Raw genomic sequence first — 288,358 nt, 5'->3', positions numbered from 1 at the left:
GTCCACATTGTACTTAAAGGGGTTATCACCTCTTGCATGGGAACCGAAAACACTGAAACCCTGGTTAGGGATACATGTTCATCCATCCGGACCCCTGCTGATTCCATCTGTCCATTCCATTATGGCAGCCTGGATACTTGGAGAATTCTAAGGTCAATACTGTAGTTTCAGACGCCATCATCTATTCACTGGACACCTGGAAAAATCCCATGGTTACTACTGTAATGAGGACTCCGATATACTGTCAGGGTAACTGTAAGTATCTTTGTCACTACTAAGTTTTACGACGAATCATCTCTGAACTAAAAAAGAAAAACAAAAGCTGATGGTTCCTACTTTTGTTAGGGACATCGACTTCTTACCCGAACACCTGTAAAAACACATGGTTATGGTAAGAGTTTGGGACAGCACCATCACTTGTCTAGGTATCTGAAAATCACATGGTCTCTCACATGTTTAAGGCCCACATCGTCTCTTCCCTAGATATTAGCAAAGTCCCACATTTACTCCTATTATTAGGTTCCCTTATTTATTGATTGAGACCTGAAAAATCCCATGGTCTGTACTGTGGTGAGTGACACTATGATAGCTTATCTGAACAATTCCAAAATACCATGATGTCTACCTCGTTACAGCCCACGTTATTTCTTTCCTTATTATCTGGCAAATCTCACGGTTACCGCTGTGGTTAATTTTACCTTTATTTCTTTCCTGGATACTGCAAACAAAAAACAAAAACAAAAACAAAACAAAACCAAAAAAACCAAGAAAACCAGCCATGACGACAACTGTAATTAGAGACACATCATCTCTTACCAGGACACCTGAAAATCCCATGGTCATTCCCATGGTTTAAGTTAAGTCACCATCATTATGTAATGGATCCTGAAGAGTAGCAGAATATGCCTCATAGGCCTAAGAATTATTTTGAACCGATTATTTTGAGCAACTGCAGACACAGGAAAAGGGAAATTTCTATTCGAAAGGAGCCTATACCACGAAAAGCACTATTACCAGAGAAGTGTCTCAGGTGACAAAGTGATCGGCAGGGCACAGCAAACTGTTTACCGCACATTTCCTCTTCTCACCTTCCTGTGAATTGCCCTCCTCTCCTTGGAAGCCCCAGGCCCCTGCCCCTTTCCTTAGCTCAGGATGGAATATAAGCTTCAATTGCCCCGGCTGCCTTTTTGAGTCTCCAATCTTTGTGGGGTTCCCACCTGTGCATAGGTAACTAAGATTGTTTTTCTCTTGTTAATTGGTCTTTTATTACTGGGGGGGAAGGGGTCTCAACCAAGAACCTAGAAGAGTAAAGGGAAAATTATTTTTCCTCCCCTACAATACCTTCAAAGTCCCATATCTCCTGTAGGTCTACCATCATTTCTCGACCAAATACTTGTAAAATATCTTGGTCAGCACAGTGGTTTGGGACACATTATCTTTACTGGGTTATCTACAGAAGCCTATGGTCTCTACTGGGTTTAGAAAAACAGATCTTACGTGGAGATTTACAAATTATCCAGATAAACGTCACTGCCAGGGACACATCAACTCTAACCTGGGTAACAGTAAGATACCTTGGTACTAATTAGTTACACATCATTTCTTCCCTCGATACCTTCAAATATTATGATCATCACATTTTTAGGGACATCAACGTCTCTTACCTGGATACTTGGAAAATTGCTTGTTCGCTAATGTGGTTAGGAGTGCTGTCATCTCTTGACCACATACCTGCAAAATCCCAACATCTTTTTCATGGCTAAGGACGCCATCATCCTTCCTAGACTTCTGAAAAATCCCACGTTTGCTTCTGTGGTTGGGTTTTCCTTCATACCTGGAATACCACAAAATGTCACAATCACTAATGTAATAAGGGATACCATAAGCTTCTCCTTGCTTACTTGAGAAGCCCCAATTTCAGCACTGTAGTTAAGGCTGCCATCTTTAACTGGCTATCTACAAAATACCATGGTCATTCCCAGGGTGAAATTGATCATTTCTCGCCTGTAGAACTTCAATATTCTCGGTTTACCACCTCATTTCCTCATTTCCCGGGTATTTACAAACTCCCACAGACATTACCATGGTTACGTCTTGGTCGTCTTTTCATTCTCAATCTACAAAATCCCATGGGCACTATCATGGTTAGAGACAACATTATCTCTTCCCCAGATTCCTTCCCAAACTATGGCCAGTACAACGGTGAGAGCCATTATCATCTCTTACCTAAATATCTGTCAGATCTTACGGTCACTGAATCTCTTGAATAGACATTCAAGGCTCTTCCTGCTCTGACTTCTGCCTGTCTCATCAGCTTTGGCCCCTGCCGTCCCCGCATCCTTTATAATGTGAACATTCTAAGTAGTTGAACTTCCCCAAACATTCCTTTTTCTCCTGGTTACAGGCAGTAGAATGTTCAAGCCAGCCCTTGTCACCTATTGGGAGCTGATTATTGGCATATCTTTGCAACTCAGTGTTTAGTGGCCTCAAAATTGGCCATGGTGGAAGTATTAATGACACAGAAATCAGCAAATGCTACACATTAGGGCTTTGCTTTTAGGCATTTACCAGGATGTGCTGATGAATAAATACATGAACAGGAAGAAGCATTACAAATAGTGACAATTCAATCTTGCTTTCTCATGAATTTTTTATTATTATTTATTTTTATTTTTCTTAAAATTTTTTTTGAGAGAGAGAGCAAGCACAAGCAGGGGAGAGGCAGAGAGCGAGGGAGACAAAGAGAATCCCAAGTAGGCTCTGTACTCTCAGCACAGAGCCCGACGTGGGGCTGAGTTGGATTTGTGTGTGTGTGTGTGTGTGTGTGTGTGTGTGTGTGTGTGTTCGCGTGTGAATTAAGTAGAGGGATGGGCCTGGCGTTCTGTGTAGAAGTGAATGGAAGAAAGAAAGATGTAAATACAGAGAACAAACTGAGGGTGGATGGGGGGGCGACGGGGGAGAGGGAAAATGGGTGATGGGCATTGAGGAGGGCAGTTGTTGGGATGAGCACGGGGTGTTGTATGGAAACCAATTTGACAATCAAGTACATTAAAAAAAAAAGAAAGATGGAAGGATCAGACAGTTAAGAAGCAAAACTCATTCAGCTAAAACAGGAGCTCAGAGACAGGGGAAACTTAGAAAGTATGCTCGTAAGGAAGGACTCACAATCATGGGGCTAGCTAGCATTGCTTTGCCACGAAATGGAGGTTTACACCAAGCTTATGCAGATCTCAAAAGGAAGGGTCATCCCGGCTAATACTTGTAGTGTATGTAAACTGGGGATAAGAATACCTACTTGAACGGGCTTCAAGCGGTATTCCAAAGCTGTAATCATCAAGACAGTACGGTACTGGCACAAAAACAGACACTCAGATCAGTGGAACAGAATGGAGAACCCAGAAATGGACCCACTAACGTATGGCCAACTCATCTTTGACAAAGCAGGAAAGAATATCCAACGGAATAAAGACAGTCTCTTCAGCAGGTGGTGCTGGGAAAACTGGACAGCGACATGCAGAAGAATGAACCTGGACCACTTTCTTATACCAGACACAAAAATAAACTCAAATTGGATGAAAGACCTAAATGTAACACAGGAAGCCATCAAAATCCTCGAGAAGAAAGCAGGCAAAAACCTCTTTGACCTTGGCCGCAGCAACTTCTTACTCAATGTGTCTCCAGAGGCAAGGGAAACAAAAGCACAAATGAACTACTGGGACCTCATCAAAATAAAAAGCTTCTGCACAGAGAAGGAAACAACCGGCAAAACTAAAAGGCAACCGACAGAATGGGAAAAGATATTTGCAAACAACCTATCAGATAAAGGGTTAGTATCCAACATCTATAAAGAACTTATCAAACTCAACACCCAAAAAACAAATAATCCAGTCAAGAAATGGGCAAAAGATATGAATAGACACTTCTCCAAAGAAGACATCCAGATGGCCAACCGACACATGAAAAAAATGCTCCACATCACTCATCATCAGGGAAATACAAATCAAAACCACAATGAGATACCACCTCATACCTGTCAGAATGGCTAACATTCACAACTCAGGCAACAACAGATGGTGAGGATACGGAAAAAGAGGATCTCTTTTACACTGCTGGTGGGAATGCAAAGTGGTGCAGCCACTCTGGAAAACAGTGCGGACGTTCCTCAAAAAGTCAGAACTACCCTATGACCCAGCAATTGCACTACTAGGTATTTATCCAAGGGAGAGAGGTATGCTCTTTTGAAGGGGCACCTGCACCCCCATGTTTTGAGCAGCACTATCAACAATAGCCAAAGTATAGAAAGAGCCCAAATGTCCATCGATGGATGAATGGATAAAGATGTGGTATATACACACAAAGGACTACTACTCGGTGATCAAAAAGAATCAAATCTTGCCATTTGCAACTACGTGGATGGAACTAGACGGTATTAAGCTAAGCAAAATTAGACAGAGAAAGACAAATATCATATGACTTCACTCATATGAGGAATTTAAGAAACAAAACAGATGAACATAAGGGAAGGGAAGCAAAAATAATATAAAAACAGGGAGGGGGACAAAACCTAAGAGACTCTTAAATATGGAGAACAAACAGAGGGTTCCTGGAGGGGTTGTGGGAGGGGGGATGGGCTAAATGGGTCAATGGATAAGAGGCATTAAGGAATCTACTCCTGAAATCACTGTTGCACTATATGCTAACTAACTTGGATGTAAATTAAAAAAAAAAAAAAAGAAAAGAATCATCAAAAAAAAGAAAAATATTTTCCCAAAAAACAAAGTTTTAAACAATCTGTGAAAACATACTACCTTTAGCGGTAGTCCAAAAAAATAATCAAAGACACGTACAAAGGCTTATATTCAAAGACGTTTTTGCAGAATTATTAACAGTTAAAAATGTAAAACACCCTTAGTATCTAAAAAATAAAGCAATGATTAAATAAATTATGAATCATAAAAAAACAGTAGGAGATATAAAAGAAAGTTAAATGAAAAAACATTTTTCTTGAAGGTAAAAGAAAGTAATTCTGTCCTAAATGAGACAAATTTATTTGGAGAAAAATGGCTTGGGACAAAATCTAAATGCAAAGAAAAGTTGTAGAAGCTTCATGAAGAAAAATCTGTAAAAAGAAATTTTGTGTGTGGTCAGGATGGACTAAGTTTAAAATAAATACATTTTAAAACTACACAGGGTTAAGGTTAAAATTCCTCTCCTTTGGGGGCGCCTGGGTGGCTCAGTCGGTTGAGCATCCAACTTCGGCTCAGGTCATGATCTCACAGTTTGTGAGTTCGAGCCCCGAATTGGGCTCTGTGCTGACAGCTCAGGGCCTGGAGCCTGCTTCGGATTCTGTGTTTCCCTCTCCCTCTGCCCCTCCCTTGCTCATGCGCTCTGTCTCTCAGGAATAAATAAACGCTAAAAAAGAAAAAATAAAATGAAAAGAAAAAATGCCTCTTCCTTTGATCCAAAGGCTGGGAAAATGATGGCAATACCCTTGGTGCCAGCCTCCAAAACCTCCACCTTTGTGTTGTTCCTGTTTAACAGAGGACTGGATGCCTCCACCATATGAGGGACGGATAATATATAAAGGGCTCTAAGATACGTGGGAGCCATTTTACTAAACTTAGCCCATTGTATGCCCAAAATGGCTATCCACATGGCTGAAACATATTTAGGTGGGCGTTGTTGAAAAAGGCAGGGGTTTAGACAGACCTTGACTTTGGCTCTTCACTCCCCTCCCTCCATGGCCAATGATCAATATGTAAGTTACTGTTAGACCAAAATCAAAGTAATGCATCCTAGGACAACCAAGAGGACCTTGCTTGGTCACAGTCCACACCCCCCAAGGTCCTACAGATGGGAAACAGAAGGGTTAAAAAAAATAAAATCAAGATATAGGTAAGCAACGTGAGGTAGATCCTAATTTAATGACAACCCTTTCTCAAGTCCCGCAATCAGGAGGGGACACAGTTAAGGGCCCCATACCTGTATCCAAAACAGACCTAGAGAAGGAGGAAGGAAAGTCTTCTACATCAACCTTTTCCTCCTTGGGTCCTCAGTCTATTAAAAAAAATTTTTTTAAGGAAATCTACGATTTAGCCCTTAAATTATGCTAAATTAACCACTATTTTACAAACACTAAATGGGAGCCCAATGGCCTTCCTGGAGAGGTTGAGGAGGCTCTCGGTAAATATATGGCTATCCCCCTTGACATCCCTAAGGCTGAGAGGATTTGAAAGGACAAATTTGTCACTCAGTCAGCCCTAGGTATTCAGAGAAAATGCAAAAACTGGCTGTTGGCCTTGAAGGGGCCCTGGAGGAGCTCCTACGAGCTGCCAATTGGGTGTATTACAAACAAAACAGAAAAGAAAGCTTAAAAAAAAAGAAAAATCTGAGGCCTTAGTTGTGACCTTACATACCATGTCAGATGGGACTTCCCGAGGTCCTGGCACCAAGTGCCATTTATATGGCCGCCCAGAGCACTAAAATGAGAACTTCCTCAGAGGGGACAAGCAAAACGAAAACCCCGTAAGCCATGCCCCTTGTGTGGAGACAATCACTGGAGATGTGAACGTCCTCGGGGACCTCTATCTGTGAGGGCTCAGATAACCAGTGTCCCTGGAAGGGACTAACCGGGGCTGGGGCTCTTCATGGTGGCCCCCTAAGCCAACCATCTGAAACCCAGAACCTTGGGTAACTCTACATATAGATGGAAAACTGGTTGATTCCCCTCTTAACACCAGAGCTACCTTCTCTGTCCTCCTTTCCACTCCAGGCCAACTATCCAAACGCAACATGACAATGAGAGGCCTCTCCGGAAAACTTCTCACTAGATTTTTCTCTCAGCCCCTGGGATGTGTATGGGGAAACCCAATTTTTTCTCATTCTCTCCTGAGAACACCAGAGAGCCTTACCCCCCTTGCTAGAAAGGGACATTGTAACTAAATCAATGACTATGGGGCTATTAACTGTAGGACAGATAAACAATTATGTCTTTAAAGATTACTGGATATTGTACGCTGTGGATACCAGGGTTCAGGAAAATAGTTTGGGGCTCTATCAATTATTAAGGGAGACTCAATCCCACCGATTCTCCCCGCCAAAAATAAACTAGGGTCTAACTTCTAGACACGGTCCCCAGCCCTTGCAATAAGCTACAAACAGAGCAGGGCGATGACTATTACCAAGCTGACAGAGCTAAAAGATTATTAAAACACAGCAGCAGGCCTCTCGTTTAGGGAGGGACAAAACTTACCAAATGGCCCAAAGGATGTTGACTAGAAAAAAAAAAATCTGTCAAGGACAGTTCACCAAGTAGTATCAGCCTGTGAAGTAGGTCTTAGACACAATCCTTCCAACCACAAACTTGCTCTCCCAGACAACCAAGGAGCTGGAGACTATCCAGCAAGGACTAACAATTAGGTTTCACTCACACGCCAAGGTCAAAAAAAAAAAAAAAAAAAATCCAACATCTGTTGGTATGAGTCCATACTTGTACTAATTGGGGAAAGGCCTTCCCCTACAAGGCAGGAAAGGCACAAAAAGTAATAAAAATTCGGCTTTATAAAATAATACGCAGGTTTGGCTTCCCTAAAATTTTACAAATTCATAATGGTAAATGGCTGCCTTGACTCTTTCTCTAGTAAAACTCCTGGCTCTTAAAAAAAGTTTTACACCACAAAATAAAGCAGACCGTCTCCTTATACTCAGAAAAACTCTAACACCTCCCAAGCATTAGATGCTTTAAAAAATTTTTTTCTTTTGAATTAAGTTAGGGCCAAACTCTTGGAAATAGAGCCACCATCGATGACTTAAGGTTCCTGCTTCTCCATCACCTGGGTTATGAGAGATTCCCTGACATATACTGTTTACAAAGTCAAGCTCTCTCCTAGATTATTTGACGGGTTTGGGAAATGTAGACGTTATCTTAAGATGCCATCTTGTTGGTCAGTATCATCTTCATTTGGTGTTTTTCTTTTTATGTCTATTAATGTGTGTGCCAGCTTTCCTGTTGAACCAGACCGCGGGCCACGTGAGCGACCCCGGGGGGTACACTCTAACTGCTGTGCCCCCACACCGTCCCTTGTCAGCTTGAAGAAGCCAGAACGGTCATTGTCCCTGTTCCCTTACGACAGTTCGGGGCCCTATTCCAGGGGAGGAACGAAGGGAAAGGGTTAACATGGGGCAGGGAGAGCTCAGGGACCTTCAGGGAGGCCGACTGCAGCTGCACGTGGGAGGCTGAAGGAGCAGACGGGGTTCTCCCCTTAGGAAATCCTTTATGGGCACCCTCCCCCCACTATCAAGGGCCTAAGGGGGGGGGATCTAAACGACATCTAGACTTAGGCAATCTAACCCTAAGGCAACAGATGCGGGCCCTCGGCCCTACCCTAAGCACCTTTCGCCACTCACTGGGTCAGGGAGGGCTTACCTGTGAGGCCGACCACAGGCGCTCACCCCTTTAAACCAGGAGATGCCGTGTGGGTGAAGGAGTGGCGTCTCCAACCCCTCACCCCCCTCTGGAGGGACCCGCTCACTGTCGTTTCGTCCGCCCCTCCCACAGGAAAGGTAGCCAAAGCGGGTCCCTGGATTGACCACAGCAGAGTGCAGCCGGCATCTCGAAACTGGGAGTGCGTTCCTGATCCGTCCACGTCGTGCGAGCTGACCCCACGGAAGCAGCAGTCGGCCACTCCAGAGGCTCCGGGAGACTGCAGCCCTGCCCTGGTCACTCTGGAAGCCGGCTGATCCACGCACGGCAGAAGCTCGAGAAATCGGCGGTCCGGTAGAACGAGTCGACTGTCCTTATTTTCTGTATGTTTCCTTCCTGTGATGCACTATCACCCCTTGTTCCTCACTGGTATTGTGATTCTTGCTCTACTCTTTGCCATAGGACGGGCTGAGTACCCCCTGGCCGGCTGGAAATGTGGTGAGAAATTTCTGTGAACGCTCCCCTTCCTTTTGTGGACAGGATACTTCGTTGGTACCAACACGGGGAAACCACGGCTATAGAAGACTAGAAAATGCAATTCCCACAGCCCTTAGAGTAAAACAAAATGCCCCAAGTCCTACTATCAGGGCTTGGCTTCTCAGAAGTTCAATTCCTGGAAAAAAACCTGTCTTGCCTAATGGGGAAAAAGTTCATCGTGGTCTCTGTTAAAAATGTAACATGCCTTGGGGCGCCTGGGTGGCGCAGTCGGTTAAGCGTCCGACTTCAGCCAGGTCACGATCTCGCGGTCCGGGAGTTCGAGCCCCGCGTCAGGCTCTGGGCTGATGGCTCAGAGCCTGGAGCCTGTTTCCGATTCTGTGTCTCCCTCTCTCTCTGCCCCTCCCCCGTTCATGCTCTGTCTCTCTCTGTCCCAAAAATAAATAAACGTTGAAAAAAAAAATTAAAAAAAAAAGAAATGTAACATGCCTAGACCAAAGATTTTACAACTCAACTGCCCGGAAAACCCAATGGTGGGGGACCCCAGATCACCTTGAGCCACATCCCCGCCCCTTGTTTAGCTTCTCTCCTCTCCAAGAGGCCTAGACAATGTCAACGCAGCCGTCAGATGGCGGGTCGCAGGTGGACTGGATATGTGGAAGGACATGTAGTACTCCCCTCAGTCTGGTCAGGGTCATATGTGCTAGAAACTAATCGTCCACCTTTCCTCCTGCTCCTACTTGCCAGAGGGAAACATTTGGGAGCCCAAGTGTATGGGGACAGGGAGACTCAAATCAAGCAGCGTGCCTTACACATTGGCGATTAAAAAGATAATAAATGGCCTCCCGAGCGTATAATCCAATAGTATGGCCCTGCCGCCTGGACAGAGGACGGGGCCTGGGGCTGCCGCACCCCCATTTACATGCTAAACCGCAGAATCAGACTGCGAGCGGTTGTAGAAATTATCGTCAACGAAACTGCCAGGACTCTTAGCTTCCTAGCCAAGCAGCAAACCCAAATGTGCAATGCCATCTATCAGAATCGCGTGGCCTTAGATTGATTACCTGCTTGCTTCTGAGGGAGGAGTCTGTGGAACGTTTAACTGGAGCGACTGCTGCCTACAGATGGATGATGAGGGAAAAGTCCTAGAGGACATCACAGATCGAAGGAGAAAGGTTGTCGATGTCCCCGTCCAGACCTGGAACAGTTGAAACCCCGGGGAGTTATTTGGGGGATGGTTTTCAACTCTGGGGGGGGGGGGAGGAGGAGGAGGAGGAGGAGGAGGAGGAGGAGGAGGAGGAGGATTCAAAACCCTCATGGGAATTATCCTAATTTTGGGAGGGTGCTTAATCTTACCCTGCTTAGCTCCGCTGGTTGTACGGTCTGCCTCCAGTCTCATTGAGGCCATAATTTAAAAAATAAAATAAAATAAACAAAGGACGGCCACTCATATAATAAGGTTATAAAAATATAAACCTCTAAACCATGATGACGCTCTTTGACCCTAAATAAAGGGGTCTGAGCATCAAAGGGGGGAATGTGGTAGGGTCCCCTCCCTAAGAAAAAAAAAAAACCTCAAGGCAACCTGTCATGTGTACATGACAACATGCCTCACGACCTTGTAACAGGAGACCACTTACTCAGACTGCATGTTTGTGTGTTACCATATATGGGAGACAAAGAAGTAAAAAATGTATTAAAAACTATGTCGCGTGAAGTTCGGGGCTCAGTTCTTTGGGTACGGACCCAACTGAGCGGTGCCGGCAGGAATCAAGTTGCTTCCTGGAAAGAAAAGCCTCGGCGTCACGACTCTCTGTGGGAGAATCCTGCTACGATGCCTTCTAAAATTCATTCTGAAATGGTAGCTACACTTGGGGTGAGCACAGGGTAACGAAGAGAGATATTGAATCACCATGTCATACACCTGAAACTAACATAACACCACGTGTCAACTATACTCATTAAGGTTTTTTTATTCTTTAATTTACACATCTTAGGTCTTGACTATTATGTCTGAATACAATCATAATACTACACAGCTGTTACGTATATGGTATATAGGATACATAGATGTTAGTATAAATACTACTAATTTTTTTAAACAAAGTGAACGTCTTTTTTTTTTTAACATTTATTTATTTTTGAGAGAGAGAGAGAGCTCGCGAGCGAGTGGAGGAGGGGCAGACAGAGGGGGAGACACAGAATCCAAAGCAGGCTCGAGGCTCCAAGCTGTCAGCACAGAGCCCGACACCGGGCTCGAACCCAGGAACCGTGAGGTCATGACCTCAGCTGAAGTCGGACGCTTAACCGACTGAGCCACCCAGGTGCCCCTACTACTCATTTTATTTTATGTAAGAAGCCTTGGAAATCCTGGGATTGACACTAAAACTACCACTTTGGCACTTAAGGGTTCTAAGACCCATTTCAGGGTACCTGAGGGGCTCAGTCGGTTGAGTGCCTGACTCTTGATTTCAGCTCAGGTCATGGTCCCCGGGTTGTGGGATGAGCCCCGTGCTGGGCTCTGTGCTGAACGTGGAGCCCGCTTGAGATTCTCTCTCTCTCCCTCTCTCTCTTTCTCTGCCCCTTCCCACGGCTTGCACGCTTTCTCTGTGAAATAAAAACTAAAGAAAGAAATGTACGAGGTCCAAGACCCATTACAATGTGCGGAGGGGAGGTTTTCCCCACGCCAGCGATTCTCAGACACCAGCTGGGGGTGCCCCGAATTTAACTCCATTCTGACAAGGTCTTCCTCAAGATAGGCTCAGTCCCACAAGACTCCCCCCTTCCTTCAGATGTCAGTTGCAAGCCCAGGTTGTTACTTGTGCTTTGAGTGGCACACCCTGCTGGCATGTGGGGGTGGGAAGAGCGTGTGTGTGTGTGTGTGTGTGTGTGTGTGTGTGTGTGTGTGTGTGTGTGTGAAAGATTTCACCCAAGGCAGAACAAGAGGTAGAAGATTACCGAAAACACCCAGCAAGGGAAGCAGCGGGTAGGACGGCAGAGAACCCGCCAGGAGGTCGTGGCGGGGGGGGGGGGTGGGGGGTTGGGGGGCACAATTGCAGGGCAGAGTGAGGGAGCATGGGAACATATGGAACTTTCCCTTTCTTGGAAACTGTGCCTGGTTGGAGGTAACCCGTCGGTCTGTTAGGATCTATGGCTATCTCGTTCCTGGGGTTTGGCTCAGGTGCCAGAGAGGCTCACAGAACTGAGAAAGTTGTACTTACTAGATTCCTGGTTCATTATAAAAGGAGAGGACGCCGCAACAGCCAGATGTTAGAGACGCAGAGGGCCAGGTGGGGGGAGAGGAGCTGAGAAGCCCTCGCGGAGCAGGCCATTCTCCCCAAATCTCTGTGACTTCACCAACCCGAAATCTCCCCCCCAAAACCCTCCGTCGGGTCTTTATGGAGGCTTCCTCCTGCAGGCGGTGATTAATTAAATCACTGACCACCGGTGGTGGATTCAACCTCCCGCCCCTCTCCCCCTCTCCCCTCCCCAGAAATCAGGGCGTGGGGCTGAAAAGTTCAACCTTTCTCAGCAAGGTTGGTTTCCCTGGCAACCAGCTCCCACCCGCAGGCGCTTTGCAAAAGTCATCTCATTAACATAAACCCCATTGTGGAAAGGAGTTTGTTCTGAATAAAAATTTACACATTACACCTTTATGGCTCCGCGGGGATTTCAGCAACTGAGGATGAGAGACCAAATGTTCCAACAGAAGATGCTCCCCCAGTTGCTGGCTCTGTTCACTCAGGAAATGTCAAGGGTTTCAGGAGCCGTGAGCCACGAACCATGGATGAAGACAAAAATATATGAGAAATAAATTTTGGTCATCTGAATCACCAAATATATAATTCTTATAAATCACAATATCACAGTATTTTTAAATAAAGTCACGAAAAGACACACACACACACACACCAGGCTGCCAGTTCTAAGCATACTATTTATATTAAAAATGAAACCCTGCTTAGGAATTCTGATTATCTAACTTCATTATCTTCTCCCTTTTCTATAAGCAGGCACCAAGCAATCAGATTTTCAAACGAAAACACAACTTAGTAATGAGGTTGATATCCTTTATTCCAGGCAAAAGAATCCACGGATTGGGGAAGTACCGTGCCTCACTGATCATGGGGGATTAGGGGGAGGAGAGCGGTTTTGTGTGTGTGTTTTTTTAATGTTTATTTATTTTTGAGAGAGAAAAAGAACGCAAGCAGGGGAGGGGCAGAGAGAGAGGGAGACACAGGATCCGAAGCAGGCTCCAGGCTCGAGCTGTCCGCACAGAGCCTGACATGGGGCTCGAACCCATGAACTGTGAGATCATGACCTGAGCCCACGTCAGACCCTCAACTCACGGAGCCACCCAGGCGTCCCAAGAGAGTTTTATAAAGCGTTACAAGAGCCAACGCAGAAACGGGGCGCGACTGGCTAGGACCTCAAGGATTTTCTAGTAAGGCTAGCAGGTGCAATTTGCAGGGTGAGGGAAGCTAGCTAGTTAAAGTGAAGTCGGAGGATTGGGGCTGGTTTCCTGCACATGTTTCCGCAGGTGCAGGCTGACTTAGGTTTAGATTTGGAGCAGAGGCCGGGCCACTGGGGCAGCGTCCATTTTGCGGGCCCTGATTTACGGACTAACTTTATCATTAGACGTAATGGAAAGTCAAAGGTTGGTTTATCTTTTGTTTCAGAAGGCTTATGGCTTTTGCTGCTGAACTCTGGAGTTTGGTGCTATGCAGGCAGTTTTGTTCCTCTTTTCCGCTTTTGGTTTTTTTTATACAGAAAAATGTTGCTACACGTCCATGAGAAAGGTTAAATATATGAAGTGGTCATGCGGTGAAGTCTTCTACAACCATTAAGAACACACTTTATATGGGGAGTCCCGATCGGATGGGGGGCCGGCAGTGCGGGCGGTGAATTCGTGAAAGAATTCACACAAGGCAGAACACAGGAGTTACAAGTTTATAGAATACACCGCAAGGGAGTGGGGGGCAGGGTTGCAAAGGAGATACTATCTGCCCGGTGGCGGTGGTGGTAAGGGGCCACAAGTTATAGGGCAGAGTGGGGGAGAATGGGGGTGTATGGAGTTTCCCCTTTTTTGGTAACCTTAGGAACTGTGCCTGGTTGTAAGTAAGCCATTGGTCACTTACGGCCTGTGACTGTTTCAAGGTGGGTCACTTAATGACCCTGTTTGTATTCAGCTCTGTGGTGGGGGGGGGGGGGGTGGGCTCTCGCCTTGCTCCGTTTTCCAGCGTTGGAGCCTGGTGCCTAAAGGCGGCCTTCTACACTTCAGAAAGTATCAACTAACCTACAGAAATACCCATGAATAATATTGTAGGGAGAGGAAAAAATATGTGAACTACGTATATTATAAACTCAATTTTCTTTCAAATACATTATTCATGCAAAAAGAAAAATAAGTTACAAAGTCATGCACTGAACAGTTAGCACTGAGAATGGGATCATGGGTGAGTTTTATGTTTCCCCTGCAGACATGTGGTAGCTTGTAAATTTCTACAAGGCACGGATTTGAGTTACTAACAGGAAGGGGAAAACCATCGTCAAGGTATCATTCTGTTCTCTTCTTGACTGCTTTATTTGATGAGAGCAAGGTTGTCTGGATGGGACGTCTATGAGGATTAAGTAGAACATCTGTAAACCACAGCTGCAACTCGGCCGCTGGAAAGATGCTCCTTCTCGTGATTCCACCAAGGCTATTTCTGCAATCGTATCTGTACTTCTGAAACCGCTTAAAAGCTTAAAGTTGAACAAAAAACAAAATGGCTGCACTAATGCTTCAGTGAACCTCCATTTTGAGGAAACTTTTTTCTTCTCTTCCGCAAACCTCCCTCCTCCCTTTGTAGCCCTTCTGTTTAGGGAACGCGGTACCATCCTAAAGATGTGACCGATGAGGCTGGCAGCACAACTCCGGTCAAAACCGGCTTGATCTTGTATTTCCCTATAACTCCCCTGCCCCCAGCCCCTTCCTCCCCAGAGCTTACAGGTTTTGAAGGCCACAGTCTGCCACAGCCTCTTTTGCCCAGCAGAGCAACAAAGCTAGTGTTCCTATACATCCCAAACTCTGTCTTTGTGTTATATTTTGGCTCTGAAGCAGAGGTCGGTTTTCGACAACACGTCTGATCTGGAATTTCCTGGTGTTATTACAAATTTTTACTTGTATAATCTGCATACTAAATAAACTGTAATTTTTGCCGGAGTGTGTAACTCTTAGGACCCTGGTACTTAGTAGGCCTCCAGTAAGTAGATGAGACTGTAAATCATTGACCCGTAGGCTTCGTGGGGCAGGATTTCAAGACTAACTTCCTAGGCCTCATGGAAAAATAGTCCAAAGAGATGCAATATCTTTGTAATACAAAAATCAATAAAGAGGTAAGAATAATGAGATCATTAGGATTGTGGTATAGCTGCAGAGCTGGGCCACAGTGGCTTGTTTCTCAGATTATAGCAGGGTTTTTCTACCTCAGCACTATTCATACTTTGGACCAGATAATTTTTTGTGGACTATTCTTTGTTGTGGGAAAACTTCCTGTGTGTTGTAAACGTGTAGCAGAATCTTTGCCCTCTACTCCTAAGAGACCAGTAGCACAAACCCCCCACCCCCAACAATCCAGTTAAGTCAACTAGAAATGGATCCACACATTACCAAATGTCCCCTTGGGGATGAAATGGCCTCCAGTTGAGAACCACTGGATTAGAGGAAGAGGAAGAACAATCAAAAGCATATTTTTTTTGTTTGCTTTCTCTAAATCATTTGACCAGTAAGACTGTGAATGGAAATCTAGAGAGAGGTCCTAACAAAACAGACCTAATTTGGAAAGATATGATTATGGATTTAGCCACTTGAATAAAAGTTATAATTCTTGTCTTTAGTCCACCACCTAGTCATCCTCAGAAGAGTGTTTGTCAGGCAGGTCTCTTGGGCTGGAACCTATCAGTGTGTTTCAGGTATAAGGGGAAAGAGCTAGAAACTCCTATGGTGGAGTAGCGGTCTGCTTATAAGCCAGAAAAAGTATATTCTGCAGCAACTCAAGCACTATGCAATGCACAGAATTCGTAAGAAACCCGTTCTGTCCCCGTAAAGGCCACTGAGATTTCATACAGTGGGAATGAAGTCTCGTTCCAGCCATAAAACCAAACATCACTAAAATATCCCTCTTTGGAAAAGTACATTTAATTTTATTTTAACACTGTATGTGTAGAGGGCGCTTTTAGCTGAAAAGTTGGTTTCGTGAAAGGGTCGGTGACCGCTGGCGGTGATCAATATGCCTGATCCCCATGGGCCGTAGGCTAATTCCGCCTAGGTTTCAGCGGGCCTGCAATTCCGGTTGCATACTGCTCACGCCTCCCCACCAGGGGGGCACGTCACCACTCCCGTCATCACAACAAGAAAAAAGCTGAACAAAGTGAAAATCAGTGACTTGTCTCAGATCTAGCAGAGAACTGAGGTCACGGGGAAAACTACCATCCTGAAAACTAGAGAGGTATGTAAATACAGAAAATCACAGCTCACCAAGAGCAGAGACCTCTGGAGCCAGACTAGTTGGAACATTTATTTTCATTTATTTTTTTTAATATTTATTTATTTATTTTGAGAGAGAGAACCAGCAGGGGAGGGGCAGAGAGAGAGAGGGAGACAGAGAATCCCAAGCAGGCTCCACAGCTGTCAGTGCTGAGTCCGACAGGGAGGGGCGCAAACTCCCAAACCGTGAGATCACGACCTGAGCTGAAACCAAGAGTCGGTTGATTAACTGACTGAGCCACCCAGGCGCCCCAACTAGTTGGAACATTTTTTAATTTTTTTTTTTTTACATTTATTTATTTTTGAGAGAGAGAGAGAGAGAGAGAGAGAGAGAGAGAGAGCACAAGTGGGGGAGGGGCAGAGAGAGACTGAGACACAGAATCCCAAGCAGGCTCCAGGCTCCGAGCTGTCAGCACAGAGCCCGATGGGGGGCTCAAACCCACAAACCCTGATATCATGACCTGAGCTGAAGTTGGACACTTAACTGATTGAGCCACTCAGGCGCCCCTGGAACATTTAAATGGTAATTGGTGGGGCTCCTGAGTGGCTTAGCACGCTGAGCGTGTGACTCTTAATTTCAGCTCGGGTCATGATCTCATCGTGCATGGAATGGAGCCCTGAGTGGAGCCCAACCCCTGCCCGGACCCGGCACTGACAGCTGTGGAGCCTGCTTCTCAAAATGTGAGAATGTTTCTCAAGCTCACATGAAACATTCACCAGGTTAGATCACCGTATGGGCCATAGAACACACCTTAATTTAGAAGAAAAGAAACCATACAATGTGTGCTCTCAGATCACAGTGGAATTCAACTAGAAATCAATCACAGACAGACAGCTGGAAAATCCCCAAATATTTGGAGCTCAAACAAGCCGCTTCGAAATAATGCACGTGTCAAAGAAGTATCGGGAGAAATTTTAAAATTTTAGAACTAAATGCAAATAAAAATGCAACTTACCAAAATATGGAAGATGCGGCAAAAGCTGTGCTTAGAAATTTATAGCAATGAATGCAGATATTAGAAAAGAAAGACCTAATATATGTATTCTAAGTTCCTACTTTAGGGAACTCGAGAAAGAAGAACAATATAAACCTAAAGCAAGCACAAGAAAAGAAATAGTAAAAATTTCAGCAGAAATCAATAAACTTGAAGACAGGAAAACAATTTAAAAATACCCACGAACCCAGAAACTGTTCCTTGAAAAAAAATCAATAAAATTGACAACCCCCTCGCCAGACTAATGAAGACAAAAAGAGAAAAGAAGCAAATTAGTCATAAAAAAAAAAAAATGAAAGAGGGGCCATCACTGCTGATCCCACAGACACTAAAAAAAGATAATGAAGGAATATTATGAACGAGTCTATGCCCACAAATCTGATAACTCAGATGAAATTGACCAATTCCTCGAAAGACACAATCTACCAAAATTTACACAAGACGAAATAGATCATTGAATTGTCCCAAACTGGAAGCAACCAAGAGATCTTTCAGGAGGTGAATAAATCTATAAAAATTAGCACTTCCATACAATGGAATATTACTCACTGATTACAAAATGAACCATCAAGGGGCACCTGGGTGGTTCAGTCAGTTAAGCATCTGACTGTTGATTTCGGCTCAGGTCATGATCTCACAGTGTGTGAGTTCGAGCCCCACATCAGGCTCTGTACTGTCAGTGTGGAGCCTTCTTGGGATTCTCTCTCTCTCCCTCTCTCTCTGCCCCTCCCCCTGCTTGCTCTCTCTCCCTCTAAATAAATAAATAAATAAATAAATAAATAAACAAAACAAAATGAGCTATCAAGGCATGAAAAGACACAGAGCAGGGGTGCCTGGGTGCCTCACTTGGTTAAGCGTCCGACTTTGGCTCAGGTCACGATCTCGTGATTCATGAGTTCGAACCCCACACGGGCCTCACTACTGTCAGCACAGAGCCTGCCTTGGACCCTCTGTCTCCTTCTCTCTCTGTCCCTCCGCCATTCTCTCTCTCTTTCTCAAAAATAAAAAAACATTAAAAAAAAAAAAAAAGAAAAGATACGTAGGAACCTTAAATCCGCATAGCTAAGCGGAAAGATCCGGTCTGAAAACGCTGCATAGTGTATGATTCCAGCCGTGACATTCCAGAAGAGGCAACGCGAGAGTCCGTCAAAAACTGAGTGGTTGTCAGGGGATCCGGATGGGTGATGTGGGTGGAAGGGAAAGGGTAAGCAGGTGAAACCTGGAAATTGCAGGAAACTCCTTCACATGCCACGGTAATAGTGGCTACATGACATCATGCGTTTGTCAAAACGCATAGAATGTACAACACGGAGAGTGAATCCTAATATAAACTAGGGACCTTAGTTAATAATAACATGCCCACACTGGTTCATTAATTATTAATGAATGTACCACACCCACCCGAGATGTGAATAAGAGGGGAAACTGTGGGGGGAGGGGGGGATGTGTGGGAACTGCCTGGATCAGTGGCTCAGTTTTTCTGTGAACCTAAGATGAAATTCTAAAAAAGAAAGTCTATAGAATAAAAAAAAAAAAAAGAAAACACCTGCCAATGTCATGCCTCTTGTTCTTTTCTCCTCCTGCCCTCCACGACAGGCGGCTGTGCTTATTTTTGGCGTTCATGTTGGCCAGCACTATTGAGACATTGCTCAACGATCACGGCCCTCTTTCACTAAGCTTGAGCACGGGGTCGAATCATGATCAACACCACTTGTAATGAGTGGGGGTTTGGCACAATACGTGATTACACTTTTCTCTGTCTGGACTAGGTGTTTGCAACGTATTCCACAGCAGCGATGAAACTGCCCCAAGGTTCTCCTTGGATCTAGATATAATTTTTCGGGCAAATGACCAACATTTGCTCTTACGAAAAGAGCTTTAAAAACACTCTTTTGCTCCTAACGCACTTCATTAAAATGGGATTTTAATGAGTAATAATTAATATTTCCTTCTTACAAACTTGTTCATACCGGAAGCTCTCAAAACTCTTGAAAATATGAATTTTTCTCTCCTACTTTTACGGCCTCGAACAGGGGTTGGCGAACTTTTCTCGTAGAGAGCCAGATCCTAAATACGTTTGGCTTTGGAGACCTCTGTTGCAGCTGCTCGATTCTGCCATCGGAGCAGGAATGCTGCTTAGACAATGTGCAAACAAATGGGCGTGTTGGTGTTCTAATAAAACTTTATTGAAAAAACAGGTGACGGGAGGCCATAGTGTGCTAATAGCTGGTATAGGGAGACGCTAGCCACCTCAAAAGACACACTTTCAAGCCTCTGGCAAGTAAATTGATCCAGCTGAACTTTCTGATTACAAATCAGAATACGCCCTTCCTCGTAGGATTTGATGTGATATTGGCAAAAATGCCACGTAAGCCGTAATGTAAGACATCCAGGAAATCCAGGATACACCTGTAGAAAGGGGTTGTAGGAGATGTGTCGATGGCTCTGCCCATGTCCTCCCAGCACTCAAGAGTTCTAGAATGTGCCAACGGTATCCACTCACTGTCACCTGCGGGCTTCCACTCCAGCCCGGAGTGGGGCCGGTCAGAAGTGATGGAACGCTATCATCTCTGGGAGCAGCCCTCAGTCAATAACAGATGGGAACTGGAGGAAAAAGAACCCATCAACTTCGCTTCTCAGTAGGGAGTGCTCTGAGACATGTTCGACCGTGCGTCCCGAAGTTCCCCCCAGCAGATCTAGCCTCAGTTGTCCTGAATCGTACACCTGCTCTCTGGCGTACCATTTCTCAGCTTCCTTCCCAGCCCCACCTCACTTCCTCTGGGTGTGCTTCCGGTATGCTTCCGGGGAGGATCACTTCCCAGACCGGATCCTTCTCCCAGAGCTGGTTCTTCTGGGGTAACCCAAACAAAAGGAGTTGTGGAAGCGAAAGCTTTCATAGATGTCGTTTTTATATATGTCCGTGGTGAATGTAGTCAAGACTAAGATGGATGGTGACAGAAGTTGTGAATATAAAATGAGGAGATGGATGTAAGGGGGCTGGGAAAAGATAAAACACTCCAGAAATATCAGCTGAGAGCACTGTATTATGGTTGCTGTGAGCGTCTGAGTTGGGAAATTGCCCTCTAAATCCTGCCAGCTCACAGCTACCTGAAATGACGGAGGCAAGCAGCGGGATGAATAATATAGAACAGTAGACGATCAAAACACTAACTAACACATGGCTTCAAAGAACGTTCTGTAAAATTTAAACCGTATTTGTAAATATTTTATTATAAATAAAAATACGGTAGTTGGTAGAGTAACACAATATCTGTATAATGCGCTGGCTGGAATGAAAAAGCGGTAACATGTTACCGTTGTTGTTTTATTTATTTGTTTTATGTTTATTCATTTTTGAAAGACAGAGGGAGACAGAGCACAAGCAGGGGTGGGGCGGAGGGGGGTGCTACAGAATCTGAAGCAGGCTCCAGGCTCCGAGCCGTCAGCACAGAGCCCGACGCGGGGTTCAAACTCTCCAACCGTGAGATCATGACCTGAGCCGAAGTCGGATGCTCAACCGACTGAGCCACCCAGGCGCCCCACAGTTGTTTCTGATCTCTTTTTAAAAATAAGCAAAGCATTGCAGATGCAGTTGAATTTTCTTTTGTAGTCCCAGCCTGCCCCAATTCTCTCTCTCTTTTCCCGGTGGCAACCATACTCCTTAATCTCGGGTGTATTCTTCACATTCATGCTTTTATGCTTTCACTCCATACGCATGCTTCTATGAGCAGTACACATTATTGGGCTTTGTGATTTTAAGATTTACATAAATAAGGGCGCCTGGGTGGCTCAGTCGGCTAAGCATCCGACTCTTGGTTTCTGTTCAGGTCATGACCTCACGGTTCATGAGATCGAGCCCCGCATAGGCCTCCATGTTCACAGTGTGGAGCCTGCTTGGGATTCTCTCTCTCTCTCTCTCTCTCTCTCTCTCCCTCTCTCTGTACCTCCCCTGCTCACGTGCTCTGTCTCTCTCTCTCCAAATAAATAAATAAACTTAAAAAAAAGATTAAAGATTTACAGAAATAGTATCACGCATTCAACGCTATTACTGGGACCAGTCTATGTTGATACATATCAGTTGGGTGCACTCACTTATCTTTGGGGAGAGCCTCCTTTTACTCTGGAAGGAGCCATTTGAGAGACCTATTTTTTTTTCTCTTTCCAAGATTTTATTTAAATTCAAGTTAGATAACAAATAATGTAGTATTGGTTTCAGGAGGAGAACCCAGTGATTCATCACTTACATATAACCCCCAGGGCGCATCCCAACGCCCCTCCTTAACGCCCCTCACCCGTTTAGCCCATCCCTCACCCAGCACCTCACCAGCAACCCTCACTTTGTTCTCTATAGTTAAGAGTCTCTTACGGTTTGCCTCTCTTTCTTTTATTTTCATCTTATTTTCCCTTCCCTTCCTCAATGTTCATCTGTTTTGTTTCTTAAATTCCACATAAGGGCGCCTGGGTGGCTCAGTCGGTTGAGCGTCCGACTTCGGCTCAGGTCACGATCTCGCGGTCTGTGAGTTCGAGCCCCGCGTCGGGCTCTGTGCCGACAGCTCGGAGCCCGGAGCCTGCTTCGGATTCTGTGTCTCCCTCTCTCTCTGCCCCTCCCCCGTTCATGCTCTGCTCTCTTTCTCAAAAATAAATAAAACATTAAAAAAAATTAAAAAAAAAATTCCACATAAGGGTGAAATCACATGGTACTTGTCTTTGACTTATCTCACTTAGCATAATACATTCTAGTTCCATCCACATCGTTGCAAATGGCAAGATTTCATTCTTTTTGATGGCTGGGATATATATATATATATATATATATATATATATATATATATATACACACACATATATATATATATATATATATATATATATATATATATATCTCACAAACAAGCCAATGGTTCTCAGCTGGGGCTGATTGTGCCCCCCTCAAGTGAAATTTAGCCATGTCTGGAGATATTTGGGGCTGTCACGATTGGGGGTGGGGTGTTGTTGGCACTGGTGGGTAGAAGCCAGGGTCATTGCCAAACGTCCTTCAATACACAGGATGGCCCGACAACAAAGAATTATCCGGTGCAAAATGTCAACAGTGCTGTGTCCGACAAACCCGGATACGGATGAAAGCTGAGTACTCAACATTCTTGAAGAATTTCTAGATAGGGGGAGATAACCCAAAAGAAGGCCCCTTGGAGCTGAGACAGCTCATGCTCTGCCTGGCAGATGACATGAGAAAGTGTATTGCATTAGAAAGTATTTTCTTCTTGAATGTGGATTTTACGCTGTTGTATGGCTAAAAATTATTGCTTTTGGTGGGGGGGGGGGTTGTGTGTATACGCATGTGTATTACGTGTGTGTGACTATTATACCAGGAGTGGGGGAGGGGACCCACAGACTTGATCTCTATTCCTCATATTGATATAAAAATAGGAACTAAACTAGATTTGATTTAGCAAAAACTAACCGTGCTCTAAGGTCCCATACGTGAGATTAAAAGGTAACTCTTTTTACTGTTTGTATTCTTTTATTTATTTTTTAAAAGATAATACTTTTTAAATGGTAAAATCATGACTCTCGCACAGATCTAAAAATGAACATGTGTTAAAGATCTTATTCAACTCACTAATGAGGAAAATGCTAAGGTGTTACAGACAGTTCAGAGGAGAATCCAAAGGACACAGTCATTATGATACTGTGGTCTTCCTCTGTTTCTGGCACAGAGCTCCAAAAACCCTTGGAATGTCATATGTGGTAAGAGCTATAAAGGTGTGTGGATGTTCATTAACAACCCCTTTCGACTACACCTAAGTTTATGTTAATGAGATGCCTCTCGGCAGCACAGGGGACGGGAGTGGTTGCCAGGGGAACCAAGCAAGTGATTGGAGTGCTGGAATTTTCAGCCCCACCGGCCTAACCTCCCAGGCTGGCAGAAGGGCTAGAGGTTGAATCAATCACCAATGGTCAAGGATTTAATCAATCATGCCTATGTATGAAGCCTCCATAAAAAAACAAAAACAAACAAACAAACAAAAACCAAAAATGGCTGGGATCTGGAGAGCTTCTGAATTGATGAACACACGGAGGTTGGGGGCAGTGGCACCCTGGAGAGGGCACGGACCCTCTGGGCCCTTTCCCCATGCTTTGCCCTATGCGTCTCTTCCGTCTGGCTGTTCTTGAGTTACATCCTTTTACAATCAACCAGAGATCTAGTAAGTAAAATATTTCTGTAAGCTGCTCTAGCAAATTAACTGAAACCAAGGACAATCTGGAACCACCGATCTATAGCTGGTCCGTCAGAAGCATAGGTGATAACCTACACTTGCCATTGGTGTCCGAGGCTGGGGAGGGGCTACTCTTGTACGACCGAGCCCTTAACCTGTGGGATCTGATGCTATCTCTGGGTAGATAGGGTCAAAATTAGGGTCAGAGAATTGCTTAGGGGTGTGAAGAACTTACCCCCCCCCCACCTTACACCACATCAGAACTGGAATCGGAATCATTAGTTGGTGATCAGAAGTGGAGTCAGTGCAGAATATTAGTTGTAGATGAGGAATAGTGAAATGAATATGCAAATTGAGACAAAACTGGCTTTGTCCACAGCAGAAGAGAGAAGTCCAGCGACCTCTACCCCTCTACCAGACAGGACATAATTGGATGTCTATAAACACCAAATATTTCTGCATTCTGTCAGTTACCAACAACGTACAGAGTTATAAAATAGCTCCCATGAACTGGATAACCCAGAGAGATGCCCTATACTCTAGAAAATCTATTTTCCCACTAAAGGACGAATTCCGCGCCCCCCCCCCCCCCCGCCATGTCAAAATTTTAAGACTGTAAGCCAGACTTTGGAAAATATACTGCCTGTTACAATGATCTTACGATGATCCTACTTAATTTATGAAGCCCAGACCAAACCCTAGAAAGGGTGTAGGATTCCTACCACCTCCCTGCCCCCTCACCCCTGCCAAAGGGAATGGGAATTCTCCTTGCCAGTCATTCTGAGATGACAATTCCAGGGCAGGAAAATAAACCTCGGCTAGGGCTTGAGACAATCTGGAGGATTTCTTCTTTCTCTAAATTGGCTGGCAGTGGGACCTGACTTCCAAGCTAGGGCAACACATGGAGTCACCTGTGTCTTTCTGAGTCATCTCCCTGCCACGTGAGCGATTGCTGGGAATTCGGCAAGGCTTCAGGTTTTGAGTTTGGACTCGTCATCTCTAAAGATATCTACTTTTCCTGGGTGTTGTAAGTTACTTTCTGTTTTAAGTTTCCTTTTCCTGGAGAGTTCAAGACATGGAATTTTAAAAGTACAGTTTCATCGGGGCACCTGGGTGGCTCAGTTGGTCGAGTGTCTGACTTGATTTTGGCTCAAGTCATGATCCCAGGGTGGTGGGATCAAGCCCCACATTGGGCTCCATGCTGGGTGTGGAGCCTGCTTAAGATTCTTTCTCTCTCTCCCTCTGCCCCTCTCCCCAACTGTGTTCTCTCTCTAAAATAAAATAATATAAAAAGAGAGATAAAAAAAAAGTATGGTTTCATCACAGTTTCGATATGGGGAATTTGGAGAAGGACTAACCTTGCTTTGAGACCACAGAAGGGGTGAATTAATTGTGTCATCAAGGGAGGACAGAGGTGCCCAGCAGCATGACTGTCCAAAAGAAAGACAAAGAGGCAGGGATAAAAGATGGTGATCGGGGGTGCCTGGGTGGCTCAGTCAGTTAAGTGTCTGACTTTTGATTTTGGCTCAGGTCACGATCTCATGGTTTGTGGGATCAAGTCCCACACCAGTGGGGCTCCCCACTGATGGCACTGAGCCTGCTTGAAATTCTCTCTCCCTCTCTCTCTGGCCCTCTCCCACTTACACATGCACTGTCTCTCTCTCTCTCTCTCAAAATAAATAAACACTAAAAAAAAAAAAAAAAAAAAAGACGATGGCCAGTCCTGGGTATTTATGAAGCATTATACTGGGGATCTCAGAAATCTCAGAAACAATCTGAGGAGGGCCAGTTTCCAGCAGTTATGCTGACTTGAGCTCATGACATAGCTTGGGTGTGAGACAGAAGCGTGAGTTAATACCCTTGTCGCAGACAGATAAAGCCTGAGACTTGGGTTAACAATTGTTGGAACATTTTATAAAACCACGAGGGATCGAAAATAACAAGGATAAAGTTGATGGGATAAAAATAAGCCATTCTTTAGATGTAAAGTTTGAGCACTAACTTGGTTTGGAAAAGTAAGCACAGCATCAGTATTTAATAGCGACGAGAGTGAATTTACAGTGAGAAAAATTCAAGAACGTGGTGATGCAGTTCCCCATAGGGCTTAATGTGGATTACTGGACTTAAGCCTTCTAATTCAGAATTTATTACCTAAGCCAATTCCAGGCAGTGCCTGTCAGGTGCTTGGAGTTTTGTGCAACATACTCAGATAGAATCCATTTCTGTTCACGTTTGGTTCTATAATCTTAAATGTAAGATCACCCAGAGCTCCCTTTCTTGACTAACTTATTTAGTGAGAATTAGGAATATTTTCAGCCTAAGTTTGATAGTGCCCAGCCTAAATGTCAAGGACTGATAGTTGTGTCATTAGCATTCAAACAGAATTTGCACCAGAGAGGCAGAGCGCCTGGTGGAAAGGTCCAGAATTTTGGTCTCAAATGTTCGCCCTGCCACTTCCTAGTGGCCAAAGCTTGAGCAATTTGAACCTCACTGGGTTTTTATCTAATCATGTGTAAAATGAGGGGTCTGCCTAGATGATCCCTAAGGGCTCTAGCTTAAAAACTCTATAATGCTAGCATTTGGCCATTGGCTCGGAGGAGGCGAGAGGGCGACAGTCTTCAGTTCGGACGAATCCTGGTTCGTCCAACACCAACTGCCTCCACCACGCTGCCTTTCACCCCAACGAGATCAAAGTCGCATACCTGAGGTGCACCCTGGTGAAGTCACTGCCACATCTGCCCTGGCCCCGAAGATCAGCCTGCTGGGTCTGTCTCCAAGAAAGGTTGATGACATCGTCAAGGCAACCGGATATTGGAAGGGTCCGAGGATTACAGTGAAACTGACCCATGCAGAAGAGACAGGCCCAGAGTGACGTGGTACCGTCTGCCTCTGCCTGATTATCAAAGCCCTCAAGGAACCACCGAGAGACAAGAAGCAAGATGGTACCTCTTACTACTAGAATAGCTAAATATCTTAAAATTAGCATAATGAGGAAACAATTTACATCAATGTAGATGACAAAAAATCAATAGAAAAGTCCAACCTCACATGCTGGCAAAGCTGCAGGAAAATAGTAACACACATGTATTGCAAATGCTACGGATGAAATCTTTTCAGAGGACATTGTGACACCCATATCAAGTATCAGAAACTTATTTCGACTCAGTAAACCCTCTACTCTGATTTTCTAGTGCAGAATCCTTATGTTTCGCCAATTCTAAGACAGTGTCAATTTTTAAGAGGCAATATCAGTTTAATTGAGGAAATATGAAAATTCAAAAGGGGAAAAATCCATATGTATGAAGATATTTCCAGCAGAGTTATTCAGAATGTAAAAAAACCCAGCATTTGCAGCCAATAATAAGGAAACGGTTAAGTACACATATTAGGTATAAATAAAATGGGATGGTGTATGGTTACTAAAATTTTTGTGATAAAAATATAAAACCGGGGCACAGCGTTTCTAAAATAATGTTACATGACGTATAAAAATTTATGAATTTATAAAACATAGACCGTTTGATGGACATTAGAGACAATTTATCTGTATGGATATATTGAAAGACCTCCAAACAAACGAAAATCATTATGCTATTGGCATAGTGGAAACACGTATGTCTTTAGATGTCCCTCATCTATTTCAAAAGCACTTTAATCCCAACTAAAAGTTTCTACAAACACTGCTATCGTGATAGCCAGTCTCTGCCCTCTTTTACCTTAGGTCCGGTTTTCTACCTGCCTTGGCAGAGCGGGTAATTTAGATACTCGGTGGGGTGGCCAGGAAGGAGGCACATGGCGATTTTCAGGAATGACATGTCACGTGTTTACACAATCACTTCCTTCGTGAGGAAAGAGTATAATTATGTAGCCACTGAGGGGCAGAGCCAATAAAGCAATCACTCTCGTCTCTACCCAAGAACCCTGCCCGGGCTTGCAGGGACTAAATATTTTTGAGGGAGGGAACGGGGACTGGGGCGCATTCAGCTCCTGATCGTGGGGAACAAGCCGCAGCATCTCAGGGATGCTGGTTCTTTGCTTGCCTCACAGGGGCTACTGCTCTGCCAGAATTCCAATTTCAGTATAGTCCAGTTGGACTTTCCTGTTTAAACCAGTGACAGCCCCGGGGGCGTCTGGCTGGCTCAGACGGTAGAGTGTGCAACTCTGGAGCTTCGGGGTGTGAGTGCAAGCCCCAGGTTGGGTGCAGAGATTACTAAAAATAAAGTCGTAGAACGAAAATAAAACAGTAGCAGCCCTGCACCATTGACGTTCCATTACGTTACGGCATGGGATAAATGAGCGCGCATTAATCCCTGAATTTACATATGTGATTTGCCCACGAAAACCAAAACTATGAAAACCCAACACTCAAGCGGGTAAGATGTTTGTATTTCAGGACCAAAGGTTACCTATCATTTGCTCTCCTTTTTCATCTCTGGCTCCATAAACGCACTCCGACTGGATTCTGTCCCAACTATCACATCGAAACGGCTCTCGCAAGAATATTTGTGACATCCTGATCCTAGACTTTTAAAGCGATTTTTAAACGTCGTCTTTTGAAATGGTTTCAAATGTCCAGAAGGTGGGCAAGAATAGTACAAAACACTCCCGTGTGCCGTTTACCCGGCGTCACCACTGTTACACCCCATTTGCTGTCTCCCTCTCCCCCTCTCCCTCCTTCTCTGGCTCTCTTCCCCTCCCTCCTTCCTCACTTTCGTGGACCCCCTTACCCAGCGACACTTGACTATTTTCCAAGAACAATGCCGTTCTCTAATGTAACCCCAGTGCAATTCTCAAATTCAGAAAACGTAATAGGGAAACAGGGGACGCCTGAAGTGTCTGCCTCTGGATCTCCGCTCAGTTCATGACCTCAGGGTTCGCGAGTTCGAGCCCCCGCGTCGGGCTCTGCGCTGATGACACAGAGCCTCCTAGTTGAGATTCGGTCTCTCCTTCTCTCCGCCCCTCACCTGCTTGGGCTCTCTCTCTCTCTCTCTCAAAAGAAATAAATGAAGATACAATAACATAAAATAGTTTTACGGAAACCAAAACGGGTGAAGAGTTGAACCTTTAAGAACATTTTTGTGCTTCTAGACCGCACTTGCAATAATTATTCGGATTTCCTATTTTCCGTGTTTCTCACCCTCGCCATCGAAAGTCTTTCCCTTGATTAAACACTCAGTCCCTTACACAGTACATCTGTGGGTGAATTTGCTTAGGCTGGAGTCTTTAGAGCTCGCATATAAATGAGAATGACTTCTGCAGCTTTTGCACATGACTTGGCGCAGAATTATCGAGCCACACACAGCCTTCCTCTTCAAGATACTACATAGTCCGTCTTGTGTACCCCGTCGATGCAGGCTGGCTGGGTCCGAGGACCCAGAGGGGGTCCCACAGCACCAGCCAAGAGGGTCTTGGCTTCACAGAGAATGGAACTGAGAGCAGCGTTAACCGAAGACCTAGAGAGAGTGCAGGTACATACTGGGCAGCTGGAAGACCTGGAAAAGAAAGGAGAGAGTCTCGTCTTTGCTCGGGGTCTGGGGTTTTTATCGAAGACGGTGGTCTGGGGTACGTGTCCCGTCAGGAAAACCAATGGTTATATAAGGCTCAGGTGGCCTCCCTAAGTCACTTGTGCCCTGGAGTCAGGGGTCTTGGGAAACGTTCATGAGGAGCCCCCCGTCACTCCTTAGATATTATCTGTTGTGCGGGAAGACCCCAAAGAAATCGTTAACTCCTTGACCTTTACGAGGAGGACGTGCGTTAAGGCACGTGTAAGGCCGGGGTGGGGGGTGGGGCAAGTCCCAGCAAGAATAGAAGTGGGGAAAGGAGCAAAACATCACGTGCTTTTCATGGGGCCCCTTCAGTGTCCCTGTCTCACTGTTACTCTGCGACACCCCGGAGAAGCCCGATTTTGTACTTGGTGGGTACTCTTTTTTATTCTGAAAATCCATGGCATTCTTTACCTTTGAAATATATCTCGGATATGGGGCAATTTTAGGCAATTTTGCTTTGACCGTGACAGAGTCTTCCCGTTTGGAGACGAAACTTTTCTCTTCAGCCCGAGAAAATTGTATTCTCTTCTCCAAATATTGCCAATCTTCCATTTGTTCTGGAATTTTCTTTAAGACATGTCAACAATCCACGTGTTGGATCTCTAGTCTCTGTATCTCATATCTGATTTTCTTAGGCTGCTACCGCACAGGTCTTAGGATAAACCTGTTCTTAATTTTATTATTTTTTTTTTTATTAAATTTTTTTTAACGTTTTATTTATTTTTGAGACAGGGAGAGACAGAGCATGAACAGGGGAGGGTCAGAGAGAGGGAGACACAGAATCGGAAACAGGCTCCAGGCTCTGAGCTGTCAGCACAGAGCCCGACGCGGGGCTCGAACTCACGGATCGAGAGATCATGACCTGAGCCGAAGTCGGCCGCTTAACCGACTGAGCCACCCAGGCGCCCCTGTTCTTACTTTTAAGTTTCCATGTACAGTTCATCTCCTGGAAAATGCTGGACTGCCCCGTCAGCAGTTAAGATCAGCAGCTATCTTTCCCTCCCTTCGTGAAGGAGGAAAAAAATCATTTTCCCTCTACTCTACTGGGTTCTTGACTGAGGCACTCCTGTAATCAAAAGACAGACGCACAGGAGAAAAGCGAACAGAAGTTTAATAACGCGTGTACCGCCTGTACGCACACAAGAGAGAGACTCTCAGAAAGGGCCAAGGCCTCCACCTTAAATACCACCTTCAGCTGAAGACAAAAGAAAGATGTCGGGGGTAGGGAGTCAGTTATGGGAGGTTACCCCGCAAAGCCCAGTAAGCCAGCTAAGGTTACGGTGCAGATTTGTCCGCGCCTCGTTCATTGAGAAGGTTTCTAGAGATTTGGTCAATCTCACTCTTCCCGGTACAGTGAGGGAGACACCCTTACCAATGGAGATTTGCCCTTATAAATGTCAATGCCTCTTACAAAGGGCAACTTCTATTCTGTTTTCAGAACGTCGGTGTCTGCTGTCTCTTAAAAACAGCCAGGGCCAGAAGAGCCTGGGTGGGTCCGTCGGTTGAGCGTCTTGGTTTCGGCTCAGATCATGATCTCACACTTTCATGGGTTCGAGCCCTGAGTGGGGCTCTGCGCTGCCCTGACAGCGTGGAGCCTGCTTGGGATTCTCCCTCTCTGCCCCTGCCTCACTTTTCTCTCGGTCTCTCTCAAAATAAATCAACAACAACAACAACAACAAAAGAATACACCGCAAGGAGCTCAAGACAATTCTTACGCCAAAGCGGCATATTTTGGAGTGACAAATTCTACTCCCCTTCACCTGTTGATGCAGGATCTCAATAAAATATGCAAGGCTGACGGGGAGGCAAAGTTTTTGAGGTTCTATTTTATGCAGTTGGGTGGGGCCAGGGAGGCCCAACCAAATGTCTTTGGATTTGGAACGTTTGTTTGTCCAATCTCCGTCTGATGAGGGAGCATAAGGTGGGCTGAGGGCAGAGCACAAGCTAGCGCCCCCCGGCCCCCCGGTGGGATGTGTGGGACACTCCTCAGGCACTCCTGGCTGCCCAAGAACAGAGGAAAGGACGGAAAACCGATGGTTAACAGGCAGAGATCACAGTCATACAGGACATGAGTCTCCATCAGTTTACAAATGTCTTAGCAAATTACAAGAAAAAGACAATTTTACCGATAGCCTACGCTCTAGAAACTCATAGCCCCAACATCACCCTCCCCTCCATGGCGATGTGGGAACAAAGGCAAGAAGGGAATGGCAGGTACAATTACATTTCCATATCACCTACGGCCCATTGACAAATACTCAAGGCAAATAGAGAGTAGAACATCTCTCTGGAACCCCCTACTGGCTTAAGGTTAACGCCTTCCTCGAGGGAAACCAACCTTAGCTGGACAATAGCAAGTCCTCCTGTAATCTGTAAATCCTCTTTAGCGTACAAAAATCCCTTTGGAAACTTCCCCTTGACTTTACCTCCCCCACCTCCATAACCACTCACTCCTCACAACCCCAGCGCCTCTCTTTCTGTCCACGGGTCCCGTCCCCGGGCTTTAATAAAATCACCTTTTTGTACCGGAGACGTCTCAAGAATTTTTTTCTTGGCCGTGGGCTCCAGACCCCGAAACTGCATCACAACCACGTGTGGGCCGGCAGGTGGGTTCCTGGAGGTGCACAGTAAGAAGACGGTATCGGCCAGCAATGAGCCCCAAGGTCTAGTCGCGCGGTGCCCAGACGTTGTGCACGTAGTCAAGGTGCGTGCAGGCGCAGGAAGTGGCAAGAGGACCCAGCCCGGGCTTTTTTTGGTCTTGAATGGCGTCGACATTGTTGAAGAGTACAGGGCAGCACGCAGCGGGACAAGAGCTCCCGGCTCCAGGGGTCCCAGACAGGCCAGGCGCGGCCACTCACTGCTGACAAAATCCAAAGGCAGAGTATTGCCTTTGGTGGGTTCGAGCCCCGCGTCGGGCTCTGTGCTGACAGGTCGGAGCCTGGAGCCTGCTTCGGATTCCGGGTCTCCCCCTCTCTCTGCCCCTCCCCTGTTCACACTCTGTCTCTGTCTCTCAATAGTAAATAAACGTTAAAATTTAAAAAAAAAAAAAAAATAAAGGAAGCAATCTCTTTAGCTTCACCCTGTGCTTGGCTTTTCTTTCTAAGTTTCCTCTCTCAGCTAAGAGTGTCCCCATCCACCCAGAGTTCCCAGCTAGAAACCTCAGGCGGCTTGAACTTCTTCTCCGTTATACTCGCAGGGAAGGAAACATTCTTCTCTACTCTTCATAGGTCCTCTAATTGGACAGAATCAGACTGACACGAGATACAGTAACAGGAGGGGAAAAAAATCCATTTTCTTACATGCGCACAGAAGCCCGGTCGTGACACTGAGACCCAAAGGAATGACCAAGGCAGGCAGTTTTTATACGCTTTAGACAATGAGACAATTAATGTACGCAGAATCGACAGGGCAAAGAAAGCTGAATTTGGGGAGCTTCAATTAAAAGGCATTCTAAACAGAATTGGGACCGGGGTAGTAAATTAGTAAAAAGTAACAAGGGTTGCGTAGAGGCTGATTTTAGGCAACAGGCTTGAGCAACGGAATGTAAAGGAAGACGAAAGGGCCCACAGCGACCTCCAGCCGCCGACCACCCACCGCCGAGCTGATACAAACAGGCCCATTAGGGGACCCGCCTCAAAATATCCATAAGCCCTAGCTGAACGATGGGTTACTTACAGCCAGGCACAGGTACCAAAAAAGGGAAAGTTCCATACGTTTCCCATACCCCCTCACGATCCCCATCTAAATAAGGCCCCCAGCCACTGCAACGGGACGGTCTCTCCTCGGCTGTCCCCGCCCGCCGCTCCCTTGTGGGGTATTCAATAAACTTCTATCTCTGTTCTGCCTCAGGTGAATTCTTTCACCCTCTGTTCTGGTGGGCTTCCATCCGATCGGGTCGCCCCACATTTGGGGGACCCCACCCAATCGGGAGGAGACACCACAGGTTGTTTATATAGCCTCCTGGGCTCTAAATTTCCCATCTCCGGTGATAAGGATGTCTCTTTACTGCCTGCTATGGGAGGGGACCTCTCACACGGGAGACTTAGCTCCTGCTTTTGGGGGGGACAGAGAAGGGTCTGAGTGTCCTTTTTGCGCAGATTGTCCCTTAAGTAACTTCTGCTTAGAACAATCAGTATTCTTGTTATTATCAATGTGTTGATGCATCATGCATACAAAGTGGCACATTTGGGGTCAGCCTGCCCTTGGCCCCTACGCCCCCAAATGGCCAACAAGTCCTACTGATTCTGTCTCAGAAACTTCTCCTGAATCAAGCGCCTCATCCGCTCTAGTACTCCAACAGCCTCCTAGCCGGCCTCCGTGCTTCCAGAATGTCGTCTCTACTCTAGGCCATCCTCCATGCTGTGCCAGAAACTTTCCCTAAACCTCACATGATTAGGTCACCCACTGCTCTGCTGAACATCTGCCCTCTGCTATTATCTCTGCGTGTTGACCTCTCTTTGCACACAGAAAGTAAATGTTCCGGATGCATAGCCTGTCACCCAAGGTTCCCTAACTTGACCCCAGCCTACCTCCCCAAGCCCCCATTCTGTGCTCCCGACGTTTCCCCTGCACGCCAGCCAAAACGAACTCCTCGTTCCCCAAATGTTTCGCCTCATTCCGTATCTTCCGTCTTGGTCCCCGGTGTTCCCTCAACGTGGGATGCGTTCCCTTCATTTATCCTTATGCTCTCACTCATCCTTGCCAGACTTCTACCAGGTAGAACCTTGTCTTTGAAGATTTTCTCATCCCCTTCCTCACAGGAATTAGTTGCCCTCTGCCCAGACCTAAAAGCTCTTCCGCCATCAAGGCTCCTGCTCACTCAGCGTCGTGCCCCAAGCATCTAGACAGTTCCTGGTCAGTGCTTCCCGAATGTTTGCTGCCTCAGGGAAAGCACAGTACCGCTCGAGTTGTCCGACAAGAGCACGATCCCGAAAAGGTATAAAGCTCTTCATATAACGGCATGAACATTTCATACCCTTGTGTCCTACGAACCATGATTTAACCTATCTAGCCTCGACTGCATGATGGGTTCCACCTCCGCACGTACTGACACACGGTGGGAGAATTTGGGGCAGAGCCAAAGTTGTATCCTAGTTGTAAAGCAGAAATGTCACTGAAATAGTGCATCATGTCTTGGGGGCCTGAGAAAATTGTAATTCCCAAGGCTGCTTAAGTCCCTGTGAGTTAGTTTAGTCATTAGCATAACCTTTGTCATTGCTGAGACATTAATTAGAATAAAGCATCTTTAAAAAATTTTTTTCTATGTTTATGTTTGAGAGAGAGAGAGAGAGAGACAGAGCATGAGCAGGGGAGGGGCAGAGGGAGAGGGGGACACAGAATCCGAAGCAGGCTCCAGGCTCTGGGCTGTCAGCACAGAGCCCGACGCGGGGCTCGAACTCACGGACCGCGAGATCACGACCTGAGCCAAAGGCAGACGCTTAACCGACTGAGCCTCCCAGGGGCCCCTAGAATAACACATCTTAACTGAAGGAGTCTTTTTTTGCGTGTGTTTTGTTTTTTGTTTTTACTTTCCACGTTCAGGAAAAAGAAAGGATGTTATGACTGACTGACAAAGTTATCATCAGAGGTTTATTTCTAAAAGCATCTTTCAGGTGACATTAATGTGCCAATGTGGAGTATTTTCCAATAGTAAACGATGAAAATATATTACCGTTATTAGGGGGAATATAACACTATTTTTGAGTGTACTATTTTTGAATGTACTATTTTTGAGTGTATTTTTGAGTATAAATGTGTACTACCTAAGGTAAAACTACGCTGTAACACATGCATCCAAAATCTCAGTGGCCTAGAAAAATGAGAAATTTCTTTCTTTTTCATGGAAGGTCCAAAAGAGGGTATTCCCGACAGGTGGGTGACACTCTTCCCAGTGGTAATTCTGGCACCCAGCTTTCTTCTCTCTTGTGGTTCTGCTGTTTTCAACATATGGCCTCCAAGGTCATGGGTGATAGGAAAGAAGGACTGGAATGGGCTAGGCCTGAAATTCATCCACATTACCTCTGTTGGCATTTCATTGATTAGAATGTAGGCACATGGCCACACCCAAGTTCAAGGGCAGCTGGGAAATGTGGGCACTCAGTGAGGCAGAGGAGAGGGGTTTATTCAACATCTGGCCAGTCTATGCCAGGAAGGTCTGATTTTCGGTGTCTCCTTTAGCAACTCCCGGAGGCCTGGTCAATGAAAAGTTACGATCGTAATTATGAACCCGTACTACAAAACACTTAATTGTCAAAATGAACACATTACTGAATGAGCGTGTGGTGCTTACTAAAGCGTAAAACTAAGGACTGAAAACGGAATGCTTTTTTTAAGTTCATCCCGAGTTGGGTAAAAAGTAAATAACGGTATACTTGTGAAACCGCTTACAAGCATAAAGTTGAACAAAAATCAAAACGGCTGCACTAATGCTCCCGCGAGGCCCAGTTTTCAAGCAGCCTTTTCCTCTCTTCCGCACGCCTCCTCTCCTGCCTTCTTAGCCCTTCTGTTACCAGAACCCGGTGGCACCCTGAAAACAACTGAGGAGGTACAGACGCAATTCCTGTGGAAACCGGCTAGATGCTGTATTTCCCTGTAAACCACTCGGCCCCTTCCTCCGGGAAGCCTTGCAGGATTTGAAGGCCACAGCCTGCTTGCGCGGCAAAGCAATGAAGCCATCGTTCCTCTACATCCCAGACTCCGTTTTTGCGTTATCTTTCGGCTCTGAGGCGCAGAGGTCGGTGTTTGACAACAGTTATTTGGTGAGAGTCGCAGTTAATTCAGCTGGTACTGTCATCGTAACATGGAAAGCTCTCCGTTTAATTTATGCCTGAAACGTCACAAGAGGCGATTTGTACCGTGGATACTCAAATGCTATGGCATAACAACACGTTGCTTACTGCTTGACAAAGGCAGCCTGCCCCAAGGCAGTCATTCAGGTGGCGGCAATTAACGTGACCGTGTCGGAGTGACTCAGCCGGGGGTGGGGACGCACAGAACCCAGGAGAGAAGGGACCGCGTGGACGCCGAGCTGTGTGATTAACCCTGAGACGTAGCCGGCTAGTCCTGGAACAGCCAATTGGAAGGCTTTTTGGGTAGATGTCAAGCCAGCATTTTATGGGAAAAAAGAAGGGTAGAGAAGCAGGCGTTACATAGCGGTAGCCGAATGGAGGGAGAAAACGTGGGACGGAACTTTTTTTTTTTTTTTTTTTCTGTGTCATGGGTAGTGTAGGGGCCAGGGCCAGGCCACCCCAGGATGGGCTTTACCTTTGGCATAAAGATTATTTTGAGTTAAAAGCCATCAGAGCCCAGCAGACTCAGGAAAGGGTCTTTGCCTCTCTCTCTACTGCCTACAAAGAGTTTCGAAAGAGGACCTGTTCCAGGAAGGGACCTGTCCCCGTAGCTACGCTATGATGGGAACTAGGTACGATAGAGGGGATGAAGCTGGCAAGACGTATTTGATCGAAGTCCCCTCTGTCCCACTGCTTCTGAGCGGCCCCGCAAACATTTGCTTCCCAAACATTTACTCTTCGTCATCGTCCTGTGAAGCTCATTCCTCCCCTTTGAAGTCCTACACGCCTCCTTCCTTTCCTTAGCTTCGGATGACATACGTATTTCATTTTGCCTGTCTTGGGCATTTCGTGGCTGCGTGGGGTCCCCGTGAGTATGAAATTAAATGTGATTGTCTCCTGTTAATCTGTCTCATGTCAGTATGATTCTCGGTCTGGCTAGAAGGACCTGGAAGGGCACAGGAAGTTCTCCCTCCCTGGCAGTAGCATAGCCAATGACTTCGTAAAGCTGCGAACGCCTCTCTGTTTACGATGAACGCTCAGGAAATCTCATGGACTGTACTTAAGTGATAAGAAGCGTTTGGCAAGATATCTTGTTTCCTTTTGGAGTGTCATCGCCAGATGGCTTCGTGTGTGTGAGGTGGGTCATGAAGGCAACCTTTCCTGGGGTGCCGGGGTGGCTCAGTCAGTTAAGCGTCTGACTCTTGATTTCGGCTCGGGTCATGATCTCACACACAGTTCATGAGTTCGAGCCCTGCATCGGGCTGTGCTCTGACAGTGAGGAGCCTGCTTGGGATTCTCTCTCTCCCTCTCTTTCAAAATGAATAAATAAACTCAAAAATAATATAAGGTAGGGGCGCCTGGGTGGCTCAGTCGGTTAAGCGTCGGAGTTCGGCTGAGGTCATGATCTCGCAGTTGATGGGTTCGAGCCTCGCGTGGGGCTCTGTCCTGACAGCTCAGAGCCTGGATCCTGCTTCGGATTCTGTGTCTCCTCCTCTCTCTGCCCCTCCTCTGCTCATGCTCTGTCTCTCTCTGTCTCTCAGTAATAAATAAACGTTAATATATATATATTATATATATATATATATTATATATATATATATATATATATATATATATATATATATGAAAGGTAGCCTTTCCTCAAAGAGGAAGCACATAATGATATCAGCCACCATCGCTGAGCGTAAGTCAAGGACCAGGTACAATATTGGACACTTACGCACGGTGTCCCCACTGTAGATGGCGATTGTTTTTGAAAGGAACTAACTTGCTAATCTTCTTTTTCATTTTTTTCTGATTGTGCTAAATGAGTGAGATGTGTCAAACCACACTGTACAATAGCAGTTTTGGAATGACAGCCCCCTTCCTTCTCTAAAAGCGGGGGAATGTGTTCTGCAAAAGACAGATATATTCAGAAATACAACAATTAGACCTGTCGGTAAGAATACGAAAACAGTTCGATTTGGACACAGCACTTTTTGCTGCTTCCTAGGGTTATTGTGTAAAGAATTCATTCGTGACTGGAAAACATTTCGAGGAGAGTTACCGCGCAGGCTCTATGTATTTGTCTGGAGTCTTCTATTTGGGAAGAAAAAAACCCCAGTGGCCCTCAAACATTGGAATCGCTTGGAGAGGTTTAAAAAAAAATACTGACGTCTCAGCGCACCTGGGCGGCTCAGGAGGTTGGGTAGGTCGGCTCAGGTCATGACCTCATGGTTTTCAGGTTCGAGACCCGTGTTGGGCCCCATGCTGATGGTGCAGAGCCTGCTTGGGATTCTCTCTCCCTCTCTCTCTGCCCCTCTCCCTCTCTCTCTCTCTCTCTCAAATTTCAATAAGTAAACTTTAAAAAAAAATAAAAAAAATACTGATCTCTGGGTCTCACTTCCGGAGATTGTGATGTAATGAGCCCAGGGCGTGCAGCCAAGGTTGAGAACCTTTGCAGACAGACGTGGAAGAAGCATCTGGAGCACAGGGGAGAGGATTCGTTGGCCTGGGACGATAGGATGTGAAGGTTTGGAGCTTAAGATTTGAAGAATGAATGGGAGTTTCCCAGGCACACAAATCAGGGAAGTCATTGTGGGGAAATGGTATGTGTGAGGGTCCAAACAAAGGAGAGAATAGCATTCTGAGGGCATTACTCTCAATGAGTCCCGCTGGCATGTGCCATGTAATGGGACAGGGCGGGGGACATGACTCAGAAGCCAGAGCACAGAAGCTGTGAAGTCCAGGCTCAAAGGTTGGGGTTTCCCTCATAGGCAGCGGAGAGGTGTTGCATTTTGAGAGATTTTTCATTTCTGAAGAAATGGGGAGACCACTTGTCTAAATAATCCAACCCCCCCCCCCCGCCACCGCGCGCTTTTATACCAGGTTTCGCTCTCACAAGGAGGAAAGTCCTGTGAAAACGCTGTCTCGTACAGAAACAAAGGATAGTACGACGGGTTTGTGTCTATGTTGGTTAATCCTGCCGAGCTGAAAATGTGACAGCTGTACGGGCACAAATGTCACGGGAGCCCAGAGATCTGTGGGGTGCAGGGGGCACAGGAAGCTCCCGGTGTCTTCGTTGACGAAAGGGTTAAGATGTCGACCCTCAAGTCATGAGCTTCTCCAGGGAACTCTGAACAGCTTTCTTCATCCTTGGCCCCAAGGGAAGACCATTTTAAAGTCTGTGAAGGTCATCCCGCGCCCTTGCTGCCTGACCAGAGTGGACATGCGGATTTAAAAGTGTTTAGGCCCTGATGGTTACCCAAGAAGCCCATGTGGCATGACCCATCACTTAAGGACGGTCCTGCCTCTAGGGAGGAGTCATGTATTGTCGCTGTCCCTTTCATAGAGGCAGAGGAATGGGGAACATATTTAAGGATGGCCTTGCTTCCAAATTGGAGTCACTCTCAAGCTGAACAGGGAAGAAAATTACACCCAAGGCATTTGCTGAAGAAGGACGAAGAAAAGTATCGTGCCCTGCTTATCCTCTCCCTGGCTGTCGTGTGAGGCCCCTTTCCAACCCAGCCAGCAGATTTGTTATATATCACGCAGGCAGTACGTGGAACTTCGTACATCAGAACGATAAGACTTCTTCTGTCACTTTAACATTTTTAAAAATAATGAATATATCACTCTTCTAATTTTTCTCCCTAAGCCTCGAATTTTAAAATTGAAATCAATATAAGAAAAAAAAAAAAAAACCATCACGTTTAAACGGGGGTGGAAAGATTAGAACACGAAGACATCTCATGGCATCACCCGAGATGAACTCTGGACCCTCTGCCGGGTCCTCTGACGACAGGACACAGGCATGTGGGGCTCCAGCCTACCCAGCGCTATGCTGCATTGGAATATTTTTCCAAAGGCAATTCCTACGTCTGCTGGAAGCCACTCTCTCTCTCACATAACAACAAACCCATAGTCAACGACAGGGCGAATTAGTTCTAAACCTTATGGTTGTTATTTACCAGGGTTTGCAAATATTTGAAAACATGACATTGACAAAGAGCTTGCGCTGGCTTCCCCTCCCCTCCCCGCCCCCCCCCCCCCCGCCCCCAACCTCAAGGTAAACTCTTCTTCCTGATCATGAATTCGTCAAAGTGTTCAGATCCTGGAAGGATCCAATTTGTGGTACGTATGTGTACATTTGAAGGAAATAGAGTTGGTGGCAAACAACTAACTGGAACCGAGGGTAGAAGTATCCACATCAAATTAAAAAAAAAATTTTTTTTTAAATGACTTTGAGGGAGAGAGCGAGAGAGCATGAGCAGAGGAGGGGCAGACAGAGGGGGAGAGGGAGAATCCCAGGCAGGCTCCATGCTGTGAGTGTGGAGCCTGACCCGGGGCTCGATCCCAAGAATCCTGAGAGCGTGACCTGAGCCAAAATCACGAGTCAGATGCTTAACTGACTGAGCCACCCAGGTGCTCCCTATCCACATGAAATTTTAAATCTCCACAATGTTCCAGAGAGAAGAGAGAAACTCACTGGTGCTCCCTTGAGCAGGGGAGCTGGTCTTTTCCTAAACTACCCACGATTCTAATGCCTCAGAATTGTCACAAGGCACCTTCAAACCCTCATGTGATGGACAGATTGGATAAAAAGTCAAACTGCTGTACCTGAAGGCCATTTCAGCCTTTCTTTAGCAAGGAGAGCATAAACGAAATTTTCTTTCCACACCGGAGTGATGTGAGGTTTGATGCACGCATTATCCTTAGAAGATTCTATTCTTTCTGCCTGCCTGCTCACGTGTGCTTTCAGCTCCGAACCTCCTTCTGAAAAGATGTCATTTTCATCTGTCCCCAGAAATAAAACCTTTCACCCTTGTCTTTCCGGGCTTTCGTGTCTAATGCGTTGACTAGTTTTGTCAGCACACAATGAAGCAGTAAGCAGGTACTGGGGGGCTAGGAAAGATCACAGGGTCCGGAGATCAAGACCGAGATCCTCACGGTGGCTCGGCAGCCCCGGGGTGTGATGGAACAATGACTTGTATTTTTGTATTTATGCCACACCTCTCGAAATGCACGCGCGCGCACACCCTAACTTCCAATAAACACACACACGAGATTGGCTGTGTGTGATAGGAGCCGTAAACGAAAATTGTAAAGCAGCAGAGAAGTTGAATACGCACGCTACAAAGGTTAATACAGTTACTCTTCAGAAAAAGAAAATTTAACGTGGCCGAAAATGTAAGCAGGACAGTTACGCGTGAAGCTTCTTAGTTTGCAGAGGCGGTTTCTCTTAATGCTAAAATCTAAACCCTTTATTCGGGAGACCTTGCATGACACGTTATGCGATGATTTACATAGTTTTACAGAAAAATCAAGAATGTACGGTCAGTTGGCTACTTGGCGCGAATCTTGGCCAAGAACAGGTTCTAAAATGGAGATTGTTAAGCAATATCATGGATATTTTCTTTTCTTCTTTTTTAATGTTTATTTATTTATTTGGGGGGATGGGGGGAGGAGCGAAGAGAGAGAGAGAGAGAGAGAGAGAGAGAAAATACCAAGCAGGTTCTGTGCTGTCAGCACAGAGCCCGACGTGGCCCTTGGTCTCATGAACTATGAGACCATGACCTGAGCTGAAATCAAGAGTCAGATGTTCAACCAACTGAGCCACCCAGGTGCCTTTATAGATGTTTTCTTCTTCTTTTTTTTAATGTTTATTTATTTTTGAGAGAAAGACAGAGTCCGAGTGGGGGAGGGGCAGAGAGAGAGAGGGAGACACAGAGTCTGAAGCAGGCTCCAGGCTCCCAGCTGTCAGCACAGAGCCTGACTCGAGGCTCGAACTCATGGACTGTGAGATTGTGACCTGAGCCGAAGTCGGACGCTTAACCGACTGAGCCACCCAGGCGCCCCTCATTCTTACTTTGAAAGTACAATTGCTATTAGAACGCAGACAGCTCTTGTTTGTAATGCTTTAGTTAAGAAGCATACATGTTGCTATATTGAAATATCTCGATAACTGAATTTCAGAGTAAGTGGTTTCTTTGTAACACTCTATGTGTTTTGTTCATGCATTTAAATACTCACTCTGGGCAAGGTCCTATGGACTTCAGCAGACCACCGTCGGGCTCCATAGCACAGAAGAAAAAAAAAAAAATCAGACACCTGCTCCAGAGAGGTAAGAAACTAACCTGACATGGTACAGAACTTTCTGATGATCTAACTTGGTACAAGTAAAGGCTTAGCAAACCTAGAAGGGAGATGATGACATAGTATGTCTCTTAAATTATAAATCTCTTTCTGGTAAAAAAAAAAAAAAAAAAAAAAAAATCCCATGAGCTTGAGTATCCGCTCAGGTTAGGAAGAGGAGTCAGTGTGTGAAATGAAAGGGGCCCTCCACCCTGCTTTTTATTTTTTTTTAAATTTTTTTTTTTCAACGTTTATTTATTTTTGGGACAGAGAGAGACAGAGCATGAACGGGGGAGGGGCAGAGAGAGCGGGAGACACAGAATCGGAAACAGGCTCCAGGCTCTGAGCCATCAGCCCAGAGCCCGACGCGGGGCTCGAACTCACGGACCGCGAGATCGTGACCTGGCTGAAGTCGGACGCTTAACCGACTGCGCCACCCAGGCGCCCCAACCCACCCTGCTTTTTAAATCGTATCCTGTTCATTGAGGGACTAAAGCTTGAACATTTTACTTTGCCTGTAAGACAAGGGCCTTTGCTGTTTTTATCTGGGACCATTTCCTTCTGCATGAATACGTTAAGGGGCAACCAATCAGCTGAATAATGGGAAAATGGCCCCAGAGCGGGCCAGATCCTGATATTATCTGTTACAGTTTAATATCAGACATGATATGCCATCGCAGGCCCCCTACTGTGCCCGTAATCCTCTCGAGTATCCTTCCGCGACATTCTGGCGCCCGTGTGGAAGGCTGGGATGTACCATTGCTCCCGTGTGCATGGCTCTCTTCCCGCAGAACCTCCTTCAACTGCTTCCCCCCCTGCCTCCCGACATCTGCTGGGGCCAGAATTCCAGTACTCCGCTCTCTTATCGTTGAGCGTTTTCCTAGCATCAAACACTACTTGTTTCGTAAAGTACGGTAATCCTGGCTCTAGCCTATTTCATGTTCATTGCAGGAAATATTTAAGTACCTTGTTATTAAAGCATGCCACACATCAGGAAGAATGTGCCCGTGATAGGTGGAAGCTTGATGAATTTTTTTTACAAAGTGAACATACCCTGCGAAAACGGTACCCAGGTGGAGAAACTGTCACCTATACCCCAGAAGCTCTCTTGTGACCCCCTTCCTGGCCCTATACCCCCCAACCTACCGAGAGTGACCACAGGGCTGACTTCTAACAGCACAGGTCAGTTTTCCCTGCTTTTCATACTGTATGGAAATGCAATCGTCAAGTATTGCATTCACGCCCGGCTTCTTTCGCTCAACACTGTTTGTGGGATTCAGGTTAGTGGAAAGTTTTCAACTTGAAAGTTTAATTCTTGTTTATCCCTTTTGAGGGTTCGTGTCTGGTATGGGGAAGAGAACAAAAATATTTCTTTTAGAAATGTTGACTCTCAGAGGCCCTAAGACTCTAACCCTCGTGGTTTAGATAGCACTATTTTTTCCTTGTTCTGGGCGTTCTTTTTCTTAGAAACTGAGCTCTGATTATAATTCTGTTTCCTGTTTTAAGAGTCAGCACTGAGTACAATAAAGCTGTGGGCTTGGGTATGTTGGACGCCTTGCAGAGAGATTGTATCTGAACTCTTGAAAGCGATTCTACTTAGAAGTTAGACTTTACTGCCATTCAAGGCCACCCAGGACAGCACAGTTGCCCGTTTAAAGCCAGCTGGGGTGTACTACATTATGCCTTGTTTAAAATCCTTTTTCGTCCCTGCTTCTCTGTGTTACATGCCTTATAACGGAGACGAGTAGAATCAACATGGGACCGTGGGAAGAACGCTGGGCAAGCGATACAAGACTGGGTTTGGGTTCCAAACACGGGCTCATCCAGCTGTGTCGCCCTAGTTCTCGGAGCCTCACCTCTCGGGCTTGACGGAAAGAACGAGGCAACGTATATAAAGTCTTCGCAGACGGTCCTGGGCCGCGCAGTTGCAGGGCACCCTCCATCACCCCAGTCTCTCATTCCGCGGAAGCTGTTCTTATCCACAGATTTCCCTCTGTCTACTTACCGCTTCTTTTCCATGACCTTCACTCTGCTCGCCTGCTCGATCTCCTTTCCTCCCTGTACTTCGAGGCCTAGCTCCAAGTCCGACATATTCTTGAAGTTTCTGCCAGGAGTGCGATCACTCCTTTCTCTGTGTTGGCTGATTTCCATGGTGTACATGTCTTCACCATGGCTGATTTCAAGCTACCAACATGATTTCCGTCAACCCACAACATCCCTGAGTTTTGAACAGTTAGATCTTATGGGCCAGCGGGAGCTGGAAGAAACATTCTAACTTTCTTCCTGATGCCTAAGAACATCTGATATTTGATTTTGTAAAAGTCATCCTGTTACTTCCTAATCTCCCGGAAGAAAGTGGGATATGAATGTTTTGCAAGAATACAGGAACATGGACAGATGCTAGGAGCCAATGCCTACTTTTTCAGAAGGATCTTGCTCAGTCTGTCAAGTGCAGCCAACAGCAGAAATGATTTCATCTCTAGCGTGCGTGTGACCTGGTGTCACCTTAGTTAGAAATGCCACTCTTCTAACCGTAGGGCTGTGCTGCGATTTTAATTTGAAAAATGAAAATGTTCCCACAGTGGAAAATTTCTTCCCCACGTGTTGAAGCTTTGAGTAAAGGCTCTCAACTGGTGAGGTGAAGGACGATGGTCTGCAAGGTGTAGGACACTGGTCAGAGCTCCAGGACGGCATGAGAGGGAGGTCAGACCACCAGAGATATTTCCTGAAGACAAACGCACCACAAAGTGACGAGAGACCCTTTATATTTCTTGAGTGCTTTGGGAGATTTTATACCCTAGTCTCAACAATATGCCTAAAATCTCCCAGTAATCTCAGGCTGGCAGAAAAACACAGTCTCTTAAAAAACCATACGAAGTTCATTTTTAACAATACATGTCTCCGTAGAGAAAGCGGTCTGGTTTAGTGAGGTCAGAATATTCTCCAAAGTGTCAAATAAGATTCATCCTAAAAGGCAACTGACGGAATGGGAAAAGATATTTGCAAATGACACATCAGACAAAGGGCTAGTATCCAAAATCTATAAAGAACTCACCAAAGTCCACCCCCGAAAACCAAATAATCCAGTGAAGAAATGGGCAGAGGACATGAATAGACCCTTCTCTAAAGAAGACATCCGGATGGCCTGCAGGCACATGAAAAGATGCTCAACGTCACTCCTCATCAGGGAAATACAAATCAAAACCACACTCAGATATCACCTCATGCCGGTCACAGTGGCCAAAATGAACAAATCGGGAGACTATAGATGCTGGTGAGGATGTGGAGAAACGGGAACCCTCTTGCACTGTCGGTGGGAATGCAAACTGGTGCAGCCGCTCTGGAAAACAGTGTGGAGGTTCCTCAAAAAATTAAAGATAGAACTACACTACAACCCAGCAATAACATTGCTAGGAATTTACCCCAGGGATACAGGAGTGCTGAGGCATAGGGGCACTTGTACCCCAATGTTTCTAGCAGCACTCTCAACAATAGCCAAATTATGGAAAGAGCCTAAATGTCCATCAAGTGATGAATGGATAAAGAAATTGTTGTTTATATACACAATGGAATACTAGTTGGCAATGAGAAAGAATGAAATGTGGCCTTTTGTAGCAACGTGGATGGAACTGGAGAGTGTGATGCTAAGTGAAATAAGTCATACAGAGAAAGATACCGTATGTTTTCACTCTTATGTGGATCCTGAGCAACTTAACAGAAGACCATGGGGGAGGGGAAGGAAAAAAAAAAAAAAGTTAGAGAGGGAGGGAGCCAAATCATAAGAGACTTAAAACCTGAGAATAAACTGGGGGTTGATGGGGGGTGGGAGGGCGGGGAGGGTGGATGACGGGCATTGAGGAGGGCACCTGTTGGGATGAGCACTGGGTGTTGTATGGAAACCAATTTGACAATAAATTTCATATTAAATAAATAAATAAATAAAGTACCCAAAGTAAAAAAAAAAAGAATCATCCAAGACGTGAGAAATTTGGACTTTTTACTTAGCCTGAGTCAGACCTTGGGAAATTTATTATCGCTGGGTCACAAGGAAAGAGCCAGGTGAAATGCACATGAGCTGATGTATGAGGGCCATATTAAGGAAGAACCGAACTACGCTATGCTAGCTGGGCCCTGATCCTTTGTTTTCTAACTGAGACAGAACTAGGAAACTGACCTACATGCCAATCATTGATTTTCGTTTTTTCTTGAATTAAAAATGAGCTCACTGTACAAAAGTGGCTGGTTTCCACAGCAGGGGGTGGGGGTGGGAATCAAGGGAATGATACAAACGGTTTGTATTCAAAGGGCCTCTGTAAACAATGAAAAGCAATTCTCTGGAACCACAGAACTCAAAATAAATAAAGCGTGTGGGCACTTTGGGCAGAAATCATAAGGGTTTGAGATGTTGAAGTCACAGCTCGTGGTGGCTGAATGTGCCCTTCTTTAGAAATGGGATCATTGCAGATTAATTACTTAAGATGATATCATACTCAAAAATCTTCAACAAGATACCAGCAAACCCAGTTTAAGAGCATATCGAAAGGATTATATTCCACGACCAAGTGGGATTTGTTCCTGAAATATAAGAGTGGTTCAGCATATGAGAATTAATAGAATGTGGGACAAAAGCCACACGATCCTTTCAATCGATGCAGGAAAAGCATTTGGCAAGATCCAACACCCTTTCATGATAAAAAACAGTCAACATACCAAGAGTAGAAGGAAAGTACATCCACATAATAAAAACCACATATGAAAATCCCATAGCTGGGGTGCCTGGAGGGCTCAGTCAGTTAAGTGTCCGACTTCGGCTCAGGTCCTGATCTCACAGTGTGTGGGTTCGAGCCCCGTGTCAGGCTCTGTGCTGACAGTCAGAGCCTGGAGCCTGCTTTGGACTCTGTGTCTCCCTCTCTTTCTGCCCCTCCCCTATGCTCTCTCTCTCAAAAATGAATAAACATTAAAAAAAATTAAAAAAGAAAAGAAAATCCCATAGCTAACATCCTACTCGGTAGTAAAAGACAAAAAATTTCCCCTAAGATCATGAACAAGAGAAGAATGCCCGCTCTTGCCACTTCTATTCAACATAATATTGGAAGTCCCAACCAGAGAGATCAGGTAAGAGAAAGAAAGAAAAGGCATTCAACTTGGACAGGAAGGAGTAAAATTATCTTTGTTTGCCGAGGACATGAGCTTATACAGGAAAACTAAAAAGATCCCCATAAACAGTGTTAGAACTAATAAATGACTTAGCAAAGTTGCAGGATACAAAGTGAACGTGCTAAGATCAACTGTGTTTCTATGCACTGACAATGAGCAATCTGAAAAGAAAATTTTAAAATATTTACAATAGCATCACAAACAATACTTAGGAATAAACTTAACCAAGGAGGTGAAAGATTTATATGCTGAAAGCTACAAAACATTGCTGAAAGAAATTAAAGACGTAAATCAGGGCGCCTGGGTGGCGCAGTCGGTTAAGCGTCCGACTTCAGCCAGGTCACGATCTCGCAGTCTGTGAGTTCGAGCCCCGCGTCGGGCTCTGGGCTGATGGCTCAGAGCCTGGAGCCTGCTTCCCGTTCTGTGTCTCCCTCTCTCTCTGCCCCTGCCCCGTTCATGCTCTGTCTCTCTCTGTCCCAAAAATAAATAAACGTTGGAAAAAAAAAATTTATAAAAAAATAAAAATAAAATAAAAAATAAAAATAAAGACGTAAATCAATGGAAAGACATCTGTGCTCATGGATTGGAAAACTTAATATTATTAAGATATCAATACGATCAAAAGCGATCTACAAATTCAATACAAGCCCTATCAAAATCCCAGTTGTACTTTTTGCAGAAAAAAAAAAAATCCATCCTAAAATTCATGTGAAATCTCAAGGGACCCCACATAGTCAAAACAATCTTGAAAAAGCTGAATAAAGTTGGAGGTCCCACACTTGGTGATCTCAAAGCATATTTTAAAGCTATCGTAATCAAAACAGGGTGGTACTGGCATAAAGACAGACTTGTAGACCAATGGAAGAGGATGGAGAGCCCCCCAGATAAACCCTCATCTATATGGTCAAATGGTCTTCGACATAGGTCCAAGACCATTTGATGGGGAAAGGCTAGTCTTTTCGACTAATAACGTTGGCAAAACTGGATATCCACATGCAAAAGAGGGAAATTGAACCTTTCTCTTACACCATATACAAAAATTAACTGAAAGGGTACAGCATGAGATGCCCCAAAATGTGCCACTTTGGCCTAAAGATTATTTTGACTTAAAAGTAATCGAAACCCAGCAGACGCAGGAAAAGCTCTCTGCCTCCCCCATAACTGCCCACGCTGCCCTTGGAAAGGAGAGCCCATACCAGGAAGACAGCTATTAACAGACTCCCCTTTACCTAAGAGACTCATATGCACAATAGGGCAACCTTATTTTGCCAAACATCTTTCACCTTCTTGCTAATGAGCTTTCTTCCCTTCGTGTCCTCAGGCCCCCGTGTTTTTCCTTAGCTCATATGAGCTTCGTGTTGCCTCATTGTCTTCGGAATCTCCCGTCCCTGTGGACTCCCTGTACATATGCTATTAAATCTGAGCTTCTCCCGTTAATCTGTCTCATATCAATTTGATTCTAAGCCCAGCTAGAAGACCTGGGAGGGCAGAGGACCGTCTTCCTCCCCGACAAAAACATAAAGGAAGAGCTTCGTGACTTTGGATTTGACAATGATTGCTTGGAAATGACACCAAAAGTACAGAAAACAAAAGTCATAACAGACAAATGGGATTCTCTCAAACTCTGTGTGTTGCTCTTTCTCAAGGCGCCTTGGAGGCGGTAGGCAGCTTTAGGATGAAGCTGAACATCTCCTTCCCAGCTACCGGTTGCCAGAAACTCATTGGAGTGAATGATGAACGCAAACTTCGTACCTTTGATGAGAAGCATATGGCTACAGAAGTCGCTGTGGATGCTCTGAGTACAAAATGGAAGGGTTACGTGGTCCGAATCAGTGGTGACGATGACAAATAAGGCTTCCCCACGAAGCAGGGTGTCTTGACCCGTGGCCGTGTCTGCCTGCACCTGAGTCGGGGCATCCCCAGTCCAGACCAAGGAGGACTGGAGAAAGAAAGCACAAATCTGCCCAGGGATGCATTGGGGATGCCAATCTCAGTGTTCTCAACTTGGTCATTGTGAAAAAAAGAAAAAAAGCGGGGGAGAAGGATATTCTTGGACTCACTAGTACTACCGTGCCTCATTGCCTGGGGCCCCAAAGAGCTAGTGGAATCCGCAAACTTTTCAGTCTCTCTAAAGAAGATGGTGTCTGCTGATACGTTGTGAAAAAGCCCCTAAACAAAGAAGGGAAGAAACCTAGAACCAAAGCGCCCGAGATTCAGCATCTCTTTCCTCCACGTGTCTTCCAACAGACACATCGGTGTATCACTCTGAAGAAACAGCATACTAAGAAAAATAAGGAAGAGACTGCAGAGCATGCTAAACTTTTGGCCAAGAGAACGAAGGAGGCCAAAGAAAAACGCCAGGAACAGATTGCCAAGAGACGGAGACTGTCCTTTGTGTCTTGGGAACTTTTTTTTTTTTTTTAAATGTTTTTTAACATTCATTCATTTTTGAGAGACAGAGTGAGAGTCCGAAGCAGGCTCCAGGCTCTGAGCTGTCAGCACACAGGCCCAACACGGGGCTTGAACCCACGAACTGTGAGCCTGTGACCTGAGTCGACGTTGGATGCTCAACCGACCGAACCACCTAGGCGCCCCTCGTCTCTTGAGAACTACCTCCAGGTCTGAGTCCAGTCAAAAATGAGATTTTCTAAGAGCAACAAATAAACAAGACCAGACATCGACAAGCAAACAAAGTTTGTGTATCAAAGGACATCATCAACAAAAACTAACTCAAAAGTTAACAAAAAAACCTAAAAACGCAACCCATGGGATGGGAGAAAATCTTTGTAGATCATCTACCTGATAAAGGGTGAATAATTAGAGCACAGAACCCCTACAACTCAATAACAACTCACAAATAACATGATTTAAAAACGGCCAAAATTCTGGAACAGACATTTCTACAAATGGCCAACAAGCGTATGAAAAGATGCTCAACGTCACTCATCATTAGAGAAATGCACATCAACAACCCCAATGAGATACAACTGCTTCATACCCATTACGACGGCTGAAGGAAAGGAAAGAAAGGAAAGGAAAGGAAAGGAAAGGAAAGAATAGAATAGAAAAAAGAAAACAAGTATTGGTGAAAATGTGAGTGGTTGAGACCCTGGTGTACTGTTGACGAGATTGTAAGATGGTGGGACCCCCACGACAGAGTACGACGATTCCACTTCTGGGTATATATCCAAAAGAATGGCAAGAAGGGTCTCAAAGATGGCTTGTTCTAAAGGAAACAAACTGTTGTGTTTTGGTTAGTCCTGTGGAGGACCTGAAGCCATCAGCCCAATGGAACAGGGGCATGCCAATAACCCCGCGGGGGAGCCTGCAAGTTGGTTCTCCCAGCCCCGCTCACATGCTCAGGTGACTGCTGCTGGTCAACAGCTTGACCGCAAGCCCAAAAGAGCCCGAGAGCCATCACCCAGCTGAGATGCTGTTGAATTCCTGCTCCCCAGAAGTGGTGACATAATAAATGTTGGCTGGCTTCAATTACTATGGTTTGGGGTCGTTTGTCACGTAACAATACCAAACTAACGGATAACCGTAGCACTAACGCTGTGAATGGAACGAAGACATTCAAACATCACACAGAGACCCATCCCTGTTTTTCAGCTTGGGCTGTTGTCGTGCATTTATGGGGAAAAGAAAGAGTTCATTGTTAAGAGTGCTTTTTAAACGCACATAAGCATGACTGTTTCCATAGTGGTGGGAATGTCATAATCAAATATGCAAACTAGAACACGCAGAAGATTACATGGGATCCCATCAGAATGTGACCATTGGCGTTCAAAGGACCAAAATATTGTAAACTGTTTTTGAATAACTGAAGAATGTTGGCCTCATGTGCCCTAGCAATATTTTCATTTTATATTCAAGATATTCAGATTATATGCTGCATTTCTCGCTGGCATTGCATGCTCCAGATCACAGAACATTGCCTCCCCTCATCATGATTTGAGAACATTCTATTTCACTGCAATTACAATTTTCAGGAATGGCAGCTGATGAATAATCACAGGAAAATTGCTTTAGTGCTGTTCCATAAAATCTACATGTTCCCAAACCTGGCATCTGTGGAGATTGTAGCCTCATGCGTGGCTTGAAGATCCAAATGAAATCTGGGGCGCCTGGGTGGTTCAGTCTGTTAAACCTCTAACTTCAGCTCAGGTCATGATCTTGTGGTTCGTGGGTTCGAGCCCCATGCCATGCTCTGTGTGGATAGCTCAGAGCCCGGAGCCTGCTTCGGATTCTGTGTCTCCCTGTCTCTTTGCCCCCTCCCCGTTCATGCTCTGTTTCTCTCTCTCTCTTTCTCTCTCTCTCTCTCTCAAAAATAAACACCAAAATTTTTTTTTTAAAGATCAAAATGAAATCTAAATGTATTTTATAAGATTTCCTTTGAACACCTTGCCTGCCTTACCAACATCAGGCAAAGGAAGATTATTAGTATTCTTTGTATTATCTATTCAAACAATTTTTTTTTATTTCCCAAAATTGTCATTAAAAAATATAGACTGTATAGATCCTTCTTAAAATGAAAGGTTGGAATAGATTGCAGATAATTTTTAAGGCCCATTTTTTTTTAAATTTTTTTTTCAACGTTTATTTATTTTTGGGACAGAGAGAGACAGAGCATGAACGGGGGAGGGGCAGAGAGAGAGGGAGACACAGAATCGGAAGCAGGCTCCAGGCTCTGAGCCATCAGCCCAGAGCCCGACGCAGGGCTCGAACTCAATGAGAGCATGACCTGAGCCGAAGTCGGACGCTCAACCGACTGAGCCACCCAGGCGCCCCTTTAAGGCCCATTTTATAGACTTTAAGTGTATCTAGGAAGTGACTCATGGACCTAAAATGAGGCGTCTTAGGGCTTTTCCAGAAACCCTCTGATCACCTAGTACGTGGCCTTCTGGGGAGGGGCCAGCTCTCCCAAATAGTCAGAATGGAAAGCAGACTGACCCTGAATTAGATACAGGACATTCTGCTAAGGATGGAATCAATGATAAGAATGCCCTAGAATCCAGGCTGTTTGCTGTGGTTCCCTAGCAGGCAGGCTGATTTTTTTTCTGAGTAAAGATAGAACCATCCGTGTGTGGCCCATCCACACGGTGGGTACAAAGCTGCAATAAGGATGTGTATGTGGTGCAGGGGGTGGGGGTGGGGGGGTAAAACAGATCTGAAAAGGAGGAGCCCCCTTTGGGGACCACTTTATATAAGCCCAGAGACCCCAGTGAGGGGACAGTAAACCCCGGATAAGTTGGAAGGGATGTTTCCAGGCTCCCTTCTACTGACATGTGCCGTGTTTGAGGGCTCAGAACCTTAGAAGCCGACAGAGAAGAGTCTTTGCCAAGATGCAAGTAAAAGGGGAGCCTGGCCGGCTCGGTCTGAAGAACAAATGACTCTTGATCGCGGGATCGTGAGTTCAAGTCCCCCGTTGGGTGTAGAGATCACTGAAAAAATAAGTAAATAAAATAACTTAAAAAAAAAAAAAAAGAAGCCACTAAATAAGGACGAAATACACCAGTTATTTGAACAGAGAGAATTTAATATAGTCAGTTAGGTGGATACTGGCGGACTGGGAAGTCATGGAAGGAAGACTGCCGTGTCACAGAAGTCGTCACTGCTGCTCGAAGTAGAAGTTGGGGCGCTCAGAACCCCAAACCTGTGAGCAGAGGCCCGTCCTCCGTCCTTCGTGAGTCTCCCTTGAGCCGGCACCCCTCCCTGGATTGGCCAAACCATGAGACAGGTGGCAAAGGGGCAGTGGGGTTCGCAGGGTCCCAGCCCCAGCACCAGAGGGCAGAGTACAGAAAGCAGGGCTTGCGGGGCGCCTGGATGGCTCAGTCGGTTAAGTGGCCGACCTCTGATTTCGGGCTCAGGTCGTGATCTCACGGTTCGTGAGTTTAAGCCCCGTGTCGGCTCCGTGCTGTGACAGTGCCTAGCCTGGTTGGGATTCTCTCTCTTTCTCTCCCTCTCTCTCTGCCCCTCCCGTGCGCTCTCTCTCTCAAAGTAAATAAGTGAACGTATAAAAAGGAAAAAAAAAAGAAAGCAGGGCTCGCGCCGAGAGACTACGGCTTAATAACTAGTCTAAGGAGACCATACAAAAAAGAGGGCCTGTGGTCCCGCATGACCTGGGAGCCCAGCGCAGGGGGATGGACCCTGCTAACAGAGAGTAGCAGGGGGCCACGGAATGCACCCTCCTGTGAAAAATACTGAATCCAGGGATTGGACCCAGGGGGCAGCGGAAGGCACGGGGGTGGGGGTGGGGGCAGGGATAGTTGGGCCGTTGTACTCACGTCATGCTTTGTATTTGTGTGTGTGTGTGTGTGTGTGTTTTTATGTTTCTTTATTTTTGACATAGAGGCACAGCATGAGCGGGGGAGGGGCAGAGAGAAAGGAAGAGAGAATCCGAAGCAGGCTCCAGGCTCTGAGCTGTCAGCCCAGAGCCCGACGTGGGGCTTGAACTCCCGAACCGTGAGATCATGACCCGAGCCGAAGTTGGACGCTCAACCAACCGAGCCACCCAGGCGCCCGCCCCACGGATTTGTAGTCGAATGCACATTTATATACCTTGGGAGAGAGTTGGGGAAGCAATACTTTAACGCCGCCTTCAACTGCCACTGCTCAGACCTTCCATGGCCATCCTGAGTGCGCCCAAATGGACCCTGGTCATTGTTTCCTCACTTAGGATCCCCTGAACCATTCTGAACTCTCCCGGTTTGGGGCTCTAACGCCTCCCCCCCTCTCCTTACAACAAAGGAAAGTTTCCACTTAGGGAAAGACACTCATTGCCGGGTTTCTTGTAGAATCGAGATATCGAGCCACTACCGAAATGGGTCTTCCCTCTTTCCCCTTGACCTCATACCACGGAAGGGGTAGGTAGATCCACATAGAGAAAGGCGTGATTGTTCCCCAGCGGCCCTGATTCTGCCGAAGTAGATTCCAAAGAGAAGTGCCCATAGCCGTGGTTTCAAAAGACGCAAGAGCTGTTGACGCCCAGAAGAAAAGGTGCTTTTATGACCCGAGTAGGATGAGTCCTAAAGATACGAGCACAGCTCCAAACAGGATTAGAACTGGAACAAATCGGTAACAATGAAAAAAAAAAAATTGCGGAAGATTCCAGATTATCTCCTTGCTTTTGTTTTACTCAATGACGTCCTCTTTTAAGCTATCAGATCTGCTTTTTAATATTTATGTTTTAACAAGGGTTCCTGGTTTTATAAAGTACAAATGGAAAACCCTGGTGGTGGTGTACCTCCTCTCGAGGCCAGTTCCTAAGAGAAAATAGCCTTTTGAGTTTTGAGTTTGCAGTCCTATAAAGATTTAAATGAATGATAATGATGCACATAATGCAAGCGTGCTGACAATATTGTTCTCTCTTTTTATTCCTGGCTGTTTCCAGAGCAGTCCTGACTAGTAATTTTTTTTTTTTTTTTTTTTTTTTATAGGCTCACGGCTCGTTCCAAGTCACGTGGTCTCTTCACAGTGACCCAGGAAGTAATTATAAACTCTGTCACTTTTGAGTAATAAGGTTGGGCTGTGTTTCATCCTAACATCCGGCATTTATCATATCCAGAGGATGTATAAACTTGTACGAAAAACCACCTGCCACGCCTGTGAATAAGCCTTTTTCTCATCTGTTGGGTTGGGACTCTTAACCGGAAGGCAGATTTAGGCTCGCCTGAGCTTAATCCAAAAAAGGGCTATGAAATATTCTCTTGTAATTTTTCCCTTTAAAGTTTTCCAGCGGGGGTCTTTGCCTATTGTGTATGTGCGAAAGCTCCCGAAAGCATTTCCATTTCAAGCTTTTTGCCTTTCAACTGGATCCCGGATTTCCCATGAAAGAAATCTGTCTGAGAGTCTTACGTGAATGGTGACCAACCACCCTGGGCGCCAGGGTCTGAGAACCTCGGTGCTACAACTGGGCGAGTCCCAGGCAAACCAGGACAGGTTGGTCAGCCGTCAGATGGACGGTTGTCCCCCGCAGGCATCGGGTAACAACTTCAGCAGGCTTCTTTTTTGTCTAAATTCAATCTCCATGTAACAACATGCAACAATAGCGTCTAGTAGGTTTTGCTGTTGTTGTTGTTATAAAGCAAGCGACTTTGTTTTCGTGCAAATATAAATTTTATTGTTTAAAACAAGGATCAGCAAATCTTGCCCAACACCTGTTTTTGACGTGTTGAAATGACTACACAGAAAAGATGATGTAACAGAAACTTTCTGTAGCCTGCCCCTCAAAGCCTAAAATATTTACTATCTGTTCCTTTACAGGAAAATTTGCTGATCTCCAGTCTAAGATATATTTAGCTGTAGAAATATCATATAGCCAAAACACTAGGCCCATTTTTCTGATGAAATGTGTTTCTTATAAATTGCTCCAAATTCCTTTAAAAACTCTATATTATTTTGCCAGATAATGCTTTATAAATGTAAAAAACATATAAAATGTTAAATTGTTAATATTTTTTCTAAATTCATAATTATCACTCGTAGTAATGTTTCTTTCTCAATTAAATGAAACAGTAGAAATCACATAACCAGGCCCTCTCATTTTACAGGTGAGTAAACTGAGGCTGGGCAGCATGAGGGGACTTGACGGAGCTCACCCATTGCTAGTCAGAGAAAGAGCCAGAATTAAGAATAGTGCCTCGATTCTAGCATTTTTTTTTAATCTTATTTTTAAGTAAGCTCTCCACTCAACGTGGGGCTCAAACCCACAACCCCGAGGATCACACGCTCTCCCGACTGAGCCAGCCGGGCACCTGTAGCATTCTTCACATTCCACCAAGGGGCTGTTCTCATTCAGGCTGGCAATGTAAAAAATGAATCGTTGCTAAGTTGTTCACGTAGCAAATACATTCTCCGGAACGATTTCCGCTCCCTACTCTCACTAGACTAAGACGGAGAAACGTCCCTACCGTCTCTATGGGGCAAAACTTGCTCAGTTCACCTGCCGATGTGGTGATCTATGGTAGTTGGTGCTTTAGCCCTGGGTTTCTGGTCAGCCTCCCCACTATGGAGGCATGTTAGAATACCCTGACCCACATGCACGTGTGTGTGTGTGTGTGTGTGTGTGTGTGTGTGTGTGTGTATTTTGCTTTAACGTCATCCTCAGTTATTTTAATTCAATGGGTCTGAGTGGAGCCTAAGAAATGAATATGCTTTTAAGGCTCCGTTGACTCTAATATGAACCACTGTGTTTTACAGAAGGTAAAACTATTTTTACAAACGGTGACATAAGAAATATCTTCACCACAGAGCATGCTCTGATTCTGGAGGTGTCTCAGGCCTGACCGCTTTGTAAACCATAGCATAATTGTAATTGGGAAGTTTCAGGGGAACAAAGCTATCTGTTGTGCCAGACGATAGGATTAAGATAATTGGAAGTGGATTAAAGCGATTCCCTTTGGTCTCCATTTTATGTTCTTCTTTCTAAAGTGCATTATAATCATCTGTAATTTTTTTTTTTTTCTGGCATCTAAAATCTAGGAAGAAGGCAGTTAGCTAAATTGTATACCAATGTATACAATAATCAGTGATCAATAGTCCTTAGAGCTTTGGATCTGGAGTGGTTTGGTCAACAGGTAAGCTACTTGGATAGAAAAACCCGTATCTGGGGCGCCTGGGTGGCGCAGTCGGTTAAGCGTCCGACTTCAGCCAGGTCACGATCTCGCGGTCCGTGAGTTTGAGCCCCGCGTCGGGCTCTGGGCTGATGGCTCAGAGCCTGGAGCCTGTTTCCGATTCTGTGTCTCCCTCTCTCTCTGCCCCTCCCCCGTTCATGCTCTGTCTCTCTCTGTCCCAAAAATAAATAAACGTTGAAAAAAAAAATTTAAAAAAAAAAAAAAAAAAAGAAAAACCCGTATCTAAGGAAAACAACACAGTTGGCCCTTGAACAGCACAGGTTTGAACTGAGCCTACTTACACGTGGATTTTTTTTTTCAACAAAAACAGTATACTGCTCTAAATGTATTTTCTCTTCCTTATGATTTTCTGAATCACATCTTTTCTCCAGCTTGCTTTATTGCTGGAATACAGTATGCCACGCGTATACAACATACGTATTAATCAACTGTTTATGTTATCAGCAAGGCTTCTGGTCAACAGTAGGCTATTAGTAAAGTTTCGGGGGAGCCCAAAGTTATACGAGAGATTTTTGACTGTGTCGGGGTCAGCGCCCCAACAGCCACATTGTTCAAGGGTCGACTGTGTATGTTTTTCTACACATCCATATCTATTTATACGTGCGTATGTATATATGTATATATGAGATTACTGATATTCTGATTCGTAAATATGGAACTGAAAAAAATTTTGATCCGGGAAAACATGATATTAAATAACACAAACCTACTACAACGTGTGATTTTAAATAAAAATTTAATTTTATACATATATATATAATACGCATACACATTTGAACAATGTGTATTTTACCCCAATGTGTCATATTCTAAGAGGTTATAAATATTTCCAAGTGAGGAGGAAGGATTCTTTAATCAGATTTCATGCCATTTGGAGTATATTTAAGACTCAGCCGAGCATAAAGGAAAATTTTCACCCCTCTGTGCTCAATTTTCTAAAATTTTACACCCACTGCTTCGATGAAATCTTCCAATGATACAGCCAAAGATGAGAAATCATCACGTAGGTCCTGTTTCTTTGTCAAAAACGGTTCCATATTCTAAATTCATACAGCGAGCATGGGAACGCGAGTCCCTCAAGGTGCCCATTTGTCAGGAGCCATTAGTCCTGATAAGAATTTGTAAAGTGTATTCACAAAGAAGGCCACAGAGCAGAGCTTCTCAGCCTCAGCGCTACTGACATTTCGAACCAAAGAAGTCTTCATTTCAGCCAGAGAGAGGTTTGGATCGGGACGCGGCTCTTCCTTGTACAGGGTCTGGGAACCGCGCCTTCGGAGGGGGAAGGGCAATGTTGAGTACGGAGCAGGTGGAGGGGAGGGGGCCGCGGAGACATTGGTCACCCAAGAAAAGATGTCAGCATCTGTCCATCACTGCAGCCCCGGCCCGATGATCGTTTTTTCTGCTTCCGTAAGCACCAATGAGATAATGCCACCGAGCCCTGTCCTTTGTTGCCCCTGTCAGTTCCCACCACTGCGCCACCTCTGATATGTTAATGAAGAAACCCAGGGTTTTGTGTGGCTGAAAAGGCTTGCAACAATCCCAACTTCTGGACAGCATGGGCTCAGCAGAGGCTCTGCTCTCCAGGGCCCTTCCTCACACCTTTTCTGCGAATGTGCCTGCGCTTAAGGAAGGGCAATGAACCATCTGGCTGCCAGAAGAGTGGACAGAACGTTCAACAGAAAGAACGCGCACCTTGAGAGCTGCCCGGGGGGTGCCTGACTGCCCAGTCCACTCCCGGGGTGAAGCCATAAACCAGGGGCCTGAATCTGCAAATGACCCAGTGGCACCAGTTTGTAGCGCAACTTTGACGAGAAAAATCCACGCAAGCTCTGTAAATCTGTTCTTCCTGTAAATCTGCCCCACGTGACTGCCAAGGTTTAAAAATACCTCATGTAGGCGCTCGGAATCATAAGGTCATAGAATCAGGAAATGTTAAGCGGCAGGAGAATTTTCTTTTTTCTCTCTTGGCTCACCCTGCGTCTTCAATGTTTATTCATTGGATCGAAATCAACAGGTTTAAAGGGAACCTGGCAAGGATTCTTTTGCTAGAATTGTCTCGGCTTTCCAGAATTAGTTAATGATTATTGTGGCTTTATTCAGGCCAAGCAACACCAAAGAGTTTGTTTTTTGTTTTTTTTTTTAATCCAAAGAAATTCACACCCATAACTTTTTCCCCACTCCTCATTCCAAATTCTAAAAATTCCTAATACTGTTAACTTTTGCAAAGAAACAGTGCTGTTCTTTAAAGCCTGGATTGCCCACCGCCCAAGGTTTATTTATCTATCAAAGATTTATCGCGGTGCCACATACTCAAATAGGCCATGAAAACTCAAAGAACAGTAAGATATAGTTTCTGACCTCAGGAAAAGCATGGCGACGTTAAAGAGATAGTATGTAATACAGTGTGGCCCGTACGTGATGAAGCAGGTGTACCCGGTATTTCCAGATCACCTAAGAGGGGTAAAACCAGCTGGGAGAAGGCAAGGAAGGCTTCCTGGAGGAGGTGAGCGAACTGAGCACCAGCTGCGTGCTGGACGCCGTGTCAGGTGCCGAGGAAAAAGAAAGGAAGTGTAGGATACGACTGAGCGGATCCTTTGTTGTTGTTTTTGTTTTGTTTTACTATTTAAATGTTCCTCCTCTTGAGATAGTTCTGTTTACCTGATAGAAGAGATGAAATCCTCATAGGGGAAAACGAAATGTCCTCTTTCTTTTCTGTCTTCCTCTTTGTGACGACGGATGTCTCTTCTGGGCCAGCAAACAGCCCTGGCAGGCCACCAGATATGCTCATTCTGCTCAGAAAAGAAAAGGCAGATGTCCTTAGTCCAGAGACGTGCCGTCAGTTTCAGAGGTGTGGGTGGTGGACCTTCTGTGGTGTTAAATGTGTCTATCAAGCCGCCTTCATTCATTAGCTAGTTGATTAATTATTTCGCTCGCGATGTGGGCGCCTACATCGTGCCAGCCTTTGGTGATGCAAAGAGGACTGAAGCCTTGCTCCTTGACCTTCAGGAGCTCTGCGTTAGGCACAGGAAACACACTTACGGACGATGCCTTAAGATGAAAGGTGACAAGGGTGTGCTAGGTATTCAAGTTATGCAGGGCAACAGAGAACGCATCGGTTGTTTGTAGAGACGTGTCACAGAGACGTGTAAACATGAGAACTTCACCGTAAGCTCTATGGTCAAAGAGTGCCGTCCAATAGAACTTCCTGCGTTGATACATGAGAATGTTCTGTATCTGGATTAAGATCTTGTAGCCGCTAGCCATGCCTGACTATTGAGCAACCGAAATGTGGCTGGTATGACTGAGAAACTGAACTTTTATTTTTATTTCATTTCATTTATATGAATGTAAGCCTCAATCGAACAAGCCACATGTGACTACTGGCTAGTGACAACGATGTCGGAGTGCCTACAGCTGGACAGTTTTCCCAGCAGCAGCAGGGAATGGAGGGGAGGTGGCCTGCCTCTGGGAACAGAGAGTGCGATTAGAGAGAAAATGACTTGTCTTCTGTTTCTTTCAGAAACAGATCTTTAGCGTCAGATAAACAATTTTGACTCTGGGCTTATGCATTCAGTATATAGACCACAAATTATTACGGGGCCAATTTAGTCGGTACGTCTATAATCAAGAGGAAAGGCATTTCAGTGTAGAGTTATGGAGTCACCACTGGCCCCACCTCTAGGCCGAGGATGGGACATTGAGCAGGTCTTTCAATCCTTAGATTTTTATTTCAGAGAGCTGAACTTCCAACCCCACCCCCCAACCATACCCCCTGTGGAGTCCCCAGCGAACTGTGCCAAGACCGCGATTTTCGATGTGGGGCGGGGGCGGCGATTTGGTCCCTCGGGGGACATTTCACATTTGGTAATATCTGCCGACGTTTTTGGTGGTCTTGCTGGGAGGAGGGGATGTCACTGGCCTCTAGCGGGTAGAGCCCAGAGATGCTGCTAAACATTCTACAGCACACAGGACGATCTGGCCCCCAACTACCACCAGCACTGTGGCGGAGAAATCCTAGCCTAGGGCAGTAGTCCTCTTCTCAACCGTCAATGTCCCTTGGAATCACTTGGGAACCTTGAGAAGTATCCCAATGCCCTGGGCCTTCCCCAGACCAGCTGAACATGAAACTCAAAGAGTGGGGCCCGGCCCAGGCATCGGTGCTTTTACAAAGCTCTCTAGGTGATTCTCTGTCTCTGTCTCAAAATAGAGAAATAAAACTTAAAAAAAAAAAGGCGGGGGGCGGGGGTGGGCATGCCTGGGTGGCTCAGTCAGTTAAGCATCCAGCTCTTGATTTCGGCTCAGTCATGATCTCACAGTTCGTGTGTTCAAGCCCCGCATCAGGCTCTGAGCTGGCAGCACAGAACCTGCTTGGGATTCTCTCTGTCCCTCTCTCTTTACTCCTCCTCCCACCTCAAAATAAACAAATACACTTAAAAAAGCAAAACCAAAAAACCTGTAGCCAGAATTGAGAACTCCTTCGACATCCTAAACCCCTACATATCCGCGTCCTGTAAGCATCCGTTTTGTGTCTCTCCCAGAGTCCTCTGCGTCCCAACCTTCCCCCTGCACCGCCGCCACGTTGCTTCGTTTATCACCGTTGGGGCTCCTGAAACCCGTCGCACAAAGATAGGGTTGGGTTTTGCCTATCAAGTGAGAGGGGATTCGAGGGCTTCTCTGGTAAACCACCGCAGACTGCTTCCTACCCCATCAGGGAAACCCCGAGTTAAAAATGGTTACCAGGAAAGCCAGGGGGAGGGAGATAATTAGCAACTATTAGTTCTTTGGTGGCTGTATTCATAGTCCACGGGATTCCTCAGTAGCAGGAAGGGCCAGCCTTCTATCAGGTCTGTTTAGCTTAACGAACTGGAAAAGAACAACACTTGTTGTCGCGTTTTCTTTTTTTCCCCCGAGGTGGAAGAAGGCACACATTTTGAAGTTGCCCTTGTTAGCTTGTTGAGATGTCATTGGAAGAGATGTTTCAACAGAAGCAGAAAAATTCCGTAGTTTTCGTGAGAGATCAAAACACTTTGCCTACATCATCCTCGTTTCACTTGAAGCTAACAGCTTGGGGGCCAAAATCAGAGGCCTTTGTTGTCTCCAGCGACTCTGGGCAGCCACGAGCGAGCGAGCGGCCCAGCGGCCTAGGCCTTCAGCGGCTGCCCCCCTCCCGGGACCTTTGGAACCACAACCCTTCAGCGCACAGGGCTCTGGTGTTCAGCTGTTTGCTTCTTTACTCGGGGTCTCATCTGTTCGATGTTGTACAAACTCTGAGTGACCTAGTTATGCCTGCTTCTGTGGTGGGAGCACACAAGGCTCTCGGCACAGGGTCTTTGGGTACCACTTACCTCGGGCCAGGGTCTCCCGGCCTCTGCACGACTGACCTCTGGGACCGGACATCCTTTGGCGTCAGTGGGCTATCCGGGTGCCAGTAACCACCCCCCCCCACCAGTGATGACAACCAAAAATGTCTGCAAACATTGTCTCCAGGCGGGGTGTGGGTAGGTGTGCAAAATCGCCCCCAGTTCAGAATCTGTCACGAACTTACCAGCTTCTAATTCCAACCGGGAACTGTTGCACCGCTTTGAGGAAAAGAGACAAGAAGAGATTCTAGATTTTTTTTTTTTTTTTTTTAAATAGGCTTCAGGCCCAGCGCGGAGCCCAATGCGAAGCTTGAACTCGGAACCCTGAGGTCAGGAGTCCAACGCTTAACTGACTGAGCCACTCTGGTCCCCCAAGGAGAGATTGGAGACCAGATAAATCCTGCACTAGTCCAGGCAGGGGGAAGGGGTGATGGCCTAGACAGGGACTTCAGCAGTGGGAACGAGAGATGTTACAAGGGAGGCAACAGGTCCAAAATGGAGTCACTTGGGCTAAGCCCACATCACCAAACTGAGACTTAATACCGAGCTTACTTACAGTTTCAACCTGTCCCAGGAGTGGAATCTTAAGCCAGTCAGTCTGGAACAACCTGGTCCGTACTAGTAAGGGAACTGCCTGACGGACCCCTGCGGTTCCTCAAAGGAAGGCGATTTGCCCGATACGAGATACGATCCTCCCTTCCCTAGTGACTTCCTTGTCCCGCCCCTTCTACCTCGATGAGTCATCAATCAATATCACTGAACAAAGTATAAGGTCTTTAAAATTTACTCCGCTGAATTTCATTTTTTAACAGAGGGACGGGTAGATTGGAGAAATGTTCCGAGAGAGAGAGAGAGAGAGAGAGAGAGAGAGAGAGCCGGCAGGGCCAGCTGATGGACTGGAAAGGGAGGGGGGTGTGGAAAAGATCACCCAATATGGCTCTTAGGTGGCTGGCCCTTGGTGCCACACGTTGGCACGTAGGCTATCAGAGGACAGACTGGCGGAGCGCAAGGAGGGCCCGGAGGGGGTGGGTCAAGAGTCCTGCTTTGAGCGTGTTAAGTTTGAGATCCCGCTCAACAGCCTGGCAGCCGTGGTGAGGGGGCAACTGGGTGGCAGAGTCTTAGAACTCGGGAGTGAGGAGTTGGGAAACCAGATTTGATCTGAACAGGGATGGCGGGAGACGCTATGGGGAAGCAAGTGTAGGCGGAAGAAAAATCGAGGGCTTCTTAGTCTCAGCAGCTCTAATTTCAGACTCTGTTTTCAACCCCCAACGGATTAGAGGCGGCAGGTTGCAAATGGGAGGAGGCCAGTGGGGCTTAGCGTGGCCGGATTTCGATGCTTGGTGCTTTCGTTGTAGAAGAAGCTTCGGAATCAGCCGCGATGCTCAAAACACAGAAATGGAGAATCTCAGGCTGCATGCGGATCTACTGACTCGGGATCGACATTTTAATAGGGGCCCCGGGGGTGGGGTTGGCATGCACGTGATAGTTTGAGAACTGGCGCATGGCACCATACAGAAAATGGCCCCAGAAAATCCCAGCGTCGAGCAAGGTTCAAGATGTGCGGGACTGCGGTATGCACGAAAACATAGGAGACTCAGAGTCATTACATCTTCCTTTGTATAATTCTGTGACTGTTGAAGGGTTTGTGCATACACCAGCTCAAGGCCAGCCGGGAAAGCGTTCACTCTGTCATGTCACAATTCTACCGGAACCCTTCAGACACAGAGAGGTCCGGGCTTCCCCAACCCTCTCGCCTAGCCCAAGGTGTGGGTTCCTCTCCGGGGTCTGGCATGGCCAAGCCAGAATGTGACAAAACATCAATCCCCCCTGTGCATCAGAGGTCCCTGCAAAGGTCCTGCCAGCCCCCTAGATGAGTGATCCCCATCCTGGGCTGTCCATTGCAATCGTCGGGGGAGATGTGAATCTCGTTGCCAGGCCACACCGCAGATCGATTATCAAAATCTTTGGAAGGTGACTCTAGGGGTGAGAAGCATTTCTTTCCATTCTACCGTCAGTGGCGTCCTCCAGCCTGAGGCCAAATAGACAGCTTTCTTCTTCCAGTCTGTACTCAGCAGAAGTGAGGCAGCCAGGCTGGAGGAGGGCAATCTATGACTACTTTATTTTTAATGTTTATTTATTTTTGAGAGAGAGAGAGAGAGAGACAGAGCGTGAGCGGGGGAGGAGCAGAGAGAGAGGGAGACACATAATCCGAAGCAGGTTCCAGGCTCTGAGCCATCAGCACAGAGCCCGACGCGGGGCTGGAACTCACGAACCGCGAGATCGTGACCTGGGCCGAAGTCACTCAACCGACTGAGCCACCCAGGCGCCCCTGAATTTACACCATGATCTTGTGATTTTACATGAGACGAAGAGACCAGCTTTTTTTCCCTAAGCAGCCGAATCCCACCCCCACCGCTTTTCAAGAGGCAAGACAGTAGCCCGAGTTTCTCTTTCTAGAGGGACGTCAGACCGGAACTCACTGTCCCATTGCAGCTGTCAGAACCCCATGTGTGTGCTTCTATTTAAAAGTTGTCTGCCTACAAATGCTCGAGGGAGCAGACAATCTGGCTTCTCCTTCGCTCTTAGTCAGCTTGTGCTGGAAATAATTGTCCATGTTTTATGTGACAGGCGGAAACAGGACCTCGCAGGAAGGCGGCCTGGGACGAGACCGGGTGGGAACAACGTTGCTCTCGGCCCACATGCACCAGTACGTCTGATCCGACGCTTGAGGGCCCGAGGGCAGAACTGCAGGGCCGGGTAGTATACAAGCACAGAGTCAGTAAACAGGGCCCTGAGCAACTGTGGTGTTCCCCTCCCTCGGTCACTGTGCTAGCCTCTTGTGATACAGCCGGGTTCGCCCGGCAAGGGTCTGCAGGACGGCTCCGCTCAAGGGCCATCGCGTTCTGACTGCTCTTACCTTGTGCTGCTCCGTTGTTCCGTCTTCTGAATACATCCACGGGTAGAGGTTATGCTTAGGAATCGCATGGCCTGGGTTTCATCTGCCTCCACTGTCTACACACCTTGTCGTGAGGGCTCGGTCCCTTCCCCTGCGAAACAAGAAGTTTAAGGAAACCGTAAACTCTTTTGTGCCATGATAATACGTGGTACTATCGTTTTTGAGGGTTTTATTTATTTATGTTTCTGTCCAGTGACAAAGAATAGACTCTCACAGCCTTGACTCTCTCCTTCTTCCATCAGTGCTTTCTTGTCCTTGGGGCCTACGGAATGGTCCAGAAAATCCAGGCTGGGTTAGTCACCCAGAGGGCTGGGAGGCCGAGGCTTCTTCTTTCGTGGGGGTTGGGGTTGGGGCTGTGGTTGTTGTTAGGAATGTTTCACTCTTTATCACACATCACATTGTGGAAATATATTTTTAAACATGCTTCACAATTCCCCTGAGACCACAAACGCCATTTTATCCCATGGCTCCCTGGGGCTCGTCAAACCCTGGATCCAAGGGTGGGTTTGGGTTTTCTCCCGCCTACCCCGGTTGGGCGGACTGTATCCATTTGGGTCTTGTTTTGTGGCTAGAAATGGTGAACTTCCCGTCTCCATGTCACGGGTAGGTTCTCTTTCACTTCTCAGCAGCCTTCAATTCTGTGTGTCATGATCAGCTGCGGTCCTCCCACCTCAGGGCCCCCCTCTACCCGTTGGGAGCTGGAGTTCAAGTTGAATCGTTTTGTTTTGTCTCCATAGCTGTGCGTTGCCCACATCTGATCGTGTAATGTTATGCCACTGATCTCTGTGCCGAACGACCTTAGGAGGAGGTAAGGGTAAGGTCCGAACTCAGGTTAACTGGAGGTTGAATTAACATCCCTACCAAACAAAAGATGCTCATTTCTCCCTGAACAGGAAAATAAGTAATCATTAACCCTAACTCAGAGTTTCAACCTTGGCGCCGACGAGATTTGGGGCTGGATAGCTCTTTGCTGTGAGGGCTGTCCTGTGCATTGTAGGATATTTAACAGCATCTCTGTGTTCACCTTTCTACGTTGGTATGCCCGGTATCTTGCTCCTGGGTAGTCCCCGTATGCCCAAGTCCTGCTGCGATACAGCCGAGAACCTGACCTCTCAGATCTCGCACCAGGATCCTGCCTCTGATTCACAGGCAGTGGGAGCCCAGGCTGATGTCTTTCCTGCTCTTTCTGTCCAACCTCCTCCTCATCGCTGACTGGCTCCCGCACATCACCCAACCCTTGCCCCCACATTCCTGTTATTTGCTCCAATTTTTTTTTTTACTGTTTTTTTTTAAATTTTATTTTTGTGTGAGAGAGAGAGAGAGACAGAGCGCAAGCAGGGGAAGGGCAGAGAGAGAGGGAGACACAGAATCCGAAGCAGGCTCCAGGCTCTGAGCCATCAGCACAGAGCCCGACGCGGGGCTGGAACTCACGAACCGCAAGATCATGACCTGAGCCGAAGTCGGACGCTAAACCAACTGAGCCCCCCAGGGGCCCGTATTTGCTCTAATTTCTGATGCCATCTGTCTGAGGTCTCCCACATGTTCTATGGTCCAGCTTTCTGGACATAGTTGTCCAGCTCTCTGAACTTCCCCTCGTATAGTTAAGCGTGGTCTGGTCCAAACTTCTGCTCTTTCCCAGTCCAGAAGTCTAGTTTCTAATACCTTGCTTGTCCTAGTCTAGTCCTTCCTATTGCCTGATGACCTCTTGTTCCGACTCATGAGATAGATCCAGATAGGAGTTATGCCTGAATAACCAATCAAATCATAGAAAATAAATTTAACAAATGGAGGATGACTGATTTTATGTAGGTAAAATAGCAATGGCTAAGTTTTTTTAATTTTCCAAGGTTTTTTTGGATTGGGTTTTTAAAATTGTTGTTATTTGTTGTTTATTTGTTTTTTGAATTAGAGTATAGAGGATCAGAATATGCCTCCTCAAAATATACCACTTCAGCATAAGATTATTATTTTTTCTCTCTCTCTCTCTCATACCAGGAAGAGGAGGACAATTCTTAGACTCCTAATAACTGGGGACAACTCTACACTCCTTTCAGCCCAGAGATGAGAGGAATCTATATGTAACAAACTTCACTAAGTAACCATTTTCATCCATTAGTTCCCCCATATATTTGCTTTACCATGGCTTGACACCCTGAGAAGCCCAAGACCGTTTTATTTTTGTCTTGTCACTTTGCTACAAATCTATTGCTCTCGTTCAGGTGTTATACCAGCCCAAGTCCTAACCACCACTTTGAGTTCTCACTGAATTTCTTCCACGTATATTCACTCTGCTCACGTTAATAACCTCGGTGTTTCTCTTGTTAACCTGTCTTTTCTCGGTTTCATTTCCAGGGACCCAACTGCCGAACCTGGAGGGTAAAGGTGTTTTTGTTCTTCCTTACAATAGACACAATTGAAATGTTGGCCCTGGTATGTTTAGAAGGACTTCTTAAGAGCCCATTTTGCAACTTATGGTCTCATCAAAAGCCAAGAAGGAAGAGGAGAAGAACTAAAGGACTAAATGCAATTTAGTGTCCTGGATGGGATCCTGGAATAGAGAGAAGACGTTACAGAAAAAACGCAATTCAAATAAAGTCTGGGGTTTGATTAAATTATAATGTGCCAATTTTGGTTTCTGCATTTTGACAAGAAATGCCGCAGTCATGAAAGATACTAACCATGGGGAAACTGTGTAAGGAGTTAAAAAAATAAACACGCAGAGGATATTTGGGGAATTTTTATGCTATGAAGAAACGCTTTACAAAAGCATAGGGACACGGCTTTTGTTTTGTTTTGTTTTTAAAAGGATGCAATTCCAAGGCCACTTCTGTTTCCTCCTCTGTCCAGACACCATCTCTTAGGTCAAGATTGCGAGGTAAGCGTTTTCCATGAGAACCATATGGTTGGTCCCCACATTCTTCCTAGCTCAGAAACGTTTGGAGCAGATGTTTCCATGCTGAGAAGCTCACACCCACCCTTGTGTGTGTTTGTTAATTTCTTTCAAATACATCACTTCCTATTGTAGCAATCGTCTCCTAATCACAAACATATGAAGTCTTGGCCTCAGCGGCCTCATGGACGTGTGCACTGTTATCAGAAAGGGTTAGCCAGACCTGAAGATAAAGAAAAATGTGAATTTGACTTCATGCCATGTTCAGTATGAGTGAATTCGCATAAGCAAGCACCCGCTGTCCTCAAACGTGATTTTTCCATTTCTTCTGGATGGCCTCACACCACGGGGGCGGGCACAGATGCATTTGGCAAACTCATTATAGAGCAACTATATCATGAACCCCTCCCCTATGTGACCTCCAAATTGTCAAACGATGTGTTCAACATGATGTCTCCTAGTTGTGACATTTTTCTGCAGCTAGGGAGAGACCAAGCACAATTTTTCAGCGAGGAAACCTTCCAGCAAGTAAATAATTACTGAAGGTTTTCCCTAAGGTATTTTCTTTTTTCTTTCTTTTTTTTTTTTTTTTAATTTTTTTAACGTTTATTTATTTTTGAGACAGAGAGAGACAGAGCATGAATGGGGGAGGGTCAGAGAGAGGGAGACACAGAATACGAAACATAGGAAACAGGCTCCAGGCTCTGAGCTGTCAGCACAGAGCCCGACGCGGGGCTCGAACTCACGGACTGCGAGATTGTGACCTGAGCCGAAGTCGGCCGCTCAACCGACTGAGCCACCCAGGCGCCCCCCTAAGGTATTTTCTAAAGTAATGTAAGTACGGTTAAGGGTGTTTGGGAGCACGTCGTCTTTCCGCAGGATAATAAGGAGAATATTTAAGGATCCGTTGCTGTCTTACGCAAGCGTGTGTGTGTCCCCTTCAGGAAAGACAGTCACAAAGTTTTTTAGATGGAGGGTCTTATTTCCATTCGAGATCATGCCTGTTATAAAAGCATTTGTTTTTACCCATATTAGAATATTATTAAAGACACTGAAACGGATCCACAGAGCCAGTGTCTTCCTTGCAAGATGAAAGGACCAACCTTCTATGGGTTAATGTAAAACATCAAGAAATAAACCCGGGTTCAGAATGAAATCACTGATGATGCAATTATTAGTGAGAGTAAATGAAATGGTAAAGAAAAAGGAGACAAATGTGCTCGTCTCTTTCCTTTATAGATCGCGTTGTTCTTATGCTGTGAAAAACACAGGACAAGGGGTTCACTTCCATTTTATAGTTCCGTGACATGTACATGCCCGGGGACCTTATGGGATATAGCCTCTGTGGCGTAAGTTACAAGGCTAAGGTCTTTGATTTCCCTATAGAGTTCCAGAACCCTCTCCTTGGGGCTGGCTGTTTCAGCATTTGGCATCACAAGCCACGGAGACCAAGAGAATGGGAGCTGTCTGCATGAGTAGTTATTGGCGTTTTCAGTCCTATGGCATCAATGCTATAATCCTGAGCTTCTCGACCTCAGCAACTATGGACATTTGAGCTCAGATCACTCTTTGCCGTGAGGGCTGTCCTGTGCGTCGTAGGACATTTAACAGCATCCGTGGCCTCTGTCTACGGAGACTCAGCTGTCTCCAGACGTTGGTGAAGGCCCACCGGGAGGTCACAACAACCCACTCCCACCTCCCTGCCCCCACCTTTGAGAACCACTGCTGTCATCAACAAGGTAGAAATAACAGACCCAGAGCAGCTAAGGGAAGAGAACATTCAAAGAACGGTGTGTAGGATTTAAAGTCTTTAAAAAGCCCTCATATTACTGTCTACTTTTCAAGATTCATCCGTGTTGTAGCGCGCATCAGGACCTCATTCCCTTTTACTGCCAAACCCTTTCACCGTATGACTAGACTGCCATTTGTTTCTCCATTCATCCATCGACGGACATTTGGGTCATTTCCACCGTTTGGCTATCGTGACCAGCGCTGCTCCGAACACGCGTGGACAAGTTTTTGTTTCAATGCCTGTTTTCAATTCTTTTGGACACACACCTGGGGGGGGGGGCGGGGAACTGCTGGGTTACATGGTAATTCTATGAAGAGCAACCAATTTTTAGTCTGGAAATCTGCAGTGGTTAGTGATTTCGCTGATTATTAAAAAATCCACCAGTGACCAGACTTAACGCCGGTAAGAGCTTTGAAAGGCCTGAGGATAAGCCTAGTTAACCTTGGGTTTCAAATGATCTTGAGCAATCTCTGGGTGGGTTTCAAAAGACCTGAAAAGCCTCTAGAAATGGGGTCTCAATTCTGTGTGTGTACAAACTAGGGAGAAGGACAGGAGCTGTCGGCAGAATCCCAGAAGTGTCCATGACCCCGCCCCCCCAACCTCGGAAGCCTCTGTATCAGAAATATCATTCAGTTCTTGAAGAAAAAAATAGTGTGGCTCAATATATTGTCATTTTATTTGTCAGTCGTACCTCAATAAAGCTGGAAAAAAATAAAGGAAAAGACAGTGGGGAAATCCCAGTTTTGAGATCGGGAGTAGTGTGATTTTTGGCAAACGGCAATATTTCTGAGCTTCCTCATCTGAAAAATGGTTCCCTGCATTCATCGGCCTAACCCTCCAACATCATCTGTTGATTCTCAGCACCGCTTGCCCAGGTGATCTTTTTATACTGCTAAGTTGATTAAGCCACCCTTTCTAGAAACACATCCGTGGCACCTTTTTGTTCTCTGCACAAAAGCCACGATGTTCGTCGAGACTATGATATATTCTGGTCTATACTTTCCATGCTGGCATTATTTCCCATCATCCTCCTGTTCAGAGCTGTTTCCCGTTTCCGGAACATGTCAAGCTCCCTCCTGCCTCAGGACCTTTGCACATGCGGGTCCTTCTGCCAAAACACTCTCTATCACCCCCTCTCCCACCTGCTCACACCTATTGAGCCTTGACGTTTTAAGGCGAACATTATGTCCTCAGGAATACTGTGTCTTAACCTCCCACCCACAGATTAAGCCGACTGCCCCTCGTGTGGATCTCATGGCACTTATGACAATCACACATTTACAGTTAGTAGGTGTTGGATTAGTTTGTCTCACCCAGTAGAATAGAAATTCCCTAAGGACAAAGGCTTTGTGTTTGCTTACTATTGCATTGCATCTCAACCCTCGAGTACTGATCTTCTAAAATTCTGTGAGACAAAATGAGAAGCGTGTCTAAATCATCCATCGTCTCAAGGAAAAGCGCTCAGTGACTGTTTCAAGTGCCAAGTTGGAGTTGCAGGGTCAATAAGCTGCTGCTTTCGCGCAGTACCGTTGTAACTTGAAAGCCTAACTGAAAGCCAGTGACTTTTCACAGCTGAGGAGTAGTGTGATTTTATTTTACATTGCGTTAGGAAGACCTGCATAGCTCAGTGAGACAGCATTTCCCTAATGATCAACACACGATGCTACAAAACCATGCATGGGAAAAATATTCATTCAAAACGTAAGATAACCCAATGAACTTTAACGGAAGAGTACGAAAACTTCATTATTATGGTCTCAAATCTCATGATGCATATTTTCTTCAAGAAACTACCACTTTTCAAACTTTGGTAGAGTACCAAAAAGGAATATCTACAACTACCTGAAAAAGCTATTAATATACTCCTCCCGGGTGCCTGCGTGGCTCAGTCGGTTAAGCATCCAACTTTTGATTTTGGCTCAGGTCATAATCTCACCATTCGTGAGATCAAGCCCCACGTTGGGCTCTACGCTGACGCCTGGAGCCTGCTTGGGATTCTCTCCGTCTGCCCCTCCCTTGCTCTCTCTCTCAAAATAAATAAATAAACTTTATATATATATTCCTCCCATTTCCAGATACATATATGTGTGAGGCTGAGTTTTCTCCATATTTCCTAATCAAAACAATGTTTCAGAATATATTGAATACAGAAGTATGAGAATCCAGCTGCTTCTAATAAGGCAGACATTAAAGAGATTGCAAAAATGCATAACGGTGTCATTTTCACAAGAAATTTATTTTTTTATTTTAGAAAATGGTTACTTTCATTAAAATGTGTTATGTTAACATATACTGGGTTTGTTATTGTTATTTTAAATAAGCTCATAAATCAGTATTTAGAAATTTTTCTCTACTTTTGTTCCTACCATGATAATATCAGTTGAGAAAACCCACACAAACACCAGCTCTCTGGAGTCCCCAAGCATTCTTTTTTTTTTTTTTAATTAATTAATTTTATTTTTTTACATTTATTTATTTTTGAGAGACAGAGCATGAGCAGGGGAGGGGCAGAGAGAGAAGGAGACACAGAATCAGAAGCAGGCTCCAGGCTCCGAGCTGTCAGCCCAGAGCCCGATTGCGGGGCTCAAACCCACAAACCGTGAGATCATGACCTGAGCTGAAGTCGGATGCTCAACCAACTGATCCACCCTGGCGCCCCATGGAGTCCTCAAGCATTCTTAAGACTAAATGACCCCCAGGACCAAAATGTTTGCGAATCACTGACTTACACCACAAATAAAGATTTCCATTTTCAAATTTTGAAATTGCTGATAGTCTCATGAGGTTGATATCCAAAACTTATAAGGAACTCCTACAACTCAAGAGCAAAACACAAACAGTCCCATCAAAAAAACGAAGAGAGGACCTGAATAGTCATGTTTCCAAAGAACACATACAAACGGCCGACAGAGGCTCAACATCAGTAATCATTGGGAGAAATACAAATCAAAACCACACTGAGATATCACTTGACACGAGTTAGAAGGGCTACTATCAAAAAGACAAGAGATGGGGCGCCGGGGTGGCTCATTTGGTTAAGCATCCAGCTCTTGATTTTGGCCCAGGTCATGATCTCACAATCAGGAGATTGAGCCCCACACTGGGCTCAGCAGGGGGTGTGGAACCTGCTTGGGATTTACTCCCTCTCTCTGCCCCTTCCTGGCTCATGCTCTCTCTCTCTCTCTCTCTCAAATAAACTTAAAAAATAAATAAAGTGACAACGGATAACAAGTGTTGGGGAGGATGTGGAGGAAAGAGAACCCTCGTGGACTGTTGGTGGGCGTGTAAGTTGGGAGGTTCCTCAAAAAATGAAATATAGAACTACCATGTGACCCAACAATTCCGCTGCTGGGTGTATATCCAAAGGAAATGAAATCAGGGTTTCAAAGAGAGATCTGAGCTTCTATGGTCACCACAGCATCATTCACAATAGCCAAGGTACAGAAACAGCTTAAGTACTTAAGTTTCCCTGGATGGATGAACGGATAAACAAGATGTTTCTCTATGGACATATAATATAAAAAAAATAATAATAATATACACACACACACGTACCCATATATCCACATGGATATATGATATATATATATATACACGCACAATGGAATATTCGGCCATGAGAAAGAAGGAAATCCTGCCATTCGTGACCACATGGATGGACCTTGAGGTCATCATATTAAGGACAATATGTCAGATAGAGAAAAACAAATACTGTATGATCTCACGTGTGGAATCTAAAAACGTCAAACTAGAAACAGGAGAGTGGTGGTTCCCAGGGGTGAGGGGGTGCAGAAAATGGGGAGATGTTGGTCAAAGGGTACACACTTACAGTTAAAAGATGAAAAAGTTCTGGGGATCTAACGTACCGCATGGTGAGTGTAGTTAACACTGCATTACATATTTGAAAGATATAAGAGAGTCGATCTTGAGTGTTCTCATCACAAGAACAACAACAAAAAGTAATTATGTGAAGTGACTGAGGTGTTAACTACCATTACCGGGGTAATCACTTCACAATATTATGGGGTATTCACTTCACATAAGTGGGGTAATCACTTCACATAATATTACTTCACTTCACTCCTACAACGTTATATACATCAATTACATCTCCATAAAGCTGAAAAAAAAAAAATACACTATAAAGCAACCGGACTGTAGAGTCTATAGAGACAGAAAAGCAGATATATCTCCATTATTTTAATGACAACGCTCTTACATAAAAAATCGGTATAAATTATAAATCACAAAAGCTAAGAGCAGTCACTCATACAGATACGTGCACCTGTTTAGGAAGGTAAGAGTAGTATCTAATTACCATTTATCATGTCCAAATGCCTATTTCCAAGTACATACAGCGTAAAGGTGAGGAAAAACTCAGAGGGGCAAACGTTCATAGGAGGATTCATTGATTCATCAGTTATTGATAATCACTGATCACAAAGCAACACACATTTGCAATCTTGAGAAAGAAGTGATCTGGGGCACCGGGCTGAGTCCCAGTGGAGCCCGCGACTCTCGATGTTGAGACTGTAAGTTCGAGCTCCAGGTTGGGGGTAGAAATTAGTTTAAAAAAACAAAAGGAAGAAGAAGTCATCTGCCAAAGACTTGAAATATCGCATGATAATAAAAGAAGCAAACCACATTGGTAAACTGGGGAAGGAGAGGGATGGTCAAAGAGGGAACAGAAGGGTAACGACTCGCAAAGGAAACAATTTTAATAACGTTTATTCTTTTTTTTTTTTTAATTTTTTTTTTCAACGTTTATTTATTTTTGGGACAGAGAGAGACAGAGCATGAGCGGGGGAGGGGCAGAGAGAGAGGGAGACACAGAATCGGAAACAGGCTCCAGGCTCTGAGCCATCAGCCCAGAGCCCGACGCGGGGCTCGAACTCACGGACCGCGAGATCGTGACCTGGCTGAAGTCGGACGCTTAACTGACTGCGCCACCCAGGCGCCCCAATAACGTTTATTCTTTACCCACGTGCTTTTATAATTCTCTCCCAACCCATAACGTAATGGATTTTGTCTTGAAGCAGGCCCCCCCGCCCCCACCGCCAGGGTTTGACCCATTTCTACATTGACTTAGGGGAAGGCAGCAGAGACCGGGAGATGCGTGGGGTCTCCTCCAGGAGAGTCACGACCGAGTTCCTACAAGTCCTCCACATACAACCACAATCCTAGCGACTATTTTTCCACGAGGCTTGACTGCCGAAGGAAAGCTTCTCCATCCAGGGCAAAGATCTGGTTTCCCGGCAGTTCCAGCAGAAAGACAATTGCCCCAGAACATACATCCTCTACTTGAGATACATGTACGTTTTGGCTTCTAAGAACTTCCACCTGACCCCCTCTTGGTTGGTGAAGATAATGACGGAGCTGAAAACGGCAAAACTTAACAGCTTTTAGCTCTTAACCCTATCACTGTCCCAAATGTTTTCCCAGGGAGTCCGTTTCATGAGCCAAGGTTTTATTACAGGTAGAATGAACACATAAGGAAACACAAAAATCTTCAATGTACCATTCCACGAGCGTTGACAAATGCATACCAAACCTCCGTGAAAAGGGTGCTTACTTTCACTCCAGAAAATTCCGCCTGGCTCCTTCCTTCCCAGCCCCAAATCGCTACCCTCTCCTGCTTAGAGGTGGTCACCGTTTGATTGTCCCACTGCACTGAATTTTGACACGGATCTGGGGGTTGGAGCAGGAGGAGGCAAATTTCTGAGATCCGTCATTCGTTAAATGAGTTGTGGACTCGTCCGAAGGGGCTCTGCCCGGTCTTGAACTGGATGCCTAATTCTCACAAGGGGGGCTTTTGATTAAGGCCTGAGATCCACTTCCCCCAAAGTTGCTTCTGTTTTCATGGACATAACGCTGCTATATCCAGAGGTCAGTGCTTGGGGGCCAGGGAGGAGAAAATACAGCCAGGTAAAGGAATCAAGTCTCAAAGTGTAAAATCTAGCTCTTCCTTGGAACTCATCATTTTTATGTCTCTCTTTCCTATCAAGAGGCTTCAGACTGGGGATCGAAATTCTAAGCATATCCCCAACCCGGACAGGCTATGACTTTGGATAAATTACTCCCCATCTCTGAACTTCTTCCAGACATAAAGTGAGTATCGCCGTATTGATTGCCACGATAACGGGCAGTGTAAATCTTGCAGCCACAGTACTTGGGATGATGGCTTGTTTATGGGAGTCCAGCCTTCCTCAGCTTCAAGGAAAGAACAAGGTGACCAAGAGAAAGCTCAATGACAAAATTAGCCATCAACTGAAGGGGGAGGGATGGCGTTCAGGAGAATGTTCAGGAAGGATCCATTTGGTCCGTACAATAAAAGAACTACAAATGGGAAGGATTCCCAAACAGTACTCTGTTCGCAAAGAACCCGGCACCGGAACATCGAGGGGGCTGCCTTCTGCGGTGGGAGCTCGGCTGGGCCATGCGTTCTCACAGAACCCAGTTCTCCCTGTTGGACTCTCTATCCCCTGCGTGGCTTTTGCTTTCATCCCTTCTCTGCCGTAGTCCTCTCCTGCCCCCCACCCCCCCCTCGAGAATTCAAGCAGAACCTGGGCGTGAATATCCAAAACAATGACAAAGTCAGGTAAGCAAGCCCTCAGGTCTAGGAACCCTTTCTCTCCTCTCGGGCCATGTCTATTTCCCCGTGAACCCTGGGTCGGGAGGCAAGTTCACTGGTGAATGCACGTTCTGTGCACCTGGTGCCCCCCAGGACTCTGCAAACCCGTGGGCTCTCAGAGAGAAAGCCTCGTTCCCCGGTGAATGAGGAGACCGAGTTACAGCAGTGCTACTCAAGGGTGCGCCCCTCACAGCACCAGCCTCGCCTACGGACCTGCCTGAAACGCAAGCTCTCCGGGCCCCATCTCGGACCTCCTCGCTTCCAATAAGCCCTGGGCTGAGCCCTGCAGCCCGCAGCCTAACAGATCGCTTTTCTGATTCTGCTGAACGTCCAACTTTGAGAAGCACCGGATGAGAACACTGCTTCTCAGACTTTGGTGCGCCCACGAGTCTCCCGCGAATCCTGACCTGCGCCCCGAAGAACATGCCGTTTCCTCGAGTTCCAAGTTCAGGCTCGTTGCCCACGGAGGCACAGAGGAGGAGCCGCAGTCGAACTTGCAGCGGGATTCCCGGCTCTACGGACTAACACGCTCAGGCCGGTGTAACCTGACTTGACTTCTTGTCCTCACCGGCGCGCGAACCAACGGCGCCAGAATTGGCGTCCTGCTTTCCTTCGAGAAAGGCCTTTGTCCGTCACGGGGATAAGGGTGCCTTGTTCTAGCCATCTCAGCTGAGCCTCTAGCCTTTTTCTAGCCCACGTTGGATTTTCCTTGGCAACCCCAAGCCCCACGCTTCGCAAAGCAGATACATCAAATAAGAAAAACCTGTTACTGTGACCACTCCTCCCCCCGCCCCCCCTTGAAACATTAGTCACTGCTTCCCTTGAATGTTCTCTGTGCTCTTATGGCTGCCCGATGGCTTGTGTCTACTGAACATTCTGGGAGGCGACAGAGGAGAGAGATCCTTCATTTGGGGTAGATTTTCTAGGCGAAAACATCGCCAATCCAGTGGGCTAGCCTGCTGGGGAGGGCATCAGCTGAAAGCCATTAGGAGGCAACACTCCCAACAGCCGGGAGTGGGGGGGTGGGGTGGTCAACCTCCCATTCCTGAGAAGGGGTCCAGAGAACCTGTGGGTCTCCTGTGTGGTAGCGATCAATCATATTGCCCACCTGTATCTCTTCGTTTGACTTTGACCTTCTTTAGGTCTGTTTGACACCAGGAGGCTAGCGTGTCCGTCTCTTTGGTTGTGAATGCATACCTCGCACGGTATCGAGTATGGGGAAGAGCCAGGCATTTTTGTTGAGTACATTTTCAAACTTTGGAAAAATATCCTCTAAGTTCTATCATTAGATGCAGCCTTCACCTCCCAATTTGTTTTCTCTCAGCCGCCAGAACATTCTGTTTCGTTTCTAAGATGTCGTATAATTGAAAGCACTTAAAAGCTTGTCTGTTATTTCAAGCAATGTTTCCGAAACCATAGCATTAATCTTGATTAATTTTTCTCACTGGCTCTGCGCTTAGAACGGCCTCGTCCGACAGAACCCGTGGCTATGATGAAAATGTTCTAGAGTACACCGTCCAGTGTGTGCCTTGGTCTGGCGGGATCTGGCATCACGGTCGGGTGCCCCGGAACCAAGAGCACGGTCCTTGGTTTAATAGACCGAGTAGGAATGCAGGATCCGTTTAATCAGGAGCTTGACTGATGTGATTCCTCATGAGGAAAGTCAGACGCTCGTTGTCTATGCGTAGGGCAGTTTTCTCTGACTACACTGCCTATCCATTCTAGAAATTCACTAGGTCAGCAGTTTCCTCGACAGTGGACTGACTGGGGATTGCTGTGGCCTCGTTCAGTTCTCTATGGTCTCTAGGTTGGGATATTTCCCTAACGAGGCCTCCGAGTAGCCGGAGTTTGCTTCTGGTATCCGAATTGAAGCAAAATAAATCCAATGACATGCTCCCCTCCACCCTATCTGACTTTCTGGCTCAAGGACATTTTAATTCGTTTGACCTTTATTTTTATCTCCATTTCCAAAGTTAGAAGTTTGATCCTAGGACTGTTTGGTGATGAAGAGAAAAATCTTTCCTCCCTCTCAAGCTGTATTCGAACAAGATTGTCCAGTTGATTGGAATGGCCTTTCCATGAAAAGAATAATAAGGCAAAGACGTGGCAACCGGTGAATTATCTCCAATATTCAAAAAGCAGATTTCAAACTCCAAAGCCTTGAGTTGGTTATGAATTCTGAGCAATATAGTCTAGTCTTGGCAATGAGTGTATTTTAATAGCGTTAATATGGAAAAAAGCCGTTAGGTTTGCATCTAAGAAATGTTTGCAAAAATTCACATCAGGTCAGCAATTTGCTCGACTGGGTTTTGCTGTGTGCTACTTCCATTTGTTATGGTATTTTCGATTATACAATCTTTCCCCTACAGAAAGAGGAATAATGCCGTGAGTTGAATGTGTCAGATAAATGGATGGGGGTCTTTCTCTTGATATGAACGCTTAATGCAAAATTCTTTCCAGGAGGCATCCTTGGTAGTCCCTGAATTGGGTTATTGAAAGTTTTTTTTTTTTTTTTAAATCAGTTTTAGCGCTCTGTATTTAACTATGATCTAGAGCCTTCTCCCCATTATTTGAGGGCCAGCAATTCTGATAACAGCAGCGTGTTATTCCACTACCGGAGTAGCGATAAGTAGCTAGTCGCTGTTCTGAAAGGAGCAGCCAGTTTTCATTCAAGAAGCCTCTGACTTTTCCATATGAGTTAAACAGAACAGCATGTGAATTTCAACACTCTGTTCCCTGTGGAATGGATGCAAAAATGTCACTCCTCATTTGAAATCTCCCCACATTGTCTCTCGGCGGTTCGGAATCCGAAGGCAAGTTCTGCTCGTGATGTCTGTTCGCTTCATTTTTGAGAGAACTTCTAATTGTTGGAAATGTGTTCAATCCGTGTGATGGGGAATTGCTATTATGGTCACAGAAGCTAGTTCTGAACCCCAGAGTGGGAGAAATAGGTATTTATGATTTTGAAAGCTCAGGTCGATGTCTCATGTCGGCTTGCTACGTGAAACCGTGGGAAAAGAACTTGGGGAAAATGTGAAAAATGTATGCTTTTGTGCTTCTGGTGCATTTCAATACCAGATTTTGGTGTGATATACAGCGATGGTTGCCATAACAACAGAGCAATCCAGCGGCTGCGATTATGCATATATGGAGACAGCAGCCAGGGAGAGCTGCTCTCTGGTCAGAAGTGACTGGCTTGTTCACTGCCATCTAGCTCTTTCACCTTGTACATCGAATGTCTAGATGTGGGCTCTTAAAACTGCTGGTCATCTACCTAAACGTTAGGGTCTCTTTCTCTTGATCATTCCCAGGATATTAGAGCAGAAGAGGGTGATAAAGTGGGTGTCAGATCCCCTTGTCTCAATGGCTTAAGCAATCGATATCATTGGGGCGCCCGGGTGGCTCAGTCGGTTAAGTATCCCACTTGGGCTCAGGGCATGATGTCACGGTTCGTGAGCTCGAGTCCCGCGTCGGGCTCTGTGCTGCCAGCTCGGAGCCTGGAGCCTGCTTCCGATTCTGTGTCTCCCTCTCCCTCTCTGCTCCTCCCCTGCTCACACCTGGCTCTTTCTCAGAAACAAATAAGGATTAAAAAAAATTTTTTTTAATTAAAAAAAATCGATATCATTGATGAGATGGAGTGGAAGCTATAATATAATTAAGGAAAAGAGGAACCTATGTAATTTTGGAGTAAATAGTGTGCTGGTGGATACTCATCTAAATGATGACAGAATTGCTTTGGAATGAAATATCACACACATGGCCCGGCCAAAGAAATGTTACTCTACCTTTCCTCAAAATGGCTGATGGCATTTAGTGTGTCGGCCCATCAGAGTGAAAAGTCAGCTTATTTATTATTCTCAACGATTAGTAACAAAAAGATGTATTCACCACTAGCTTATGGTGGGCATGGAGTCAAACCTAAAAAATGGTGCCATCGTTTCCCTGAGAGCTGTTCAAACCAATGGTTTTGAGAAAGACAGTGGAGAGCTTTTCCTAGTGAAGTTACTAACTTTTCCAAACTAGTGGAGAAAACGCTGCCTTCCACACACAGGCAAATGGTTAGACATTTTTGGCACAACTCAGGGGCTCTCACTTGAAGGCTGGAAAGAAGAAAAGAAACGAGCTGGTGGTGAAAACCCACCTCTGTAATAAGAAAAGCAAGCACTCGTGAGTAACAACCCGTTGCAGGTACTTTCACGTTATTTCTCAACCTCGTAACAACGTGAAGTAAATGTGATTCTCGATTTCATAAATCAAGGGTGTGTGATATGAAGCAACGTCCTCAGGGTCACAAACGTTTGGCTCCTTTTCTTTCGTTCCATGTTTGTGGAATTCAATTATAAGCTGCCCGAAGGCAGATTCTGGGTGTGTTTTCCTCGCCACACGGGACCGACCATGCAGTTCAGACCCTACTTATGGGAGGCACGGCGTGGTCTGGATATAAAAGCTTTCAAGGCAGTTTTCCGGCAGTAAAGTCATGTGATAAGCTGTGTTATTCATCTGTTGCTGCTAACAAATTACTCCAAAACAGTGGCTCAAAGCAATCAGCATTTATCACCCTCACAGATCCTGTGGAATAGGAAGCCGAGAGCACCTTCCCCGGGGGAGTCAGACTCAGGGTGTCTTGAGGTTTTGTAGTTAGGACATCAGTGAGGCTGCAGTCACCTGAAGGCTCGACCGAGGCTGGTGGATGTGCTTCCAAGATGGCGTGTGCGTGCGTCTGTGGGCAGGAGGCCTCTGTGCCTTGCCACACGGGCCTCTCCACAGGGCTACTGGAGTGCTCCCACTGAACATGGCGGCTGGCTTCCCTGAGAATGAGCCATCAAAGAAAGCAAGCGAGGAGAGGCCACACTTTTATCTCCTAGTCTTGGAGGTCACCTCCCATTACTTTAGGGGAGAGGAATTTGACTCAACCTCTTAAGGAAGCAATCTCAGAGAATGTGCAGACATATCTTCGAGCCCCCACATAAGCAGACTTTGGGTTTCAGAAAACACTGGTCTGGAAGTCCAAGAACGTAAAAAACACAATCCAATTTATCTAATGGAGCTAAAAATATGCCCACAGTCAACCTGTCTACACTAAATGTGATGAAGGTCAGGAAAGTTTGCATTTGTCAAAGATCTGGAGTCCCGGACATAATACGGTATGTCTGAATAATATCAAGGTGACTTTTTAAATAATGTATCTCTAAAATATAATTACAGGAGTGTAGCATTTTTCTAAAAGGGTCAGGCTCACAGTCCGTACCATTATTCATGAGGACTCAAGAGAAAGCAAATAATTAAAACAGAAAAATAATGTAAAGATAACCTATTAATATTTATAGGTATCTCCCCTAGCATGTACCAGGAGCAATTTCGTTACGACCCGAAACATCATCTCCTTGCGTTCTTAAGCTTATAGCACCCCCAACCTCTGCTGTGTATTTTTCCAATCATGGAAAACATCTCACTTAACCTTTGAAAGGGTCCAAAGGCAGATGTGAAAGGGAAGGAACTGGATATTTGAAAAACTGAACAATGACACTGAAGGCGAAAGGCAGAGGTTACAAATTACCCCCAAACACAAAACAAAGAATTAATGGCTGGGATCAGATGCTCACATACTGGCTCAAACCCTAGATCTCTTTTTGTTTTTAACAACGTTTTTCAAACTGTTATTAGAGAAAAACACATTTTATTATAGAACACTGGGAAACAGGGAAAACTACAAAGAAGAAAACAATCGCCACCCAGAATCAATTTACTGATTGGTGTGTTTCCTTCACATCTTTGCCTCGTACTTTAGTACGTGTTTTTTTCTTAAATGTATTTGCCAGGCACTGTTCCAAGTGCTATAATCCTTACAATTCTAGGAGGTAGACGTTTTTGTTTTTTGTTACGTTTTAAAAATAGGAGAATCAAGTCACAGACATAAATGGTCACTGTCTTGAATGCTCCCCGCTCCCCTGTGCCACGTGACCTAGCACTGCAATAAAGTAGGCTGAGCCTGCGTCCCTGCCCCCTGAGTCTGGGCTTGGCCAGCGGAAAGCTTGCAATCTTGACTGGGGCTTTAAAGCTTTAAGGGCACGTGCGGGGCTGGGCTTGACCTCTTAGGCTCCTGTGATTCACCAGGAGAAAAATACGCCTCAAGTAGCTGCTGCTTCGGGGAAAATGGAAAAACAGGGAGATGTAAAATCGTCCTGCCGGCCGGAGCCAAGCCCTCCTAATCCCAGTTGAGGACAACCAAGCTGTGGCTGACCCAAAGACCAGTGCCTGAAAAAACAGACCTTTGTTGTTGTCAGCTCCTGAGAATCGGGGGGTTATTTGATGTGTAGCAATAACTAACGAACACTATCAGATACCACAAAGGTCTTTAACCTGCAGACCATGAATATAGTCAGCCATGGATTGTATTTTCCTTGGGCGATCTTCACGGATATTACACCAAGCTTTTTATAAGAACTGTACCATGACTAGTTACTAGTCTTCATTGTGGTATTTATAAGCAAAGTGAATCAAATCGAAAAACTCGATTTTGCATGGTTGAAGGCAATAACAAAACCAATCGCTTATGTCAAATCGCGAAATATGTACAGGCGAGAGGGGAAATGTTAATCCAGTTATATGCAAGTTTCAAGTCGACAGCAGGTGGCTTGGGAACAAGAATAACTCACCTTCAGGCGTACCTTTTGCCTACAGCCTGCCTAGCTTAGGATTTCGGATAAAAACCAGTAGAAAAACTGAAACCAGTTCTAGCTGATGTTAAAGTAGGACAGAAAAAAAAAAAAACAGTGAGAAAGGAAGCGAAAAGAGGATGAGGAAGAGAGAAAGGAAACAGGTTTTTTTTTTTTAATTGTTTAATGTTTATTTATTTTTGAGAGGGAGAGAGAGAGTGAGCGAGTGAGCGCTGGGGAGGGGCAGAGACAGAGGGAGACACAGAACCCGAAGCAGACTTCAGGCTCTGAGCTGTCGGCACGGAGCCTATTGTGGGGGCTCGAACCCACCAACCGTGAGATCATGACCTGGGCCAAAGCCAGACGCTTAACCAACTGAGCCACCCAGGTGCCCCAGGAAACAGGGTTTTATCAAGGCCTTGTTGTTGAACCGTTAACGCTAGGGTTTTATCCTTTGGCTAGGACGGAAGTTGACTTCAATCAGATTTAGTTATCCTCATTTCCAAAGCATTTTTCATGTTTTTAACATTTTCTGCATCTTTTATGGTATTTCAAAATGGATCTGATGTGAAACCCCACTGTTTTCTCAGCAGTAACTGAAAACATTCTGACTCCATAGCATTGAAATTATTTTTAGAGTGCTGGAAAGTCCCCCAGCACAACAGAGATAACGATAATCATAATATTTGCAAAAGGAAGTGTTTGGTTGGGATGTGTGTAAGAGAAAGACACACACACACACACACACACACACACACGGACCAGAAAGAATTCACTAAGAACCAGAAGGACACAGATTTATTTTTGTCCCAGTATGAATCTACACAAAGAGTCTTTATTCTTTCAGTGGATCTTCTAATGCCAGTAGAGTCTGTATTAAGATTTTTCGGGCCACTGATGAAAGATACAGGAATGATTAATAAATCCAGATTCCTCTCATAAAGCTTTGTAGATGAGATTTAAAAAGAAAACGTTAATCTTATTCAAAAGGGCGAGCATTGTTATTCAAAAGAATAAAGCCTCTTAAGCAACTTTCTGGTGACTTTTATCATTGTGGCAGGGCAGAAATAATTTTATTTCCTTTACAGTCTCCGATGTTTCTGGCAAAGTATTAGCGGTATTGAAATCATCGAATAAAAATTTCTTTGTCAACTTGAAAGTAAAATTCGTGCTTCTTTCGGGAAAAATAACTCCTGAAACTTGTTTCTGTTTATAATAGATTGCTTCAAACTATGGTTCTAACATAGCTGTTTCCACCAGAAATGTTGGAACAATGAGTGAAAGAGATATGGCGTGTATGAGTGCGTATGAAAATGTACGCATCTGCAAAAACACAGGTGGCTTCAACACTAGAGAAAAGAGAAGGTTCTAGTAGAACGCATCATCCAGTTACCTACTTTTACTCCCTGAAGTAGACGGACCAGGAAGCTAATTAAAGGCTCCACAGCAAACCTGGGTTCCTTCCAAGGCAATGTCTTCACACGGTCATGTTTTTGTAAAACTTGCAAAGGCAATACATTTCACCCACAGTTAAATCTCTTGTCTCTTTCCATCACAGCTCCCCTTCCTTACATGGGGCGGTGCTGGCGACAGCCATGACATTTTTGAAATCTAAGGTGAAATCGAACTAGGCTGCGTGGGTTTGGTGGGATATATTTGTATTTTAGTCTTAAGTTATTACCAGCCGTCCTGGTGTAGGGATGGCTTTCAGGAATACTTCTATCTTCTCCTGGGGTGACTCACCCAGAATCATGACATTTAGGGCCAGAGACAAAAAAAAAAAAAAAAAAAAAACAACAACTAAAAAAAAAAACATTAATGTGTGCTGTCATGCCTAGAAGCACCAGAAGTAGGGGGTAGTGGAGGAGACAGAAAGTTTGAAATACAGAAAGCCAGAAGCTGGGCTGTGGAAAATCTTCCCATCATGAAATTAGTAGAATTATAGGTAGAAAGATTTAGTTCTCGACAACCTCAAGTCAAAATGGAAGTTCTCTCCCATCAGGAAGAGACCATGATAGCTCAGCGTATGCAATTATAAACTTACTATATGGTGAAATTACATATGTGTGTATATGAAATACATTTCATATGATATTTATTTTCAAATACATGAGAACTATTTTCATATGATATGGATTTCACCACATAGGATATATATTTCATATATCATTTTACTATATGTAAAAGATACATATTACATCAATAGGAAGATGTATCATGTGTGTGATATATATTTGAAATCAACAGAAGTGATAGTGATACGGAGAAAGGAATTACCATTGAAGGATTCCTTTGGATCACAACAAAATCAATTTCCTTTGGATCACAATAAAATCCTTTCCTGAAAAGGAAGAAATAAATTTTGAATAGAAGTAATGAATAGGCACTTGGGTTGTTTGCTAATCCAGCTAATGAAAAGAAGTGAATCGTATAAGCACAGATGAAGAAAATGAAATTTCTTGCCAATCCGATACAAAATCCTAACACCGACCATGATTAACACAGAAGCGGTATACCGCTAAGCAAGGACATTAATGCCAAATCGTTCAACGAGGGTCATCAGTTCAAAGAATGTGTAAGATCAGTTTCTGTACAAGGAAACTTGAAATGCCCTGAAATCTGAGAGCTCGTACATGCAAGAAATTGGATAGGTTTTCCACGTTTGGGAACAGACTCTAAAAATGTATGCGACGTTTTTGGCAGTGAATGTCATGTCAACTTGAAAATGAATTGGGAAGCTGAAAATCAATTTCTCAACTATCAAGAGTTTTAAAAAATTAACCAAGCGTGCTAGACAGAGGAAAGACTTTCAATTTCTGTGACAGAAAACATGACAAAAGCATTGTCATTTGAACAACTGGTCACAGGAAATGCAGTTTAAAAATGCAGGAAAAAATGTTGTAGAGGTGCGCCAGGGAGTTAACCAACATATGCTATTTTTCCAGATTTTGTGATGCTTTTGGAATTTGCGAGCTTTTATTCTATTTGTAATTTGTTGCAATCTTTTTTTTTTTCTCATTCCAAATCTGTATTTGAATTTTTACAACTAATTTTGAACTCGGAATGTCATGTTCCTTTTTCTAACAAGGGGCCCTCAACGGGCGCCTGGGTGGCTCATTCGGTGAAGTGTCCGACTGCGGCTCAGGGCCGCGAGTTCGAGCCCCACGTCGGGCTCTGTGCTGACAGCTCGGAGCCCGGAGCCTGCTTCGGATTCTGTGTCTCCCTGTGTCTCTCTGCCCCTCCCCTGATTGCATTCTGTTTCTCTCTCTCTCAAAAACAAATACACATTAAAAAATTTTAAAAAGGGGGGGCCCTCAAAATCACATGTTAGGCCCACAAAATCTGGGTCCACTCCTACCTGCCCAACAGGCACGAGTGCATACATATGTGTGCTCGCACGCACACGCAGGCTCACGTCACCATTGCTCCTTCCCCAACAAGTTTTGGCAACAAGTTTTGCCACCCACTGCAGACACTAGACCCCTAGGATATCATCTGACCCTGAGGGAGCTCGGATTCATCGAGCCCGGAGAACACCACCTAAGAAGCTATTGCCACTCTGGACAGACCACTGTGAATGAAGTTGGCTCTGACCCCGAAGATCTCTGGGGAAGCCTCCTTGTTTTCGATCCCAGGCACCTCGGGAGTTCTGAACGGTTTCTGGAGCGTCTGGGGGAGTTACGCTTGTTCAGCTCTCCAGAGCACCCTGGGGGCTACGGAATCCTCGATGGGTTCTCTAACAAGCTCTCCTTCCCAGCATCTTCTGGGCTCGTGGGGACAGCCCGAGTGCCTCGACTCCTCTGAAGAGCTGCAGGTCCCCGGCTCAGAAACCACCTCACCCTGGGGAATGAATAGCCGCTGGGTGCCCGGGGAACGTCAGCGGCGAGGAGCTTTCCAGAGGCTCTCAGGGTTTAGCGGTTGCTTTGCAACAAGCTGCCCAAGCCCCAAGTAACCCAAGGGCGGGCTTCTAGGCCGGCTGTATACACGGAACGCAACTCGAGGTAGCGAAATGGCCCTGGGAACGTTTGCTATTTTGTAAGGCACCCTGCGGTACGTGGGAGCCAGGACTCACCCTGGGAAGGAGAGAGGGCCAGCAGGGCAGTGAACGTCCCCCTGAGTGGCTTTGGCGACAGAGCAAAGTTGAAGGGACGCGCGATTCAGATCTCGGCTCTCTTTCCCCATCTACACGGGCTACGCACCTCTCGTCCCGTTTCTCCGTGTGGCCCATGAAATCCACTCAAACGTGGATACGTTGCGGTTTTGCTGAAGATGTAGGGTAACAGGGACTCACCCGATCTGCAACGTGCCGAAGTCCTTTGAAAGCGTGACTTGGGTGTGTGCTTTCCTTCAAAAGTCTTCGTCCGACCCCCACCTCCTTCTGCCCCGGCCCCAGGCAGCCTCGGTCCCCCAGCTGCCTCTCCCGTACGCAATCCGAGCCTCTCCCCACAGATGTCGCGATTGCTGGTGTTCCGTCCAGGCACCACGTATCATTACGGTTCTCCGAATGGGATCTTTACCCTCGCCAAGTCAACCTAAAACTTAATTTTTATATTCACTCCATACAGGCCCATAAAGGAAGTTTGAAAGAATTTATAGAAGGCGAAAGAAAAAAACAAAGAACCCGCATCATCATATCACTCACACTCCCCGTGGTTCACCTTGTCGCGAATCTTCCCCCAGATTGGATATCCACCAAAGTTTTGGTCTCTTTGTTTTTCGCACGTGGTTTTAACCCCTCCGTGTATACGTGTCTATGTAGCGCTTTTTAAACGTGGATCCTAAAAGTTTTCCATGTTACCACATGGGCCTCATACACATTTAGTTATTTAATGTTTTTAAACGTTTATTTTTGAGAGAGACAGAGCGTGCGTAGGGGGGAGGGGCAGAGAGAGAGGGAGACACAGAATCCGAAGCTGGCTCCAGGCTCCGAGCTGGCAGCACGGAGCCCGATGCTGGGCTTGAACCCACGAACCGCGAGATCACGGCTTGGGCCGAAGTCGGACACTTAACCGACTGAGCCACCTGGGCGCCCCACGCCTCGTACACATTTAAAGGCCCGCATGGCACACCCTTAAGTACCCAGTCCATATTGATTTACCATATTAGTTTTCCACTGCTGCTATAACAAATCAGCACAGATTGAAGAGCTGAAAACAACACAGATTTATTATGTGACCATTCTGGAGGGCAGCCATCCGACGTGGGTCTCACTGGACCAAAGCCCAGGTGTCCGTAAGGCTGCATTCCTTCTGGAGGCTCCAGAAAGAATATTTCCTTGCCCTCTGCAGCTTCTGAAAGCCACCTGCGTTCCTCAGCTGGTGGCCCTTCCTCTACCTTCGAAGCCAAAAACATTGCTTCTCTCTGTGCCTTTCTTCGGCTTCTACTTTTAAGAACCCTTACGATTGCGGGAGCATCGGGGTGGGAGGGGGGCGCTCAGTAATCTCCCTGAGTAGCAATCTTAATTCCACCTACAACCTTCATCCCACGCAGCCCCACCTCCCCCACCCCCCGGTCAGGTCAGGTGACATATTCGCAGGCCCCAGGAATTAGGACACAGACCTCAGGGTGACCATTATCTTGCCTTCCATACATAACCACTTCTTATTATTGGACTTCGAGGTTGTTCCTCACTTTGCACGAGACCGTTGAAATAAATGTCATTGTTCAGTTTGCTTTTTCCCTATTTGGTAAACCAATCTTTTCAGAGGCGCCTGGGTGGCTCAGTCGGTTAAGCGTCCGACTCTTGATTTCGGCTCAGGTCACGATCTCACGGTGTGTGAGTTCGAGCCCGGTGTTGGGCTCTGCGCTGACAGTGCGGAGCCTGCTTGGGATTCTCCCCCACCCCCCTCTAGAGAAATGAATAAACTTCAGGGAAAAAACCCGCAACCTTTTCTAGCTACTAATCTTTCTTCTTAAAAGGAAACATGACGGGCGTGTGAGCATACAGCTGACACCTCAAATCGCGTATGTTGTCTGGATGGCGAAGTGGAGAAGGAAAAAATCAGAAAATTAATTTTGTTACGAATCACGTTGAGAAACAACACTTTTTTGAAAAATCTTTCAAGTGTCTTTGAGAGCGAAAGCACGACTGGGGAGGGGCAGAGAGAGAAAGAGAGACAGGGAGAGAGAGAGGGAGAGAGAGAGAGAGAGATATTCCAAGCAGGCTCTGCACGGTCAGTGCAGGGGCCAACGCGGGGCTCGAACTCACGAACCGTGAGATCGCGACCTGAGCCGAAATCAAGAGTCAGTCGCTTAACCGACTGAGCCCCCCAGGCGCCCTGTGAAATTTTAATTATGGTTTCAAACTGTAATTTGCCTCCTCCCTCACTCCTGCAGCCCCCTGGCCTCCATGCCCTCTGCCATCGCACAGGCAGGCTCTTACTGAGCGGCCTTTATACCGGCTACTTCATTCCCCAGGAGTATGCCGCCCCACACATCCACCGTTTTCCTTCTTCTCCTCCAGTTTTTTGCTCAAACACCTCTGCGAACATCACCCCCGTGGACCGACCTCTATAAAATTGCACGATCGCCGTGACCGCTGGTGTTCCCAACCCCCGTCCCATTTTCTCCCCTATCACCACTAGAATATAAACTTCAAGAGAAGGGATTTCTATTTTATTTGCTGCCTTGTGCCCGGCGATTAGGATGGGGTCTAGTATGTATTATGGACTCAATAATTTTATTAAATGATCGAACTGATTTTAATGCAGTCCAAGCATGTTATTCGTTGGGTGGTGAAAAAGACTTACCAAAAGACTCTTTTTTTAGTAGAATGTTCCCCATTAAGGCATACTCTTGACACATGATTTGGACAGCGACAGGCCCCGGGAGGAAAGCAAATCAACACAAAAGAGAAAGACGTCTGTATTCAAAGAGCAAATGTCTAAGGTGAGTGTGTCGCCTTTACTCTGATTCTTTTTTTGTACATTTATTCATTTTTGAGAGATAGAGACAGAGCATGAGCGGGGAAGGGGCAGACAGAGAAGGAGACACAGAATCCGAAGCAGGCTCCAGGCTCGGAGCTGTCAGCACAGAGCCCGACGTGGGGCTCAAACCCACGAACCACGAGATCGTGACCCGAGCCAGAGTCGGATGCTCAACCGACTGAGCCACCCAGGCGCCCCGCCTTTACTCTGATTCTTAACTTTTTTTTTTAATGTTTATTTTTGAGAGAGAGGGAGAGAATACGAACGGAGGAGGAACAGAGAGAGGGGGAGACAGAGGGCCCGAAGCCGGCTCCCTGCTTGTCCGCACAGAGCCCAACGCAGGGCTCGAACTCTCGAACCGTGAGATCGTGCCCTGATGGATTCGTCTTCGTGAAGTTTCCACGAACGACTTTTGATTGTCCTTCCCACACAAGCAGTGTGGACTCAGCACCGCCCCGCTCTGCTCGGACACGCTGTGATTTTACACTCGTGTGTTTGTAACTGTTGTCTAATTGTATTCCCCTGCTCGGCAGCTGCTAGCCCCCAGCTTCCTGGCTGTTCTCTCAGCTTCCTCTTCCTTCTGCTCCTTCCACTCTGGGCCCATGTTATTTCTCTTAAAGCAAGCTTTCAAAACATCGAGACAGATAAAGATCTGAGGACCATAACTCTTGTATACTCCTTAAGGACAATCGCTTTTTTGTCTTGGATCCTGTATCCCTAACAATGAAACTGCGCCAAGAATCTATTTCAAAAGCCAAGCCAGGATATATCCCTGTGCGACTCGCGGCAGATAAACAGCTTTCAGTTTAATCCCAACAAGAATAAGCAAATGGACACCGATACTCGGTTTAGCATTTCACTAACGTAATCCCTTTCCTGTGCAGTGATACCGTTCTGTGACTTGTGTGTGTGTGTGTGTGGACTGTGGTTGTGGGTAGATACATATTTATTCTCCTGGGACATGAGGCTTTTGGTTCTGGGGGCATTCAAGGGCTTTTAGAAAATGCATGTGAATGTTCTAGCAAAAGAAATCATAGGTCATGCTTATCTTTGGTGAAAGCCACATGTGCGCTGGATGATTTCTCACTCACAAAGATAAATCGTCTCCTTCAAGTCGAGCCCACTGCCAGGGAAGTGCGGGGGGAAGTTATTCCAGGTGGTTTCAGCCCAGGCCTATCTTGTTGCACGCCCAGCTTGCGTACCAGCTGGGGTTGAGATGAGAGGAGACACAAAGGGTCAGCTTGAGGTCAATGCCAGCCCAGGACATCCGATTTGGCCCCGGGTTAATTACTGGTGGGGAGAAGTTGGCCAGTTCCAAGAGAGTTCTCAGATTAAATGTGAATCTGTACGTTGGGCAGTTTGTGTGGAGACCAGAATATGGAACTGGGAATCAGGGTCACAATTGTCCAGTTAACGGTTCTAGATGTGAGATCCAAACCAAGGTTGGCAAGACCAAGGGCAATCTATGGGATTGATAGTATTTCAGTTTGAGGATAAATTTAGAAGACTCACAACCCCAGATGTTTGGAAAATGGGTTTGATTCCTCTCCAAATGATACAATTAGCTTGAAGGGAGGAGGAGTGACAGTGAATGATTCGAGAGAATACCAAGAATTCACCATAAATTACTGGTGAATTACTGGAAATTCTAGAAAGTTTATTTTAGGGTGACAACTAAGGAGGGAGCATTTCCTAATTCAGGGTCTACATCTCTCCCCGGGTTCCTGGTGTGCGGTAGGAAAAGGATGGTTTAGGCAGCAAAGGATTCATAGGAAGGAGAAATTGGCCGCACAGATTTTGAGGGGAAGAATGGAGTCGGGCATCTTTCCAGTCAGTACAGCCTACAGAGAGACGGACAAATCCTGAAAGCAAAGCTACAAGAATAAGGAACATAAAGTAGATGAAGAATTACCCTTCTCTCCTCCAGCTAGTCTGACTTCTATTGGCCTCTCATTAAGCACCAGCAAATCTTGGTTGTTGGCATTTTCGGGAAGATGAGCATTTTTTCCATTGAATTCTTTCGTGTTATCCCAAAGTCCCCAGGAAAGAAAACTAATATACTTTCATGAGCTTTATATGAAAGAATTCAGAAAGTCCAGTAAAAATATTTCCAGAATGCAGAGCTTTCCATGACATTCCAGATTTATCTCAGACCCGCCAGGGGAAAACTTGTACGTATAGAAAAAGTGATGGGCGTGGCCCAGCGATGGGCAATTTTTAAGAGACTGTATTTACTCGGCTTCTTTTTTTGTAAGGAAACAGGTTGAGTGGATGGTGAGGTCGTGCATGGGATGACCCTAGAGAGCAAACACTGTCAGGACAGAGAAACTCTAGGGATGTCCCCTGATCTGCAAAGTGTCAGGCCCGCCAGTGGTAGAAATTGCTAGCAAAAAGAATCCCCATTGATCCATCCTGGCTGGCCCCATCCTAGGGCTTCAGGTATCTTGCTGGCACGAATACCATTGGCAACAATTAGCGTGGGTGCCTGTTGACTGGGTTCCCTCCAGCTGGCCCTTTTGGGACCCCAAACTAGGGGTTACCTTCAGCTGTTCAAACTCATTCAGTTTCATTCCCGGCTTCAGGGACCCTGATACAATGGGAGGCCTGGGGGCTATTCATATTCCCCCCTCATTCCTACCCTATGGCCTGGCTGTCATTTGGGGAAACCGGAAGTGGCAGAACGGGGGTGGGGGGGGGAGGGGGGGAACTTGTCTCCAAATGAATTTCAAATTGTGGCCCCAAGCCCACGTAAGACCTCAATAAAAATAATTTTAAAAACAAACTTAAAAAAAATTCTAGCAAATTCGTAGAGCATCTGCCCTAAGTAAGGAAGGTCTGACGTCCCCGTCCCTTGCTGCAGATGTCTGTCCTTTCTTCCATTCTGGGGTAGTTGTTCACCCTGCAGCCTCAGACATTTGATAGATCCAAGGAAAGTTGAAACTTGTAGTTTCGCTGTGTTTTCGGTATCGCAAGGGTGTGAGCCATGCTTTTACTAGCCCCGTCCACCTCCGAGAAGAAACTGGAAGTTCCCTGCCTTCCGGGGACCAGCAGCATCAACATCACCTGGGATCTGGTTGGAAATGCAAATTTTCTGGCCTCACCAGCAATTCCGGGGGTGGGACCGAGCAATCAGCACTCGATCAAGCCCTTCCAAGGTGATCTCACTGGGAACAACCCGCGCTAGAGAAATTGATCAATTTCTTTGTGGCTGCAAATTGAAACCACCTGGGACTGCTCAAACCCCCCCCCCCCCCCCGCCCCCAAAGAGGCCAATTAAATCAGACTCTGCGGGGGGGGGGGGGGGTGCAGCTCTTTGCTGTGGGTGTTTTCTTTGTTTTTTGCAGCTCCCCATGTAATCTTGTGAGCTGAAAAATCTCTAAGTAATGCTCTGGCCTTGGCTCGGTGGGGAGAATCTGCCTTAATTTTTAAATATTTTTTATAAATTTTTTTTTTTTTTACATTTATGTATTTTTGAGAGACAGAGCACAAGTGGGGGAGGGGCAGAGAGAGGAGGAGACGAATCCTGAGCAGGCTCCAGGCTCCGAGCTGTCAGCGCAGAGCCCGACCCGGGGCTCGAACCCCCAAAAACCGCGAGATCCTGACCTGAGCCGAAGTCGGACGCTCAACCGACTGGGCCGCCCAGGCGCCCCTCTGCCTTAACTTTCTTTGTAAACTAAACTTCATCCCGGTGCTGATTTTTCTTTTTTGGAGTGAGGCATTTCTTCTCTCGGAGCGTCCCCTCCGCATGTGGCCGTGAAAGGCAACAGGGGTGGGTGTGCTAGTCCCGGGCACAGGGGCACGGAGCCGCCTGCCGTCTAAACGACAGGTCCCGGGTGCCCCCCAAAGGTCTGCAGCATCCCTGAGCTGAGAGGGTCCTCCCCCCATCTTGTCTTTGGGTTCCAGGAGCAAAGAAAATACACGGGCTCTGTAACTGCTCGTTACCCTGGATTTCTTGTCACCGAAAGGTGGAGAGAAGGTTCTGACAAGCAAGGCGTTTACTGGAAAGTGAGCTTTCCCTTTTAATAAACGTCCAGCGTTTTGCCCTGGCAAGCCAGCCGGTCTGGAGGCAGGTGACGTGGGTCATTGTTCCCGCTCAAGTTTTTCGGGCGAAAGCAGCTCACCCGTCAAGGAGCAGACGTGCAGACCTTTGCAGAAGCTGGGACGCATTAGCAAGTTCTCCGGCCCTGCGCCCCTGCCGGTGCCCAGGGGGTGCTCCTAGAGACGCGTGACCAGGGTCAGGACTGACCCAGCTTGGGGGCTGAGACCACTAAGCACCCCGCCCCCCTCCTGTCACAGCCCCGGTGCCCTATCTTCGCCCCCAAGATCGTACTCCTGCCTCTGAGGCTGGCAGGACTGCAGCCTTTTTATTTTTTTTAATGTAAAGTGGTTTTTTTTTAATGTTTATTTATTTATTTAGAGAGAGAGAGAGAGAAAGAGCGTGAGCAGAGGAGGGACAGCGAGAGGAGACAGATGATCCCAAGCCGACTCGGAGCTGTCGGCACAGAGCCCGATGCGGGGCTCGAACTCACGAACCGCGAGATCCTGACCTGAGCCGAAAACAAGAGTCGGAAGCTTAACCCACTGAGCCCCCCCAGGGACCCCGGGGGGCTGCAGCCTTATCTCCCAGGACCCCTGTAGCCGCATCATCGGCGCATCCTCGTTTCCCACCACGATCCGGTCCTCCGCAGCCTGCTCGCTCAGTGCCCATCACCCCTCCACAGCCTCGCCGCCCTGGCCTCCTGCAGCTCTGTCATCCGGTCCTAAAAGGCACCTTCCACCTCCACCTGCCCTGGACTGCTGCCCCCTGGCCTCCTCGCATTGCGCCCAAGGGTCTTGGCCGAGGGTTTGGAAAGGGATTGGAGAAGAGCGGTCCTCTCAGCCCAGAGGCCGACCGAGGAGTGTCCGGGAGCCGTTGTGGATGGAAAAAGGCCTCGCACCGAATGGCGCGACCTGCAAAGGCAGAGAAATGCCGAGTGAGGGGACCGTCGCTGCCCCACGGGAATAGAAAGGGGCCACAGACACAAGCCACGTATACAGGGTTACATTTCTAGGGGCCACGTTAAAAGAAAAAGTGCGAGGAAAACGGTGGTTAATTTTAATAATGCATTTTGTTTAAGCCAGTATGCACCCAATATTGTCATTTCAACATATCACCCGTAAACCGTATTGAGGTATTTGGCCACGTTTGGAGGGCTCAATAGTTACCGTGTGGTACGTGGCTGCCACGCTGGCGAGCGGTGTAGACGCTGACACGCAGTGCCCCGGAAGGAAGGAGGTCAACCTTTCCTCTAGGCCTCAGGGGAGAGGGAGAAAACCAGGTCGCCCCCGAAAGGCCCAGAGGCTTGTGAGAAGGGAGGGGGGGGGAGGGCGGGAGAGCGGGGGAGACTCCACTAAACCAGCAAGGAGATCGGGCCACGCCCACCCCGAACCCCGGGGAGCAAGCAGCTTGCTCTGAGGAAGGGGGAGGGGCCCCGGTGGGGGGGGGGCAGGGGAGGGGTGCCTCCAAACTGGAGGCAGCAGAGCCAAGATGCCAAGGGTTCAAGACAAACACAACAAAGCAAGCTATTCTAATGAACTTGACCCACCCGCTGCTGATTTATTTGCTACCACTCGCTTCCATCACCTGTGTTATGGGGTCAGAACTTCCAGACAGTGCAGATAAAGGAACAGAGCTGCAATTTACGTGGGGCCATTAATCTTAGCTTGGTGGCGGGGCAACTGGGAAAAACAGACGAGTCCCTCGTCTTTGGTGAATAACAGCCCTGACGAATCGAATCCAATTCGAAGCGGTAAGTGAAGGTCTTTGTGCAGCACAACAAGTAATTTGAGTATCAAAAGCAGCAGGAAACCCAGAGGGGACCCGGAACTTGATAGAGGGAGCCTGAGTGTTCAATTCTTTGAAGATGGAAGTTTCTGGAAAATGCAAGGGAAAAAAGCCTGGACTAATACATCCAGGAGGAAGCAGCAATTTTGGGGGGGAGATTTTCTCAACCTATTGCAAGATAACCAGCATTAAAGGCAGTTAAGGAAAACACTGCAAGTTTAAGGTCTTGACATTCTTCTGTTTCCTTCCTGACAAATAGCACTACCATGGGGGAAGAGGGGGAGCCAGAGAAAGCCAGGGGGAAAGAGACTAGCCTGTCACCATCTCAGAAGGCAGTGAGTGTCCAGTGAACACATCTCTGAGCGGGGGACTGCCCGCAGGGGTAAGAGACCTCTGATCAAAACGCCTCTTTCGGGGACAAGGTTGGAAGGAGGTACAGCTTGGTCCCACAGAACGGTCTCAGTAAAATCCTTGACCTCCATGCCTCAGCTCTGCTTTCTACATTTATTCTGGCATAGGCATTCTTAGACTAAGGCAAAATGAAGTATGTATCTATAAATGGGCCATTTCAGTTGCTTTTATTATTTAAGAAAATTCAACCAGCAACTACGACGGCACTGGTCTACGCCCTGGCTAATCCTTCCGCGTTTCTGCCAAGAACTGCAAAACAGCTTTGCTAAAGACTTCGCAAAGCACGGAACGACTCCGGGCGTTCTTAGCAAAGGAGACTGTTGTTTTCAACAAGCTTTTCATGTATGTTCTCACCCGGTCACTTTAATATTTCAAACCAAAACAAAACGGAAATGCCTTGAATTTCGAGATCGGAATGCCTGTGATCAACAGTCAATGCCTCCCCAGCGGCTGTTGCCTTGACGGCCAACCCTTCAGAGCCAGATGAAGGCAACATAGCCCTTCAAGCAGGGGACCACAGTGCAGACAGCAGCCTGACGACCAACGAAGAGACAAACGTGCCTTATGATATCTTCAGAAAGCGAAATGCCTCTTCTATCAGAAAAACCCACTTAAATGCACGCCAGGAGATTGCAAACACATAGTTAAGGACAAGGAACGGTGTTCAAGAAGCCAGAACGCAAGCAGCGTGGCTGACCTAGTGGGGCTAGTGATGACTTTTTCAATACAAACATGAAAAGACCTTTCCCTTTTCGGAGCGGGGAGAACCAAAAAAGGACTCCTTTGTATAAAATAGCCAATGTCAGAACTCCGCGCAGGGCCCCAGCTGTTCAAATATTTTATTGCAACAAATTTCATGGCGAAGCGTGCTCCCCTTCACGAGGCTCGGGTTTCTCCTGGGTTTGCTGTTAGAACTCCCCGGGGGGCTGGCCTTCTCCAGGTCGCTAGTTGCTAGTATAGGTGGAAAAAAGAACTCTGCGGGGGGGGGGGGCTCTATGAAAAGGTTAGAACAGCTGCACTGAAGGACCCCGATGCGCTTCATTCCCCACAGCTGGCTTTTCTGGCCTCTGTTCAAAGTAGGATTTCCAGAACGTTTCTGCAAGTCGTTAACGACGGGCTCAAGGAGACAGTAAAGGTATCGCAAGGAGCGTTGGAGGAACTGCATATTTATAGGCATTAAAAAAGAAGGCTGTTTGGGGCGCCTGGGTGGCTCAGTCGGTTAAGCGTCTGACTCTTGATCTCGTCTCAGGGCATGATCTCGTGGTTTGTGAATTCGAGCCCCGCGTCAGGCTCTGTGCTCACAGCGGAGCCCGCTTGGGATTCTCTCTCTCTGCCCCTCCCCACCAAAAATAAATAAATAACCTTAAAAAAAAAAAAAAAAAGAAGGATGTTTGAATGAGATGGCTAGATTGCACACGATACCGCCCCATCCCTACAGGGCAATAACACTATGACCCTTGGGGTGATCTTTTCCACCAGTCAGAAAGGATTTGCATTTCTTCTAGACAAAATATACATGTTAACACATAACTTCACATCATCTGGGTTCTTGTTTAATGAATAGTAAATAGCAAGTCAAACAAAGATACCTTCTATAGCCAGTTACGTAGTCCTGGGCTGGCCGTGGCAATGAAAGGACGTCCTGAACGCTCCTGGCCTTTATTCCGAGATTTAGGTCATTTTTCTTTCTTTTTTTTTTTTTTTTTTTTTTTTTTTATTTATTTTTTTTTTCAACGTTTATTTATTTTTGGGACAGAGAGAGACAGAGCATGAACGGGGGAGGGGCAGAGAGAGAGGGAGACACAGAATCGGAAACAGGCTCCAGGCTCTGAGCCATCAGCCCAGAGCCCGACGCGGGGCTCGAACTCACGGACCGCGAGATCGTGACCTGGCTGAAATCGGACACTTAACCGACTGCGCCACCCAGGCGCCCCTAGGTCATTTTTCTTAACGCCTGACATATTATTCCTCTCCTGATCTATTCTGATGCATAATCAAGATGATAGGGAGAATATACTGGCAAATTAGCCTTCACGATGTGGGAGTTTTCCCTACACCCCAGAAACCTGAACTTAGGTGCGTTTGGCAGGTGAGACTAAGGTGGCCTTGAGGAAGGAGAGTGAGGCAAAAGCGAACAAAGCAAAAGTGGCTTTAAAAACAAACAAAGCATAACTATAGGCCTAATGTGCCCTACCAGAAACCAGTAAACCGGTTTGGAAGCAGCTTCTGACCTGCATTTGTGACTTTAAATAACACACTTTGTTACTGAAGGATGCACATGCTTTTTTCACAGTTTATCTGGCGTTAATTATGCAACGCTGAAAATGTTCATTTCCCGGGGCCGGGGATCAGCTAGCAGGAAGTAGGACAAAAGAAACCAAAATGAAAAGCTGAGATTTGGAGGCAGGCCCTAGGCTGGAGTTGGGGAGGGTGGGGAGGCTGCCAGGAAGAAAGGCAAGAAAGGCGGGGAGAGGAGGGAGTCAGAGGTGGTGACCTGCTGGGGAAAAAAATGTGATGGAATGGTTACGGCTGCAGCTGAAGGAAGAGCTCAGAGGAGCGGCAGATATGCAGCAAATTCTGCAGGGCAGAGAGCTGTCTGCAGCTCGGGGCCAGCCTGGATGCCAAGCTGGGCTTTAAGAGCTCGTAGGAAAAGTGCCTAAAAAGCAATGACGTCACCAAGGGGCCAGGGTGATGGACGCGGGCCACCCTCACCTAGGAGGGGTATTATATCACTGGCATTATTGAGAATTGCTGGTGCATGGTGGTAATAAAAAGCAGACTCGTAGGTTCATTATTGTGTCAATGACGAAGACCAGCCCAAAGAGAACAAAGAGGCGGTTTCATCCGGAGCTGGGGACTCGGCCACCATCACTTTTCCCAGTAATTCCTAAACTCGTCTGCCCATTACTATCACAATTACAATCAATCAAATCACAATCTTTGAGCCCGGGGCCCCTCGAATTTCTGAAAACTCCCCAGGTGATTACAATGGGCTGGAAGTTTGAGAACGAGAGCTCTAACGCTTGCTACTTGAAGTGTGGTCGCCCAACTGCTAGCAACACCTGCTTTATCTGGGAGTTTATTCCAACTGCAGGTTCCTGGGCAAAACCCTCCCTCTATTGAATCAGAATCCGCATTTTACCTAAGCTCCAGGTCATTCGTATACACATGGAAGTTTAGGAGGCACTCCGCGTGGCCTCTCTGTGAGGACAAACCCTTAGGATTCGTTCCCGCCTCTTAGCCCAAAGAAGAGATACCTTCTCCCTTCCCTCACCTCTTCGTCTAACTGTAAATTGCTACAGTTGGAAGCCCAGGCGTTCTTTCGGAGAAAGCAGGCAATTTGTCACCGGAACTAGATTTTTTTTGTCACGCTGTGCTGAGGGACAGTGCACTTGCCTATCAAGATTCCCAGCAACGTCAGGAAAAGTTGATTAAGGCAGAAGCCTCCAAAAAACCAATTTTGTCTTTTCCCGGAAAAAGCTTTTAGGTTGAAGACTCAAAGAATGTTCTATCGGGTTACCTAAACCCTTGAAGTTTGTCTGAATAAAACAGTGCCCATAAAAAAGACCACTGATTTCTACATGTTTTAAACATGTTTTACAGGAGAAAGGATTTAGGGTGGGATTAAGTCATAATAAGAAATGTTTCTATTTGTCTTCCCACGTGTGGGTGTAAGGTCAAAATTTATTATTGACAAAGATCTTAAACTGAATCAACTACATGTTTATTTCTCTGGAACTACACACACACGCACAGAGGCTGAAACCATAAAGTCTATTTCTTAAAAGAAGTTTTTTTTTTAACTTTATTTTGAGAGAGAGCACAAGTGGGTAAGGGGCAGAGAGAGAGGAGAGAGAGAATCCCAAGCAGATTCTGTGCTGTCAGCACAGACCCCAACGCGGGGCTCGAACTCATGAGCCATGAGATCACGACCTGAGCCGAAATCAAGAAGCTTAACCTATTTCTTATAGGGTCGCCTGGATGGCTCAGTTGATTAAGCTTCTGACTCTTGATTTCGGCTCAGTGCATGATTGTGCAGTTCGTGGGTTCGAGCCCCACGTTGGGCTCTGTGCTGACAGCTCGGAGCCTGGAGCCTGACTCGGATTCTGTGTCTCCCTCTCTTTCTGTCCCTCCCCTGTTCATGCTCTGTCTCTCTCTCAAAAATAAATAAACATTGAAAAAAAGTTTTTAAAAAAGCCATTGAAGAAGCCCAATATATATATAAAGTCTATTTCTCATAAAGAAGTTACTTTGTGAGGATATGGAGTAAGGAAATGACACCAAGTGCTGACACAAATCCACAGGAAGAAATGAAGAGAACCAAAAATGGTAAATAAGAAGGTTAATGTAACAAATTCTATAAATATATACTTGTTCTCCTTTTCTTCTCTCAGCTTCTTTAAAAGACATGAGATTATACAAAGGAATAACTATAACAACATATTGTTTGGTTTCTAGCATATATACACATAATATGTCTAGCAGTAATGGCACAGAATAGGGGGAGGGGTGGAGCTATACAGGAATAAAGTTTTTATATCTTACTGGGATCAAATTAGTATACCTGAAGTGGATTTTAAGTTCAGATGTACTTTGCAAACCTTAGAGCATCCACTAAGAAAAAAGAGAGAGAGAGAAGAGAGAAACAGTAAAAATATGATTGAAAGAATTAAAATTACACACTAGAAAATATCCACTTACTACCACAGAATGTAGTAAAGGTGGAAGACAGGAACAAAAATATCTGAGACATTTGGAAAACAAAACAAAATGCCAGAGATAAATCCAACCGTATTGAGAATAACTATAAATGTAAATGGATTAGACAATGCAATCAAAAGGCAGTTACTGTCAGACATTTTGAATCTAAATGGGTCTCTTGTGGAAAGGATTTCTGAAACATATGTAAAATCTTTGCTCTCCCATGAGCTGAGTTCACAAATCAAGGGCTGACTGCAAGGCATACACATGGCGTAGGTAGGCAAACATCTGCATGTTTCCATTAGAAACGCCACATCTTGAGACTCTACACCTTATCAGCCTTATGGAAAAGTAACGTGTATGCCAAAATACAATGTCCAAGTTAGAGACAAAATGGTTAATATCTGAAGGAGTAATGAAACCGTTAAGACTTTTCTGTTACACAGAAATCATTTACATCTCTACCTGACAACAGTCTTTCTCAGTGTATCAATTGTCCACAAGTTATCATTTAATTTTGTAAAGACTTGGGTCGGAATCAAGTAAATAATAAGGCAAACAAAGTTGCTTACGTGAGCTGCCCCTGAGGTGGGCTTGTAGGTAATGTTCTTGAATGCCATTGAAAGGGCCCACTGTAATCTATTTGTGTTCTGTGTTTTGGAAATCTTTTCTTAATAAAAGTAGATTCAGTTGGGAAACGCTTTTTAACATTACAACAACCATTGCAAGGCTAATATTTACTGTTGATTTCTTCCCAGGCACTCTACTGAGTACTTTACATCCTGTATTTCATTTCCTTCTCACTCCAAAGCTAAGGGATGGGTGGATAATGGATGATTAGCTCCATTTTCTGGATGAGAAATTAAGGCTTAGATAAAATAAGTAGGTTCCCCAAGGTCATCTATCCAGTAAAAGGTGGAGACCGAATTTGAACTTGTGGTTTCTTACACTGAAAGCTTTTGTATCTCACAAAGAGGATTTCTAAAATCTCTCTGTATCCACAAAGACAGTGTCTGAAATATTATATATGTTCGGTATGTTTTTCTGGTTTATAATTTTTTTTTAAATCACCAGTTTTTAAAATAACTTTTTTTAAAATTTATTGTTTTTGAGAAACAAAGAGAGACAGAGAGAGTGCGAGTGGGGGATGGGCAGAAAGAGAGGGAGACACAGAATCCAAAGCAGGCTCCAGGCTCTGAGCTGTCAGCACAGAGCCCAGAGTGGGGCTCAAACCCATGTACCGTGAGATCATGACCTGAGCCGAAGTCAGACGCTTAACCCACTGAGCCACCCAGGCGCCCCATGTGTTTCTGGTTTAATTGAAAATTCAACCAATACAAGCAAAGCAAAGAAGCAATAAATAATTTTAGAAGGTCTTTCCCTTTGTGCTTCTGTACAATCTCTCCCTCGCGAAAGGAGCTTCTTCTCTTTGCCCAGAATCTTCTTCACCTCCCTTAGGTAACAGCAATTGCATCACTCGAAGACACTGTGCAAGTCACAACCAAGTATGGGCATAAATCTTTTTATGACAAAGTGCGGGCAGTGGAAATGTACTGGCCTTGTCACGGGTTGATTCCATCTCTGTTTCACCTAGACAGCTAAAAGAACATGAACAACTATCATTCCCTAGATCAGTTGAGGAAGTTGAGTGAGCATGAACTTTTCAAAAATTTACTTTTTACAGGTGAAAGACCAGATAGGCCAAGCAAACCCAAGGTCACAGAGCAAATCCTTAGAAGAATGCAGGAAACACGGCCAACTTTTTCAGTCCAAATTTCGAGTTTTAACCACTGGACAGCCTCTCTCTCCAAACTGTTTTCTTCCATTTCAACGTCTCCTTTCTTGAGAAAAAAATCATGCCCAAAAGATAGCTGCTTATAGATGGGGGAGAGAAAACACTTCAGAAAAAAAGAAGGTCTCTAATGTGTCTGGCAGGGGCAATTTTCTTGATTATAACAGTGAATGATTTTTGGATTTCCATGTAAGTGACCACATGCAGCAAGGTAAAACTGCCAAACACCTGGCATGTGTCATATACTCTTGGCTAAAGGAACCTAAGCCGTGGGAACCCAGAGCCCATCTCCGATCGTGTGCTACAGTAGGGTTGAAGTCCGCAGTCAAAATGATTGTGTTCAGATGCCCTCTTCTAAAAGCCAGGCACTTACAGGTCTCTGTCCACCTGGCGGCTCGAATGTGTGCAGGTGTCCTACATGCCCTGAATTGCCATTGTCATCAATTTCCCTCACCTCTTCAGAGGCACCTTAGTCATGAGCCAAATGAACAGTCTGATAGCGTGGCAATGACCAGCAAGTTCCTGGTCCTACCTGTCCTCTGTCCAGAAAATCACAGGGCTTGCCTGCATTGGGATAATAGGCATTTGATCCACAGGCTCAAGGGCAAGGGGAAGGCAGGATAAACGGTGAAGAGCCTAGAGAGGTGAGAGACGCAGCAGGTATCAGAAGCTTCTCAATCAATCAGACCTGTTGGCTTTGTGGGCCGTGTAATTGATTCCTGTCACAACGACTCAGCTCTGCGATGTCTGGTGACAGCGGCCCCAGATAACACATAGGTAAATGGATGTGTCCGTGCCCCAGTAAAGCTTTATTTGCAAAGAAAAAAGACGGCTGGCTGGATTTTGCCTGCGAGCCATAATTCGCCTACTGCCGAACCAGAGGAATAGGTATCCGAACGTGACTCCACCTCGAGCCTGGACTTCAGAACTACAGATGTCAGGATCTGAACTGGGAGCTTCTGGCCTTCTAATACATCGCAGAAAGTGGGTGCTTTCAAAATCTTTTTATTTATTTATTTACTTTGAAAAAGAGATAGAGGGCAAGCCGGGGAAGGGCAGAGATGGAGAATCCCAAGCGGGCTCCGCGCTGTCCGTACAGAGCCCGATGCGGGGCTCGAACTCACCACCCGTGAGATCGTGACTCGGAGCCGAAACCAAGAGTTGGACACTTAACGCATTCGCGTCATCAGTACTCGGGTTATGAAATTGAAAAACGCCACCACCCCCAGCCTCCCAGAGGTTCGACACTATCCAGTGAGCCAGGCCTGTCACTGTGTGTACCTGCCGTTCACTCAATTCTATTGCCACAGAGTGTTTCTGTGTATGGCCCCATCGCCCCCACCCCTCAGAGTGACGACCCACAGGGGTTCCAGGCCTGGGTCACCCCCGCAAGCTGTCCCGGGTTGGGGTCTGAAGCCTGAGGCTCTGCTGGTGTTAAGAAACAAAATTCAGGGGCGCCTGGGTGGCGCAGTCGGTTAAGCGTCCGACTTCAGCCAGGTCACGATCTCGCACTCCGTGAGTTCGAGCCCCGCGTCAGGCTCTGGGCTGATGGCTCAGAGCCTGGAGCCTGTTTCCGATTCTGTGTCTCCCTCTCTCTCTGCCCCTCCCCCGTTCATGCTCTGTCTCTCTCTGTCCCAAAAATAAATAAACGTGGAAAAAAAAAAATTTAAAGAAACAAAATTCAATGGAGTGCATTTGAAACATCTCATTGGCTTTATTCAACGATTCATGAATTGGACAGCATCCTACGTAGCAGATAGAAAGGAACTCCAAAAAGCTGTACAACATGGAAGGATTTATAGGCAGAAAGGGGCAGGAAAAGGAAGTTTCTAGCAAAAAGTAGATTGTTTCAGGCAAGGTCACCTTCCTACAGGGGACGGAAGGGGTCTGCTGGGCGGATTCCCCACTAGTGCTAACACGTAACTCTAGATCTTTAAGTTCTGCTTCCTTTTGGCTGAACACTTGGGTCTCAAAGTCCTTTCTCTCTTCGCGTATTTTATTACGAGCGGGGGGGGGGGGGGGGCGGGGGGGGTGCAAGCCCCGCCTTCAGCACTTGGCTCGCAGAGAGCCTCAGCTGTCTGTCCCGTCTCACCGCTCGCCAGTTTGACCTTGCACTAAACACTACCACACACAGTCAGCCGACTTCTTGGCCGCTTTAGGACGAGATGGCCTTTCCTCCGGTTTCCGATCACGCGGTCCTCATTTCCGCCCGAGACCCCATCAGCCTTTGCCATTCGTGTGCCTGCTGCCACTCTGTTCTGGATTCCTTAGGGATTCTCCGAGGCTGAAGCTTTCCGTACAGCGCTCCTCTTTTCCTTCCGAGTCGTCAGCATCACCACTACAGGCTTCTGGCCTCGACCTGTTAATCCGGTTCCAAAGCCACTTCTATATTTTCAAGTATTTATTACAGCAGCTCCCCCCATTTCTTGGTACCAATTTCTATCTTAGTTCAGGCTGCGATCACCGAATATCACAGACAGAGTGGCTGAGAAACAACAGGCATTTACTTCTCCTAGGTCTAGAGGCTCGACGTCTAAGATCAAGGCAGATTTGGTGTCCGGAGAAGAGGGCTGGCTTCCTGGTTCACGGACGGACAGCTGTCCTCTGGCTTTGTCCTCACAGGGCAGAAAGGATGAGGGAGCTCTCTGGGGGCCTCTATTACAAGGGCACTAATCCCAGTCATGGGGGCTCCACCCTTATGACCCAATCACTTCCCAAAGGCTTCGCCTCCAAATACCATCATGCTGGGGATTCGGTTTCAACATGTGAATTTTAGGGGGACACACACATTCAGTCCATAGCAGCATGGTTACGGGCCTCTCAGATATTCTTTTGTGTGTGAAGTGTCTCTTCCAGTCTCTTGCCCACTGTTCCATGGTCTTGTTTGTCCCTTTGGGACCGATCGAAGGAGGTTTTTCTTTTTTCTTTTGGCCTGAGTGCTACTCATGTTGCTATGGAACATGTTACCTAAAACTTCCTTCGTGCCTTTTCAGTTAAGATTTTAATCCTCTCTTGAAGCGAGCGTTTTGCGGAGGGTGTAACTTTACGATCTGCTATGACTCATTTATGAAAGGGTCAACCAAGAGATGGTTTTTTTAGGCACCGGAGCTGAAGAGACGAGGAATTTCTCAGCGAGATAAGGGGAGCCCTGCAGCACAGCTGGAAATACGGAGGGTCAAGAAAGTTGCCTCAGGAGGAAAACTTGAGAAACCACGTGCTCTCCGAGCCGTGGTAGGACAGGGTCTGCCCCCGAGCGTGAGGGCCGTTTCAATTTTGCACCCCGGGGGCCTTAACGTGCCTCACCCTCGTCCAGACCCTGCCTGGAAGCTCCAAGTGGCACACGGTGCTGTGTCCATTTGACCTAGGCGTCCGACCTTGGCTCAGGTCACGATCTCACAGTCCGCGGGTTCGAGCCCCGCGTCGGGCTCTGTGCTGTCAGCTCAGAGCCTGGAGCCTGCCTCGGATTCTGTGTCCCCCTCTCTCTCTGCCCCTCCCCTGCTCGCGCTCTGTGTCTCGAAAATCAATACAAACTTTTAAAAATTTATTTTAAAAAAAAGGACATGCTATTGCCATTTGTTTTTGGTTGCAATTTCATGCGGCTCGACTATTTGCTAATTGCCGGGCACTTTGCTCCCCTAATTATGCACCCTTCGGGGATCAGCCCCATTTTACAGTTCAGGCAAGTGAGGCTCATCAACGCTACAAAACGTGCCCCAGTTCATGCAACTGCTGAGACGTAGTGCCAGAATCCCAAAGGAAGTTGGCCTAAGTCCCACACCTCAGCTCGTTCCCTCTCACCAGGCTGGATCTTTCTGCGGGAAGATGGAAATTGACAGCTCTGGGTGTGGTGTAACCTGAGGCCCTCGGAGCAGAGGTTTATAGTCTGTTATGTTAGCGATGACCCACATTACGCAAACCTATTGAGTGCAATCTCGTACGTGAAATGTAGATATTGAGGAGTTGGCATAAAGTGGCGTGGGCAGAGGGAACTCAGAGTAAGTCCTCACGCATGACTAACTGAAGTTGAGAGAGATTTCATAGGTGGGGCTGGGGTGGATTTGTGTCTGAGGAGAGCTGCAAAACCTTTCACTAGAAAATTCGGTTTCAACACCGGTGAGGCAATCTAGTCTTTGTCCACTTTCTGGGAAAAGGAAGGATGGTTTTGATTTTATTTTCTGCTGTGGACGAGGGAGTGGTTTTATTGATAAACACGGCCGTTGTGAAATTCTGTTTTGAGCCCAGGGCGTCAGTACGAGTTACGGCCTGCAAGAAAAATGTGCCCCTTTCCAGTGGAATAATTACCCTCTGCTTTTGAGAGTGAACCCTATGCGAGTGTAGGTCAAAACTGCCAAACGTGGGCAATTTCGTACGGTATCACCTGCCACACCATCAAGAGCAGGGTTGGCCAACGTTTCCCGCAAAGAGCCCAGATAATAAATATTTTAGGCTTTGCCAGCCGGAAGGTCTCTGTTCCACTACTCAGCCCCGCCACTGTGAAATGGAAGCGACCATAGAAAATATGTAAATGAATGCATGCGGCTGTCTTCTAGTAAAACGTCATTTATAGAAACAGATGGGGGAGCTGGCTTTGACATGCAGGCCATAGGTGGCCGACCCCTTTTCTAGAAGCAGCCTTCGAGGGTAATTTAGCGTCTTTCTTTGCTCTTTAATATATTGAATTTTCTGTTCTGCGGTTTGTTGTTGCCCATGGCTTTGGTTTTTGTTTTTTTTTTTTTTGCTTTTTTTTTTTTTTTTTTTTTTACAATTCTTTTAAAGCTAGAATGTTAAAGATAAAAAAAAAAAAAAAAAAAAAATCCCAGACGGTGCCAAATTTCTTTGAACGGGGAGAAATGGTTTGGCCATAGCTCACGCGTTCTAAGAGGGCAGCTGTTTTCACTCTTGCATTGATAGATGGAAGAGACATCCGGTCTCATAATAAGTTCCAAGTTCCAATTTGGTATTTCAAAAATAGAACTTGTTGCTGGAACATCTCTATCTTCAAGCATTTGGAGGGGCTGTTAACGAAATATCATGGGCCCGATATGTCACGTGTTTAACGCTGTTATTAGGTAACGCGTGAGAACCTCTGCTTTGTGCAATTTACTTGTGTGCATTTACTTGTGTATGTGTGTGAGCACGAATAAGAACACTGTGCCCGGGGAATGTACGCTGAAAGAAAAAATAAATGAATGCATAACACGGCTTTACCTGAATGTACTAGAGAGTTCCAGTGGCTGTGTATGGATTCACGCCCACACTGTGATCATGGCCATGGGCTTGGATTTCCAGTCTGTCTTCCCTGTTGAGCCTTGGGCAGATTGTGGGGCCCACCTCCTCCCTCCTCCCTCCTGTATTAAGAGGTTGTTTTAGAACCGAGCATTGCAAACTCAGATGCCTCCAGGGGCCAGGCTGATAATACAAGGAGGTAAGCACAATACGAAACACCAGATGTTAAGTTGATGGTACTGTAATCTACGTTCTTTCGTGGCCTTTTGTCTTTTTCTTTTGATTAAGACTATTTAAAAAAAAAATTTTTTTTTAACGTTTATTTATTTCTGAGACACAGAGAGAGCATGAGCGGGGGAGGGGCAGAGAGAGAGGGAGACACAGAATCCAAAGCAGCTCCAGGCTCTGAGCTGTCAGCACAGAGCCCGACACGGGGCTCGAACTCACAAACCGTGAGATCATGACCTGAGCCGAAGTCGGTCGCTCAACCGACTGAGCCACCCAGGCGCCCCAATGATTAAGACTACTTTTCAGAGCAGTTTTAGGTTGACAGCAAAATGGAGGGGGAGGTGCAAAGACGCGCTACGTCCCCTGTCCCCACACATGCCCAGTCTCCTCCATGGGCAACGTCCCCGACAGAGGGGACATTTGTTACAAACGATGAATCTGCACTGACGCGGCGTCATCACCCGGGGTCCGTGGTTCACATCAAGGTTCGCTCTAGGGGTTTGGACAAACCGTGTAATGGCGTGCACCGACCATTACAGCATCGGGCCGAGTATTTTCCCTGCCTTAGAAATCCTGCACATCCCATTTATTCATCCTTTCCTCCCACGCAACCCCCGGGAACCACTGATCTTTTTCCTGCCTCCATAGTTTGGCCTTTTCCGGAATCTCACAGAGCATACCTAATATCGTGTATAATTCCGGAATGATATAGGGCACGGCCTTTTCAGACGGGCTTCTTTCGCGTAATAATTTTCAGTTAAGGTCCCTCCACGTTGTTGTTGTTGTTGTTGTTGTTGTTGTTGTTGTTTCGTGGCTGGAGAACTCATTTGTTTTTAAAGCTGAATGACAGTCCGTTGCGGGGACATACGCGGTTCGTTTCTCCATTCACCCACCGAAGGATACCGTTATGGATTCCAAGCTTTGACAGTTATAGCTGCAGCGGCTGTGCACCTCTGTGTGCGGGTCTTCGCGTGGACGTGAGTTTTCGACGCCTTTGGGTAAATGCCAAGGAGTGCAATTGCCGGCTCCCAGGGCGCGAGGGTGCTTACTTTGGCAAAACCGGCAGACCGTCTTCCCACGCGGCTGGGCCGTCTTGCGTTCCCACCGGCGACGGAGGAGGGTTTCCGTGGCCTCACGTCCCCGCCAGCACATGGGGTCGGCAGCGTTCGAGATTTGGGCCGTTCTGATAGGTGTGTGAAAACTATTGTTTTCGTTTGCAGGTCCCTGATGGCGTGCGATGCGGGTCATCTCACCTCTCAAGGGTGCCGCCCTGCAGAGAAAGGTGGACGCTCTACAAAACTACTTGCCAAGTTCACCTGTCGCCCACGACTGTCACCTCCTGGACCAAAGGAGGGTTTGGCTACCCCAGCGCCGTTGATAGGTTTGTGCCAGGGAGAGGAGGGCTAGCTTTTCCTGGCGTTGGATGAATGGCCTTTAAGGATTTCAATAACATGGATTCCCTGAGCTGAACTTTATTGGCCACCTCCAGGCTCGCTTAGTTCGCTTGGACCATCTGTCTATAATAAAGTAGCTGCCAGTCATGGTGGCCGCCTGCCCCAAAATAATCCCCCCAAGGGACTGTGGCTGGATCCTGGCTTCCTTTTCACTGCCCCCTCCTCCACTCTCTCCAGGAGTGTCTCTCACAGGGCCATAATGCGAAAAGAGAGACATTTGGAGATGATTGTTTTCACCGAAATATGATTTGATTATCAAAAAAAAGCTTTTAAGTCACATTGACTTAATCATTTCCATATTGTTTAGATCTTTTTTTTTGTCTAAAGAAGTAAACCCCATCCAATAACCTGGAGTGAGTGTGTGTGTGTGTGTGTGTGTGTGTGTGTGTGTGTGTGTTCGTTGTAGGGGCCCAGGGAAGGCTGCCCCAAAACGGGCCACTTTGGCATAAAGATAATTTTGAGTTAAAAGTAATCAAAACCCAGCAGATGCAGGAAAAGCTCTCAGCCTCCCCCTCAACTGCCTAAATTTACATTGGAAAAGAGAGCCTGTACCAAGAAGAGAGCTATTAACAGACTCTCTCCTTTACCTAAGAGACTTATCTGCATAATAGGGAAACCTTTGTTTCTCCAAACTCCTCCTTTCCCCTTCATGCTAATGAGCTTTCTCCCCTTGGCGTCCTCAGGCCCCTACCCCTCTGCTGAGCTCCGGATGTCGGCTATACCTCAGTTGCCTCATTGTCTTTGAAATTCCCAGGTCGGTGTGGATTCCCTATTAAAATTGATTTTCTCCTGTTATCCTGTCTCCCATCAACTTGATTCTAAGTCCGGCTAGAAAGACCATAGGGCACAGAAAGGACTTCCTCCCTGACCGTGTGTGCGTGTGTGTGTGTGTGTGTGTGTGTGTGTGTGTAATAAATACTCATGGAAGGAAATTTGGGGAGTCCAGAAAGGACAAGAAAGAAAATTAAACCGATCCATAATCTTACTCATCAAAGAGAAGCATGATTAACATTTTTTGTTTCTTTCATTTCTTCCCCCCTCCACATAGAAGTTCTAACGTCCTACGTACTCCAGCTCTGGAAGTCAACAAGCACACAAGGATGTATCTATTAGGCATGTGGAGTTGTGCCCAGCTCTTTACAAGCAACCTATCTATGCCTGTTCCATGACCTTGCGAGAAGTAAGGGAGATGATCCGTTGTCAGAAATGCCAACTAAAAGCTGGGCTGTCTCGTTAGCAGTAGGTTTACGACCTATGGGATATAGGTACGCACCTTCCCACGATGAGTCCCAAACCCTTCGACACTTCGCTTCCGGGTGCTTCTTCCCCTCTCCGTCTCGTGGGCTTATTTTCGCCGGTTTTGCAATGAGCATGCGCCAGAGAACAAAGGGAGGAGGGCCTGAAAGTCTCTGCGCCCCCCTCAGGGAATGTCCATCTGTTCCAATCCGACTTTCCCCTTTGACTCCGCTTTTGCTACCGTGGTGAGAAAGCGGCCGCAGACCATGCGTGGATAAGTGGGCATGGCCGTGTCCCAGGAGGACTTGATTTACAAAACGGCTATGCCCGTCGAGGTGGCAACCCCAGGTCTAAACAAACCCAGCAGGCCAGCATTTAAAATGCCCACCAGTTGAAGAGTTTCCCCCATTCCTCTCCCGCCATTTCACTTGGCAAAGACGGACAAGGACAATGGTGTGGTCCTCCGGAGACACCATGACAGGAAGAGAGGAACAGGTGTTCTTTGGAACAAAATCTGCATCTCCAGTGTTCTCACCTCCACGGGAACATATATATGTGCCAGGAAATGATGCCAGGACAAGGAGCCAAGTAGAGTTGTCTGAGCGCTCCGATTCATGGCTGGAACTAGAACTTGACGCACACATCTGCTCCCAAGGCCAGTGGAAGCTGGGCTGGTACTCATCCACGGTACTCGTTACTAACATATACTTCCTTCTGGGAAATCTATGAAAGTAGAGCGTTGCTGGGGCCCAAAGTGAACTTGCCCCCCACCCCCGAGCGGTCCCCTGGATGTTTGGATTTTCCTCTGAGATGATTCAGGAGAGCCACTTCTGGGCTCTTCGCTGGGGATCTGCTGGCTTCCCAGCAAGCCCCGAGGCAGGGTCGGGTTGTCAGCGCGCTTCTCTCACGGTGACGAGATGATTCCCACATGACCCGACTTGTGGGGGAGTCTTCCTTTCCCCCCGGAGAGCTGACTCATGGGATGTAGGGTAGCCAAGAGGGCCTCAGAGCTAGCTCAAGAAGAGAAGGTTGCGATAATTACTCCCCAGGGGCTGCAGAAACTTGCCTGAGAATTTAGTCTGGGGAGCCAGAGGGCACACTCTAGGAGTGGAAGCTGGAGGGAGGCTAAAAGCGGAGGCTTCTGGGAAGGACACCCAGGAGAAGCTCTAGAAAGAGAGCCAGATATGAAGAAACTAGAAGAGGGCCTGGAGCCTACTCACACATGGTGGGGCTGTGAGAAAGCAGGCCAGGACTGGAGCTCAGAGGGTCAGGATCTGAGTTTTGAGAATGAGCAGGAAACGTCCCAGTTGGCTATGAGCTTGCCCCAGGAAACCTAACCCAGCAGAGGCCAATCCAACACGGCCAAGGTGGAGGCAGCTGCCTGGTTCCCAACACGTCCGCGTGCCCAAGGGTCATTGGTGGAGATCCAACAACACACGATTCTACCTTTCCTTCGGGCAGTCAGATTCCGTTACAGCTAAAGTGAGGCGTTTTTAAAAACGTTCCAGGTGATTCTGGTGCCCTGGTCCTTGAATCCCACTCTTCAAAAGACGGGATGAGAAAAGAGAAAATGATGCCTTCACTGTTATCCCACCTATTAAGCTGCCACAGCAGCGCCTAGGCCACCAACCTGGACCTTTGCCTTTGTCTAGCATTTTTTATCTTAAAAACACTTCCGCGCTAGGACTTGCTAGAATTTTCCTCCCACGGCGTTCTAAGGTAGGAAGTTTATAATCACTTCACTGGCAAAGCAACAGGCTCACAGCACTTCCTGTGTAGTATTAAGTGGCCGAGCTCACTGTACTGAGATAATAGGCCCAGATCTCCTGAGCACACGTCTGTGCTTTGCCCCCTTATATCAGATGCTTGTGCAAAAAAAAAAAAAAAGAAAGAAAATGTACAGAATCTAGAAATCCTACCTTGGTTTCCTGGGGCTTCGAGAACAGATGAGACTTGTCTCTGTCTTACCCATAGAATGTGTGTCCTCTGAAGGGACCTGCAGCACAGCCCCAGGCAGAGATGAAACCGTTCAAGGTAGGGCCAGGGTAGTTGGAGGGGCGGGTAAAGGGACTAAGAGAGCATTACTGAAAAGACCCAGTTCGCACATCTGCCAATCCAGCTCAGAGTCTCCGGTCAAAAAAAAAAAAACCAGAGTTGGTGAGATTGACACCACCGGAGAAGATTCCAGAAGGACCCGTAGTCAGTCAAGGGGAGCTGGGAGCAACCTGGTGAGATGTGGTTTTCTGGCCACTTTCCATCACGTAGGCCCAGAGGCTCTGGGTCTGCAGAGGAAGTTGGACCGTCCTCTGGGTAGACTTAGGGAAGAATCAGCCATCTCCAGTGGGCCTCTGAATCGCCCTCAGTATTAAGGAAGGGATTGATCTCCATCTTCTAAATAGAATTTCCCTTGTGGTTAACATGCAGGGACAGGACAGAAGTCCTGGCAAATAGGAGTCCCATAGCCGCACATCTTAGAGAGACTTCAATCTAACGCCTTGACACTCAAGGTGTGGTCCGGGGATCCGCATCACCTGCGAGCCTGTGAGACCTACAGAACCTTCTCGGGGCCCCACTCCGGCCCTGCTGCATCCGAATGTGCATTTCACAAGACCCTCCCAACATCTGTAGGCACTTTAAGCCTGAGACTATAAAGCAGATACTCTGGCTCCTAATTTGTATTCAAAATAACACACTGGGTTGAACCTGCTGGGATTAGATCAGCCTCCAACATCAGGAGCAAGAAATTGATTTCCATAAATTTTAACTGTTTCCCTGGTCCTCTCAGGTTATTTACTTTACTAGAAAGCAAAGATGTACAACAGGCTTGGGGGCGGGGGGGGGGGGCAACTAAAAGCTATTGAATTCTAATAAATATTCTTTATTAATTTATTATTAATTTATATCCCCAGTCTCTTCCAAAACAATTTAAAAGAGCTTTAAAAATGAGTATTGTAGCAGATTTTATCTTCTTTTTTCTTTTTCTTTTTTTTTTTTAGGTTGAGAGTATGCCTTTATTTATTTATTTTTTATTTTGTATTTAATTTACCTCCAAGTTAGTGAGCGTATAGTGCAACAATGATTTCAGGAGTAGCTTCCTTAGTGCCCCATTTAGTTCCCCATTTAGCCCATCCCCCCTCCCACACCCCCTCCAGGAACCCTCTGTTTGTTCTCCATATTTAAGAGTCTCTTAGGTTTTGTCCCCCTCCCTGTTTTTAGATTATTCTTGCTTCCCTTCCCTTATGTTCATCTGTTTTGGATCTTAAAGTCCTCATATGAGTGAAGTCATACGATATTTGTCTTTCTCTGACTGACAAATTTCCCTCTAGTTCCATCCATGTAGTTGCAAATGGCAAGATTTCATTCTTCTTGATTGCCTAGTAATCCCCCATTGTGTGTGTGTGTGTGTGTGTGTGTGTGTGTGTGTGTGTGTGTGTGTATATATATATATATATATATATATATATATATATATCACATCTTCTTTATCCATTCATCCATCAATGGACATTTGGGCCCTTTCCATATGTTGGCTGTTGTTGATAGTGCTGCTAGAAACATGGGGGTGCCTGTGTCCCTTCGAAACAGCACACCCGAATCCCTTGGGTAAATACCTAGTAGTGCCATTGCTAGGTCGTAGGGTAGTTCTATTTTTAATTTTTTGAGGAACCTCCATCCTGTTTTCTTTTTTTTTTTTTATTTATTTATTTATTTATTTTTCAACGTTTATTTATTTTTGGGACAGAGAGAGACAGAGCATGAACGGGGGAGGGGCAGAGAGAGAGGGAGACACAGAATCGGAAACAGGCTCCAGGCTCTGAGCCATCAGCCCCAGAGCCCGATGCGGGGCTCGAACTCACGGACCGCGAGATCGTGACCTGGCTGAAGTCGGACGCTTAACCGACTGCGCCACCCAGGCGCCCCCCATCCTGTTTTCCAGAGTGGCTGCACCAGCTTGCATTCCCACCAGCAGCGCAAAAGAGATCCTCTTTCTCCGCATCCTCGCCAACATCGGTTGTTGCCAGAGTTATTAACGTTCGCCATTCTGACAGGGGTGAGGTGGTACCTCATTGTGGTTTTGATTTGTATTTCCCTGATGATGCGTGATGTGGAGCATTTTTTTTTTTTTTGATGTGTTGGTTGGCCAGCAGATTTTATTTTCTAAAACACAGCTGCTGCAGTATTTCTCATGCCTTCCAGAATCTTGCCATTCCCCCATTTAAAGATGGAATCTATTTCCTTTCTTTGGGAAGGACTTCGTGACGGCCCTTAGGAAAGAATTTAGCAGGGGTGATGCTGCCTGACTTCCATGGGTAGGTAGTAAAAGGCAACACAGCTTTGCCCAGCTCATCTTTATCTTGGGACCCTTGCCCTTGGCACTTGGCCTCCATGTTGGCCGTAGGTGTTCCGGCCCTAGTCCCAGCTAACAGCTGGGACTTCCCATCTAACAGCCAGCATTAACTCCCGCACATGTGAGTGAGCAAAGCTTCAGATGATTCCAGCCCCCAGCCTTTGAGCTGCCCGAGCTGATGAGCTGACACCGAGCGGAACAGAGACCGGCTGTCCGGTCAAGCCCCACCCAAAGTACATACCTGTGAGCAAACTAAGTGTGAATGTTGTTTTAAGCCACTAAGTCTGGGGATGAAACACGACTATAGACTCACATCACAGTGGTGAAAGGAAAATAAGATTAGAAGAGTAATAAGCCAAGGAATAAAAAGTTTGGAGGGAACCAAAGCTATATGAGCTTCTGAAATAGGGGCGTTTTGTTGTTTTGGCCAAAGCTTCCTGGCAAAAAGGAATATAGTTTAAAGCAGCGCTTCGCGCACTTGAACGTGCACGCAAATCACCCGGGGTCTTGTTAAAATGCGGATTCTGATTCAGTAGGTCTGGTGGAGCCCAGGATTCTCCATTTCTAACCAACTTCCAGGTGATGTCAAAACTTCTGGGACCACACTTTGAAGATTAAGTATTAAGGCACCTTTGACCACTTTTCTGCAACAGAGAAAAATGGGTTGCAAAAAGCTGTTTCCTAGAAGGGTTCTTTGTCGCGGAATGAAAACACACGGCAGAAGGAAATTCGCTAAGCGATCTGTGTAGGGTCTGAGCAATGAAGGTCAAGTACACAGCTTGCTAACAGATTGGACTGGTCCAAGGGTGAATTTGGTCCAGTCCTCCAATGTGGTAAATCCTCAGGACATCTAAGGCTAAGGATGGACTTCATTTCTTTTAAGCAACCCTCCGGCAACACTATTCCTTGCCAATGTGTTTCTGATAAGGTTTGCAGACGAGATTGTTCAAGGTTAATATCTCCGATGTGAACATTTCTCGCTGCCAGATACAGGATGATCCATGTGATTCTACCATCAAAAAGAGGGTGGAGTTGAGGTCGTTTGGGGGAAATTTATAAAATACCAACTCAAGACACGTGTTGGATGAATGTCCTCACAGCCATCACGTGGGAAAGATGAACCAAGAGTGTCTCTGTAGAAAGGATCAATATGTCCCTCAGCAAAGTGTTCTAGACTATTCTAACCTGTAGATAAACGGATGGCCCAAACCTCAACTATGGGCCACTTAGCTCCCAGAGGAACCCCACAAGATAAGTGTGATCTGCTCTGTCAGAGGACATTTGATACTGAGCTTGACCTTCAAGGTTATAAAAATACACGTTTTTGCGTGAGCAGATCAGTATAATCGAGCCCTTCACTTATCTCCATTCATGGAGGCAAAGGCTGAAAATGACCAAAAGAAGCTAGAAGCGAGTGAAAGCTTTTCGTCACACATTTCTCTAAAAGTGTTAGGGTTATAACAACTGGCAATGATAGACAGAAATTCCTAAAGCTTGCCTGCTCCTCATGGAGAATACTGAACTGAGAAACCCAGGCTTCTAATCCAAAGGAGAAAATAGGCATTGAGTGAAAATGGGTTTTCCAGTGAATGAGGTGGAATGCATAATTTGGGGCAGAAAAGAGAAAAAGGGAATTTCACTTTCTAAAAACAGGATAGACGAAGGTCTGGGCCCAACCAGATGGAATACACCCAGAACGTAGACTGGATACAGCGTTCCCTGATGGAATTCATGTCAGAGTAATCCAAAAGCCACACCGAGGTGACAAGCAATTCAAAAATTGACAAGGATAAGGGGAAACCAGTTGGTGGTGAAGGGGTCCAGGAGGAGATGCCCCCAAAGGGGCCACTTTGGCATGAAGATTATTTCGGATTAAAAGGAATCAAAACCCAGCAGATGCAGGAAAAGCTCTGCCTCCCCCACAACTGCCTACTTTGGAAAGGAGAGCCCGTGTACCAGGAAGACAGCAATTAACAGACCCTCCTTTACCGGAGAGACTCATCTGCATAATAGGGCAAACTTGTTTTGCCAAACATCTATCACCTTCTTGCTAATGAGCTTTCTCCCCATTGGGTCCTAAGCCCCTCCCCCTCTCCTCGGCTCATAAGCTGCTGTTGCCTCATTGTCTTTAGACTTTCCACGTCCCTGTGGATTCCCCCAGGTACATATAAAACTATTAGATTTGATTTTCTCCTCTTAATCTGTCACATGCCAATGAGATTTCAAGTCCAGCTAGAAGGACCATAGGGCAGAGGAAGGTCTTCCTCCCCAACGGTGGTAAAGAAAGTGCTGGAAGAGACAGGAAAGCATCAGAAGAGAGAACACTACCATCTTTTCTGTACAGATAGAATTAGTTCCTTAGCATTGCAAAGATTTTTCTCTGTCATTATTGAAAACTCAGCGCTTCCGAAGACCGTGAAAATTCTTTAGCATAATGAAATGATGGTGTTTATTATCCAAAATGAGGAAGTGCTCGTGTTTAGGCAATTAAAGAAAGATAATGTTTATTAGATTAAAAAAAAAAATGTTTGAGAGAGAGAGAGAGAGAGAGAGAGAGAGCGCAAGCAGGGGAGGGGCAGAGAGAGAGGGAGACACGGAATCCGAAGCAGGCTCCAGGCTCTGAGCTGTCAGCACAGAGCCCGAGGGGGGGGCTCGAACCCATGAACCGTGAGATCATGACCTGCGCCAAAGTCAGAGGCTCAACTCCGACTGAGCCACCCAGTTGCCCCAGGGGAGCAATGTTTTTAATGAACTATCCACGTGCTGCTTTGTGCACGTGTAACTTTGATAAAACCAAAAAAGAAAATATCCGTATCTGTCACTGATTGTCCCCTTAGACCTCTGCTAAAAGATGACACGTCTCTCAATAAATTCAAACACAAAAAACCAGCCATCAACGTGGGCTGGTGACACTGATCTTCGGCACATCCGCCATCCCAGAAGCTCGCCTCATCATCACCTCGGGGGCTGCCTCCGCACCCTCCTGGGCAGCGCCAGTAGTTTCTAAATCCCTAACTTCCTCTTTATTGGCTTATTACCTCATTTTGGTGCAACTTCTCCCCTAGAAGCTTCCAAAGAAAGAAAGAGGAGGTGAAATTTCAAACCCTTTCAGGTCTAAATATATTTTTCTCAGCCTCGCACTTGATTGCCTGACTGTAGGGTCCCGGGCCAGTGACTTCCACGCAGGATTTTGCAGCTACATCTGAGGCTTTGGGGTCCTTATGGAGAAGACCAGCGTCTTGTTTATTCCTCCTGTGATGTGATCTTTTGTATACCTTTGTGTGGAAATGTTTAGAATCTTCTCTTTAACCCTGGTGTTCTACAAGTTCATAGGGATATGGTATGGTTTGGGTGGGTTTTCTTTCCTTAGGCTGCTCACTTAAGGGAGCCTTTTCAATCTGGAGGCGTGTGTTCTTTAGTTCTGGGGGAAACTTCGTAACACTTTCTTGAAGATTTCTTCCCTTACATTTTCTGAGCCCCTTGTTTCTAGGTTGGCCGCTGTTTCACGCTGGATCTCCTAGATGGTGATCTAATTTTCTTATCTCTTCTCTGAGGCATCCCATCTCCTTATGATTTCATTCTATCTCCTCGAAGACCTCCTTGATTTTATTTGCCAGAACTTCTACTATTATTTGTAATTTGTTTTCATGCTTCTGATTTCTAAGCATTTGGTGAATGTTCCTTTTTCATAGTGTTTTGTTCCTGCTTCAGGAGTACAACACCTTCCCTTGTACCTTTGAGAATATTAGCTATAGATTTGCTATTATCAATTTTTTCTTCTCTCTGCACTCTGTTTCTTCCAAGTTCCTTTTTTGTTTTGGTCTCCATCTTTCATGCTACAGGCTTCCCTCAGATATCTGGTGACCTCTGACTGCCTGCTCATATTGAGGAGCGGGGCAGATTGGAACACCCACTTATGAGTAAAGTTTTTCTGTTCTTTGCAGACTTGAACAAAGAACGTTCTCTTTGACTCACTCGGAATGCCCAGCTGTCCGTTTCTTTAGGTATTGTCAGTGATTCCTGAGAATTCTTTCATTTCTTGCCTAGAGTATATGATATCCTTGCCGAGCTCTGGGTTCCAAGTAGGGGAGGCAGCTAGACGTGTCACCGTTAATGGCACAGATGTTTAGCCTCCTTTCTTGGGCACCTAGGTGGCCCAGTCAGTTAATAGCCAGCTTCAGCTCGGTCATGATCTCACGGTTTGTGGGTTCGAGCCCTACATCGGGCTCTCTGCTGACAGCTCAGAGCCTGGAGCCTGTTTTGGATTCAGTGTCTCCCTCTCTCTCTGCCCCTCCCCTGCTCACACTCTGTCTCTCTCTCTATCTGAAAAAAAAAAAAATTACAAAAAATTAATAATCCTTTTCTTAGCTCTACTTGAAATCTTAAGTTCAAAATCCCCCTAGTTAAAAATAAAAAATCCCCCTGTTCTTACCCACAGTCTTCTGCCAAGATGGGGAGGGGTTTGGGATTCTCACTTCTTCCTCACTTCAACCCCATTGTGTCTCCAGCTGTGGAGGTGACGGGTGGCTCGAACCCTGAGCCTGTGTGGGCTTGTACACCACAGGCATTTCTTTGGGGACTTCCAGCACTATTGGCTCAGGTTCTAGTTTTTGGGTGTCTTAGTTCAGTTTCCACTCATGTAACCATTGTTCACCTTTTAAAATGTCATTTTCTGTCATCTCCCATCCCATTCTGTCTTCTATGTTTTCACCTTTTTTTTTTAAGTTTATATATTTGAGACAGAGTGTGAGCAGGGAAGGGGCAGAGAGAGAGAGAGAGAGAGACAGACAGACAGAGGATCCAAGGAGGGCTCCCTGCTGACAGCAGAGAGCCCAATATGGGGCTTGAACTCACGAACCGTGAGATCATGACCTGAGCTGAAATCAAGAGTCAGACGTTCAACCCACTGAGACACCCAGGCGCCCCTGTGTTTTCACCTTTAAAAATAGTCTTCTCATTTCCATTTTAGGAGGATTTTGTGAGGAATAGAGGTAAACATGAGTGTTCAGTTCACTGCCAGAGAGCCAGTATATCTATTTTTTATTTTAACGGCTATATTTTTATTTCCTAATTTTCACTGTGTGTGTGTGTGCATGTGTGCATGTGCGCACGCTCATGTGTATCTGTTAATTACAGTTGTCTCCACATCTGTTAATAGCTGTTTACTTTTTGGTAGGATAATGACATAGTTTATTCACATTCAACTTCATGCACTTTCTACTGCTTTAGTATTTTGTTTTGTATTGTTCGATAAGCATGCATTATTTTTCTAATCAAGAAAAAGATGTTATTTTGAAACAAAAATAATGCATCGGTGACATTTATTCCCCGTGGTTATTCGGGAAAAACGAAAACAGCTAGAAAGAGGGGCGCTTGGCTGGCTCAGTCGGTTAGTGCGTGTGACTCTTTACCGGAGGCTCGTAAGTTCGAACCCCACCTTGGGTGCAGAGATTACCTAAAAATAAAATTTTAGTCGGGGGGGGGGGCACCTGGGTGGCCCAGTCAGTTAAGTATCTGACACTTGATTTCAGCTCAGGTCATGATCTCAGGGTTCCTGAGTTCAAGCCCCACATAGGGCTCTATGCTGACAGTGAAGAGCCTGCTTGAGATTCTCTCTCTCTTTCTCTTTCTGCCCCTCCCCTGCTTGTGCTCTCTCTCACTGTCTCTCAAAAAAATAAATAAATAAATGTTAAAAAAAAGAAAACAAAATCTTAAAAAAAAAACAGAAAAAAAAAAGAATGTAGGTAAGAGAAATGAAGTCTTTATAAAGGTCGGCATTGGGACTGAAAGCATCATGAAACAAAAAGACAGTGGTTTCTTTTGTTTGGACTGTATTCGTGTTACTACATGAGATTTTGAAAAGAATATAGTGTATATTAATTTATCAATGATTCACTGACATTTGATTAAGCTACGTCCTAGCATTACGCAGCCATGAGGACCCCACTCCAGTACAGGAGAGAGAAACACACATCAATGATTGCATTAGAGGTTTGTGCCACAGTGCAGACACGAAGCTTTGGCTGTCACAGAGACACAAAATATTAGTTCTCCGGGGGCAGGAGTGGGGAGAGGATAGGTTAACAAAGTCCTCAGAAAATGACACTGGAAGTGAATCTTTTTACCAAGTTCCCCCCACCTTCTGGTGCTCCCTAATGTACTGGAAACGACAAAACAGGTTTGTTTGGTTTGGGATTTTTTTTTTTTTTCTGGATTCTTCTCTTACCTTTTTTTCATTTAGAAGAATGGAAAGGTATGAATTTTTAAAGCACGCTTTCAAACAGAGTAATGAGAGTTCTCATTTAGGGAAAGATTGACTTCTCCGCTCTGACTTGAAAATCTGTTATCACCCGCAAGGAATTCAAATGATAACAATGTGAAAGAAGGCAAGAAGAGGGACAGCTGAGATTAAATAAAACCCTTCCATTTTGCAGATTGGGCAACCAGACTCGGGTAACAAACAGAAAGGTATTGCATCATTCATAGCTTTTGAGAAGAGACCCAATTTGATTTGCCAGTGTAGCCATAACAATATTAAAAATTCATGTTAATTCTTCTAAGGTTTAGCATTGCTGGAATTTACCGGTAAGTTTAAGTTTCTGAGGAGGGAGTGCATTTGCACGGGAGAAAAACAAGAATGTACAACAGTTATGTGGTGGAAAGGTGCCTGGCAGTCCTGTTTGCCAGACCCAGTTCCTACCGACCACTGCCGCCCCCCCAGGGAAATATTCATTTTTGTTTTTCTTCTATTAAAAAATTTTTTTTTACATTTATTTACTTTTGAGAGACAGAGAGAGACAGCGCATGAGCAGGGGAGGGGCAGAGAGAGAGGGAGACACAGCATCCGAAGCAGGCTCCAGGCTCTAAGCTGTCAGCACAGAGCCCGACACGGGGCTCGAACCCATGAACCGTGAGATCATGACCTGAGCCAAAGTTGGACGCTCCACCGACTGAGCCACCCAGGCGCCCCCTGGTTTTCGTTTTGTACGGATTCCCCCCCCCCCCCGAGAATTTCAACCAAACGAATATGAACGTTGATCCTTATTTCCCCCTTTTTATACAAGAGTTGTTTCTGACAAGCACTGAGTTTGGTCCAACAACGTTAACAGCACTGAGGATTTAACAGCAGATGTTTAGTTAGACATTAAAGATGAAACACCCACATTTATCTCTGCCTCTCCCACAAACCCATTAAAACGATAGTAAAAGATGGAAAGATTAAAACTTCCCAAAGATACAGAGAACAGGAAAAATGAGACGTGAGTCAACGTGAGATACCATGATAGATTTTATTATTGTTCCCGGCTCGTCCTTGCTCGGCTTTCCTGTGGGTGCAAATACTTTGCCCCACGTACTCTGGGAGCAGCCATCAGACTTGCTCTGGCCAATGCAATGGGCGCAAATAATACACAAGACGTGTCTGAACAAAAGCTTCAGCGCGCTTCCGTGGTTCGACTCGTTGCTTCTGTCCTTCACCAGAAGAACAAAATTCCCCAGACAGTGTCTGCTCTTGAGCCTGAGTCCCAGATTGCAAAACCGCATGAAGCCAAGCCCAGCAGAACCCTCCTGTAACAGCAACAGCCCTCATGTAACGTTGGGGGAAAAAGTGTTGATGTAAGCCATTGAGATCTGGGGGGTGTTTGTGGCTATAGCAATAGCTCCTTAATGCAGATCCCAGCATTGTGTTTTTTGGGGTTTTTTTTTTTGGTTTTTTTTGCAAATTGGTAGCAGTAACAGGAGAAAGCAACGTCTCCCAGGTCTCTGGATACAAATACCGATAGGTGGTCATTTATAAATCCTAAATCCTAAATCTCTAGATACTAATATCTGGAGATCTACCAACGTCAAATCTAACTCAGCAGAAAATCGCTGCATACCCCACGGGGCAAGTTAACTGGGATTGGGCCCCATCTCTGCTCGCTCACAAAGCTTCTAATTTTATTGTCCATACTTTAGCCTTAAATCTGAACACAGAACGAAGGAAAGCCTGCAATATGAAAGACAGAAACCAAAACACACACAAGTGAAGGAACTTGTAGAAGGCAAAGATAAATCGGGAAGAAGGAAAAGTTGAAGGAAATTAAAATTAATTTTCACAGAATCATAAGGGATTATAGTAAACATGAAATAAGATTATAGGCGAAACAAGATAAGGATGACTTATTGGAAGGAACCGAAAAATGTTCTCAGCAAAAGGCTTAGATGATAAAGGTTATCTCCCCACCATACCATTGAACAATCTCACAAAAAACCACTGACGTTATCTAGTGCCCCATGAATTGTGCAACTAAGTGGCCCAAAGGAGAATAAAACACAAATGGATCATGTGAGAGAAAGGTGAGGAAAAGTCCGTCTAGCACGTCCACTATCTAATACATAGAAGTTCCAGACACAGAGAGCAGGGAAAGCAGAGGAGGAAAATCATAAAATGACCTGCGAATATATTCTAAAACAGGAGCATCTCCAGATTAAAGCTGAGAGCAAAATAAATCAACAAATACAGCAAAAATAAATAAGAACCACGAGTGACATCCAGGCACTGTGAAATTCCCTCCACTGGAATTTCTTTTTGTTTTTAAGTATAAAAGATTCCTGGTGGCAGGAGTGGATGTGGGCTGATAACGCACAAAGGATTAAGCATTGGACTGACCTTGGGGCGCCCAGGTGGCTCAGCTGGTTACGCGTCCAACTCTTGATCTCAGCTCAAGTCATGATCTCTCAGTTCGTGGGTTCAAGCCCTGCATCGCGCTTTGTCGGCAATGATGGAGTGGAGCCTGCTTGGGATTCTGTCTCTCCCTCTCTCTGCCCCTTCCCTACTTGCTCTCTGTCTCTCTCTCAAAATAAATAAATAAACTTAAAAAAAAAAAAAGAATTACATTGACCCTATTCATTTTAAAACATTTTTTTTCAGTTTATTTATTTTGAGAGACAGACAGAGACAGCATGAGAGCAGGGAAGGGGCAAAGAGAGAGGGAGAGACAGAATCCCAAGCAGGCTCCGCGCTGTCAGTGCAGAGCCCGACTTGGGGCTCAAACCCATGAACCGTGAGATCATGACCTGAGCCAAAATCAAGAGTTGGACACTCAACCAACTGAGCCACCCAGGCACCTCTGACCTTATTCTTAATAGGGACACAGCATGTTGGAAGTCGAAGGAGCATCGTCTTAAAATGTTAAGCAGAAACTCTATATGCAGCCAAAGCATCAATCAAATGAGTAGTTAAAATAACATTTCAGACAGGAAAATACTCAAAAATTTACCTCCCATCTCTTTCTCAGGAAAACACTGGTGGATATATTCTACCCCAACAAGGGAATAAACAAGCAAACAAAAATGATAAAGGAAGAAAACCAGGAAGGAAGGAAGGAAGGAAGGAAGGAAGGAAGGAAGGAAAGAAGGAAGGAAGGAAGGAAAGAAAATATGGTATGCTGGTTATATTTTGCTGTACAATAAACTACCCAAATATGTAGTGGCATAAGAAATTTATTATGTGGTCAGAAATTCAAAAAGGACACAGCAAGGATGGCTTTTCTCTCCTCCATGATATCTGAGGTCTCAGTTGGCATGACTCGGACTAGTGAGTCAAATGGCTGGAGGCTTGAATGACAGGAGCCAGAGAATCGACTTCCAATCCAATCCTTCCATTCACACATCTAGCCGCAGGCTGAGGTGGCTAAAGGCCAGACTTAGGGGATACTGTCTGCTGGAGTATCCGTGGGTGTTCTTCCCGCAGTGGTCTCAGGGTGGTGGGCCATTTTACATGGCGGCTCAGGACTCTTACGGCAAGTGTTCCTAGTGAACAAGGGCGGAGCTTCAAGGTGTTTTATGATCTAGCCCCAGAAATCATATAACATTACTTTTACCACTCTCTATTGTTTGAAGCTGTCGCAAGCCCACCCAGATCCAAGGGGAGGGGCACACACACCACCATTGGTGGGAAAAGGGCCAAAGGGATTTGGAGCCATGTTTTAAAACCATATGCGGTCAGAGAGTCAGGGGATGCAACACAGAAGAGTAGGAAGAAACAATCCTGGGAGGATAGTCACCCACCAGGTCTAGAAAGCAACCAGTTCAGACTGAAGCAGGAAGACAAAAGATTCTAGGAAGGATGTCATGAGGCGGGGGGGGGGGGGGATGGGACAATAAATAATAAACAAATAAATAAATCAGCTCTATTGTATGTTTGACCATACACAGGTTGGAATGTATGAGAAGAATTAGCAATAGGTACATAAAGACTAAGCGAGTGAAAAATGATGTGATTTTGACTCTAGGGGAAAAATGTATAATTATTGTACACTACTTGAATAACACATATATATATATATATGTTATTCATATATATATGATGGAAATAATAGCATAAATACAGATTGATCCCCAAACTGTGATACCACTATTGGGAGAACTGGGATTAATATAATGAAGGAAGCTAATTTTTAGACATATTATTTGGACTTTCTATTATGATAGACGAGGATTAAGCATTTGGTAGAAGGTAGACACGAGAGAAGAAAGAGCCAGAAGAGTCGAATATGGGTGCTTATGGGCATAAGACTGAGGATGTGGAAGGGTTGGGCAACCCTTGTTTGTCTCATAAGTTTTATGAGGACTATTTGATTTTGATTTTCATTTATTTATTTTAAACTTTATTTACTTATTTTGAGAAAGAGAGAGAATGAACAGCGAGAGGGGCAGAGAGAGAGGGAGAGAGAGAATCCCGAGCAGGCTCTCTGCTGCCAGCGCAGAGCCCAATGCAGGGCTCAAACCCACGAACCATGAGATCATGACCCGAGCCAAAACCAAGAGTCATACCGAACCACCCAGGCCCCCCTACTATTTGATTTTTAAGTACGTCCCCATGACTTTTTACTCTGTTCATTCTCAGCTGTTTCACTGAAATAAAAATCCAAAGAAACATAGATATACCTGATTGACATATACATAAGAGAAAGAAAGAAAGAAAGAAAGAAAGAAAAGAAAGAAAGAAAGAAAGAAAGGAGGCCAACCATCTTTGGTTGATTAATGGATAAAATTCAACATGGCCCTTCACAGCCAACTTCCCATGTACCTTGTACTGAGGCCATTTGCAATTCTAGGCTTTCCATGAACGCGTCCTGTTTCTTCATAGTTTTGTGCCTTGGGGTATGTTCTTCTCCTATGCGGGGATTTCTCTCTCACTTATTCCCCTTCTGGCAAATCCTACTCACCCACTGTTTAGCCCAAATGCTTCCACTAGCTCCCCTGCCCAGAGCCATGGAAACAGTCATTTCTCTCTCTATCCTTGTGTAGCGTATAGTGATACTTTTATTACAGAACACTACACCTTATGTGTAAATATCTTCCTTTCTTAGAAGAGGCCTTCCATCAGAGGATTCTTAGAAGTTGTGTGTTGTAAAGAATCCCATGTGCTGGTCCCTTTGAACGCGGGTTTACCTGTTCTGCTCCCTTTTCCCTCACAGGGAATAATTCATAGCATCTTCAACCTTGTCACAGTCTGCATTCTTATCCGAGTAGTTGAGGCCCATGAAAAACTCCAACATGTCTATATTAGTTTGCAGCAAACACATAAAAACGGTCCATACTCTCCCCAGCCAGGCGGGAGAGTTACAAGGGTTACAAGGAAATCTAGTCCTTAAATTAATCCACTCTTGGGCCTGTCAACAGAAATTTCCTTAGTTACTCTCAATTTGTCACTCCCTATCTTGAGTCACTTACTCTTTGTTGGAAGAAAGCCTCATCACCTGATTCAGAGAAAGCCAAGTACAGCCAGATTTCCTGTGACCTCAGTAACTGATCATCCACAGAAGATTCTAGCAGGGAGATGCAATGAAGGCCGACATCGAGGGTAGCAAACCACAAGCTACCCAGTAAGGAATTTTTAGGGACAAAAGATTTCTTATAGCCACCCAAGACACAAAGGAACATATTTCAACCTTTTAATGGCCTTGCTATTGTATCACAGTGTGAACTATGCCAAAAATACTTGCGCCCAAACTGACATTCGCTCTCCCCTAAACCCTGGCGTCCTGTGGAAATTCAGCAGCTAATGGCTGGCCTGCTCTATCTTTACATGGATTGCAAAAATACCAGTGGGTTTTCTGCTCTCAGTCTCGGTTGCCGAGAGAGTGGGGTAGGTGCAGAACGACTGAGAAGTCTGGAAAGTCACCACTGTCAACAGAAAGGCTGGGTAAAGAGGAGAAACATCAGAGCATCTCAGAGGACAGACTTCCTCTCCCAACGGGAAGTCAAAGGGTTCACAAGTTCGCTGCAAGGGGACATGGGCACAGGCCTGGCTGGAAACATTATCACCTTCGGGGAAGTTTCTGCTCCCGGAGAAGCCAGAACGCGCCATGATGTACACAGAGGGTCAAAACCAGCTCTTGCGGCCTTAAAACTGGAGGAAGGAAAACTCCCTCCCCGACAGCCCTCACTCGCCTTAAGTAAAAGTGACGCTCTCTGTAATTAGAAAGACGATGATGTCACGGAGAAAAGGGCTGGAGTGCCAGGCTCTGCACAAAGCCCCAGGCTTCAAGTGCAAAGCCGCGCTGGAATTTGAAATTTAAGCCCAAATGACAGGATACCATAACACAGCCACAAAGGGGCTGGGGCCGGCAGGCAGACCTCGGGACATTAAAACTCTCCCCACCCTGGGGAGAGAAATTTTATTCAGATCGGGGAGACTGGATGTTTCTGAGAAGGAATTGCATAAACATGCCAGACAAAACCACCAGGAAAAGCCGTTGTGTGACTCTGGGAGTCAGTGGCAAAGCAACTCATCGTTTCTGAATAGAAGTGGGTAGAAATTCACCGAATTCTAGCATTTAGTTTGGTTTCCTACCGAGAGTCGTTGAAAGTTCAATTTTTTTTTTTGAAAACCCTACGATTTAATAGACATGCTCTCCCACTCTCGAACGGACGTGCAATTTAGGAGCAGAGAAGTCTCACTCTATAGGCAACGTGGCCCTTATCCCCCAGCCCTGTATTTCGACCGCCTTCCGTGCGTCCCACCTCTTCACTGGAGAATCACTCCCAAAGACGTACTTTCCAAACCAGGTTCCCGGCCACCCTGCACCCATCACCCATCATCCCCATACTCCCTCCTCCCACCCTATTTCCAGGTATTTGCCCTAAAATCCTTAAAATAAGGTTAGATGCTTTCCTCGCCTCCTTTCAATGGATTTACCAAGTTCTGTTGGAGTTATTGCTTGAATCGGCTCCATTTTCTCCAAGCTCTCTCTTCAGATTCTTATCCTCTGTCGCCTGCCCTACTGTCAGAGTCACCTGCTGCTCAGCTAGCCACCCCCCCCCCCCCCCAGGTTCCTCCTAGGACTCCAGTCCCTTTTCCACATGACCGACAGAGTTAGCTTTCTACAACATGTCAACTGTATGATCGATCACTTAAATTGATACTCAAAAAGTCCAAACCAAGGCTAACACGTTGCCTGGCAAATCAGATTTCCTAGCATTGTTACAACGTGTAGCACCGCAGAGGCACGTGTAAATCGTGGTTTTGATTCCTGCCCTTAACACTTTGCAGAGCTGGGTGCTGACAAATCACGTAACCCGTCTGCAGCTACGGTTTCCGCACGTGTAACAGCAGTTACAGCAAATATGTGGACTGGAAGGGTTAAATGAGATATAAAGGAAACCACCTAGCACTGTACTTTCCAAGAAGTAAGCGTTTGATAAATGCTGGATGATATTATTATCACTGTTATTACATTAAAACCTCTCATCACAGACGCTCACATTCACCACGCCAGAGGTGAACAGACTGCAGTGAGATGAGCCCTCTGCAAGACATGTTGTGGCTTGTGACACTTCCAGAAACCTGGTGGACGGACCCTAAAACCTCGCTCCTGACACGATGGGAGACACTTTCAATCTCACGTGAATAAGACCAGATTTTAGTTGCTCATTCACTGAGTGATGATTTATTGTCTCTCTATAATGTGTCAGACGCTGGGCCAGATCTCACCCAACTTTGACTCCTTTATTGTAATAGAAAACTTCCTAGCGCATATTAGAGACAAAAACACGCGTTTAGAAAGGAAAATACCTATTGTTTCAGTCTCTGAAACCAACCAAAATTAAACCCAAATGTCACAAATTCTACAGAAGTTAAAAATTATAGTTCCTGCTTCTTAGAGGTTCCTACGATCCCACCCAAGTGTTTCCAAAACCCTCGAATGAATTTTCCAAAACATGCCGGATAACATGTATTTTTCCCGGTTTAAGTAGCCTTCTTTGATCTGGGTTTAAAAATGGACTCCATCCAAATGTCATGAAAACCTTCATTCTCCTGTTTTCACATTCTTTGGAGTCAAAGCGTATTATTTCCTGACGTCTTTGGTAGCTGGGAGATATATCATGTCGTTTAGCCTTAAGAGTACTGTAGAGTTAAAAAAAATATGAAGAAAGCACCATAGAAGAATTTTGTCAAGCAATCGGTAGATAAAAGACACAACGGCAAAGGGAGAGATCTTAATAGCTAAATGATTAACATATCCAAACAACAGCTATTTTCTCAGGGCCAGGAGATAAGGTTTGGATTGGGCCAATAGCTCTCTGCGAATCAAATTGGGTTTGTCCAATGGTTTCAGATTCTTCCGGGGTGGGGGTGGGGGGGGGCGGCGAAATTAACCTGGAGGCACCGAGTGAAGGTCATAATTTCAAAGACATTTTCTCAGGGGCGAGTTGAGCCGGTATGGGTGAAAACCGAATGACAGCCCTGGGCGCTGGGTGGTGATGACTGTATCTAAAGGCAACTTTTTATCTCCAGCAAGCCCAAGTCGCCAAAAGGATCAGAGAAAAGTTTAAGTGTAGGGGGTTCTGTCTCAGATGTGGTCTGGACTTCATCTAGTGGGATTTCTTGAAGCCTCCACGTGGATGAGGAATGGGAAAGAGCCCAAGTGAAAGCAGAATTGCCTGGCGGGCAGGGCTGGGAACTTCAAGGGCTTTGTGTCTGTCACTGTCCATCAAGCCCCTTTGCAAATTGCACCTGTTTTAGAATTGCTGTTGTTGTCATTGACTGACTGTATGAAAATACCGGAATGTATAAAATACGGAGAAGCGGAGGTTGGAAAATTAAGAGCGCCACCCAGAGATGGATTATAATGGATGTTTTGGCCTATTCTCTTCCTTCTTCTATTCCTTTCCTTCCTTCTCACCTATCCGTCTATCCATCCATCCTTCCTCCCATTCACCTGTCACTCACACACACAGCTCTTTCTTTTTTTTTTCTTTTTTTTTTTTAATATTTATTTATTTTTGAGAGAGAGCGGGCGAGCAAAAGAGGGACAGAGAGAGAGGGAGACAGAGAATCCGAAGCAGGGTCCACACTGACAGCAGAGAGCCCAAGCCTGAAGTGGGGCTCGAACTCACGAACCGTGAGATCATGACCTGAGCCAAAGTCACACACTTAACAGAATGAGCAACCCAGGCGCCCCCACACAGCGCTCTCTATCCAGCTTTTTCTCTGACCTCGTGTAGTTACATGCCTCTGCGGTCCGTTATGCAAAGTTTGCGCTGTCACTGCTTTTCAGATGTTTTGACTCTTATTCTCTAATTTTGCAGCCTTTAATGCAGGGGGCCTTGTGGCTTGTCTAGTGTAGGAAGGAGGAAATTTTACCCTTCCCTCCAAGGTTCTTCCAGCTGGTTTAGGAATAATTTAACAAATTAACAGAAGAATAAACCCAAGTTTTATTATGTGCCTGCGGGGAGGCCTAATAACGAAATTGAAATCTAAAGCAGGCAGTTTTTAACTGACAGGATGAAAACAAAACAAAACAACAAACAAACAAACAAAAACCGCTTAACTTTGGGAGCTTCAGTTAGGAAGGAATTCTAAAGAGACTTTGGGCAGGGGTAGTAAATTAGTAAGCAGTAATACGCATTGTTTATATAGCCTGTCAGCTGTAAATTCCTTATCTCTAGTGATAAGGAAATCTCTTTCCCTCCTGGTACAGGAAGGCAAGTTTCACACGGGGAGACTTATTTCCTGCCTTTTGGTGGGGGGGGACAGAGAAGGGTCTCTGTGCCCTTTTTGGGCAAGCTGTCTCTTAAGTAACTTTTATTGAAAATAAGCAATCTACCAAGAAAAAAAAATAATCAATATACCAAAGTGGCACGTTTGGGGTGGTATGACCTTGGCCCCTACACTAGGCAGGGTGGTGCGTGGGAATGCGTGACCCTTTAGTCTCTGTAGAAAGTCCCTTGCAATCAAGAAGCTGGTGTTTCTCTTAGTTTAATTAAAGGAAAAACACAAAATCACACAGAACTAGAGGGGTTTGTACTAAGGAATTCTTTTCGATTTCTGCCTGCAAAATTATATTCCACAGCATCTCCTTGGCTCATTCCCTCACGTCTCTAGATGTGGGCCTCTGGTGGCTCCTTGTGTCTCAGAAAGCTTGTTACTTAGGGCAGGATTACAAGTGTGTCTGTCAAGATCCTCACTGAGGCATCTCAAAGGACAGGTAATTTGTGATTAGTAACTCTAAGTCACAGTGTTTCACATCTTCATGGGTGTTATCATTTTATTTACAAAGTTTTTTTTTACATTCATCAACTCAGCTGGGACTGGTAGAAAGCTGCTTTGGATTGTGAGTCAAGGTGCCTTGAATTCTGTTCCAAGTTTTGTCACAACTATTATCCTTTATAAGCACTCAAATTCTTGGGGCCTTGGTTTCCCAATATATGAAAGGGAGGGAGTCGGTGCTCAGTGGACCAGATCCTTGCTAAGATCATTCGCACCTCAGCAGTTACATTGTATTATGAAGGTTTTGATGGCCCCATATTGGATGGACAGTGAGACATTTTCATCAACTGCCAGTCAATAGTCAACTTGCCGTGGGCACACACTCAGAAGAAAACAGAGTCTATACTAATTTGGGTAGGTGGGGGTCGGAAGGAAAATCAGGGTCTGATTTCTCCAAACAAAGTTGTAAGTTCTGCTAATACAGTTCCTCCATAACTCTCCTAGTCCCTTGGGTGAGATAAGCGAAGTGAGTAGGGGTATGCGTGTATAGATGGAGGGTAATTTATTACATCCATACTTCATGGGGCGACGGACACCAGTTGGTACTTCCCGAATAGCCCCAGAAACAAATGGCAGATGGAGAACTGGTCAGAGAGAGCACATGCTCTATCGGGTCTGGGCCCACAAGGGCCTCCCCCAAGAGCTGCAGTGTTTGCTCCCAAAGATCAGAGTCCACGAACACAATGTGTTTCCTCCTTTCAAGGGCACAGGTTAGTTGCTCGTGGTTCTGGGCCTGGGCATTCAGCCACAACTATTGCCCTGCGGTGTACTCAGCGCTGGGAGGGAGGGCAACTCCTGGGAATGGCTTTCTGTTCCCCACTCCTTGTGCTAGGCCCAAGGAAAGGAAGAAACCATTTCACTTGCAACATTAATGGAAATGTTTTCCTCTAAACTTCATTGTTATTGACATAGCCAGTCTACAATGATGAATTAAGTAAATACTGGAGACTCTAATGCTTCTATGCCTCTCATTTAAAAGTGACTTGGGGGCCTCTGGGTGGCTCAGTCAGTTGAGTCTCCGACTTCAGCTCAGGGCATAGTCTCGCAGTTGGTGAGTTCAAGCCCCACACCGGGCTCACTGCTGTCAGGGCAGGCAGAGTCCACGTGAGTTACCAAAACAGAATATTGGAGTACATCCCCCAAGGCCACTTGGCAGGCTGGTGGGTGCAACCCCTACATGGCTGGCACTCACAATTAGCCTCGTTGGTGGGACAGTGCAAGGATCTACCCACCAACACCCTCCCCCACCGTATTCTTACACGATTCCCTGTTTACCTGAAATTCCCAGGGTTGAGAGTCCTTAGGGTGTGTTACATTTCCCCTATTAAGATCCAAGTCTTAGGGCAGGAATAGCACTCTGAGCTTTTATCAAACATTTGCCTTAGTGGAACATTCTTCCTCATACCCCCTTCGGAGAGAATTAGCTAGAAGCCAGGTCTTCCTGGAACAAGGCAGGAGTGAGACATCGCACCGTGTTGCGGGAGAAGGGAGGAAAGACTGGATGTGGGGATTTGCTCAGGACAAAGGTCTCCTTGTCACAGGCTCGTCCCAACCACCCCAGCTTGCGACTTCATTTCTGGATCTTCCTTTTGGGAGTGTGTTTAAACTACCAAGCAATCAAGTAGTCTGGGAGTTGACACGTTCAATTAAGTTGAGGTTTACTTAAAATTATTCACCCATTCTCTTCACTGATTCTCCTACCTCCCTCTGTTCCCTAAATAGAAGCTGCCCCAAGGACTGGTTCCAGCCCACTTTTTGCTATACAACTTCTCAATTCGTGTCACTCTCAGGCTTTCTCGGCCTTAAGTATCACAGTAAGGAGGCCACACCTCCCAAATTTCTCTTCAACCCAAGGGTCGGTAAACTTTCTCTGCCAAAGGCCAGATAATACATATTTTAGGCTTTGTAGGACATACAGTCCCTGTTGAAATGACTCAGCTCTGTCTTCACAGCATGGAGGCAGCCAGAAACAACATGCAAATGAATAGGCACGTCTGTGTTCCAATAAAACTGTATTTATGAACACTGAAATTGGAGTTGCACGTAATTTTCACTTATCACAAAATCTTGGAGTTTGTAGACCCCCCAGACGTGACATTTATAAAATGAAAACCACCCTGTCCCTTTCTCCAGCCCACAAAATAGCTGCTCTTTCTCACTTCTTTATTTCTCTTAGGACACCAGAATTTCCCCAGGGACCCAGGGTGGCCTTCTCAGAGTCACCTTGGCTCCCACTCGGGTGCACGCAACACCAGCATTCCAATCCGATGGCTGACCTCATGCAATGCTTCTAGCACCTGTCCCTCTCTCCCACACAAGATATTCTGTGTGTCCAAATTAATCCTCGTAGCGCAAGACTTTTGTCATCAAACCCCCTTCAACGTCTACCATTTCCTGCACACATTGACCCAGCCTACAGGACCCTCTGCCTGTTTAAGTGCAGTTTTCCCTTTGATGGAGTTTTCTAGCCTTATCCCTCTCTACTTCCCTACACAGATCCTCTGTGCAAATCCAAATGACTGGCTTTCAACAGATGAAATCAACACTCTGGGGGAGGGGGATTCCTACCTTTATGCCCTTGCCCCTGATCTCCCCTACCCATACCCTCCCCCCCCCCGACCCCCAAACTCCTTTCCCTAAACCCGTGGTCCTAGGAAAAGACTCACGGCCAACCGCGATAAGATATCACCTCACACGCACCCAGTGTGGCTATCATAGAAAGACTGACAGTAACTAGTGTTGGCGAGGATGTGGAGAAGTTGGAACCTTCACACAGTGCTGGTGGGAATGCAAAATGGTGCGGCCGCTTTGGAAACCAATCTGGTAGTTCTTCAAAAGATTAGACATAGAGTTACCATATGACCCAGAAATTCCAGAATTCCAGGTATATCCCCAAGCGAAATGAAAAAAAAAAAAAAATAAATAAATGTCCGCACAGTGACTTGTACACTTAGGTTCACAGCAGCATTATTCATGGAGCCAAAGAGTAGAAACAACCCAAATGGCCATCGACTCATAAGCGGACAAACACAAAAGGTCACATACTCTATGATTCCATTTGTACGAAATGTTCGCCATAGGCAAATCTACAGAGCTAGAAAGTAGATTCGCTATTGCCTAGGCCCGGGGTGGGATTGAAGGAATGGGGGTAGTCACTGGTAATGGGTACAGGGTTTCTTTTAGGACTCAAGAAAATGTTCCAAAAACGATTGTCAAGGTGACTGTGGCACAACCCTGTGAATACAGTAAACACCACTGAATTGTACACGTTTAAATGGGGGAATTGTATGGTATGTGAATTACATCTCAGTAAAGTTGTCTAAAAAAATACAACAACAACTTGTGGCCAAATCAGATCATTATAACTGGACTGTCAAGGAAAAGATGATCTTTATTTTGTAGCCACATTATTATGTGTTCTGCTCAGTTGATGGTATATACTACCTTAAGATTTCTCTTTCCTGCCTGTATTTTAATTTCCCAAGGACACTTTAAACTGTCATATTTTTGCATATGGACGCCTGTGTTGGTTGATTTAATTCAGAAGATGATTCTGAGTAATAGTAATTTAAATCAAACCAGAGCTGGAGATGATAGGTTGTAGAGTGTGAATGTGTCAAACACAACTCACAAACTACCATATTGATGTGAAATGATGAATTAGGGGAAAAATGTTTTGGTTTCATTTGTGAATTGATATGTCTGGCTTTTACCATTGTGCAGCCCTTGGACGCTGATAGACTGAGCCTGGGCTCTCTGTCTGATTTACTGGAAAGTGTCTGGAAAGCCAGGTAATTGGCTGCGCTTATGTGGGAGTTTCCACATTCATAAAGCCAGAGAATGGTGGAACCATATACATTTCTTATTTTAAAAAAACTCTTAACGTTTATTTTGGAGACGGAGAGAGAGCGAGCGAGCACGAGAGGGGGGAGGGGCAGAGAGAGAGGGAGACACAGCATCTGAAGCAGGTTCCAGGCACTGAGCTGTCAGCACAGAGCCCAGGGCTCGAACTCATGAACCGCGAGATCATGACCTGAGCTCATATACTTTAAAAAAAAATCTATCATTTATGACTGTTGTGAGCCTACCATGCACATGGCATTGGACCTAAAGACTAAGCAAATTCGATAAGTAATAAACGACCATGTTAGTGTGGCTAGCAGCTTTCTACATACTAAACACATGGTACTCTAAATTCCAATTGGTAGTAATTTTTTTTCCGAAAGGTTTATATTTGGCACATGGTTTCTTAAAAGGAATCAATTGATACCATATTAAAGCGTGTATCGTAGGTCTACGTTTAACATATATTGGCTAGGTCAGCCAGAAATTAAGTGTATGGAAATGAATAGAATCCTATTCATGTTTAGTGTTCTCTGGAGAGCAACCAGGATCCATTCCGTAAGTTGTATCCAAGTAAATGCTCCCAACACAAGAGTCAAGTTACCTGAATAATATTCTAGGGTCCCAAAGAATTTTCTACCCTCGAATACTATTCAAAGATGCGGTGGTGTCTTAAATTATTATTGATAAGTTTTGATATCAGAGAAGTATCATTTCAGAGAAGGTCAGAAATCACTTGCCTCTCAGATGTCTCAATTTGAATGACCTTAGCAACCCAATACCCAACAAGGACCTCCATGGGTAAGGGTGATACAACATTTAGCCCAGCCGTCTGCCTCATTAGCAAGTGAAGACGTAAAGTCAAAGCTGTAGGCAAAGCAGGGCCCATGAAAGGCCAACTTCGATTGCCTTACAGCCTCATTTCCAAGATTGCTCAACTCCTTGAGGGCCACCCAGGGCCTAGGCAAGCTGGCCAAAGTGAGATTTCCCACCTAGAGGTGTAGGGCCATGGCTGTAGCTAGTAAAAAAGCATTATCCACTTGTTTGGAATGTCCTCTCTGTGTACTCCCCAGGAACTTGAAATGGTCATGACCAAGTACTCGAGAATTAGAATCCTGGCCTCTCCCGTCACTACAACCATTTCCATCGGCGGTTGTGGAAACAGCTTGTCCTCATCTTTCCATCTTCTGTCTAACCTCATGGAGAAAGTTCTGGTGGAGGCTCCAGTCACGTTTGGAATCCTGGCTTTGCCTTAGAGACTGTATTAATTTCCTATGGCTGCCGTAACAAATTACCACAAATTTAGTGGCTCAGAACAGCACAGATTTGTTATCTTACAGTTCTATAGATTAGAAGTCTGGCATGGATCCCACTAGGCCAAGATCAAGGTGTCAGCAAGGCTGTTCCTTCTGGAGTCTCTAGGGGAGAATCCATTTCCTTGCCTTCTCTGGTTTCTAGAAGCCACTGGCATTCTTTCCTTTGTGGGCCCTTCTTCCTTCCTGAAAGCATCACATCTTCCAATCTCTCCCTATCTTCCTCGTTTAAGGACCCTTGTGATTACATTGGGCCCACCAGGTTTGTATAGAATAAGCTCCACAGCTCAAGATCTTAAACAATCTACAAAATCCCTTTTGTCGTGCAAGGCAATATATTCACAGGTTTCAGAGATTAAGACAGGGACATATTTGGGGGCCATTATTCTACTACAGAAACACAAAGAGGAGCCTTCTTGGAATATTAACACCGTTACCATCGCCACTGCCTTTAAATATGTACAATGGTCTGGGCATGGGCAGTGCACACTCTATGCCCATCACTTCATGTTGTCCTTAAACCACACTGGAGCGTGGCATTGGTACACCCATTCTACACATGGTAACACTGAAGCTCTGGGGGGCCTAATGACTTACTGGGTTCCACAACGTTGAGTATAGTCACCTCTTCCTGCAAAGACTATGGTTTTTAAACATGATCAGGGAGGGGGGTTCCTTGGTGGCTCAGTTGGTTAAGCTTCTTCTGACTTCAGCTCAGGTCATGGTCTCACAGCACGTGAGTTCCAGGACTTCAGCTCAGGTCATGATCTCATAGCACGTGTGTTCGAGCCCCATGGCGGGCTCTGTGCTGACATCTCGGAGCCTGAGCCTGCTTTGGGTTTTGTGTCTCCCTCTCTCTCTGCCCCTCCCCCACTGGCGCTCTCTCTCAAACATAAATAAACATTAAAAAAAAAAAAAAAACCACGATCAGGGAATTCTGTCTGGCTTCTTACGTCACTATAACCATTTCCATCTGGGGTTGTGGAAACGCCTCGTCCTCATCTTACCATCTTCTGTCGAGCCTCGTGGAGAAAGTTCTGGTGTAAGCTCCAGTCACAGTGCCAACCCAATACCCAACAAGGACCTCCATGGGTAAGGATGACCCAGCATCTAGCCCAGCCGTCTGCCTCATTAGGGGTGGGTTCAGTTACTTGACACTTTTTTTGTGACCACTATGCACGAGGCATGGTGTCAGACCCTGGCAGTTTGCCAATTTTATCTCAGACTATTCCCTCACTGATAACACCCATAGCACTTGCAATTTTAGTCGTTTAACTTATACAACTTGTTCTGTACTTTTCAAAAAAAATTTTTGAAGTTTACTTATTTATTTTAAGAGAGAGAGAGCACAAGCAGGGGAGGGGCGGACAGAAGGAGAGAGAGAATCCCAAGCAGGCTCCGCACCATCAGCCCACAGCCCGATGCTGGGCTTGAACTCACGAACAGTGAGATCATGACCGGAGCCGAGATCAAGAGTTGGACACTTAACTGACTGCGCCACTCAGATGCCCCTGACTTGTCCTATACTTTATGATTTAAAACAAATAGTTATCCTTGACCCCAACTTGACCCCAGTATTTACCCCCGTATTTACAATACTCAAGATGAGATATAAATCCTTACAATTTGGTCATGGTCTTTTCTCTACCCAGGCCAGGATTCTTTGACTTTTACTTGGTTCACTAATTTTAAATAATTATAAATAAAGGGTCTTCCTGGTTTCCAAAGGGGAAAGTGAGGCACAGAATGGTTGCTTGGTCCAGAAAAAGGAAGAAAAATAGTCCAGGGGTATCCCAGTCTAAAGCCACCACTTGTAGAGACTGTGAGCCAGCCCCGAGAAACATACAGATTAGATAAACTATGTCTGCAAAGGCTGGCTTGTGACATGACTGTGATAGGCCTCTTAGATTCACCTGCCTTATATGTTTGGATTATGCCTACAAAATCTCAGAATGTTCCAGAAAAGCCCAGTCCATCACTATTCCCAACTGGGCACATAAGTTTGCTGGGTCAAGAAAGTATTTTTCTAAAGATGGAAGAGATTGGGCATATTTCTATGTTAAGGGGGTAGAGGCAGGAGAGAAGACAAATTTTTATTTTTTTATGTTTGTTTATTTTTGAGAGAGAGCAAGAGAGACAGAGCGTGAGCCGGGGGATGGGGGTGGGGTGGGCGGAGAGAGAGGGAGACACAGAATCCGAAGCAGGCTCCAGGCTCCGAGCCGTCAGCACAGAGCCCGACGCGGGGCCCAAACTCATGAACCACTGAGATCATGACCTGAGCTGAAGTCGGCCGCGGAACCGACTGGGCCACCCAGGTGCCCCAGGAGAGAAGGACAATTGGAGATAGAGGAGAAACAATAGCCACAGACTAGGAACAACCCAACCACCAGGATGATGGATAAACAAGAAGAGGTGCATGATGGAACACGCTACAACTCAGTAACAAAAAGGCACGATGGACCGTCCTGCGCAATCATAGGGCTGAATCACAAAATCCCTACGCGGAGCGAAAGACGCCAGACAACACAGAGTATGTACTGTGCAAACTAACCTGGGGTGATGCAATGTAGATCACCTGGTGCCTAAGGTTAGAAGGAACAACAAAGAGGCACAAGGACACTTTTGAAGGAGAAATATTCCGTACGTTGATTGTGGCAGTGGTTTCAGGGTGTCAAACTGAGCAAATTGTGGACTTTAAACGTATGTCACTTATTGTATCTAAGTTCTACTTCAATAAAGCTGATTTACAAAGAGACAAGGGGGAGGCTTCTTGGGGTCCCGGGGACCGGAAGAGGCCTTCCTCTTACAGATCCATTCATAGAGGAGGAGGGAAGAGCAGAGAGACGAGGGTGGCTCGCCACCATTTGTCTGAATGCTTTCTCAAAACTCCTTGCATCACTGTCCCCAGCAAAGAGTCTCCAAATATCCACATTCACGTCAACCACCATGAGGTCGATTCATATCCGAAGACCGCAGACTCCCACTGTCGCATCTTAACCCCACAACGTGTGCCTTGTGGGGAACACACTGGCAAGGTCTACCCTTCTCCTTATCCCTCCAAATTCAGCCCACCTTCAGCTTGGTATTCCTGTCACACAGAGCCCCTAGGAGCCTCAGTGGCGAACCGGCTGCTGTGTTCTGAGTGGGGTTTTCTTTCATTTCTTCCTGCGTCGCCTTAATCACCGGCAGCTCCAGAAACCATAAGAAGGTGGGAGTAAAGTCTTAGTCAGAAGGCTTCAGGCTGGTAGGAGAGCCTGAAAGATAGGAATCTGTAAACGCCTCTGTGGGTATCAACTCCTTCGTTAACCACTTTCTGGAGTAGGCCTGCCAGTATTTTGCAGGAACCAAGAACCATGGCAACCAGACTACAAAGAGATATTAGCAGTTTTCAGCTTCCATTTTCTGTGTGTGTTTGTTTCCTTTCCGTAGCTCCCGGAGATACGCTGTGTTTTCTTCACATGGTGCGGAACTAGGGAGGTTGTGATTTACCACAGCTGGGTTTGGGACCTCAGGCCGGATTCTTCCGCCAATAGCCATGTTAGATCGAAATGGTTTCCCTCGGTCATTAAAAAGATCCTCCTCAGAACACGCTTTCTTAGCTGCTGTCTACTATCTGGGGCCTTTTTCTATTAACAACAATCTTTTCATCCTTCTGAAATAACAGGAAGTTGTGATTAAGTGAGGAAACCCAAAAGCCTTCCCCTCGACACGGTGCTAGTTGGAACCGAAGGTCCTTCGCCAGGGCTGAGTCTCTCATCCAAGGCGGAAGCTGGGCAGGGTCCCCACCCTTCGCATACAGAAGATGAGGTGGGTCACACAACTTCTCCGTTGTAGCCATTTGGGCCTTTACAAAAGAATAATCAGGTGAGGCCCCAAATGAGGACCAAAAAACGTGACTATGCCCGCTGCCCTCTATCACCCACCCCGATACACATCTGCTCCACATTTAAAGGTGAATGGGCTCCCTCAAGAATTGAAAATAGATAAACAAATACTTGGGCACGAAGGTTCATCCAGCACTGTTCGCAACAGCTAAAAGGTGGAAACAACGCAAACGTCCGTCAGTGGACGAACGAATAAGCAAAATGTGGTCTATCCACACAATGGAACGCTACTCAGCCCTGACAGGGAACGAACCACCGCCACGTGCTACGTGGATGGATCGCTAAACACTGGGTTAAATGAGAGAAGCCCGTCGCGACAGGTTACGTACCGGATGGTTCCACTTATATGAAATGTAGACAAATCCACAGAGACGGAAAGTAGATTGACGGTTGCCAGAGGCTGGAAGTAAAGGGAAACCTGCTTCATGGGTATGGGGTTTCCTTCTGGGGTGATGAAAAGGTTCTGGAACTAGATAGTGGTGATGTTTGCGCAATAGTGAGAGGCCCTCGTCTTACGGTCCATTCATAGAGGAGGAGGGAAGGGCAGAGAGAGGAGGGTGCCTCGCCAGCATTTGTCTGAATGCTTTCTCAAATCTCCCTGCATCACTGTCCCCAGCAAAGAGTCTCCTTTGAATATCCACAGTCACATCAACCTCCAAGAGGTCGATTCACATCCGAAGACCGCAGAGTCCCACTGTCGCATCTTAACCCACAACGTGTGCCATGTGGGGAACGTATCGGCAAGGTCTACCCTTCTCCTTTTTCCTCCAAATTCAGCCCACCTTCAGCTTGGTATTCCAGTCACACAGAGCCCCTGGGAGCCACTCAGTGCCACTAAATTGTATGCTTTAAAAAGGTTCATTTTACGTTCCGTGAATTTTACCTCAAAAAGTTGCCACGTCAGAACAGATTGCATCACGTTACATTCAACACCTTTTAAATACAAATAACGCGCTCAACGATAAAATATTAAAGGAAAAGATGCTATACGAAAGCCGACTGGCAGGCAAATATATTCCATTTATTCTATTAATATTAAGCGAGCTGTCTGCGTCTCATCTAGAAGAGGAAAGCCGTGTGATTACGCCACCCTATCCTGTGATGAGGACGGGACAAGGGCGGTGGAGGTAAGGATAGTGGGAGGAGCCGTTTTGACCAAGGGCCACCAACGTGGTAGGGGACAAATATTGCCAGCGTGCCTGACACCCGGAGGCCACAGCCTGCCTCGTGGAAAAGTTAATTAGCCGGGCAAGGCAGAATTCGGTGGGAGCTCAAAGGGGCAATAAAGAGTATGGTACATGTTTATAGAATGTAGAGATGGAAAAGCTCTCCTGGCCTGTACTCCTCAAAGGCTGAAAGAGGGCTCACAGTGAGCTCGAGTTCTGAGAATCAAGAGTCAGGGCTTTTGTCCCTGTTTGGGTCACTGCATGACCATGAACGTGGTCAAGCCGTGTAACTTTCTGGGTCTTGGTTTTCCTTGCCAAGTGCCTCCCAGACTAAGGTGACATCACAGATGTCTGTGGAACATTTAAAACATAAAGACTCGGAGGGCAAGAGCAAAGGCCCCTTAGAGATCAACCAGGGGTTCTCAGACTTGAACCTTCTGGGGCTTATTATTCAGATTGCCGATCCGCACACCCAGAGTTTCTGATCCAGTAGGTCTGGGGTGGAGACCTGAAAATTTGCATCTCTAACAAGTTCTTGGGGAGGCTGATGCCTTAGCACACTTTGAGAACCACTGACTTAAGCCAACAACCTTGGCCGCTCATCGGAATCACCTGGAAAATATTTTAATACAAAAAATACCATACATATTTCACACCATATGTAGTGAACCAGGAATCCTCTAGACTCTGGACCTTTTTGTCCAGCTCTAGGTCCCGTGATGCTTCTGAACAGTGGGCCTGGGCTCTTACGGTGAGTGGGATTTGGAATACGGGAGAGAAGGACATCGAGATTCGCTTGAGCCAGAATAAGCAGGAATCGGCAGCCTACCATGGGAACCACGACGCAGCTCGTCTTTGATAAAATGTATTGGCCACTCACTGCGCTGATTTGGCACCTAAGGAAGTGATGGGAAAAGATGCCATAGGAAAAGGAAAGTGGCTTTTGCACAGACACGCTTGGGAAAGAACTGAGGAAACTTCACAGAACGTTCCAGACGGTGCCAGCGCCGTTCTGCCAATATTTCATCCTGCCTTCTCTTTATTTTTCCCAGAACGAAGTCTAAAGAATAAAGGGGTTTTCAAATAAAAATACTGTAGCAGAAATTCCTAAGGAATGAAATCCAGTGTGCTGGGGTTTTAGCATAAAATGTTCCGAGATGCCACTTCATGGAGCGCCTGGTGGAATGATTTGCTCACTGAATATTTAGCTCGTGGAGTGGAGAGAAGGCGCCTTTCTGTTCTGCCCCGTTAGTATTTCCCAATCCAGACATCGTACAGCACAAATACAGACCCCATGGCTGGTCTTACTTAGAGCAACTCCGGCTAGTTATTCAGAGATGTGACCCTGAGTGGCCTATTCGACCTTAAATCGTCTGCTGGAATTAAAACGACAGGCGAGAAAGTCCTATTGCTTCAGAAAAAACCAGGATGCATTCCTTGGCAGGCACATATCACATGGGTGTCACGCGGTGAGCTTCTACGAGGTGCAATTAAAAATCCTCCCAAGGGGCGCCCGGGTGGCTCAGTCGGTTAAGCGTCTGCCTTCGGCTCAGGTCACGATCTCAAGGTTCGTGGGTTCGAGCCCTGCGTCGGGCTCTCTGCTCTCCGAGCAGAGCCCACTTGGGATCTTCTGTCCCCCTCTTTCTCTGTCCCTCCCCCGCTTGCTCTCTCTCTAAAAAAAAAAAAAAAAAAAAAAAAAAAATCCTCCCCCAATGGCAGCAAGTGGTCTGGCTATTTGGGGAATTCTCCCTGATAACTACCATTGTTTTGGAAAACTTCTTTTCAAGAAGAGTGTAAATTCTCTGATTCTCTCTCTCTTTTTTTTTTTTTTATAATTTTTTTTAAGGTTGATTTATTTTTGAGAGAGACAGAACACGAGCAGGGGAAGGGGCAGAGAGAGAGACACGCACACAGGATCTGAAGCCTGACGCAGGGCTCGAACCCACGTACCGCGAGATCATGGCCTGAGCCACGGTTGGACGCTTAGCTGACTGAGCCACCCAGGCGCCCCTGATTCTTTCTCTTCTCAATGTATATTATCCTATGGCCAGAGAACACAGCCATGCTATGCCTTACTCGTGAACAGACGTGATGGGGGCGGTGTGGAAGGAGGGCTGGCCAGGAGTCCGATTTGAGTCTCAGCCCAACATCGGGTCGCTGGGTGACCCCAGACGTATCACTTAGGCTCTACCAGCCTCCGTTTCTTTATCTGAGAAATGTACATAACGATACCAACTCAGCCACATCTTATCTCTCCAACTTGACTGTTAGCAACATAAAAGCAGAGGCTGGCTTTTCTTTCTCTTTGGTCTACTCCCTGTTACCTGCTGAGCACCCCCCATAAGCTCAGTAAATACTTGCATAACTGGAGTTTGGAGGAAGAAAGAGACAAAGGAAGAAAGGACTCTAGGGTTCAGGAGAGGTGCAAAACTCAGAACTATTTTTTTCCCCGGTTTTTTTTTTTTTTTTTTTTTTTTTTTCCTATTCTGTGTTTTCCTGGCGTAAGGACAGAGGATGACAGCAGTGTTTGTGAACGTCAGCAGAGAGGGTGATGTTTGCGCAGAAACTTGCAAGAAGCTGGGAGACTTGGGGAAATGATCTGCTTGACAGCCAGCGAGTGAGACGTCTAGTCCCATAGGCTAGAATGTTGCCCATCTCTGATGTTGCCCATCATAATGTTGCCCATCTCTGCAAGGTAATTATGGGAAATCGAGTAAATGCCACAGCATAGACCCTTTTCCTGCCTTCCCCTTCAATGGGCCCCATGTGAAGGTTACTATGGGAAGCACTCCCGCCTGAAATAGTAGTCATGTCTGTAGCCCGGGAGGTTCCAGTGGCAATGCTTTTATGCTCAGGGACATGGCCCTCGGAGATTCCATCCGATCTGTAGAAAGATCTCCTGGTAACGAGGGAAAAACACATTTTATAAACAGAACAAAAAACCCAGGATCGCCTGGTAGCGAGGGAAGAACACATTTTAGAAGCCAGACCAAAAAACCAGGATACGTTCATTTACACCGTTGGCAAAAGAATCATCAAGGCTCTGGCTTAGTTAGATCAGCAAACCTTACCAACTTGTAAGCTCTGAGTTGTTCGGGAAGAATTGTGTTTCATCCAGAGAGAGAGTTCACTTTCAAGTCATTTCTTGGGGCCACTTTGCAGGGAAAGTAGAACATCGTAGGACCCGGGTAACGCGAGAAGCACCAAGGTCATCGTAGAGAGCCACGTTTTGGGTAAAAATGAGTATTGAACCCGTCTCGGTACAGGAATCCCAGAGCACCCTGGTAACCAAAATTTCAACAGACTCTTCGGGCTGAGAAATAGCTCCGGAACAAAACCGCAGAGGGTCCCAGACTTAGGATTCAACTTAAGACTTTCGACTTTACGATAGCGCAAAAGTGACACGCATGCAGTGGACACAGTACTTGGAATTGTGAGTTTGGATCTTTTCCGGGGCCGGCGATATGCGGTCCGATCCTCTCTCGAGTCAGCCACACAATCGCGAGACTGATCAACTGCACTGACAGCCACCGTGTCCGCACACAACCAGGCTGTTTTTCAGCTGCAGACAGTCTAAGATGAACTACACGGGAGAGTCACCCCTTTGCTATCAAATACGCCTTGGGGCGAGATGATTTTGCCCAACTGTAAGCGAGGGCAAGTGTTCTGAGCACATTTAAGCAAGGCTGGGCCAAGCGGTGACGTTTCGTAGGTTAGGCGTAGTGAATGCATCTTTGACTTCCGACATTTTCAGCTAACGATCGGTTTATTGGGAGGTAACCCCACGGTCTTCAGTGGGTGCGTGAGAATTACTGAGGGAGGCGCTTTGAGGAGAAAAGGCGCATGGCAGACATGGTAGAGAAGGAAACGGAGGAAAATAAGGATTCAGTCTCAGCGTAGCTCCAGCCTGATCCCACGAAGGAGCACCGAGAGCACCACAGAGTTGCGCCCTGAAGCAAGAGAACCCACCTTTGGTAGGGGAAGAGCATGACCTCCCAGACAAGGTGACTCCCTTTGGCCAGGGGCAAACTTCCGAAGAGGGAAGAGCTGTGAACATCCTGCCTCTGGGGGTGGTGTATCGGCCCCAGAGAGGGGATCCAAGTGGGGCACCACCAGCATCTATCCTAGTTGCTACCCAAAGCCACCTACTGGCACTCAGTCAAGACAAAAACCCATCCATCTCTCAGCCTTGCCACTGGCTCGTCACGTCCGCTTTCTCTAATGGCAATACGTACCATATGCCATCCTTTAGGAAACATGTTCAGAACGCTTCCCTCATTTCACGCCCACTGTAACCCAGGGGGACAAACACGGGCAGATACCTGCATGCCCTTGGCGCGGAAGTTAAGAGAAGGGTCTGGCCACGGTCACGTATCTGGAAGTAACATAGTTGAGACTGGAGCCTTGTTCCCTTTATGTTTGATGCCTATTGAACACAGCTCTTTGTCACGGGTTTGGTGTTGTCCTCTGTCCCTTTTATGCTTGGCAGTGGTGAGCCTCAAACAGGGACCCCCGCTTGAGTGGGGACTCGCTCCAGGAATACTGAAGTTCCTTGTCATGTATCACCAGCCCCGGTGAAGGGTTTCTCGTTTCTATTTCTAACATTTCGTACCAACTCTTAGTAATAAGCGAAAAATAACCTATTTTTATAAGATGACTCAGATGTCTCTGGAAACATTTACAATGCTTGGAATGTTTTGTTTTAATAATGTCCTGATCTGTATGCAGTAAGGCATTTTAATGTAATAGCTAATGGGAGAGACTCTTTATCATGGCGACATTTAAATTTTGCTTTTATACTTTCCTTGCTTTTAAATTTAATCCTAGTCGATCCTCTCATGAGCTGAATTTGTGATAACTTCCCCCACTGTTGGCTTATTTCTGGGGAGCCCTCTTGGCTTTCCATCTGACCTTTCCCTCCACTTTCTGAAGCCTCAGATCCTTTCTCATGAACTAATGCTTTCCTGCACTGGCGTCTGGACATCCTGAGCCTACTCTAAACGCTCTCCTTGGAATGCTCATGTCATTGCGGGGGTCACCGGTACAAGGGCATTGTGGAGTTGTACAGACACAAGACATTGGCTCCAGACCGCAGTCCGACTTTGTGCTGACCCTGCGATCTTGTAGCAAAAAAAGAGTGTGGGTACTTAGAGTTGTGCACACCCTTTGACCCAGCAATGGTATTTCTTACTTCTAGAGAAATACTTGTAGATATGCCCAAAGGCTTGATTATAAGGATATCTACGCATGGCAATTTTTATAAGGAAAAAACAACAACTGTTCAGAGACTTCTTAAAAGAAGAATGGTAGCATAAAACATGCTGTATGCAGATGATAAAATAAGATGAATCTCAGGGCGTCTGGCTGGCTCAGTCGGTAGAGGAAGTGACTCTTGATCTCGGAGTTGTAAGTTCAAGCCCCATGCTGGGTGTAGCGATTACGTTAAAGAAAAAAGATGCATCTCAAATTTGAACATGCATCAGAATCCCCCCAGAGGACTTGTTAAATCAAACACAAGCTGCTGTGCATTATCCCCAAAGTTTCTGATTAAGTAGATCTCAGATGAGGTCTGGGAATATGCATTTCCATCCAGGTTCGAGGTGGGACCCATTGCTCCACGAGAATATGAAATGACATAGTCTCTATACATTAGTCTGAAAAGGCAATTTACAGACCAGAAAGTACTTCAACCCTAGCTTTGGAAATTAATACCAATATTAAAAAATTTTTTTTAATGTGTATTTATTTTGAGAGAGAGAGAGAGCAAGCAGGGGAGGGAGGAGCAGACAGAAGGAGAGAGAGAATCCCAAGCAGGCTCCGTGCCGTCAGCACAGAGCCGGAGGCGGGGCTTGAAGTCACAAACCATGAGATCATGACCTGAGCCGAAACCAAGAGTTGGACACTTAACCGACTGAGTCACCCAGGTGCCCCATTGAAGGTCCTCTAGAGGCTTCCAAGTTTGGGTCATTGTCTTCCAAAGTGGCTGTGGAATTTTACACTCCCGCGACCAAAATATGAGAGTTCCTGTTGCTTCGCGTCCTCTCCAGCATTTGGTGGTGTTGGTGTTTGAGATTTTGGCCATCCTAATAGGTGTTTGTAGCCGTATCTCATCGCTCTGGCAATGTGCATTTCCCTCGTGACCTGTGGTGCGGAACGACTTTTCATATGCCGATCAGTCTGTCTTCTTTGGTTCTGCCAGAATTTTTAACAATCCGTTCCCTGAATATCTAAACATCGCCACACATTTTGAGTGACATTTTGCCCTTGAAAATTGACTGTGTTTGCCCCACGGCTTATCAATTCGCCTAGTTTGAAAAAGGAGTTTCGTAGATATAGCGCATCACCCACTGTCCCGTCAGGGCAATTCTCCCAGCTCACATTGACTAAATGGGCACTCGTTAGGTGACCAGGTGGGTGTCTGGAGGTCCTGCCCAAAGCAGCCTTATGCTAAATAAACAAACAACAACAAAAAACTAGACCCAAAAGAAAATAGAGTATGATTCCACTTACATGAAATATCCAGAATAGGCAAGCACATGGAGACCGAACACAGAGTAGCCGCTGTTAGGGGCTGGGGAGAGGGGGAGAATGAGGAGTGACGGCTAATGAGCGTGGGGTTTCTTTTTGGGGTGATGAAAACGTTCTGGCATTAGAATGCAGTCATGGTTGTGCAACTTTCTGGTCATCCTAAAACCACTGAATTGTACGCTTTAGAGGAGTAACTTCGGGGCGCCTGGGTGGCTCAGTGGGTTGAGAGTCTGACTTCGGTCATGATCTCATGGTTTGTGAGTTCGAGCCTGGCCTCGGGCTGTCTGCTGTCAGCGCAGAGCCCGCTTTGGACCCTCTGCCTTCTCTCTCTCTGCCCCTCCCCTGCTCTCTCTGTCTCTCTCAAAAATAAATAAGCATTTGAAAAAAAGAAAAAAGAGTAACTTCTGTGGTATGCAAATTGTATCTTAATTTTATAAAAAGGATTCTTAGGTTAGCTGTCTTTTTTTTTTTTTTTTAACGTTTTATTTATTTTTGAAACAGGGAGAGACAGAGCATGAACAGGGGAGGGTCAGAGAGAGGGAGACACAGAATCTGAAACAGGCTCCAGGCTCTGAGCTATCAGCACAGAGCCCGACGCGGGGCTCGAACTCACAGACCATGAGATCATGACCTGAGCCAAAGTCGGCCGCTTAACCAACTGAGCCACCCAGGCGCCCCGGTTAGCTATCTTTTTAATGGCTTCCTAGAAGACCTACAGAGCGGACTCTATCTTTCATCAGATCACATGAGGTTGGCTCCTTTTCCACCATTTTTTCACTTCGATAATAACAGTCCCTTAAGTGGAAACACAGACTTTATATCTACCTTGGTTTTTATCCACCCCTCTCTCATGAGTGGTGTTTCCTTCCTTTTACAGGAAACATTTGGTGGGCATTTTTACAACTCTCTTCTGGAAGTTCAAGACATGCCAGGACACATAAAGCCTAACTACCTAGTAAAAAAAAATAATAATAATATAAGAATTATTATGATTAATTTTTTTCGCTCTCGGAGCTTTATGAGTTTTGTTTTTTGAAAGGTTTGATCCAGCTTCCTCCCCTTCCTCCCTCTTGGTTTCTTTTTACAGAGGCCCAGAGATTGGAAAAAGGGCCGTGAAGCACACCCACTTGCTTGCAGCACCTCCCAGGTACAAGGGCAGGTTGAGCAAACACCCTAAATTATCAAGAGATAAAGCCAGAGGTTTGGCCAAGAGGGGGTGCAGGAAGGCAGTGCCCAGGAAGGCCAGGCTCTGCCCAGATAAACCGTATCCTGGGGGCCCCTCCCACTGTGCACAAACACAGCTCTGGGGACTCTTTCTCCAGGAGCAGAATATCTCTGGGGTGAAAGCCAACACTGGCCCTTTGCTCCCCTGTGCTGTGTGGGTTTTAGATAACATGTCTTCAGGATCTCAAACACTCGTGTATGTTGGATCATAGCAAGAAGTTTGCCTCATACACCTTCATTGACGGAACAAGGAGTATTTAGTTCTGGGTTCGTGGGGTGAGGGAGGGCACTGTCCTTTCTCCTTGGGCCGTCCATGCACAGCCACTTTGGAAGACAGTCTAGCGGTTTCTCACAAAACCAAACACTCTTACCGTATGATCCGGCAATCACGCTCCGTGGTATTTACCCAAAAGAACTGGAAGCTTCTGTCCACGCAAAAACCAGCACATGGATGTTTAGAGAGGCTTCCTTCACGATGACCAAAACTTGGAAGCCTCTAGATGTCCTTCAGCAGGTGAATGGATAACTTATGATATATCCATCCAGACAATGGAATATTATTCAGCACTAAAAAGAAAGGAGTCATCAAGCCATGAAAAGCCATGGAGGGTACTTAAATGCCTGTTACTCAGTGAAAGAAGCCAGTGTGAAAAGTCTACAGAAAAGGCTACTTTAAGATTCCTAACCATATGGCATTCAGGACAGGCAAACATGCAGACGGTGGAAAGATCAGTGGGGGCGCCTGGGTGGCTCAGTCGGTGAAGCGTCCGACTTCAGCTCAGGTCACGATCTCGCGGTCCGTGAGTTCGAGCCCCGCGTCGGGCTCTGTGCTGACAGCATGGAACCTGGAGCCTGCTTCGGATTCTGTGTCTCCCTCTCCCTCTGCCCCTCCCCTGCTCATGCTCTGTCTCTCTCTGTCTCAAAAAATGAATTAAAAAAAAAAAAAAAAAACATTGAAAAAAAAGAAAGATCAGTGGTGGCCAGGGGTTGGGAGGAGGAAAGGATGAACAGGGGGAGCGCAGGTCATTTTACATTTTACATTTGTCCAAACCCGCAGAATGTTCCATACCCAGTGAATGGTAATGTCAACTATGGACTCTGGGTGATGATGTCAGTGTAGGCTCATCAGTTGTAACAAATGCCCCCTCTGGTGAGGGATGTTGACAATGGGGGAGGCTGGGCATGTGGTGGGGGAAGGGGGAAACTAGGATGTCTTTGTCCCTTCCCTCAATTTTGCTGTGAACCTAAAATTGCTCAAAAAATAAAGTCGATTTAAAAACATTCTAGAAGAACCCTTGGCACTAAGAATGGCTGGTAAATACTTGCTGCTAACCAGGCCATTCCCCCCCGTCTGGTCTTCTCCCAACAGGACTTTTAACCCTGAAATGCCACGTCCATGTGTGAGGAATCCACTTGAGAGTTTCACGAACACCGGTTTTAGTCCAGTGCCCTGGGATCCACTTATTGTCTGCCATCCACCTGTCTGGGACTCAGTTTCCTCATCTGCGAGTGGGGGAGTCAGCCTAGGTCATCTCCAAGGCCCCTTGCACTTTACCAGCTTAGGAGCTGGGCGGGGTCTGACAAAAGTCAATGTGTAAGGTTGGCTTAAAAAATGTGACCTATACCTGTCTATCTTTGCACCAAGGGACATGTCAGATCCAGTAACCACATTTTTTCAAAACAAAAAAATTCAGGGGTTATTATCCCAACGAAAGACTTTTTTTTTTTAATGTTTGAGTCTGGGCTGCCTACCACTATGTATGTTCAATATAGAAAACTGGAAATGTTTAGAAATACATAAAAAAGCAAAACACTCATGGATCCTTCTCATTCAGGATAAACACAGCGATATTTTGGTGGCTTTCCTTCCAGCCATTTTGAAATTAATTGTTTCCAAGTCTATCTTCTTCCCTAGACTTTATTTATCTTCCCAAAGCCTAGAACTTAGCCAGCATTCCTTCCTTTTTTGATTTAATGAATCAATGAAGTTTGCAAGGCAGAATATTTTCAATTCCAAGGTATTTCTGTAATTTATAGGAAAAGCAGGGCAAAGTGATTAAAAACAGCTGCTCCGTGTCAAGAACCAACCTTACTTTGGGGTAATAATCAAACACTTAATTTGGAAGAATTGGCCACTGAAGATAAGTTTTAAAGATTTGGGGGGGAGGGAGGGCAGAGAGGCTTAGGGAGGGAGGCCGATGCATTTCCATAAGAAAAGCCAGGCCCCAGAATTCAGAGCCTCTGGGCTCTCATAAAGGAGGTGACATTCCCTGAATAACCAAACTTCAAACTCCTGCAGACGCGCGGCTCTTTTTAGAGAGTTTACGTTTTTTAAACAATGGTTTAATGTATTTTAATAGCAAACTTACAGGAACAGCACAGAAGACAGGCAACATTAAAAACATGTGCTTGCTTGCCTGTAGGTCAAAGTATAGTGAATGGATGGAATCCGTGTGATAAAAATTCGACAAACACCACTTAGTTGAAGTCAATAAGAAATTTACTTGTTTGTTTAAGTTTTATTTATTTTAACAAATCTCTACACCCAACAGGGGGCTCGAACTCACCACCCCGAGATCAAGAGCTGCACACCCTTCCGACGGAGCCAGCCAGGTGCCCCAGAAATGTTCCTGTTGTTAAAAAGTCCAAATGCTGGGGCGCCTGGGTGGCGCAGTCGGTTAAGCGTCCGACTTCAGCCAGGTCACGATCTCGCGGTCCGTGAGTTCGAGCCCCGCGTCGGGCTCTGGGCTGATGGCTCAGAGCCTGGAGCCTGTTTCCGATTCTGTGTCTCCCTCTCTCTCTGCCCCTCCCCCGTTCATGCTCTGTCTCTCTCTGTCCCAAAAATAAATAAAACGTTGAAAAAAAAAATTAAAAAAAAAAATAAATAAAAAATAAAAAGTCCAAATGCTGGGGTGCCTGGGTGGTTCAGTCGGTTAGGCATCTGACTCTGGATTTTGGCTCAGGCCATGATCTCATGGTTCTTGAGTTCAACCCCTAGGAGGGCTCTGTGCGGACAGTACAGAGCCTGTTTGGGATTCTCTCTCCCTCTCTCTCTGGCCCTCCCCTGCTCGTGCTCTCTCTCTCTCTCTTTCAAAATAAACAAACATTAAAAAAAAAAACACCTCCAAATGCTGGCATTGTCTGGAAAATTTTAACAGGCCGATTTGTAATTGTTACAAAAGTTGAACTGCTGAAACACGTTCACCGAAGCATTTTGACTTGCATTAGTGCTTTAGGTCCCTGCATTTGTATTAAAAATTCACACGCACGGAACAAAACAAAACTTAAAATACACAAATAAATAAAGGGAAAAATTCACACACAAATGAAAACGGAAACACTGCCGATACCTGATTTCCATCCCCTGTTTTTCCACTTGGCAATCATAAACGTAGGTCCCTTTAGACCCCGTTGGCGGGGGTGGGGATCTAAAGTACAGAACTACCAATAACAAAAAGAAGGGAATTTTTGAAGCGTGAAATGTTTCCCATCAGAGTGGATTCTTAGGCACGTTCTCCGCGCATGCGGTGTGCTAGCTGGATGGCCTTTGGCACAACTGTTACACGTGAGGCGTGGACAGCACACAGGCTGGTGTCCTCGAAGAGGCCCCCCCAGGGGCCCCCCAGATAGTCCTCCCTTGCATCCTGTGCAGCACCCATGGCAATGTCTCCCACCAAACGCTGGAAAGGAAGTTTGCGAACCAGAAGTTCAGTGCGTTTCCGACGATGGCGTCTAACCTCGAGGCGCGCACAGTACCAGGCCTGTCACAGTGAGCTTTCTTTGCCCCTCCAGGAGAGGGCGCACTCTTGCGAGCGGCTTTTGTAGCTGGTGGCTTGGCCGGGGGGGGGGGGGGGGGGGCTTTACCCCCGGTCGGTTTGCGGGCTGTTGGCTTAGTAGGAGCCGCGGTACAGACACCTCCTTACCCCGCTTCTCCTTCAGCTGGAGCTCGGCGAGGTAGAGGCAGTGAAGCAGTGGGTGCTCACCCAGTTCGAGACTTTTAAACTTTTTAAACAAATTTTTATTTATTTTTGAGAGAGAGAGAGCAGCAGAGGAGGCACTGAGACAGACACACACACACACACACACACACACACACACACACACACACAGAATCCGAAGCAGGCTCCAGCAGGCTCCAGGCTCTGAGCCATCAGCACAGAGCCCGACGCGGGGCTCGAACCCACGAACTGTGAGATCGTGACCTGAGCCGAAGTCGGACGCTCAACCGACTGAGCCCCCCGGGCGCCCCGAGACTTTTAAACTTTTCAAAGCAGTTTTAGGTGCATATGATAACAAAAGTGAGAGGAAGGCACAGAGGTTTCCCATTTGCCCCCAACCCCCCCCCCCACAAGCACAGCCTCCCGTGGTGTCAACAGCTCCTCAGAGTGGCACTTTTGCTGCTGCGTGAACATCGCTTAGTGTCGTGTTCCGCTGCGAGTAGTGGAAAACCAGACTTGAGCGGCTCGAGGCTGGAGGCACGAATTTTTCACATAACAGGAAGTGTGGAGACGGACAGTGGCGCGTTCCGATGAAAGGGCTCCACCCTGTCACAGCGGGACCCACATGCCTCCAGCAGTCTGGGCCTCTCCCTCGTTTTCTAGGTTCCAAGCGTCACTTCTGCGTCCAAGGCAGAAGGCAAATGGGAAGAGAAGAGAGAAAGGCCACACCAGCCGGCCTGGTCTCCTTTGGTCATGGAATCAGAGGCTGTCCAGCGTTCGCCCCTGTCCCGAGAAGACTTCTGCTCAGGGCTCCCTGCCCGGAATCAGGTCACATGGCTCCCAGCTACAAGATGGCCCGTGGCACAGGGCTGGGCAACATCAGTGCCGCAGACAAATTGCGACTGTGTTAGCACAGAAGAAGGGGGTGAACGGGTACTGGCGTGCAACTAACAGGATTTGTCATACACGCCGCAGTGACCAACAGCTGTGTGGCTTGCTGCAGGATTGGAGTTAGGGGAGACAAAGCACCCATTTCAGTGGGCGTCCAGTGTAGGGTAGATTTTTGTTTTCAAGGAGTTTTATGTATTTGTCTATTTGAGAGAGAGAGAGAGAGAGAGAATGCAAGTGGGGGAGAGGGGCTGACGGAGAGAGGGAATCTTAAGCAGGCTCCGAATGCTGAGCGTGAAGCCCGACACGGGGCTCGATCCCACGACCCCGGGGTCGTGACCTGAGCCAAAACCAAGAGTCGGATGCTCAACCGACGGAGCCACCCGGGCCGCCCCGGGGTGGCTTTTAATAAGAGTGACAACTCCGTTCATTATCACAAACACTTCCTTGGAGTAGGCAGGTGAGGTGTCCCCAGCCCCGCCGTACAGACGAGAAAACGCAGACTCAGGCGGGCGCAGCTCCGGGAACACGGTCAACCCGGAATTCGAATCTGACCGTTGGCACCTCCCGGCCTGTGTCAAGAGCTGTGATTCTGTCCCTGTCCTGCTCAGTCAGCACTGCATGTTGAACCTCTGGCTAAGGTCAGAGGACTTAAAATAGTGAGAAACGAACAGGGTCGACCCGAGTTGGGGGCCAGTGGAGGATGGCGAGTCTGTCTGCGGTTTCCTCTGCCCCAGATGGCCTGTGGGCTTCTGGTTTTGTTCATTGCAACATTCGGAAGGACTTTCTGACTGCAAGTGAGGGCTGGCAAAGTGTAGACTGAGCAGCTGTGGCCGGCGGTGGGCAGTCACGCCCGCACCCCCCCCTCCCCTGCCCCCAACCTCAGATTACAGAAGGATATTGACAAACAGTTCACGGCCTCCGGTTCTTGGCAAAAGCTTGCTTTTCGAAAGACAAGTCCTTCAAGATCTCTTTTTTGAAATATCGGGGTTTTCCTTCGGTTGCTGAAGCTTCTCACGCCACAGAGAAGTTATGGGGGGGATTAGGAGGGAATTTCAGAGACCGAGACCCATAAAACCCCCTCCTCTGAAACGTCGACAGGGTACCGTATGTGTGGCCCCTGGGAGGAAAAGTCCTCCAGCGCTTGGAAATAAGCAAAAGAATGACTGCGTGCCCTTTCAAGGTCACACCGAAGCACTGTGTACCAGGCCAAGGGACTTGAACTCTCTACAGAAATGCATCTTTGCTTGAGGTACCTTTTATCATTGATTAGGACCGGGACCCTATGAAGTTAGATGTTAACCCATAGACTGATGACTTAGAAACGATTTTTTTGGTCAAAGGGATCATCTGTAAGGCTACGGTTTTATTGCCTCGTAGGACATTAAACAGTTTGGCATCGATCGTCACAATCATATCGTGACATTCCTTTTTCCGCTATTTACACAGCGGTGTCTCTTATATGCTGGTTTCCTCGTGAATGGATTCAATATGTCTTTGATACAGGCTCACCATATATTTGCATGAAGGTCACATCTCGAGCTCTTTGAAGTTTGCCTTGGCAATTCTGATAGGGAAGACAGAGTGTAGTTTAAGGCATTCGGCAACGTGAAGATTATGAAATGCAAAGAGGAAAGTCCCACTGGGAGTATATGTGCTATTTAACTTGATCCTTGCCTCTGGCTGTTCATAAACACCGTCTAGAAGCTATTCCTCACAGCGTGTTGGCGTCGGACTCCAGAACGGAAACCAAATAAAACAATGCAAAATGAGAAAGCCCTATGCAGACTAATGGATGAACATAGAAATTACAATTTTAGAAATGAAATGGGATCTGGTGGCGGTGGCCACCCAGAGAGCATCCTTCTAGCTTCTAAATCCTGTCTCTCTACAGGTACTTACGTTCTTTCCAACCCAGAGTCTATTTTCAAGGCCACGAGCATTGGATAGAATTTCTAGTACAGAGAAAAACAAGCTGCATCAAGCAGATTTTACCCTAATCTCCCCAGCAATCCTTTCGTCCTCCAGGGAGGAGGACACACACTGTAAAGATCCAGAGACCAGTGCCTTCTCGAATGGATACCGGTCTCAAACGACTTTTGCTGAGTTCCAGCTTCTAGAAATAATCGTTTGGGCTCTAGTGATAAAGGTTACTATTGTACTTGTTTGTTTGATTTATTTAAACCGTCTTGGTGGTAGAGCCGACAGAGTCTGGGGAAAGAGAAGAGTATTTGAGAAACAAACAAATTATGTCCTGTATTTATCGTGTGTGTGTGTGTGTGTGTGTGTGTGTGTGTGTGTGTGTAAAAGGGCTCTTGTTTGAGGCTACCCTTCAGTTTTGGCACTTCTGAGACTTAAGCAGAGGTCACTGATGATCCCATGGGCTTTGTTGGTGAATTTGTTATAAATATAGTAGACACCTAGCCAAGCCCACATCATCACATGAGTTCCTGCAGTCCCTGACCACACGTTTCCACCGCTAAGGCAGTTGCATGTGGGGAGGTTGGGAGTGTCAGAACAATTGGTTTAACTACATGGTGATACTCCTCCCAGAAAAAAAAAAAAAATAACTAACCACCGGGATTTCCAGGATGATTTCCACCCAGTGGCTCACAGGAAAGAGCTCTGGGATAATCCATGTCAGAGTTCTGGTATGTATACCGTGTGCAACTGACAAATGCCCATAAATAGAAAGTCCCCGTGACGATATTGTCATCTACATCTGCAATCCATTTACTGTCTCTGTCACAGTCTAGATCCTCAAACACCTCGCCTCTCAAAGAAAAACAGGGTGAACTATATACAGAATCACAGGACATATTTTTTTTTTATCGTTGGTGTTGCTTAATATAAAATAATATTTTATGTATTACGTTATATTCCTAGATGCGAACTGGTAGGAAGTCACATGTGGGTCAAAGAATCTTTGAATTGTGTTGGTTGTGAGGCAATGGGCTTAGTTGTCCTTTCCCTAATGTTCTCATACCACAAACTATCCTCATTTCATAAAATAGTAATTTTATTTTAAAACGATTTGAGATTGATCAGGCATTACTCTTTCCAGAGAGCTGTCACTCAATGCTGGTGATGACTGGTTTTCTATTAGGAGCTTGGCAATCAAACCTTTGATAATTATGTTAGACTCCTATCCATTGGCCAATGGTATTCAGAATCTAAATTCTGATCTTTAGTCTTTTGGTGCTCATTCCATTCTCTGAGTCCTCGGTGGAGGGTTAGAGGACTCAGGTTAAGTCTTCTCAGCTCCTTAAGATTGTCTTATGCCAATAAGGAGACTCGAAAATATTTACAAACACTATTATTCATACGTTTCGGAAATATTTGAAAAAGCAAACCACTTTCAAATATGACAAATGATTCTTTCCCAAACTTAAATTCTCTCATCTGCCTTTTAAGGTAATATTCTCATGTGCCTCTATTAAACCCGTCCTCCTCTTGTCTGGCGACACGAGACTTTCCTTGTTTCTTAAGGTTTTCAACTGAAATAACCATGTTAATTCTTTTGTTTGCCTTCCTGAGCCAGAATGTAATCATTGTGCATCCAATTTCCTTTTCTTTCTTTCGCCAGTTTTTTTTTTTTTTTTGAACAATACTCTCATCAACAAGTGATGGGTGGGATAAGACAGTATTGTCGCTTGTTATGAATCGCCCTAAGGCTTAGTATACTGGAAAACAAAAATCTAGTTTTGAAAATGGCTTTTGACCATATTTTTTTTTTAATGGGAGAATCAATTATATAATTAGCTCTGGCACAACCTCAGACTCCTTTTGCAATATCACTCTTCATATGACTCTATCAAGAAAAATAATGGACTGCGTCTTTTTTCCACAGCCACCTCCCTTGCAGAAGAAAATCACCAAGGGCTTTTGGACCAAAATGATCCAGCAACCAGCTTGTCTGGAGAACTCCCTACTGCCCCAAATCTCCTAGTGGCTTTTCTTTCCCTTTCCAGCACCGTGAGATGAAAGGGTCAAAACAAAACCCTTCATGTTACTTTGTTTTTTTAACCTTTCTTTTTTTTTTAAAGTTTATTTGTTTATTTTGAGAGCGAGAGAAAGAGAGCTCAAGCTTGGGAGGGGCGGAGAGAGAGAGAGGGAGAGAGGAATCCCAAGCAGGCTCTGTGCCATCAGCGTGGAGCCCGACGCGGGGCTCGAACTCACGAACCGTGAGATTCTGACCTGAGCCAAGATCAAGAGTCAGACGCTTAACTGACTGAGCCAGCCCGGTGCCCCAAAACACTTCGTGTTGTTATTGAAGGCTTCTATACTCTAATTGCATTTGTAATCCCATGAATTCTTCAAGTTTTCTTTGAATTTTCGAAAGGAGCCTTAGTTAGAACTTAACTCTTCTTTCAGAAATACGGAGCAAAATTCTCTTGTAAGTTTTCTTCCATACAAAAGGCTTCCGTGTCTTTCTATCCACTTGGTTTCCTAGACTCCATGACTCTTGTGATACTTGCTTTTCCCTAGCAATGCTACGGATCTATACAGGTCCATGGAAGGATTCTTTCACTGTGCACCTTTCACACAGCATATGTTTTGATTTTTCACTTTCTAAAACGATCAAAGACACGGGCTGCGTTCGGAATTGCGTGCCGACCCCTGTTCCCTTCTTGAGCTAGCCAGTCCTGCTATCGTAACCTTCGTGAAGGCAGGGGGATCTGGCTACTGCCATACCGCTAATACCTAGTGCAGGACCTAGTATAGCGTTTCATTATCTCAACAAATGCATAGGGAGCCCTATTGTATACTAGGGCTATACTGCATAGGGCTCCCTATGCATTTGTTGAGATAATGAAATGAATCCCTTCCCCTAAAGATGATGTATAGAGTATGAGCCACTCACCTGTTTAACGGATCTCAAAATGCAGTTACGCTTTGCTGGGCCAGGATCTAGAGACATGGTTCTGGAATTGCGTGTGTACCCTAAATCCTTCTGGATATGTGCTGAAGGCCGTGGACATTCTGCTCAGGGAGAGTTTGACAGCTCCAACGAAAAGGGTCATTGGGCAACTTAGATGCCGACCGTTTCCCAAACTCCCATCTGTGGGCCTCTACCTAAGGGCGTCCTCTCTCAGCTGCCCGTGAATGTTCATTTGTGAAGAGACATGCCCGGGACTGAGGGTCCCAAAGGGGGGTGCTTCCTGAGTGGTGGGAATGTGGGGGCCTGAAACAGAGACTTGGAGGTCACTGATGGCCAACCAGGGCCACAAGTGGACCGTGAAGGGCTCGGGTCAGGGAGAAGAAAGATAAAGAAGCAGTGGTGAGGAAGAACAAGTGGAGAGATGAGGGTTACCTGGCACGGGGACATTCCTTCAGCCTTCCAGGGTATACTGGAAGATTCTTGGGGGTGCCCTCGGGTTGAGATCTGGGGGGGTGAGGAAAAGGAGGTGGAGATCCGACACTGAGCCAGGACCGGAGGTCCGAAGCCAAAGTGTCCTTTTCTTCCCCTTGCCAAGAAGAGTGAGCCAACAGTCCCGGACTTTAAGCGCAGAGTGGAAGGGGCAGACGGTTAGCAGGAGAAAAGAAAATAGAATCTAACTCGTCACACGTTGATTGAGCACCTGCTTTGCTTTGACGGGCCCAGGAACTAGGCAGACAGCGGGCACCCTTTCGTCACGGAGCTTGAGCGACTGTCTGACCGGAAAATCTGGAAAAGGATGAACCCGGCCAAAAGGAATGATCTTAGCCCAGCCGTTGCGAGTCCGCCCACAGCTCCCTCACGCAACAGCGGTGGTGCTCAACGGGGAGCGATTTTGCACCCCCACCCTGGCCCCAGGGGACCGTGGGCAACATCTGAAGACAATCGAGGCTGTCGCATCTAAGGGGGAGGAGGTCCTGGCATCCAGCCGGCAGAGCCCGGGGGTTCCCGCTCATCCTCCGGGGCACAGGACAGCGCCTGTGAGCCTTGGCCTTGATCCAGCCAAGACAGCAGTAGTGCTGAGGGACGCGGCCGCACACGACCGGGTTCCGTGCCCTTGCATCAGCCGACCGGACCGGTCCACCGCTCCCTGTCTGGCTCGACACATTCTGGGAATGAGGGGCGCTAGCAGGAGAAAAGCGAGCGGGGAAAATGCGTGATGCCCTGGGCCTGGTCTCTAGACGCGAACCCCGTCCGGCTCCCCCGTGTCGTGGCTGCGCAAAGTTCCCCGGGCTGCCGCGCCACAGCCCTGGGAGCGTGGCGTTTGGGGTAAGTTTCGTCAGAAGGTGTGCTCAAGGGCATCCGGATGCGCTTGCAATTAGTCCAAGGCAGACACCCTCGGAAGGTTGCAAGGGCAAAGCCGGTGCAGCCGACGGCGCACGTGCAACTCAGCCTGACTTCACAGAAACGGGTGTCGCGTCGTGCTTGTCCCTGCCTCCCCTGCGGCCGGGCGGCCAAGGGGGAAATAACGGGGTACCCCTCCGTGTTACGTCCAGGGGGGGCGGGAGCGTGAAGGGCAAGGCCGAAGCACCTCAGGTTGTGAAGGGCGGTGGCCCGGAAGCCAGGCCGGCTTGTCTGTTTTGAGCGTGACTCTGCTTCTCCTTCCGGCGGCTTCCTGCGAAGCCGTAAGTCACCGGAGACAAGTGCGCGTGTGCCAGCTGCCTGCCTCCTTTCTGTTCCCTCCGATTTTACGAACTGGCAGTTAAGCACCCGTGGAATAGCCAGGTCCTGATAACACTGCAGATTGGCTCACTTGGAGTTCTTCTTGTCTTCTCCTTCTGTCCTCCCGGACACCGTGCTTTCCTCATGAGGCCACCCAGGGATCCACAGGGCGGGGAGTGCGCGGGAGCACTACCCCCTAGCCGGGGACTAGACGATGGATACAGGGCAGGGCCTCGGAAGCGCAGATGGCCGAGATCTGTGGCCCCATGTCCCACCAGAGGCGCCACAGAAGGCCAGCAGATCACCCGCAGAGGAGCTAAACCGTGCCCCTTCCCGCCACCGGGGGTACTGACGGGCCTGGCGGGCTTCGTCCAGGCCTGTGGGCGCTCTTGGTTGGCATCGGGCAGCCAGCGTCACTCCATTCCATCATCCCACGTCTGAAGGAGCACAGAGCACTCATTGGGGGTGGTCCCGAGCCCATGCTAATTTTACGGAGTACACGGGCTATTCCAAAAGTGATGATGATTCAGATGTTTCTCACTGACCCGTCCCCCCGGTAAACTCCTTTAGTAGAAACATATCCGTTGTACGGCTCACCAAGAGCTATTCTGGTTAATAAGCTTACTCCGTAGGTACGATCGGTCCGCTGAACAAGCCGGTGATGGTTTCCAGAAGCCATAAAAGAAGAACGCCGAACCAAAAGGCCCGTGTATCTTGTTTTAAGGTAGCGCTACCAAGGGGAGGAACAACCGAATGGGGTGTTTGGAGAAAATTCATTTCCAGACTTCCAAGGAATTCCTGCGGCGGAGGCTGTTGAGATTAATGGCCATGCGTGTGGTGATGGCGGAAGGGCGTCTGAGAGGTGATGGGGCCTGATGCAAAATGAAATACGCAAAAGAAAAGTAGGTTTAGAATATCTAAGAAAGGGGGCGCCTGGGTGGCTCGGTGGGTTGGGCGTAGCCTTCGGCTCAGGTCACCATCTCACGGTTCGTGAGTGTGAGCCCTGCGTCTGGCTCTGTGCGGACAGCTCGGAGCCTGGAGCCTGCTTCGGATTCTCTCTCTCTCTCTCTCTCTGCCCCTCCCCAGCTGTGCTCGGTATCTCTCCGTGTCTCCGTGTTAAAAAAAAAAAAAACAAAAAAGGTTAAAGAATATCTAACAAAAAAAGTAGATTTTTGGGTATGTACACAAAAAGCACTCTCCCACTGCTGAAGACGCGTATCACAGAGATCAACTTGACACTGAAACAGCTTCACAGAATTCCTCCATGAAAAAAATTCAGCCACATGGTCGTAGTTATAATATATGCAAGCCACAGGCCTAAAGAACCTGGCCACAAGCCTGTATCACTATCATTACTGCTTGAATAAAAGTACATAGTTTAGGAAGTTTCAGTAAAATGAATCGGTTAGAATATAGTCCTTTGCAGAAAATTACTACTTAACGTTTCCCAAGTCTTGCTATGAGTATGGTCAGCCTGTGGAACTCAAATAAATAAATACAAGGTGAGGGTCCCCTAAAGGAATTTAAACAAATAGGAAAACTTAGCTACTTAAAGTTGACACAGGAAGTTGATGGTTTCACATTCGCAAACTAAACAGCCCTAGGAAATGAGAAGGTATTAATTATATACCAAAAGCTAACATGAAAAAAACATGTGCAGAACACTTAGAACACTTCCCAGCACACAGCTTTGGTTTCCTTCAAAACTGCCATCAGAAACGCAGGAAATCTTGAAGCATATTCCTCATCTAATTTTTCACATCACAATATGCGAGAATGTTGCCTTTGGCTGCGTTCAAATGCCCAGCAAATCGTGATCCATGAGCCAAATCCTGCCTGCCGCCTGTTTTTGTACAGCCTGAGACCTGAGAATGGTTTTTACATTCTTAAATGGTAAAAAGAAACATCAAGAGGAAATTAATACTTCGTCGTACAGGAAAATTACTTGAAATTCTAATTACGGTGTCCATGAATACAGTCCGATGGAACGCAGCCCCACTCGATCGTTTACGTATCGTCTGTCGTTGCTTTTGAGCTATAGGGCAAAGTTGAGTCCTTTCAAAAGAGATCCAATGGCCTGTAAAGCCCAAAATATTTACTATCTGGCCCTATATAGAAAAAGTCTGCCGATCTCCCCTCAAATATGCAAAGACCAGTGTAATCTGAAATTACACACACACACACACACACACACACACACACACGAGAGAGAGAGAGAGAGAGAGAGAAATAACTTGATTTTCATAAGCTGCGCTTGACCCTCTTCTGTGCCTCTGTACCCACTTTAAAAATTTTTTTTTTCAACGTTTATTTATTTTTGGGACAGAGAGAGACAGAGCATGAACGGGGGAGGGGCAGAGAGAGAGGGAGACACAGAATCGGAAACAGGCTCCAGGCTCTGAGCCATCAGCCCAGAGCCCGACGCGGGGCTCGAACTCACGGACCGCGAGATCGTGACCTGGCTGAAGTCGGACGCTTAACCGACTGCGCCACCCAGGCGCCCCTGTACCCACTTTTTATGGCAGTCCGGCCATCTTAAAGAGGCCACCCTCCCTGCAAAACCATGCCATTCTTTCAGCTGTGTGATCTGTGCAAAGCTCAGGTATGGTTTGAAACTGGATTCACCAGTTGGAATTAGTTCTTATTTTAGCTGGCTTAGGCTACTTAGGTTAACAACAAAGCAAAAATAAGCTGAAATATGTATGTAAATGAAAAACATATGTATACGGAGAGGGAGCAATCAATTTTCAGGAGAAAGAAATGGTTTTTTTTAATGTTTATTTATTGAGAGAGAGAGAGAGAGAGAGAGAGTGCGCGAGCGTGCATGCGCATAAGCATGAGTTGAGTTGGGGAGGGGTAAACAGATTTGGAGAGAGAGAAATCCCAAGCAGGTTCCACACTGTCAGCGCAGAGCCTGATGTGGGGCTCGATCTTCTCAGCCATGAGATCATGACCTGAGCTGAAATCAAGAGTCAGATGCTAAATTGACTGAGCCACCCAGGTGCCCCAAGAAATGTTCTTTTCCATGGAGCCCTTTGTGAGTACGCTCCCTGGCTCCAAGGGAAATGGCAGGAGAGGAGGGACTGTCGTGGGTCCCAGGAGGACTACCAATCAGCCAACAGCATAGAAACCTTGGTTGATTGTGGGCCGTGGCAGAATTCAGTTTGTACTGATGCTGTGAAGGTCAACGAGTATGTTGGTAATAAACTCCTGTGTAACTTCACGGTGGCGAGAAAATGATCACTCGGGAGGTTATCCCATGATATGTTTTGTGAAACTTTTGCACACTTCTTTTTCCTTGACTTCTACTGAAAATACCCTCCAGACATCCGAAATGCCAGCGGTTGAAGCCATCGGTTATAGACCTTCCCTAGCCCAACTGCGGTCGGCAGGCCAGCAGCATCACGATCTTCCGGAAGTCTTCTGAAAGCGCAAATCGCAGCCTTCCCACTGCCAGATCTGCTGAATCAGAATCTGCATTTTCATGGAATTTTCAGATCATCTGAATGCACATTAATTTTCGAGAGGCAGTAATCAAAAAAAAAAAAAAAAATGCACAAGAGTCAGGGTGTTGGAGATCCGGTTCCAGATCCAACTGGTACTAATTCACTGGCGACCTTGGGCAAATTCCTCACCATGTTTTTGCCTCGGTCATCTTCTCTCCAAAGTGGGGCGAAATCACCTTCCCCCACTTTTTGAGCAATGCTCTTACTGTCATGTGACCTCGTGAACGCAAACTTGAAAGAGGATCAACTCCTCTGTGGTTATGAAACATTAAGAACGCTAACGGCTCGCATCTACAGAACCTTATCCGTGCGTGCTGCTCTAGACTGACATGTGAATGTGGAACTTTCATTTCAGTCTCCCCAAACCTGCCTGATGGGAGCAGTCATGTCGCTGTTACCTTATGCGTACAGAAACTGAGCCATAGAGAAATTATGTGCCTCACCCAAGGTCACCCACTTTTTTAGTCACAGAGGTGGAATTTGAGCCCCGAGGCTATGTTCTTACCCCTGAACTCTGCTGAGTCTAGAATACAATGTGGAATAGTGGAAACGGACGAAATTATTATCACGGTTGACTGTCTAAAAACCACATGTTTTTAACTTTTGGGGCTTTAATTTAAAAAAAAAAAAGGGAAGAAAATTTTAAAAGGACAAGTTCCCTGGAGATTAACGGCTCCGTGTCCCAGGGCACATGAAGCAACATGAATGTGTTAATCGAAAATGGTGGCCTACTGGTTTCCTCTATGATTGTGCTTCTAGCAGGTGTGAACCCAGTGACCACTACGCCTAAGACACAGTGAGACTTCCAGGTTCTTATCTATTAAGATTCATTGTGTCTCTTACTTTCCAAAAGAAGTACTTGGAATCACAGTGGAAGCAAGGTCAAGTCTTTTACTTTATATATATATACTTTTTTTAATGTTTATTTATTTTTGAGACAGAGAGAGACAGAGCACGAGTGGGGGAGGGGCAGAGAGAGCAGGAGACACAGAATGTGAGGCAGGCTCCGGGCTCTGAGCTGTCAGCACAGATCCTGACGCGGGGCTCGAACCCACGAGCCGTGAGATCATGACCCGAACCCAAGTCGGACACTTAACCGACTGAGCCACCCAGGTGCCCCACAAGGTCAAAGTCTTAAGAGTAGAAACCTAGAGGGCCGACTCGGTGGCTCAGTTGGTTAAGCGTCTGACTTCAGCTCAGGCGGTGATCTCGCCGTTCACGAGCTTGAGCCCTGCAATAACTCTGAGCCTGGAGCCTGCTTCGGATTCTGTGTCTCCCTCTCTCTCCTCCTCTCCCCTGCTCATGCTCTGTCTCTCTCTCAAAAATAAATGAACATTAAAAAAAAAATTTAAAGGGTAGAAACTTAGAGAGCTGACCCTAATTTCATAATTCAGTTCCAAAATTTTGGATGTATCAAGATGTTTGGTACATTTTGCATCATCTAGTCTGCCGATCCCTCAGGTAGCAGAAACTTCGTTCTAAAGAAAGGTGCTGTACTTTGGAGGCCTCTTGAAAATCCTGCTACATCTTGGCTTTGAGCTAATGTTTCTGTCTTGTTTACTTGGTGCAGGGTACTCCTCTAAGAGCTTTTCCAATCTTAAATATTAACCCTCTCCACACCCCTTTTTGGCAGGTGGTATGATTATTCTAGATTATGACTTAGATTGATCGGATTATTATTCAGCCGAGGAACCACAGTTAGGCTAAGGCACTCTCCTAAGGTCACACAGAGAGGTTCTGGTAGACCTGGATTTCAAACTGAAGGGGTGGGTTCAACACTCTTCTCTTAACCGCTACTCTAGAAAGCCTGCAGCTAAACCTACCTCTCAGAGATTTTTTTTTTTTAGTTTATTTATTTATTTTGAGAGAGAGTGTGTGTAGGCACAAGCGAGCATGAGCAGGGGAGGGGCAGAGAGGGAGGGAGGGAGAGAATCCCAAGCAGGCTCCATGCTGTCGGCACACGGAGCCCGACGTAAATCTCGATCTCTCGAACCACAGATCATGACCTGAGCCGAAATCAAGAGTCGGACGCTTAACCAACGAGCCACTCAGGTGCCCCCTGAGGGATCTTTTTTTTTTAAATCGGGTTTTAATATGATTTGAAAATACGTTATTAAAATAGAATCTGAAGTCTGCATTGGTAAAATATTGATGCGTTCTTCTCGAAAAAGAGGGGGGAGTGCTGTTTTCACAGCTTTGGCGGGGGGGGGGGTCTGATCACTGCACTGGTATCTGTAGTCTCATGCTCTAGCAGAAGGATGATTTTGCCCCACAGGGGATGCTTGGCAGACAAAATCTCTGGAGGCATTTTTTTAATGTTTATTTATTTTTGAGAGAAAGAGCACGAGCAGGGGAGGGGCAGAGAGAGAGGGGGACAGAGGGTCCAAAGCGGGCTCTGCTCTGACAGCACAGAGCCCGATACAGGGCTGGAACTCACGATCCGTGAGATCATGACCTGAGCCAAAGTCGGACACTCAAGCGACTGAGCCACCCAGGCATCCCTGGAGGCATTTTCGACTGCCACAACTTGGGGGGAGGTTGAGAGCAGGGAGGTGCATCTGGTGGGCAGAGGCCAGGGCTGCTGCTGATCATCCTACAGTGCACGGGACAGCCCCAGCAGAGAAGGATCTGGCCCCAGATGTCAACAGAGCTGAAGTTCAGAAACCTCGTCACGCAGGAATTAAGAGTAGATGGCATTTATTGGGCACGAGTTAAGAATACACACTGGATGTTCGATGTGACAGACAGGCGGACACGTAGTTACAAAACCATGAGGACCATGCCTCACCCTTAAGGAGACCAATGGAAACTTCAGGAACAGCCAATGGCAAGCTGAAGCGGAATCATGACCTTGTCTGTGCTGAAAAGCCCAGTGGAGGGTGGAGAGACTCAACAGAATGCGATCAAAAGTAAATGCACTATTAGGGGCTCCTGAGGGGCTCAGTCAGTTAAGCGTCCAACTCTTGGTTTTGGCTCAGGCCATGATCTTGCGGTTTGTGAGTTTGAGCCCCGCGTCGGGCTCTGCACTGAGAGCACAGAGCCCGCTTGGGATTCTCTCTCCTTCTCTTTCCCTCCCCCATTCATGCGGACTCTCTGTCTCAAAAATAAATTTAAAACACTTAAAGTAAACGCGCTATTAGACACGATCAATCTTAGATTAGGGCACGGGGTGTTCTGATTGCAGAAAGTGATGGGTAACGTAAAAGCTCGGATTTATCGGGGACCTGTTTTGGTCATTGCTCTAAATACTGCGTCCCCTTCAGCAGAAATTTACATTTGGAGGTGGATTTTAGTCCTGGAACCCCAGGACGTTTTGTCTGAATCCTCACTTTTTGCAGGAGAGGAGAGGCAATTTGCCACGTGGGTCTTTCTCAAACCGGGGTGGTCTTTGGAAACTTTCTTCCCCAAGTTTATACTCAAAGCTAGAACAGCGAAGGGGTGTTGATCTTTGGGGAAAGTGGGAGTTTGTTCTGAGCAAAGTGAATTTGTCATTTTAGTGAAACCATGGGTTCCCTGGGGTTAGTGGCTCTTTTGAGGGTTGGGTGAGGAGGCTGGGAGAGACAAAGCATCAGCACCCATTCTCACACTGCCCCCACAGCTGGGAGTTTTGGTCAATGTGGTTTGTTTTCAGTGTGCAAAGACCAAGTGGCTGATGCAAATACATGGCTGATGTATCAGCTCACGCTTAAGCAGCATTTCCGCGTGGAAAACAGCCACTCTGTGGGCAAGGAACGCGTCAAAACCGTGTGCTTGAAAACCTTCCTGCTTTTTCCTGGGATTCCTTCTGGATCTCTCAGAGAAATCTGGTGGGCCACTAGGACCCGTGGGGCCACTGCAAACAATGTGTCCTGTAAAAGGCTTCGTCAAACAACGGGGATTTGGTTCAGAACCTTACAGGGAGCCTCAGGTATATATCCTGTCTACTTTTAATTTGGGGAAAGCTTGTTTCCCAGTATGAGTGGAAGGCTTTTACATGAGATCTTTTCACTCTCAGAGATCTGTGAACGTTCCGGGGGTTTGCTGGAACTGAGGCAGGATGAAGACCAGCCAAATAAACACGTCCAGGATCCTACAAAGAGCTGTCAGCAAAGTGTTCTCGCAGGCTTGGGACGAAGGTCATGACTACAGAAGGGTCTGAAATCCGCGTGCACCCGAACCTTCAGGCCCAGGCCGTCCTTGAACATCTCAGTGAAACAGCCCAGGGCCCAGTCACACGTCCTGTAGAAATCTTGCACCCACGCTAATGTTCCTGAACATTCCCAATGGTTGGCTCCTTCCTCCTGGCGGTTGCCTCCTCTTTTTCCTCTCAACTCCAGCCCTAGGGGCTTCTTCATTGTAGGTCACTTTGAGACTTCTTGCCTCCTTGGACGTGGCCTGCCGCCATTCCCTTCACAGAAGAGACCTTCATCCTAGCTTGTTTTTTCAGAGTCACAGAGTTCCTGAATTCTTGACTTTGAAAGTGTGCGGGAAAGGAGGGGGCGATTTAAAGTTGTTCCTGTGCAGGCGGCCCTCTGCCTCAGTTTCCCCCTTCCCATGTCCTGCCCTTCCCCAACTGGAGGCAGGGCCATTGGACTACACCTTTAGCCACACAAAGTTCTGGGCCCAAATTTTGAAATCACGTTCTTTAGGGGTTTTATTTGCGTCCTGATCCCGTCACATCCCTTTTTTTTTTTTTTTAATGTTTATTTTTGAGAGAGACAGAGACAGAGACAGAATGTGAGTGGGTTAGGGGCAGAGAGAGAGGGAGGCACAGAATCTGAAGCAGGCTCCAGGCTCCGAGCTGTCAGCACAGAGCCTGACGCGGGGCTCGAACCCACAAACTGTGAGATCATGACCTGAGCTGAAGTCGGACGCTCAACCGACTGAGCCACCCAGGCGCCCCTATCCCATCACATCCTTAGAGAATGGAAAGGCTACACACACAAAAAATCCCCCCACCTTTCAGATGCACCCCCAGGGATCAGCAATCAGACACTTAAGGAAATTAAGAGTTTTTGCAGTAGGCAATCAAACCCAATAGAACGTAAATTTCCATAGGAGGGCGATTTCAGCCTGATCGGGTTAAATTGTGTCCCCAGCACGTTGAACGTGACTGGCATACAGTGATGCCCCCAAAATATGTTGAGTGACTGGCCGAGTGAAGGAATAGATGGCCCATGAATAGATTTAAACATCGTTTGTCTGGTGATAATTAAGTGGCAGCAACTGAGATAGGCAATGAGGACTTTTCCAGAATGAAATCAGCCCAACACTTGCCCCGGATGAGCTCTAGTTGAATAGGGAAGACACACACACACACACACACACACACACACAGACCTTGGAGGTTGCACAGTAGAAGACTAGCCGAGAAAAGAAGAAAAGAAATTGTTCTGGTTCACCAGGTGAGGCAATGGATAGACCCCAGTATTGAGTTACTGAGGTCACACGAACCAGCAAAACACCGTAATTCCCAACAGGGCGGTGCGGCCCTGCTTCTACCAGACAGCGCGGGTCAGCGTAACCGTCTGTGGCCGGTGGGCCTCTGGGAATAACTAGTCAGACGGTGGGCTTGAAGCACACACAGCTTCCTTCATGCTGCGGCTGTGGCCGCGCTGTAGTTGTGACCCAGCCTGCATCCCTTGAAGCAGCGGTCAGGAGAGGCTGGCGACACATTCGCAGGAAACTCCCAGCGAGCCAAGGGGCAGAGCCTTTAAGGGTGGAATTTGCTGGAAGGATTTCCGGCAAGTCCTTGTTGGTCGGTTTAAAAGAAATTTTTTTTTAATTTTTTTTTTTTTAAACGTTATTTATTTTTGAGACAGAGAGAGACAGAGCATGAACAGGGGAGGGTCAGAGAGAGAGAGAGGGAGACACAGAATCGGAAACAGGCTCCGGGCTCTGAGCTGTCAGCACAGAGCCCGACGCGGGGCTCGAACCCACGGACAGTGAGATCGTGACCTGAGCTGAAGTCGACGCTTAACCAACTGAGCCACCCAGGCGCCCCTTTAATGTTGATTTTTGAGAGAGAGAAACGGAGCATAAGCGGGGGAGGGCAGAGGGCGAGGGAGACGCAGAATCCAAAGCAGGTTCTAGGGTCTGAGCTGTCAGCACAGAGCCGATGTGGGGCTCAAACTCAAGAACCACAAGATCGTGACCTGAGCCAAAGTCAGATGCCCAACTGACTGAGCCACCCAGACCCCCATTCCAGCAAGTTCTTGTGAGCGGTCCTGGCCGAAAGGATGCCTGGCTGGTTTTCTCCCCATCAGATGTCTCCTCATACATGTGGCTGCAAACTGGGTCTCCCCACATCATATGGAGAGTCTTCTAAATATAACTTAATCGCTTTTTATATGATTATAGCTGGATAAGTTTTTATAGGCGCTTTAAGAAAATACGGACACGTGTAAAGGAGAAAATAAAAATCAGCTACAAATTAAAACCTCAGCGTAACCTCTGCTGACTTTCAGTGTCTTTACCTCCGATCTTATTCTTGAGTGTCATTTTTTGTTTGTTTGTTTTTACACAATCGGGCCATTTTGTATGTGCTGCCTCTTAGCCTTTTCTTTCCTCATTTAGTAATGCTATACCGCCGTTTGAAGACTGTTCCAGGAATCCGAGGACTCTGAAGAAAGGGGGCAGGCGATGGCCCCGGGAGACAAGCTGGTGTTGGTGGATGGACTTCAGGGGTGACCAGCGCCTGGCATCTCGGAGCCCCTCAAGAGCACACACATTCAGGGCACACAAACGAATGGGTTTGCATCCGAGAAGTTTTAGCTGCAAACACTCACCAGCCAGGCCTGAGGCTCTCCTCCACAGGCCTCCTGATCCGGGCTGCTTCTGTGGTAGAGGTCAACCCCCCGCCAGGTCCTTTCTCCCCTGAAGGTCAAGTATAATTCACAGTCAGACCTTCCCAGCAGCGTAAGAGGCGTGTGCAGAACAACAGATGGAGACGCACTTGGCGTATTTATAACTTTGCAAACTTTCCCCAAGGACAGGTGCAGACGTTTTCGGAAGTCGTGGAGATGGCAGAAAGTTTGTGTTTTCTATCTCGAACTCACTATTCTGACCTTGCTCTCATCTTCTAGTTTAGAATCAATGGAGAGTGTGGGGCATCACCCAAATCTACTCAAATACCACCAGGCGTAAGCAAATCCTTTTTATGTTTAGTAACTGAAATCGACTCATCAGGATTTATTAAATGTTATAAACGTTGGGTCATGAAGAGCTTCAAGTGGCTCCAAAATTCCATCCCCCCCTGGGCTGTACAAGATCTGGAAACGGGCTCTGCTTCATTCATCTAGCAAAAACTCAGGAAACATTTAGCAACATTTACCCTTACTGGGTGCCAAGCTTGTCCCCGGACCCTGGGAAAACATTGGTCAATATACTGAGGTATCTGTTCTCAAGGAGTGCTTTCCAGCGGGGGAGACATTGAAGTCAAAAAAAGCAACTATAATCTCATTTTGCCTTCCAACAGAATCAAGGTGAAGCAATGCCAGACAGATCAGAATCGCTAGGAGTTTTAAAACTTGAGGAGTAAATTACACATGCAAAGGTATAGGCGTCCGGTCCTCCGCAGGGTGCATCTGACTACCAGCCCAGGATGAATTAATGTGCCCAGAAGGCGAGCAGGTCAGTGGTCTGGAGGCCTGTCCCACTGCCGGAGGAAGTGTGTGAGAGCAGCCCGGGCTTCGCACATGGAGGGAAGACAGTCGAAGGCAAACGTACGACAGAATGTCTCTCCCACAAAACTCTACAAAATCAGGGTCCATGGGTGAGCCTGCCCATATTATCTCTACCTTAAGCCCTTTTGTTTGTTTTTAACTCCGACTGCGAACTGTTAAAGGGAATCAGGGTTGTGGACGGATGTTCTTAGAAACACATAAAAAATGGGGTGCTCGGATGGCTCGGTCGGTTAAGCGGCCATCTTCGGCTTGGGTCACGATCTCGCGGTTCGTGAGTTCGAGCCCAGCATTGGGCCTAGAGCCTGCTTCGGATTCGGTGTTTCCCTCTCTCTCTGCCTCTCCCTTACTCCCACTCTGTCCCTCTTTCTCTCAAAAATAAATAAACATGGAAAAAAAATTAAAAAACAGAAACTTATTAAAAAAAACTCCTTATAAGAAGCCGCAAATACGTCGTATTCCTCACCGCTGCCAAACACCTCTCTCTCTCTCTCCTTTCCCTACAAAAGTGAGTCCTTCTGCTTTTGGCATCCAACGTGGCTCCTCCAGCCAGAGGTTACACCCCAAATTACTGCCTGATGCCAACTTGTCAATTGCCTTTTACGATGCCCCCTTGGCATGCCGTATCAATTACGTGATCGCGTCATTGCTAACGTGCTTTACTGGAAGCCTCTGCACAGGACCGGTATGCTGATCATTCTCCTGGAGGATCGGTCTCCGAGGATACTTCTCGTATTCGCTTGTAATAAAGACCGAAGCGGCCTCCCCTCCCCCCATCAGTTTTTGGTGGACTGTTTTAACTCAAGAAAGTTTGGGGAGCAAGGGTGTGGTTGGCCAGATTTCTTTAAGGACATCACAACTGAGCAATTGCTAAAGTTTGCTGAGAGCCAGCAGATAGAGCAGATGACAAGTCCCCGTCAGCTTCTTGGCCACTTGTGATTCTACTCTGAACTAAAAACCTGTTTGCTCTTACGTTAGGAAAAATCTGGGCCCTCTGCTCCTTGCTGACACTGGAAAGGGCAGGGCAGGGTTTAGGCTTATCAGTAACACGTTTATTTTTCCTCGAGTCCATGAACCTGGATTTCTCCTGCAACTGAAAGGTGACAGACACGCTCAGCAGCCTAAGCAAAAGTGTCCTGTTTTCTCTAACATTCAACTCTTGAAACTGCATTCTGCTTCGGATTTACTGACACGTCTCCACTTTTCCTTGGAGGGCAGAAGGAATGTGTTTACTCTTTGTCCTTATTTGGGTTCAGTTTCCTCCGCTGGCTTTTTTGTGTTTGTTTCTCAGGCCAACGATAGTAGACACAGCAAATTCATTTGTGGAAACTGTCTGGCTTTGGTCTGTTGTCTGTATTTTTAAATATAATTGAGTTATTCTATTATCATTCTGTTTAGTAGCCACCCACATTTGGAATGCTTCCACCTTGAGTGACAGACGTATCTTTTTTTATTTCCGTTTTAGAGTTTATTTTAAAATTTAGAATTTGTTGTTCAGGCTACCGGATGGGTATAAGAGAGAAACTCTCACTTCTTGGTAGGGCCATCTACGAAATTTATGCAGCCCAGTGCAAAATGAACATGTGAGGCCATGTTCAAAATGATTAAGATTTTCAAGGCAGAGGCAGCAGAACATTAACTCAAGCATGGGGTCCTTCTAAGTGAGGGGCGCTGTGTGACCAAACAGGTCACACGCCCGTGAAGCCAGCCCCCATCCTGGATTATTTATAGGCAGTCTGAAGGTTATCGGGGCTCTGTGTTTTCTCTCATTCACTTTCCTGCTTGCTGCCTTGAGACAAATCTCTGGCCCTTCAGAAACTGCTATGTTAAGTTGTGGGCTGGGAGAATAAACAATATAAAATGAAATGTATTGATTTGGCTAAAGGCAGTGGGTGGAGGGGAGGTAAAGATACTAACTAGTGAGATATTTTCCCGTTGCCTGATTATTTCACTTGTCCTTATCGTGAAATAGTGTGATAGCATGGGAGAGTAGCAGAACACGCAAATGAAACTCAGACCTTCCAGAAGTTAAGCATAGAATCGCCATATGACCCAGCAATTCCGCACCCAGGTATCTATCCAGAAGAGTTGAAAACAGGGACTCGAGCAGGAACTTGTCCAGCAATCTTCATAGCAGCATTGTTCACAATAGCCAAGAGGTCAAAACAACTCCAATATCCATCAGTGGATGGAAAAATGGCGGTATACGCAGACAACGGAAGATTATCCAGCCATACCCAGGAAAGCAGCACTGATACGCACTACAGCATGGATGGACCTCGAAACCATTACGCCAAGTGAAAGACGGCAGTCATAAAAGGTCGCGTATTGCATGATTGACTTATATGAAATTTCTAGCATAGGCCAATCCATAGAGGCAGAAAGCAGATCGGTGGTTGCCAGGGGCTGGGTGAGGGGGAATGAGGAGTAACACCCATGTGTTTCCCTTTGGGTCGGTGAAATGTTTTGGAACTAGCTAGAGGTGATGGTTGCACAACCTTGTGAATGTACTAAATGCTTCTTAATTGCTCACTTTTTAATTTTATGTTACGTGAATTTTACCCCTATTTCTCTAACACAGGAAGCCAAGAGAAGAATCCCCTTTCAGGGGAAAGGCCCAGAGCTTTAGAGCTATTGTCCCCAGCTACCCCATCGTCGTATCTGGAACCATGGCCATTAGAGTCACTCCAGACAGATCCTGCTTCACTGCAGATACGTTACCAGAGACGTGTGACGCAGATGTACTCGGATGCCAACCAAACAATTTATTGTTGATGACATTTTAGGCCATCTAGGCTTGAGAGAGCAAAGTTCAAGGGCAGAAAGCTGGGGACCTTGGCTTCCTGGTCTCTGCTTGGTTACCTTGGGAGTGTCACCTCAATTCTCTAGGTTCCTGGGTGCTGGAGCAGATGTTCCCTAAGGTTAAGACTCCTGTGTTCGTTAGGTTGGTGTGCAGGGGGACTTCTGGAGGTCCAAGGGTGAGGAGAGGAATGAGAATGGGGATTGATCCCAAGAGTAAGACAAGAGTGGGAAGGCTTAGGAGGTTTACACCTCGGGCCCATAAGAAAAGAGGAGATAAGAAAAGGCAAGACAACCAGGGTCCTGAAGGCAAACTGAGCCCAGTGCATGATTTGGGCAATATAGGAGAGACTTCCCATCCAAGTTCTAGAAAACATAATCCACTTATAATAAGAGGTGTAAGTCATGAGGTAAGGAGATGGCTAATAAGATAGAATATATAGGGGCACCTAGGCAGCTCAGTTGGTTAAGCGTCTGACTTTGGCTCACGGTTCGTGAGTTTGAGCCCCGCATCGGGCTCTGTTCTGACAGCTCAGAGCCTGGAGCCTGCTTCAGATTCTGCGTCTCCCTCTCTCTGTCCCTCCCCCACTTGTGCGCGCTCTCTCTCTCTCTCTCTCTCAAAATAAACATTAAAAAATTAAAAAAAAAAAAAGAATATATAAGCCACCTATCACAATTTGGGAATCTTTTTTATTGGTATTACAGAAATTCAAAGATGAAAAGGCAACCAGCTCGGTTGAAGAAACAGACATCGGTCGCCTAGACCCTTGCCCCTCCCAGTGTGGTCTGTGGACCAAGAGCAGCAGCATCACCTGGGAGCTTGTGAGAAATGCAGAATCCCAGGCCCACCTCAGACCTGGTGAATCAGATTCTGCATTTTAACAAGAGCCCCAGGTGAGAGAAAGGCACGTTAAAGTTTGAGAAGAACTGTCTGGACCATATTTCCGGAGACATAACCTCCCTGCCACCTTATTTACTCTCACCTGCTTAGCCCACCGCACAGCCTACTACAGAATTTTTAGCAATTGGAAAGGACCTGATCCCTTAGTGGGCAGAGAGGAAGGAAAGGAAACATTCGCGTTGGAGGAGTCTATGAAGTGTGGAGCACCATAGTGGATCATTGTAAATGGGGATCAGTTTTGAGCCAATGGGACCTCCTGAGCCATGTTAGCTGCTCTCGGCAAGCCTTCAGAATCTGATGAATCTTCTGGAACGTAAGTCAGCCAACTTTTTCCGTAAAGGTCCAACGAGTAAATATTTTTGGCTTTGTGGGCACAGAATTTCTGTCTTTGTCACGACGATACAACTCTGCTAGTGTAGCTCGAAAGCAGCCATGGAGAATATGTAAATGATTGCGCCTGGCTGTGTTCCAATACAACTTTATTTGGGGACACCGAATTTTGAATTTCATAGAAGTTTCATGTCATGAAATGTTCATCTTCTCCTGATTTTTTTTTTTTCCAGCCATTTGAAAGCGTAAACACCATTCTCAGCTCCCAGGCTATAAAAACACAGACAGTGGGCTGGATTTGGGCCACGGGCCGGAGTTTGCTGACCCTGTCCTACATAGAATGTAGTCAGCCTGGGGAGAAATTATAGGCTGAAGATGTATAGCATGTTTCCTACTCAAAATTTGGAGCAGAAGATCAGGGACGAGAAGCACAGACATGTAGTATTTAACTCCTCTTTTGGGCTTTAGATCATGACGGGGGGGGGGGGGGGTTGCAAATTCCCCTTTTGCATGGGCTATGATTAGAGAGACAGCAAAGGGAACTTATCACCCGACATCACCCGCCATGGAATGCTTTGGAAAGTCCACCCAGAGACTCTAAAGAGTTTATGTCAACAAGCAAGAAGATTATAGAAGTGAGCAACCACATAAATACCCTGAATTCTTTTTCCTTTGAAGATGCCACATAACTTGAACTAATCTAAAGGAGACTTTCTTCTTTTCCATGATCTATTTAAATTATGTGCCTAAGGAGCTCAGCCACCAGTCACTCAATGATACTCTAGGGATCAACCCACTTGCTGCAATGACTTCTAAGCCCTGCTGATGTGAAATTGAAGCCAGAACTGCTGTGATGTGATTTTTTTTCCTCAATTAATTTCTTGATTTGTGTCTCATTACAAAACCTGGCGATAACATCATGAGCTTATACACGAGTTTCCATAAACTCTTTTTGTTTGTTGAAAAGATCTTTAGAACACTCTTCTTTTTCCACTGCGATGAAAAAAAAGGGTAACGTAGCCTGTTATTAGGGCTATTGGTGGTATAAAAAATCCACAGAAATATGGCAGATATCATCTCTGAAATCCTTCATCAAGAAAAGGAGTCCAAACATTTGACGGAAGTGAAGTTAATTGGCTATAGAACTCCCTCCCTTAATTGTTTCAGAATGCAAATCAGAGGGGATGCTTTTATCCCAAGGTGATATTGACCTTCAGGCTAAGATTTGGGCACATTTCTTATATTAAGTAAGACTTTTTTTCTTCCCAATTATGTGAATGTTTGGAGTATAAATTGTCACAGAATGTATGGAAAATAATCTTACAATAGAGACCAGATTTTGCAACATTAAAATTCTCTGATAACATTATTCTATCCTTTGAATTTATTCTCTGGAGAGAATCTGAAACATAGGAAGAGAAAAATGTAAGCCCAAGGATGTGTGTATAACATTACCCCATATTAGCAAAACACTGGAGGCAATCGAAATTTATAAAAAAAGGAAATGATAAGAGTAAATTAGAATTTTATCATATGATGGATTATTATACAGTCATTGAAGCGTTTCGGATTTCAATTTGTGAGGTGACCCCTCTGTGTCCCCAGATATGAATATAAATCTTCTAAATTATCAGATGAAAAACTCACATGTTTATATATTTTAAAAATCAGGAAAGAAAAAATAAGATTACAGAATTAAACCCAAACATATGTGTAAATGTATAACAATAGAAGTGAATGAAATAAATGTAATTTTATTTTTAAAAAAATCTCTCAGATTGAATTAAAAAAAACCTTCCTGGAGTGCCTGGGTGGTTCAGTCAGTTAAACGTCCGACTTCAGCTCAGGTCATGATCTCATGGTTCATGGGTTCGAGCCCCCCCACCCCGCCCCCCCATTGGGCTCTGTGCTGACAGCTCGGAGCCTGGAGCCTTCTTTGGATTCTGTGTCTCCCTCTCTCTCTGCCCCTTCCCTGCTCTCTCTCTCTCTTTCAAAAATAAATAAACACTAAAAAAAAAAAAAACCTTCCAACTCTCAGTGATATGTGGGAGAAGCATTTAAACCATGGTGACTCAAAGCAGAAGACAAGCAAATAAATTGAACAAAGACAGAAAGAAGGAAAGAAAGTACAGACTCATGTTCACAATGTTCCACAACCATCACCACTATCCATTTCCAGAACTTTCTCGTCATCCCAAATAGAAACTCTGTCTGCATTGGATAATAATTCCTCATTCCTCTCTTTCCTTAGCCCCTGGTAACCACAATTCTACTTTTATCTCGACAAATTTGCCTATTCCAGGTACCTTGTATGAGTGGAATCGGAGAATATTTGTCTTTTGCGACTGGCTTATTTCACTTGGCATAGTGTCATCAAGGTTCATCCATGTCGTAGCATGTATTAGAATTCCATCCATTTTTATGGTGGAATACTATTCCATCGGATGGATAGACCACACTGTGTTCATCTATTCATCTATTGATAGACACTTGACTTGTCTCTAGTTTGGACCATGGTGACTAATACCACTGTGAACACTGCCACACGAGTATCTGACTCCTCACTGTCTGTCCTCTGGGGTATATACCTAGGAGCGAAATTACTAGATCATACGATAATTCTATAAAGTGAATGTTTTTTTTAATCGTGGCGGCAAATAGGGCCTTCTAGGCAAGATGTCCAGTTCAGAAGCCATAAAGGAGATTATTTATACCGTTTAACTACATAAAAAGTATAAACTTCTTTATTTCAGAAATTGTTATTGCTAAAGCCAAAGACTGAGAAAAATACTGCAGCGTGAATGAAAGTGAGCTCATACAGATCAGCAAGAACAAGATGGATAAACCGGTAGAAATCAGGCAAGCAGGAAGTTTCTGGAAGCGAGCGGGGAGGGGGAACAAAATAAATAGCCGGTGGACTTTTGAAAAGATACTCTCACTTAGGGGTGCCTGGGTGGCTCAGGCGGTTAACATCTGACTCTTGATTTCGGCTCAGGTCATGATCTCACAGTTCGTGTGGTCGGGCCCTGCGTCAGGCTCTGCGCTGACACCGCGGAGCCTGCTTGGGATTCGCTCTCTCTGCCCCTCCCCCACTTGCACGCACGCGCGCTCTCCCTCAAAATAAATCAACATTTAAAAGAAGATACCCCCTAGGGGCGCCTGGGTGGCGCAGTCGGTTAAGCGTCGGACTTCAGCCAGGTCACGATCTCGCGGTCCAGGAGTTCGAGCCCCGCGTCAGGCTCTGGGCTGATGGCTCAGAGCCTGGAGCCTGTTTCTGATTCTGTGTCTCCCTCTCTCTCTGCCCCTCCCCCGTTCATGCTCTGTCTCTCTCTGTCCCAAAAATAAATAAAATAAACGTTGAAAAAAAAACAAAAAAATAAAAAAAATAAAAGAAGATACCCCCACTTCTAATCAAAGAATCGCAAATCAAAACAACGGCGAGGTACTGTTTTTAGACTAGGAGTGGTCCCAAAAGTTAGAATCTGTCAACGCCCAGTAGGGGCTAGAATGTCGGTACACGTTCGCGTACGCGTTTCGGGGGACATGTACATTTTCTCCGCATTTTGGGGGAACAATTTGGTGACAGCTGTTGCAGTGTACGTGGCATGTAATTTTTGTCCCAGCAGAGATGCAGGTATGTAGACACAGAAAATTTGTTGCAGCACTGTTCGTAATGCTAAAAGGGTGAAACAACCCCCAAAGTTGACCGCTACAAGACTAAATGAATAATGATACATCCATACAATGGAACGTACCCAGAGATAATGGTAATTAAGTTATGAAGAATCCATGCTTTCTGACCTTCTCTCTTCCCCCATGGATTCTCTTCACCAGGTTTCAACGTATTTGAAATTCCCTAGAATGGTGCTTGGGGTGTGTGCGCGCGCGCGTGTGTGTGTGTGTGTGTACCTGAACCTTCTATTACAAATTGTTTTCTAACTGTCGCTCCTCATTACTTTGTTGCTTGTCTTGCTAATGTCACTGCCAGGAGCTGTCAAAGGAAGCTTCATCCCAACCACGCTGCCATCTCCGGAAAAGAATCTGGCTCTTCCAGAAGATTTACAGGCCTTCCACTGTCGAGGAACTCAGAACAGGTGCACCCAAACCTGGGCTCCCCTGGCACCCTGGCAGGTGCCACACCGAAACTTGTCCTTTCGCCACCGCCTAGACCTGGGGTCCCGGGATGTGCACACATCCTTCGGCTGTCTCCCCACACAGCTGTGTTCTCCATTTGCCGGAGACGTTCTCTTGCCCACCCCGAGGCTGGGAAAGCCCGTCTCTCCTCATCTGGGAGTGTTAGTCTCAGAATCTCTGAACTGCAATTATTAGCCCCAATAACTCCTTCAGTTTCAACCAAGAGGCCAAAAGGATTCAGAGTAAACTGTACGATCTGCGGACGACCCCATGCTTGACGTGGGCTTTGGCCCACCCCATCTTCACCTTTGTTGAATATATTTCCACCCGCTCCTGCGATTACACTCAAGTCTGTGTGTGACACAAATATGCTATTGAACATTAAGAGTTTAAATTCTCCACTTGTGTCCTCCAGTTGTTGATTCCTAGAAGCAAGAGCATATAATTGGCTAAAAAGCCAGAAGCTCACATTATTACTTCCATGATAATGCGCTCCTTTTATTGGAGAGGTATTTTGAAGTCCTCATTTCCCTAGCATGCATAATAAATAAAAAAGAAATAACTGCGTGCTAATTTTAACTCCGAGTTTGTAAGTTCATGATTTCTCTCGGGCTTTATTAGCTCTGACAGCAACCTATTTCTGCCGGAACAATCCAAGAATTGGAATTGTATTTAAAATTCAAATTGAATTTAAAATTCAAAATTTAAAAAGAACTTGTATTTAAAAGACAAGCTGGGTTCTGTAACTGCTGAGTTTTGTAGCCACCGGGGATTTCCCATTGGCCTTTGAAAAGAATCCCAAAGCGCCTCTGATGACTGATTTTATCTGCTGGACCTCTCGCCTAAACTCTTGGAGATTCCCTCAGCCTCTGTAGCATGCTCAGTCACGTAGTCTTTTCTTTCTTGGGGCATCGGTGCCTTTCCATGCCTCAGGCTCTCATTCCTACTCTCTCAACTCTCTTCATCACTTTGTCTTCCCCCAGCTTTATGGAGCTATCGTTTACATATAACACTGTGTCCCTTTAAGGTATACGGCGGTCCCGGTATTTGAAAACACGTGTATATTGCAAAAGGATTACAACACGGTGAGCTAACCCTTCCTTCGGCTCATGTAATTTTTTGCCTTGGTTCTTTTTGGTGATGAGAGCACGGCAGTTCTACTCTGTTAGCAACTTTGAAGTATATAATATAGTATGATTAACTACAGCCACCATGCTGTGTGTTGGCCACAGGACGTCGTGTAACTGGAAGCTTGTACCCTCTGACCCCCATCTCCCCGTTTCTCCCAGGCTCGGGCCCTGGCAACCAGAACTCTACTCTCTGTGTCCAGGAGTTCAGCTGTTTTGCATTTCACGTATAAGTGAGATCATACAGTATTTCGGTTTCTCTGTCCGGCTCATTTCACTTAGCATAACGCCCTCAGTGAAGATGTAATTCACAAACCATACAATTCTTCTTTTTAAACTATACAATTCCGGGCCACCTGGGTCGCTCGGTGGGTTAAGCGTCCGACTCTTGATTTCAGTTCAGGTCACGATCTCACGGTTCGTGGGATCCAGCCCCACCTGGGGCCTCTGTACCGACAGAGCGGAGCCCGCTTGGGATTCTGTCTCTCCCCGTCTCTGCCCCTCCCCTGCTTGCACGCTCGCTCGCTCTCTCAAAAGACATAAACTTCGACAAAATCATAAAGGCTGCAATTCAGCGGTTGTTGGGTTCACAGAAACTCCGCACCAACTAGTAGCCCGTCCGCCTTCTTCCCAGCCCCCAGCCCCTGGCAACCACCCATCTACTCTCTGTCTCTGTGGCTTTGCCTCTGCTGGCAAATTCACATCAACGGAATCATACAACGCGTGGCCTTTTGCGGCTGGCTTCTTTCTTTCCGCGCCATGTTTTCAAGGTTCCTCCGTGCATCAATTCCTCACACCCCTTTGTGGCTGAATAGTCTTCCACTGTGTGGATGGGTTCCATTTTGTTTACCTACCTGTGGATGGACATCCGGGCTATTACCAAGACTGCCTGTATTGACATGTGTTTCTGTTTTTGTGTACACGTATATTTTCATGTCTCTTGGGCGTATACTAGAGGAGTTGTTGCTGGTCGTGTGTTGACTCTATATGGTCAAGGCACCTTCCACCGTGGCGGCACCATTTTCCATTCCTGCCAGCAGTGCCCGAAGGTTCTGTTTCTCCAATTCCTCTCAGCGTCCGTTATGGTCTTTTTGATTCCAGCCACCCTCCTGGGTATGAAGTCGTATCTTGGTGTGGTTTCCATTTGCATTTCCCTAATGCCTCATTAGGCTGGCCATCTTTTCAGATGGATATGAGCCATGGGGACAGCTTCTTTGAGGAAAGGTTTATCCAGATTCTCATCACTCTTGATGATGCATTTACCTACCTGCCCACCTGTTGACTAGCAACCACCCACCCCCACCTTCACCCCGCACGTCAGTTGTGTAAGTCAGCAAGAAGGAAACCCTGTGTCTGGGCTGAGCCAGCAGAGCCTCCAGCCCCCGCAGAGAAGAGCTGCCTCGCTCTCAGGACTCTGGTCTCCTCCTTCCTCCCCGCCCCTCTCCGCTGTGAGTAATTCTCTGCTCAGTTTCCCACCACACCCGGCCCCAGATGAATACTCACTTCCTGGTCTTAAAGCTGACACTCCAATTGCTAAGGACTTCTCTTTCTCTTTGCAGTGGGCCAGAGTTCAGCCTGCAGCATATCCCTTCTGCCCTTCTCTACTGCGGACTCGCCCTTATTCTGCAGCCCGGACCCAGGGAATTGCTGGGGCCACCTCTCCTGCACCATGGCAAATCTGGCCTGGGCGCAGGCCCCCGAGCCACCCTCCACTGGGGAACTGCGCCGATTTGATGGACTTGTCTGGTTGTTACCGTGAGAGCGAACGTGGTCTAATCTGAGCTCCCCCAAAAGCATGCCCCCCTTGTACCGTCTTGTTTCTGCCACCACGTTTCACCTCTAGTCTTGTGAGGCAGCATAGCTCTAAATTGCACTGCTTAAAAGGGTAAAATATAGGGGCCCCTGGGTGGCTCGGTCCATTGAGCATCCGACTCTTGATTTAGGCTCAGGTCATGATCTCACGGTCGTGGGATTGAGCCCCGCGTTGGGCTCTGTGCTGAGCGTGGAGCCTGCTTGGGATTCTCTCTCTCCCCCCTTCTCTCTCTGCCCCTCCCCAGCTCATGTGTGTGCACTCACTCTCTGTCTCAGAATAAATGAATAAACTGGGGCGCCTGGGTGGCTCAGCTGGTTAAACGTCCGACTTCGGCTCAGGTCACGATCTCACGGCTTGTGGGTTCGAGCCCCGCGTCACGCTCTGTGCTAACAGCTCAGAGCCTGGAGCCTGCTTCCAGTACCATGTCTCCCTCTCTCTCTCTCTCTCTCTCTCTCAAAAATAAAAATATTTAAAAAAACTTAAAAAATGAAAACAAATAAATAAGCGTTAGAAAAAAAGGGCAAAATATAAATAACTTACATAACCAAGGGGATGCAGTTAGAAGCGATATGGCCAGGTGTTAAGAACTTGGACCCTGGAACCAGAACATCTGTGTTGAATCTCAGGTAGCAAGTTAGTCAATCTTTCCTTAACTCCGTTTCCCTACCTGCAAAACAGGAGTCGTCACGCTACCTACATCACAGCGTCACAGCGACGGCATCAGAGGGCCTGGAACAGCACCGAGCACACAGGAAGCGCTGTGTATGTTCATCGCGGGCATTTACGAGCCCATCGTAGCGTACAATAGGGCCGTTTAAATGGATGATAAAGGCGCATATTTGTCGGCACGGAAGGAGCTTCACGATATAGAAACACGTCACGGAAGCAGACGTCAGAACAGTAGCCATTTGACATCTACGTATATCACAAACACGTACGGATCCACGGAAGCATAAACACTGATAGGCTGCCAGCTGTAGAATTTTAATTGGTTTTCTCGATTGATTGGTCTTTTCCTTATTTTCTAAGTTCTCAGTATTAATTATACATAACTCGAATCACATTCGAGAATAAAGAAAATAATTCTCTGCTTCCCTCGCCGAACCCCGCGACTTCCTGGTTTCGGGTCCCCTTTGTATGGGAGGTACGTGAACGCTCATATTGTTGGGACTGTTTTGTTTGCTTGCTTGCTTTGGGGGCATGGATTATATTTAGAGAGAGTGGTTAACCACCTTGGTTTTAGTCTTCCTACAAATTGACGATTCCTTAAGTATCTACTCTCAGGAAAGCGTAAGGGGGCATAGTTTGGCTCAAGCAAGCAATGGAACCCACGTTCCTTGCCTCCTTTTCCAGGTTTTGTCCTACTGCACCCCCTTTGAGTGACAATCACCAGTCACTCATGTTGGTTAGAGGCTGAGGCGCCCTAGTTCCCCTCGAAGATCTGTTAACTAGTTGTGACTTATATTTCTTTATTGTTTGTTTATTTACTTTGAGGGGGGGAGAGAGACAGAGAGTAGGGAAAGGGCAGACAGAGGGAGAGAGAGAAGCCCAAGCAGGCTCCACGCTGCCAGCGCGGAGCCCAACAGGGGGCTTGATCCCACCAACCGTGAGATCATCACCTGAGCCAAAATCAAGAGTCGAATGCTTAACCGGCTGAGCCACCCAGGCGCCCGTAACTAAGCTGTAATTTAAAGAAACTTTCCGGGGCGCCTGGGTGGCTCAGTCGGTTAAGCATCCAACTTCGGCTCAGGCCATGATCTCGCAGCTTGTGAGTTCATACGCCGCGTTGGGATCTGTGCTTACAGCTGGGAACCTGCAGCCTGCTTCGGATCCTGTGTCTCCCTCTCTCTGCCCCTTCTCCGCGTGCGCTCTGCCTCTGTCTCTCAAAAAGAAATAAATAAACATTAAAAAAATTTTTTTTTAAAAATAAAGAAACATTCCACCGCAGGATTAGAACAACAGGCCTTTTCAATTATTTTAACTGAGAGGTACCGACAAGTTTGAACAATAACATGTGATTAATGAACACAGAAAATCAGGTCAGTCCCAACTGGCTTCTGTCTGTAGAGAAAACTTAAATCATGCTGGTCATAATTATGCCACGTCAGAATAGTTTGTCCCATTCAGGACAAACCTCAGGCCTACCGATTGTTTGGTGTTCTACGGTCCAAACATCTGGATGCCTGGATTTTACGGAGTTGGGTGTTTTGTTGCTACTGTCTGTGTTTTCTTTTCTGTACAACATGGTAATGACTCAAACTCCAAACCCCTTCGTGGGTTTGTTTGGAGAGATGCAGAATAAGTTGTCCCTTTGCCCCCAGATTTTTATTGTAAGACAAAAGACGGGTGAGAAGTTCAGGATGACCTATCGTGGCACTGCACCTGCCTGTCTCGTACTTGACATCAGGAGAAAATGTTATTATTCACGATCAGGGGTAAGAATTCATTGACCTGTATTAACGTGCCACAATTTACTTATTAACCACCTTTCCCCTCCAGTACCTATCCAAATAAAGGATCATATGTGAAAGGCACTTTTAAAAGAGATGGGCCCAAGGGCACCTGGGTGGCTCAGTTGCTAAGCGTCCAGCTTCGGCTCAGGTCATGATGTTGCGATTCGTGAGTTCGAGCCCCACATCGGTCTGTCGGCGCGGAGGCTGCTTTGGATCCTCGGCCTTCCTCTCTCTCTGCCCCTCCCCCACTCATGTATGCTCGTGCTCTCTCTCTCTCTCTCTCTCTCAAAAATAAACATTTAAAAAAAATTTAAAAAAATAAAAGATATGTGCCCAAATTAAGACATGCCTATAATAGCAGAGACAGACAGAAGAAGGGATGAGCAAATGTTTGGTAAAAATGTGCTCAAGTTTCCGCAGCCTCGGCATGTCTTCTTTTTGGTGACATCTCCCTACTCTGACTCATGCCACACCATTTTGTCTAGGCCTGGACATAGACTTTGCATCCTGACTGTAGTGGACGTGACACATTGCCAGCGGCATTCGAGTTTCAGGGTTTCTCAAAGTATCATCCCCAAAGCCACCTATGTCTAGATAATCTGGGTGATTGCTGAGTATCGCGACAACCTGTACCTCACCACAGACCTACGGAAGAAACATATCAAGGAGTGGAACTTGGAAATCTAGACGCTAATCAAACTTCCCAAATTATTCTACGCACACACTACAGTTAGAGAGTGAAGTATCCGTTGTTCAGGTTAACATTCTTTTTTCAGGAGACTGACCTTAACCCACAGACAGAGTATTATGGATTGGGTCAAGGCCAATGGCACCTCGTAGCTCCTTACCCTGCTGTTCAAGATGATGGAGGGGTCAGGGGTGGGGCTAGGGACAATCCCAACACCGTGATGATGAGAGTGTATGACAAGACACCGATAAGAAAATGAAAAGGCGAGATGAGACAAGGAGAAAATATTTACCAATCACATATCTGATTAAGGACTCGTATCCAGAAACATCTAAAGAACTCTCGCATTGCAATCAGAAAAACGAAACAAACAGCTCCATTGAAAAATGGCCAAAAGATTAGGTCAAACTCTTCACTGAAGAGACAGAGTACGAGCAGGGAAAGGGCAGAGAGAGAGAGGGAGACACAGAATTCGAAGTAGGCTCTGGGCTCCAAGCCGGCAGCACAGAGCCTGACACGGGGCTGGAACTCACGAACTGCGCGATCGTGACCTGAGCCGAAGTCGGACGCTCAACCAACAGACTGAGCCCCCCCCAGGAGCCCCAACTTTTGTTTTTTTTAAACTGCTGCTGCTGCTCTCTCTCTCTCAAAATGAAAACTGAATAAAAGCTTTAAGAAAAACGTCAGGCGAGTTCCCACTGCATTGTTTACCAACCCCCCCTGAGAGAGCTGTGCTCTCTTCCGAAAACAGTTCCAGGACGAGGTCAATCAGCACTCTCTCTCAAAAATGGCAAAGAAGATCAAATAACAGGTGATTTGTTTTTTTGTCCAGAAAACAACTATCTACACAGCGGGAGAGCAGTGGAAAGATAAGCGTTTAATAACAATAACAACAAAGAAAAATAAGGAAAAAAAAAAAAAAGATATTGAATCACGCCTTTGTTTTAATTCCCTGGTGCCAGATAGCCGAGCTGGGTGACTGACGTTTCTTATTTGCTGACTCAATCTGTTTTGATGCCGCTCAGACACGGCTATTTTTTTTTCCCATGGAGGGGAAGAAAGGGACAAAGAACAGTATGAGGATTTTAGGGAGACCGAGTTTTAAATAGCAAAAAGGGTGGGATGGGGGTGCCTGGGTGGCTCAGTCAGCCATGATCTCACGGTTCGTGAGTTTGGGCCCCGCATCCTTTGGGCTCTGTACTGACAGCAAGTGGAACTTGCTTGAGATTCTCTCTCTCCCTCTCTCTGCCCCTCCCCTGCTGGCCGGAGCGCTCTCTCTCTCTCTCTCTCTCTCTCTCTCTCTAAATAAATTAATAAACATTTTTTAAAAAGGGTGGGATGTTTGTTAACCTGAAAACAAGCAGACGCCGTGCACCATTAGAAAAATGCTATGAAACACCCATTTCAGTGAAAGAAGTCTGCCTTGTAATGAGTAATGGCTGCTGGAAAACGCACCTTGTAGAAAGACAAGCTACAGTCTCATGGCAACACTACAGGGTCTGAAAACAGCTTCCCCTCCTCCAGTCCAGCCAGTCACGTTTGCAAAGCCCTTCAGGATCTGTAGGATTCAGGGGCACTCAAGTGGGGAGCAGGTGGCACTCAGGAGTTCCCTTCTGAAGGGAGCTGGCAGCCGGAAGCAGGACAGGTGTCCGTGCCCAGGCCCCAGGAGAGCTGCGGGTTTGGCGGGGGAAGACTCAGATACTCAGAACGGACACCACAGAATGATCCGATCGCCCTTGTCCTGCTCATTCCACATTCTTCTCGCTGCCTGCAGTTGGCGTTTCCATCAGGGCTTCACTACACAGCAAGCTGTCCTTTTAAAAGAGTTTCTTTCTTAGGGAACCTGTCTGTGCGGGCACCACGTTCAATGCCAACACCAGGCAAGAGCAGCTTTGAAGATTCGGGCTGGTGCGAATAGAAAACGATAGGAGAATGTGTGTATGTGCGTGTGTTCGTTCAATTCTCCATGCTTCATGACCCGCCGGCTCTCTCCACGGCTGATTCAATTAGGCAGGCATACGGCACTCTGTTTCTTTAAGAAATTTACTTTAACGGACAGAATCTGGAAAATGAGTACAGAAAGACTGTCGCTGCTTCATTTTTGTCCAAAAATCTGTTTCTTTGTATCCAAACCATGAATAGTGACGGTAGTTTTGATAAAGTTAAGCAGATACCTTCCCTACGGCCTGGCCATTTTATTCCTGGATATATAACCAAAGAAAATGAAAGCACAGGGCCGTAAAATACAACAATGCTCATCGCGGCTTTATTCACGAGAGGTCCAGCCTGGAAACGATCCAAACTCTCCTCAACGGAAGGATGGAGAAACACATTGCGGCATATCCTTACAGTGGAATAACACGCAACAATTTTTCTAAAAGAAGAAAAAGCTACCGCTACACACAACCACATGGATAAATCTTAAAAACGTCACGTGGAGAGAAAGAAGCCAGATGATTCTCGTTATATGAAATTTGCAAACAAGCAAACCTAGTTTATGGGGTGGAAGACAGAACAGTGGTTCACCGAGGTGTGACGAGCAAGGGGGTTAGTTAACCGGGAAAGGGAACAGGGGAATGTTCTGGGGTAATTGGGCAGATTCTGTACCTTGATCCGGGCAGTCGTTACAAGGAAGCACAGAGAGGTAAAAAGTCATCAGGCTGTACTGGTAAGATATGTGCTTTTTACCGCATGTAAATCACATGCCAATTTAAAAACAAAGAATACTAACGATGTCTGTTGCTGCAGATCTGACCGAATGGGCGAGGATGCCGGTTTATGAGCATCTCACTTGGTTTCGAGCTTCTTGACTGCCAGGGGATGAAGAGAGCAAAGCAACCTCTCTCATCGTAAGGACACGGGAAGCACACATTAATCACGGATTGAGCACCTACTGTGTGCTTGCTGAGGCGCTGGGGTCCTTGGGAGACGTAACGATAGATCGAACAGGGTTCCTGCTTCCCAGGAGCTCACGATCTAGTATAGGACATGCCACGCGTATGCAGACAAGAAACTGAGGGAGAAAGTGAGAGGCAGCCCCAGGCAGGTTGGAAACCGGCACCGGGATTGTCCGATCACTTGCCCGGCATTCACTGGAAACCGTTGGCTGAGAGAAGCAGAGGGACGGTAGGTGCCATATTTTCACAGGGGAGGGTGCTTCACAGGGAAGGTGTAACAGGTGAGCCTATGGAGGGAGGTGCAAAGGAAATTTCCATTTTCCCCTCAAACCCTGCCCCAGAAGGGCTTTGGCCTCGTCTGTACTGGAAGGGCCTGCCCTTCAGCTTCAACTGATCGCTTTGGGGGCTCAAGGAGTGTCGGGGGGTTTTAGTTTTCTAGGGCTGCTGTGACAAACTACCGCAAACTCAGTGGCTTAAAACAAGGAAGGCTTGTTCTCATGGTTCTGGAGGCCAGAAGTCTGAAACCAGTATCACCGGGCCAAAAGCAAGGTGTTGGTGGGGCCACGCTCCCTTCGGAAACTCTAGGGAAGCATCTGTGCCTTGCTTCACCCTGCTTCTGGTGACTGCCCACATTCCTGGGCTTCTGGTCCCGTCGCTCCCACTTCTGCCTCTCTTCTCACATCGCCCACTCCCCTGCGCATGGGTCACACCTCCCTCCGCCTCCTGCTCAGAGGGGTATTTGCCATTTGCAATCAGGGCCCACCGGGAAAATGCAGGATAACCTCCCCATCTCACAAAGCTTAACTTAATCGTGCCTGCAAAGACCATTCTCTTTTCCAGAGAAAGTAACATTCACCGGCTCTAGGGTTTAAGACTTGACATCTTTGGGGGCCATCATTCCGCCTACTGCCCGGGGCCAGTCCCTACCTTGGCCCCGATGCCTGTAAACGGAGGCAGACACTGACCTTTCTCTGTCGGGAAGGAAGATGCAGTAAATTTGAACCTGTACACAAGGTACCGCCCTCTCTCTGCCCGCCCTCGGCCTAGTGGTGCAGGCTGCCGGCTTCCTGGTTGCAGAATGACTCCTTGAAGGAGCCCCAGACAGAGCTTCCTCTGAGCTGTGGGTAGAATGCACTGAACCACGACTCTCAGGCAGGGCTTCTCACCGCAGCCCTGGTGGTATTTGGGGCCACATGGTTCTTTGTTAAGGGGAGTGGGGGTGCGTCCTGTGCACCGGAGGATGTTTAACCACATCCCCGACCTCTACCCACTGGATGCCAGTAGCACCCTCTCCCCCCGGGTTGTGGCAGCCCAAAATGACTCTAAACATCGCCAAATCGCCCCCGGCCCCGTGAGCACCGCTGTTCTGCAGGGAGGAGGTGGGGCCTCTCTGTAGTCCCAGAAGGAGGCTGGGCCGCCTTGCCCCCTCCTTCCCCTTTCTCTAGGTCTCCCCAGTTTTGAGAACACAGAGGACCATGTTGCTGGCTCTCTGCTCCAGCCCATGTGTCTTCGGCCCCACGGAGGAGGGCTTTCTACAGCTGGGGCTCCTGAGACTAAGAATAACGAGGCCCCGAGTGAGGGGCTCAGCTGGTGGACCGTGGGCTCCTCTCTGACCAGACGGTCCCAGACGTGATCTCTAGGGGATCACTGGGAACTTTCCCAACCTCAGGCCTCACACAAGCTGAGAAACCTCTCAACTTTCTCTAGGATCCTGAGAGCTGGAGGAGGTTGAGGTCTTAGAGACTGGGGGGTCCCCAGGGCCATTCCATATGACTCAAGGCCTCTGTTCTTTCCCATAAACCGAGAGAACATCTCAGTGGAGTGGAGTGATGTGTGGTTAAGCGTGAGGGCTTGGGCATCTGACCGCTGGGGTGGATTCCCAGCTCCAGCGTTCGTGAGCCCAGGCACCTTGGACAAGAATCGGGACTCCTTTGTGGGGCCGTGGTGAGAACGAAATGGACGGTGCATAAAAGTGGTCACTAAATAGTCACTTAAAAAAGGTAGGGTGAGGTTTGTCGTATGTGTGTTGGATCTTTCCACAAGGCTTGCTCGTCCTTCACAAAGAAGCCGTAAGAAGGTACTTTGAAGGGTGCATTTATCTCCTGGAATCCCTGGGAAACGGGCCTCCTACACCTCAATAATGCACACAGCATTCCTTCTGCAATCTCCCATAATCTCATAAGCCGCTTCTGGGTATTTGCGCACAAGACAAAACTAGTTTCTGTTTTCTAATGTATTTTCGTGTAAAGGGTATAAAGCCAGAGGCTGCACTTGAAGTTTCTGTGTTTGCCTTTTTTTTTTTTTTTTTTTTTTTTGGTTTTCATAAGAGTAAAAAATACGTTTCCTCCACCGGCTCCTTTCTTTAGCCTTGAAGCTATACCCGGGAAGTCCACAGGCAGGCCCAAGTGTGGGGAGTTAAGACGTGTTTTATAGCAGGGAGAGAGACACCCACTTCTCAAAGTCTTGCTTTTCAAGTGCATATATTATAAGTTTTAGGTGAATGAAGAAAGAGCACAGCCAAATGTGGGCAGAACACTCAGAGAAGCCTCAGCCGTGATTGGCTCTGGCCTCTGCCCCTAAAAGAGAACATTGCGGTTTCAACGTCGTCCCCAGGAAGTGTCGAAATCAACTGAATGGCTCTTCAACCTCCTTCTTCATCATTTAAACCAGGGCCCGGGCCCAGGCAATTGGCTGCTGGAGGAGCCCTTGTTTGACAGAACGCAATTAGCTGAGGGGCCGCACCCCGGTGTCGTTGACATTTGAGTCTCAGGAGCTTTCAGGCCCGACGTTGGGTCAAATTTCAGTTGGGTCTCTGGCCACGCTGCCGATGTGTACTGCTATCAACCCAGCAGCTTACGAACACTCTGAAAGGCAAGCCGTAGTTCAGCCGGTTTAAAAAGCCCCATTGGAAGTCCGGACACGGTCGGGGTGGCTTCAGCTGGTCCCTCTCCTTGATGGCCCGATAGACGTTTTAAAGCACCAGCGTCCGCGCCAGCCCAGTGTAATTCTTTGTTACCACCACACAGGCGTTCGTTTTGCTCTTGTGACCGGATCACGAGTCTCTTGCTCAATCACCCCAGAAACTGTGAGGATGGAGACTAGTGAGGCCAGCCTCATTTTGGGAGCAACCCAAGGAGTCTCTGGAGAGCCGTTCGGGAGCCCAGGCCAGGGCCGGCCTTCCCCGCCAATCTGCAAATGGCCGTCAGATCCTCCCCTCCAAAGCCTGATAACCAGCGAGTCAACCCCCCACACGCCTTGGGAAGCCCGTGGGGAGTATTATCCCCAGTAGAAAAACAATGACGCCGTCGGTTCTGGCCAGAAGCTGAAGTGGACGAGCCCTGGGTCACCTGGGGGTGCCCAGTGCACGGGGTGGGCGTGCACCGAATGACCTCAAAGGTCAGCTTATGCATTCACTTTCCTCTTCCTCAAGAGCTAATCACAGGCGCATTCACCCTCCCCTTGCTGAAGCCTCAAACCCTAGTTGGCCACCCTGTCACGAACCCTGACTTAAACAGAGAAGTGTGGGTGTGAGGGACATAAGGGACATTTTGGATGAAGTAGACGTCTTTCTCGCGTTCGGTTTTCTTCTTGGATCTTTAAATCCCAGATATGGGGCTGCGCTGGGCTTCTCGCTCTCCCTTAAGCCGCTGCACGATCACTATCAGTCCTCAGCACCACGGATCCTTCGATAATAGAGCAAAGCTACTGTGACTGTAAACCAGTAGAGACATTTGGAGGACAGGCTGATAGCGTCTAGCAACACCTTCTGATGACCGTTAATAACCACGTTGTAGGAAAATGGGGGTGATGTGGCTAAAATACCACAAAAATACAAATAAAGAAAAGAGGGAAGCAAACTGAAGACCCAGAATAACCGGGGTCTGTAAGAAAAGAGACGTGTTCAGGCAAGTATGTAGAGGTGGGGAAAAAAATGCCGGAAGGAAATACATCTAAATGTTAACAGCGACCTTGGCGCGTGGAGGGTGAAGTTCATAAGGGCTCCCCCACCCCCCTTCTTTGTGCTTTTCTGTATTGTTGACATTCTGTACGGTGATTAAGTATTGTTTCTTGTAATTAAAAACTCGTTTGGGAACTGAGTCAATTAACAACACGAAGTCGGGGGAAAGGCAACGTGCAAATAGTCCAGTCGACTCGACAGAGGCTAGGATGTCGGCTACGAGGACATCCTGTGTTCTCTCTACTTGCTGCTTATAGAAGGGCCGTTGTGATAACGTATAACACGTGCCGTGTCAACAGCCCCTGCTTTCATGCTCAGAAATGGTGACTAAAAGCTCGCCCAGTCGTGGGCGATGGTGCAGGGAAGAGAAAGCCTTCGTCGCCCATAGCCTTCAGAGCACATTGAAGCAATCCCTGGGCAGAGCTTGAGGACAGGCCTGGAGGCCCGAGGAGCCCCTATTTGGGGACCTGTGGCCATGGTCACAGTGTTCTCTTGTCTTCAGGAAACTGCCCACTTGCAGTCAGAACTGACCAGATGCTTGTCCTTAACGGCACTGAATAACGTGTCCATGGTTGCTTACAAGGAGAGAGGACTCGGCCATTCCTTGGGGGAACGTGTGGTGTGAGGTCTGATGTGAACCTTACATGAGACCACACTCCCCTCCACCGTCTCTCGTTGGTCTTCGCTGGGCACTGGACTCTGCGGGCGAGGCTGCAAGCCTTCTGGCCTCACACACCAACCTGCCCACGCCCATCCCATCTGTCGAACCTTCAAGAACCAGCTTACCATCTGTCAATCGTGTTTCCCTGTCTCAGCCCGATGCTTCCTTGGAAGTCCCTCTGCCAACCTACCCTGCTTTTAGCTCTGGAGACGTCCCAACTCCTCCCCAAGGCTAAAGTGGCTCCTCTGTCTCCTCTCTATTGCCTCGTAGTATCTGTATACTAATGGAGAGATTTCTAGATGTAAAGTATTCAGGAATAGCTTAAAATACAAAGTATACATCCTTCTTTCTCCCATCTTGGAAATAGCACAAAGCTGATGAAACCTGTACTCCACTGTGCGATCTTTCTCACGAGCCACATGAAACATGAAGCTTCTGGGGGGGTGGCCGAGCGGGGGGGGGGGGAGGTTCATGCAAGCGTGTGTTAGATAGAAGCGGTTTCGGCCCAACAGGTAGATTTTGCAGCCGGAAACATTCACACAAGACACCCTTTATGGCTTCTGGCCAAGTCAGGCATTGGTTAGACGCGGTCCCGTTCACACTTGGCAAAAGCCATTTGATTTCTCATGCTGTATTTATTTTTACTTATTGCAACATCTGAAGGCACGACGCACGGGACCACAGGCTGGATCCAGTTGAGGAGAGGCCTGGGTTCAGGGCCTTGGCTCACCTGCCCTTAGAGAATCCCTCAGATTGAGCCATTTTCCCTTGCGCAACAATCCCTCCGCCTTCTAGAGAGACCACTCGCAGGAGGAAGAGCCCGCTCTACTAACGCAGCTGAGTGAGCCCTTTTGGGAAACGAGGCTAGAAGAGAACGCTTGGAGCTGCCTTGTTAGGAATTTGGTCTCAGGGCCATTCGATGTCGTTTGTCACAAGCGAACAAGCATTCGTAGAGAGTCTGAGAGGGCCCTAAAACCACATCTAAGATGCTCAGACTGTTAGGACCACCCTTTCCGATCCCAGTAGCACCGGGCCGGGCATTTCCCTTCCAAGGGAGAGGAAGAAAGTCCACAAATTAGGATGCACGCTCGCGAGCTCCACGAGCAGGTTATGCTTCGTTACGAAGAAATAGAAAACATAATAAAATAAACAAAAACACCTCTTGTACCGTTTATTACAAATGCAACCTGACTGCAAGACTGCAAGATTAGATACGTCTTGCACAAGGGAGCTGCGCATAGAAGGGAAGCCTTTGTAAACATTTAAAGATTTCCTCATGGAGGTTTTGTGTGTGTGTGTGTGTGTGTGTGTGTGTTTCTTTTTAACGTTACACGGCATGAGCAGAGGAACACAGCTGGTTCACGAGATCTCAAACGGAGGGTGGCTTCCCTAAAGAGTTTGCAAACCCGCATGGCTGTCATCCGATTCACCTTCTTCCCTGCCCAGCTGTGCTGAGAGGGAGGTAAACAAACAAAAGAATGAGCAAATAAAACGGGTTTGGGATTCACGGCCCTTTGCTCTTCTGTCCCATCTCAATCCAAGCCCACGAAGGGAGGACGAGGGGGGACAAAAATCAGGATAAAGCAAAGACTGTAAAACCATTCCTGAAACCCTTGAAAGCGGCTGCAGACGGAAAGACCTAGTAGCTAAGCGAATGCTCTGGGTAGGAGGGTGTGGGCAAGGGAATAGAACTAGCTGAGAAGCGAGCAAAGCCTGCCTTCCCTAGGGTTCGCTCGGGCTCAGTGTGGGTCACCTCCTTGTCTGCAAGCTGCCTGTGTGCTCTGCCGCATGGCTTCCGGAGAGAGGCTTCCTGTAGAGGAAAAAACACTGATTCTGCTCTCCTGTTTTCAGCTTTCGAGAGTCTGTCTTGGAGAAGACAATAGACGCTGAAGCACCACGCTGCCCGGTCATCTATTGGGCATACAGATTTGCTCGGAAAATTCTAAATTAATTAGCATTAACATTCTGGCTAATGTGGAGATACAGGTACCGTTATGTGAGGGGGCTTGCGAGGCCAGATTGGACAGAGAAATAGCCTGCAATTATACAAATGCCCAACCCTGACCACTTCAGAATAACAAACAGATTTGAGTGCGGGAGAAGAATCAATTCTCCGTCAGAGATTTCCTGATTTCATTTCTCTGATGAAGGAAAGGGGGTCTTAATCACTTAAAATCCTTCTGTCGCAGATACTAAGTCTTTCCTCTACTGAATGAAGCAGCAAATCCACGGGCTTAGGAGCTATTGGTTACTTCTAAATTGGTAAAAAGGACCAGCGACATTTGGCGGGGTGGTGGAACTCTCCAGGTCGGCCTGTACTTAGCTATATTTGTGCGATTGTTTTTTAGTTGAAAATGACCTTGCGGGTCCTAACTCAGAGCCTTTGTTTTACAGATGAGAAAACCGAAGACCAAGGTCATTCAGTTAAGTGGTGGGACCAAGGGTCTTAAAAGCTGAGATCCCCCAAGTTGACGCCCAGTTGGCGCTCTTTGCACAAACCTCTCAAAGCCAAGTGCCGGACTTTCTGCGTTAGCATTTTCAACGTATCTTGGGCTTCATATTTCAATAACGATCATCAAGGTTCCTAACTAGGAAGAACAACGGAAGATCGGGTTCCTCTTCTGTCCAATAGATGAGAACGACAGGCTGAGGCCAACCAAAACAGGCCTTGCTTTATTGGGCTTGAATTTTGATATATGTCAGTTACTGCCATGCCTCTAAAGGCGGTTTTAGCATAAATTCCAGTCTTCCTTCTTACACTGTAGAGCGATAATCAAACAAGCGGATACATTAAAAAAAATTTTTTTTAATGTTTATTTTTGAGAGAGAGACAGAGAGACAGAGAGTGGGAGCGGGGGAGGGGCAGAGAGAGAGGGAGACACAGAATCCAAAGCAGGCTCCAGGCTCCGAGCTGGCAGCACAGAGCCCGACGCGGGGCTCAAACTCACGGACTGTGAGATCATGACCTGAGCTGAAGTCGGACGCTCAACCGACTGAGACACACAGGTGCCCAAACAAGCTTAGCCAAGACGATGCTAATGCAGTTATAAATTGTTATTACTATGTGGTTTCAATAATTTTATTGGGAACGTAAGAGTCTCCAGAGAACGGCAGATATTGTGGGGAAACGTTTCAGGAGACTGCTTACCGAGTCTTTTTTTTTTTTTTTTTAAGGTATTCTTAACATTTATTTAATGTTTTGTTTTTGTTTTTGTTTTTTTCTGTAGGAAAGAGGAAGAAGGAAATGTTACTAAGTTGCTTGGTTTATGTTTTATCAGACTGTTGTTCTGGTGAATTCCACCAATCGGGGGATGTTTCTAGTGGGTTCACGCGTAGAACGTGTGTTAAGACGAGGGTTTCTCAGTCTCAGCCTCAGTGACATTTTGGAACCTTCTTTGTTGTGAGGGGCCGTCCTGTGCATGGTGGGATGTTTAGCAGTATCTCTGCCCTCTACCCACTCGATGACAGTAGCAATGCCTACCCCGCTGAATCATGACAATGAAATATATTTCCGGATGCTGCTACGCGTGCCCCTGCCAATTTGCCCCTGGTTGACATCCACTGGGTTGGGCAGTCTCTGGAGTCTTCCAGACAGCTTTCACTGTACATCCAAGGACATACGAAAAACCCTAAATGATGACTCCTGCCTCACACCAGGACTGATCCGCCATCCGACTTCCCCCGTGAAAAACACAAATGCCTGCTATCGTTTGAGGAGGCTTAAGTCAACCAAGGGAAGCATTCGTATCCGCTTGCCTTACAGCAAGGGAAGAAAACTCATTGTTCTTTGGCCATCAGGCAAAACTCTGCTCCGTCCTCTGCGGCTAGGAACAGAGCAGCTCAGCAGCGTGAGGGTCGCCAATGTCGGGTCATGCTACTGGCAGATTCCCTAAGATGACAGCATTCACAAAAAGAAATCCCACCTGCCCTCTGCTTCTTGGGCTTTTCTTTCCTCCAATGGAATCCATATGACTGGTGTGTCCAAGTCAATGCCTGGACAATGGAATGCGGATCCATGAAGCGTGTCTTTAAGCCAAGTGGGAGAATGGTAACTGATATAGAGAAACCCTTCCTGTCCAAGGCTGCAACTTGGCGCCCAAGAGCTCTCCTATTAGAATTCCACGCTAAGGGGCGCCTGGGTGGCTCAGTCGGTTAAGCGTCCGACTTCAGCTCAGGTCACGATCTTGCGGTCCGCGAGTTCGAGCCCCGCGTCGGGCTCTGGGCTGATGGCTCAGAGCCTGGAGCCTGCTTCCGATTCTGTGTCTCCCTCTCTCTCTGTCCCTCCCCCGTTCATGCTGTGTCTCTCTCTCTGTCTCAAAAATAAATAAACGTTAAAAAAAAATTTTTTTTTTAAAAAAGAATTCCGCGCTAAATCTTAGATGCCTGGTGAATTCGGATGCCGTGATACTCCGCTTCCTTACGCTTGAGATAGACAGACACACATAAGTTTCAGCTCGAAGGCCAACACTGAGGAAGGGACGTAGCATTTCTTGTTTGCTTTTGTATCAGATTAGCAGGATCTCCAGCCACAGTAAAGATCCGATTAAGAGAGATGCCCCGTCTGCAAAATGTAAGAGCGTGAAGCACATGATATGAGTTTCTAATCATAGATTCCCTTTCGCAAGGTCTGTGTGCAAGAGTCTGCGGCCTGGCTTTCCGAGAGCAACTTCCTGCTCGTGTACGAAAATATTTCAGGCAGAGACCTATTTCTGAATCCTTGTCCCTTTTTTTTTTTCTCTCTGTTCCTTTTTCTTTCCTTCTCAGACTTTCACCCCCCTTGTGGTAAATCCAGTTGTCTTACTTTGAATACTAATATAGATGTCCTTTGGACCTCCCACAATCACCCTCGAGGCCCTGCACAAATTTAGTAAACAAATGCAACCTGCAGAAAGGGGCTTTTATATTCTGTCCTCCCTCCACCCCCGATAAAAGCTATCACAGCCCACATAGGCCTGGATGAAAGGAGATGGCGTTATTTGTTAAAAATAATAATAATAGGGGCGCCTGGGTGGCGCAGTCGGTTAAGCGTCCGACTTCAGCCAGGTCACGATCTCGCGGTCCGTGAGTTCGAGCCCCGCGTCGGGCTCTGGGTTGATGGCTCAGAGCCTGGAGCCTGTTTCTGATTCTGTGTCTCCCTCTCTCTCTGACCCTCCCCTGTTCATGCTCTGTCTCTCTCTGTCCCAAAAATAAATAAACATTAAAATAATAATAATAATAATAAGTTACTGTCTCCCGATAGGAAATGTCTTCCAGCTCCACCAGCTTCTCTAATAACTTTCAACCCAAAGGAACTCTTTCGGGTTCAAAACTCAAATGACTTGTAAGCAAGTTTTAACGTCAGCCCAAATGCTATTTTTTTTTTTTTTTTTTGAGAGAGAGAGAGCACGTGCACACATGCGCGTGGGGCAGAGGGTCAGAGGGAGAGAGAGAGAATCCCAAGCAGGCCCCACGCTCAGCGCGGAGCCTGACATGGGGCTCGATCCCACAACCCTGGGATCACGATCTGAGCCGAAATCAAGAGTTGGACGCTCAACCAACGGAGCCACCCAGGCGCCCCCAACCTAAATGCTTATATACCTCCGTGAAGTATACAGACTGGCAGAGAATAAAAAGCCATAATAGCACTTTACTATGAGATTCGATACTTCGTTTTCTACGGATATTTCCTCCAGAATCCACTTAATTGAATCTGCTTGAATTTGTGATTCCTTGTTATTTGATTCTGTGGACATTTTTAAAAACTCGACCCAAACTGAGCTCAGAATGTGGAAACATGCTAAAATCCTTTTCTTAATGGAGCTACATTCTAAGGACGGAGGAGGAAAGGGGGGGGGGAGGAGAGAACAAGCAACAAACAGAATAAATCAATAAAAGTACAACGTTTGTGTGGAGGTAATAAATAAGGTAGAGCGGAATAAAGGGAATGATGCTTGAGGCTGGGGTCATTGGAGATGGGGGGGTGAGGACAGGCCTCCTTGAGAGGTGACATCACCGCAAAGACATAAAGGAGGTGAGGATTGCCAGAAGGGTAAGGGCAGCAGGGAGGATCGGTCTTCCAGGCAGAGGGAACAGCCTGGGCAAAGGGGAGTGAAGGGCGGGAACACATCTGGTGCAGAGGAGAAACCACACTCGTGGAGGCCAGTGTGTCCAGGAAGGGGGGGAGGGGGCTGGGAGGGACAGGAGGTGACAGGGCCAGATCCCACAGGACTCGGCAAGCCACAGTAAGGATTCGGCTTCTACTCTCAAAGAAATGAGCCATTGCAGGTTTTAATTAAGTAATAAACATTTTTTTTTTTTTTTTTTACTGAGGTAAAATGCACGTAATATAGAATTAACCATCTGAAAGTGACCAATTCATAATGCTGTGCAACCCCACCTCTGTTGTGTTTTTTAAGTTTATTTAGTTTGAGAGAGAGAAAGAGAGTGAGCCTGTGTGCAGGAAAGGGGCAGAAGAGAGAGAGAGAGATTCTCAAGCAGCCTCCGTGCTGATAGCACGTGGGGCTCGAACTCCTGAACCGTGAGATCATGACCTAAGCCGAAACCAGGAGTCAGCTACTTAACCGACTGAGCCCCCCAGGCCCCCCAATCCCACCTCTTTTTGGTTCCAAAATGTTTTCCTCACCTCAAAGAGAAACCGCCAAACCCATAGAGCAGTCACCCCCATTCCACCCTCCCCTTCAGCCTCCGGCAAACTCCGGTCTGCATTATGTGTCTATGGATCTGCCCATTCTGGACGTTTCACGTAAAAGGAAATCAGACAGTACGTGGCCTTCTGTGACTGGCTTCTTTGACTTGGCATAATGTGTTGGAGGTTTATCCGTATTGTAGTATATATCAGGAGTTCATTCCTTTTTACGGCTGAGTAATATTCCATTGCATGGAGAGACGATTGGTTTACACACTCATCAGTCCATAGACAGTTGGGCCATTTCCACCTTTTAGCTATTGGGAACAGTGCTGCTAAACATTGCAGGTTTTTAAGTAACAAAGAGACATGATCTCCCTTCCATTGATACAATACCTACGACTACTGTAGGATTCATTTAGAGCCCAACTTAGTAAATCCATTTTGTTTTAAATGACAAAAGTTAAGAGGTGAGGGTTTCTCCTGCTGCATTCACTGGACCCCTCCTTCTGCCCCGTGTTACCACCTGCTTGGCTAATTAAAATAGCCACTTGGCGCCAGAACAATTATTTAAACTGTTATAAATTTCCTCTACCGTTGGCCGTGAAAGGCCAATCAGCTACTGAATATAAGAATGTCCTCATTATCTAAAAAATAAATGTTTCCAAAATTGACATTGGGATTTTAAGAAAGATGAGCAATAATGATTAAGAATGAAAATTCTCCAGGTGCCTGGGTGGCTCAGGTGGTTAAGCATCCGACTTCGGTTCAGGTCACCATCTCGCGGTTCGTGAGTTTGAGCCCCGCTTTGGGTTCTGTGCTGACAGCTCAGAGCCTGGAGCCTGCTTTGGATTCTGTGTCTCCCTCTCTCTCTCTGCCCTTCCTCGGCTCGTGTTCTGTCTCTCTTTCTGTCTCTGTCTCTCAAAAATAAAAATAAACATCAAAAAATACAAAAATAAATGCAATTCTCCAGGGCACCTGGGTGGCTCCGTTGGTTAAGCGTCCGACTTTGGTTCAGGTGATGATCTCGTGGTTCGTGAGTTCGGGCCCCGCGTCGGGCTCTGTGCTGACAGCTCGGGGCCTGGAGCCTGTTTCGGACCCTGTGTCTCCCTCTCTCTCTCTGCCCCACCCCTGCTCACGCTCTGTGTCTCTCTTAAAAATAAAAAAATATTAAAAAGAAATAAAACTTAAAAAGAAATTAAAAAAAAAAAAAAGAAAATTCTCCAGCCGAAAGGGGAAATGATCTTGCTTGAGAAAACAGATGACTTCATGGAGCGTGCTGTCCTGGGCTGGATCCTGAGACAGGAAAAGGCCAGCATCTGTGTCCCTGCGCTGACACTGCCTGGCGCAGAGAAAGCTTTCAGCACTCGGGCTCATTTTTCCCTCCTCCACCAAATAATTCAAGTGCCTGTGACCCGCCAGACCTTGCTGGGTGGCAGAGAACCAATAGCCATGACATGTTTTCCCTGCGTCACAAAAGCAGCCATGAAAACCAAATGGGGCCAAGAGGTATGCCCTCGGTGCTCAGGGAAGCCAATCCCCCACGCACCAGAAATCGAACTTGGGTTTGAAGTTGCTTCTGGCTCCTTGGCTCTCCCTCCGCCAAACTGTCGTGAGTCACAGGAGTCCTTCTGATAAGGGAAATGAGGAGTGTTCCCGGGACACCATCTCCCCCCAGCCCAGCCCATCCCCCCCCCCCCCCCCAGGTTACCCGCACGGACTGGTCTGGCTGGAAAGGCAACAAGACGGGAACCCTCCCCCACCCCCATCTCCCAAGCAAAAGCTAAAACCGGAAGCACTTCCCTTTTCCAGCAGAGAGCCTCCCTCAGATTTCCTCCCCAGGGAGTGCGGTCGAGAGGCCGAGGCCCCAGCAGAAAGCATCTGGGGGATTTACTGCACCAGCTGTGGTTCCTCCATTAGCTCCTGGCCATGTCTGTGATTCCTGGAACAGGTTGGGCCAGGCTGGAAGGATAGTGAGGGGCAGAGAGGGCCCCTCTGACATCTTTACCAGGCAGAGCCAGGATAAAGGGGCAAAATCAGCCAGCCTTGAAGACCAAAGTGCATCCCTAAACTCAGTTTCAGCCTCTGCAGCCTTCTTGGCAGGGTGGAGGAAGGAGGGGAGGAGGGGAGGGATGAGACCACAGGCTGATGTGGGATTTAGGGCACCCCCGGGCTTGCCATTCTGTCCATACAACCTCGGAAGAGAAAGCGGTTCTCAGAGGAACCCGAAATAAGCCATCGCTCCCTCCAGGAGTCCCCTCCCTAATGTCCCCAATTTGGAGGGGGAAGGGCTGGCTGCTCAAGAAAGAATTCTTTCCAAAGGACGGATTGAAAGTTTGCAAACTACAGCTGTCCGCGCCAGGCCATAATCATAGCCCCCCCCCCCCGCCCCTTCCCACCCCCCAGGCCACTTGTTGGAATTGTGGTTCCGAAAAGTCCAAGTGCATTGACCCCACTGGCGAAACCAGGTTTTGGCTTTCTCATGCCCCCAGCCTTGGCCCACTCGGCGTCCAGGCCTGGACCAGCTCCGGTCGGGCTTTCATCAGCCCGGCCAGCGTCGTCAGGCAAGTCTCAACTTTCACATCAACTCCTCTGGGGAGTCACCCCTGCTTCTTCCCCCGCCCACCCCCAAATCCCAGCCAGTTAGATTCGGGGCCATTCTTTATCACTCTGTATTCTGATGTTATACCTCCACCGACAAGGAGTGGGCAGGTATTCCAGAAATGTTTTTGGAACGGATGGATGGATGGACGGATGGATGGATGGATGGATGGATGGCTGAAATTATAAACAACAAATAACTCAGTGTGCCCAGTACATACCTCCTTACAAAACATGTTGATAGATAGAGGATACGTAGGTAGATAGATAGATAATCTGGTTGGAATTCATGAATCCCCGAAGAACAAATATTTTTTATTTTCATTACATCAGAGTGAAGAGAGCCTCACACCTATAAATGACTTGACCAAGTCACGAGTGATGTAGTCAAGTTCTAGTTCATGGAGATACTATTGCCTATAGTATGATGTGTTTATTTATAATTTTGAGGTTCATTTTACTTGAAAAAAAATATTATGGGAGCTCTTGGGTGGCTCAGTGGGTAGAGCACGTGGCTCTTAATCTCAATGTTATAAGTTGAGCCCCTATTAGGTGGAGAGATTACTTAGAAAAAAAAAATCTTAAAAAAAAAATATGGTACAGGGCGCCTGGGTGGCTCACTCAGTTGAGCACCTGACTTCGGCTCAGGTCATGATCTCGCGGTTCGTGGGTTCGAGCCCCGCATTGAACTCTGTGCTGACAGCTCAGAGCCTGGAGCCTGCTTCGGATTCTGTGTCTCCCTCTCTCTCTGCCTCTCCCCCGTCTCAAACACAAACAAACATTTAAAAAAATATGGTGCTAGCCTTGGAGTTAATGACATTGATTCTATGGAGAATATATACTGAGTATAAAAATACAGGATATTAAAGTTCAAAGAAACTTGCAGGCTCATCTGGGCCAAGTCTGTTATTTCGCTGATGAAGAAACTGAAGCCCAAAGAGGTTAAGTGACTTGTCCAAGGTCACACAGCCGCTAGGTAAGAGTCAGGAGTGGAATCTAGATTTTGTTTCTCAGATACTAAATTCAGTACCTTTTGTACCATACAACAAAGATAATTGGCTTCTAAACAAACTCTTGGAACACAGCGTATTTATATCTTGGGCCTGCTTGTGTTTATAAACTACACATGCCCAGAGTTCCCAGGATGCTTCCCGTTGCAGACATCCTATGCCAGGTGCAAAACACAGGGTCCCATGGGGTGACAGAGTCCAGAGTTAGCTTTGATGTCAACTTACCTACGTTCAAATTCTAGCTGTGTGACCTTTGGTAAATCACTTAGCTTCTCTGTGCTTATTTACCGCCTGTAAAATGAGGACAAGAGTCCCTACCTCAGAGGGTTGCGCCGAAGATTAAATTATTTACTAAATGTAGCGACTCATACTAAGTGCTAGCAAATGTCAGCTTGACTGATCTTGGTTCAGAAAACAGCTCCTGACCTCCTCTATGAGGTCACTGGTAGTCTACCTGAGTTGAGGAGAGTAGTGACCAGAAAGGGTCATGAGGAGGCCTTCCGGGTGCTGAGAATGTTATCTTTCCTGCTCTGGTAACTGGCTTTGTGGTCATGTGCGGCTTACAAAATCTATCAAATTGATCCATATAATTACCAAGAACTGTGAAGGGTCTCAGATTTGACCCTCCTTGCAAGCTGACCAGTTAGCCGGCCACAGTTCTGTGGATGCCACCAGAAGACATGCGACTCCTGGGTCAGAAACAAAGGATCTCATTGCTCATAGCACAGCAGGCAGCATGAGCCTCTTGTTTGCGTCAGTCACCCTGGGCCCCCTAGTCCCTGGGGACCCCTGGGCAACACGGAGGGGCCCATGGGATGCCGAGCACGAGGTAGGTTTGTGTCCTGATTGAAGAACCCAGACTTTAGGGAAACCCGAAGCTTCTAAAATAGTAAGTCTGCCTGACCTTTGCCCTGGAGAGAAACACCGTCTTTATTACATTGGACTGGCTTTATTATGCTGGACCTTTGCTCGGGAGGGAGACCCTAGCTTTGTCTTCCAAGGGTGTTTGCTCTATAAACATCCTGGAGAAGAGAATTCAGAATGAGGGAAGTCAGTGCTGCCAGCTAGACTTGCAGAAAGGCGAGGGACCTATGAACAATGGTCATCCGACAACATTACGTACACTATTCTGATGTATGTCCTCCTTCAACAAAAAGTTTCCAGAAAGTGCTACCTGAGGGGCGCCTGGGTAGCTCAGCCGGTTAAGCGTCCAACTCTTGATTGCGGCTCAGGTTGTGATCTCATGGTTCCTGGGATCGAGCCCTGCAATGAGCTCTGTGCTGTCCTGCTTGGGATTCTCTCTCTCCCACTCTCTCTCTGCACCGCCACCCGTACCCCCCGCCCGCCCTGGGCGTGTGCTCTCTCTTAAAAGTAAGTAAATAAACATTTACCCCAAAAGGACTAGCAGCGCTATCAATAGCCAAATCGTGGAAAGAGCCCAAACGCCCATCAACTGACAAATGGAGAGAGAAGATGTGGTATATATATATATACACACACACACACACACACACACACACACACACACACATAATGGAATATTACTCGGCGACCAAAAAGAATAAAATCTTGCCATTTGCAAAAACGTGGATGGAACTAGAAAGCATTATGCCAAGTGAAATAAGTCAGTCAGGGAAAGGTAAATATCCTATGATTTCACTCATATGTGGAATTTAAGAAACACAACAGATGAACATAGGGGAAGGCAAGGAAAAATAAGATAAAAACAGAGAGGGAGGCAAACCATCAGAGACTCTTAAATACAGAGAACCGACTGAGGGTTGCTGGAGGGGAGGTGGGGAGGGGGAGGGGCTAACTGGGTGACGGGCATTAAGGAGGGCACTTGTTGGGATGAGCACTGGATGTTGTATGTAAGTAATGAATCACCAAATTCTAGTCCTGAAGCCATTATTACACTCTATGTTAACTAACTTGGGGTTAAATTCGAAAAAATAAAGTAAAACAAAAAATAAAAGGCCACCTGAAAACAATGTTGTTCTATGGTCAAATACATTTGGGAAAATCTGAAGTAGATGTTTCTTTGTCAACAGTGGACTTAGCAGAATTCTTCCTATGCTAATGTGTGTCGTTCATCTTCAAACAGGAGGCCCGAATTATACTTGTGTCTCAACACTCGGTGCTTCTCAAACTGTTCCTACACGTTCATACAAAGCATCTGGGCATCCAGTTAAACATGGACTTTGATTCTGCATTTAGATTTGGGGCTCCCAGGAGGTGTGGGTACTGCAGCGGGTGAACAGCACACTTTGAGTAGCAGGGGGCTGGGAACCTCTCCTTTCAAGGAACTTCTCACAAGACTGGATTCCGGCAAACGTGCTGGGAGAATACGGTCTCGGATCTAGCCCCGCCGTTGCGTCCAATCTAATATGGGGGGCGGGGAACCAACACAAAATTCTCCAAAGCAAGACCTCAATGATTTGTAATTTTGGTCACTCAAGGCTGGGTGGATGTAAAATGCAGAAATACTAAAACGCTGAGGAAAGTTCGAGGAGGACAGAAGGACAGTAAACCCTTGGGTTGCGGGGAACTTGTTCTGTGAGTGTTCCGCAGGACGAGCAAACATTTCCAATACATTTTAATTTGGTAAACGAGCGATGTCTTGCGATACGAGTAGTACGCGATGTGCTGAATGTCACGTGATCACAGCTGAACCGATGGTTCTTGAGATTCGCTCTGATGTGCAAGCGCTTTAGATTACAAGCATGGTTCCGGAAGGAATTATGCTCGCAAACCATGAGGGCTGAATAGCAATGAAATTCTAATTTTGCCATAAATGACAACCTCAAACACTAAAATCAATTGAATGTACTTGTGCAAAAACACCTAAGCTGTTGAAGGCCTGGAGAGACAGAGGCTGGAGACGGTTAACGTTGTCGGCGGAAGTCCTCCAGTAACATGTGGCCCTTGAGCCACCGTAACCCTCCTTGGGTGTCCCCGTAGATGAGTGCTGGGGACGGAAGGCTGTTCCCGTGTCCCTTCCACACAGCCCTGGGCAACAGGGCATCAAGCCTGGAGCAGAATTGGCTCCGTTGCTCCTCGTCCCACGCTGATCTTCTTTATAAATCTGGTCCTTAACCCTGGCTGCACATTAGAATCCTCAGAGAAGCTTTGGAAATCCTCCCGATTCCCTGGCTCTTCCAGACCGGTAAACTAACAATCCCTTGGGACAGGGCCCACGCGTCAGTAGTTGTAAAAATCCCCCCGGCCTTTCTGATGGGAACTGTTACCCTTAAGCCCCTGACAGACTTCAGTGAAGGAAGTGAAAGCCCGGTAAACTCCCTCTGTAGGACTTTGCAGGATATTTGACCAGGATGAAATTAACTATAGCTCTTATTTCTGATAACTGGAGTATTACACTCTCTCGCCTATTAGGAATGATAAAGCGGTTCTGCAGTATCATTCTGTGAAGGTTTCTGGGTTGGGGCAGAGCTTTCTACACTTCCTAGCCGCGTGACCCGGTTGGGCAAGTGACTTCACCCCACCCCACGCTTGTTCATGCGTACAATGGGGGAATTTGTAAAGTTCACGGAGTCGTGAGAGGCGTGGATAGAAGGTAATTCATGAAAAGGACTATACACACTGTCCAGGGCATAGGATGCCCTCCATAAATACCAGCTGCTTTTATAAGTTGGGTTGGTTTCATTCAAATGCATGATTGCATAGACTGGTGCTGGCTATAGACTATTTATTGCCCCTCCTCAACGAGTATGTAAATTGAGAGTAAATGTTGGGAAACTTGTAGACTAATTTGACAGAGAAATTATCTTCATTGAATCTAATAATAAAACACTTAGGCTTGCATCTTGTATGCCTTTTTATGTAATTTTTCTAACTCATTTTGATTTCACTTTGTGAAGGTTTTTTTTCCATAGATGGATTGGAGCTGAAAACACTGGGCTTTTTTTCACAGACAGGGTTTGAAAATAACCAGTTCGAAGATAAATTTGTGAATACCGGGTTGTAGAAACTAGTGGAAAACCCACTGTATTTGTTTCCTATGCTGTATGACAAACGACTCCAAATTTAGCGGCTCAAAATAACACCCATTCGCTGGATCAGAAGGCCAGGCCCAGCATGACCGGCCCCTCCACTCAGGGTCTCACTAGGGCCACAGTCAAGATGGCAATGGGACTGCAGTCCCCTCTGGAGCTCAGGGACGTCTTCCAAGCTTCCGTGGTTGTTGGCAGAGTTCAGGTCCTCAAAGCAATAGGACTGGGGTCCCTGTTTTCTTACTAGCTATCTGCCAGGGGCTGTCCTCAGCCTCCTAGAAGCCCCCCGAAGTTCCCTGCCATGTGGCCTTCTCACAGACGTAACATAATCAGGGGTGCGACATCCCATCACCTGTACCATATTCTGTTGGCTGGGAGCAGGCCACAGGTTCCCCTGGCACTCAAGGGGAAAAGGTCATATAAGAATGCGACTCCCTGGGGGTCACCTTACAATGTATTCACCACACCCATCTACAGATAATCTTATTTGAATGGGCTGAGTCTTTGAATAGTAAGCCATCAGTCACCATATAAACCCAACTTGGCAGGAAGAAGCATGTGTACATTTAGGAGGAACAGATTAGAAGAATCATAGAGAATCTGGATAATTTGATGCTCATTTAACATCGGACGTGAATAAGCCAATCTATCAGTTAGTCCTGCAAAACTGCCAGGCCACAGTTTTCAAATCACACACAAAAAGGAAGTGCTACTTTTGATTTCCACCTGTTGTATCACTGATGCTTCTGAAAAGCTGGGGTGTACGGCACATTTTTTCTGCAATTATTTTCCGACGAACATAGAGTCCAACATAATTGCCCTTGAAATGAGATATTTAATGATGCGAAAGCTAATGACCAGGTTCATGGTGATTCCCAATAAAGACCTACTTATCCCCATAAACTCCCTGAAACATAATGCTGTAGCTGGGGAAAGTGTTTAATAAACCTCTTTAAATCTTGGCTAATTTTTATAGACCATGGGTTAATTTAGGGGGGACTTTAAAAAAAAAAAGCCCTGCTCTCAAAATAAAACAAAACAAAACAAACCCCGACTACTTGAAAAATTCCCCAAAGGCCTGGCCTAATGTCACTTGCCGCAGTATCAGTGTTCATGTGGAACTGTTTTCCTTCCGTAGAGGCCTCAGTTTGACAGAACAGCAATGGAAGAGTTTGTATGCCTAGGAAAGGTGTCTGTGCACTTCAAGAACTTTCGGAGTGTGCATGGTACATAAATATCACGAGTCAATGAGAAAAACGTCACTCCGAAGAACAGAAAGCTATCGATAACGGAGCACGGTTAAAAAACATCGGACAGACAGCTTTGCAACAGAAGTGATTTGGTCATTAATGGCACCTTTAGAATTTTAAAGACTTTTAATGGGGAAGTAGATACGGGAATGGGGCAGAGGGGCTTATACAGAAACATGTAGAGATTATCTAAAGGGAAATCAGTTTGAGACCACATAATATTGATTGTGATACTGATTGCAATAGACTGCATTTACGATGCTTGGTTTAAATACATTACCCCAAAATACAGCCTCCCGGATGTTGGAAATGCATCTTTTTACTGGGACACATGGCCAGAAGTTACTGGACTGAGAGCCTTGTGATCTCACTTCTAACAGGGTAATAGAGAATCTGTCTTCTACATTCTTTGGGGAAAATTAAAAAAAAAAAAACTATGCTTATTTTATTTTTGAGAGAGAGAGAGAGCGCATGAGGAGAGGAGGGGCAGAGAAAGACAGAGACCCAGAATCCGAAGCAGGCTCCAGGCTCTGAGCTGTGAGCACAGAGCCTAATGCGGGGCTTGAACTCATGAGCTGTGGTCACGACCCGAGCCAAAGCTGGACACTCAACCGACTGAGCCACCCAGGTGCCCCTGAGGGAAAGGTGTTAAAGCCCACACCCCATGTAACAACTGTGGGGGATTCTCTAGGCTCAGGGGTTGTTAGCTTTGGGGAGATGAAACAGAAAAAGAATAATGAGCAACCACAAAGCTCAGGGAGACGTCTTGGGAAGGGCATGCTGGGGAGGTTCTCTTGTCGCGAGTCGCGACAAGCAGTTGAGGAGGGTACAAAGAAGGGAGGTATCGAAGGCGAATGCACCCCCATTCTTCCATGCTTGTGCTGGTTCTTGTGGCCCCTGAGAAGAAATACGCTGGGGCTTTAAGGTTACCAGTCTTTATTGGGTGAACTCATAAAAGGCTGAGTTGGACCCTATAGACCAGCGCTCTCCATTGGAAATACAACGTGAGCCACAAAAATGAACCACATCCGTAACTGAAAGGTTTCCAGTCACATTTCAAAGAGTGTAAAGAAACAAGCGAAATCAATATAATACATTGGGTTTCACTCAATATATCTAAACGATTACCATTTCAGTATGTAACAGGCAGAGAAATTACTAGATATTGTGTATTTTCTATCCATACTGAGTCGTCGAAGTTCGGTGTGTACACTATCCTTCCAGGACTTCTGAGCTTGGATCTGACACATTTCGGTAGCCACATGTGTATACTGTACAGAAGAGGTTAGATACAGAGCATTCAAGACCACATGTTGGCAAGGATGCTAGACGTCTAAAACACTGGAGACTAAATCTGGAAAACTCCTCAGGATCTTTCAGGGATAAACACCATCATAAGTAATGGATTAAGGAAGAAAACTGCCTATGAAGAAGTCAAATATCATCCAAACATAAAAGGTACATTTGTACATGCTTATATAAAAGAGTTTCTGGGCTCTTAGCCTAGAAATACCATATTAATTATGCATAAATATGTACACACACACACAATATTCAGATGTCCTTAATTTCTCAAGCCATGATTGATTTGGCAAAACTGAGGTGATAATCTGTCATAGCCTCAGTGTGGTAAGGTGACGATTATTAATGTCCCCATTTTACAAGGGCAAAATTTGGCAGTCTTCTCAGGGACACATATGGGTTTTGGCCTCTGCTGTGGATTAAAGTGTATCCCTCCAAAATTCACATATGGAAGCTTTAAGCGTGCATGCGCGCTCTCTTTCTCTCCCTCTCTCTCTCTCTCTCTCTCTCTCACACACACACACACACACAGCAAGAAGGTGGCCTTCTGCAAGGCAGGAAGAGAGTTCTCACCAAGAACCTAATCTACTGGCACCTTGATCTTGGACTTCCCAGCCTTCGAAACTGTGAGAAATCCATGCATGTTAAGCCCCCCAGTCTGCGGGATGTGTTATGGCAGCCCGGGCAGACTAATACAGCCTCTCTTCCTTCCTGAATCAGAATTCAGCGTCCCAAGTGCATCTTACTGGTGGGCATCTATAGGTACACTGTCCATCTATCACTGGAATGACTTTGCACTAGTCGCCTGTTAATTGCTCGCTTCCAAGTTGTAGAGATGATGAATCACCCGGAAATTGAAGTCTGTAAATGTAACTTTATTCTTTAGAACAGAAAGTCTCTGTGCCTCTCCAAGTTGAGATTCCTTCTTGCTCTTCTGAAGCCATTCGCCTTATTCAAGAGTCATTCCGTTACGGAGAACCGAAGTCCATCAAAGTGGTTTAAGAGTAAACGAAGAATTACTGGAAACAGATACAGAAGGATTTCACGGAACACGGTGGGCTGTATACGAAGCCCAGAATGAGAATACCAGCATGTTCCAGGGAGACTGCCTATGGGCTGCCTCGTCTCCATTTCCTCTCGTCTCTTGGCGTCTGCTTCTTTCTTTTTTCTCTCTGTAACTGATTTTCTCCTTCCGTTTGCACAGTGTCCAAATGTGGCCATCCGACTTGCAAACATTGACCAGAATCACTTTGTCTCAATTTTATCTTCCTGGGAGCCGGCAGGGGCGGGGGTGGGGGGGTGGGGATCTAATTGGCCTAGGTGAGGGGCACCTGGGTGGCTCAGTCAGTTAAGCGTCCGACTTCGGCTCAGGTCATGATCTCACAGTTCGTGGGTTCGAGCCCCGTGTCAGGCTCTGTGCCAACAGCTCAAAGCCTGGAGCCTGCTTGGGATTCTGTCTCCCCCTCTCTCTTCCCCTCCCTTGCTCGCGCTCTGTCTCTCTCTTTCTCAAAAATAAACAAACATTAAAAAAATTTTTTTTTAATAATTGGCCCAGATGATAACACCTCCCTACAACTGAATAGTGTGTATTCATTAAACATAGTCCTTGCACTTTTGGTAACGTGAGAAAAGGCATGTGCTACCATGTAAAACGAAAGCACTAAAAACCAACTGTTGTTATTATAGGAGTCTGACTCTGCTGAAAATGCTTTGAAAATAGATACTGAGAGAAGATTCTAAAACACCATGGGGTGTTTCTGTTACTGCTGGCTGCCCAACAACAAACCAAAACATTTAGTGTCATAAATCAATAATTGTTTATGACTGGTCATGATTCGATGAGTAACTGTTCTTATCTGGGTGGCTTTCTGTTCCATGTGATGTCAGCTGAGGTCACTCGTTGCACCGCACTGCCCTGGTGGCCAGGGTAGGCTGGAATGTCCTAGAAGGCTTTTCTCACGTGCCAGCTGTCTTGGTTCTTCCTCTACGTGGGCCTCTACTCACCATTAGCTTGGGGTTCCTCACAGCGCGGAGGCTCTACGTAGTCAGACTTTTGACATGGTAGCTGGTTTCCCGAGGGAAAGTGAAAGCTGCCAGGCCTCTTGAAGTCCAGGCGGAGAACTGGCTCGGCATCACTTCTACAGACTTCTAATGGCCAAAGGAATTCGGGACACCAGCCCAGATGCAAGGGGAGGCACCCCGCCTCTGGATAGGTGGGAGAGCACGTGCATACAGGCGCAGAAGGAATTGACAACAGACTTCGTGGGGACCACCGTGCGGGGACAAGAGTCTGGGTGTTTGGAATTTTAAGAGAGGGGATATGTTGCCTGCTTCTTTCTTTGTCTCCGTGCCTTCAAACTCTCCCAACGAGCACCACCGTAATCCTAGTAATGATTTTGCAACGGTGCTAAGTTTGAATGAAAGAATTTATTCAGCGGCGTGAACTGGAATGCCTGGAATAAACAGATCAAGGAGAAGATGTTTCTAGGCTTTTTGAAACGTGATACCTGCTGGGAAAGAGTGTCCGCAAGCCGTCGGATTTGCCTCTCTGCAGAGCAACAAAAAGCAGCCCCGGGGCCAGCTGAGGCACAAGAAGGAAAAGAGATTTCTTGCCGTGGACTAAACCTAAAGCCTTGCCCCCTTAAGCACTCCGCTCCTTAGTTGTGCGGCCTCTTGTATTTTTTTTTTTTAATTTTTTTTTAACTTTTTAATTCAGTTTTGAGAGACAGAGAGACAAAACACTAGTGGGGGAGGGGCAGAGAGCGGGGGAGACACAGAATTGGAAGCAGGCTCCAGGCTGAGCTGTCAGCACAGAGGCTGACGCGGGGCTCGAACCCATGAGCTGTGAGATCGTGACCTGAGCCGCAGTCGGACGCTCAACTGGCTGAGCCCCCCAGGCGCCCCAACCTCGCTTGTATCTGTATCACGGCTATGGCCTGCGTCCTCGCCAACAGATTCACTGACCCTGCCGGTGGCCGTGAGCTTTCTTCTGCAGGAGACCTTGCTCCTCCAGGACCAGCCTCCTGGCTCCTGGGGGATCAGGAGGCTCCTGAACGTGACCTCTGTTGGCCGCTGCTCAAGAGAAGCATTTTGGTCTCGCCCGAAAGGCCTGAGTGACGCCAAGCCCGGAATCGGTGTTCCCAGTGGTTCCGCGACTCACACCGGGTGAGACCCGATGGGCTCCCCCCATCCAAGCGCCTGCTGTATGCAGCGGACATCGGGCCTCTCTAGTCTTCCCCACTCCCAGCAGCCTTCTGCCAACGACCCTCCCACATCTGTGCCCTCTTCCTCCTTCCTCCAGGCCATGTCCCTGCCCGGGTTCCAACTGTTCTCCTCGGCCTTCAGATCAGGTCCAACCCCTCTCCTCCAGGGGGCCTCCCTGCATCCCCAGGCCCAGTTTTTCCTGCTCCGCGCCCCCTGGGGTCCCCGGAATGTTGCCACGGTTCTGCCCTCAGCGCTGCAGGTGGGAAGGGGGCAACACTTCAAATCCCTGCCCCGGGCGAGGCCCACGGGGGTAGAGAGGAGCGAGGAGGGGGGACTCCGAGGGCCCGGACGAGGTGGCCACGCCGGCCAGTCCGACCGGCCGGAAGCCTCCCGCAGGTGGACGACGGGCCAGGGAGCGGGCACAGCAGGAGCACAGGGGACAAAGGCAGGAAGGCACAGGGGGAGTGAAGGGGCTTTATGAGACCCCAGAACCTGGAAGGCAGACGTTCGTCTCTGTGACCCGCCCCCCCCCCCCAACCCATACTTGTTCTCGCTCATTCTCTTGTGGATGTGTTTAGGAAAGTATAGGGTTTTGTTTTTTTTTTAATAAAAAATATATCGTGTTCAACACATGATGGCTACACTTAGAGCCATGATTAAGTATTTTTAAGTTTCTCCGGTTGAATTGCTACAAGAGTAAACTTTGAGAGATTTGGCCCCCACAAAGGAAGGCTCTTTGAGGTCCTCGATAAATGAGGAGACGCAGGCGGGTCCCGAGACCGGAGCTTTGGAAATTGCTGGTATGGTCAGCCCTGGAGCCAGGTTCCCTGGGTTCCGATCTCGGCTTCTCTTAATTCTCATCATTACTACCTGTGTGACCTTGGTTGGATGAGGTTGCACATTTCTCTGTCCTGTTTCTGCATTGGTAAAACTGGAAACACAGTAAGAGTGCAACGTGCAGACTGAAGGAGGTCATCAGTCGGAGCCCTTTGGGCAGGTGCCTAGTGCATGATTCGTGGTTGACATGTGTTAAACAACGCTAACATGCGCTCGCCCCAGCGCTAGTAGGCACCGGGCATTGTGCTGGCTTCCAGTGACACAGGCGCAGTCCTCAGGGGACCCACGGGGGGGGGGGGGAAGGAGCCCCAAGGAAACGGATCACGTGTGCACGGAGTTGGCCAAGGCATATGGGACGATGCAGCCAGGACCTTCAACGAAGGAATTTAAACATCTCGCTCCAGGGAGATGCTCCTGGGACAAGTCCCTCAGCGAGTCCAGAATGTTCTGAACTGACATATTCGTCAAGAACGTTTACAGAGCTGAGACTTAATGAAAGGAGGGCTGGCTGGGAGTCCCATTACCAGGGCCACTCCTTTTCTGACTTGCTTTAGCAACTTATTTAACAAACAGCAAACAGCTGCTGTGCTCCCGGCACTCTGCTAGGGTAGAGGGACATCAAGATGATTAAGATACACCTCCTGCCTTGAAGGAACTCCCAGAACCGAGAGGAACATGGCCCGACTGTCATTACGCACCAGAGACAATACACGACAAGAGGTGGGGAAGCCACCTAGCCGCTCTGACCCATTTCTCTATCAAACGAGCACAGCCCTGCCTAATCAACATTTCTTCCTGACCCAAGACCCTGGTCCTCCATTCGAATGTGATCGGTCCTTCCAGAAACCACGTTTGGAGTTTGAGGGTCATTTGTCAGTATCATGAACCTTGGCAGGGCGGGGGGGGGGGGGGGGGGGAGGTGCTGTGCTGTGATGAACAGTATAGTCACACTGTATCAATGGAGAGAGACTGGGACCCAGGGCAGCTTCGAATCTCGCCCATGGCGAGAGGACAAGACGCCTCAGGACACAGAGGAACCCAAAAGCAGAGACGTTTCCACGCCTCTTCAGAGTTCGGGGAAAAGATGTTTCTCAACACGAGATCAATTTTTCCAATTCCTATTTGAGATTTAAAATAGAAGCCCAGCTGGCTGGTGATGGCTAACAATCTCCCCGACCCTCATCACCATGTGATCTTCTTTGCGTCTCTCCCCCCTTGAGACGACAATCACATAGATGCCCTACACCATCTAACACAACGGCATCGCCTGAATTATTTAGCTGATTGCCGTGGCTAACTACAAACACTAAGTTTATTCTCTTAACATAACCTCAAACACAAGGGTTACCCAAGTAGACATAGGAGTATTCCATTGTAGTTTAGAATTTGCACATTGACATCGTGGATCTTGTGATGGCATTGCTGGAATTGCCTGACATCAGCTGATATTTACGGAGCTATGCCAGAACTTGATTTATTTCTTCCCTGCATGCAGAGAAATTTCTGAGCTATCACTTATATTTGTGTAGGGAACATTGATTCTAATTACTTGAGTATTGCATTTCTAGCTTCGACGTCCATACGCTAGCGGGAAGCATTTTGCTAATGTAATGCTTTGGTAATCAGCCAAAGCTAAAAGAAATGTAGGTCAATCAAATGGAAGAGAGAAGCTCAGTGTAGGTTTTTCAACTGTCCTCTTCCTTTTATAAAACACAATCTATGAATTCAAGGAGACCTGTTTAAGATCTAGTCCCAGACTCTGGATCGCTCCTTGACCCGTGTACGGCCTTTCTACCTTTCATTATCCCTACCCCACCCCTAAGTAGTTAACATTATACTTCATCAGCAATGGCCTACTTTTTTTTTTTTTTTAAGGATTAGGTTCTTACGGTAGTCTTTAAGTTGGGAGTACTCAACTTAAAAAAAATTTTTTTTAATGTTTATTTACTTTTGAGAGAGAGAGAGAGAGAGAGAGAGTGCGGGCAAGGGAGGGGCAAGGAGAGAGGGAGACACAGAATCCGAAGCAGGCGCCAGGCTCCCAGCTGTCAGCACAGAGCCCGACGTGGGGCTCGAACTCACGGACCACGAGATCATGACCTGAGCCGAAGTCAGACGCCTAACCACTGAGCGACCCAGACACCCCGGGGAACACTCAACTTTTAAAGATATCATTACATTCCCACCTAACCTGTATGTCATAATCATGGAATGATGAGTTCTATCTGGCCAAATTTTCCAGAATTCTAAGTTCTGTCCATTTTGGCGGCTGTCACGGGGCCCGTGTCCACACGTTCCCTTTCTTCCTGCAAATTGCTTCTAATCAGCTCCTTCCCATTTTCAGTGGAGTGAGCAATCCAATGACCAAGCTTCTTGGAATCATGGATAAAGCAAGCACAATCAGATCTGAGTAAGGGCTGCAGCCCAATCACCCTGGAGGAGACACAAGCTATTTTGCTCTAATGGGCGGACTCTCGGAGTTAGACACTGTGCACAGAGAGATAATCCAAGTGGCCAGTCTCTCTGGGTCCATATCAGTAAATCAATGCTTTCATGCTGCAACTATTTATTGAACCAAGAGCATGGTTTCACGTTGTCAGACTCAAGGTTGTCTCTATCTGCTCAGGCTGGACCTTTTCATCTTTTCCTTGGCTGACTCATCCTGTCTGTTTTCTGTCTAAGGCTCAAGATACAACCTCTCAACTTCAGATAAAAACAGCTTTATCCTCCCCTCACCACGAAGCTCACATCAAGAGTTTATCTTCCTTGGAAAACAACTTGGTGACACCATGCAGGATGCATATCTGGGAAGGGAGCCTCCTGGGTAGCTAAGACAGAAAGTGAGGGTGCTGACAAACTCGCTCTGGGGGCGGCGGGCAGGCCCTGGGTTTAAGGTAGCAAGGCCACAGGTCCCCAACTTCAGGAGCACCAGAATCCCTTGGGATGCTTGGTGAGAATCCACTTTCCTGGGCCCCACTGTCAGAAATTCAGATTCAGAAGATCTGGGGTTCAGCCAGGAGACTGCAGTTTGGTTTTTTAAAAAATGTTTTTCATGTTTATTTTTGAGAGAGAGAGAGAGACAGACAGAGACAGAGAGACAGAACACGAGTGGGGGAGGGGTAGAGAGGGCGACACAGAATCTGAAGCAGGCTCCGGGCTCCGAGCTGTCAGCACAGAGCCCGACGCGGGGCTCAAAGTCACGAACCGGGAGATCATGACCTGAGCCGAAGTTGGACGCTTAACCGACTGAGCCACCCAGGCGCCCCAAGAAACTGCAGTTTTAGTTCATACGGTGGGGGACTATGATCCGAGACATAATGCCATTTACAGAGGGCACAGCGCGGGCAAACCAAAGCATATGCTGGTTGGGCCACCTTTGGAAGAGAGTGAGAAGCCTTTGTCTGGATTGGGAGCAGTGTTTGTACAAAAGGCAGAATAATTTGGTTGCTGAAAAGAAAAACATCAAAGAATGAAGAACACAGAAATGTGACGTATTTGAGGGGCACCTGGGTAGCTTAGTCGGTTAAGCGACCATCTCTTGATTTCGGCTCAGATCATGATCTCACGTGGTTCGTGAGTTCAAGTCCCACACTGGGCTCTGTGCTGACAGCGTGGAGCCTGCATGGGATTCTCTCTCCTTCTCCCTCTGACCCTCCCCTGCTCTCTCTTTCTTTCAATAAATAAATAAACATAAAAAAAAAAACATGGAGTATTTGAATTTCTTATAACATCATCTGACAAGAAAACCCTGGCAGCAAAGATAGTTACCGGATTCACTTCCCGATTTGAAATGACACCAGAAAAGATCTGCGGGCCGTCTGGGAGACGGGGTTAAAAACACAAATAACGAGTATCTCAAAAGGGACAGTTTTTGTTAGTCTTTCACACATTAATAGCACAAAAGATGAACCTGAAGGGATGATTCGATCCCTTTGATAGAGTACGGTCAACTGAATACCGTGCTTTAGGTCAGGAGGTTCTTAGCTCAGGAATAAACATCCTATGATGGACACCCTAACAAAGAACGATCTCCAAATGTCAATAGGGTTGATGGGAGAAACCTGCTCTAAAAGATAAAGACTTCAGGGGCGCCTGGGTGGCGTAGTCGGTTAAGCGTCCGACTTCAGCCAGGTCACGATCTCGCGGTCCGTGAGTTCGAGCCCCACGTCAGGCTCTGGGCTGATGGCTCAGAGCCTGGAGCCTGTTTCCGATTCTGTGTCTCCCTCTCTCTCTGCCCCTCCCCCGTTCATGCTCTGTCTCTCTCTGTCCCCCCCAAAAAATAAATAAACGTTGAAAAAAAAATTAAAAAAAAAAAAAAAAAAAGATAAAGACTTCATAAAAACATAACCAACGACACTGTTATCACACCTGAAAATCCTAATTACTATTATATTTTAATAAGGCAGGAGCTCCCCAAAACAAGAATGGTGTATTAAGGTCTTAAAGTAGCAGACAGTATTGAACTTAACGCGCATCAGTGAACTTATCTATCTTCAAGCTACTCCAAGACGCTCAATTAGGATTCTCACTTTCGGATAAAGCCAGTGATTGGTGTATATATATATATATATATATATATATATATATATATATATATAAAATAAATATATAAATATATTTATTTATATATAAATATATAAATTATATAAATATATAATATATATTTATAACATATATAATTATATAAAATATATTATATAATATATAGTATAATATATATAAATATATAAAATATATAATTAAATAAATATATAAATATATAATATATTTTATAAAATATATAATTTATATAATTTATAAAATAATTTATATAAAAATTTATAAAATAATATATATTATATAATATATAAATAAATATATAAATATATAATATATATGCATAATATATATAACTATATAAAATATATAAGTATATAAAATATATATTGTATAATATATATTGTATAATATATAATATATAATATATACAATATATATGATTATATAAAATATGTATTATATTATATATTATATATGTTATAATTAAATATAAATATATATATTTATATATAATATATGTTATAATATATAAATATGCATATATATAAATATATACATATTTATATATGTAAATAAAATGTTGCCTTAAGCCCCCTTCTCTGTCAGCCCCTACTTTCGGCCACGGAATAGATGATTACAGTTGAAGAAGAGATCAGAAATCGTCCGGCCCAACGTTTAGCACGTCAGACGAGGCCCAGAGAGCTCCTCTGTTTTTCCAATAAAACACACGGCTGAATTAGTGCAAGTTTTCATAGAACTCCCTGAAGTAGTTTTAATCCCACTTCGGCATTTGGTCACAAAGGAACAAATCCACAGAAGAGATGTGCAAAATAGCAAACACCAGAAAGTAATGTGCTATTTGCACATTTCTGGAATACTGAGTAATACAAATCATGCCAATATGGGCGGGGCGGGGCGTGGCCGTTGCCGTCTCACTCAAAGCCTGGGACCTCATTTCCACGGAGGGCAATGGGTAACGTATGCATAAACACTTGGGATTGACCCGGGGGGGGGGTTGCCGCCGGCTGGCTGGGTGACGTGTGGTGGCAAGCAGCAAAGGGACAGGCAGGGGACAAAAGCAAAGTCTTCAGTCCAGTGACTGATGTGGAGCTTTGAACGTTGCCGAGAAAGCAGGCAGGAACGGCGCGCTCGGTGTTTGGGTAGGGAGAAGGTTTGAAAAACAAGGTATGTCAAAAGAAGTAAACATGACGGGGCTGGGGGGTGGGGGGAGTTATCCCTACCACATGAAGGTAATTAATTAAATGCCATCCTACACGGAAAAGCATTCAGAAAACCACAAGCGCTAGGTTGACTGTGAAGGGTCATTATTGTTGTTACTGCTGAGAATCATTCAAAACCAATTACAACACATACCAAGGGATGGAGGTGAGATGAGGTGACGAGGGGCCGATGGAGAATCATGAACAAATTCTGTCATTCCTCGAGTCAAGACCTCACGGCGGCGATCAGCTCTCATTTCTCATTGTTTGGGCTGTGGAGCATTGGGCTTCTTAGTTAGGACCAGTTGCCCCGTGTGTGGCTCTCGGTGGGAGATCTCCCAAGGGGAAAGCCTAAGGCTGTCACACCGAGACCGGGACTTGAACGCATGACCTACACTCAGCCAATCAGAAAGCCCCAGTAGTGACTGGGCATCATGACGGAGGCTGGCACGAGATTATTCCCGGTGGTGGAGTTGGGCCCTTAAAGGTTGGAGGGAGGGGGGAGGCCAGGAGTAGCGGTGCTGGAGGTGAGGCCCTGACCAAAGCAGAGTGTGATTTTGGCCTTGTGCTTGGTCATGAGGCCCACTGTCAGTTCTTCCTTTTTCTCTGCGTCCGATCTCTCCTTTTTCTGGTGATTATATGAAGCAGCCAGGTCCTCCTCAATTCCTTTTGGCTTGCGTTATGCAGAGCTGGATTCTATATTTTATTTTATTTTTAGTTTATTTTTTTAAGTGTTTCTTTCCAAAGGAGAGAGAGACGGAGCGTGAGTGGAGGAGGGGCAGAGAGAGAGAGAGAGAGAGAGACAGACAGACAGACAGAATCCGAAGCAGGCTCCAGGCTCTGAGCTGTCAGCACAGAGCCCGACGCAGGGCTTGAACCCACGAACCGCGAGATCAGGACCTGAGCCGAAGTCGGACGCTCAACCGACTGAGCCACCTGGGTGCCCCTGGATTCTATATTTTATAAACAACAATCTTGACGGCCTGTGTCACTGTAGAGCGACCATCTGAGGGATACTTAGAATAGCTTGAGTTCTGAGGAATAATAAATAATTTAGGGCAAAGACTTGCATGCGTATTTGTAGTACTAGTAACAAGGCTTATTAGTCCCCAGGCAAATTCACAGTTTTCTAAATCGCAATCTTAAGCATTTATCTTGTCTTCTCCGTGTTCCATCCTCACCCTCGAAGTTCAGTGTGTATGTGAAGAGCCCCCCCATGATCAAGGCTGGGCATAACACGCGGTGTAACCAGCATGCAGTTTGCACGGAGGGCTAGAAATACAAAACGTCTACTAGTCAGCTCACGGCCTGTCGCAGAGACAGTGAGCAAAGGCTCTGTTCTAAACCATCCCCACGATGCCTCTGCTAACACACGTGCCTTACCTTCCTAAACACCAGCACGGGCTTTTATGCCAGCGACGAAACGTGCAAACAGACCACAAGGTTTTAAGGTACGCGCTAGTTGATCCAGGCGTTTATTGTTGGCTACGAATTTGCACAGCCGAACGATGACGTAAAAATCCCACGTTTATACCAGCCAAGGAAAAAAAGCCAGAATCAACATAAACAGCCACCAGAAGGGAACTGGTTAAAATAGGCTATCGCCATATGATGGGCTACCACGCAACCATGGAATAAGGCAAACGTACACGTAATAATACACAAGGATGCCCGAGGTATCCGGGGTTGTCTGGGGCAGATGTGCAGCGCCAGCCTATTTTATCAGTTGGTATGTTTCCGCTCACAAGGTTGCTGAGGAGTTAATGGGCCTATTTATAAGTGGCGTAAAAACTCTTCTGGAAGCTCGTATAAGGTAGCGTTATCCCTGCGAGGAATAGCGACCGAGAAAAGGTAAACTGTGGCTGGCTTACCCATCCCGGGTCCATGTTATTTTTAGAACTGTTTTTCAAAAGGTCAAAAAATGCTCGGATTGTACTAGAAAGAAAACACTGATTTAAATCTGTGGACTATTCAGGAAACTCGTCCAAATTAGTGTTACTTGTAATTAGCGTGATGAACGGACTGCGCTGAGTTAGAGCAACACTGACTTGAAGTGCTTCGTAATTCTGATGTTATGGGACTAAGCTATCACCTCTGGGTTTTTATGGTGTTTTAAGATCATCTCAGTAATTGACATGGTGAACGCTAACGGCCAAAGATGACCTCTGTGTCTCTGTTCCTTCTGTGTTGATTAACTCGTCCGGGTTCGTGAATCCTGACCCACCTGAAATCTGAACAGAATAAACTGGTGATTCGGAGGCGGCTCGATACTAAACACCGATGATGTCTGATGACGAGTCCTCAATTATTTTACGTCAAAAAGAAGGCGGCAAAGCTCTCCAAATAAGGTACCTTTTGAAAAACCATCTTGGGGACGGCCGTAGGTAAATGCAGAAAAGTCTTCTCAGCCAAAATGTCATCAGGGGCCCATATCTGATTATCCGTATTCTGGCTGGTGGACATTTAGCAAGGTACGAGGGGCGTGATCGCCAGAACTATGGCAGCCGGGCCATTTCGATTCAAGGACTTTCAGATATGTCACCAGGCTGCAGAGTAAGTTAGGCCCCAGCGTCTCATTTCTGAGGTGGACAGACCTTGATAGTCAGCTGAGACAGGGATGACCAGGCCCGAGAAAACGCTTCTCGCGTAGGAGACTCGACAGTGACAAATTACAGAAATGCCACGTAGCCTAAAAAGCCAACTAGGCTCAGAGACAGTAGCACTTTACTCTACGGATGTTCGTCCGTGTCTATGGATACATGTTTGTGCCTTTCAAATTTAAATTCAGACAACATGGTTGTCATATCCAAAACGGCTCCTATGGGAAACTTTTAAGGCACTCCAGGCCTACAGTCCCCACGTCCTGAGTCCCCACCCCAGAAACTCTTAATTTCTCCAGGAGTCTATTCTTGAACTGTGGTGGCCAGAGGTCAAACCATTCGAGTCTACGGTAGCCACGAGAATCTGGACCCAAAGCTCAGGACAGTCGGTCAATGTAGTAGCTGCTTTAGCAGTTTGAATTCACACAAAGGACAGGACTCTCTGGAGCCCTTGAGTCAGCAGATCTTCTGATTCTTCCATGGCTGCCCTGTATATAATTCTATACGAGAAGATATAATCAAAGTCAACTTTCCTCGGAAGACTTTTCAACCAGTCCAGAGCTGAAGCTGCATGACAACAACATGCTGGGTAGTCTGGGAGTGTAGCTTTGGCCTTGGAGCTGGATGACAGAGGCTATGCAGGCCCAGGGCCATAATTTAAAACTGGTGTGGGGGAGGGGCGCCTAGGTGGCTCAGTCGATTAAGCCTCCCACTCTTGATTTCAGTTCAGGTCATGATCTCAGGGTTCGTGAGTTCCAGGCCCGCATCCGGCTCCACACTGACGGTGCAGAGCCTGCTTGGGATTCTCTCTCTCTCTCTCTCTCTCTCTCTCTCTTTCTCTCCCTCTCCCCCTCCCTCTCTCCCTCTACTTCTCCTCTTTCTCTCGCTAAAATGAATAAATACACTTAAAAAGAAAATTGGTGTGGGGGACATGTGAGAATGAGCAGGGAGGAAGAGGGTGCAGGGAGCAAATTAACGCGCTGCTAAGAGGCACCTTTCCAGATTCAAATGGAGGGAACGCGAGGAATTTTGATGCCAAGATATATAAATATTAATGGCAAAAATCAGCACTCTCTTCATGTTCCAAACTATCGTTCCACCATCTTTGTGGCTAATTGCAACCTCAAAACCTACCCTAGTGTTGCACGTCGTTTCGAATTTACCTGTCATGAGTTGCTTGGATCAACAAAGAGGAATCAGGGAAGTTTCATTTAAGTGTCAGCAAGAACCTTACTGGCATAACAAAAAACTCGCAGGGGTGGGAAGCAGAGAGACCACAATGGGGGCGGTGCTCTGACCCCTGAGCATAAACAACACGGCACACGCAGACACTGGGAGCTCGTCCGGCTCTGGCAAACAGCCCTTTTTGTCTTTGAAGCCCTCAGTGACATTGTTGAAATACATCTTCAAAACCAGGAAGCTGTGTGATTTTTGATTTTCTGGCGACCTCGCCCTTTCTTGTGAACTGCAAACCGGACCATGCGCTTTGATTCACAGTAAAGGCTGGAGGCAGAAACAAAAGTGTTTCCTTTTCACCTAAATGCCCATGTTTTCAGAAGCAGCGAGGAGGCTGAGCCGTAAGGTGCCCAACAGACATTCCTGAAACGAGATGGAGGTGCGTCTAGCTTTAGTTTGGGTTTGTAGCTAGAACGGGGAGGAGAATCCGCCTTGATGAGAGGAGAAATTTGGTCCGTGAGCAGGGACGTACTAGAAAATTAGCCATCCCAGGAGGCGATGACTGATTTGTCAGAACACGACAGCAAATGCTTATAGAAATATAACGGAGTATCTGTTTCTTCATCTTTGCATCGAGGAAGTTGACCTAGAACAGGGGTCGAAAAACTTTCTGTAAAGGGCCTGATAGTAAATGAAAGGGTCCTTTTTTCTGGCCAGCCTCTGTCGCAACGACTCCAGTCTAGACAATACGAAAATGAACGGGCATCGCTGGGTGCCAATAAAACTTTATTTACAAACAGGTGGCAGCGGGCTGCATTTAGCCTGTGAGCCACAGTTTGGTGACCCCTGATCTAGACGATTATCCTTCATTCTCTCTGACCAGTGAGGCATCTTTCTGAGCGACACAAGAGCAGCGAAAATACCAGCATGCTGTCTTTCTCCCTCGCACTGACTTCTTCACGTCAACTCGCATTCTAAAACGTGGCGGCCCTCAAGGGAGGAGCTCTCTCTTTCCCTCTCTGCCTCTCGATCTCTATCCACTGCATTCTGACTTCCCCACACAGGGCTTCACAAACTACCAAGGTGCCCTTCACGGGGTCAAGGCTGGGGGTGGCCATCCGAGCCTCGACATTCTGGACTCCCATGAGGTCTTTGAATTTACCGACCTCTCCATAACTCTTAAAATCCTGGACCCAATCCTCCAGCCTATCCCCTTGCCTCTGCCTGCCGCATCAAGGTCTGTACCACTGCCACGGTCAGCCCGAGCCCCCGCCAGTGTCGTTCTCCACGAGACCTGTCAGGCATCCCCTCTCTCCTGATTCTTTCCCTGAGATAACTTGGATGACTGTAACTTCATCTGCCCCAATCCCAAAGCTGACAATCCTGGAGTCATCTATGACCCCTCACCTTTGACCTGCAAGCCGGTCGCTTCACACAGGGCCTGCCCCTTCCCCGGCTCCCTGAATCGGTCCCTTGTCATCCCCTGGATGTAAAAAGCGTCTTTCCGTTGAAGGACCCAGAAAGTCATTTAGATGACTGAATGAAGTTCTCTGAAAAATGGAAATCAGAAGCTAAGGAGAAAAACCACTTCTTTGAGAAGAGTTGACTAGTGGAATGGAGACAGGTGACAGGACCACCAGACAGAACTTTCATGGGCTGTAGGTGCTTCTCCCTTCAAAGAGCCCTTCCTCGGGGCGCCTGGGTGGCGCAGTCGGTTCAGCGTCCGACTTCAGCCAGGTCACGATCTCGCGGCCCGTGAGTTCGAGCCCCGCATCAGGCTCTGGGCTGATGGCTCAGAGCCTGGAGCCTGTTTCCGATTCTGTGTCTCCCTCTCTCTCTGCCCTTCCCCCGTTCATGCTCTGTCTCTCTCTGTCCCAAAATAAATAAATAAACGTTAAAAAAAAAAATTAAAAAAAAAAAAAAACAACAAAGAGCCCTTCCTCTACCAAAATATATATGTATATATTCAAAGTTAGATTTTAGGACTATGTTGCTTTGATGGGGAGTACGGTCCGGGCTGGATCATATTAGTTTTTTCCCTTCCGATTTTTCGAAGAAATCGAAATCATTTCATGGGTCCTCAGTTCTGTACCTAATGGAGAAGTCACTGCTGGGCATATTTGTTATCAGATGTTACTAAAAGCACAAGAAGTTCTTTTAAAAAAAACCTCATCGTGGAAAACATTTCCTGTCTTAAACTGTTTATCCCTCTTTTTAAAGAAAGACGTAACTAATGTCTGCCCACAAGAAATGCGGATGTATTGGAATTATATTCATCCATAAAATATAATATTTGGTGGCGTTCCTAGATTCCGATACAAGGATGAAAAATAACCTTGTAATATTTCAAGATGCGTGATTAATCTTAGGGGGAAATCAGCCTTCTGATTTGGCTGTTCTTTTTGTTTTTCTAGCTTTATAATTGACAAAAATTATATGTATTTAAGGTACGCCATATCTTGGTTTCGGGGTCTATTGACATCGGTAAATGATTGCTACGGTCAAGCTAATTAACACGCCCATCACCTCGCCTGATGACCGTTGTTCTTGTTCTGTTTCCTACTGAGGACACTTAGGGTCCACACGGCACGCCATACATTACATCCCCAGAACGTACTCATCCTACAGACCTGAAACCTTGTACGTGTTGCTCACCGTCTCCCCATTTCCCCCCACAGCCCCAGGCAGCCACTCTGTTTTCTGCTTCAATGAGTGCCACGCCTGCAGATTCCACACAGAAGTGATTTCATGTAGCATTTGTCTGTGTCGGGTTTATCTCATGTAGCATAATGTCTTCCAGGCTCATCCATGTTGTCCCAAATGGAGCAGGGTTTGCTCTTTTTTTTTTTTTAAGACTGAATCACATCCCTGTGTGTGTGTGTGTGTGTGTGTGTGTGTGTTAGTGGTACAACGAACGTGGGGGTACACATAAGTCTTTGAGATCCTGATTTCATTTCCTTTGGACACAGATCCCCCAAGTGGGATCGCTGGATCCTACGGTAGCTCTATTTTTTAATTTTTTGAGCAATCCCCATAGAGTCATCCATGATGGCTGTACCAATCTACATTCCCACCAATAGTGCACAAGGGTCCCTGAGAAAATAAACGGGGGGGGGGGGGGGGAGGGGGAGGGCGCCTGGGTGGCTCAGTCAGTTAAACATCCGACTTTGGCTCAGGTCGTGATCTCAACGGTTCCTGAGTTGGAGCCCGGCATCCGGCTCTGTGCTGACAGCTCAGGGCCTGGAGCCTGCTTCGGATTCTGTGTCTCCCTCTCTCTCTGCCCCTCTCCTGCTCATGCTCTCACGCGCTCGCTCTCTCTCTCTCTCTCTCTCTCTCTCTCAAAAATAACTAAACACTAAAAAAAAAAAAAAAAATTAAAAAGGAAAAGAAAAGAAATAGTGAAATGTCTATCTGTGCCCTGACAATGAAACGAAAGCCAGCTATCGCCTCTTTGGCTGCTACTAGAGAAGGCAGCAATCTCGAGCAAAAACTCTCTAGAGTTTCCGTTCTGCAAATCAATTGAACGTGTTGCTTCGTATCCTGATTTATTTGGACGAGCCTTGTGGTTCGCCCAGCCGACATGTGTGGGCATAAACCTTAGGCCAGGAACTGTGCTAGGTCTGGCTGTACCACGGTAAGTACGTAGCTTCTATTTTAATGGTGACGTCCGACACTGTGGAAATTGACCTATCATAGATTATTCAGGAGCTGCTGTCCGCACAGTCACTGCAATTATGCGGGACAACACGGTTAAACCGTGGCTCTGACAAGGCAAAAGTGATGGCTACTTTGCCTTACAAGGCATTCTACGCTTCCTGGTGGGGTGGAGGAGGGTGGGATTTCGAGGCAAGTTCATCCGTGTGCCTTGCTAAGTAATGATTACGTTTGGATGACACCTCAGCTTCTCTCAAGAGCGAGGAAGGGAACACATGTTTTAGGCCCAGGTGCCTCCAAGGGGTTTTGTGAAACACAGGAGATTATTCAGTGTATATAAAAACAACACGGGTCCATTCAGGATCTGAGGCAGCCTGCTGTCTTTAACATGAGACTAGGAGCTCGAGCCCTTTATTGGATGCACGACCTTCTGTGAGGAGCTTAGTTTCTGATTTAGAATCTCAGGATTGTCGCCGGAAGCAGACGGCCCGCGTGTCAAGGGCCCGGGGCCAGAGGGGACACTCATCAGACGTCCGCCTCCTCACTCATTGCAGACAACCCCACCCGCATCATCAACAGTTGTCTCTGATGCACTTTGGAATCAACTGCCATGCAGGTGTCTGATTCACCGGGGGCGGGGGGCGGGGGCACAGCCTGTGGCGGGGGCGGGGGGTGGGGGGGTGGGAGGTGGCTACAAAGAAATTACTTTGACTAAGAAGCCCGAGCAAAGCAGACGGTTGCCACAGACGGTGGGGAGGGGGAGGGGGCCTCAGTCTCAGCTCTGTTGACATTTAGGGACAGATAATTCTGTGGGGGGGGGGGGGGGCTGACCTGTGCACTATGGCGTGTTTAGCGGTCTCCCTGACCGCTACCCACTGGAGGCCCCCACCCCCAAGTGTGACAACTGAAGCAGCCTCCAGACCCTGCCAGATGTCCCCTGGAGGCCGAGACGGGCCCCAGTCGGGAACCGGTGACTTAGATGATCGGCGTCTGCCCCCGAGACCTGCCAGATCGTCCTGAGAACCAAATGAAAGAGAGTACGGGAAAGTGAAACCACCCGGTAGAGCCTGCAGCCCCAGGGGCTCCGGGTGCCGCCTGCACGGGCCCATCCCTGGGGAGAGGCCCACATCCTGAGGCCCAGGCCGCCTCCTGCTGCAGCCCCCCCAGGAACCTGGCGGGTGAGGACGCAGGCAGCCGTGTGCTGTAGGGCTCCCCGAGGGGTTCTGGGCCACAGCAGCGTGGGGAACTCCGCTCTGAGCAGATGTGGCATTGACTCACGTGCGGACAAAGGCAGCATTTGCACACGGCCACCGAGGGCCGGCTATGGTGGTCCGTGCTGGGGGGGGGGGGGGGACCCGCCAAGATCCTGTTCTTGCCCTCCAGGGACTTCCGATCTAGTTGGAAAGACTCCAGGACAGGCCACTGAGAAGAGCCCTCCTCGAGTTTGCCCAGAGGAGAGGAAGGGGGGACACTTTCGAAGCAGATAAACGCTTTCGTGGAGCCTGATGATGCCAGAACCCGAGTTCGGGCAAAAAGGGTGGCCAAGAGGGGCGCCTGGGTGGCGCAGTCGGTTAAGCGTCCGACTTCAGCCAGGTCACGATCTCGCGGTCCGTGAGTTCGAGCCCCGTGTCAGGCTCTGGGCTGATGGCTCAGAGCCTGGAGCCTGTTTCCGATTCTGTGTCTCCCTCTCTCTCTGCCCCTCCCCCGTTCATGCTCTGTCTCTCTCTGTCCCAAAAATAAATAAACGTTGAAAAAAAAAATTAAAAAAAAAAAAAAAAGGGTGGCCAAGAGTCTAAAAATTGGAGAAAAGGCTGACACGTAAGGGAACACAAAACAGCGAAACAGCTAGAGGATATTGGGTAGCGGAAACCCCCATCCCGGTGCCACCAGCCCGGTCAGCTCAGTCAGCAACGTCCGCTGGGCCGGCGGAGCCGAAATGGCTCCTTCAGGCTACAGGGTGGGGATGCTCCCAAGTCTTTAGACCAAAAGCGACATCTTAGACTTCTAGACGCTTTCACACTGAGTGCTAGGTTTGTTTTTCTGACATTTTATGACAAATTGCAAATATAGGGGCAAATATAGGGTGGCTCAGTCAGTTAAGCGTCCGACTTGGGCTCAGGTGGAGATCTCACGGTTGTGGGTTCGGGCCCTTCATCGGGCTCTGTGCTGACAGATTGGAGCCTGCTTTGGATTCTGTCTCCCCCCCCCCTCTCTCTCTCTCTCTGCCCCTCCCCTCCTCGTGCTCTGTCTCTCTCAAAAAATAAAATAAAAGACGTTAAAAAAAAAATCAGTCCGACATCTGTTGACAAGCATTTTGATTATTTGTTAGTCAGGTCACATAACTGAGTGGAGCGCAGGTTGGGGGTGGTTGGAGTCAGGCCTCCAGTTGTTAGAAACCGAGTCTCTAAATTACTATACTTATCCTAATAACTCTTGAGAAATAGCCTTTGAATTTGCTTAAACATTTCCTGTGGTCTTTGCAGATAACCTCTAGTGGGGAAAAAAAAAAAAACTGAAGTGTCCATATTGGCCCTCAACGCTTTGGTTAGTTAACAAAACCCATGTGAAAAATGTCTTGGGGCTTCCTCAGCCCAGAGGCGTCTCAAATAGACTTCCTCACTTCACCGAGGCCCAGAGATTTGCGTACTGAGTTGTTTCTTTTTGAGAGACATCTCACAAACACCGCAGCTGGGAAAAGGGGCAAACCGCCCCGTCTGAGAGCGTACAAGAATTTCTTCAGGGTTTTGTGACTTGAACGCTTGGTGTTCTTAAAAGAACGCTTGGAGCCTGTGGAACACCGTAGAATCCTTTTGGGTTCACTTCCAGATGGTCGTGCCTGACAAGGAGTAGTTCTGGGACCCTCATTTGTACACACCTGCCATCTCATCCTGCTTTGTGAGGGAGAACGTTTCCTTGATTTGGCATTCTTTTAAAGAAAATCGAGATAGCGTTGAATTCTTAGCCAAAGATCACTAGCTGATGTGTGTGTGTGTGTGTGTGTGTGTGTGTGTGTGCGCGCGCGTGCGTGTCTGATTACGGGGTTTGCAAGTTGTATGGATCCAGAGTTTGAAATAGAGGGAACCCTGAGGCAACTCTGGTTCAAAGTTACCCAAGATGTCTCATTGGCTAATTAGGGTGCCCAGTGGGCGGTGGGGAAATGAGGATAGCTGGTGGTGTTTAGTGTCAGGACTCGGGGATTCCCCGCGGGCTACTGAGGCCTCTTGGGTACGAAGGCGTGCTGACTTCAAGGGCAAAGATGGCTGCCAAGCCAGCCGTGCCCTGTGGGTGGAGCCGCCGCTGTGCCTAAGGCAGGAGCCCATGTTGGGCCGGCGAGAGTTGTCTGGGACGAGCCAGTAGGGCGGTCAGAGGGGTAGGGACCCAGAGCGGACAATGAGGAAGCAGGCCCAGGTGCACCACACAGAGGTGGAGAAAGAGCCAGAGACACCATCGTCCCTGATCTCTGAGGCCGGGGACCCTCACATTTCCCAGCCCACCATTTTAGGCAGACACTGGGCCCAGTGGAGTAGGAAAGTCCCGGATAGAGTCAAATCCATCGTCAGCATTTCTCGTCTAAAGAGGGGAAGAAGCTTTGCGGGAATTTTCTAGCAGAGGAGACAGGCCTAAGTCTGTAGCGAAGGGGCCGCGTGTGGGTTGTTCCTTTCTGCCCGACTGAAGACACGGGGTACCACTGGCGGTCAGAGGCTTGTGGCCCTGGGGTCCATCTGGAAAGCAGGAGAGGAAAGGCATGGGCAAGGGGTCAGCACCTGTGGGGGGCTCCTGCAGTCAAAGAGCAGGTGACAACCAGGTATGAAGGAGGCCGGTAATAACAGAGTGCGCTCTGGATGGCCTTGATTGTGGCTGCCTGATCTTTGTTCCTTCCTGACGTCATGCAGGTCACACGAGGGTGAACTCAGTGTCAGGGGGAAGCAAGCCTGAGTCGCCGAAAGACACAGAGCACGTCTCCCAGAACATTCGGCCCTGCTCCAATCCCCTGCAAGCCATTTGCCGAGCAAGCCTTCAACTTGGTAGGTTCACTAGAGCATCGTGTAATGCTCTGTGGGACTGAATGAAGCAGGACAGGACCCAATTAAATGCCCCGAGCCTGTGGCAGGCCCTCCTCCCTGGTCCTCAAGCCCAACGAAGGCTTGTGAAGCATTTCTTTTTTTTTTTTATGTTTATTTATTTTGAGAGAGAGAGTGCACACATGCCCCCACAAGTGGGGGAGGGGCAGAGAGAGAGGGCGAGAGAGGGAGAGAGAGGGAATCCCAAGCAGGAGCCACAGCACAGAGCCTGAGGCAGGGCTCGAACCCATGAACTGCGAGATCAGGCCCTGAGCCGAGATTATGACCTGAGCTGAAATCAAGAGCCAGATGCTTAACCACCTGAGCCACCCAGGTGAATCATTTCTAAAAGTAAAGAATTTCTAAAAGAGAAATTAAGATATCTTTAAAGACATCTGAAAGCAACTGGTCCCCAAACCGGGTGTTCTTTTCACTCAACCTATCATCATGGTGAACCTTCTTTGCCTTCATAACACCTTGACCCCTATTTTAATGGACTTGAACATCCAGAAATTGTTGCCTAGGACATTCCTGGAACCCATCTTAATCCTGCGTAAAGAAAGCCATCTAGCGTGCCACAGCACCCTACAGAGAAAACTGGAGGTGAGAAAGCTACAGAGAAAACTGGAGGTGAGAAAGGGGGAAGAGGCAGAAATGGGAGGAGTCTAATGAACAGCGCTCGGAAGGGACTGGATAGCTATTGAATGGCCATAATGAAACACTCGGGAAATTTCAGGAAGAGAAGATCGGAAGCTGCCGAAGTCATTCATTCAGCAATGTCAGGGCAGGCTGAGAGTGGAACACAGTTCAAAGCACTGGGGAGTAAAAAGATTCAGCCCGTAGAATGCCAAGACTGATATTTGATATAAACCAAACTGTAGAAAGGATCAAGCCTAATTGGTCCTGACCAGCAACCAGATGCTCTCCAAGGAGACGTCGGAAATCTTGAATTAATATCATTTTAACCACAGGAGCAAAATTCATCAAGCATAGTCCTAATGGGCAAAACAAAATACCATGTTGACCTTTTTCTTAAGGAATATTATCAGAGAACATTTTCAGTTGCCGTTCAGTGTTAAAAAGCTTTATCGTCTCTATCTGTTCTTGTCTTGTTTCCTAATTCCTCGCACACGCATGGTTTGTATGTCCTGTGTATGTGTCTGCTACGGACCTTGAGGAAGAGACCACGATTCCTTCTATTGGCCTGTTTGCGAAATGGTTTGCAGTAACACGTCCTTGAGATGAGAAAACCAGCTATGATTGGTTTCAGACCTCTTGGTCCCACCTGATTTCTGCCTGTGCTGGTTTTCCAAATTACGGGGGTATCTATTGCCTTTATAAATTAAGATGCTTCCCCCGCCGCCCCGCTGCAGGTTCAATTTGTTGGGCCCGATTGGTCTTGCTCTGCATTTCACTGGAGGGCCCTGTCTTTTCTTTGGCTCACCTACTGCCGCCCTTCCTTCTCTGCAGATCACCGAGGGAGGCAAGTTTCCTTTGAATGTCATGAAGGCCTCGTAATTAGCCAGGAAGCCGAAGAGCATACCAACAGTCCCTTTCCCATCACCGCGCGGCCCTGTTTTGTTTTTCCGGCCCGAACCTCAAGCAGGAACTGGCGCAGTTCTAAAGGCCCCTCTACACCAAGAGTGATTAATTTCACCGGGAAGTGAAATTTGCACGGCCCTATTAGAAGCTCTGGACGGGTCGGTGCACCTTTTTTTTTTTTTTTTTAAGTCTGCTTGTGAGATACAACTTAACGTCCTGCAAAACTCGCCAAGGCCTGGTATTTGGAATTGCACTTTCCTACCATCCGTGGGGGAAACCGCACCCTGTTCGGGGTCAGGAGATGTGCGTGGATCCTGTTTGCATCCCCCCAGCGCCCCCAACCACCACTGTCACCCAGTGGCTCTGAACGCAAGGCTCGAACTAGCTTGGCGGTAAGGCCCGCGCTGAGCTTTGAGTCAGTAGTTTTGTTCTAAATGGCTCTAAAGCAAAACAAAACCCGAAACTTCGTCTTCCCCAAAGCCTCTTAAGACCCTGACGAGTGAAGTTCGCCGCCGAAAGGACCAAGTTTCTGCAGCACAAAGTTTTATTTTTACAGTTGCCCCGGCGAGAATTGCCAAGCCATGTCAGAGCAGACAGGTCCCAACCCCCCGCTTTTCATCTAACCCGCAGCCCACTCCCCTGCCTCGGTCACCCCAACCCTCCAGGCAGCACAGGCAGTGGGAACAGGAAATGAAGTTTCTCAGAAAGTTCAGGCTGCCTTGGCCGGGCGCCAGGTGTCACCGGCGTGAAAGCGCCGAAGCCAGGCCCAGAGGGTTCTCTTCCTCCGGCTACACAGAAACCCTCTCACGCTCCTCCCTCAAACCTACCTAAGCTTAAATGCAAAACCATTTGTGCGGCTGGGGAAGTTTCCAACATTCTTCGGTTACGGACTTGGGGGCCCTGCTTCCTCAGCGTTTGAGCAAGACATCTCGGCTGGGCTCAACTGGCAGTCGGCTCTGCCTCGTTCCCTCCCCGCCCCACGCCAAACAGCTGAGGGCTTGGAATCGGCCACGCACACACGTTCCTGGGTCCAGGGTTCTCTCTGGAACCGAAAGGAGACACGGGCCACCATCACGGGACAAGCTTTGACTTTCTGGATGATGCTCTCCCCCCCACCCCCTCCTCATTTCCCACTCCCCGGCTTTTCTCCTCCGGGGGGGGTCCCAGAAGCCCCCCATGGGACGATCGCCTCGCTGACTCCTGCCATCGTCGCGGCAGCCTGGCTTGCAGTCCCCCCTGGGGGCTGATTTCCGTGCAGTCTCGTGGCGCGGACACCGTGAAAAAGCACACCAGAGACCACGTCTGGTTGGATTCGTGGGAGGTGGTCCGAGTCGAGCCGCATCCTTAGCGTGGCATCTGATGGCCCTTTACCCTGCTCCCTTCTTTCTAAATGACACGTCTTAGCTTCTAACGTACTACAAACTCTTTGCTCGCATCTCCTCTCCGCATCTCAACTCTTTGGCTATCTCCTCCCATTGGATTGTGAGGGATTCACGTCTGTCTTCTTTAGTATCGAATAAAGAGGTCGGCAGGCCCAGGAGGCTCTAATACTGTGGAGGCCTAGGTAAGCGAACCCAAATGCAAGCCTGCAAACGCCTCAAGGTTCGCGAGCTGAAACCCCAAAACAACCAGTCCCCAACAGCCAACTAGGCTTGAAGCGATAGCCAATCAATCATTTCCTTCCTTCGCTTCTGCCTTTTCTCTATATAATCTCTCCCTGAGCAGCCCCCCCGTCCGCGACGCGCCCCGCACCACAGCCGGCCCGGCGCTGCCCCCCCGCCACATCGATGTTTGCTCAAATCAACTTGCGTTTTTCGTGTGCCTCAGTTTCTCTTTTAACACCAGTAAAGGCTCAATCTTGGCTGCATAGTTAAATAAGTGAATGAATAAGCTCGCATGGAATCCTCCCGAGACCTTTAAAAGCAAATCTTGAAGTAAATCGATGTGGGTATTTATGGTGAGTCAAACAACAAAAACGCAGAATAAAGGCGGTAAGAATGTGTCAGCTGAATAATCTATCCAGGGAAGTAATCACTAAGCCTCGAAACATAAACCATAGGGAATAGGGTCCTACCGGGGAATACAGAGAAAGGAAATATTGACAGGTGAAACACGGTGGCTGTGGAGATACTTACGCTGAGTGAAAGAGGCCAGACTCAAAAGGGGGTCTATTGTAGGATTTCCTTTTTATAAAAGAAGTCTATAAAATACAATCAGTAGGAACAAAGCGGGTCAGTGGTTGCCTGGCAATGAGGGTAGAGGGTGAGGGATTACAGTCGGGCGCGAGGAAACTTTCAGGGATGATGGATACGTTCATTATCTTACCAGGTGTGCAGGTAAATCAACACTCACCATATCGCACATTTTTAATACATGCAGTTCACTATATGTCAATTACTCCTCAATAAAGCCGAAACACGCGAAAGGAGTACATTTTCACGCGCCAGTCAAGAGCTAGCCTCTGAGTGCCCAACAGGCAGGTGACCATCCTGATTCTCATTTTCCTGGTCTCCACCTCATCGGAATTTCAGCATCAACCAGAGAGCCACTCGATGAGCTGGTGTTACCGAGGACATCTCTGCTTGTTATGATAATAGTTTGGTTTCTGTTTCAGAAGCAAAGGAACCGGAACTATGATCCAGGGACCGTTTGCTTTATGACCTACTTCTCTACCTCCGTTTTGCCAGAAGAACTGCCTTGCATTTTGATTGCTCGCTCAACAAGTATTTGTTGCATGCTTTTTTTGGATCCTTTTTTTTTTTTTAAGTTTATTTTTATTTATTTTGAGAGAGAGCGTGCGAGTGGAGGGGCAGAGAGAGAGAGGGAGAGAGAGAATCCCAAGCAGGCTCCGCACTGCCAGGGCAGAACCCGATGTGAGGATCCCATGAACCACGAGATCATGACCTGAGCCGAGATCAAGAGTCGGACGCTTCACCCACTGAGCCACCCAAGTGCCCCGTCTATGAATCCTTTTTCAATTTCCTCTGATCTCTTTCCTGATCCTGTCTTCCAAGCTGCTAGGCATCCACCTTCCAACTCCCGCTCTCCTCTCCATAAGCTTCTCTTAAAATCTATGGAGTAGGGTTTTTTTCTTCCAACCTACAAATCGTTGCCAAAACAAAGGAATATGTCGTACGTAGGAATCACTACTTCATGTGAGAAGGAACACAAGATATTGATCGCTGTGTGACATACCACTTTTCTGCTTGGCATCGTTTCTTGATAGGCTTCAACGTTTCTCCAGATGATGCCATCAATGGTGTCTGGGCCAGTCCCATGTGCATTTTAGTTGACTAGGTCACGTCTATGCCCTAGTCATTTCATGACCTGCTATGCCAATGAGCTGTCTTAGATACGCTTGGGTCATAGTCTCATTGCCCGCCCCCAACTCCACTTTCTAAAAACTATATGTGAGGGGCGCCTGGGGGGCTCACTCGGTTAGGCGTCCCGACTTCGGCTCAGGTCATGATCTCACGGTTCGTGGGTTCGAGCCCCGCGTCGGGCTCTGTGCTGACAGCTCGGAGCCCGCTTCGGATTCTGTGTCTCCCTCTCTCTCTGCCCCTCCCCTGTTCACGTTCTCTGTCTCAAAAATAAATAAACATTAAAAAAAATTATAAAAATTCTATGTGAAATGATAATGTGAAATCTTTCCCCGGTGAGGCCCGTTAAGGTGCAACAGTTAAGGAGAGAACACAGAGTCTCAGGTCCTAGCTTTGGGTCCTGGCCTTACAATCTTCTCAGCTTCAAGAGTGCCGTTGAGGGGCGCCTGGGTGGCGCAGTCGGTTAAGCGTCCGACTTCAGCCAGGTCACGATCTCGCGGTCCGTGAGTTCGAGCCCCGCGTCGGGCTCTGGGCTGATGGCTCAGAGCCTGGAGCCTGTTTCCGGTTCTGTGTCTCCCTCTCTCTCTGCCCCTCCCCCGTTCATGCTCTGTCTCTCTCTGTCCCAAAAAATAAATAAACGTTGAAAAAAAAAAAATTTTAAAAAAGAGTGCCGTTGACTCTCAGAACCTCAGTTTCTTTATCTGTAAAATGAGGCCGATGCTACTGACCTGCGTTTTATTAAAACACAAGGACTTTACTGCTACCCACCCATGTTTATTCAAACATCAAGAATGAATCGTGCCCACGCAGAGTAAAGGCAGGTCGCCGACAGTCTCCCTGGTGGTGCGAATTCCCTGTTTGCCTTCGGGAAAAATCCTAGGCTCTTCATTGCATCAGTAGTTTGGTTTGTTTTTGTTTGTTTTCTGGGTTTTGATTTCCTCTTCTTTCCACTTGGATGTGTTACTAAGCCTAAGGGGTCTTGGCTGGAAAAAGATATAAATCTCAGAGGCTGATGACTTCTACTGGTATCGATCTAATTACACAAAGAACTGTGGGGCCTGTCAGGCATTTTGTTAATTGTGTTAAATCTAAGACAGTTGGGAAGTTGGGTAGTTTCCTTGGAAATACCCGGCTTCAGAGATTCAGGTCGTGGATTTTCCGCAGCTTTCTTCCAGAGGATCAAACATGCGTCCAAGTGATTGAAGTTCTTGCATTCGAGTCTGCTTGTGCCACTAACCACTTACTAGGAGCCTGACTAGTCCTTGCTGGCTACAGTCCAGATGGAATTGCTTTGTAGATAAAATGGTTTTCTGTATTTATTCTTAAAATAAATCGCTGTTTCTCTTTTATGAAACAGCCTACAGAACGTGGCAAGGGTGACTCCTGTGACCTGCTGTGCTATATGATCTGCGCACTCTTTTGTTGTCAAAAGAGAACATTCTCGAAGAGGCCGAAGTGAGGGGTGAAGCTAACTATCTCTCCTGCCATCCCAGGCTTTTCTAAATGTGACACTTAAGGGACAGAAGAGATTACCCTTTTTCCTGGTGAGCAGACCCACTCCCAGCGTCCATGGCTTCATGTCAATAAAGTTCCCTTGGGACGCCCAGGGGGGCTCAGTCCGAGAAACGTCAGACTTCGGCTCAGGTCATGATCTCACGGTCCGTGACTTCCAGGCCTGCGTCGGGTTCTGTGCTGACAGCTCGGAGCCTGGAGCCTGCTTCGGATTCTTTGTGTCCCTCTCTCTGTCTCTGCCCCTTCCCTGCTCACACCCTGTCTCTATCTCTCTGTCTCAAGAGTAAACATTTTTTAAAAATTAAAAATAAAATAAAGTTTTCTTTACATACACACACACACATCTCTAAATTATTTTTAACATTCAACCAAATCTTCATACAAGACCACCCATCTGCGACGGGTTCTGAAAGTCTCCTTTTGCAATGGAAGGAAGTGTACCCGACTGCTTTATATTTGCACGAGCCACCAGTGGCCATGCCATCAGAGCTCGGAGAGGCCCAGAGGAATGGGAAAGTCATTAGCTGCCTATTGAATTCAAAGGAAAACAGGCATTTCCCCCAGATGTGCAGGCCCAGGCGACAAAACAGTCATGCCCATTGTGAGACCGGAAATAGTCACAGGGTATCCTCCTGTTCGCCCCTGGGCGGGGACAGAATGATCAGGAAGGAATGGGGAAGGACCCTCCCGGGCACACTGAGGGGACCCGGTGCACCCCTTGAAGGCCATGCCCCCCGTTGAGAAAGGCAAAGGCCAAACAGGGAAACAGCTGGCTGATCCCCACCCCCAGTTGGGCAGATTTGATATTTGCGTCCGTCCCGTCGCCCGCCACCGTTCGGGGAGCCCTAGGGACCCCCGGGGCCTTGCGCATCCCTCCCCGTCCTGGTGCCGTGTGCGCACCCTCTCTTCGCGCGGGGCCCACGGGCCCATTCTTTCCCGGGGGTGCGGCGAGGAGCTTGTTTGACACGCGTACTCCGGACTCCCCTTTTCTCTGATTTTCCGCAACCCTGACCTGTCAGGTTGTGGCGCGTCGCCAGAGAAAACAGCGCGAACGAGCCCGGGGCCCACGGAGGCCCGGGAAGGACGGGGCCACGGAATGGTGTCCTCTGGACGGCTCGGGGCTCCCTGCACACAACAAAACAACTGGCTAAAGAGGAAAGACGTGTTCCTCCGTTAAGAGCCTACTGCTGTGTTTCCTTGACACAAAGTCTCTGCTGTCACTGGCTTCCCTTCCCAGTGACCGAATGGGTCCACCATGACTTCGTTGGAGAACCGGCTTCAGAGCAGGATTCGGGTCGGGGGTCTGGAGTCGGGGCACCGAACGTGGTGCCCAAGCTCCGTGCGATCCGGGCCGAGAAGAGCGGACACTGCCCGGCCTTACGGAAGGGCTAACGCAGAAGGGGATGGTAGGGGACAGAAGGGACACCGCGGGGGCTAGTGCCCACGAGAGCCTGGGGAATCCTGGTCTGACCCGGAGACTGACCTCGCAGGTGGCGGGCAAGCCCCATTCCAAGGAACTTCCCATTTCAAATAAACAAGCTGCTGGGGACTGGGAGGCTTCTTTTCAAGCCACTCGTCTCTTATCTTGGCCAAAGGGCGGGCCGTGGTGGCCCCAGAGCAAAGCAAACACAGAGGGGGGACTCAGACTTTGCCCCCCCCGCCACACAGCCCAGCCACCCCCCACCCCCCGCCCCTGCACAGGCACACAGTACCCAGGGCTCCTCATTCCTCCCTTGCTACACGGTCCTCTCTGTCCGGTGGAGGCTCCCATCTGCCTCCAGCCCAAGGCCTCTTTCCCAAGCTCATTAGAAGGAGGACATCTCCAAAAGGATCACGCTAGACGTATTATTATATTTTCATTATGAATCCTCAGATCGCTTCGCTTCCCTGCTTCGATCCTTCCATTGGCTGCCCACGGTGTGAAAGTCAGATGGCAACAGTATGAGGCCTGTGGGCTGCTTTCTCGCACCCTGTGACACCCCAGCAGACAGCATAGATCTCCTCTCTTCCCCTGCAACACAGAGGGCGGCCTCCCGCCCTCCTCCTGGCCCCCCCCACTCCGCCCGCCCAGGGCCTTTGCCCTTGCTGCCTCCCAGCCTAGGACGTCTTGTCTTTCTGATTCTCTCATGGCTGGCTCAACCCCAGCCCCCCACTATCTAGGAGTCCTGCGTACACGCAGATACACATTCGACACAGAATTGCAGGGTCTCTCCCAAATTCCTCGAGCATCCTTGAAGCGTCTTAATTCATACGTGAGTCCCTAACGGATGCTTGACCCACACGCTCAGTAAATACCTGTTGAAGGTCTATAAATCAACTAATGGATGCAAGGGGCTTATTAGCACAGCTGATGGTCTATTTTTATAGAGGGTTTTGCTAGCAATCAGCGAACATTTTCTGTGAAGGACTAGACAGTGAGTATTTAAAGGTTTGCGGGAGGTAAGGTCTCTGTTGCAACCACTCAACTCCGCTGCTGTCGCAGGAAAGCAGCCACAGGCAGTGTGTAAATGAACGAGCAGGCTGCGTGCCAAGAAAATTTCATCTACAAAAATAGGGGGTGGGTCGGATTGGGCACGTACCTAAGCTCTTTACATATATTGCTTTGTTTGACCCTAAAATGCCTTAAAGTAGATACAATCATTTCCTTCTTGCAGAGGAAAACATGGAGACTCAGAGGGGTTGAGTAACTTGCTTCAAGTGGTAAAGCTGACCATCCCACGCTACAGCCTATATGAAAAGACCCAAGGAATCATCTAGAAGGAGGTGCTCGTCAACTGGAGAAAGTTGAGGCATCAGAGGTGATCAGCCAAGTGCTTTCTGAAGAACACTCAGGATCAGCAAGAAAGAAAGCTTAAAATGAAAGGTGAAGTGGTTTGTCTCTTTGTTCTTTGGAGATGTGGAACATTCGAGTGATAAGAAAGAAAAAAAAAAATATATCCGCCAAAATGGAGATTTGGAGAAAATCCCTGGGCTCTTGCCTGGCACAAAAGGCTGAAATGTCCTGAGCTGTCTCTGCCTGGAAGTCTGGAAGGGGGGCTGGGTGTTCGGGGAAAGGTGGTGGCCTTCGCATCTCGTCAGTGATGACCCTTCATTAACAAGAAAAGGGACCCGTTCAGGTCCCTGCTTGGGCCCCAAGAAAGTGACTTAATTTGACCTTGAAGAGATTTCCTGCCTCCCAACTCTTTTCTGCCTTTGTTTTAGTATCCTGTAAAAAGGATAAAACATAAAAATAAAAAACATTGGGGCGCCTGGGGGGCTCAGTGGGTTAAGTGTCTGACTTCGGCTCAGCTCATGATTTTGCGGTTCGTGAGTTCGAGCTCGCGTCTGGCTCTGTGCTGACAGCTTGGAGGCTTGAGCCTGCTTCAGATTCTCTGTCTCCCTCTCTCTCTCTCTCTGCTCCTCCCCCTCTCACACTCTGTGTCTCTCTCTCTCAAAAATAAACATTTTAAAAAATTAAAGGATTAAAAAAATAAAAATAAACAAAAAACATAAAAAAGCTGTTAATCTTAAAGCATGAGGCATTAAGAAGCTAAGCCAAATTTAGATACGTATATTCAATCCGGTAGAACTTGAGACTTGTCTCCTCCGGAACACAGAAATAAACAAGCTACTTGACCTTTCTGTGCTTCAGCTTCCTCTCTGTGAAACGGACACGGTGCTATTTAAACCTCACAGGGCATTTACGAGGCCTAAACACAGTCTATAATACTAGATGTAATTCTTACGAGAGACAAAGTGCCACTCGTTAGGATCAGCTGGAAAGAGGAACTGCAAACATGGTCAGAGCTTCAGTGGACCTTTGATCCCAACCCCTCACCTTAAAAATAAGGAAACTGAGGCCAGAATGTGTTGGTGACACACAGCGTTTAGATGCGAAATCGGACTGTCTTTACAGACCGAAGCTTTGAGGATGTTTATTTTTTTTTAATTTTTTTAATGTTTATTTATTTTTGAGAGAGAGGGAGAGAGACAGAGAGTGAATGGGGGAGGGGCAGAGAGAGAGACACACACACACAGAATCCGAAGCGGGCTCCAGGTTCTAAGCTGTCAGCACAGAGCCCGACGCGGGGCTCGAACTCACGAGCCGTGAGATCATGACCTCAGCCGAAGTCGGACACTTAACCAACTGAGCCACCCAGGCGCCCCTTGATTTAGTAACATAAAAGGTATGCTTTATATAGATACATAACTTTTTTTTTTTAAGTCTACTTATTTGAGAGACAGAGAGAGAGAGAATTTGGAATATGAGCAGGGGAGAGGCAGAAAGAGAGAATCCCAAGAAGGCCCCACACCATCAGTACAAAGCCCTACGTGAGGCTTGAACTCATAAACCATGAGACCATGACCTGAGCTGAAACCATGAGTCAGATGCCACCCAGGCGCCCCTATATAATTTTTTATGAACACTTTCTCTGCACATCTTTTCAGTAAAATGACACATACTTTTGCATGAAAAGGTGTTTGTGTTTCAGGGTTTTGGAGTTTCTAGCACAGCATTCCAGCATGTCCCTAGACCCAGATGGATGGATTAAAAATGGTCCCTTGGAAATCGATTATTGTCTTGTCCCATCCAACTGATGACCACTGTGTGATCAGAAGTGCGTACGGGTTTTTTTTTTCTGAAGATCCGCGCCCCCCCACCCCCGCCCCCCCGCCTCACTATATTAAATGAAGACTGATCAGACTTTGGAAATGAGCAATTCTACTCCTGGAAATGTGTCTTAAAGAATTTCTTGCGTAAGTGCACGTGATCCCACGCAAGGACGCTCACTGTCGCCATTGGACACTTTCCATAATATTCGGATACTTTTAGACACCTCGTGTTAAACAGATGCTTAATATCCCAGTTTGTTCCACCACAATTTATCTGGCTAATGTCCTTTACTTGGGCTTTCAGGTTATTTCAAACTTTCTCCTACTACACTCAGAGACCGTACAAATGCTTGTGGGGAATCTTTGCGCAGAATCGCCTCTCTGAAGAGAGAAACGTGGGGAGGAGTTGTGTGTCTTATGCTAGAACACACACAACATCATGCAGAGAATTAAAGGGCCAGCACATTTAGTGAGTTAATTAAAACCCACCGCACACTGCATGGTGTCTTCTGATAAGAGGGAGGGGAGCCCCGGGGCATTGAAAGCCTCTGCTCAAGAAGAAAGGAATTATCCCACGATTGGCTGGGAGTCATTCTAGCTACTGCTCTGTCACGGGCTCATTCGGTGGTGACTTATGGAGAGAAAAATGCGCCCCAGCTCTGATTTCTAAAGTACCCGGGGATAAGCATATCTGGAGAGTTTACTGCACAGGAAAACCGTATCTCCTCTTACAGAGAAAGGAACCATCACGGGGGCGGGGGCAATCAGCTTGCCGAGTTCGTCACCCAGCCTCCCAGCTTAGAGGCTCTAATGAGACAAATGAAAGTGACGATGACACATAAAATCGAACCTTTCTTGGCCGCAGAGTTGTGAACGTGAATTACATCCGTACACAGACCTGGCTAATGGCGTGGCTGGGAAGTAAACCTCATAGAGCTAAATACGTGTACAATGCCTTTTAGAACAGAAGGTTCAGCTGTCATCAGTGATGTTCAAGCGCGAGTTACTTTTAGGGGAAAGCCAGAAACAGGTGGATTATTTTGGCCTACACCATGTCAAGTGCTTCCTCGCTGAGCCACAGAGAGGTACGCCAGTCCAGACAGTCTGGGGGAGAGGGGGAGACAGTGGAAATTGTCAAAATGATTCTTGACCAGGTGGGCTAGGTGGATGGGTCAGATTTATCAAATCCGTGCATCGATTCACTCATTGGGGAGCGATTTCTCCGCACCAGCTCAGAGGCAAAACAGAATAACAGAAAGGACTTGTAAGCTCAGTGTCTGTTCCGTCAGCCGTAAAAATAACAAACATTTAAATAGAATCTATGTTGTACCACAGTTTTTAGCAGAAAGGAATTACAGCTGGCGGCTTTAAGATAGTGAGTTTCTCCTTCCTTTTCGCTTTTTGTTTGGTTGTCATGGGAGTCTGTGTTTGTGGGGAAATTCCAAGTGTATTCACTACAAGGAGCGGTCTCTGATTTCTTACACCAATTTTCTTCCAAGTAGCAGTAGCAGGACAGGGGGTGGGGGTGGGGGGGGGGCTACTGAAGGCGAGTTAAGCGAAAGTCCATTTCTTAAAACCAGATTCAATCAGAAAGATCCTTGTTGGAGATGGGTTCGAGGCCCCGTGGAAGACATCAGGCGGAACATTTAATTTCGTTCAAACGAGCCTCATAATTTGAAAGTCTGCCTCAAGCCTATCATTCTGGAAAGCGTGCAGCGAATGACTTCCTGACACGCCCAGGGAGGCAGGAGAGAGATGAAAACATGTGTGAAAGCTGTCATCCAGTTGTCCAAGATGCCTCAGAGAGCAGTGAGTAATTCAGAAAACGAAGCGTGCTTCCTGGGCATGGGCCAGGGAGGCCCGCCCATACCGCTGGGGAGTCCGGGCAGCATGGTGGGAAAGCACATGGCCGTCGAGTCAGAGAGCCTGGCTCGATTCTGACAAGGTTACTCAATCTTTCTGGATCCCCATTTCTTCATTAAAATGGAGGACACAGCTTCTTGCCTTGACAATGGCTGGGAGGATTGTGGGAAATGGCGGGCATCAGCTGCTCAGCAAGAGGGACCTAGTTTGTTCTGCTCAACCTCTGTGTCCCTTCCAAGTCCGGTTCCCAGCAGCCCCTGAACGGCTTGGGTCCTACGCACGTAGACCCGAAAGCTCTCCCCGGTGTTGACAACACAGAATTGGGGGGCGGGGGGCAGGTTGCTGCTCAGAACGTGACCGTGAGCCATCCCCGTCCATCGTCCCCAGACCAGAGCACTGGTCGGCATGGTGGACATTGTCATCCTGATTACGTGGCGTAGCAGACTGGTTGGTGAAATAAAAAATCAGTTCTCTCTGTTATATGTTTTATAATGCACTACCATACATATGGTCTTGTGTCAGGTTCTGTGGAATACACAACAACATGGAATACAGCAGAAGGTGGACCAAAGCCAAATTACACAATAAAAATGCGGATGACTTGGGCCCCGAAGCGGAACAGGAAGGACCAGCAGACCGATGGCAAGGAACGGCCCTTACTATCTGCTAGGGTTTTAACATGGCATTGTAAGGATTCACCTGACCGGTTCTGTTTATTTTGTATTATTATTTTTAAGTGTTTCTTTATTTATTTTGAGGGGGAGCGAGAGATGGCGTGGCGGGGGGGGGGGAGGCACAAAGAGCGGGAGAGAGAATCCCAGGCCGGCCCCGCGCTATAGGCACGGAGCCCCGCGAGGGGCTCGAGCTCAGGAACCCAACCGTGAGATCACGACCTGAGTCGGAATCAAGAGTCGGACGCTTAACTGACTGAGCCACCCGGGCACCCCCTTTTTATTTGTTAACCTCGCGAAAGATACTGTTATTACCACAGTCATAATGGCAAGAACAACACCTGAAGGCGTTCGGTGCCCCCGTGTGCCAGGCACTGTACAGGGTGTGTCTCACCCATGACCTCATTAACGCTCTCAACAACCCCTTGAGACTGGCCTTATCGTTCCCATTTTAGAGATGAGGAAACTGAGGCTTGGAGACGTGCACTCACTTAACTCCACACAGCCAGGAAGCAGGATCCCTGCTGTTGGAACTCAAATCTGACACCAAGTCGGACTCCCCCTCCCTCCCCCACCTACCACACCACACCAAGAAAAAAGGAGCTGCTTAGGAGGTGGGAACTGATAGGTGTTTGCCATGTAATCCGACCTTCTCTCTCTAAGGTTACGGGAGGAAATATTTGTGCGCAGGGGTGGGAAGTGGGGCCTGACTTAGGCAGCGGGAGGGAGGCATCCCCAAGAGGCTTGACCATGGTTTTCCGCCTGGCAATGCTGAAAACCGTAGATGGGTATTTCCATAGTGCCTAGAATACGCGAATGACCCGGGCAAGAGTGATATTTCATTTTACCACGAGCTGGCGTCGAAAGACCCAGAAGTTTAAATCCAGGCTGTGAAAGGCCATGATACTATGCAATTAGTTGAAGCGCGAAGCTGAAACTGTCCCACATTCCTTTGCAAAAGGAATTCAGCAGCCACGTTCCCTGGAGAATACGGAAGAGGCAGTATGGTGTCATTTGTTGGCCTCCAAAGCCTGCCCCAAACTCTGCAACCCACCAAACCTGACATTAAAGGGAACAAAGCAGCCCTGTTTTCCCCTTGCCTTTTTTTTTTTTTACTTCCTCATATACTGCGTCTCTGCATGAAAACTGAGCCTATGGTATCACTTCCAGTGTGGTCAGTGTGGGGAATGCTAAGGACAGGGCTTTGAGATAGAACCAGAGTCTTGGGGGGGGGGGGGGGAAGTCCAGAATGGCATGTACTGCGATGAAAACAGCCAGAGTTCACAATGGGGGGGGGGGGGCACGCTTGAGATCTATACCCCAACCCCAGACCCTGCAGTGGAGGGAAACAGCCCGCCTTTCATAGACGCTTGCGCTGGAAGGGGAAAAGCCACCTGATCACTGAATCGATACGAATGTCAATAAACATTTATGCCAGAGATTCTCGACAGCGTCAGGGATCCGTGATTTGGATTGAGAGATCTCTTTGGGAATACAGAGCTTACCTCGGATCCCTGCCTTGGAGCCCGTAGAATCAAATGGAGGGATCAGAAACCAAACCCCAAAGGTTAAGCAACGACAGAGGAAAGAATACAGTCGCACAAACTTTCATTTGCTAGAAGAGTGGTGTCCCCAGTATTTAGTAGGGCTCAGTGGTAAGTGAGTTGAAAACCCGGACTTAAAAAAAAAAAAACCCAAAACCCCAAAAAACAAAAAACCTGTGACTTTTAGTTGTGTGAGCTCACAGGAGGAAGGAAGGTTTCGCAGAGAAACAGAAGAACTCTCAGTAGAATGGATGGGCAGAAGGGCAGATATGAGCGGGAGAAACGTAGGAGTCCAGGGAAAGAGACGGGCAACTTCTCGGGGCCAGTGGGGCCGATGCAGAAGCTTCCGGAAGGCTTGTCGTGGGGAAGCAGGCTGGAAAAGCAGCTGGCCGGACGAGATGGAAAGCCCTGAATGCTGGGTACAAATGACACCACGTGTTGGTGGGGGCCGGTTCCCTGGCCTGTGGGCCTTCCTCCCCTGGAGTGACTCTCCCGGTTCTGCACCTCTGTTGCCAACAGATGTGAAAAATCTAGATTTTTGAGCATTCAGCCAAAAAGCTATGGGGGGGGGGGTGGTCTCTGCAGTGTCTCACTGTGTTTTCCCTGTGTGACGGCAGCCCGCGGGGAGTGGGGCACTCATACAGGACACATCCTATCACCCTTCAGATGTCGTTTCCCAATCCCTTCGCTGAAACCTGCTGCAAAAGCAGCCTTCGTGGCATGTGTGGCAAAGTTGTAGAAGAGAGACGTGACCCTGATTCCTTCTTTCACGGGCCGTGCTGGCTTTTGGAGCTCCTGGCGGTGCAGCGACAGCTGATGCCTGCGTGCTGCGGGCCCCCTACCCCCACCCCCACCCCCACCTTATCCCTCTCGGCTCTTTTCATCTCCAGGCGAGCAAAGAGCCGGCCCGAGAAGAAAGGATCCCCTGGGCGTTCCGTAGGGTTGCATATGAGAAGGTGCTTCTGCAACTGAAAAAAACCAGCTCTGTCGTGTCTGCGAAAGCAAGTGCAAGTGCTCCGTTCTTCCGCCTGCGTCCATTTCACCGCGCGGCCGAGGCCTTGCGCTTGTGTAACATGGAGGAACCGAGGCTGCCGCTTCCTCATTGTAGCACAGGGCCCCGCAGCCCCCCGGCCGTTATGAAACGGCGCTCGCTCGGCTGCACAACAGGAAGTACAATCCGCGGCCAGTACATAGAGCCCTTCCTTCCCTTTTAGAGGGGCCTCAGAACTTCCCTCTCCGTCCTTCCAGATCCTTTTACAGATGATCGCTTGGGAATGCGGGTTCGCCTCACCCCCTCTGCCCTCCTCCGGGGAGGGGGGGGGGGGGGTCAGGCGGTGAGAACCGGCTATGATCTACCCCTCCGGCATTTTAGGTTCAGAGCCCAGCAAAGGAGAAAAGCCATGCCCTCCCCGTCGTTCCCAGAGAAAACCTGACTTCACAGGGGAAAGCCCCCCCACCCCTCCCACTCCATGGCCCCAGGCTTGCTTCTGTAAATATTTTGTGTTGGACTTTATCAACATCACTTTGTCCCCGAGTCCGGAATTTCCCTTGTAATTGACCCCGGGCGCGCCCAGTCCAAAACCAAGCCGGGGAACCTGAACCAGACAAGAGTATTTTGTGTATAAATCTTTGCCAACGTAATAGAAAGTGTCAAAGGAGTTCTGCAAGTAGCTGTTCTGGCTGAGCAACCAGGGCTCATGCCAGGCAAGTGGGGAAAAATACCAATTCGTCTGTTACCCTGGCGTGCCTAATGACAGGTGTGTCAGTTTCCTATGTGCCACAAATGCCTTGGCTTCAAGCAACGTAAATCTGTTCTCTTACAGATCTGTGTGTCAGAAGTCTAACGTGGATCTCACCGGGCTAAGATCGCGGGATCAGCGAGCCGACATTGCTTTCTGGAGGGTGAGAGTCTGGGTTAGGGTTAGAGGGTTAGGGTTCTGTCTTCCGCAGTCACTCCTTCGGCTTCCACGTTTAAGGACCACCCCCCCCCCCCCCCCCACCACCACCGGGATGACATCGGGCGTGTCCAAATCCTCCGTGACAGTCGCTCTATTTCAAGTTCTTCCGATTAGCAGCCTTAATTCCATCGGCAACCTAAAGTCGCCTTAGGGGCGCCGCGCTGGCCCAGCAGAGCATGAGTTCGAGCCCCTCGTTGGGTGTGGAGATTACTTAAAAATAAAATCTTTAAAAAAAGGAAATAAATAAAGTCCCCTTTGTTCCAGGGCTTAGGACACGGGCATCTTTGCACAGCCCTTATCCTCTCTGCCACGAGAGGTGTGCTATTTATCTTTCTTTGTAGCGTAAGGGTTGCTCTCTTTTTACTGTAGTAAGACCCTCATGGTTGCTAGGAATTCAAAGGCAGGAAAGTACTCGTTTAGGATAGATGAAGTCATATGAAGGATGGCCACCCATTGTTGAGTGCTGTTATAGCAGGCGATGTACCCTACGTTCGTTTGTTTTCAGGATCTTACTAGAGCCCTGCAAGACAGACAACGCAGGTGGCACTGTTCTCGTTTACAGAGCCTGCCTTTTCAACCCCCCCGGGAGTCTGGGGGCGGCCCTCCATGGACGGAGTCTGGCCCGCTTTTCTCACCTTTAACTTAAGCTGGCCAGTAGGCCTCACGACAGCCCTCCGGGTCCCAGTTTGGGCTGCTCTGAGGCGGCAGCCCCGCCCCCACCCTACGTCCCCTCCCGGCCGGGCTGGCGGTGTTGGGGCAGACAGACCGGAAGAGCACGGATGCTACGGTGTGGCCTTCTTTGCCTCAAGAGAGCAAATTCTCACGGGAGAACAGAAGTTAAGCTTTGATTACGGAAGGCGGAACTTGGGAACACTCTGACCCCTACCTGACATCCTACGGGCCGACATTGCAATTTCTCCTGACAGCGGTGGGTACCCTGCTTTTGGAGAGCACAGCTTTCAACCCAGTGTTCGGTCCCTCCCCGGGACGCCCCATGATCTCTGGGGACGGAGCGGAGGCTGTGTGGCGTCAGTCCGACAGCCCCATTTGCCTGCCGCCATCTGGCTGGTGGGGGAAGTGGACTCTCGCTCCACTAGTCAAAGCTCTGCTGTGTGGACAGCGAGCCCCAGGAGGGTGAGGAGAGAGCCGAGGCGATGGCCACCGACGAAGTGAACAACCGGCAAAATTTAGTGGGCGATTTTCTATCCCGGGGCTGGAATGGCACGGGACTGCTGGCGTTCTCGCGAGCTTTCGGCCTGGGGCACATAGGCACTTCTTCGGGTGCGGGTTCTTTGCCGTAACGTCGAATAGCTCGAGCAGCCACCCCATTGCAAAAGGAAAGAGAGATCGGTGGGGTTTCTTCCTAACCATCCCCGATTGAAAATCTCACCAGCACACACACAAACCCGCGCACACACGCGCACAGACACGACCGGGCCAGTGTCAGGGCGCCTCCTTTCATCGTTTTCGGAGACCAGGACAGCTCTCAGTTCCAAGCACCTACCTCTTGAATGGCTAGCTTGGTGCCACCCGGTGTTTTCCCTTTCCTACTGAAGTCAGATCGGGCAGAGCCCTGCTCAACCTTCCCAGGCTTCCTTCCCCGGCCGACTTGTCTACCTAGGAACGACTTCTGATTCTCCCAGGCGCATCGCACATGTGTCCCCAGTGAGGCCCGGGCCACAGCTAGGCCCGTGTTCCACGGTCCCGAGGGGCTGTTGGCAAAGCACCCCGTGCGCCCCCCGTGGTGGTGTCTGCGTACCGCCTTTCCAACCAGGCAGCAAAGTGCTGAGAAATTACTCATCCTGGTCTCCTAGGGCTGGCCCGGCCAAGGTCCTGCTCAGTTAAGGCAGGTGAGAAACTCTGCTGGGTTAGCTCAAGTAGAGTTTGCTAGAAAAGAGCATGCTACTACACGCGACATGGTACCCTCGATTGGCTCCTGGACTAGAAAAGGCACATCCATGGGGAAAAAACTGACCAAATCAAGTCCAAAGTTCGACTGACACGAGACCGCACTCAGGTCGGGCTCTTAGCTTTGACGAATGCGTGCTGGGACGGGAAGATGTTAACATTCGGGGAAGCTGGATGAGGAGTATAGGGGAGCCCTGTACTGTCTTTGCCACTTTTTTTTTTAAGAATTTAAAACTATTCCAGGGGCGCCTGGGTGGCTCGGTCGGCTGAGCGTCCCACTTCGGCTCAGGTCACCGTCTCACGGTTCAGGAGTTCGAGCCCCGCATCGGGCTCTCTGCTCTCAGTGTGGAGCCTGCTTCCGATCCTCTGTCCCCCTCTGTCTGCCCCTCCCCCACTCACACACATGTGCTCTCTCTCTCAAAAGTAAAAAAAAAAAAAAAAAAAAAAAAAAACATTAAAAAAAACTATTCCAACGTAACAAGTCGAGTCAAGCAAAAACAAGCCTGTCATTTTGCCTTAAAGACATTGCAATGTTTTATTTGCTTTTGTATTTATTTGTTTTGACATTGCAATGTTTTAAAGTTAGTCACCTAATAAGGAAAAAAGGATCGGATCTCTCTCCATCCCTCCCCCCCTGCCCGGGGCCTGGCTCACTCCACAGAGCTCTAGAAGGACCCTGTGGGTGGGTGTCCACTCACATCCACCGTGCCCGGAAGTGCGGGCACTTAAAAGTACAGATGATGTAGCCATTCAAAGTGAAAGTGAGAAGGACCACTTGAATTAAGAGGGTTTTTTTTTTGTTTGTTTGTTTTTTTCCCCCCCTTTCTTTTCCCAGAATCTCCTGCTGGAAGCATAGTGTTTGCCAGGCCGGGATCAGTCTCAGCAGAAACCTCAGGCCTGTGATAGGTGAACTGTTCCCAAGCCTCATCCCCGAGACGCTGGAAGGGACTAAAATTTGGTCAAGAAGAGGGTGTTTTGCCTTCACCGTTCCCTTCCCCCAGGGCTGGGGACCCGTTAGGATGCGAGCTGATATGGGTCAAGGAAGCAGTCTTTGTTTTCCTTGGATGGCTGATCTGGGTCCTGAAAAGCGTTCTAGTAACTGATAAGAGAGATCAGCTGTATTTACCACCTCTCCCGGTTCAACTTTGAACAAGAGAGACCAACAAAATTCCCAGGGTGAAGTCCAACCTCCGGGCCATGATGGGTTGGTGGTCCAGAGTGTTCCATTTGTCCTGGGAGCATTAGAAAGATCCCAACAATTCCAAGGTAGATAACCATCCCCCATCCCGGGGTGGCGGGGGGGGGGGGGGCTGCCTTTTCCCTCCTGAGCTGCCTTTTGAAGCCCCAGGATATGACTTCACTTGGACGGGGTCAGTCAAGGCTGGTGGCGGCCAGACGCTTGCAGCAAGTGAGCAAAAGGGCTCAAACGTCAAGAGCGACGAAGGCAGGGTTTGCGCGCCGCCCGAGTCCTGCAGACTGGTTCTACAATCTGCCTCGAACTAGGTCCTCGCTCGTGCTCACTGCCGCCTTCGGGCTGGCTCTAGCAGAGGAAAAGCCCCACCATGGCACGCACTCTGCTATTTTTATTTCACAGCCAAGGACGAAAGCTTTCATTTTGCAGACACAGACTGAGTCACCCCTGCAGCCCGGATTAGCACGCAGGAGTCTAAGCTTGCAATCTGGAGGGGAAGGAGCTCTCAACACGATTTAGGCCACCACCACCCTTGGTTACTCCCAGCTCCCCAGGTTTCAGGCACACGTTCTCTTTCAGCTCTGTCCAGCGAGCTGGGCTATCAGTTAGAAATCACTCTTTCCCATGTCTAATACTCCCTGAGAGAACTTTGGAGGGTTTGTTTCTAAACCGTTCCCCCAACTTTCTAAGCCCAGGAGAAAAATCAACGTTAGTTTCAATTCTTATTCATCTTCTGATTCTCTAGCTAGATCCCTTCATTCACCGCTGTATGTTATCACGTTATGTTTCTTTCTCCCAGGGTCTGACTTCCCTTGAACCCTTCCCCCCAAATCTGTACATCGCGTTTTCTTTAGGTACCTGTGCGCAACTGATGATGGTTTGGGTTTTTTTGTTTTGCTTTTTGAGAGAGAGAGAGAGAGAGAGAGAGAGAGAGAGAGAATATGCAGGTGAGGGAAGTGCAAAGAGAGGGGGAAACAGAATCCCAGCAGAGGCTGACGCGGGGCTCGATCCCACGAACCGCGAGATCACGACCTGAGCCGAAATCAAGAGTCGACACTTAACTGACTGAGCTTCCCAGATGCCCCTGATGATGTTTTTTCAAAAATGTGTTGCATGCATCATATCCCCTATCCTCATTTATCATTCTCTGAGAAACAGATGTCCTCCAGGAGATCCAGCATTTAAACAGGAAAAACTAACCCCCCTCCCCCTTAAAAAAAAAAAAATTCCAAAGAAAGCTTGGAAAGACACAGGCCGATAAGTAACGAGTTCTTTCAAAACTCCAGTTACAAATACTCTAACCCTACAAGATGTTGTCCTTGATAAACTCTCCCTTTTTATAAAATGTTAAAAAAAATTAAAAGTCAGAAGAATAGCTTGAGTAGACTGGTGACAATGATGGAACTTCAAGAATGGCCAAAAAAGGAAAAATTCCAGTGTAATGGTGTCATATGTTTTTCCTCATTAGTCCTTTCCTATTTAAATGCGTAACATTTCTATCTTTTTTTTCACGCTCCCGAGCAACATTTCAGACCTCTCTCACTCCCTGATTCATTTTCATATTTTATCTAAGAGCTGGTTCCACAAAATCCTATGAGAAATCATGTAGATAATCATTTGCCCGGAGCACATCTGTCGGTCAGGCCCCCCGCGTGAGTTTAAAAGTTGCAAACATGTTATTTGCAGGCAGTGTGCTCAGAACCCTCAGTAACAGGGATCTCTGCTTGGTAGGAGGCTGCGGGAAGCGGTGGTGATGCCCCATTGTCCATTCTTGTCACACGGCCCAACTCGAGTGTTACCCCGCCCACGGAGGGAGCTGTTTGCGACATGCTATTGTGTGTGGCCTTAAGTCCCAACAGTTGTCTTTCTTAGCACTGTTTTTGTTTTCCAAGCCTTGAGACCCAGAGCGAACTGCTCTGCCTTCAAAGGCTCCGTGAAAACGGCCGTCCCAGAAATCACCCCGATACATGCAGGTGTGGCAGCATTAGAAGGAGGTGGGTTGGCCAAGGGCCTCTGAGGCCATACGTGCCGCCATGTTCTATTTCTCTTTGCTCAACGGTGCCTCTCACATAGTGTGATGAGTTCTCTTTCTTCTGCTGCTTGTTCTTTTTTTTTCTTCTCCTTCTCCTTCTCCTTGTTTGGCTTTGAGTAGGGCTGTGTTTTTGTTCCAGAAGAGAATCACCAGTAGAAAGAGGTTGTGCGTCGCTCAGCCGATCTCAGGCCTCTCATTGTAGGATTCTTCTGCTCACGCACTGCTTCATACGCAAAAGCGTTGAAATTCAAAACTCCCTAAGTCAGAAGTGAAACTAGGTGGGTTTCAGGTCTCCTTTGCCACTTGCCTTTCTTTAAAAACCGGGGAGCCCCGTATGGAGATGTGCGTGCGTGCCAGGGACGGGGAGTGAGGACCCGTGATGACACAGCTCACCTATCCCTCACGGACCTTTAGAGACGGAAAGGACCAGAAAGAGGCCTGGAAAGAACCGGATCTGTTTGGCCTGCTACTCCCCACCAACACCAGAGAACCACTCTGGTTAAAAAACCAAAACCAAAACCAAAAACAACCTGGAGGTAATGGCAGGTCCCCGCACATTATTTAATGTGAAAAAGTATCTCCACTTGCGTTTTGGAGAAGCCCACATGCCAGGATCTAGGCCCACAAAGAATTCTTATTATGCGGAGAGACACATGTGATTCCCGGCCAATGCTAGGCAACCACAGTTAAGGGGAGTTACATCCAACGTCCGTCCAGCAGCTCGGAGAGGTGAAGCAGCGGTGAGGTTTGGCAGGTGAGTTAGCTGGGAGACCCTTGCGGTAGGGGGTAAGGTTCCGGGGTCATTGCCGATTAGCTGAAGAAGCCCCTTACAACCGGCCCCTGAGGAAGGTGGCAGTGACTCTGCCGGGTGGACGTTTGTTCGATGCCAAGATTTTCAAAACTAGTTAATACCAGCCACGGGTTAAGAGCAAAGCGATAATCAGAAAAGAATCCAAAGGGTGGCTTTTGAGGGCCACCCGGGGGGGGGGGGGGCGCAGAGTCGGTTAAGCGTCCGACTCTTGATTTGGGCTCGGGTCACGATCTCACGGTTCGTGGGTTCGAGCCCCGCGTCGGGCTCCGTGCTGACAGCGCAAAGCCTGCTTGGGATTTTCTCTCTCTCTCTGCCCCTCCCCCACTCGTTCGGTTTTTTTTTTTTTCTCTCTCTCTCTCTCTCTCAAAATAATTAAAGAAACATTTAAAAAAAAACCAAAAAGATCACTTCCGTGCTAAGAATTCATGGAGCCCTTTTGACCATTTTTAGAATAGCTTGTTGACAAGCTGATCGTCAAGGCTGATGAAAAGACAGCACAAAACCAACAATCTGCAAGCAACATGAAAGTATGCGTAGAAAAGGTGGTTAACGGGGCCACTTTTTCTTCATTTGACTATTGCAGCAGCCAGTGGGGCCGGCCCAGACCCTTGATCCCGTCCAGTCAAGCGGCCCTGATGTCCCTTTCTGGAGGGAATGGGTCTTCGGAAACTTTACGCTCAACAGGAAACGGAAAGACCCTGCAGTGGTGAGAAAAGAAAGCAAAATGGGCTTCAAAGGACCAAGCCTGCAAAGACGGGAAGCTGTGGCCTTACGCATACTTGGTCAGATCCTTTCTAGGTGGAGGTCAGAGGCCCTGCTTTTTATACTGAAACGCGAAACAAGGTGCGGAGCCCAAGATCTGTTGGAAAGGTCGGCGCGGTGTCTCTCCCTAAGGCAAAAGAGGCTCAAGAGAATGAACCGAGCAGCGTGCACACGACGAGTTTCTGAAGCCGCGCGAGGCGGCTGGCGCCGAGACAGAGAAGAAGGTGGCCTAGTCCCCATCCTCCAACACTGGACGCTGAGGAGTGGTTAGGAAACGAGGCAAAGGAGCAGGCGGATGGCTCTGCTGACTTGATAAACGGGGGTTAGTTAGCAGGACGTGTGAATAAAGCGAGGGTCGCAGGAAGAATCATCAGAACCTCTGAAAAGAGCGGTTTCCCATCCAAAAGAAAGAAAATCTGATTTTTTTTTTTTTACTGTACTAAATAATTTTTTCATATACTGCATACATACGCAGCGTTTCCCAGTTCCGGGATGAGCGAAACATTGTCACATTCATCCCAGAGACCAGGGAGAAGTCCAGTTTGATTAAATGAACCCTCACATTTTAGGAGGTTCTTTGAAATGTGTAGCTATAACGGGCCCTAGAAATGCAAATAGCTGACAGGAAGTAAGGGAGGACCCGGCTGCCAGGCCGCGAAGGTAGCTGAAGACAGATTTTCTCAATAAATCCCCCGACACAGGGGAAAACCCTGAAGACTTCAGAGATGTCCAACCGACACTTGTCCTGAATGTAATCCCAGACGTCAGGCAGCGCTACTGACCCAGTAAGTCTGACATGATCCTGCCCAGAAGAAGAAGAAGAAGCCGAGAGGGTCAGATGGAGTAGAAGAACACAGAGAGGTGGGCCGAGGCTTCTGGCGGTCAACAAACCCTAACGCTAACCATTTCCGGTTGCCTGGGACCCAGGGGTAAATAAAATGCAGCCTCCATCACCCTCAGCGCTCACATGTGGCTGAAATGTTTAAAATCTCTGAGGTCGTGTCATTAGGGAAAAAAAGAAAAAAAAGGAAAACACAACATTCACAATCAGGGAAAGTTCATCCCCAAGCCCCCAGCTTGATGAAGATTTAAGCGCTAGATATTTAAAAATCACTCCACTGTAGGGGGTCTTAAAAAAAAAAAAAATCACACGACGGTACTAGTACAGAGAGAAGTTGAACATAAATTTGTGTATCTAACCTCCTAGTCTACGAAAGAGCTAGAACACATGGATGAAATCGCTGATCGCTGGAGGCTTGAAGTTCATGAGCAGTCTGTCTGGGAATGATTGGGTTACCCTCCGGGGTTCTTGATTTCTCTTTCCGTGGTGTTTCTGCCCGGCTCGCTGCTATAAAGGTCAGGAGGAGGAAACACTACCGCATGGCCCCGACCCTTTTTCGTTCTCGAGAAATGGCTGCGCCGGGCTCCTGGGCTGAGCTCATGCTTCTAGAATGCCGTGGGCTTGTCTCGCCAGTCGTGGCGGCAGCAACCGCGCTGCAGTTCAGAGGGCACGTTCAGTGTCATTTTTTGCGGTGCGTTTTCATGTCGTAGCCAAAGGGCCGGCCGCCAAACCCTGCTTGCCTGCTCTCTTCAACCCTTTCTTAGCAAGTCCTTAGAAGAACGTACAGGCGCACGTTGCTGCTCTGCCTGGAAAAACAGCAGCCCAGAAGGGCACAACAGCTTTCACTTCCTGTTGACCTCTGTCGAGCAGAACAGAGCAATTGGAAAGTGCTGTCGCTGCGGAGCAGAGGGTCACTTGCTGGCCGCCTTTGTCAAGAGAGACCCTACCGCGTGACACATCTTCAAACGGTAGAGAGGGCCACCGTTGACTACGTGCCACTCACGGGAACAAAGACTTAAGTAACGGTGGGGCTCTGATGTAGCATCCTTTCCCGAAAAGGAAAAGCCATAGAGATGGCGCGGCGTTGGTTAAAACATACCCCTCTCTGGAAGGTATCCAAAGGTGCTCTAAGGAGTCCCCCCTACTCCACCCCCAACCCATAGACCAGCTGTTTAAGTGACTTCCAACAGCTCAGAAATAGAAGGCTAGGGGCGCCTGGGTGGCGCAGTCGGTGAAGCGTCCGACTTCAGCCAGGTCACGATCTCGCGGTCCGTGAGTTCGAGCCCCGCGTCGGGCTCTGGGCTGATGGCTCGGAGCCCGGAGCCTGTTTCCGATTCTGTGTCTCCCTCTCTCTCTGCCCCTCCCCCGTTCATGCTCTGTCTCTCTCTGTCCCAAAAATAAATAAACGTTGAAAAAAAAAATTAAAAAAAAAAAAAAAAAGAAATAGAAGGCTAAAACTGTGCCAGCACCCACGTGGATTCTTCTCGGCAACAACGCTGTAGGTGGGGCAAATAATACATGTATTAGGTCGGTTGTTCCTTTAAGGAGAATGCCACGGATGTTTAGAAGGAAAAAGAGGCCCTCAGAAAATAGTAGTCTGTCCAGTTTTGCCACTGAGGACTACAAAGAAAACGAGAGGCGTCGAGCGGAGAGAAACAGAAGAGCGGGCAACACAGTTCAGACGTGAAAACAGCCTGTGACCGGTTGCTCACAATGATGCCTTCCTGAGAGCCGTTGGACTGCTTGTTTTTCCTCCGGTCGACGCAAACAGATCGATAGGTCACAGAGCTGCTTCGGATCCTCGGTCTGCCTCCCTCCCTGCCTCTCTCTCTCTCTCTCTCTCTAAAATAAATATTAAAAAAAAAAAAAAGATAATGAGCCCATGGAAAGCCCAGTTTGTGTCTATATATAATTCCGCAGTGTCAAACACCTGGAGGTTTGGAAACTTCCGGATGGTTGTCTCTATTATTCAATTTGCCTCCAGTTAGTTAAAGATAAAAATGGAAAGGTTATATACTGAGGTGCTGAAGTAAGGCCAAAAGTGATCTGCCGACCCTGTGGTTCCCTTGTTCCTACTGCCCTCTAACAAAATTCCTTTTTTGTGGGAAATTTAGCAAGATCTGGCTCGGCCGCTAAGCATGGTTGGCCAGGACTTGACAACGTCTTGACTCAGAATGTTGCTCCGTGTTGAGGTCATTCTGTCCCCCTCTCCCTCTCTTCTTCCATAAAATTTGAGAATACTTAGCTGCCTGATTCACTCTGATAGGAACTCTGGGAGCCCAGGGCACTGGCCTTGTCAGGAATTCCGGGGGGACTGAGTTACTGGAGCTATGGCACAGCCCCTCTCCCTGGAACGTTCCTCTCCCAGGCTTCCCATCGCCACCCACGGCCAGGCCACAGCCATCCCGCTGAAGAGGGCTCCTCAGCCAGCAGGCCTCCCCGTGTCATCGGGCCAGAAGGCATTCTGGGGGAATAAGAGGATAATGGGGACAAGCCTGCCCTGTGTGCATTTCTGTGCGCCCATTGTTGTGAGACGCGCTGGGGAGCTTGGGGGTGCGCACTGCTTTCCCTGCATGTCAGGAAGTCTGTAATCACGGGAAACTGGGGGTTTTTATTTCCAAGGATGTGAGCCATCGAGAGCGGTGTTTTGGGGAGGGCTTTCTTGGTTTTTGGTTTTGGTGTGTGTGTGTGTGTGTGTGTGTGTGTGTGTGTGTGTGTTTTTCTTCCCTACCCCGTTCACAGAGGAAGAGCAAAGTGCAGGCTTCTTAACTTGAAACCAGGAGGTGGCTGGGAACTGTTTTTCAGTACTGAAACTACAGGTCCTGAGTATGATATGTGGGTTTCTCCATTGGCCACACACCATGCTTCATCAAGGTCTCTGGCGAACGTCCTTCCACGTTGACTCTATTGGTTTCATATTAACAGAGCTTACCTTAGGTCAGGAAAGAAGGGAGGAGCCATGTGACAAATTAAATGTTTGTCACGTTCCCGTAGCTCTGCGGGCAGCGGTAAAGGCAAAGAAGCCATTTGGTGAAGCAAAGGATTTGACTTTACAACCAAAATAATCACGTCAATTAATCCATGGACAACTCTTAAACATTTACTTCTGTCCAGGTTCAAATTCCATTACTGTTTGTTGGGAGCGAGTACTTTCACATACAGTACGTTATGGGGCATTACAGCACCGTTTTCTGAACTACTCTGTCCTTCATCATCCCCAGAGTAAGCCCTTTGTGCTCATAAAGCCAGGATTCACTGGGGCGCCTGGGTGGCTCAGTTGGTTGAGCGTCTGACTTCGGCTCAGGTCGTGATCTAACAGTTCGTGAGTTCGAGCCCTGCGTCGGGCTCTGTGCTGACGGCTCGCAGCCTGGAGCCTGTTTCAGATTCTGTGTCTCCCTCTCTCTCTGCCCCTCCCCCACTCACTCACACGCACTCTCTCCCTCCCTCAAAAATAAACAGGCATTAAAAAAATAATGATCTTGGCATCAGCCCAAAGTGGTAGGTGGTAGGATGCTAAAATGTTGCTAGAATGATCTGCAGTGTACTGGTAAAAGCACTGAGACAGAGAGAGTCAAATTACTTATACAGCAAGCAAGCGAGAGCCAGGATTCCAAGATGGCCCCCTGTGGCTCCCGGAGCCATGCTTTTCCTGCCCACAGTGGGGCGGCCAAAGTCGCAAGATGGCACCTGTGATCTCAGCCCCGTGGTGTCGTACCATGATGAGGTCATGTTATGTGAAAGGGTGATGGAGGTCACTCTCTTGATGATGTTACATCATATGGCAAGGTGAAAGGGATTTTGCATGTGTAATTCATGTCCCAAATCCGTTGGCTTTAAGTAATCAAAAAGGAAATTATCCTAGGGGGCGGCCTGACTTCATCAGGCATCCTTCAAAAGAGGTGCTAGGCCTTCTCTGAATCCTGGAGACTGGATCCTGATAACCTTGCAGAAGCAGGCGGCCACGGGTTCTCCAGCTTGCAGACAAAGAATTCTGTCAACAACTACTTGAGTTTGGAAGGGGTCCAAGCTTCCAGGTGAGGACACGGCCCCGGTCAACACCCTGATCGCAGCCTTGTGAGACCCTGACCCCGGGATCTGGCTAAGCCGTTCCCAGAGTCCTGAGGGGAGAAATCTGTGAGGTAAAAGATGTGCTGCTTGGGGCGCCTAGGTGGCGCAGTCGGTTGAGCGTCCGACTTCAGCCAGGTCACGATCTCGCGGTCCGTGAGTTCGAGCCCCGCGTCGGGCTCTGGGCTGATGGCTCAGAGCCCGGAGCCTGCTTCCGATTCTGTGTCTCCCTCTCTCTCTGCCCCTCCCCCGTTCATGCTCTGTCTCTCTCTGTCCCAAAAATAAATAAACGTTGAAAAAAAAAATTAAAAAAAAAAAAAAAAAAAAGACGTGCTGCTTTAAGTCACTAAATTTGTGGTGATTTGTTACGCGACAATAGAAAATTAGGCCCAGTGTACAAACTCCTCGATAACACAAATAAGCCTCTCAATAAAACGTTCGAGCGCACAAATATATAAAAATAACACGTATTTATAAATGACATTTAAGAACTACTACGCCAAGAGATGACCCCCGAGTAAAACACTCTAGACACACATACACACCCCAGCTGGAAAAAATGATGGCGAGCTGTTGTTTTCTTTTGAGGTTTATTTATCTTGAGGGAGAGAGAGAAAGAGAGAAGACGAGCAGGAGAGGGGCAGAGAGAGAGAATCCCAAGCAGGCTCCGCACCGTCAGTGCAAAGCCCGACGTGGGGCTCGAACTCTTGAGCCGTGAGATCATGACCTGAGCTGAAATCAAGAGTCGGATGGATGCTCCGCCCACTGAGCCCCCCCCAGGCGCCCCAGGATAGCCACTGTTCTTAGTCATGCCCCTCCTCCACCACTGCGGTAGAGGTTCTAACAAGTATTGAAACTGAGCATAGCTATCCCCTTTCAAATGGACTAAAATATGCCCAAAATAAAAGGAATACACAAGCTTTTTAAGAACCTGACTGTAGGGGCGCCTGGGTGGCGCAGTCGGTTAAGCGCCCGACTTCAGCCAGGTCACGATCTCGCGGTCCGTGAGTTCGAGCCCCGCGTCGGGCTCTGGGCTGATGGCTCAGAGCCTGGAGCCTGTTTCCGATTCTGTGTCTCCCTCTCTCTCTGCCCCTCCCCCGTTCATGCTCTGTCTCTCTCTGTCCCAAAAATAAATAAACGTTGAAAAAAAAAAAAAAATTAAAAAAAAAAAAAAGAACCTGACTGTAGCACTTCTAGGGGGGCCGTGTATGAAAGGACACATACTCAGCCTTTTCATGGGAGCCCCCCCCCCCCCGCACCGCCCCCACCAAAGTCGGTCTGCTTTGAGACCCTAGACATCCAAAGGTCGCCCTCATCACTGCCTACTCCGACCAGACTCAAAGCTGGGTGTTTCTCACCCAACAGCCAGTCAGCAAGGGTTAGAGATCGCCAAGGGCTGTGTGGCTCGGCTTTTAGGAAGGGAAGCATGTGGTCCAGAACGGGCACACGTTGGCAATATTATTTTCTCAAATGCCTTTGATCTTTGGGCTTTGTTCTTCAAACTTGCCCATCATACAAAGTTCCGGTCTTTAAGTTTTGTTTGTTAATCACCAGATTTTTATCTTCCCTGCTTATACAAGATGCTTCATCAGAAATTAACTCACACGAGACATTTCACTTACACCCCGAGCCGGTTCGTTCATTGTGGCGAATTTTCTGTGCCTACACATTTTATGCTATGCCTCAGTTCTCCTTCTGAAGAGAGCCTTACCTTTACCGGGGAGCAGCACGCTTTTTCTGAAATGGGCCACACGGTAAATATTTTTCTGTCTTGCGGGCCAGATAGTCTCGGTCACAGCTACCCAGGCTGCCACTGAACGTGGAAGCGGCCACGGACAAGCCACGAATGAATGAGTGTGTCCATGAAACCTTATTTACAGACACCGAAATTTGGGTTTTCTATAATTTGTGCATGCCAAGACATAGGATTTCTTCTTTTGACCTACTTTCCAGCCATTTACAAATGTAAATACCATCCTAGCTCTCGGACTGTAGAAACACAGGCAGCTGGCCATACGTGGCCCTCGGACCAGAGTTTGCGGGTTCCCCGTTTGTAGAGAGATATTATCAGGGTCAGTGTATTAATCATTATAAAGATTTTTTCTCTTTTTGGAATGAAAATATGGATGAAAAATAGCAATATATAAATAAATAAATATATATATATACATGTATATATATACATGTATATGTGTATACACACACACACACACACACACACACACACACACATATATATATATAGACATATATTAAATTGGGACACATGTCCTTACAGGGGTCAGGTTCACAAATCATGCCAGATCGTCACAGAGGACACCGAGTTTACTTCTGCTAACAGAACCGGTCCTGGGGGTGCCTGGGTGGCTTCGTTGGTCGGGCATCTGACTCTCTGTTTCGGCTCAGGTCATGGTCTCGCGGTTCATAGGTCTGAGCCCTGCATCGGGCTCCGTGCTGACATGGAGCGCAGGGCCTGCTCGGGATTCTCTCTCTCTGTCTCTCTGCCCCTCCCACGCTCTCTCTCAAAAATGAATAAACTTAAAAAAATTTTTTAAACTTTTAAAATTTAAAATTTTAAAAAATAAAATTTTTAAAAATAAAATTTTTATTTTAAACATAAAAAAATTTTTTTTAAAAAAAATTTAAAAACTTTTTAAAAAGATTTTAAAAAAAGAGAGGGGGGGTGGGGGGAACTGGTCCTGTACATGCATTTCACTCTACACAATAAACTCACAAACCTGGGATGGACCGTGTAGTTCCTACGATTGAAGGCCCAAACACTAGGTTAATATTACCAGAGTCCTTTGCACTATTTAACATACACATATCAGTATTATGAAAAAAACGCCCTGTGATGGCAGAATCCTTAGCTATGATTGGTGGCCGTCAGCCAAGATAATCAAACCAGAAGGGACTCAGCCATATCCAGGTTCTGGGGAATTAAGATAATCATGGGCAAACTCAAATGTCCGTTTCGTCGTTCGTCACTCTGAACACAAAATACACAGTTTTAGTCTCAGACGCATCATGCTGGGTATTATGTTATACAATAAACAAGTATAGGGGGTACCTGGGTGGCTCAGTCAGTTGAGCCACTGACTTTAGCTCAGGTCACGATCTCACAGTCGGTGGGTTCGAGTCCCATGTCAGGCTTTGCATTGACATTACAGAGCCCACTTCAGATTCTCCGTCTCCCTCTCTCTCTCTGCCCCTCCCCAGCTCATGTGCACACACTCACTCTCTCTCTTTCTAAAATAAACATCAAAAAAAATTTAAAAAGAAAATTAAAAAAAAAAATAACACCCAAGTATAACTATAAAATACAAAAGACTGGATTACAGTGTTTGCATATCCTTAGGAAGGGAATCTCATGAACTAAGGAATCTCACGGCAAATGGCAGTGCCTTACTCAGAGTCCCCATTCATAGGACCCGAATGACCATATCCATAATTTTGCCTTTTACAAGCCTCGAAAGGGGAAGGAAAGGAGGGCGGGAAGGAGGGAAGGAGGGAGGAAGAAAAAGTAGGAATTATGTTTCTAGAACCAGATAGAAAAACGGTTTTTCATGGTTTTGTGCTGTCCTGTCGGGCTATTCAGGGTTTTGCCTGACCGCACCATTTTTATGCGATTGTGTCCGCTAAAGCGTAATGTGTTGATGGATAATGAAAAATCAGGGGTATCCACTTGGGTGGTCTGGCGAGACTTCGGTTTGAAGTAAATTTAAACTCTCTGGAGATATCTACCATGAGGAATGTGCTTTTTAAAGCTCATTGTTTGTTTTAATCCAATGGAAAAAAAAAAAGAGAGAGAGAGAGATTAAAAACGGAGGAGTAGGATCTATAAAGACAAAGTGCAAATATTAAGACTGGCAAATGGAAAAAAATAGTCAGGGAATGGCCTGAAGGCCAAGTTCAACTTTCAGACTGTCCTGGCAAAATTTTCACTGACGTGAAAGATGAAGGTCCACCTGAGCATAGCACCTTTGTTTAGCTCGGTAAGTCTTCGTGAAAAATCTGTTAGTATTTGTCCTTGTTACGTTTTCAGCTATTTAATTTTCCATGATCTTAAAGTGATACATTGCTATACACACACATACGCACATTTGGAAAATATCGACAAGTAGGCAGGAGAATATATACACCACGAATAACCAAACCTACCACTCAAAGATAACTCATACCTTCTCTTCTTAAGGAGAGGTTGTGGTAGGAGGTATTATTTTCATTATTACAATAAAAACCCCAACCTTTTTGAACCGAACGAGTCAAATAATGCTGATAACCCAACATCTAACTGTAGGGTGATGGAAACTCTCATCCAGAAAGGCCGTGACATGACAGAGACCACCCAGACTCTCACATATCCAATCAGGCTAAGAGATCAGTCTAACTCGGTAGGCTAGCCCAGAAAGGGCAAAGTATTTCAGGCAATAACGCTTGGTAAGAACCAAAATGTGGCCTCAGCCCTGGAAGAGCTGTGATTTACAAAATACCAGCTTCCTTACAAAATGAGACCTTGATGCTGAAAAGAATTAGTGTTCCTTAAGTTTCGTAGCTCTCTAATTACAGAGAGGATTTTTAGACTCACCCCCCAGAGGTTTTAATATTGTTACCTTAATTTATAGCTGTTCTTTAATTTTAATAGTCAAATGAAAGTTTTAATTATAATCAAGCAGGTCTTCCTATGGAAAGACAGCACCGTTGGCTCGCCTTCTAGAGAACATGTGTGCTTCGTTATTTTCTGGGGCCCAGGGGAACCACAGCATTTACCCACCCTGATTGAGTGTACATTTGCACAAGACCTCGCTAGACAGAACTGGAAGAGGGATGATGGCTGTGGCATTAAACAGAATCAACGAGCCCACGGGAAACCTCATAGTCTTGATTTTAGCTGCTTTATTCACTAAACGGCCTGCCGTGAACTATTACAACTGGAAGGGAGGTCTTTACTATGTTAATGGCGGAGGGGCACGTGGCTGGCTCAGCCGGAAGGGCATGACTTGATCTCGGGGTGGTGGGTTCGAGCCCCTCATTGGGTGTAGAGATTACTTAAATAAATAAACTCAAAAAGAGAAGAGATACACCCCGGGCATCTCGGGATAGAAGGAAAAAAAACAACCAAAAAAGCCCAGTTGGTCTGTGCAAGAACAAGGTATGAGAAATATTGAATTATGAAAATAAATCTATGTTGAATACTCAGTACCCAACTAGAAGATGCTCTTTTGGGGTTTTGTCTCCTCTCCTTAAAGAGACGTTACGTTGGAATAATTTTCCATTTACGGAAAAGTTGCAAAAAAGAGGGCAAAGTTCCCGTTTATCCCGCACCCGACTTTTCCCATTGTTAACCTCTTACAACAGCACGGTACACTCATCACAACTGAGAAACGAACAACGGTACGTTGCTGTGAACTGAATGCAAGGCTTCATTCACACTTCACGTGTTTTTCTGTTAAACCTCCTCTTCGGTCCTAGGGGCGGTTGTCACCCAGGACACCACCCTGCATTTAATGGCCAGGTCTCCTTAGTCTCCTCTGGGCTGTGATGGTTTCCGTACCTTTCCGTTTTGCATGACCTTGACCATTTTCAATAGTGCCGGTCCTGAATTTTGTACAGTGGCCCTCAACGTGGATTGGCCTGATGCTTTTCTCATCAGACTGGGGCCATGCGTTTTGGGGAAGACGCCAAGCTCCCCTCCTATGGGGACAACCTAAGGGAAGGTACCCGAAATCCACTGGACATCGCAGGTGGTGTTACCCTTCATCGCTTACTGAAGGTGCTGTCTGCCAAGTTTCTTCGCTACAGAGTCACCGATTCCCCCTTTCCTTGTTCATACACTGGTCTTTGCGAGTGAGTCACAAACTCTTACCCGGTGGGGCAGGGGGAGGAAATAGCCTCTTCCAGGAGGGTGGGAGGGGAGGATCTATACACGGAATTTGGAATTATTCTGTAAGGAAGAACCAAATTTCTGCCTTTGCCCCCACGATGTGATCTTTTAATGCCCAAAGCGTGATGACCAGGCAAATTTTCATTCAGAGAACGCTTCTCTTGAAGGTCAGTAGTTCATTAGAGAGCCATGCTCATGAAAGTCATTTCTTGCCAGATACTGAACTCTATGTTCTTTTAAGAAAATCTCACCTAGCCACCTATGTGCAATCCGACATTTCACTGTCCAATCACCGGCGGACCTGAGGTAGGCTAAGCAATGAAAGAGTCTCTCACAAAGAAGTAAAGAGGCTGGAAAGGAGAAGACAGGGGTGAGGCCAGATGAGGCGTCTACCTGCTGTTATAATCGGTAATTACCTGCCAAGAGACATTATGTGCACTCAACAGGAGAGGCGGCGCCCCCAGAGCAGAAGCTGTACAGGTCAACTCACCTAGAGGCAGGTTTTTCCCTGGTTGTTAGTCCGCTAATCAAGGGTCATTATGCTTTATGTGTTTGAGTACACATACAAGTCTTGGACTTGTAACAAAAAGTTTTATTTGGGCAGCAATCTACCACGAGGGACAAACTTTTACCTGAAACGATCAGGCGGCTTAAATGGTAATGATTAAATACATACATCCACAAATGCACAACTTCAGCTTTGTTCACTGGTCCCTTTCATTGACGGGGACAACATTTTCCCATCTAGGACATTTAGGTCAATGTCATCGTTCTGTTGTCTAGATCCTTCTCCCCCTCGTTGTGTTGTGGGGTGTGTGTGTGTGTGTGTGTGTTCTTTCTGGGGATTTTACAGATGCCTGGTCAGATTTTTCAGCAAGCCTTTGCTAACCCTGAAGGTCTCTCTGCAAACACGGTTTCATTTTACCCCTTTTACCCTGTGGAAGACATAGGTCCTGTGTATGATTGTGTCTGTCGGACGGACTCCCTTTCCCTGCGGCTGTATTCACATCATACCTCGAACCCTCCCGCCCCTTGCCTTTGAACTTCCTGACTTTGGGCACCGGGAGTAAGAGTCATCCCATGTGTGGGAAGTGGTTCTAGAGTTCTCTTTTAAACCAGTATGTGCCAGGGTTGGAGGAAACCCTGTCACCTGGTGAGGGAAAGTCTGGTGTCTTGGCCGAATCCTACCCAGAGAACCATCTGGCTAAAAACAAATCAGTCTCTGGCAGGATGCCTGGTTGTTTCCCTTTAAAGCATCCCTATGTGGCCCATGTTACGGGATCAAAGGAGTCACTACACTTAATGCGTATGGTCAGCAACGTGATGATTGTGCATAGTACGTTTTGGATCCAGTTGCCAAGAGGCAGGTAGTACAGGCCACGTGTTGAGCCACACCGTTCTGTAAACATCAGCAAAATCCAGACTGTGGGAAAGTTTACAGGTCAAATACCCCAAGTACGTCAACAGAAAAACCTTAAGGAAGGGCTAGAGGGGCGAGCCGTAGATGAGAAGACAAAAGTTTCAAAGAATGAGTAAGACTCAACTTGTTTTTAGTAAGAATATAGCACCTAGGGATGCACACCTAGATGAGAAAACCATAAGGAAGCAAAAGGAAATTATCAGTATAAAAGTAGGGAAGTGATTAATGCGGGGGCGTCGAGACTAGAATGGGGCCCATGTGGGGCTCCTGGGGCAGGTGGCAAAGTTCTATTACTTGCCCTGGGTGATGGTTACGAGAATTGGATGCTTGCCTTACGATAACGCATTAAGCGCCGCATTATTTTTGGCAGCTTACTTTTTTGTTTTACAGTGAAAAGGTTACCATGTTGTTAATGAGTTAGCCAATAATTAAAACCTTTAAGACTGCATATTTAAATCTCTCTATTTCTGCCTCCTCTCAGGAAATCAGATTTGGCAACTCTGGGTCCATGTTTCCTTATGGTAAACGGCTGGAGGCAAGAAAGGGCTGCCTCCCCTCATGACAGAACTTGGCCTCTCCGGTCGTTTACATGACCTGCCGGGCACCTGTAGACACATGAGCTTGTGACCCCAGAGGTGGAGAACACTTGCTCTCCCCCCTCCACCTTTCATTGGCGGCGTTCCTAGATGTAGTACGTAAATTCTACAGAAAACAACTCAACTTACGTTTCTCGAGCACATACTCCACAGAGCTCCATGCTAGGATCTGTTCTGTTCTTCCCAGTCCAGATAAGGGCCTCCAATCTGGTGAGGAAAACAGAGGTTTAGTTAATTCGGCACGGGCTCTAGGCCTTCACAGAAAGTACCAGCAGAATGTCGTAGTTGGGGGGGGGGTGGGTGCAGGGAAGGGGGCAGAATTCACCTGCATGAGGATCTAGGGAGGCCTCTCGGAGACTGTGAAATGACCTGGGCCTTGGAAGATGACTGGGATGAAGAGAGAGCTTGACAGAAAGAAGCAAAATCCTGAACCTAGGGACAGAGCCCGAGGTTCGTAGAGGAGGACGTTTGGATTAGAACCCCTCGGGGCGCCTGGGTGGCGCAGTCGGTTGAGCGTCCGACTTCAGCCAGGTCACGATCTCGCGGTCCGTGAGTTCGAGCCCCGCGTCGGGCTCTGGGCTGATGGCTCGGAGCCTGGAGCCTGTTTCCGATTCTGTGTCTCCCTCTCTCTCCGCCCCTCCCCCGTTCATGCTCTGTCTCTCTCTGTCCCAAAAATAAATAAACGTTGAAAAAAAAAAAATTTTAGAACCCCTGTGCTGGTAAGTAATGGATGGGAGCTCGGAGGAACAAGGTGCAATTGACTTGTCCTGTGACTTGAACCACAATAATGCCGTTGACCAACTTAGGAGGACGAGTTTCACAGACAGTATGACTTTAAACAATGGTCATGTAGAGATGTCTAGCCAGATGGAGTCCAAGGGAGACACAGAGTCACTGGGTTAGGGAAAATAACTAGAGTCTTGGGGAAATTAACAGTATAAGTTTATTTATTTATTTTGATGGGGGGAAGAGAGAGAGAGAGAAAGAATCCGAAGCAGACTCTGTGCCATCAGCACAGAGCCGGGCACGGGGCTCGAACTCACAAAACCGTGAAATCATGACCTGAGCCAAAAATCAAGAGTCAGGCACTTAACTAAGTCACCCAGATGTCCCAGAAACACTTTTAAAAGGTCAACAGCTACCTTCCTACTTCCCCCAAAACACAGAAGAAAATGTTTATTATTTCTGTTTACATATTGGAGCCTCTGACGCTTTTGAGGATATGCCCCTACTGAAACCACAGACTTTTCCCTGGTTTTCATAACAAATACATGGTCCGGGTGTCCTTAAAATGACTTCGGGGGTGAGTCATTGTTCAGGGACACAGCTGCTTCAGCACTGACCTCAAGACGCAAGATAGGAGAGGGCACAAGTTATAAGCAAACAGCAGCATTGGGGCGAAGACATTCTTTCCAGGTAGACAATGGAGGCAGGCCAGACATTCTTGAAGCTCTCCTGCCTTTTGTTCCTGCCCCCACCCCCACCGGTATTGGGAAGGTGTTTGACCAGTAAAACAGGTGATGTTTGTTTAAGGTTTGTTGAAACAGGGGCACCTGACCGAACTCAAACGTGCAAATCTGAAGTTCTTCGAGAAAGAGCAGAAGCTCTCTTCCGTGGAGGCCCGTGCCCTACTCTTCCAGCTGTGTTTGCTGTTCCTCTATAACACAAACATCCCTTGTCCGTCGGGAACCTGCAAAGGATCCGCCCCTACCGGCCCTCGAGCCTTTGCTGTCCGCGCAGAACTAATAACGAGCACCTTCTCTGCCAGATCATGAATAATATGTTTAGTAGATCCAAGTGAACGTTAAAGATCTGATTGGAACGGAAGGTAAAGGACTTCTCCATACGGGTCTGTACCCCTCTTTAAGATCACAGCCACACCAGGTGAGAAGGTTGGTGGCAGACAGGCCCTAAGCTGACTCTTAAAGACGAAATGACACCACAGGCCTGCCTGCATGAGCCATACCTTGAAAGGGCGCGTGGACATACTCCTCAGAACGCGGCACCTCTGTAATGTTGAGTCTAGTCGGGCAGAACAGGCCTGCAGGCCCACGTGTAGAAGCTGCTTTTATTTTCAACGTTGTTAGCATGGAAATTTTGAAATTGCATTCATTGGTTTATTCTAGAAGGTGGAACCCAAATATGAGAAGTCCCATTAGAAGGAAAGATAGAGTTGGAAATTCACCTCCTTTGCTGACATCAGAGAAATAATCGATACAGGCAAGAATCATTAATAAATGCCAAAGCTATTTGGTGACAGCTTGATGAGCAGAAGACTTGAGACTTTTTTTTAAGGAATTTTTTTTAATGTTTATTATTGAGAGACAAAGCGTGAGCAGGGGAGGGGCAGAGAGAGAGGGGAGACACAGAACCTGAGGCAGGTTCCGGGCTCTGAGCTGTCAGCGGAGCTCGAACTCACAAGCTGTGAGATCATGACCCGAGCCGAAGTCAGAGGCTTAACCGACTGAGCCACCCAGGCGCCCCTTGAGTCTTAAAGCGTGACCCCGTAGGGGCGCCTGGGTGACTCAATCCGTTAAGCGTCCGACTTCTGCTTGGGTCACGATCTGTCGGTTCGTGAGTTCGAGCCCCACGTCGGACTCTGTGCTGACAGCTCAGAGCCTGGAGCCTGCTTCGGATCCTGTGTTTCCTCTCTCTCTCTCTCTCTCTCTCTCTGCCCCTCCCCTGCTCATGCTGTCTCTCTCTCTCTCTCAAAAACAAATAAGTATTTTTTAAAAACCCAAAACAAACAGGGTCTCCCCGCAGGTTATTGATTAGTAACAAAGGGAAAAGGAAAAAGGTCGGTTTTACAGACCGGAAACCTGGTGCCAGCCATGTCGACAAGCAATCAGAGTTACTGTCATTAAGTGGGACAAGTTGACATCATGTGCCTCCTATGAGGGGCATCGAGAAGGACACGACATCCTTCGAAGACATTCCTACCCAAAAGTATCTGATTCTAACCATGAGAAGACTTCAGGCAAACCCTAAGTGAGAGAAATTCTACAAACCAGCTGGTCTGTATCCTTCGAAGATGTGAATGCCTCGAAAGACAAAGAACAGAAGGGTTGTTTCAGATTAAAGAGACAGGACAGCTAAACGCTGTGTGTGAGCCCCGACCGGCCCCCCAGTGAGGAGGGAAAAAGCTGCCATTAAAGACATTCATGTTCTATTTCACTGATGTGAAATTTCCTGACTTTGATCACCGTCCTACGGTTATGTAAGAGAACGTCCTGATTCGAAAAGCGACCACCTACTGAGCACCTAGAATGTTCCAGGAGCACAGACTTCTCTCAACCCTCGCCGCGAGCCCGTGTGTGGCGACCATCCCCTCCCCTACTTTGCGGAGGAGAAAAGCACAGCTCAGAGAAGTAGTGAGGCGTCGGCAAGGTTGCACAGCTAACAGGGAGCCGGCCAGGGACAAGTGCCAAGTTCAGCGGCAACCGCATGGCATAGCGTGTCGTGGTGTTAGCCCGTGGGAGCCTGGATGGACGAATGGGAAACAGGCCCTCGGAGTGGATTCAGGATTCCCGACCGGGGTATGCAGCAAGGCACGGGGCGGAGAAGGTTTCGAACCAATGTGAAGGGACTGATTAGGAGGGGAAGCCGGCCTGAGAAAAGAAACCAAGCTGCGGGGAGGCAGGAGGTTGGGGAATGGGTGTCTTGACAAGCGTGACTCTGACTCACGCTCAAAAAGAAAACATTTGACATCACAGGCCGGTAAACACACACCGTCTCCCACACAAGGAACTGACACAGAAGTTTGATTAAACAACACCGACCCTTACCACGCAGGAGAGTCTGGTCGTTCCTGTTCTCTTTCTCGTTAGTCATTGGTGTTAGCTTGTTCGCTGTTTTTGCATTTTTTGTTTTGAATGCTGGCGAGCATGAGCTACGTTGATTTCCTGGGACCGCAAAGGGACGCGGCCTGTGGTTTGAAAGCCTCGCTCTGAGGTGTGGCCCAAGGGTGGCAGTGCCCCGCCGGGGGGGGTGGGGTGGGGGGGTGGGGGAGTCGGCTGTCCGGTGTGGTGCCACCCCCTCCAGCCTGCCTTGCTCAGCTCAGCCTCGGCCCCCTGCGCGGGGTTTGTTCACCTGGTCCCGAGACCTCACGCCCTCCCTGCCCTCGAAGCTTAATGAGGCCCTGATTGGAAACCCCTGCGGCAGGGGGCTAAGTCACACCCGGGGTCGGTCAAGCCCAGGGTCTAAGAAATTCTGGATGTACGTAGGTAGCCGCAGCCGTCAGTATGCATAGGCGTCAGCTCGCAGGGCTGAGGGAGGAGGGAGAAAATAAAAGCTACCTGTTTCAAAGGAATACGGCCAAGAGGGTGGCGTAGCCCAGAAGGCAGGTAGATGGGTCTTAATGTCTGAGTTAGAGTTGATTGGCCTCACCTCTTTTTAATCTGAAGAACGCATTCCTTGAAACTTGGGCTAAGGACCTAAATAAATTTGCTTCGGGGTACCCGTCTCTCCTGTTAGGAAACTTCATGACCTGTTTCAGGAAAGCAGCCCTGATTGGACGAAGGTTCCCAGCATTTAGTTGCGAGTGTGTCTGTTCTCGGTGCGTGTGTGCAGTCGTGCCTCTCTGTTACAATACAGGGCTTTTAAAGCAAAAGTCAGTGGGATCTTGGAGGAATACCTTAGGCATCTATGAATGGCTTCGAGAATTTCTGTTTGCATTGATGAATTCACAGGGCTGTCATCATCTCAGCTCAACGTTGGCAACTGTCTTACTTATTTTTATTTTTTGTGTATTTGTGTTTTCAATGTTTGTGTGAAAGGGAGAGCATGAGCGGGGGAGGGGCAGAGAGAGAGGGAGACACAGGATCCGAAGCAGGCTCCAGGCTCCGAGCTGTCAGCACAGAGCCCCTTCCATGGCCCGAACTCACGAACTGCGAGATCATGACCTGAGCCGAAGATGGACGCTCGAATGACTGAGCCACCCAGGCGCCCCAATTTTTTTTTTAAATGTTTATTTCCTTGGAGAGAACAAGAGGGGAAGGGGCAGAGGGAGAGAGAGAGAACCTCAAGCAGGCTCCATGTTCAGCGTGGAGCCCGACGAGGGGCTCAATACCCGAGGGGCTCGATCCCACGACCCTGGGACCATGACCTGAGCCACAATCAAGAGTCAGACGCTCAACCAACTGAGCCAGCCGGGCGCCCCAATAATCGGTTCTGAAATGACAAGCTGAGGGTTATCCATTATAGTTCTTTCTTTAAGTCATCCATTTTCTATTCTTTTAGCTTTATTATTTCCTTTTTAATTTTCAGGACTAGCCTCGCCAACTGCTTATAATAGCATATATACTTATTTTCCCCAATGTTACTTTTCACTCACCTTGAGGACATTTCAAATTACCGTACCCACACAATTGCTTTCTTCTGTGACCACCCATGTTACTGATCTCTGTGATCACAGCAAGCACATAAGCGATTCCAGACCTTTGATGTTCCTTCCGTTCTGTGCCCCTTTGTCTCCACTCACCCACAGCTCCGGTTTTCCATATTGATCCTTAGAACGTGGAGTAACTTTCTGATTAAAATGCGAAACCCGCGACTATCCTCTCTCCTTCCACAAACCCACTTGTTCCGCCAAAGGTCCCTGCCCACAGTGCTGCTCGCCAACGTACCGCTCCAACCATCCCAGTGCAATGCCTCCACCAGAAGACCTACCGGTCACGATTCCTAGCGGGTCGAATGGCGGCTCCGCCAATGAGCTCGGCCCACGTCAAATCCCTGCAACCTGGGAATGTGAACCTATTTGGAAAAGGAGTCTTCGCGGATGTAGTTAACCATCTTGAGATGAGATCATCCTTGATTACCCAGGTGGGCCCTAAACCCAATGACAAGCAACCCTAGAAGAGAGGACAAGACACCGAGACAGAGAGGGCCACGTGAAGACACAGGCCAACACCGGATTTACGCCACCGCAAGCCAAGGACTATCCTGAGCCGCCAGAGGCTGGAAGGGACAAGAAGTATTGTCCCCTAGAGCCTTGGGAGGGGACGTGGCCTGCCCGTACCTTGACGTTGGACTCCTCACCTACGGAACTGTGAGCGAATGAATTTGTATTGCTTTAAGCCCCTGGATTTATGGTACTTTGTTACAGCAGCCGTCAGGAGACCGATACATGACCGAAGGCCCGCTTTGAACGCGCAAACCCCAGTACAAAGCGCTGCAAATCTCGGCGGTCCCACGCAAAAAAAATGTAATTTTAACCATTTCAAACATATTAATCTTCTGTCCGCACCAGTATAAAACTTGGTAGCAAATGAACAGGAAAAGTGTTTATCAGGTGGAGCCACTACAGCCTGTCTTATTGAGACGTAGACTAAGAAATACCAATAAAAGCATGATTTATTACCTTCCCCTACGAGGTTCACGTAACACCGATAATCTGCTTTTGCCATAACAAGTACGAACAGCTTCTTCGCCCTACCCTCCAGATGGCTCTGTTTCTGTACAGGAAGAGTCTGCGCTCGGTCTCGTGGGTGACGTGATTTCACTTCTGATATCTCCTGACGGCCCGAGGGTGATTTTCAAGCCCCTCAGTCACACAGCCCTTTACCAGTTCCAGTGTATCTCCCAGCCCAGGGTGTCGCCGAGCAAAAATAGCTCAGTGAACAGATGCTGGGCAAAGGAGCAGACCCGTGGCTGACTCTCTCGGGTCTGCCTCTCCCATCAGGCCCAGGTCTGATTCATCTCTCTGTTCCCAGCAACCAGGAAAGGGCCGGGCACGCTGGAGGTACTCAACAGATGCTTGGTGTGTCAACGAAGAATGATTCTTTCCACCCTTCATGCGAGCCATTACGTTTATCATTATTATTATTATTATTATTATTTGCAAGCCATTGCTTTAGATTGAAATACCTAGATGACACTCGAGATGATATATAAATATGTTTTTTAATCTTGGGAACTATTTTGGTTTCCCGATCGGGAAAACACTATCGGGAAGTCTCTGTGTAGCCAAAGGGTATCAGGCACTTACAGAGCGAGCTGTGTGTGGTCATGAGGAAAGGCCTAATTTCCGGTGGTTTGACAATAATGTCCCAGGAATATAGCTCCAGCTGCTTTGAAAAGATCATGAGCATAACTTGTCCCTCTCTGTCGAAAGCCGTGGAATCCTACTCAACAAATGTGACCCAGCTGCCAGTCAGAGAAGTGCTATACTTACAGATATCCTGATGCGGTCGGGATCTGGCTATCTTCTCGGTGGTGGGGGGGAGGGGGTTCAAAATTCAAGGGACTGTTTCTGCCCCCAACAGTGTTACTGTCAAGTTAGAGAAAGGAGGCTAAAGAAGGGTAAGGCTTTAGCAAGAAGAAGTGTTGCTCTGGAAATTCAGCATCAAAATCCTAAAATCCTAGAAAAAGATTTTAAAATAATATCCATTCAGTCCATTCGAGAATCTTGGGCATTCTTCATAAAGGATTATCAAAAGATAACGGGCAAGGGGCAGCTGGCTGGCGCAGTCGGTAGAGCTTGCGACATTTGATCTCAGGGTCGTGAGTTCAAGCCCCACATTGGGTGTAGAGATTACACAGAATAGAATAGAATAGAATAGAATAAAACAAAACAAAACAAAACAAAACAAAACAAAACAAAACAAAATAAAATAAAGGGGTGCCTGCGTGCCTCAGTCGGTTAAGCCTCTGACTTCGGCTCAGGTCATGATCTCATAGTTTGTGAGTTCCAGCCCCGCATCGGGCTCTGTGCTGGCAGCTTGGAGCCTGGAGCCCACTTCAGATTCTGTCTCTCTCTCTCTCTCTGCCCCTCCCCTGCTCGAACTCTATCTCTGTCTCTCTCAAAAATAATAAACATTTAAAAAATAATAAATAAAACAAATAAAAAGATAACAGGCAAGAATTATTATGCCCAATCTTTCTATGCTAATAAAATATTTGTGGTGCAAAGAATCAGTTGGTTTCCATCAAATTTCACTCACCACAGATCTTTGGGAGGGGTTAGAATGGAATCATTATAGATACATTTGGGGAAAGCGTCCACAGTAAAGCAAAGAACACATGTTTAGATGTATTTAAAAACTCAAAGCCCTAGGGCACCTGGCTGGCAGAGCATGTGACTCTTGATCTCGGTTGACGTCATGAGTTCAAGCCCCCTGTTGTGTCCAGAGTTTACTTAGTAAAATATATATATATATATATATATATTTTTTTTAATGAAAAATAATTAAAAACCTCAAGGCCCTTGGGTTCATCATTCACCCTAAAAATGAATAGGAATAATTTCTTAGCATTTTCTGCTCAGATTTAGATGAAAAGAACATCTTTAGCCAAGGGAACACACATGAGGTCAGGGATCTCGGTGGCAAATATAATAATAACAAATGCCCAGCATGTACTATTCTGTTGATAAATATTGGTGGGGTGAACTAATGACCCAGCACTCTGGCTTAATAGATGTAGTTGGCTCTAAGTGTTGATTCAAAATCAGCACAACCAAGAACAGTGGCAAATTAGCCACTGCTCACAGCTCTTTAAATATTATTTGTAAAATAATTTTTAAGTTTCACGAGGTGGAGAGTCCACATAATGTGTGATTTTCCTTTCATTACATTTAGGTGGTTATTACAAATAAATATTGAGGATGACATCCCTGTATAATATTGATTAAAAAATATATTTTATTTGTTTATTCTGTTTACTTATTTTTGAGAGAGAGACAGAACACGAGCGGGGGAGGGGCAGAGAGAGGGGGAGACACAGAATCTGAAGCAGGCTCCCGGCCCTGAGTTGTCAGCACAGAGCCCGACACAGGGCTCGAACTCACAGACCGTGAGATGGTGACCTGAGCTGAAGTCGGACGCTTAACCGACTGAGCCACCCAGGCGCCCCAAAAAATATATTTTAAAAATATATATGTGAGGCCAAGGAGAAGTGTAGTGAGGCTTAATATGTGGAATCAATGCCAATGTCCTTGGCTGGCCATTCTAATCTGAGACCGTCACAGAAAAAGGAAAAACAGTCCATGGTGTTTAGTAAGACTGCTTCTAAGTTATGGCTGTATTTGGCCATTGGCCACTGGCAACCGTTTATTTGTTTATCAGTAACCAAAAATATATACACATCTGAAATCGTGCTATTTACTATGACATTCCCACATTCAAAGGTACCCCGAAACCATCACGTTACATAAAGTCTGCATCAATTAAGAGGAGAAAAGTGGATATTGCAGCCCTAAGATGTGCCCCTTACCAGGCGAGGCCCCATTGGACACAGAAGGAAAACCACAGGAGTCTGAACTTAGGGCACACACGTACCCTGCCCGCAAGTCTCAGAGGCCAACAGTATCACGAGAGAGGTCAGAGGCTATAGTACAATTATCCAGGGAACACATAAGCCAGGCAAATTTAAGCCATAGAAACATATTTTCTTCTTAGCTTGCTGCATTGCACATCTGTGTCTTCGATTTGTCATCTAGCCTCTCACAACATTCAAATAAAATATAGTCGAACTTCAAATCCGGGTGTTTAATTCTCTTAGATTGCACCGTAAGGCGCTCTGAAAAGTGAGAAATATGCGGGGGTGGGGGGAGCTGGGCAGGGTGTTTTTCTTATTCTCTTGCCAGCTCAGTGAACCCTACGAGGGGAAATCAAGTGCTAAGTGCTTGCAATTTTATGAAATACTGTTTCGATTTATAATCTGGAACTCAGAAAGGCTCCAGCTTGGGGTGTTTTTGTTTGAGAGTCTCTGGGTGAGTCTCTTTTTACTTCCTCTGTTTTTGCTTGATTCGTCCGGATCAATTGAAAATTTGCAGAAGTCCCGGACAGGACTGTGTGACCCTAGGCTCTTACATAAGCAACCTTGGCCTCTTTCTTCCTGGGGGAGGAGAGAGGGTCAAAGATGCGGTGGCTATGGCCTCCTTCAATTTGAGCAGTCCCTCATTCTAACCGGGACCTCAGTCTCCGTGTCTGTGAAAAAGACCGTCTACTCCAAGCTCCTAATAACAGTATACATTCCCATAGGGATTCACAAATATCCCAGGCCCTTCTGGGAAGATCCTCTCTTGGGAAGAAAACAGAATGCACTCATCAAATTTTTTTACAAAAGTAGCCTCTCCTACCCCCCATCCCCACGTGCAGTAGTTAAGTGCACAGTGTGATATGTACAGAAGCTTCTGAATTTCCCCATCCCACACACCACCCCGCCAAAACTCAATCATTACCAGATTTTTCATTTTTACTTTTTTTTTTTCCTTTCCCCTTAACGCTCATTTCATCTCCGCATGGTTTGAAAAACGGACACAGCAAAAACCCACGTGGACTTGGCCTCTCTTTGTGCCTTGGGCATTTTCATTTTGCCCACACCCTTCCTTGCAGGAAGGAAAAGAAAATGCGGGGCTGGAGGGCCGGCTGAGCAGACTGTGGCATTCGGGTTTTGCAGCCAACCCGGCACACATCCCTTCCCTGGCGCTGCAGATACACTTGTAGCTGATGGGTCTGGTTGATTGTCTAAACCACAGGTAAATGGTTTCCTGTGCATTTCTCAAAATAAGTGTTGAGCAAAGGAAATGAAATCAACCGGTTTAATACTGATCAACAATCTGCCCTCCACCCCCTCCTTCAGGAGGGGCATTTTCTTCAGTCTTGGGGGCAGGGATTGGGGGGAGGGGGGCAGTTGAACTTCCCGGACATCTGCATGCCAAGGCTTAGCTTTGCTGAGATCCTTACTGGGTGAACTGGCATCCTTAAAGGCTGCTGCCACTTGAGAACCTTGGTAGGATTTTTGAAAAAAATATTTGCACCCGTCCTTACAAAGCCGAGGAATCCGTTAAGGACATTTGAGAATGATAGCCTTTGTATTTAAAAAAAAAAAAAAAAAAAAAAAAAAAAAAAATCCTGAGACTTCAATTCCCTTTTTCTGTACCTAAACGGCCCCAAACAAGGGCTTGGCTTTTCCCCACCAGTTAAAACAGGTACTTCAAAGAAGTTATCAGCCTCAGGAAAGGCGAACCCTCGAGATGAACCAATTAAATCCTACGGACTTTAAATTTAACATAGACTCCATCCTTGTCCTGATGTCGTTTAAATCCAAAGAGGTCCTCTTTATTTAAAAATGATATTCATTAATCATAAATGCACCCATCATTTTATAAAAACAATTTTGAATACTGAAACCGGCCATTAGACAAGGAAGCACATTTTGAATTCTTTTATAAAGGAGCTGTTACAAATGTAGTTTTTCCTCATGACCAAACTGCTTAAATCCTATTTGTGTCAATGCTGGTAACTGGCTAAGTAAGCAAGTTCACCTTGACTCCTGAATCAAAGATTGTGCTGTGAATTATCACCACCTCCATTAACGCAATAAATTCAGCATTGGCTTATCGAACCCTATGAAAGGCAAGAACTGCAAATGTGTTTTTGTTTTCGTACAACTCATACTAGGAATTCAAGCAGCCTAAAGAAATAATCTTCCCATCACCTAGGACACACGAGGTGAATTTTTCACATTCCTGGATGAAATTCATTTCTACGCCGTCTCTGATTTTACCCCCAATTACCCGATGTTTGTTACTTATCGTTCCCCAGCGAGACCGCTCTCAGCCCTTTGGCAAAGGGTTCGTGTATGAATAAGCCGCTCCTTCCAGACACCACAGTCACACCAGCCAGGTTTTAAAACTTTTTATTTGCATATTAAAAAAATTGTGCATTCCAATAATTAAAATCATTTGAACAAAAAAATGGCACTCTGATTAAACTGCATTTTACAGCCTGCAGGACACCTTGGACCAGCTTGGTTTTTACTCTAGATTTCTCTGTCGTCCCACCCAGCTTCTTCCTTCACCAACATGCAAGTTCTTTTCCTTCGCTGCCAGCCAGACAGGCAGATGGGAGAGGCAGGCGCCTTCGTTTGTCAGTAGTTCTCGATTCTTTGATGTGAAAAGGGGGCAGCACAGTCATTTAAACTCGATCCAACCTCTTTGCATCTTACAAAGTTAAACAGCTAAAAGAAGTAAAATAAGAAGGCAATGCTTGTGGAATGTACAGTGCATATTGGCGGCGCACGCCTCATTACGATTCGCCTGCTTGCTTCTCCTGCTCAATCGCTGTGACAGGAAAGAAAAAAGAAAGAGAAGAGCTCATTAGGGGGACTCAGGGTAGCCTAGTGTCAGATGATTGCACTTTCTTTTACCGATCGCTTCCCGTATCCCAAGTATCAAGCCGTTCCACCACGAAAACATGTACATTAAAAAGACCATTTGAACAGATAAAATGGAATACATACTGCATCGTAATATATTGTAAACATCCCATTATTACATTATTAAAGCCTTATTGGTTGGCTGCAAAACAATTTTTAATTAGCCTTTCCTTGCAGGCCACATTCATCATTAAGAGCTGTCAGCTCCTCCCCCGCACTCCCCCGCCCCCCCTCCCAGCCCCTCCCCATCCTCCCGCCCAGCCTTTTCTCAAGGTGGTGGTGGGGGGGTAGGGGGGAGACTTACTTTCTTTTGAAGGCAGCGGATTTTTCTCTTGCGTTTCTGTCTTCTTCAATTTCGACTTATCGAATTTCTCAATCTCAGCCATATCGGGTTTGTCAGACATGGTTGCAGAGGAAGCTGCATATACAAAGCCAAGAGGGAGGGTGAGATCGCGCGAGGAGCGACCCACCCTTGTCTCTCCCGGCTCAGAAATGCGCTTTTGCCCTCGCATCCCCTGCCTGAAACCCCACCTCTGTCTCCTTCCGCTTTCATTCAAGGCTAAAGCTTCCTCTTTCTATACAAAAGAGAACCCCCCCCCCCTTCATTATTTCCAAACGCCGGGGCCCAAACCGGCAAGATCGCTCCCCCATTGGGGGGGGGGGGGCGAATCTTTCGGAATAATGAAATTGACCAGGGCGGGTTGTGAATTGCAACGTGTAACCATTCAAGGCTGGTTAAAGGGGGAACACGGTGAAGCCATTTCAAGGGGGGATGGGATCGAGTAAAAATTCTTAAAATGAATCCCGGGCTGCACAGCGCTGCCATTTTCCATGCGCGCTCTGTCCGCCAAAGATGCGCGCCCGTGGTTTCTTCTCTGCTCACAAAGGCGGCAGCTGCGGCCGGCGCTCCGACCACCGCCCTACCGCTTCCTCGCTGGCGCTCAACAATGCCGCCGGCTGCACACAAAGCTGCCCCACACCCCATCGACCGGTGGTGATCGGCACGCAGGGGCCATTCGGCAGCCCCCGCAAGAAGGACTGACCTCCCCCTTTTTTTTTTTCCATCTCACAGTGGAGCCCAGCCCCCTGAATCTGGACAGATAAGAGCCCAAGAAGCCCTCGGAGGCTACAAGAAAAAATGTAATTGTTGAAGCTCCGGGTTCGGGTGGGTGTGAGTTGGAACAAAGGATCTTTCTGTTCCTGACTAATCACCGCCTAAGAGACAATGTAGAATGCCTCGGGCGGGGGAGAAAAAAATGTTCCCTCGAAGCTGCACGGCCAAAGGTCCGGTTTGGGGGGGGAGGGGGACTTTTTTTTTAAATCACCGAGTTCCCGACCCCGTCCCCCCAGCATCTGGCAGGGTCTGGCACCCCCAGGCCCCCAAGGCAGGCCTCCCCGGGAGGACCGTTTGGGCTCGGGCTGCAGGGACGCCTCGGGAGGGAGGCGGCCGCCGAGGGGCGAGCGCGGGCGCGGGGCGGGGAAGGGACGGGAGGGCAGGAGGCAGGGACCCTGGGGCTCACCGGAGCGAGGTGCACGAACGAGCGAAGTCCGATCTGCGCAGTGGCCGCTGCCGAATGCCGGGCGGGACGCGCCGCGCGCCGCTATATGCGCGCTCCTATGTAAATGAGGTGATGTCACCCGCCGGCCCACTTAACCCCTTCGCGCCCCGGCTCCTCACCCTGCCTGGCGTTTGGGGGACCCCCGCCCCGTGTGCACCAGTGCACCCTGACCGCAACGACGGCGGAAAATTAAAACGGGCCCAAGCCCCCCCACTCTCCAGCACTTCCTGCATAATGCATTTTCCCCCTTCGTGTCTATTTTAGCATCGTGGATCTTTGCAACAGCCGCGGAAGCCTGCTCTTGGGGACCGGGGCATGATAACTAAGGGTCTAGGGTGGTACCTACGGGGGGGGCGGGGGGGGGGGGACAGGCATTCCTTTACTGCGAAGCTGGCTTTGTCTGGGGCGGACATCCCCAAGCCAGGGTGCGGTGGCCGCGCGGGAGGGCCTCGCCCACTGCAGGGGTGCGATTCCTGTGACTCAGCTTTCGGACCAGCCGAGGGCCCGCGCCCCACCCCGGCCCTCTTTGTCTCCTCGCCCGGCTTCTCCTTGAATTGGGTGGGAGGTAAAACACCGTGAAGGGATTTTGTTTTCAAGGTTCTTTACTGTAACATGCGTATTTTCTTCATCGCTATAATTTTTGCGAGCAGTCGAAACAAAAAACCGGAATATTGGCCGCTTGGAGGTTAATTTATCCATGTTTTATAGGGTACAACGCCCCCCCCCCCCGCCTTAGAAAAATAAGTCAAGTTCAAGCTCTGCTATTGACTTGCTGCCTGACAATAAGGAAGTTCTTTTACTGTCCTGTTTCTTATTTTCCTAAATATAAAAGTGATTGCTAAGGAGGCCCAATGCCAAAGACTGCAGTCCCATCATTTCTAAAATCGAAAGATTAAATTTAAAAATCTCATTCCGTTTCAAAGAGAGCCTTTCCAGCCCAAGACATTATTGAAGGGCCCTTCTAAGTTACATCCGGAAATGGGAGATTTCGGTGGAGACGAGCAGTTTTCAAAATGGCACCTTGCCTGCTAGTACCGTGACCCCCTTGCCGCCGAAATTAGTTACAGACCCCGTGCCCTGTGCCTGCGAGTGGCAGGTGAAAGGAAAAAGACCGGCGGGTTGGAAAAGAACTACCTGAGATTATTTTGAGCTGCGAAATAGAATGCATGATCCTTTTTATCCCTTTCTGCATCCTGAAGAAATATTTCCAGAAACCCCTTACTAATCATGTGTAGGGCAGTGGCTTTTGTCTCCTGGGGATTAAAGTCAAGTGTTATATAGGCCCTTAAAAGCCATTGCAGGAGCACCTCCGACTTCCCCATTTCTTTATCCACTTGACTTCCTTCTTCCCGGGGTGGGCGGTGGGGGGGGAAAGCAGGAGGGGGTGGGGAGGGGCAGGTGACTGTCTGGCTCCCCAGTTCATGCTCTGCTGGGTGGCTGCCATTCTGTTCTCTAAACAGGATGTCACCTCTCTGATTACACCTCCCCCTGGCCTTACCCTAGTTGAGTCCCCTTGGTCGTGGAAGCTCAGAAAAGATCATGCAGGGTGAATTTCTGGCCCGTTTCAGATACTGACACCATTTCTGTAGGTTCCGGGATTCCATTTTGCCTCACCCAGCTGCTGTCAAAAGTCGCCGCTTCCCGCCGCCCCTTCCACCCCCCTCCCCTGCAGTGTCTCCCGGTACCAAGGACCACAAGGCCCAGTCCTTCTTCTCCCCAAGGCCTTTTGCTTAGAAAGGGCTAGGCCTGCCAGAGCAATGTCTCCAGAAGAGACAGAGGAGTGGAAATTTGGAAATGCCCGGAGAATCTTTCGAGTTTCGAGCAAGCAGCCTTCCGTGGTGTTTAGATATGGACAGACAGAGAGGAAGGGGACACACTAAAAGGAAGGGTGTCTACTGTGCCCGGCCTGTCCTGACACCTTGTCTGGGACCCAGAGGGAATGGAAAGACAGGGGGAGGCAGATGAAGGGAAACGCGAACTGGAGGAATATTCTTCAGAGTTAGGTGCCCCTGGCCACATGAATTCATGTTTCCGTGCCCGAGCTTTCTCGTCTGTAAAATGGGGTCATTGCAGTTGTACGGACCTCACGGGGTGGCTGGGAGGCCTAAAGCCTTAGGAAGTGCTTTGTACTGTTATTCTCATTTAGGATGGCAAGTGGAGGGAAAAAATAAATGAACGTTCGGTGTTTGGAATTGCAAATTTTCGATGTTTTCATAAAGTACCGGGATAAATGAAATCTCGTGTTACTTTTACAGCAAATAAAAAATCGCATCTCCCCTCGGTTGATGCCTTGTAAGCGTCAGGCATTGTCAGACGTGCTTGAGACTTGCTTCTGCCTGTCCTGCCCGCTGCCCGTCCGGGAGGAGAGGTTCACAGATGGGGAAACTGAGGCTAGAGATCCATTGTTGTGGTAACTCAGGCGGGAGGTATTTGTGTTATTTGTGCTGAGGGGTTCATAAAAGTCTTCACCCCCGTCCCCCAAGTCTGTGCCGGAGAATCCTCAGGAAGCGTGTGAGGAGGGGGCAGGCCGCTCTGTTTCCCAGAATGCCTGGCAGAGCTGACTTACTTCAGTGAGGAAGGTCCTTGAACCCGGCTGGGCCCAACTTTGAACCTGTGGCGCTAACCACCTTGCCTTCCTCCCCCAGATGATTCAAACCCCTCAGCGTCCATGTTTCAGATGTCCCGGATAATTCCCACCTCACCGAAGCTACCATTTTAAGTGTGCCGGGCACAGCCACCCGTGGAGGTGGGGGTTTTCCGTCCCACTTGAAAAGATGGCGGCTTTGAGTGACTACAGAACTTCAGGGTGCACCCACCCCGCTCAGGGCTCTCCGGTGGAAGACTCTGGTAAGGCACCCACCTGGTGCCGGCCAGGCCTTCCTCAGCTCGGGGGCCACAGCACCCTGTGAAAAATGCGCCGAGAGAGCCTGCGCTGGGCGGCGGCCCACCTCCAAAGCCCATGCCCCGTGGAACCAGGAAGAGGTGTCGCACCACACTGTGTTTCATTTTCCTTTCCAGGGATGGCCCGGGACGGGTTTGTAGCTATTTTCAAAGCTGGACAAACAGCCAGGGAAGTCTGGGTTCACGCAAACCAGTCCTCGTCTTTTTAACCTATTCAATTCTGGGCAGAGCACTGGCCAGAACAAGAAGAGAAGGAACAGAAGTGACAGCAGCAAGGTTCCCCACCCTTGGCCTTCTCAAGCCCGGCGTCCCTGTGTCCGGGTTCCAGGGCTGCCCACCAGCTGCCCTACCTGCCTGCAACCCACTTTCCCCCGGTGGCCCCACGCCATCTGTTCATCTAAATCCCCCACAGACAACGCCCCAGTCCCCACCCCCTAATGACAGGGAAGGGGTATTGAGTGGCCTATCCATATACAGTATCTAGTTCAACTCTCACCGGCTGCAAGGGGCACTAACAAAAACAAAACAAAAAAAAAAAAAAAAACGAGCAGAGGAGGCCAAGCAGAGCAGAGTCGAAGATCACTCTGGGGAATGGCAAACGTGCCGCTGGCTTTCCCGTTCGCTTTGTTGATCTGATGGGATCTTAGCGCCAAAGGGAACTTTAAAGGGGATTTCATTCAACCCAGTTCCCTTCTGTGGCTTGAATTCGCCTCTACAACATCCCCTCCAAGTGGTTACTCAGTCTCTGCACAGCAAGGGCACCAAAAAGAAGGCAGAGAACCTTCAAGTATGTGCAGGGGGCGGTGCGTCGCTTAGTTTGGCCGGGGCTTGCGCAGAACGAGAGAAGGTAACAGGAAATAAGGTTGAGAAGCAGGCAGCGGCCAGAGTCAACCATCGCGATCATCACCGGCGTCGTCGATAAGAACAGCAGTAGAAGCAGCAGTCGTGACCGTAATGATAACGTTGTTTGCGTGCTCGCCGTATACAGGGGAGCTCTCCATGCGTAATCTCCCTAAATCCTTACCCAACCTATGACAGAGGCACCTCTGCAGTTGAGGGAGCCCTGGGGAGATTAAAGGATTTACCCAAAACCACCCGATGGAAACCAGAGGCAGGGTTGGTTCAGAAGCTGCTTCATTTAAACACTATGCTTTTCTAGAATCCAAAGGCCCTTAGGCTTTGTTCCATAGGCCCGATAAGGGTGAAGTTTTATCCCATCGCAATACATTTTTCCGGCACGAAAACTTTGAAACGCGGATATCGCAGTCACGTAGCATAGCAATTAAATTTGAAAATTAAAACGATTACGGTATCTTCAGTGTTGGCACTTTCGCACAGCTTTGCACGACTTCAGTATTCTCCCCAGAGGTCATTCCCATTACAGTGGTGACAAAAAATTAGCAGGTCAAATAATAATATATTGAAAGGGGAGGCTCCGCCTACTCCCGCTGGACTTATGTGTAAAAAAGAAATGACCAACTTTTTACTCCGCTGCGAAGCGGAAGTTATCATCCGCAAGTAACAAGTGTTCCCCGTATTTTAATGTGCGGCTTCGGCGGACGTCAAAGCTTTTTAAATAGAATGTGTCTCCCACACCATCAGCAGAAAGTGGCTAACGGCTTTATGGTAAGGAAAATCAAGGTGGGCACTAGATTTGAAAAGCTACCTCACGTAGGCCGAGTTCGACCTCCTTGGATGACCCGGACCATTCCCCCTCTGCAGGGCTGGCTCCAAGGGCATGGGACCTATGCAGAGGTACAAGGCCTCGCGCTCACGAAGACCCTTGGCGTGGCTTCGTGCTCCCCGGCCGCCATCTTGAAATCGTTAATTTTCCACGAAGGGCCCCGCGCTTTCATTTTGTACCGTGTCCCCAGGTTATGAAGCTAGTCCTGCCCGTTTCGTCCTCATTCCCTGTGCACCCCCAGTGCCCTGGCTTTTCCTAGGACCCAGGAAGGGGCCCATCTACTCCTGGGCCCCTTCCTGGGCCTACAATGCCCTCCCTCTCTGATCCTTCCCACCTATGCTGCCCGAGCGTGAAAAGGTCTGAGCAGGGGCACGGGACGGTTGGGCCTCTGCACCCTCTGCTAGGCCTCAGCCTGAGCCTAGTTGCCCTGGGAGCTGGCGGCCACCACCCTTTTCTAGGGCCTGCGCCAGGTGTCAACCCCAGTTCTCTTCCGTTCCTTGCTGCCTGGCTCTTTTTCTCTGCCCGCGGGATGCCTGCAGCTCTTAGCTTACATTTACGTGAGAACCGCCTGGCAGGTTCCAGGGCCGATGAGGGAGCAAGCCTGTGCCAGCAGCACTGCCCACTGCTCCAATTCTCTCTGCCGCCTTCTCTCACAGGAGGCTTCCCTGGGAAAGAATTCCCCAGATAGAATTTGCAACAAAGCAAGAAGAGGAGAATGTCATTTTCTCACACAAAGGCCACACACAAGGCCGATGGAAACACCAGAAAAGGATGCTTGCGTTCAAGGTGTTTTTTTTTAAGTTTATTTATTCTGAGAGAGAGAGAGAGAGAGAGAGAGAAAACGCATGTGAGTGGGGGAGGGACAGCGAGAGAGATCAAGATCAAGAATCAGGCGCTCAGTCGACCAAGCCACCCAGGCGCCCCAAGGTCCAGGTTTTTACCACGCAATTTAGTGCCAGGACCCCACTGCCTGAGGGGGTCAAGACGATACGGACACTTGAGATTCATAGACACTACGGTTACCAAAACTCACTTTAGCGAATCGGTTCCATCAAGGCCACGCATCCGAACAAAATACTCGTCTTCTTGTTCACAGCAACACCATTCACAGCCAACGGCCGAAAGGTAGAGCCAGCCACATGCCCATCGGCGGACGACCGCGTGAAGGAAATGTGGTGTAGCCACACGAGGGGACAGTGTCCAGCCATAACAAGGAACGGAGCCCTGGTGGGCGCTACGACATGGGAGGACCTTGACATGTCGTCTGATCCCA

General features: G+C 47.1%; 1 protein-coding gene, 2 long non-coding RNA genes, 1 other non-coding gene and 1 pseudogene across 5 annotated transcripts; 2 read left to right on the top strand and 3 right to left on the bottom strand.

The window, feature by feature from the left end:
• Nucleotides 1-48,938: 48,938 nt before the first annotated feature.
• On the top strand, nucleotides 48,939-49,904 carry LOC123594617 (annotated as a pseudogene).
• Nucleotides 49,905-65,078: 15,174 nt separating this feature from the next.
• LOC123594604 lies at nucleotides 65,079-272,742 on the bottom strand. Its single transcript, XR_006710800.1, has 3 exons — nucleotides 272,568-272,742; nucleotides 268,912-268,989; nucleotides 65,079-65,305 (listed from the first exon to the last, which is right to left on the bottom strand). It is a non-coding gene; the product is annotated as an uncharacterized LOC123594604 (long non-coding RNA).
• TRNAQ-CUG lies at nucleotides 90,218-90,302 on the bottom strand. The gene has a single exon. It is a non-coding gene; the product is annotated as a tRNA-Gln (tRNA).
• Nucleotides 224,725-229,749, top strand: LOC123594603. 2 transcript variants are annotated; one of them, XR_006710798.1, is made up of 3 exons: nucleotides 224,725-224,992; nucleotides 228,673-228,823; nucleotides 229,591-229,749. It is a non-coding gene; the product is annotated as an uncharacterized LOC123594603 (long non-coding RNA). The 2 variants fall into 2 exon arrangements; XR_006710799.1 differs by lacking the exon at nucleotides 224,725-224,992 and adding an exon at nucleotides 228,078-228,187.
• A 7,664-nt stretch (nucleotides 272,743-280,406) lies between the features above and the next one.
• TMSB4X (thymosin beta 4 X-linked) lies at nucleotides 280,407-282,574 on the bottom strand. Its single transcript, XM_045470810.1, has 3 exons — nucleotides 282,462-282,574; nucleotides 281,246-281,359; nucleotides 280,407-280,846 (listed from the first exon to the last, which is right to left on the bottom strand). Exons 2-3 carry the CDS (start codon nucleotides 281,343-281,345, stop codon nucleotides 280,812-280,814), a joined length of 135 nt encoding a protein of 44 aa, XP_045326766.1. The 5' UTR covers nucleotides 281,346-281,359; nucleotides 282,462-282,574; the 3' UTR covers nucleotides 280,407-280,811.
• Between the last annotated feature and the right edge of the window lie 5,784 nt (nucleotides 282,575-288,358).

This window comes from Leopardus geoffroyi, chromosome X (genome assembly GCF_018350155.1).
Source record: "Leopardus geoffroyi isolate Oge1 chromosome X, O.geoffroyi_Oge1_pat1.0, whole genome shotgun sequence".
Taxonomy (NCBI): Eukaryota; Metazoa; Chordata; class Mammalia; order Carnivora; family Felidae; genus Leopardus; species Leopardus geoffroyi.
Note: the sequence above shows the minus strand (reverse complement) of the source record. Positions and strands in the feature narration are given on the sequence as shown.

Excerpts from the sequence above, each read along its gene's own strand:
- TMSB4X (XM_045470810.1), bottom strand. The coding sequence starts at position 281,345 with ATGTCTGACAAACCCGATATGGCTGAGATTGAGAAATTCGATAAGTCG. Across the intron at positions 280,847-281,245 it reads TCCGCTGCCTTCAAAAGAAA|CGATTGAGCAGGAGAAGCAA; the intron begins GTAAGTCTCCCC and ends TTCCTGTCACAG.